The 288,358-nt window shown below is 37.9% G+C and overlaps 5 protein-coding genes across 8 annotated transcripts; all 5 read left to right on the forward strand.

The window, feature by feature from the left end:
* Positions 1–214: 214 nt before the first annotated feature.
* Positions 215–4,844, forward strand: TMED4 (transmembrane p24 trafficking protein 4). Its single transcript, XM_074210069.1, has 5 exons — positions 215–411; positions 798–898; positions 2,213–2,338; positions 2,673–2,819; positions 3,737–4,844. Exons 1-5 carry the CDS (start codon positions 246–248, stop codon positions 3,884–3,886), a joined length of 690 nt encoding a protein of 229 aa, XP_074066170.1. The 5' UTR covers positions 215–245; the 3' UTR covers positions 3,887–4,844.
* Positions 4,845–8,810: 3,966 nt separating this feature from the next.
* DDX56 (DEAD-box helicase 56) lies at positions 8,811–21,203 on the forward strand. Its single transcript, XM_074210068.1, has 14 exons — positions 8,811–8,907; positions 9,047–9,208; positions 10,106–10,266; positions 10,424–10,594; positions 10,765–10,855; positions 12,817–13,061; positions 13,238–13,357; positions 13,706–13,819; positions 13,892–13,986; positions 15,126–15,199; positions 15,335–15,424; positions 15,640–15,745; positions 20,048–20,130; positions 20,725–21,203. Exons 1-14 carry the CDS (start codon positions 8,848–8,850, stop codon positions 20,809–20,811), a joined length of 1,659 nt encoding a protein of 552 aa, XP_074066169.1. The 5' UTR covers positions 8,811–8,847; the 3' UTR covers positions 20,812–21,203.
* A 25,581-nt stretch (positions 21,204–46,784) lies between these two features.
* NPC1L1 (NPC1 like intracellular cholesterol transporter 1) lies at positions 46,785–87,443 on the forward strand. The gene is made up of 19 exons (XM_074210070.1): positions 46,785–46,871; positions 47,628–49,144; positions 52,977–53,077; positions 53,975–54,147; positions 54,284–54,412; positions 54,657–54,839; positions 55,760–55,874; positions 59,771–59,898; positions 61,164–61,301; positions 62,188–62,277; positions 65,269–65,459; positions 67,269–67,384; positions 71,221–71,335; positions 71,555–71,610; positions 75,133–75,283; positions 76,252–76,483; positions 80,146–80,259; positions 80,372–80,534; positions 84,639–87,443. The coding sequence occupies exons 1-19, from the start codon at positions 46,815–46,817 to the stop codon at positions 84,848–84,850; spliced, it is 3,981 nt and encodes a 1,326-aa protein (XP_074066171.1). The 5' UTR covers positions 46,785–46,814; the 3' UTR covers positions 84,851–87,443.
* A 9,623-nt stretch (positions 87,444–97,066) lies between these two features.
* On the forward strand, positions 97,067–235,850 carry NUDCD3 (NudC domain containing 3). 4 transcript variants are annotated; one of them, XM_074210072.1, is made up of 6 exons: positions 97,067–97,374; positions 111,650–111,966; positions 173,293–173,425; positions 185,261–185,404; positions 204,413–204,601; positions 235,586–235,850. In XM_074210072.1, exons 1-6 carry the CDS (start codon positions 97,183–97,185, stop codon positions 235,589–235,591), a joined length of 981 nt encoding a protein of 326 aa, XP_074066173.1. In that variant the 5' UTR covers positions 97,067–97,182; the 3' UTR covers positions 235,592–235,850. The 4 variants fall into 4 exon arrangements, with proteins under 4 accessions (XP_074066173.1, XP_074066172.1, XP_074066175.1 ...); XM_074210071.1 differs by lacking the exon at positions 235,586–235,850 and adding an exon at positions 213,292–235,574 and having other exon boundaries at positions 97,073–97,374; XM_074210074.1 differs by lacking the exons at positions 97,067–97,374; positions 235,586–235,850 and adding exons at positions 97,575–97,664; positions 213,292–235,574.
* On the forward strand, positions 101,269–101,979 carry LOC141504789 (cytochrome c oxidase subunit 7C, mitochondrial). The gene has a single exon (XM_074210075.1). It carries the CDS (start codon positions 101,657–101,659, stop codon positions 101,846–101,848), a length of 192 nt encoding a protein of 63 aa, XP_074066176.1. The 5' UTR covers positions 101,269–101,656; the 3' UTR covers positions 101,849–101,979.
* Positions 235,851–288,358: the final 52,508 nt, after the last annotated feature.

Raw genomic sequence — 288,358 nt, forward strand, 5'->3', positions numbered from 1 at the left:
TGCTGGGGTTCTGCGCAGGCTCAGTAGTTTCTGAGACAAGCGGGAAGGGCGGGGCGTAGGGTTCTGCGCAGGCTTGGTAGTTTCTGACACTAGCGCCTGGGAAGGGTGAGGGCAGAGCATCAGTGCGCATGTCTAGTCTCCTTGACTATAGCGGTGTGCAGAGTTGCACTGGAACGGAACCGGGCGGGAAGCGCCTGCGCGATGGCTCGTGGCGCATGCGCGCTGGGGGAGCCTGACCGTCAGCTATGGCAGGTGTCGGGGCCAGGCTGCTGCGGGCTGCGATGTGGCACCGGGCGTTGTTGCTCCTGCTCTGGCTGGCCTTGGCTTCAGTGCAGGGGCTTTACTTTCACATCGGAGAGACGGAGAAACGCTGTTTCATCGAGGAAATCCCCGACGAGACCATGGTTATCGGTTAGCACTGGGGTGGGGGGCAGCCCTCCCTCGCTTTCTACCCGGCGCCGGCCCAGACTCTGACCCCGACACTGACCTCTGATCTTCCGGCTCCGAAAGAAACCAACCTTTGGTACTGGCCCTGCCCCGGACCGGGGCTCACTCATCTCCCCCTGCCCCCTGTCTGCAGCCCCCAAACTCCACGGTGGCCCCCAAACACCTCCTTGAAACGGCCCGGGAGTGTTAACTTGGCCCCAGACAGGGACTCTTTTCTAGACTCCATAATCCGAGCAAACCCGACTCCCCTCCCACCCCCTCCATCCTAGCCTTCGGTCCGGTGGTGCAGGTGCCCCGAGGGATCGCCCGCTGCTAGGTGTGTTGTGATAGACAACTCCTCTGCCCTGCAGGGAATTACCGCACCCAGCTATGGGACAAGCAGACGGAGACCTTCCTACCTTCCACCCCAGGGCTGGGGATGCACGTGGAAGTGAAGGATCCGGATGGAAAGGTGAGACCCACCAGCTTAGTCCTGTCTCCTGCTTCTCTGCCTTGGCAGTTTGTACCCAGTATCCGAAATGCTTTTATTCCTTTACCTCAACCTCTTGGAGGCCCTACTCCTTTCAGGGCTTTGTACAAAGTGCTCCTTACCAGCTTCATTTTAAATAAGTGGATGTGGATCTTATTTCATGGACCTCTTTGGCAGGTTGATGAAGCCCATTCTCCCCGTGTCAGAATAATGTTTTTAAATAGACAAAATATGGAAAATATGGAAGATTAAAAAGGAAATAAATTATATTGAATACAGTTATCAGAACATTTTTTAAAAAGGTCATAGATTCCCTTGTTAAGATTTTTTCCTAACTTAAGTTCTTCTTACAATCTTCCTACCAGAGATCTTTACAGATTTTCCCATTTGTTAGGCTCTGAAATTTACATTTCCTTTTTTTTTTTAGTTTTTGCTAGGCAATGGGGTTAAGTGGCTTGCCCAAGGCCACACAGCTAGGTAATTATTAAGTGTCCAAGGCTAGCATCTTCTATTGTGTCTGGTGCACAATAGGCAGGTGACAAGTATTTAGTGCATTGAACTAGTCTTTGGTTCAAACTAAGCATAGCTTCCATATAGGGTTCTTCATATACTAAATTGGGCATTCGTGTGTCAGAGAGCAGGCATTAACAGTTGCCTTCCGTGAGATAGGTTACTTTTTACTTCAGAAAGTTGGTTCTGTTTAATTTGAAAACTTTTTTTGACTATTTACTACATGCAGTTCCACAATGAGAGTAGCAAAGATGAATAAGACATGGCCTCAGTTTGCCAGGAGTTTGACTGATTGGGAAGGATAGGATAAATACACAATTATAATTTTAAAATATTAAATGCACCAAGTGAGAGACAAATTAAATGCTATAGAGTTGGGAGGAGGGAGAGATTATATCTCATTAAAGGTATCAGAAGAGGCTACCTTTAGGACATAACATTTGAGATTGACCTTTAAGGATAGCTTGGATTTACAGAGCTGGATATCGGAAGAGAAATATTTCAGATGGAAAGTAAACTGTGAGTAAAGACATAGAGCAAAGAATAAAACTTTTTCCAAGAAGAGTTGATAGTCCAGTTTGGCTGGATTGAAAGAACAGTAGTGGGACATAAATCCTGAAAAGTAAGTTGAGACCAGTTTGAAGAGGACTTTGGATATTTGGACTTTATTAGGTCAGTAATGGGGAGCTATTTAAAGGATATGAACCAGGGATGTGAAATAATTAGACTTATGGGAAGAGACTATTTGTATTGCATTGGATTTTCATTGTTGTCACTCTTTTATAGGTGGTATTATCAAGGCAATATGGTTCAGAAGGTCGATTCACCTTTACCTCCCATACCCCAGGTGATCACCAGATCTGCCTGCACTCCAATTCTACTCGAATGACCATCTTTGCGGGCGGCAAACTAGTAAGGGAATTTGCTCAGTTAAAAAAATTACTGATTCATCTAGATCGGTTCCCTATTCTGAGTGGAAGGTGGTGGCTGCTGTTATCTCCACATATGACATATTGCTAAGGAGAGAGAGACCGTAAGAATATTGAGAAATTTCCTATCCAGAAACTAATGTTCCTGATACATGTGGTAATGGTGTTTTTAATTTGCTTTCTGGACTATTTGAATGTCTAGGTTAGCAAATGTTTAGAGACTACATATACATTCTCTGAGGCCTTATCATTCAAAGGTCAGAATGATCTGCCTGAACTTCTAGTTCTGACCGTATTTATGTTTGTTTTTCACCTAGAGGGTACATCTGGATATACAGGTTGGTGAACATACCAATAATTACCCTGAAATTGCTGCCAAAGATAAATTAACAGAATTACAACTCCGTGCCCGCCAGTTGCTTGATCAGGTGGAACAGATCCAAAAGGAACAGAACTACCAGCGGGTAAGGATGACATCTTTTCCTGGATGGAAGCTGAGTGCTTCCTATATCAGCCAGAACCTGAAAACTTATCCTTAGCTTCTTCCTATTCTCTGGGAAATTTTTAACATATTGGGAAGAACATTTCTCTGGTAAGAAATAGCATGGCATGGTGGAAAGAGTACTGGAGTTGGTGTCAGAAGACCTGAATTTAAGTTCAGGTTCTTACAGTTACTTACTCTGGACCTCAATTTCCTCATCTGTAAAATGGATATAATAATAATTCTACTACTTAAGGTGTTTTTGTGAGGAAAATGCTTTTAGACCATGAAGTATTATATAAATGTGATGACGATGATGATGATTATAATGATTATTATTGGGGAAGGTCAGTCTTCCAACAAAGAGGCAACTTGCAACTTGATAAGAGCAGTAACTGGATTCTCCTTGGGCCCACTTTTGAACATATGGGAGCTTGATTTCTTTTCAGATGTTGGAACTGGAACTAGAAAACCTTTGAAACTACAGTGCAGGAATATTATAGAGGAAACCTGTAGTGGAGAGATGAACCCTTTTGAACCAAAGGCAATAAAATGTGACATGATGAGAAGATTGTTAAACTGGGATTCTAGAATTCTGAGTTTCTAGTCCTCACTGACCTTAACTAGCTATATCACCTTTGGCAAGTCATATCAGCCTCTGACCTCATTTTCCTCATTTTGATTTGAGGGATCTGGTCAAGATAATGACTAAGGTAACCTTTCAACTTTAAAAAACAAACAAAAATCCTCCAAGATTCTAATATTCTACATGGCAGGAATAAATCTATTCTTTCTTGAAATAGAATTATAATATAGAACGGAGGAAGCCTTTTGCTTTAATCTTCTAAATCAAGTGTTCATTTCCTGTGGCTACATATGTATCTCTTGTATCTCCTACAGTATCGTGAGGAACGCTTTCGTATGACCAGTGAAAGCACCAACCAGAGAGTGTTGTGGTGGTCCATTGCTCAGACTGTCATCCTCATCCTCACTGGCATCTGGCAGATGCGGCACCTCAAAAGTTTCTTTGAAGCCAAAAAGCTGGTGTAAAGTTTTTTCCTGTACAACCCCTTTCCTTTCATCCCACTTACTTGATACTTTTCTTCTTTTACACCCTGGCTACTTGGATTTTGTTTGGATGGGGTAAAAAAGTTGTAGAATATATGCTCTTTTAGTTCCATGGCAGCCATGCACCCATCAGGCTGAGGTTAGTAGCCCCTGGACTGCACAGAAACTATCCCATCTCCCCCGACAACGGTCATAGGAAACTGGTCAAAGCCCATACAAAGCTCCTTCCATACTCTGAGGAAGAGCTTGAGCTAATCAGGACACAGCCATGATTTCTTGGCCTGCCTTTTTCCATATTTAGTCATCTCTCCTAATCCTTTGATTGAAGTAAATAAGCAAAGACCACTCATTTGCTCCTTTAATTTTAGACACCCTAGCCTCACTATTGCCCAGTTAGTCCTGACTTCACTGAAATTAATTTCTGACTGTAAACAAGGTGGCAGGTCTTGAATATCAAGGGGATGAAATTTTTTTATATAACAAATATTTTTTGATATATGTATTTTGTCCTTATCTGAAATGGCACTACCTGTGTGTAAGTGTGGTTTTAAAATGCAGAACTGACAGTCTTTGGCACTCTGTATATGTACATTTTTAAAAAAATTAACTACTGTGGTAACTTCTCAGACTCTCCAGTGAAAGTCCTAGAAGGTAGGGACCCAAGCAGACAGTTCAGCCAATAGTAAGTGAGGCCTTGCTTATAAGTTATGCACAGGCGCCTTTGGACACCTTGATCCCCTTACGGGTATTAAGGGAATGTGAACTTAAGGTAGGAAACTGGAGAGTAGGTAGAGGCAGTCAATTTTCTTCCCTTCTCTTTTCCCCCCACAGCACCACAAACTGTTGAATTTTATTTAAGATGCAGTAAATATTTTCTTCATGGGTCCCAGGTTCAGTTCTTTGTATGGATTTTCCAGTGAAATAAAACCTGTTCTGGTAACTTGTGTTTGAGATGAAATAAAAGTTCTTACCAGACCAGAATAGTAGAATGTAATAAACCTGATATGAAATAAATTCCAAGGATGACTTGGAACTGATCTTAAATCTAGAGACCTTCCAGTTTAGAACAGACATACTAAAGGGCTCAATTAGAATTAGGATCCAATAGACTGGTAATTACCTTAGTCTCAAGCCTTACCACACCTTTCATCCTAGCATGATGGTTGGAGGTGTGGTAGCTTTATGAGTTAAGTGGCTCATGACTCTGGATAGTGTGTTTTGAGGAAGACATTACTCTAAATTTTACTTCCTAGATATCCTGAGTTCAAAGTGAATGCTCCTTTATCCTCGTTTTTCAGAAAGAGGGAGAATTACCAGTTAAATGGTAGGGGCAGGGTTAGCTTAGTTTTTCCAGCAGAATCAGGATAGTCTAATAAATCTCAAAAAGCTTGCTGTATTATTATGTCTTGGGTATCTTTTTTGGGGGGGTTTGCAAGGCAGTGGGGTTAAGTAACTTGCCCAGGGTCATACAGCTAGGTAATTATTAAGTGTCTGAGGCTGGATTTGAACTTAGGACCTTCTGTCTTCAAGGCCAGTGCACTATCCACCACATCACCTGGCATCCATTTTTTTAGCTAATCTTTGTTTAGGAGGTGGCAGAGTGAGGCTGGAATGCTATATTTTTAAGAGCCATGATTTTGTTGGGGGCTTCCACCAGTGCAGGCACTTCTCAGTACCATAGTCGGAGGTTTTGTGAAGTGTTGTGGCCAAAAAATAGTTCTCTTGGTGGCCAAATGTATGGTAATGAGCCTCAGAATTTTTTTGCTCCCTTAGTTTACCTTTGTTGTTATAAGCTTCTAAATCACATTTTTTCATGGTCCAGCAACTACTCTATCCTTGGTTTAATTCATTTGTTTCCACTGTGGCTTACTCTATTTGCCCTTCACTTTTGGCTCCATATTCATGGCAGTTATTTTATCTTACTAGGTCTAAATTCTGAACTTGATTTAGGAACAATGGCTAGGGCTTAAACTATATTCTTTTCAGGCATGTAATTATTTCCATTAATTTAGCTCTCTCATTCCTAAATTCATCTCTTAGGCTGGCCCATTCCAGTCTGCTTTGCCATGCTGTCTACTGCCACAGTAGACACTGCCACAACTCATCCCCACATTCCTATCATCCCCTTATAGTTCTGGGACATCAGAACAGTTTACACCAGTAAGTGTGTAGGTTTACAAATTGTTGGATGTAATCATCTTGAGAGAACTGGCAAGGGATGTGCTCCCTTGGCAGCTGGTGATATGAGTGTTGGAGTCAAGAAGACTGGAATTCAGGGGCAGCTAGGTGGCACAGTGGATAAAGCACCGGCCCTGGAGTCAGGAGTACCTGGGTTCAAATCCGGTCTCCGACACTTAATAATTACCTAGCTGTGTGGCCTTGGGCAAGCCACTTAACCCCATTTGCCTTGCAAAAAAAAAAAAAAGGACTGGAATTCAAATTCATCCTCAGATACTTACTAGCTATGTGACCTTTATTACTTCACTTCTGATTGTCTCACTTTCCTCAATCACAAAATGATAATAAAAGTATATCCCCCAGAGGGATGTAAGGATCATATGAGATCACATTTGTAAAGAGTGTGGCACAGTTCCCCTTACATATAGTAGTAGGTGCTAGAGAAATGCTTATTTCTTTCTTTCCTATGGAAGCATGGGAAAGATTCACACATACATTTGCTAAGAAGAGGAAAGGGCATTGCTTGTCCCTTGGGACATTAGCTGAATAGAAAAAAATGGAAGTTAACAAATTAGAAGAATAAAGATGAAAATACTTTTCACATGTGTGGAAAGGGGTTCATAAACAAAATGAAGTTTTAAATATATAAAACTGAAAAATTTTTACATAAAACCAATATAGTTAAAATTAGAAGGAAAGCAGATGGGAGAACTGGGAGAAAATTTTTACAGTAAGTTTCTTTAATCTTCAATAAAGATCTTGTTTCCCAAAATTTCCAAGGTTCAAATTTATAAGAATGAATACCACTTAAAAAAAGAAAAAGAATGAATATCACTCTTCAATTGATAAGTCACAGATATGAACAAGTAGTTTTCAGGGGAAGAAATTTCAATTTATCAATAGCCATGTGAAGATAATATTTCAAAACAATAAGGTCAAATGAAAGCAACTCTGAGATTGTGCCTAGGTGAATTAAAAAAAAATTATAAATTTGCTGGTGGAGCTGTGAGAAAACAGGTACATTATTACACTGTTGGAACTGTGAACTGGTCAGGCTGTTCTGAAAAGCAATTTGGAATTATGCCACCCAAAGCCATTAAAATACATAGTCTTACCAAGCAATACTGGGACTACATCTATACCCCCAAAAGATCAGTAAAAAGGTCAAAGGACCCCTGTATTAAAAAAAAAGATTTTTTTTTTATGGTGGCAAATAATTGGAAACTGAAGGAGTGCCCATAATTTGGGAAATGGTTAATGAACTGTGGTATGTGATTAATGGAATATTACTGTGCAGCATGAAATGAAGGGAACAGTTTCAAAGGAACCTGGGAAGACTTTGTATGAAATGGTACAGAGGGAAGTAAGCAGCAGAACCATAATATTTATTTACATTAATAACCACCAAAAAATAACTTAGAAAGACTTAACTTTTATTAATGCGATGACCAACGAAGATTTCATGCTATCCCACACCTGACCACTTTTGAGACCTATTTTTCCTGTTACCCAAGCAGAAATTGCTTTTACTTGACTACAAGGGTTTTGTTTTTCTTCCTTTATCAATGGGGTTAGGAAGTGGGTAGGAGAAAAGGTGGGGTTTTGGTAATTGAAAAAAAAATCTTAAAAACTAAGTGCAGGATGAGGAGTTGTTGCAAGTTGATGAGGAAGAAAGGGGATTTGTCCCCAGCTTTTGGACTCTGGTCAATAGACATTTTAGGAAGCTTAAACAGAAAAAGAAGGGTGTAGAAGCCAAGTTAGAGCAATAGGGCTTTGGAGGTGTTAGTATTTGTAGTGTGAAGAATTCAGGTCCTGCAAATCAAGCTTCAAGTCAAATTCTGACAGCCACTTAATATCTCTGAGTCCTTGAGCAAGTCATTTAACCTCTTCGGGACTCAGTTTCTTAGCAAATTCTGGAAATTAGTAATGTATTGACAACAGACTCTGGAGAAACGGCATGGCATTGTGGTAAAAGCACTGGATTTGTCAGAGGCCCTGGATTTAAGTGCGTGCAATTTTAGACTACCTAACTGGTGCTTGATCATAAAATCAGAGGGATGGAGTAGATAATTTGAGTTCCTTTCACCTCTAGCCCTGTGATATAATAAAAGCCACCATTGTACAGTGCTTTAAGATGTGCAGAGTGCTTTACCAGTATCTCATTTTATCCTCATAACACTGGTGCTATTCCTCTTCTCAGGGTGGCGCAGTGGGCGGTGCTGGGCCTGGAGTTCCCATCCAGCCTCAGACACTTGCCAGCTAGCCGAGCGGCCTGGGCCAGGCACTGAACCCCGGGCTGCCTGCTTCCTCATCCGTACACGGAAGATAATAATGGCACTCACCTCCCGGTTGTGGGAATCGCTAAGTGTAACGAGCTCAGCACGGTGCCTGGCACACAGTAAGCGATACACAAACCTTAGCTTTTATAGTCGCATTAAGGGAACGGAGGCAGGCGGCAGTTGGGCCGCCCGGGGCATGATGACGGGCCTGGTGCGGATCCGAGGCCTGATCCGGATTTCAGCCAGCTCTCCCTGGTGAACCGAGGGGACTCAGTCCTTCTCGTGGACAAAAATCCCAGCTTAAATCGCCGTTTCCCGGAGGAAGAAGGCTAATCCTTGGGCTCTCGGAGCGCCGTGGGCGGGCCCTTCCGGGAGGAGGCGACTCTCCCCAATCTGATTGGGCCAGACTCAGGCCCCGCCCCCCGCCGCTTCTTCCGGCCGCCCGGCGAGGACTTCCCGTGGCCGGCCTTGTTACTGTGCGGCAGCATGGCGGACTCCGAAGCGCTGGGCTTTGAGCACATGGGCTTGGACCCACGGCTCCTGCAGGTACCGGGGCGGCGGCGGGCGGGCGTTGGCCGGATCATTCCCAGGCTCCCGGAGCCCCTTCCCCAGACACGGCGCCTCTCCCGCCGCGGCCCCTTCACTTGCTTCGCTCCTCCAGCATGCTCTGCCCGTCTTCCCCCAGGCCATCGCAGAGCAGGGCTGGGCCCGGCCCACGCTCATCCAGGAGAAGGCCATCCCACTGGCGCTGGAAGGGAAGGACCTGCTGGCCCGGGCCCGCACCGGCTCCGGGAAGACCGCGGCCTACGCCATCCCCGTGCTGCAGCATTTGCTTCACAGGAAGGCGGTACGCCGACGTGGGCCCTTGGGAGAGGAGGACGGAGGAAAGAAATTCTCTTAGGGCGGCGTGGTCAGCAGTAACCTCTTCCCCGTCCCGTCTAAGTGCCATTTCTTAGGACCCTGGGCAAGTTCCTAAATCGCTTTGTGCCTCAATTTCCTCATTTGTAAAACCGGGGGTGGGGTGGTGGCTTATATGGATTCTTAGAGTCCCTTCAACTCCAAATCTGTGACTCCAAAGGTTCCTGGAGAAAGGAGGAGTGTGGGCCTCATCTGGCAAACAAGTTTTAAGCAAATGTGGTAAACGCCTGAAAATCCAGGACCCACTTTTAAGTTTAATGTGCATTTTTGATAGTTTTTCAAGTTAGTTGACAAAACAAATCAGGGCCTGCTTTGTAACTTGTGGATTTTGCAAGCTTCAGTGCTCAGGTTGGAAGTTTAATAATAAACTCTGCGAGGCTCCCAAAGACTCCTGGCTAACCCTTTTAATGGACTTATGCCAAGGATCCATAGGAACACTTTGAGAGGTATAAAAGCATGTTCTTCTCTTTTAGACATAGACTAGAATTAAGAAAAGGCTAGGGTAATTCCATGACAGTGAAGAGAAAGAGACGGGTTCTGTGTGACATGTTGTTTTGTGAAGGGAAAATCAGACTACTTCTTAGATATCTTTGTGTATGTCTTTTAGATGTTGATTAGACTTAAGCCAAGGCTAGGGTGACCCAATCATGAGACAGTGATTGGAGTTGGGTTCTTTTTGACCTATGTTGGTTGTAAAAGGGAGATCAGGTTGCTTTTGGAAAGAACATCTAAGTTTCCATGATCATAGGGAAACTAGTGCTACAGAGACTTAACACCTGTATGGTTTGGGTTGGTTGGTTAAAGTCCTTGACATGAGCTTTTACAGACAGGACCAGTGGTAGAACAGGCTATTCGAGGCCTGGTTCTCGTACCCACCAAGGAGCTGGCTCGCCAGGCACAGACTATGATCCGTCAACTGACTGCATATTGTGCCCGGGATATTCGTGTGGTCGATGTGTCAGCTTCAGAGGATTTTGCTTTTCAAAGGTGGGTGAAAGCAATGAAGTTAGAAGAAGGAAAATGGAGTTAAAGGATTAAGGATAATGATAAGAGTAGTCACTTTCCAGTTATATTTCTTTTATTTCCTTTAGTTTTGTGTATTTTGAATACTATCCTGATAACTAATTTTTTTCTTTTTCTGTAGACCCTTGCTAATGGAGAAGCCAGATGTGGTAGTGGGCACACCATCACGAGTGCTAAGTCATCTGCTTCAGGGAAACTTGAACTTGCGGGACTCCTTGGAACTGCTTGTAATGGATGAGGCTGACTTGCTTTTTTCCTTTGGCTTTGAAGAAGAGCTTAAGACCCTTCTTTGGTAGGGGGAGAGGATTGTTGCATCTTGAAAGGAAGGGCTTTGGGAGGAGGGTGGGGATGAGATTGCCTTACTAATTGACTTAGAGGCTAGAGGGTGAGTGTGAGGGTGACTTGGGAGATGTAACTTTGAATGCCCAGGATGGAAACTGACTGGTATTTGTTCTTCTATAGCCACCTGCCTCGGATATACCAGGCCTTCCTCATGTCAGCTACTTTTAATGAAGATGTACAGGCCCTCAAGGAGCTTGTGTTACATAATCCGGTGAGGCATACTGGGGGGGGGGTATATTTGGAATTGGAGAAGACAGTAAAAATTCTCTTAATGCCCTTAACCTGCTATCCTGAACATTTTTTTTTCTTTTCAAGGGTTAAGTGGCTTGCCCAAGGCTACACAGCTAGGCAATTATTAAGTGTCTGAGACTGGATTTGAACCCAGTTACTCCTGACTCCAGGGCCGGTGCTTTATCCACTACGCCACCTAGCCGCCCCTCCTGAACATTTTCTTCAAGAGGAAAGGGTTCTTATGTAAAACCTGTGAATATTGATTCCCATCTTTTTTGAGCCTGGGGCCTCCTCTTTCTCAGAAACCAGCAATCAGTCCTAGTTCAGCTCTATTCCAGTTGCATTGTAAATATAGTAATATTCCATGTTGCATTTTCTTTTAGCTGTGCAGTTTTAGGCAAGACAGTTAACCTTTTTGAGGTTCAGTTTCTTTATCTGGGAAATGGGCATAATACCATGCAAGGTTTCTACCTCCCACAGTAATCTGAAGGCTTAAATACAACTTCATTTGATGATCTCATTGGCTCCCTTGGATTTAATTACCAGTTCTATGCTGATGATTCTCAAATCTACCTATCCTGCTCCAGCTTCTCTGCTTACCCTGTCTCCAGTTGCCTTTCAGATATCTCAAACTGGTTTTCCAGTAGACATATTAAACTTGGTATGCTAAAATGGAACCCATTTATCTTTCTTTCTAAATCCTTTCTTCACTTTTATCTTCCTTATTAATGTAAAGCAAGGGTGGGGAACTTTTTATCTGCCAAGGGCCATTTGGATATTTATACCATCATTCACAAGCTATGTTTGATCCAACATTAATTCACCCCTAAAAAGTTGCTAGATTTATTGTTTTTCGAGTCCCCTATTGCAATGACCTTGGCAGCACCACAGCAATACAGACCTTGAAGGTTCCTCACCCCTGCTGTAGAAGGAGACACTTTTCCTTTGAGTCCCTCAGGCTGCCATCTAGTAGTCATCCTATATTCCTCACTGTCCCCATGCCCCATCCAATTTGTTGCCAAGGCTCGAACTATCTTCAGAATGGGCTTCTTCCTTTCCTCAATACCATTCTAGTATTGACCCTCACCACTTCACACTTAAGGTTATTGTCCTATTCTTGCTGCTGGATTTCTCTTACCTCAAATCTCCTTGCTCCAAGACAGTTTCCATTCAGCTGCCAAAGTGATTTTCCTAAGGTGCAGATATGATCAGTTCAACCTTCCCACACACCAGTTAACTCCAGTGGCTTTCTATTGTCTCCAGGAAGAAATATAAAATGCATTTTTGGCATTTAAGGCTCTTTATAATCTAGCCTTCTCCTACCTTTCCACCTTCTTACACCTTATTCTTCATACCTTCTTAGACCTTATTCCCTCACATACACCCTTCAGTCTAGTGACCCTGGCTTCCTGACTGTTCCTCTCTTTTTCTCCCCTCTGCCCCCCAGTTTGGATGCTCTTCTTCTTCAACTCTGTCAATTGATCTCCTTGTCTTCCTTTAAAATTCCACCTTCTATAAGAAACCTTCCCTAACCCCTTATTTCCAGGGCCTTCCCTCTATTAATTATTTCCTGTTTATCCTAAATGTAGCTTGCTTTTTCTATATCTGTTTGCCTGTTCCCCATTAGATTGTTAGCTCCTTGAGGGTAGGGATTTATGTAAAGCAGGAACTGTCTGTATTCCCAAGTATTAGAACCATGACTGGCACATATTAGATGCTTATTGATGATTGACTGATATGTGTAAAATGCTTTGCAAATTTGAAAGCACTGTAAATCATCATCTTCTCAGTCAAAAATTGGCCAGGGGAGAAGGAGTTTTAATATTATGTCTGTACATTAAGCTAAAAAGTTTTTACATGTTAATTGGCAAATTTCTGTGTTAATATTTGTGTTTTCTCTTTCTTACCTGACTCATTGATTCTCCCCCGCCTTCTCTCTAGGTAACCCTGAAATTACAGGAATCCCAACTTCCAGGACCAGATCAGCTGCAGCAGTTTCAAGTGGTCTGTGAGACTGAGGAGGACAAATTCCTGTTACTCTATGCCCTGCTAAAGCTATCTTTATTACGGGGCAAATCTCTACTCTTCGTTAACACCTTAGAACGGGGTTACCGCCTTCGACTTTTCTTGGAGCAGTTCAGCATTCCTGCCTGTGTACTCAATGGAGAGTTGCCTCTTCGTTCCAGGTTTAGATTCTTTGTGGTTTGGTGCAAGGTGATGGAAAGAATTTGAGGGAGTTGAGTCATAAAACTGGGACTGTTAACCAAAATAAGGGGGAGGCTAAAGCTAAAAGCTTAATGTTGATGAAGAGCCAATTCCCAGGTACCGCAGAACTGACTAGACATCTTTTCTTTGACTGTAGGTGCCACATCATTTCACAGTTCAACCAAGGTTTCTATGATTGTGTCATTGCAACTGATGAGGAAGTGCTGGGAGCCCCTGTTAAAGGCAAGCGTCGGAACCAAGGAGCCAAAGGAGAGAGGTGATTTAGAGGTCCCTAAACTTCTTTAGTTTTCTACTCCTACAGCCTTATCTTTCCTATCTTTTTGGAAGGATCCTAAATTTAGAGTGCATGGATTGGGGATGAGAACTAGATTTTTTTCTCTTGATTTTTCCCCTAGGATTTTCATATGTTAACTTTGCTATGGATATATGAATGTTCTTTTGGTCTTTGGTTCTAAGGTAGGGTGGAGTGATATGGAAGAGGAAAAATTTGAACTAGATTTGAGGCAACCTGTTGCTGAAAAACGTCACCCACTCTAAAGTAGGTGACATTCAAACTGGATATAAAGATAAAGGATTAGTTTGATTTTAATGATTTTCCCCATAGGGCCTCTGATACAGAATCAGGTGTGGCACGTGGCATCGACTTCCACAATGTAACAGCTGTACTCAATTTTGATCTCCCACCTTCCCCTGAGGCCTACATTCATCGAGCTGGCAGGTAGGTATGATGCCAAGCTGTGTGCAGACCTGAGGTGAAGGATTGTGACCTAAATGTATTATCCCTTCATAGGACTGCACGAGCCAACAACCCAGGAACAGCCCTGACCTTTGTTCTGCCCACAGAACGTCCACAGCTCAAAGAAATTGAGGAGGCCCTTGGGGGAGGTAAAAACTGGCATTTCTTGTGGAACTTGGCCTCTTCTTGAAAGAAGAGAATAGAGACTAGAAGAGAGGAGCAAGGATAGCCATATTAAAATTTTGGAGTAATGTGATCAGAGAGAGGCTAGTGGTCAATTTAGAATAGAATTGCAATGGTGATATGATGATAGCCAGCCTGGAGAAGAGGAAAGGAGTATGGAAAAGGATTTTCTGTCTGACTCGTTAGACCTGTGATTTTAAATGGTTTAAGAAACTCCCCAGTGAGAAAACTATCTGCTAAATTTGGCTTATAGATTTACCTGGGTCACACACATCCTGGGCACAGAATTCTGTCAGCTGATAGATCATGGTCTGTCCCTGCTGTGCTGACTCCTTGGTGGACACAAGAACAAGTCCTCAAACAGCTTGTTCCACCACTGGTCTTGCCTGTTAGAGCATATCAAAGACATTAACCACCAACCCAAAACAAACTGTTGCCTTCATCTGTTCCCTGTACTACCTCCAGTCAGTTAAGTGACTTGACTGGAGTCACAGCCACTATGTACTAGAGCAGAGGTTTGAACTGGGCCTGAATCTGAAGCTAGTTCTCCCTAAACTATTAATATATTGGCCTTTCTCTGAAAGAGGAAAATTTTTTTTCATGGGGGGGAAGCCTCAGAAAGGACTGAGCAGATTTCAGGAAAGCAGTTGGTTTCAGGAAGTGTTGATATCAAAAAATGCAGTTTCTCTTCCTGGTATTTCCTATCTAAGAATACTGATAAGTGTCAATCAGCACCAGAATTTGTTGGGCATTTTATAGCACAGTGGGCTAAGTGTTAGAGTTACAAAGAAGTATAAGATAAGGGCCCTTCTCTCAAAGGTCTAGTTGGGTAAGATGGGATAGCAACTATATTTAATGCAGCATTACTGTGTGTGTGTGTGTAAATGAGGATTTGGGGGAAAATAGGAAGCAATGGAAAAAAAGATAGGACATAATCCTACTTCACTAGAATAGGAGATTAGATAGGTTAGAGCTAAGCTATGGATGAGTGCCTTTTCACTTTCTTTTCTTTCTTATTTTGGATTAGTTTCTGGATTGGTGCTCTATTCCATTAGATGCTAAGATGTTTTACCTATTTTAGGACTTAATGTTTTTCTGTCCACAGAGGGTGCAGAGTCCATGTTTCTTCCCTACCAATTTCGAATGGAGGAGATTGAGGGTTTCCGCTATCGCTGTCGGGTGAGCTAAGGGCATTCTATACCTTTCTGGGAGCTGGGGGCATAAGGGTATTAGGTATAAGAGATTATTGATTTCAGTACTGGACTGGTTGTCATATCCACTTCCCTCACTGTGTGGTCATATTCTCTTGTCCAGGATGCCATGCGTTCTGTGACAAAACAAGCCATTCGGGAAGCAAGACTGAAGGAGATTAAAGAAGAACTTCTACACTCAGAGAAGCTCAAGGTAAGGAAGGATGGATTACATTGGAGGGTGGAAAGCAGGGAAGGTAAGAGAGGTCTGGCAGTTTTCTTGTATTAAGGAATGGATTTTGACTATTATTTGGGGCTTAAAGGGACCTTATTAGTCAGTGGCATTAGGAGTAATGTGACAGCTCAGGGAGGGTAGGAAGTCCACAATAAAGGCAAAAATTATTAAAAATAGGCTTCTTTTTCTTTCAGACCTATTTTGAAGACAACCCTAGAGACTTACAGCTCTTGCGACATGACCGACCTTTACACCCTGCAGTGGTGAAGCCCCATCTTGGCCATGTACCTGACTACTTGGGTAAGATTCACTTGGCCTTAAGTGCTTGATATGACCAGTATAAAGCTAATGAAGTGGGTGATGGAGTCCTCTTGGGAGGGTGGGGTCCCTGACAGACAGCAGGGAAGAGGACTGTGGATCAGTCAGCTTGCCAACAAGTGTCTGTCAAATGCCCACACCTCCATTTGGGAAGATATTAAAAAAAAAGCACAGGATACAATCTGTGCTCAAAATTCATATCTTTTTAACTAAAGAGAACTAACAATTGTGAAACTGAGGAATAGTTGATGCTGATGATGGTGTTTTTTTCTTTATTCTCTAAGAAGGCCATGACATTTGGGAGATGATGCCAGGACAAGAAAGTTAATTGGATTTGAGGGAGGGAATTTTGTGCTAAATCACCAGCCTCACTTTCTCCTCTGAAGCCAACTGGGTCTAGTGGTCCAGTAAGAATCAGGAAGACTGGAGATGAGCCTGAATGGGAGGCAGTCAGGGTTAAATGACTTGCCCAAGGTTACATAGCTATTAAGTGTCAAATGTCTGAGACCAGATTTGAATTCAGGTTCTCCTGACTCCAGGACTGAGCTCTATCCATTTTATCACTAACTGCTCCTTACTAACTAGTATTGATTGAAACCAATTAATAGGATCTCTGGCAAGGGAGAGATCATTGTTGGAATAACTTGAAGGAGGTTTTCAGTAGAAGGTGATAAAATGAAAAGAGTTCTGAATTGGGATTCAGCACCTAGGTTTGAATTCCCCCTCCATTGCTGACTACTCTAGTTCTAGTTTACCTTTCTGATCTTGTTTTCTTTTCTGCATAATCAGAAAGTTGGACTGGATGATCACTTAGGTCTTCTTATTTTTTTAAACCTGTGATCTTAGTCCTGCCTGTGCTATCAGATCTAGTTGCTATGTGTTTTTTTTTTTTTGTAAGGCAAATGGGGCTAAGTGGCTTGCCCAAGGCCACACAGCTAGGTAATTATTAAGTGTCTGAGACCAGATTTGAACTCAGATAACTCCTGACTCCAAGGCCAGTGCTTTATCCACTGCACCACCTAGCCACCCCTAGTTTCTATGTTAATGTGGTTTGGCAGAACTGTGGGTTTTTTTTTTTTCACTGAAATTACTAAGGTGGGATTGGGCATTTTGGAAGCAGTTATGTTCAGATGTATCAAACAAAGAAGGTAGGACTTGAGTTGGACCTTGGCAGGAAAGTAGATTTTACATATGTGGAAGAGAGTTTATTAGTCAGGAAGAATGACAATAGCAAAGGTGTACTAAGAAGTATAACTGATGTTGAGAGGATAGTAATTGTGCTAGTTTTGCTTGAAGGGAAGGTTCCCATAGGAGAGTAGTATGAGATATTGCTTCAAAACTTGTAGGATCTCAAGGCAGCTAGATAGCTCAGTGGCTATACACTGACTCTGGATTCAGGAGGATCTGTGATTAAATCCAGCCTCAGACACTTACTGTATATCTGACTCTGGGCAAATCACTTAATCCTGATTGCATCCAAAAAATAATATGATGAAAAAATAACAAGAGGGAAGTCAGTGGAATTTAAGAAGGATCAAGGAAGGCTCCCTGTAGAAGGTGGGATTGCATTTGGATTTAAAGGAAGCCTGGGGAATCAGTAGTACAAGTGGAGGAGGGAGAGCATGCCAGGTCTGGGAGGTGACCAGAAAAAATACCCAGAGCCATGAGATGGAGTGTCTTTTTTTGTGGAACAGCTAGGAGGGACCAGTGTTACTGATTGAAAAGTTGATAGTGGGAAGTAAAGTGTAAGAAGATTGGAAAGAGGGGAGGCTAGGTGGTACAGTGGATAGAGCACTGGCCTTGGAGTCAGGGGTGCCTGGGTTCAAATCTGACCTCAGACACTTAATAATTACCTAGCTGTGTGGCCTTGGGCAAGCCACTTAACCCCACTGCCCTGAAAAATCTAAGAAAAGATTGGAAAGGTAGAAAAGGAGCAAGTTATGAAGGACTTTGAAGGCCAAACAAATCATGTTAATCTGTGATAGACCTGATCCCCTCTTGTTTTCTTTTTGTATTCTTTGCCAAGGAGAATGAACTTTGGACTGGGAAGGACCAAACAAAAATGACTAATAGAGACTTGACACTCAAGATAAATAGGGAGTTTGTGAGAGGATCCGTCAGTGCCCTTGATAAATTCAGATCAGCAGACCTAGATGAACAACATCCCAGGATGCTGAAAGATATGGCAAATATTATTGCTGAACCACTGTCAATGACCCAAGACCATGGAGAATGAGAGACATTGTAGGGTGGGAGAAAGGCTGATAGTTTCCTGATTTTCAAAAAAGGACAAGACAGTGGAATATGTAAACTGTATAGATCAGCAAATTTGACTTAAGATTCCTGGCAAGATTCTAGAACATAAAAAGTGAAGTAGATTGAAAAAGATCTGCAGAAACTTCTATAAGGAATGAATTGTCTCAAGAAGTGATGGTTTGGAGCAGCTGGGTGGCAGAGTGGATAGAACACTACTGACTCTGGAGTCAGGAGGACCTAAGTTCAAATTCTGCCTTAGAGACTCAATACTTAGCTGTGTGACCTTGAGCAAATCACTTTAACCTCACTGCCTTGCCAAAAAAAAATGGTAGTTTTCCCTTCCTTTTATACTCTAATCATTAAATAAACATTAATTAGATACTTACTAAGTACCTACCTTGTTAAGGGCAGGGAATGCAAAGAAAGGCAAAGACAGTTCCTGCCTTCAAGGAGCTAGCAAATAGATTGGGGTCCAGACAGCAGGTAAAAAGACCCTAAAAAAGAGCTATGTGTAGAGGACCTGGGTCAAGGCCATGATAAGGTCCTACAGCTGGGTGTGAGGTGAAGAGCTGTCTGTACTGGGCCACTTCCTGAAATGGAAGATCTGGGAGAGGCTCTCCCTTGTCCTCTACCCTCTCATTAGGAGGACCAGGGAGCAATGAGTTTCAGAGTTCACTCAGCCTTATCAATCTGTTATTTGTATATGTAAAAAAGTAACTTCCTTGAGGACTGGAACTGTTTCACTTTCAATATCCCTCAGTATCTGATACAGTTATTGATTGTTGTAGAAGAGAAGGGATCCTTGTTCAGTTACATGTTGTCTATGATGGCCTTCAGAACTGGTTCTTTCCACTAAAATTTGTTGCCAAATGAGCAAGAAGTGTGAGCCTGGTCAGGATAGTTTTGTGATCTTTTTCCAGTTATGCTTTGTGACTTGGGAACAGGAATGTAGAAAGTAGAAGTTAGGGAGGAAAGTAGAAGAGAATTAGAGCATTGATCAGTGGTCAGTTGTTACATCTGGATAATTAGGAAGTTGTATGGGGTGGGGATGGATGGTGCATGATGGGGATTCAGTAAATTGGAAGTTGTGAAGTGATCAAATACCAGGTATGCATAGAGAACTGGCAAAATCTACATATGCACTATAAGGGAGATATACTGAGTTTGAGCTTTTTGAGGGTTGATGCATTACCGTATGATGTTGAGACTTGTAGCATGACCTTATAAGTGTGTGATTAGGAGGGAAATTAGAGTTATGGGAAGTTAACCAGTATGACTAATGAAGTCATTGAAAAGGATAATCAGAAATGGAATGGTAAAGAAGAACTTGATCTAGGGTCTTCTGAGAATGGAAATCGACCTAAAGGAGAGCATGATGGGTTCACGTGCTGAAACTGAAGCCTTGTCCTGTGGGCATTGAAATGTTATGTGCTATAATGACTAGAGCATTGGACTTCTCAGACATGGATTTGAATCCCACTTCAGACCACTAGTTCAGTTTTGACTTCTGAAGTTGGGATAACAACTACTTCTCTGAAGTGGTATTGTTACGAATATAAATCTTAAAGCATTATTTAAATGTAAGCTGTAAGTTATTTACTGATATTTGGAAATAAAAGACTAGACAAAAAATCATCTAAAGAGGTAATAATTGAATTCATGGGAATGGATGAGCTTTCTGAGGTACTGAGTATAGATAAAGAATAGCTAAATACCTGAGGACACAATTTTGGAAGATCAAAGATTGGGGGGAGGGGACAATAAGAGGGAGAAGTAACATGGGAAAATTATTTAACAACTTGGACAGAGAAGAAACAGAAGGAAGCAGACCCAATTTAAGGACTGTTGAATGGAAATTAAGAAATGATAGGAGAACATTAAGAGGGATGAATCCAGTGTTGGGAAGAGAGATCTTCTAGAGTCATATCTGAGGGTGGCTCATCTCCAAAGTTTTGGAGGGGATAAGGCTGTAGTTCTAATAGAATCATGGGTGCATATTGCCAAAGATCTGTTTTCTTCATTCCCTAGTTCCCCCGACACTTCGTGGCATTGCCCGCCCTCACAGGAGGCGGAAGCAGAATAGACCCTTCACTTCTCAGAGGAAATTAAAGGTACCTCCTGCATGGGCCCTCTGCTTAGGGAATAGGATTCTGGAATGTTGACCTTTCCCCCCCCCTTTGTTGCCTTTACTGCTGGACCCTATCCCCTAGAGAGTAGAGAAGAGGTTGTTTCTCTGCCTCAGGGTCAGAAGTCCCAGTGAAGCCTGATGGCTTGTTAATGGACTGTAACCTTTGCCTAGTTGTCTGGGTATCAGAGAAAAGGAATTTGGGACATTAAAAACAAAATTCCTCCTTCCTTTTTTGTTTTTCATTGCTTTCTCAGGGAATAGTAAGGGTAGTGGCAGGAATAGAGGAGAAAGAGGGGGAGAAAGTAGAAGTGTGTGTGTGTGTGTGTGGGGGGGTAGCAACTAGTAAGAAAGAAGCCACAAAAGCACTTTCACCTTTCTGGGGGGGGCGGTCTGTTTCCTCATTTTGTAAAGCAAGGAGGTCAAATTCTAGGATCTCTTCAGCTCAAATAGCCTATGATACTCTGTGACAATGAATTCTATCTCTTGTGTTCTTTAGACCATGACTTTTAAAATTTCCTAACAAGATATTTATCATACTTCTGCCAGACTGAGAATTAATATCTTCTTACTTCTACAGACCCCAAAGACACAGAACCCTCTTCGAAGTTTCAAGTACACCAGGAAGAAGGCAAGGAGCTCTGCCCCTTCAGCCAAGCACTCCTGAGGTTGCTCACCCAGTCTGGGCCTGACTGTCGGACATTTCTCCCTTACCTTGGGAGCTGGCCAACTACTTGTTTGTCACCCTTGATGGAAGGCTGGCCAACCCTGTTCTATGAAGTGACTATATGGATCTACTTAAGAGATTGGACTCCCAAGAGCCAGATAGAGAAGGTTAGCAAGCAGCCTTTCTCTGGTGTTGGCCTCTTCCCTTGTAGAGATGGAAGATTGTGCTCCCCATGCTGCAGCTATTTTGTATCCCTTCTCCGCCAGCAGGGGTCACCATGCATAGCCTTACAGTCAGAGCTGGAAGGAAACTGAGAAAAAGTACAGTTCCTGTCACCAATGGGGATAACTATAATAAGTGGAATGAAATACAGTCTCGTTCTTCATACTCAAGATGCTGCATTGACTCCTGCTCCTACCTTAGCATCTCTGTTCCCTAGACTGATCTTGATTTGCTATGTTCCTCCTCCCCCTTAGAGCCCCTAGATTCACTGCCCAAGGTTACAGGTCCCCATCTCAGGTCTGGAACTGTGGGCTTCTGGGTGTACAGGCATTTCTTGCCCATTTTTCAAGCTCTGGTTTTTACTTACACACCTGATTAGGAAGCTGTTTTCCAAGAACTGTTTCTTTCTTCCTATCATTTAAGAACTCCTCTCCCTGTCTTTTGCTACCCACAGGAAGATTCTACTTTCACCTGATAACCTTCTCGTTCTTATTTGAGCTTTTCTTTACCCATTTGTGAGAAAAGTAATGTTCTTTGTGAAAAAATAGATTTGAAGTTAGGACCCAAGCTCAAATTCCCTCTCTGCCATTTTTTAAAGATAATGGCCTTGGGCAAGTAATTTAACTTCTCTGGCTTCAGTTTCCTTATCTCTTCAAGATCTGGTTTATCTCTAAAATTTAAGAATCTGTTGTTTTCATAGTAGATAAAAGGTCCCCTGGTTATGACTCCAGTACCCTCTGGCTTCCTGGTTCCCCTTCTCTGACAAGCTTAGAGCAGATGTCAGTTATGGGGGGGAGCCTCCTTTAGAAGTAAAAAGGAGGGTTACTCTGCCTCCCAGGGAGTGTCCCAGTGATGATTCAGCATAGCCACTTAATCAGTCATCCACTCATTACGTAAAAGTATCTTCTCCCTGGGCTTATCAGGTATTACAAGGCCAGAGAGGAGCCATAAAGTTAACTTGGGAAGATGGGAACATGAGGAAAGTACATGGGGCTGATGGGCATGGTGACTTAGAAGAAAACATTTAAAGATTCTAGAATTCTTAAACTTGATAGACATCATCTTGATGCCTTTGGTCTATAGATGACGCAAAGTGCCCTGCCTTAAGGTGAATTTCCTGTTAAGCCTGTGATTAGGAGAATGGTAAGAGATACTAGGTCCTAAATGGTGACTAATAGGACTGATGCATATTCTTTTTTTTCTAGTTATATGCAAAGATAGTTTTTAATATTCACCTTTTTGTAGACTTTTGAGTTCCATAATTCTCTATCCTTCTCTCCCTCTTCCCCATGGTAGTGAATTATCTGATATAGGCTTATATGTACAATCACGTTTAACATGTCATTTTAGTCATGTTGTGAAAGAACTAAAGGGGAAAAAACTGAGAAAGGAAAAAACTCATAAAACAAGTTTTAAAAAGTTTAAATAGTATGCTTTGGCCTTCATGGTTGATGCATATTCTGAGGGAAGAATAGAAAGGGCAGCCAGGGACACTGCAACAGTGCTTATCCAAACTTTGGAAAAGAACAGTTGTGAGGTAGAAGAGGTAAAAGACCTGACCTGTCACAGTGAGTTGACACAATTCAGTCACTTTAACTCAACAAGTAGTTAGTTATTAAGCATCTGCACTAACTCTTAGTGAACTACCTAGGTGTTCAGAATGTAGATTTTAATACATTTTGACAGACACTGTACTAGATGATGGAAGTAGAAAGGCAAGAATGAGGCCTTCCTCTCAAGGATCTTGCCTTCTCCTAAAGTGCTAAAGCACCCTCATAGATGAGTATATGTAGAAAATTTCTGTGGGAGAAAGAACTGGGAGCTGGAGAGGGAGGAGACCACCTGAGCTTTGCTTTCGACAGAAGTAGGGATTACAGGAGGGGAAGTAACAAGTTGGGAGGTAGAATATTGGATAAAAGGAACAGAATGTTGCTTTCAGATTTGTACAAGGTGGTAAGAATGTAGTGGGGCTTGCTGCTGTAAACAAAATAGGCTGCTACCCTTTAACCCAGAGAGCCTACTATTAGTCCTGTGTCCCCATGTTGAAGACAGAAGTAAATGTAAACACTGAAATATTCATTTCATGAGTTGTCTTGGTACAAAGAAGCTGAAAGAAACTAGGTGCCTAGAGATCAGGAAATGGCTTAACAAATATACTGAAATATTACTATGCCTTAAGAAATTAGCAAGACTTTAAGAGAATCATGGGAAGAAATCCAAAAACTGACACTGTAATAAGCAGGAAAAGTAGATGTACATTGTGACAACATGGAGAAGATAATGAAACCAAACCTGACATTAAGTATAGCCCTAAAAAAGTGTGGAAAAAAAAAATCTCAGAGGAACAAGTGACCCTTAACAAGGTTAATCCTTCATGTGCCCTTGATCCATCCCCAGACACTCTCCAATCATTCTATCTCTTCCCTAATAGTTAATAAGTATTTATTAGTGCCTATACTTTCCTTATCCTCCGGGCCCCCTTCACTGCTAATTTTATAGAACTGAATCTGAACAAAAAATGAAGCATTCTCTCCTCATTAAAACTCGTTTTTTTCTTAGCCAAATTAGGTGGTACTTTCTACATTTGTACCCTTTTAACCCCTTGTACTATAACTTGTTTTCAGTGAACAAATACTTAATTGCTTACATCTCCCCAACTGGGAAAAAAAGGAAAACAAGTTATAGTCAAATAAATTTATATGTAGACCATGTCCGAAAATGTAAAATTTTCTCTAGTGATATCTTAATTGCCTAATCCAATCCTCTTTGCAGCATTGATAACCTTGAACATTCCTTCTACCTAGGTAGTCTTACCTATATTTTTGTTGTTACATTGCTTCTTTCTGATTCTCTTTTGTCTGACTGATCATTTCTACTTTGCTGGATCATTATTCATAATCTGCCTCCTCCATGTGAGTGGATCTCCAGGTTCTATCCTAAGGCTTTTCTTTTTTTCTACAGCTGTCTTGGGATCAACTTCTTCAAAGACTCCTGGATCTATCTAGCCCTACTCTCTCCTGAATTCTAATCCCACATGATCAACTGTTAAATATTTTCAGTTGGATGCATTGTAGTCATCTGAAATGGTTCCCATCTGAAACATCTAAAGAACATCTGAAATGTTTCTTTAGAGGATTCCACCATTGTTTTACTCATCCAGAATTCTCACTTCTTCCAAGTATCCTCCCTCTTCCCTCATCCTATTTATCAGTTGCCATTTCTTGTTCATTCTACTTCCACAACATGGACATGGACTGCCCAGCATAGTGTGCCCTCATCAGAGAAGGGCTGTACTCTGTGTATTAGTAAAACAGAATTAAGGTAACTTAGAGGAAAGATGTATTCAAATGGACTATTGTGCCCCACTTGTGATAGAGCAGTCTGAGTTTATATTGGTCTGATCAGCCTACAAATTTAGTGATGTTGTTTTGGTCCTCTTCAACACAGCACAACAACCAATCAACCTCTACAAATCTCCTTTAAAACAATTTGCTACTACATTTAGAGTTGGTATGACTGTTTTGGTTTATCTGGTCTTTATTTTTACATTCTTTGGGCATTTATCTAGAAATGGAATCAGAAGAAATGTATGAATGTTTTAGTCATTTTCCTAGTAATTTCCTATTGCTTTTCAGGAGGGTGCAATCAATTATAATTCCATCAAGAATATATTGCCATGACTAGCTTATCATAATCCCACAATGCTGACTTTTTTTGCCTCCTGCAGATTTTCTGTTTGTGGATAAGGTAAAATCCCAGGGTTAGTTTATTTCACATTTTTCTTCTATTAGTCATTTGGAGTTTGAAAATCTTCCTTTGACCATCCCTTGCCATATGCTCTGACCATTTATCCACTGTTCTGCTTACTTCACTTTGTCTCAGTTGGTGTTTTTTTGTTCTCTGCATTCATCAAAATCATTGTTACAGCACAGTAATGTTCCATTATGTTCTTGAACCATAATTTAACTATTCCCCAATTAACACATCTATAATTTGTTCTAATTCTTTAATACCACAAAATGTGCTGCTATAAATGTTTGTGGGTATTTATGTATGTATGAGAGCCTTTCATTTTATTCCTGACTATCTTGGGGTGTATGCCTAGCAGTGGAAGTTCTGGGTCAAAAGATAGGGATATTTTAACCACTTTTTACATAATTCCAATTTGCATTCCAGAACAGTTTTCCTAATTTACAGTTCCACAAACTGCATTAGGGTACTCTTCTTTACATAATCCCTCCCCAACATTGACTCCTTGACTTCTGTAATTTTTACAAATTTGCTGGGTGTCAGGTCTAAGTAACATGAAAAAGTAAGAAGATATTTCAACAGAAGACTTTTTGATGTAGAAATTATTCCTGAATTGTGTATCTGGACATTTAGGCCCTAACCTGTCCTGGTAGAAATCAGAACAAAAGCAAGGAGAAAAATAATAAAAAGGAAAAGATATGACTGATAATTGAGACAACTCAGTCCTGTACTACGTAATAGTGAGAAATGAACATCAAAAGTGACATTGATACAGATTAAAATAATTTACATGGATGGAAGTTTAACATTTGAATATCTGTTGCTCCAGCATGAAGACCAGAAGAATCCGGAAAGCACCCTAGATAGAAAACTTTTTTTTTTTTTTTTGGCAAGGCAATGGGGTTGTGACTTGCCCGAGGCCACGCAGCTAAGTAATTATTAAGTAAGTGTTTGAGGCCAGATTTGAACTCCAGTACTCCTGACTCCAGGGCCAGTGCTTTATCCACTGCACCACCTAGCTGTCCTGTTAGAAAGCTTTTAACTTAATTTTCAAATAGGGATGTCTGCCAAAGGTAGCGCTGGTTGGACAGTACTAATAAACTCATTTTAAAACAATATGTAACATTTATATAACACTGGGCCAGCACTGTCAACTATTTTATAATTATTTGATCCTAATGACAACCCTGGGAGATAGATACTACTGTTATTCCCACATTACAAATAAACAGGCAAACCGGTTAAGTGACTTATCCAGGAGCACACAGAAAGTATTTGAAGCTTCATTTTAATTCAGGTCTTTCTGACTCCAGGTTCAGCACTCTTATCCACTGTGTATCTCCTTACTACTCCTTTAATGGAAGGATTATGGATGGTTACAAACAATATTATCTCAAAACAGAAACTATGGAGAGTAAAACTAGAGAACTTAGCAAGAGATCTAATTAAGCAAAGTTATCCCAGGGCATTCAAAGATTAAAATGGAAAGAGGACAACAGATCAAAATGGATGAGTTTTTTTTTAAGGAAGATTTTACTTATTTGAATTCCACAATTTCTCCCCCAATCCCGCCTCCCTCCTCACACCCCCTACAGAAGGCAGTCCACCAGTCTACACACTGTTTCCATGGTATATACTGATCCAAGCTGAATGTGATGAGAGAAATTGCATCCCCAAGGAAGAGACATAAAGTACAGGAGAATCACACTACAAGATAACAGTTTTTGTTTTAAATTAAAAATAATAGCCCTTGGTCTCTGTTCAAACTCAATTCCATCCCTGGATACAGATGATATTCTCCATCACAGACGCCCCAAATCTGTGCCTGATTGTTACATTGATGGAACAAGCAAGTCTATCAAAGTTGACCATCACCCCCATATTGCTGCTAAAGTATACAGTGTTTCCCCGGGTTCCACTCATCTTGCTCAGCATCAATCATCGATGCAAATCCCTCCAGGCCTCCCCGAATTCCATCCTGGTTTTCAATAGAACAATAGTGTTCCATCACACACACCACACAGCCTGTGAAGCCATTTCCCAATTGAAGACATTCATCTACCAGTTCCTTGCTACCACGAACGGGGCTGCTATGAATATTTTTGTACAAGTGATATTTTTACCCTTTTTCATAATCTTTTCAGGGTAGTGGTATTGCTGGATCAAAGAATATACACATTTTTGTTGCCCTTTGGGTTTAATTCCAAATGGCTCTCCAGAAAGGTTGGATAAATTCACAACTCCACCAACAATGTACCAGTGTCCCAGATTTTCCACATCCCTTCCAACATTGATCATTGTCCTTTCTGGTCATATTTGCCAGTCTGAGAGATGTGAGGTGGTACCTCAGAGATACTTTAATTTGCATTTCTCTAATGATTAGTGATTTAGAGCAATTTTTCATATGACTATGGATTGCTTTGATTTCCTCATCTGTAAATTGCCCTTGCATATCCTTTGACCATTTGTCAATTGGGGAATGACTTTTGTTTTTTAAAAAATTTGACTCAGTTCTCTGTATATTTTAGAAATGAGTCCTTTGTCAGAAATACTAGTTGTAAAAATTGTTTCCCAATTTACTACATTTCTTTTGATCTTGGTTACAGTGATTTTGTCTGTGAAAAGCTTTTTTAATTTAATGTAATCAAAATTGTCTAGTTTATTTTTAATGATGTTCTCATATCTTCCTTGGTCATAAATTGCTTCCCTTTCCATAGATCTGACAGGTAAACTATTCCTTGATTTCCTAGTTTGCTTATAATGTTTTTTTAGCGTTCTTTTTAAAAAAAATTATATTTATTTTTATTTTTGTGCAAATGTTTTTTATAGATTACTAAAATATTCTTGTTTAAGAGTAAACATAATACCCCCCCCACAAAAAATATAGACCCTCATAAGCAATAAAGTAAAGGAAAGAGAAAAAATAAAAGTAAAAATAAAAATAATATAATAAAAAATGTGTTTCAGTCTATGTTCCAACACCACCAGTTCTGTCGTGGGTGGATCACATTCTTTATGATAAGTCCATCACAAAAGCTACTTTTATATTTTTCCACTGTTGCCATTGCTGGTCGCAACTCCTTCCATTCTTACTTCCCCACTACCATATGCTATATTTTCTCTCCTTTCACTCTATCCCTCTTCTTTAATTCCTTTTTTTTTTTTAAGGTCTTTTGCAAGGCAACAGGGTTAAGTGGCTTGCCCAAGGCCACACAGCTAGGTAATTATAAAGTGTCTGAGGCCAAATTTGAACTCAGGTACTCCTGGTTCCAGGGCGGGTGCTCTATCCACTGCGCCATCTAGTTGCCCCCATCCCTCTTTATAAATGTGCTGTAGGGTAGCTGAGTGGTACAGCAGACTGATCACTGGCCCAGGGACCAAGAGGCCCTGAGCCTACATCCCACCCCTAAGGCCCAGCAACCACTAGGCCCTGTGGTCCCGGACAGGCCATTCAATACCAGCCCCTTGCAAGAAGTAAAAAAGAAAATGTGTGTTATATCTGACCACTCTTTCCCCACAGTCCACCCTCTCCTCCAACACTCACATCCCTCCCCTTCCCCCTGTCCCCCCCTCTCCTTCTTACTCCAGATGCCTATACCCCATTGAGTATATATGCTGTTTCCTCTCCAAGCCACCTCTGATGAGAGCAAGGATTCCCTCATTCCCCTCCCCTCCCCCCTCCATATCATTGCAATAGCTCATTGTAATAAAAAAAATATATGAAATATCTTAGTCTATTCCACCTCTCCTTTCTCTCACTCCCATTATCCCCCTTAGCCATCGACTCCATTTTTACAATGTAGTATATCTTCAAATTCAGCTCTCTCCTGTGCATCCACAAAAGCTCCCTCTACCTGCTCTACCAAATGAAAAGTTTCATATGAGTATTATCAGTATCATTTTTCTATGCAGGAATACATGCAGTTCATTATAATTTACCCTTCTCCACTCTCTATGTTTTACCTTAGTCCTATATTTGAATATCAAACTTTATGTTCAGCTCTAGTTTTTTCAACAGGAACAATTGAAATTCCTCTGGTTCATTGAAAGTCCATCTTTTCCCCTGGAAGAGGATGTTCAGTTTTGCTGGGGAGTTGATTCTCGACTGCATTCTGAGCTCTGTTGCCTTCTGGAATATTATATTCCAAGCCCCATGAGCCCTCAATGTAGTTGTTGCTAAGTCTTGTGTGATCCTGACTGCAGCTCCACAATATTTGAATTGTGTCCTTCTGGCTACTTGTAATATTTTCTCTCTGACTTGGGAGTTCTGGAACTTGGCTATAATATTCCTGGCAGTTATTTTACTTGGATCTCTTTCTGGGGAAGATTGGTGGATTCTCTCAATTTCTATTTTTGCCTTTTGCTTCTAGGATATCTGGGCAATTTTTCTGTAGGAATTCTTCAAAAATGAGGTCAAGGCTCTTTTTCCTGATCATGACTTTCAGGTATCCCAACAATTTTTAAATTATCTTTCTTAAATCTGTTTCCCAGATCAGTTGTTTTTTCAATGAGATATTTCACATTTTCTTCTAATTTTTCATTCTTTTGAAGTATTGTGTCTTGACTTCTTGTAAAGTCAACAGCTTCCTTTAGCCCCATTATACATCAGAAGGATTTGTCCTCTTATCTCTTTTTCCATCTGGCCAATTCTGCTTTTTAAAGCATTCTTCTCCTCAATAACTTTTTGAACTGTTTTATCCATTTGACCCATGCTGGTTTTTAACATGTTATTTTCTTCAGCATTCCCTTGGATCTCCCTGACTAAACTGCTGACTTCTTTTTCATGTTTTTCCTGCATCTCATTTCTTTTCCCAATTTTTCTTCTATCTCCCTTACTTGATTTTTGAAATCTTTTTTGAGCTCTGTCATAGCCTGAGCCCAATTTCTGTTTTTCTTGGAGTCTTTAGATGCAGGAATTTGGACTTCCTCATCTTCATATTGAATGTTTATATCCTTTTTGGGATCATAGGCAAAGTATTTCTCAATGGCATTTCTCATTTCCCCAGCCTGTGCCTGGTTTTGGGGTGCTTCCTGAGCTTTTGAGTATTATTGGGACATCCCCCCTCAAGGATTTCCATGTGTGAGGCTCTGTCTTCCCTCTTGGACTGTGAACAACCACAAGCACACCCCTCTGCCATGGGGCTGAGGTGGGGGGTCCCTGCTGTTCTATGGGGGGCTTAGACTGCGATCAGGAACTGAATGTGGTCAGAGCCCCAGAGAACTGTTCCAGGGAGAGGACAGGCCTTGGCAGTCTCTTTCCACTCCCCTACCTGGGCTCAGCACTCATGCCTGGGGGCTCCTGCTTACTGGCTCTGCCTGCTTCTGGTTCCTGGATCTGGGCTGCCACAGCCACACTACTCACTGAGTGCCCTGAGGGCTGGGCTTCATGTGAGGTCCCTGCTCTGATCCCCCAAGTTGTGTCTGATGCTCCCTGGGGTGTAGATCAGGAAACTGCCCCTGCTGCCATGAACCACGGCTCCTGGGCCCTGGGGCTGCCTCCAGGAGGCTGAAGTTCCTTCACTCTGGCAGGCCGCTCCTCTAACCCCATGGAGCAGAGCCTTTCTGCTCTTTTCCAGGTTACCTTGGGCTAGAGAATTGTCTCACTGGATCCCTCTGTGTATTCTGTCACTTGAAAATTTAGTTAGAATCCTTAGTTTATAAGTTTGGAGAGAAAGCACCTAAGAGATGATCCTCTCCTGTCACCATCTTGGCTCTGCCCGCCATAGTCACTTTTGAAGAGAATGAAGGCTCATTTATTTCCCCTCAACTTTCCTTCCACTCCATTGCAAAAATTTTTTCTTGACTCTTTTATGTTAATTATCTTAGCCCAATCTACCTTTCTTTCCCCTTTCTCCCAGTTCATTCCTTTCTTGCCCGTAACTCTATCTTTATAATATATTATACTTTCATATTCATTCCCTCCTGTGCCTTGACTATAGATGCCCTTTTTAACTTTCCTAATAAATAAGAAGATTCTTATGAGTTTATCAGTATCATCTTCCCATGCAGAAATACAAGCAGTTCAATATCATTAAATCCTTCCTAATTTGCCCTTCCTGTTCACCCTTTCTATGCTGAGTCCTGTACTTGGTCAGCTCTGGTCATTTCAACAGGAAAGTTTGAAAGTCCCCTATTTCATTGAATCCAGTTTTGCTGGGTAGATAATTCTCAGTTATAATCCAAGCAAAATGAACTCTAGGTTATGACTTTCAGGTAGCCCAATAAATTTTAAATTCTCTCTTCTAGATCTATTTTTCCAAGTCAGTTGTTTTTCCAGTGAGATATTTCACATTTTCCTCTAGTTTTTCATTCTTTTGGTTTTGTTTTATTGTTTCTTGATTTCTCACAAAATCATCAGCTTCCCTTAGCTCCATTCTTCATTTAAGGAACTATTTTCTTCTTCAGAGAAATTTTTTATCTTTTTCCATCTGGCCAATTCTTTTTTTTTTTTTTTTTGCAGGGCAATAGGGTTAAGTGGCTTGCCCAAGGCCACACAGCTAGGAAATTATTAAGTGTCTGAGGCTGGATTTGAACTCATGTACTCCTGACTCCAGGGCTGGTGCTCTATCCATTGTGCCACCTAGCCACCTCCAATTCTGCTTTTTAAAGCATTCTTTTCATTGATCTGCTTTTTTTCTATTTGAACTAAATTGGTATTTTTTTCTATCTCCTTCACCAAACTGCTGACTTGGTTTTCATGATTTCCCCTCATTGCTCTCATTTCTCTTCCCAATTTTTCCTCTTCCTTACTTGAGACTTTCAAAATCTCTTTTGAGCTTTTCTATAGCTTGAGCCTAATTCCAATTTTTCTTGGAGGCTTTGGATACATAAGCTTTGATTTTATCATCTTCTGAGTGTGTATATGATCCTCTATGGGACCAAAGTAATTGTCTATGGTCAGATTCTTTTTCTTCTGCTGTTTGCTCATTTTCCAAGCCAATGACCTGATTATAATTCTTTGTTAACATGGTCTTCTGCTTCCAGGGTGGAGGATGTACTTTGCCAAGCTTTTTAGGGTTTGTGGGACACCCTCCCAGGGACCTCAATTCCTCCAAGGTCTTATGAGAAGCTCTGACTACTCTCCTGGCCTGTGCTCTAGACTGTGTATGACCACAAGCACTCCCCTCTGTTCTGGAATTATGAGGAGGGTCCCTGTTGGGTTATGGCAGTATGGAGCCACAGACAGCGATTTTTCTGTAGTCTCTCCTATAGAGATTTCTGTAGTCTCTCCTGATCCCCCCCTTACGATCTGTGAGTTGAGTGCTTTGGAAGCAGCTGCTGGGTGACTCTGCAGAACTGTTCCTTCTAGTCCTTGGGGCAAGGGAGGCCTGCTGAGACCTGCATTGGCACCCACTCTGGTGTGTCAGAGTTTTCCTGCTGACCTCCCAAGTTGTCCTTGGCAATCTCTGGGCTGAGAGGTCTGAAAATTGCCCCTGCTGCCATGGACTCAAGTGCCCCCCCCAGGGACCCAGGTGCCCCACTGGCCATTCCTGGAAATTTGGAGCTGGTTTGCTCTGACATGGCATAGTGTAGTCCTTTACCATCCCAGACCCTTCCCATGAATCTTCCAAGTTGTCTTAGGTCAGAAAATTGTTTTACTCAGTCTTTCTGTGGGTTTTGCCATTCTAGAGTTTTGTTAGAGTCATTATTTTAAGGCATTTGGGGTGGTTTGGGGAGAGTTTGTGGGAATTCCTGTTTCTACTCTGCCATCTTGGCTCTGCTCCACTATGAAAATCTTTAAGGATTACTATAACAAATTGTTTTCACCATCTAGGACAGTGAACCCATCACTCCAAAAATCACAGTGTTCTTGTTGAAATGGTACTAAAAAGAACAAAGATGAGAAAATTCACAATATTATAAGTTTGTGTGTAAGAGATCTGTCTTAGAGAAGACAGTGATGAAGAATCTATATGTAAGATAGATGAAAGAGAGATGTTGAAGACACAGGAAAAATTATGAACCTTATTAATATCAAAGGAACCCAACCAAGGGAATATTAGTGACTACCAGCCTATTTACATATTTTTCCAACAATATGAAATCTTTGTGAGTTATGCAAACATCATATCAGCAATCCTCTTCTGATTACTATTTTCTGGTTATTAAAAGGTATTTAATTGTAGGCTCTTTTCCAGTAGGGTTTCTCCTATCTATCAAAATCATTTAAAATTTCTTCAGACACAATGGTAGTTATGCTATTTAACAGTCCTCTAATCATAAACATTAATTGAAACATTCAATAGGAAGCTATATGCTTGCTAAAGCTTTGCACCATTGAGATCTCATACTGATTCCAAGTTTGAACCTCTACATATCTCTGGATTGAAAGATTCAAAGTGTTCTTTTTTGTGAATGTCTTTCTTCTGATTTTATCAAATCCTCTAACTCTAGAATCTTCTGAAACAATTCTGTGACTACTCAAAAGAGTTTGGTCCAACCAATGAAAACCAATGAAAAAGACCAAGCTGATCCATAATGTTTATGACATATATTTGGACATTAAACCTATAGAACTCATCTATCAGTATTTATATTTGGAATAAACACTTGAATAATGAGATGGGTTTGCAATTGAACAGGAGGAAGAGAATAAGCTGAATTGACTTTGGGTATTTACAAAATTATTTTTATGATTCTAAACTTCCCTTGGAAACAAAGCCCTATCATTTTAATTATGACATTCAACTAGTATTGTTAGAGACATGGAACACAATTTCTGAAGAATTAAAAATAAGTATTATACAGAGGGTATTAGAGTCCTTCCTGGAAAATGTAAACATTCTGAATTATCAAGGGGAATATCATGGGTGAGAGCTGACACATAGTCAGGGAGTTTCACTAATACCCTTGTAATATCAGGAAAAAGTGAGGAAGGCCCTTAGCATGATGAGTGAATTCCCTGTGGTGAACTTTTGAGGACATAGATGAGCTATAGAAGATGGACCAGAAGATGGGGCCTGCATTGTTGAAGGGAATTCTCAAAATAAATGAGATTATTGTGATAAAATCCTCCTATCTTTCAGTTTGTTTAGTTTATGCTACTTTTTGAAGCAACAATATCCACTAACTCTTCCTAAAATTCTCCTTGTGTAAAATTGTCCTGAATTCTAAGCAAGCTACAACTGGCTTGGAATCTAGGTGACCTCAGCTTAAAGATCGGGAACAAGACATTAGAGCTGAAGGTAATGGAATGACTAAAGTACATATCCATATGCCCAAGTAAATCACCAGAAATGAATAGTAATTATTTGGTTCTACAAGTTTTGAGATGTATTCTGTCACTTCTGAATACCAGCTCCAAGAAGATAGACTCTCCCTCAGATCCATACCATTCTTCCCATATTGAATCAGTTACCAAATTGTGTTGATATCTTTCCCATAATGTTTTATTAATCCCTTCTCTTGCCATTCTAGTTTAGATCCTCATTAACTCTTGCTTAGCTTAGATTGTTTAGATTTAGATTAGATTTAGATTTAGATTTCAACTTCCTAATTGAATTCTCTGACTCTGGTATAGCTCTTCTTCTATCGTTCTCCAAAGAACTACCAAAATAATCTTCCTAAAGTATAAATCTGACCATTCCATTCCCTTTCTGAAAAACTTTAAACAGCTCCTGATTGCCTCTATATGATAAAATGCCAACTCTTTACCTGGCATTTAAAGTCCTCTCTAGTCTGGTTCCAATCCAAAGAATCACAGAATTTGAGAGTTTAAAGGCTCTCAAAGGTCACTTAGTCTAATCTGTAATAAAAGGAATGTCCATGATAACACACAAACCAGCATTCCACTTTTTCTTGAAGACTTCTTCCAAGGAGACAGAACCCACCACCTCTTAAGGAAGCCCTTTCCACTTTTGGGTAGTTCTCATTGTCACAAAATTTTTTCTGACATAAAACCTAAATTTGCTCCTAGTCCCGGTACAAGTGGACTTAAGCTGTCCTGAACTCACTCACCTTCAGCCTCCATGCATTTCTATGAGCCATCTCCTTATTCCTCCTTTCTGTTTATCAGAACTACCATCTTCCTTCAAGGTTTAGCTCAGGTGTGTTCCTTGATCTCTGCAGTTACTTTCTCTTTTATCACATTTTCTTAGAAAACTCTGATCTCTTACTTCTCCCCCCTTTAATATTTTTTTACAAATATTATGATTATAATGCTTTTATTGCCAGAATATACAAAATACTGATTATTTTATAATTCTGTAATACTGCTTCTGAATCCCATGAAACTTCAATATAACTAATCTTCCAGTTTAACAAAACATTTGGAAAGATTAAGCAGGGTATTTTTTTTCACATAATAGAATTCAAATTTTTTGTGTTGTTAGTTTAGAACTTATAAAAATGAGTGTCTAAGCTTTGGTCTGAAGAGTATAGCAGAGGGAATACACCCAACTTGAGTGATGCACTTTGATCTCATACCATTTTATCTGTTATATACCAATCAAGTTATCAGATTATAAAATTTTAGATGTAATATCTTTAAATATATTAAGCATAATGATTTTTGACTCCATGACTCAATTTTTATTCTATTGCATCAATTAACTGAAACTAGAGTAGTTTTATAAAATATATTGTCAGAGCTTAAGCTGCAATTTCACAAACTGCTATATATTTTAAGTACATTTTGGTGTTTGAAAATACTTTGAATTCTCCTACTTTCTCCCCTTTACGCCTGCCTCTTTTATATCTAGCTTTGTACATCCCCCATAGGATTAAATTTCCCAGAGGGAAGGTAATCTTTTGATTTTAACTTTGTTATCCTGATGACCTATGTTTAAACTGGGCTTGTTGAATTTATTTAACACTTTCCAAAACCCCCATTTGCCACTGAATTTTGGACTAGGAGAAAGTGATACCTTCTTTGATGAAAGTGATACCTTTTTTGATGGAAGTGAGTAGTGAGACTTAGGAGACTAGACAGAAAAGCACAAGTCTGAAAAAGGAGAAACCTGAAGGCTATTATAAAGGCTTTTTTTTTATTGCTTTTCTGTTTTCTTAAGAGTTTACAGCTTCAATTAAAATTCAGATAAGACAAACTAAATTTTCCAGCACAGCACAGTGTGCTGAGAACTGTATTAATGTCCTCCAACTCAGAGGTGGCTTAAAGGATCTCATTGGTGGCATCAGTGGAAAGAGCAATAGGCCAAAGATAAGGGGAATGGAATGACTTGCATATTTGTCCCTGGGGTCAGAATGAGTTGGAGAAGCAGCCATTATTTCCATGATGTGACTACCTATTTCTACAGTATTATCCTTCTCCCTTTTATCTCAATGCCCATCTACCAACTCTACCCGCCCAAATAAACCTAATAGTTGCTGTACAGCACAGATGGAGAAATAAGGATTCCTATTTATCTAGTAGTCAGATGGGGGGGGGCGGTGCTAAGGTGTTACACCCTGGAGACAATGAGGAGTCTCCTAAGACTTTTCCAGCCAGAAAATGATGCATTCTTGGACTTCAGGGACATTCTTCATTCATTCATTCATTCATTCATTCATTCACTTATTTATTTATTTAGTTTATTAATTAATTCATTCACTTATTCATTCATTTATTTATTCTTATTTTTGTACAAATTATGTTTTTTATACATTACTAAAATATTTTTGTTTAAGAGGAAACATAATACCCCTTCCCCCAAAAATATAGACCAGCATGAGCGATAAAGGAAAGAGAAAAAATTAAATAATAATAATAATAATAATAATAGGTGCAGCCAGGTGGTGCAGTGGACACAACACTGACCCTGGAGCCAGGAGCATCCGAGCCCAAATCTGGCCCCAGATACCCAATAATCACCCAGCTGTGTGACCCTGGGCAAGCCACCCCAACCCCATTGCCCTGTAAAACCCCCCCCAAAAGACCCAAAATAAAATAAAATAGTAGTAGTAATAATAATAATAATAATAATAATAATGATAATACTAGGGGGTGGCTAGGTGGTGCAGCAGACAGAGCACTGGCCTTGGAGCTAGGAGCACCTGGGTCCAAATCCAGCCTCAGACATCCAACAATCACCCAGCTGTGTGGCCCTGGGCAAGCCACCCAACCCCATTTACCCTGCACCCCCCCGAATAATAATAATAATAATAATAATAATAATAATAATAATAATAATAATAATAACAATAAATGTGCTTCAGTCTGTGTTCCAACACCTCCAGCTCTGTCACGGATGGATCACATTCATTAGGATCGCAACTCCCTCCATTCATACCTCCCCACTACCATATACTATATTTTCTCTCTCCTTTCACTCTGTTCCTCTTCTTAAATGTGCTTTAGGGTAGCTGAGTGGCATAGCAGACAGATCCCTGGCCCTGGGGCCCCGATTGTGGGCCCCGAGCCCACATACCACCCCTTAGGTCCAGTATCCACTTGGTCCTATAGTCCCAGGACAGGACATCCAATCCCAGTCCCTTGCAAGAAGTAAAAAAGAAAATATGTTATATCTGACCACTCTCCCCCCACGGTCCCTCTAGGGACATTCTTTTGACAAATATTTTACCTATCTATTCCTATTTATCTAGCATAGTAAGAACTTTTAACTGCTTTCATCTCTATAAACACATCCACAATTCAAACTATCCCTGTGATCCCTAGTAGCCCAAACAACAGATAAGGAATTTGCAGTAAGTAGTTTCCTCTTTCCTTATAGAGGCTTCTCATTCATAATAGATATTTACAAAATGTTCCTAGAGAAAGGTGCCACCAACCAAGGCAATTTCCAGAATTCAGTGCATTGCCTTGACCACCTTGTATAGTGGTTAGAGTTGGGTTTGGTGTTAGACAGTCCTGGGTTCAAATTATGTTTCAGAGCCTTATTTGCCATGACCCTGGGCAGATAGTTAACCTCTGAAGAGTTGGTTCCTGCTGTGTTAAATAGGAATAGTAATAGCACCTGTCTCTCAAAGAGATGTTATGAGACCTTCATGAAATGCTGTTTGAAGAGGATTCTGCAAACTTTAAGAAGAATATAAATGTGAGCTATTGAATCCATTAAACTTGTTTGAAGGACACCTATATTTGCTGAGCTGTGGGAGAGTTATTGGCTCATAGAGCTCAGATCTGAAGGAAAAGAGCAAGTATCAGTAAGAGTCAAGATAATTACACAATTCCCACTGTTTATTTTTTCTTCCTATAAATGCACACTGTACATGGAGCTCATCCCCATCCTCCTTAGAGAGGGCCTAGAGGACAAATGTGCAAGTAGCAAAGGGTAAGGGGTCTTTCCTGATATCCCCACCCTCACCTCAATATTCTCAGCTATGTTCCTGCTTACTTACTTGAACCCACAACCTGTCACCCTGACATTCGCATTGATCTCTTGGTGGTTCTTTCTGTATTCAGCCTCTCTCTACACAGTTGCTAACATGATATCTCTGAAGCACAAATCTGACCATGCCCCTTTCCCTGCTCAAGAAGCATCAGTAGCTCTCTATTGCCTTGAGGATAAAAATACAAACTTTTTTTGTTTGGTGTTTAAGGCTCTTTAATAATCTGGCTCCAGCCTAATTTGTCTTTCAGGTTGGATTGCACAGTTCTCCCCCTCACATCTTCTCTGAACCACCTCCTGGGCCATCTTGGAGTATGTCATTCCAATAAATATCTCCATATCTTTCTTGTTTCCAGGCTTCCTCTCTGCTATTCTCTTGGAACACTTCATTCCCCTTGAGGATTAGCTCAAAGGCCACCCATTACAGGAGTCCTTCCTTGATTCCCTTTGACATGTGTTCATTTCCCCTTCACCCCCTCAATTATTTTGTATTTATTCAACCTACAGTATATTTTTTATTGATTTATTTGTATTCATAAAGCATGAAATAGCTGGTAGTACAGTAGATAGAATGCTGGTCCTGGAATCAGGAAGATCTAAGTTCAAATCCAGCCTCAGATATTTACTGTGTGACTCTGGGCAAGTCCCTTAACTTCTGTTTGTCTCAGCTTCTTCATTTGTAAAATGGGGATAAAAAAAGGCACCCTTCTTTAGGAACACCATCTCTTGTCTTGAATATCAAATGAAATAATTTTTGTAAAGGGCTTAGTACAGTGTTTTTGTACATACTAAGTACTATATAAATATTACCTATCATTATATAAACGTTCTTTCCTTCCATACTTGTAGTTTTCCTCCAATAGACTGTAAACTCCTTAAGGTAATGGATTGGAAGAAGGAAAGTTAAGGTTCACTTGGAGAATTCAGGAAGGTTTTATAGAAGAGATAACCTTGTTGTTGAACTTTGATGGGAGAGAATGATTCTGGGAGCTATGGATGCAGATTTTAAAGAGCAGATTCAGGGGATAAAAATTGGTCTTCCATAAGTGCAATGACAGATTGTGTGAAGTGTAAAATATATGCATGTGCAGGTGATTCAGAAGCTGATTTTAGAAAGGTAGATAGTAGTCAGATGGAGGGGGTGGGGGCTAAGGAATTTAGTTACACCCTGGAGACAATGAAGAGTCTCCTAAGACTTTTTGAGCCAGAAAATGATGCAATCTTGGACTTCAGGGACATTTTTTTGACAAATATGTTTAATTTTTTTCTTTATAACCCCAGCACATGCCAGGAAAACACATGATAAAGTGTTGAGTTTTGGTTTTTTTGGAATCATAGGACAGAAGAAAGAGTGATATGTGGGAGGCAACCTGAGGTCATGAAAAACTTGAGAATCACAGAGCTATCTCAAAGGGGAATGGGCTACTGTCAGAGGGCTTTGTGTGTGTGTGTGTGTGTGTGTGTGTGTGTGTGTGCATGTGTGTGAACCCTTCTCCCCAGAAGTCATTAAATAGAGGCTGGGTGGCCACTTGTTCGGTATGTGATGACATGTATTCTTTTCTAGTTGCCATCAGGATTATGTGCCCTCAGAAGTACCTTCCAAATGAAAGTCAATGACTGAGTGAAACAGAAGGGACCTAGATCTCTTGAGCCTAAGTCTCATCTCCCCAATAAAGTCACCTTTTCTTTCAGCTTCATCTTCAGCCTGGGATGCTCTCTAAGAGGGTTAGATATTTATCATCTTCCTCCCTATAAAGACACATTGGTTCTCCAGTCTCAGAGGTATAGGGGCTAAAGTCAGGAGGACCAGAGTTAAAATCCAGCCTCAGATACTTACTGTGTGACTGTGTGATTTGTGTGACTGAGCAAAATCATTTTATACTGTTTACCTCAATTCCCTTACCTGAAAATGAAATGACAAACCACTCTAGTATCTCTTTCAAGAAAATCCCAAATAGGGATAAGAAAATTCAACCTGTTTGAGCAACAACAAAACCCTGGACAAATTACTCTATTGCTATCTGCCTCAGAGTCCTCAAATGTAAAATGGAGTGTATGATGGCATGTTCTCTGTAGGGAAGCTGATGTGAATGCATCTTTCTTCCCTACGAGAATGTATTTCCTTCCTTCCTCTCCATGACCACTGCCATACCCACCTCTGGATTCACAATAATTCAGAGGCATAGGTTACAGCCATTCTCAAGGATCTTTGAGAGTTAGTCTGTCCTGTCTTGGCATGACTGCACCCATGGAAGGATTGTCCCCTTCACTGCCAAGTTTGTCCTCTCCCCCAAGAAATTGTTCTTTATACCTCTGGTAGCTTAGGATTTCCTTCTTGCCTTATAATTGACTCTTCTTTGCTTACACAATTATAATTTCCCTTTAATAATAAAAGACAAAGAAATAGATTTTTGGTGCTGATGTAGATATTTGTCATTCAGCCCTGCCCCTTCCCAGGCTAGCCTCTTGAACACTCTAAGCCTCCAGGAATGGGAGGAGGAAGGCCCCTTGGCCTTGATGTTCCCCTGGGAGGCCCCCCTACTGTCATCACAAGACTGGGGGCATTGTACTTTGGTCTTTGGGGCTACTTCTATCAGTTTGCTATTTTTTCCAGTCTGAGTCTAAACTAGCCTTTCTATGGTTGATCAGGTAGCTGCAGCCAAGTAGACTCTTCTGCTGAATTGTCTTATCCTTTCCTCTTTTGGGGGGTCTGGGTTTTCTCTGTTTTCATCTGGGAGAGATTTATTTGAGAATATACCTGGTTCTCTTTTCTTCTTACCCAAATGTCATATATTCAAGTATAGATATATTACCTCCCACTGCCATTTTTTGTCTTTTTAAAATTTAGTATTTTTTTACATTCATTTATAAAACTTTGAGTTCCAAATTCTCTTCTTTCCTTCTGCCCTACATGAGAAGCAAATAATTTGTTATAAGGTTTAAATTTCTAGTCAAGAAAACATTTCCATATTCCATTGCCATTTTTAAGGGTTTTAAAGTGATCCTCTCAAACTTTTCTATTTTTAAGTGCTATTTTTAAGTGACCTAGTTTCTTAACAAAACTGGCCCAAGCCAGAGCATGGCAGATTTAGAATCAGAAGTGTCTTCATTGGGGATCCAGTCCTGTCCCCTCATTTCACAGTTGAAGAAACTAAGGTCCAGAGAGGAAAGCTGATTTAATCAGCATCCTACAGTTAAAGATAACAGAACCCAAGTCCTTTGATTTTCCTGCTTTATCAAGGCACCAGCAGATACCTTTTATGTTCTTGGGTCTTCAACTGATTCTGTCAGAACAGGAGAATTCTCCATCTAATTTCAGCAGTCTGGGCTGACAAAAAGTTTTCCGCTTATTGGCATAGGATAGGCAAGTCTTTGATTCTTTTTCCTCTTTCTTACTTGCTCTTTTCTCTCAAAATGACTTTTCTTTCTAAATTGAACATTACCCCTAGCACTTTTCTCTGATTTCTACCCTGTAGACCTGAACACTAGTGAATAAAAGCAGGGAGGTGAGAAGTAGCCACAATGATAATGTAGCTGGAACGTTTGAATTGTCAAATTTTGTTTGTGTTTTTAAAAACCAAGACTAGACTGATTAGCAATAGACCAGTTCATATCATACACATCAAAGAGCAGTGTGTGTAGAAAAGAGGTTGGGGGGTGGGGGGGCAGTGGCTGCCTATTTGTTGAAGTCTCTATTTCTCTTTGTCATCCAGGGGTCAGAGGCTGTAGCTGCCAAGATGGTACTAGGAAATCATGCCAAATATCATATTGACTAACTGACTGTAGTGTGCAGGGAAAAGCTATGCACCAGGGCAAGGGGAGGTCCCAGATCCTTACTTTATCAATTACATATTCAGGAATAATGTCAGCTTTGTTACCCTTTACTTGGTTCTAGGTCATGAATCCAGGGAAGGCAGTGGAAGGGGAAACCTCATGTACCTAGGGATGGTATTCTGGAGTAAGGAGCTGCTACAGGTCCTAGGCTGAGAGGAGTATGTTTAGAAGCATTCAACAGCAGTGTTACCACAGGAGCAAAGCAGGGTCTCAGTTCCAGCTCCTAGCTCATAGTCTTAAGCCTGCAGAGAAATATCAAGGGCATTCTCAAAAATTTTCTGTTTCTCTTGTCCAGATGACCTCATAAATTCAGCACAGGGGGTCCACTCAACAGTTAAAGAGCCTTTCTTGTTTTTTTTTCTGACATCATAAATATACTAGTGGAGCACTCAGGCTTACAATGCTATCCCCTATTCTTGCCAAGGAACCAGTCTATTTCCTTTTTTACTTATATGTTTCCTTGATAACAGCTTCTATTTTTTTTTTTTTTTTTAGGTTTTTGCAAGGCAAATGGGGTTAAGTGGCTTGCCCAAGGCCACACAGCTAGGTAATTATTAAGTGTCTGAGGCTGGATTTGAACTCAGGTACTCCTGACTCCAGGGCTGGAGCACTATCCACTGCGCCACCTAGCCGCCCCCTATTTTATTTTTTCAAAGTACCTCATTAGTCATACATGACAGCCTGCTCATACCCACCAGATGTATTTCCACTGTTTTCTGAGTTACCTGTTATTTTTCAATTGTTCAGTCATGTCCAACTCTTTATGACCCCATATGAAGTTTTCTTGACACATTTACTGGTTTGCCATTTCCTTCTCCAGTGGATTAAGTCAAACATAAATGAGTTGCAAATAGCTAGTAAGGGTCTAAGGCTGAATTTGCGCTCAGATCTTCCTGACTATGCATCTACAGCTTTATATATTGAACCATCTAGTTGTTCCATTATATTCATTTCTCAGTTATTCTCATGTTTAATTCTTTGGATCCTGTAGCGTTCTATGATTCACAGTCATGCAACTCAGGTAGAATACTGGTATTAAAATGATTAACCTTTGTTTTGGGAAGAAATTTAGGATCATTAATGAAGTTTTGCTGTTTCCTGAAGGTAATCAAGTTCATTCTCTTGCTTAACTCTAGGCTTAACTTGTCCATTTACCATACAAAGGAAATTCCTCTTCAACTTGGTCTCTGTTGAAAGAGAATAAAACTGAGAAAAATCACCTGGATTAGATGAAGTATTCCTAGAAGATATCCAGGCTAGAGTTGGAACGATTGTGATGGTATTGAAGGATCAATTCTCAAGGTGTCTCAAGGAGGGGAAGATATGGGAAAGACATGAAAGATATGGGAAAATGTGTAACAAACAAATGTGTGCTTAGATTTACCTTTTCTGGTGTGTTATATAGAGCATGAGTAACCATTTTCTATGAGATTCCAATATACTATCTAGATTTTGGGAGCTTATTTCCAAGCATGCATGATTGAAGGGCTTGTACTGCATGATGACAAGAGACTTGTTGAATTGACTGCTGAGCTAGAAAAAATGATGACACAGATGTCAGAACTCAGTGAAAAGACTCATTCCTTCATCCATAACTTCTTTAAAGTTATGAAGCAATGGATAAAGTATTGGTGCTGGAGTCAGGAGGACTTGAGTGCAGACACGGTCTCAGACACTTAATAATTACCTAGCTGTGTCATCTTGGGCAAGTCATTTAACCCCATTGCCTTGCCAAAAAAAAGTTATGAAGCAGAACTACCTAGGCAGACTTCCCAAACTTAGTAGGAGAAAATCTGGTTTCCTATATCCTACCTGCCCATGGCAACTATGATAATATGGCCACCTCTGTCTTTTTTTGTGTTTGATCTTTCCTGATCTTAGGTGAATAAATATCCTATAATGGAATTATTCAGATAGCAATCTTGTGAATTTTAAAAGGTTTGTAGATCTGCAGTTTTGGTGTCAGTACTATTTTCTGCTGGAGCTGTAGAGGTCTATGGCAGGAGAAACAATTACATTGGGATCATACCAACTTACTTTATCTTCTTAAGAAATATCTTTAGTAAAAGCTAGTTTAGGCTATTGTCTCATTAATAGGACGCATATTGGTTCGGAATCTACTATTGAGATTTGATTTCTTTCTGAAAATTTTCATATCATTTCACTATTTCTCAACTGGGGAATGGCTCTTATTTTTATAATTTTATCTTGGTTCCCCATGTATTTGAAAAATGAATTCTTTATCAGAAAATTTTATGGTAAAAATCTTTACCACCCCCCCAAAAAAGTTTCATGCTTTCCTTCTAATTTTGGTTTCATTGATTTAGTTTTTGTAAACTTTTTTAAATTTCATGTAATCCAAATTATCCATTATCACCTTTGATTTTCTCTATCTCTTGTTTAGTTTTAAACTCTTCCCTTATCTTTAGATCTGATTTTTTTCATGCTACCCTAATTTGCTTGTGATATCACCATTTAGTCTAAATCATGTACCCTTTTTGACTTTTTCGTGGTATTCAATTTTTCCTGTAAGTGGTTTTCCATAAATTGAGATCCTTTTTAGGTGTGGGTTTATAGTAGATCATTAATAATTTTTTAATGTATATACTTTATTTTTATGCAACATTTTATTTTACTTTTTTTCCATTTAACAAGCATTAATTTTCTCTCTCCTACTTACCTCTCAGTTAAAAAGAAAAAGATAGCCTTTGAAACAGATATGCATAATTAATCATAGTAAATTCCCATATTGGCTATGTTCTAAAATGTATTTCATTTTCGAGGTGAGTCCATCACCTCTCTGTTAAGAGTTGAGTAGCATGCTATTTCATCATTTTTCTGGAGTCATGACCTGTCATGTTTATCAAAATTCTTAATTCTTTAAATTTATTTGTCATCACAATGTTGTTATTGTATAAATTGTTCTGTTTCTACTCCTTTCCATTAGCTCTTATAAGCCTTTCCAGGTTTCTCTGAAACTATCCCTTCATTTTTTTTTCAACGCTGCATTATTCCATTATATTCATACATCATCATGTGTTCAGTCATTCCTGGATTGATGGGCACTCCCTTAGTTTCCAGGTCTTTGATATGGAGCTGCTATTGAATTTTTTGTTCATATGGGTCCTTTTCTTCTTTCTTTGATCTCTTTGAAGGTATAGGTTAGGATATCAATATTCTTGCCTCCTAAGAAATTCTGATCTAAGAATGATAGAGAAAGGCTTGCAATAATGAAGTGGAAAATATTCTCCAGCACCCACAAATCATCATTATCTAGTCTCTAAGGAGAGTCAAGGCCAAGGCCCCAGTCTGATTGATAGGGAAGGTCAAAGAAAACCAAAGTGATCCCTATCAAGCATGAGGAGCAGAGGGCAAGAATACACCTGCAGCTGGTTAGGGAAGGGGCAAACCACTTAGGAGGCTCCCCAGCTAATCTAATCATTTCCTCTTCCTTTCTTAGCTCAACCAGGAGTTGAATGGGAAAGAGAAAGGAGAGATGGAGAAAAGGGAATTTAAGAATTACTTACTTATTCCAAGTTCTCTCACCTGCAGTTCAGAGGGTTGCATCTGTGAATGTTTAAAGACTCGGGGAATCTGGTTCCAGCTTCTCTTTCCAGACTAATTTCTCAATACTCTTCCTTCACACACATCTCTCCCCTGCCCCCAAATCTCTTCTGGCCTCCCTCCATTCTATTTTTGAGCCAAACTCTGTGATTTGCTGCTCTCTGTAAATTTCTGATTTCTTTGCCTTTATTGTCTTTTTTAATTTATGGAATAAAACAAGCATTTCTAAAACATAGTATAATTAAAAAGATAATTGTACATTATATACTACTTACTATTCTTTTTAAATATAAAATAAAGTTACCATGTATATTTCTTTTTTTCTTTTTCCTTTTTTCCCTTTCCTCCCCAAATGCCTTTATGAAGATTGCTCTTCATATCTGAATGTTCTCCCTCCTTATCTCCTATCTATCAGATTCTCTGAGTCTGGTTATGGCTTAGCTTGAGTGCCACCTCATTTATGAGGGTTTTCCTGATGCTCCCAGTTGTTAATCTTTTTTTTCCTAATGCCTGTTTTTTATTTATTGTGCATAAAATTTTATATTTATTCATCTGTGTAAGATATAAGCTCCTGAAGGATAGGTACTGGTTTCATTACTATCTGTATTCCCAATGCTTAACTCATAGTAGATCCTTAATTAATTGAGCCATTCATTCTTCCCCTCCCCATCTCTTTATTAGGAGGGGGAAAGCAGCTGTCCTTGAGCCATTTACCCCCTCATGCAAAGCTAACAGTACTATTTTTATAGTCAATAATAGTTACTAAGGATAACAGTGCACTGATTGCAAAGTGGGGAGATCAGATTAAGGTGTTACAGAGGGAAGCAGAGAGAGGTGGGCACAGAGGCCAAGAGAGGAATGGCATGAAAGCAGGGAAAGGATAGAGGACAGGAAGCTTGAAAAGCTAGAAATATATCTCAGGAGTACCATTTACCAAGTTCTCCCTTCTGTGCAAAGGTTCCTTCTGAATCAGGAAGGGAAGCCTCTTGATACCTGGATTTGGGGCCCCGAAGTGATTCCCCCACTCCCTCTGTATCTGCCTAGACCCCGGTGAAAACTGTTTCTGTACTCACAGCTTTGATGCTCTAGGAAAACCACTCCTCTGTTGAGGAGGGGAAACCCAGTGTGATGCCCTGCCAACAGGTGTCAGATCAATTGAAGGGAGTAGTTTATAGTGGATTATTAACTCACCCGTGTTTCATTGGTTCCTGAAAGAATCAGGCCAGATATAACACCATTAGAAATTACTACACCACTAATTTATTCCTCCCCTAATCAAGGCCTGGCATTTCAGCTTCCCTGAGCTATCCTTCTGCTCTCTTAATTTGGTCCCTTACTGGCACAGAGATGATAGAATGTGGGCTGCTGAGGGGAATGTTGCTCTTCGTGGTCTTCCCGCATTTGGTGAGTTCCTGGTTTCTATGTCTTCCTCGATGTTCGTCAAGGGCTAAAATGTGTAACCAAAAGAGGATTTGGTAGTGGGACTGTCTGGTTTTTGATTTGGGTCTTTAAACCATAGATTTAGAGCTGGAAGTGGTTGAGGAGGTCAGTAAAAGTCCAACCTCATTTTATAAATAAGGAAACTGAGATTGAGAATGGTAATGTAAGTGATACAGTGAGTGAATCAAAGAGTTAGAATTTGGACCTAGGTTCTTTGACTTGACTCACGACTCTTTTCTCTGTGTTTGACTTCTCCTTTGTCTAGCCAAATTCAAGAGACCAGAAGGCTAGAAGAATATCAGAGCCTGTTAGTCAGACAATGCCCATCTGAAATGGAAATTCTCTTGAGACCTTGGGTGGAAAAGCTATTGGATCTAAGATTTTCAACATACTCTTTCCACACTCAGAGAGAACCAAGAAGACTGGGAAAAAAAGTCCAGAAATTTGGGAGAGGGAGGAGGAGACAAGAGGGAAATATATATGTCGTTGGATTCACCACCAGGCTTTTAACACTGACACTGATCCTGTCATTATGTCATTTATTCCCCTCTGGTCTAAGCTTTAATGCCTAGACAGCCTTTGCTGAGGTGGAGGGTTAGGGCTCTGAAGGGGAAAAAGTAAAGGCATCCAGAGTTTTAGGCATGGGAGCAAGATTAGAATGTTTGCTCAGATTCTGGGGGAGTGGGTGTAGAAGATACTTCTAATAGGTTTCTTTCTCAGGTCCATGCACAGGGTTACACCCCTATCCACCAACCCGGCATGTGTGCCTTCTATGAAGACTGTGGGAAAAACCCTGAGTTGTCCGGTGGCCTCATCCCATTATCCAACGTGGCTTGCTTAGACAATTCTCCAGCTCGCAAACTCAGTGGGGACCATTTGCAGCTCTTGAATCAGATCTGTCCCCGGCTATACCAAGGCCCTGACTCTACATTTGCTTGCTGCTCCTCCAAACAGTTGTTGGCTCTGCAGAGTAGCCTGGCAGTGACCAAGGCCCTTCTTGCCCGCTGCCCAGCTTGTTCTGAGAATTTTGCCAGCTTGCACTGCCAGAACACCTGCAGCCCCAACCAGAGTGTTTTCATCAATGTGACTCGTACCTTTGACATTGCTGGGACTAACCTCTCCAAGGTGGTGGCCTATGAGGCTTTCTATAAACACAGTTTTGCAGAGCGGGCCTACAATTCTTGCAGCAAGGTGCAAGTCCCTGCAACTGGTACCTTGGCAATAGGTACTATGTGTGGAGTATATGGCTCTGCCCTCTGTAATGCCCAGCGTTGGCTCAATTTCCAGGGAGACACAGGGAATGGGCTTGCTCCCCTGGATATTACCTTTCATCTTTTGGAGCCTGGTCAAGTCCCAGGGAATGGGATAGAGCCCTTGGATGCAGAAATTTGGGGCTGCAATGAGACTCGGGGTAATGATTCCAAGGCATGTTCTTGCCAAGACTGTGCCTTGACTTGTCCTGCCATTGCCCACCCTCCCATGCAGGATTCAACCTTCCGCTTGGGGAGGATGCATGGTGGGCTGGCCCTGGTGATCATCCTCTGTTCTGCTTTTGTTTTACTCTTCACTTTCCTCATGGTTTGCCATTGCCTCAAAAGAAAGGAAAGGAAGTCCAAGAAGGATACAGGTTGCTCTAACAGACTGAGTCACTTTGCCCACATTGCCCTTGGTGATCTCTTCCAGAGCTGGGGCACATGGGTGGCCACCTGGCCAAAGATGGTTTTGTGTTTCTCCACAATACTGGTAGTGATACTGGCAAGTGGACTGGTCTTCCTGGAGTTGACCACAGATCCAGTAGAACTGTGGTCGAATCCCAACAGCCAGGCCAGGCAAGAGAAGGAATTCCATGACCGATATTTTGGGCCTTTTTTCCGCACAAACCAGGTGATCTTGACAGCTCCTGGTCAGCCTAGCTATTCCTATGATTCCCTGCTTCTGGGACCCAAGAACTTCAGTGGCATTTTGAGGGAGGAGTTGCTCCTTCAGCTCTTGGAGCTGCAAGAAGAACTGAGGCACCTGGAGGTCTGGTCAGAGGAAGAACAACGCAATATCTCCCTAAGAGATATCTGTTATGCACCTCTCAACCCCAAAAATCCCAGCCTGGAGGACTGCAGCATCAACAGCTTGCTTCAGTACTTCCAAAGCAATAGAACCAACTTCCTATTAAAGGCCAACCAGACCCTGATGGGGAAGACAGCTGAGGTGAACTGGAGAGACCACTTTCTCTACTGTGTCAAGTGAGATCCTCTGGGGTTGGGGGTAGAGGGAATGAGGGCGGGACAACAAGGAGAACCAGGACTCAGAAAGTCCTACTGATTTGCCCACTACCACCCCCATCAGTACAAGGTGAGGTGCCTTTCTCAGAGCAACTAGTGCATGGGGCAAAGAACAACAACAGTTGATTATTCTATTAGGTTTTAGATATTGTAAAGCACTTGGCAGACATTCTCTCATTTAAGGCTCACAATAACCCTGAAAGGTAGGTCCTACAAGTTACTCTTCCTTTTTTACAAATGAAGAAATTGAGAGGGATCAGAGATATTAAGTGACTTGTCCATGGTCATGCCAGATAATGTCAGGGACAGGATTTAAACCCAGAGCTTCCTGTTTTCAAGTCTAGCACTTTATCAATGAATAGAAAAGGCATTTATTAAATGCCAATGTGACACTATACAAACACAAAATGAGATAGTTTCTACCCTTGAAAGGTTTCCATTACAACATGGGGAGGTGACATATATAGGAAATGATGGTGAGGGAGGGAGGCTTCAGTTCATAAAGCCCTAGGTGGAACAATAGGAGAATGGATTGGTTGACATACCCTTTCTAGGACCATGTTTTTACTTTGATTCCAGAGCTGGCAGGGAAAGCAGGAAAGTTTTTGAAGCAGCATCAGAATAGGATATAAGGTGAACCAAGTTGGGGATTAGCTACACAGTGAGCTGTGGGAGGTACCTACCAATTGGGACCATGAGGGCCCTAGGGTGACAGTGCCAGAGCTTCACTAGAGGGTTAAATCCTCTGGGCCTGGTCTCTGATCCTAAGCAGCAGTGGAGAGGAGAAGAGAGCAGCTACCAGGATCATATCATCAAGTCACCTCCAAGGGCTGGTTCTTTGAAAACAGCCACCTCACAGAATGTCTGAACTGGAAGGGGACCTTAAAGATCATTTAGTCCATATCCCAATTGAATAAATTGAAGTCCACAGAGAGGAAGCAGATTCTTGTCCAAGTTCACGCAAAAGTCAAAGAAGCTAATGGTAGGATCTTTTTTGTTTGGATGTGTCCAGATCTGTAATATCAATGCTGTGTGGATTCTTGATGAGGAAAACCCTTTTATACTAATGCATATCAATATTTATAATCTTGGAGATTTTTCTAGGATTACTGAGAAGTAGAGAAGTGACTAACACAGGGTCCAACAAGCAGTAAGAGTTAAAAGGTCAAAGCAGAACCTAGTTCTGATTCTGAAGTCAGCTCTCAATTCATTTTCAGTCTGTCCATCCACAAGTATTTGTTAAGCTCCTATTGCTAAGAAGCTTTTCTAAATGTCTTCTTCAGTGCTTTTCACCCCAGGCTACATTCTTAACCCTCTGCTTACTCTACTTTTTCAATGGAGTCTTCCTTCATCCTTTCTTTACTGTTCAGAAAAGGGATAAATGTAATTGAAAAGCAAGTCTATTTTTAAAAAAAAATTTCTAATGTTCTTTCACACTCTGTCAAAGTTCATAAACTCTGACTGATCTGCCAACACACTGAAGGCTCTGACCTTGGGGGCCTCCAGACACCAAAGATAAGGTCTTTCTTTGTTCTCTGGTGGCCAGGGCCTCCCTATTTACCCTTCCCTGATTGAGGCTCACACTGCTTCTTTGCCTAAAGGAAAAAAAAGAGAAGGCTAGGAAATAGTGCAAATGAGGAGTAAACCCTGTGCTGTCTGGGTTAGGTTGTCTCCTAGTCTATTTAGGCTACCTATCCTTGACACTGTCAAGACTTTTCAGTACCTCCCTACTCTCATTGGTCATCTTCACAGAGGCTGAGTCAAGCAGATAGAATCTGAGATCTGGAAAAATACATCCTAGATCTCTTGGGGGTCTGTCTAATTGGGGTGGCCCAATAAAGATGGAGCTAAAGCCTATAGAGTTTTGTTCTTTTCACCTTATTAGCCCTTTTAGATCACACCCACCCTTTAGACTTGACTGTGTGCTAGCTACCCTGATGTCTATGCCTTCAGATCACTGAAAGATAATGAAGGGAAATTAAGGAAATTACAGTTCAAATCTTTAGGTTTGGCAACTCTGTCCCTGAGCCCATTATGGACCTGATTTCATAGCAAGTTTTTTTTAACCTCCCTTATTAATACACTTGTTTCCTCTACATCACTTTTTACTACATTAACTCCTTTAGACTAAATTACCTTGGGGGGAATACCAGGGACCATGGAAACCCTTTAGAAGAGGTGTGTGTGTGTAGTGGGGGCAGCTAGGTGGCGCAGTGGATGGAGCACCAGCCCTGGAGTCAGGAGGGCCCTGAGTTCAAATTTGACCTCAGACACTTAATAATTATCTAGCTGTGTGGTCTTGGGCAAGCCACTTAACCTTGTTTGCCTTGCAAAAACCTTAAAAAAAAAAAGTGTGTCCAACCCATGGCCTGTGGGCCACATGCAGCCCTCAAAGTCCATTCATGTGGCTTGGTACCCTTTGGCATCCATTTTCCATTGATAATATGGGTTATTACACTATAGTCATAAATAAACATTAAATCCTATATACAATCCTTGACAAGTTTTTGTTGAGCAATGTGACCCAGAAAAGCTAAAAGATTAGACACCTGTGCTTTAGAAGATAGTTCCTTTTCTTTAAGGAGGCACAGACAAAGAATCATTTTGCTCTTGGGATCCTGGTCAATTTGGACTCTGACTTTTTAGATCTTGTTGACTACTATTCCTAAATGTTTAAAGATCATATCTCCCAACTTCCATGGCAAGTGGTTCAGTAAAGTGCTGGGTGTGGAGTCAGAAAGACTTCATATTCTACCTCAGACAGTAGCTGTGCAACCTTGGGCAAGATGCTTCACCTCAGTTTCCTCAGCTGTAAAATGGGGAACAAAAAAAGTTGTTACAAGGATCAAATGAGGTGCTACAAAATGAAATATTTGTGAAGTATATTTTGCACAAAGTAGCTCCTATATAAATGCTTATTCCTTTCTCTCTTTTTTTCCATCTCCACACAAACTTTGGAGCTTAAAAATGAGAGTAGAAAAAGTTATTAGGATTAAGAGCTGAAAGAGGACAGGAGGGAGAAAGTCCTCTTTGAGAACACGATCCTTCTTTAGATGCCCTTACCCAAGACCTCCAAGGAGTGTCTCCTTCCTGCTGAAGTTCAATTTATATTAGTGGAAGAGGAGAAATGAGGTAGAAGGAGATGCTCTGGGATTGAAAAGATGCCTTGGCTCTGTTATTATGAGCTATGTGATCTTGGACAACCTAATGAAAGCAAGTTTATTTACGAAATCAATGCATCTAACAAGCATTTAAGTAGACACAAGGAGAAAACTAAAGTCTCTGCACTATAAGAGCTTCCCTTTAATTGGGGGAAAACAACGTATATATTATGAAATGTACATACAATATATGCCAAATAAAAAATAAAGATAAGGTAATGGGGGAGGAGGACAGGGAAAGGTCCTAAGGGCTGGAGAAGATCAAGAAAATCCTCATATAGAAGATAGAGTTCAACCTGAGCTTTGAAGCAAACTAGGAATTTTCAGAGAGAAGGGAGGAGGGAGTCCATTCTAAATATGGGGGAACAGTCTATGCAAAAATGAAAGGGGGAGACTCAATAAATTGGAGATCCTTTGCTATTCTAAAATCCTCAGATTCTATGAGATGGTGTGGATAGATGAGTGATAATCTGGAGAGGTGGGAGTCAGAGTGGGTTGGGTTGAAAGATGTGATAGTAGATGAGAACCTGTGTACATGCAGTAGAGTGAAAGGAAGGGGTTGAGATGTTAGGTGGCAGTGTCTGATATTGTTTGCCAGTCCCTAAAGTCTCTTTCCATTTCTTTCCTTTTAGTTCCCCCCTCACGTTCAAGGATGGTACAAACTTGGCTCTGAGCTGTATGGCTGATTATGGGGCTCCTGTCTTTCCCTTCCTTGCTGTAGGAGGGTATACAGGTAAGAAAAACAGGCCATTTCATTGACCAGAGAAGAGGAAATGAGTGAGACACATGGGACACAATTAAAATAGGCAGGCATTTTAGGGTGATTATTGAGAGGAAACTTGAAGTAAGGAGTGTGTGAAATTTCTTAGTAAAAGTCAAGAAATGTTCTTAGTTTTCCCATTGATATTGAATGGTAAAGTTATGGGGGGGGTAGTCTTCAAGGTTGTGAAGGACTGTCTTGTGAAAGTCGGATTAGGATTGCTTTGTTTGGCCCCAGAGGGCAGAACCAAGAACAAAGGGTAAAAGCTAGAAAGAGGCCAATTGAGGCTTGAAATCTGAGTAATTTCTTATCAACTAGACAGAGGTTTCCCAAAGGGGAATGGACTGTTTTGGGAGATAATGGATTCCCTTTCACTTGAGGTCTTCTGGCAGAGGCTGGACAAGTCATTACTTGTGGGATATATTAGAGTTGGGATTCCTTTTTGGGTTTGGATTGGATGAGATGGTCACCGAGGTCCTTCTGACTGTACAATTCTGTAGTCTTGTGACCTTGCCATTCATCATCTTGAGATGGGGGAGGAGAAGCTATGGCCAGAAATCATCTGAACATCATTTCTCTCTTCAGCCTTCTCCCACACACCCAGATGGCCCTCTCTTTGTGCCTGGGCCCAGTGAATGCTAGCAAGACTAGCTGCAGTGGGGTAAGGTATGGGGTCTAGAGCCACGGGAGGAGATGGAATGACTCTGAGGAGATAGGTTTCATAAACTGGGGGTTAGGGGAGTGAGAGATAGGAAATAATGAGTCAGAGCTTCTGACAGAAGAAGCACCCCAGTAGAAGAAGAAAACTTGTGGAAGGGGAGGCTGAAAGGGGCCAAGGGCTCCCATGGTTACAGTTCCTCTCTTTCTTAGGGGATGATTTCTCTGGTGCAGAGGCTCTTATCCTGACTTTTCCCCTGAACAATTATCCTGCTGGGGATCCCCGCCTGGAGCAAACTAAGCTCTGGGAGAGCCAATTTCTCAAGGTTATGAGAGACTTCCAGGATCGTACAGCAGGCATCTTTGAAGTCACTTTCATGGCAGAGGTATAGGACACAAACCAGGTGGCTTTTCCCCATTCCTGAGTGTACCTGTCCTCCTAACCAGAGAGACCCTTCTTAACCATCATGCCCAATTCTTTAACGTTCCTTACTCAATTCTATCTAACTTGTCTACTCACAGCGTTCTCTGGAAGATGAGATAAATCGCACCACAGCCGAGGACCTGCCCATCTTTGCCATCAGCTATGCCATTGTCTTCCTATATATTTCTCTGGCCTTGGGTCGATACTCCAATGGGTCCCGTATACTGGTGAGGAACTGGTAGGGATGGGGGGGGCTCAGGGGTGGTCTGGTGACTGGTGGATCTCCTTTTTCTCTTCTGAAAGGAGTGGTCATGAAGGCTCACTTTGTATTAACTTAAGCTTCAGAAATGTAGTGAAGAAAGCACTGAGAGGGAGGCAGGCAGAAGGGAGTTTTTTCCTTGGGTCTTGTTTGTTCTCTTCCCCATGTTCCTCCATTTTGTGTGGAGTTTAAGGCACCAGGTTCTGTTCTAGGTGGACTCCAAGATAACCCTAGGCCTAGGTGGGGTCCTGGTGGTGCTGGGAGCTGTTCTCTCTTCAATGGGTTTCTTCTCCTACTTGGGAATCCCGTCTTCTATGGTGATCATCCAAGTCGTTCCCTTCCTTGTGCTTGCTGTGGGAGCTGACAACATATTCATCTTTGTTCTTGAGTATCAGGTATGAAAGGATTAGGGAGGGTTTGTGTAGGCCAGGGGTTGGAAAAGCTGAGATTGGTGTTTTGGAGGGTATCCTTTCTATCCTTGCTGATCCTGTTTGGAGGTAGCCAAGGCTTCAGGGAGATTTGAAACTGTTAAAGGAAGATTTGGGTTGGCCTATGCTTTGGGAGCTCCGAAGGTGGTGGACCACCAAGGGTTTGAAGCTACTGATGGTATAGGCAGAAGAACCTACTAGCCTATTATGTATTCATGTTCAGGGAGGAGAAACAGGTAGAGGGGAGGCTGAGTTGGTGGGAGGCTGATGACCTTAGGGAGACCATTCATTCATCAAGCATTTATTAAGTAGTCTTTGAGAAAATCATACTATATCTGGTAGCTCAGTAGAGCTTAGTAGTGGGGAGATTGCTTTGGGGATAGCTTTGACTCTCATGAGAATTATGGTATAAGACAGGTTTAAGACATAAAAACAAAAAAACTACATCTATGAGTGCACTGAGGAATGTAAAACAAAGTGATATATGGAGGCTGAAAGAGACTGTATGAAGTCTGAAGGGTAAATCATCACCCAGAGAAGAGAAAAGGTCAGAGGTGATGTCATGACATAAGTGGCATTTGAATTAGACTTAGAAGGATGGAGAAAATTCAATAGGCAAAGAGGAAGCAGGAGAGTATGTCAAGTATAGAGTAAGGAAAACTGTATGTTTCCTAATTCATAGACAATAATCCACTTTAGCTGGAGCAGAGAGTGCATTGAGGAAAGTAATCTGAGATAAGATTGCATGATAAAAGACCTGGAATGGAAGGCAAATTTCCTTGATCTTTAAGAGGGAGCCACTGATGATTTTAGAACAGAAGAATGACATGACCAGATCTATATATTTAAAAAAAAAAATTCTTCTATCTTGTTTTTTTTCCTTTCAGAGGTTGCCATGTCTCCCGGGGGAACAACGGGAGGTGCATATTGGAAGAGTCCTGGGCAGTGTAGCTCCCAGTATGCTCCTTTGCAGTCTCTCTGAAGCCATCTGTTTCTTCTTAGGTGAGGCTCTTCCATTCACTAACTTAAAGCTTTGGACAAATCAATTCCCCATTTCACTTTCCTTCCCACTTACCCATTGTTATCTCTTATATTCTGTGCTCTTTCTGTGGCTTTGGTACTCCTGCCAACAGATATGAAATTGTGTTTAGGGAATTCAGGAATTGTAAGTCAGAACAGTATCTGCAGATAGAAGAAAAATGAAATGACTAATAGAATAATTTCCTTTTCTTGGTAAAGATAGTGAGATATACTGAAAAAAGTCCTGATTTTGGAGTCCATTTTTTTTATTTCTTCTCATTTATTGTGTTAAATATTTACCAATTACATGAAATAAAATTTTTAATAATTTTTTAAAATTTTGAGTTCCAAATTTTTTTCTTTCATTCCACCACTCCCTCATCCTTGAAAAGGCAGATAATTTGATATTGATTATACATGTGAGGTCATATAAAATATTTCTATATTAGCTATGTTACCAAAAAAACCCCAACCAATAAACAAAATAAAGCAATAAAAATAGAGAAAGTTGAAAGATACTTCAATCTACATTCTGAGTTCATCTGTTCCCTCTTTGGATATGGATAGCTTTTTTCATCATGAGTCCTTTGAAATTGACTTAGAGTACTTAAGTCTTTCATAGTTGATCATTCTTCCAGTATTGCTATTATTGTATACAATGTTCTGATTCTTCTCACTTAACTTTGAAATAATTCATATGGGTCTTCCCAGGTTTCTCTGAAACTATCCCCTTATCACTTCTTTTTTTAAAAAATAAATATTTTGGGGCATTTGAATGGCACAGAGAATAGAACACCTGCCCTGGAGTCAGGAAGACCTGAGTTCAAATTTGACCTCAGACACTTAATAATTACCTAGCTGTGGGACCTTGGGCAAGTCACTTTAACCCCATTGCCTTGCAAAAACAAAAAACAAAAACAAAACCCAAATAATTACCTAGCTTGGGCAAGTCACTTAACCCCATTGCTTTGCAAAACTCAAAGATATTTTTAATTATGAAACCTTTGGAATTGACTTAGATTATTGTTTTGCTGACAATAGCTAATTATTCATAACTGATCATCTTTACAATATTGCTGTTTTCCTGATTCAGCTCATTTCACTTTGCATCTGTTCATGTAAGTCTTTCCAGATTTTTCTGAAAACATCCTTCTCAACATTTCTTATAGTACAATAGTATTCCATCACAATCACATACCACAATTTTTTCAGCCATTCCCCAATTGATGGGCATCTCATTTCCAATTCTTAGTCACCACAAAAAGAAGCACTATAAATATTTTTGTACATATGGAATCTTTCCCTTTTTCTTCTATCTCTTTGTGATATAGATCTGCTAGTAGTATTGCTGCATCAAAGGGGTGTGTACAGTTTCATAGCTCTTTGGGTGTAGTTTGGGTGATAATATACATACTTGCTTCATCCCTGATCTTACTGGGAAGGCTTCAAGGTTATAATGCTTGTTCCTGGTTTTAGATAGCTTTTATTTATTATTTTAAGAAGGATCCATGTATCTCTATGCTTTCTAATATTTTTTAATGGGAAATGGGGGGGGGCAGCTAGGTGGGGCAGTGGATAGAGCACCTACCTTGGAATCAGGAGTACCTAAGTGCAAATCTGGCCTCAGTCACTTCATAATTACCTAGCTGTGTGGCCTTGGGCAAGCCACTTAACCCCATTGCCTTGCAAAAACCTAAAAAATCCCCAAAACAATGGGAAATGGGTATTTGACAAATACTTTTTCTGCATTTATAGATAATCATGTTATTTTTGTTGTTTTTTGATACTGATATTGTCAATTATGTTGATAGTTTTCCTAATAATGAATTATCCCTGCATTCCTGGTATAAATCCTACCTAGTCATTTGTATGATCTTTGTGATACATTGTTGTAATCTTCTTGGTAGTATTTTATTTATTTTTGTTGCAACAACATTTATTTAAGGAGATTGGTCTATAGGTTTTTTCTTTTTTTCTTTTTTGTTTTCCATGACATATAAAAGGAATTTGGCAAGACTCATTCTTTATCTAATTTTTTCCCAAATAGTTAATATAATATTGGTAAATATTTGGTAGGATCCACTTGTGAATCCATCAGGCCCTAGGGATTTTTTTTCTTTGGGAGATAATTATTGGCTCTTTCAATTTCCCTTTTTCTAAGAGAGGGTTGGATATTAAAGTGTTTTATTTCCTCTTCTGTTAATGTGGGTTATTTAAATTTTTGTAAATCTTCACCCATTTCACTTAGATTCGTCAGCTTTTCTAGCATGTAATTGGGCACAATTACTCCTAATAATTGCTTTAATTTCATCTTCATTAGTGGTGCATTTACTCTTTTAATTTTTGATACTAGTAATTTGGTTTTCTTGTCTCTTTTTTAAAAAATCAAATTAACCAATGATTTATCTATTTGTTTTGCAAGGCAATGGGATTAAGTGGCTTGCCCAAGGCCACACAGCTAGGTAATTATTAAGTGTCTGAGGCTGGATTTGAACTCAGGTACTCCTGACTCCAGGGCTGGTGCTCAATCCACTGTACCACCTAGCTGCCCCTGGTTTATCTATTTTGTTGTGTTTTCATAAAACTAGCTCTTAACTTTATTTAGTAGTTCTTTTTTTAATTTTCAATTTTGTTAATCCCTTCTTTGACGTTCTGGATTTCTATTTTGGTGTTTAATTGGGGATTTAAAATTTGTTCTTTATCTAGTTTTTAGTTATACGCAATTCATTGATTTCCTCTTTTTCTCTTTTTTTCCCCCCAAGTTTTACTTGGGCTGCATCCCATAAATTTTGAAATGTTTCAGAGACATAGATACATATCCCACTTTTAACAATTGCTAGCTATGTGTCTTGATTTCCTTTTCTGTAATATAAGCATCATAGAGACATACTTTTAAGTTGGAAATTACTTAAAGATCAGGTCATCTATTTCAAACTTCTCTCTGGAAATGGATAATATTTAACACAAGTCTCAGAGTTGTGTTGGGCCACACATAGCTCGGATGAGAAAAGTTAAGCCCATTCACAGTTGATCATTCTATAATATTGCTATTACTTTGTATACAGTACATTTCTCATTGCAGCGACTCTTGCAAGTCTTTCCAGGTTTTACTAAGAGCATCCTGTTCATCATTTCTTACAGCACATAGCATTCCATCACAACCATATACAACACTTCTTATACACAGTGGTCAATTTCCTTTTCATTTTTTCATCTGTTCAGGAATAGCAGCTTTTTCTGGTGGCAAGGAATTGGAAATTGAGGGGATGCCCATCAGATGGGGAATGGCTGAACAAAGTATTGTATATGGTTGTGATGGCATAATTTTGAATTCCTAATTGTTGAATAATTTCACAACTCCCCCAACAGTTCAGGACTATTTAATTCAATCTTCTCATCTTACAAATGAGAAAACTGAGGCTCAAGGAGAAGTGACTCACTTGAAGTCAAACAGATTAGCATGTAAGAGAGTCAGAATTTGGACTTAATTGTACACTTCCAAATTCAATATTCTTTCCATCACACTATGTTGATAATAATGTTTGTGTAAATACCTCAAAATGGTGGATCGGAAAAAGTACTTAGAGAGGAATGTGAATGGGAGTTATTTCTATTATTCTTCTCTAGCTCTTGTGAAGCCCCTGAGATCACCTGATCCATACTAGAACAACTGAGATAGCCTGGAAAATCTCTGCAAAGCTTAGTTCCAAATGGCAATCAATTCTTTCTCTTAGCTTTGAGTACAGTTGCTCATTGCCTTATTCATTTTCTAGCCTCTGGTTTAGCCTCTTGGTTTTGTTCTGGTCCCTTTCCCAGCATTGCTCTCTATCTTTTTTCAATGGCACTGTCTTCTCACTTTACACCTGTTTCCCCACCAGGTGCACTCACCCTGATGCCAGCTGTGCGTACTTTTGCTCTGACGGCCGGCTTGGCGATTATTCTTGATTTCCTGCTGCAGATGTCCGCCTTTGTTGCCTTGCTCTCCCTGGACTGCAAGAGGCAAGAGGTAGGGAGCTGTTGGGGTTGGGAGTGGGGTTGATCTCTTGATGAATTTAAGGGGTGGCCTTATCTCCCATAGCAATAAAGGGAAAAAGACTTTTGGGGGGCAAGGACAGGGTATGATGGAGAGAGAGTAAGAAAGTCCACCTCTTGGCACTTGCTGTCTGTGCAAGCCTAGGCAAGAACCTGGCTTCTCTGAGTTTCAACTTCTTTATCTATTAAATGAATTAAGTGACTTATAAATTCTCTTTCCTCTTTAAAGCTATGATTCTTGCTCCCATTAGCTCCCATTCTAAAAAGATAAGTAGATCTGTGATAATTTGATAAAGCAGTGAACACTAATAACTAAAGGTATCTTAAAAGGCTTCTCTTTGGGGGTGATAAATCAACTGAGCTTTGAAGGAGAAGGTAGTGCATTTCAAGCATAGTGGTAGAAGATGGAATGTTGATTTTAGGGACTGGCAAGCTGGCTAGCTAGGCTGGAATGTGTTTTGGACCAAAAGAATAATGTGGGGGCAGCTAGGTGGCACAGTGGATAGAGCACTGGCCCTGGAGTCAGGAGTACCTGAGTTCAAATTTGACCTCAGACACTTAATAATTACCTAGCTGTGTGGCCTTGGGCAAGCCACTTAACCCCATTGCCTTGCAAAAGCTTAAAAAAAAAAAACAAATCCAAAAAACCAAAACCAAAACAAAAGAATAATGTGCATCAAGCCTGGAAAGATAATCTAGGTCTGATTGTAAAAGACTTTAAATAAGTTTAGAAGTTGGTATTTTGTCTTAGAAGCAATTAGAAACCAGTGAAGTTTCTTGAGAAAGCAGGTGGCATAGTCAGATTTGTTTTTTAGGAAGATTATTTTGGCAGCTGTATAAAAGGAAGATTGAAGAAGGGGAGAGAGATAGAAAATTGGGACTCCAATCAGCAGACAGAGCACAGAGAAGGGATGAAATCCTGAATTGCAGTGGAGGCTGTGTAATTAGAGATGAGGATAGATGGGAGAGGGACTGTGGAGGTAGAATCTACCAGACTCTTCAATTGACTATGGGAATGGATGCTGTGAGGGAAAGGGAAGAATCAAGAATGATTTCTGGGGTTTCATACCTGGATGATTTAGAAGTATAGAAAAGATAAGGGAAAGTTAAGGACAGGGGTGGATTTAAGGGAGGAAGATAATGAGTTCTATTTTTGATATGTTGATTGAACTAAACTTGTTTCCTAGGAGATTTGTTTTTCCCCCTATGCTAATAAGGATCCTTCCCTAATCCTCCTAGGCCTCCCGAATGGATGTCTGCTGCTGTGCTCCCCCCAGGAAATTGCCTCCTTCTCAAGAGGGTGAAAGTCTTCTAATTCGCTTCTTCCGCAAATTTTATGCCCCCTTCTTGCTGCATAGATTCACTCGGATCACTGTGGTGAGCTCTAAGGGGAGGAATTGTGAATAACTGGTTTGATGAAGGCGCCAGTTCCCAAGGGTCAAAAGGATGCTAGGTCTCAGGTGAAAGTAGAGATTAAGACCAGATTTTGGGAACTCTCTACATAAAAGAGATCCTTAGACAATTCTTCAGTATAATTAGCTGCCTAAATATTTGTCCTTCCTTTCCCCAGTGTCTTTTTTTTTTTTTTTTTGGTGACGCAGTGGGGTTAAGTGGCTTGTCCAAAGCTACATAGGTAATTATCAAGAGTCTGAGGCTGGATTTGAACTCAGGTACTGCTGACTACAGGGCCGGTGCTCTATCCACTGTGCCACCTAGCTGCCCCCCCCCCCCCCGTGTCTATTTTCAAGAACTGTTTTGCTTCTGTACTTAGCAGTTCAATGGACATATACCAGGATTTTTTTTTTAATATGGGAAAATAATAGTTCAAGGAATGGAGTTTGAAGGGAAACTGGGTCCTGGGATAGGGGTGTCATAGTGAGGGCACCCTGAGAGTGTTGTTCTGCACAAAGATATTGGTCAGTGAAGGACCAAGGCAATGATTTTGGAAAGTATGCTTCATTAGAGAAGCAATATTCTCCTCTCATGTTGGTACCTTGTCACAAAACCCTTTTTACCATGTTAGTTATTTCTCTGCCCAGAAAGGGTCACCATGTTCTCCAGGGGTATCACAGAAAATAGATTTTTTATCTCCTTCTTTTGTGGAGGTGACTTTAAGCTACTTCCCAAAGTTTTTAATTTCCCTGAGGGAAATTCTTCCAGTGTTCCACTATTCTAGATGCTGTGTCCAAGGTACTTGCAACAGCTTTTCTGTTGTCACCAAGTAGAAAAGTTCTTGTCGTTCTTATCATGTTTTTCCCTTTAGCTTGGGCTATTCATCGCCCTGTTTGGTGTGAGCCTCTATTACATGTGTCAGATCAGTGTGGGACTGGACCAAGAGCTGGCACTACCTAAGGTAAGATGGCTATCCTGGCATTGACTATACTTCTGCCCCTTTCTATATTTCCATTCAATGTCTTCTAGCCATTTGTTATCTAAGTGGAAGCATTGGCTCCATCACAAAAAAACATGAAAACAAGCAATTAGGAGGGTGGGAAAATGGGTCAAATCATACCTTTTCCACAACAGACAATTTTGGGACTTGTCAACAATGCAAACTATTCTCTTTCTCACCTAGATTATTGCAAGAACTTCCCTATTTTTCTTTCTCAAGCCTCTTCCCTCTCCATTCTATTTTCCACATAGTTGTCAAAATTGGTTCCCTACTGATTCTATATTTAAATATCATTTCAACTTTAACTCATCCTTTTAAAATTCATATCTTATATTAGTTTTATAATGTAGATAATTAATAGTACAACATTGCCTATGCATAATTTATAAATAAGTATGCAAAATATAAATAAATACACATGTTGTGGGTACTATGCTTTTTTTTTTGAACTGACAAGACATGCAATCAAAAAAGTTTGGAGATCACTCTTTTAGACTATTTTTTCTTTAATGCTTCTGTTTTTAGAGAAGGTCTCTGGTATAGGAGTTCATAACTTTTGTATCTTAATTTCCTTTGGTGGTCTGATAAAGCTTATGGATTCTTAAGAATGCTTTAAATTATATAAAATAAAATATACAGGCTTACAAAGGAAACCAATTATATTGAAACTTAGTTATCAAATATTTTAAAAATCCCACAAATAAGTTAATAGACTACAAATTATGAACCCCTTCTCTAGGAGAGATCAATCAACAAATGTTTTCTTTGCTCTATATTGGTATAAGAAATTGTATTAAGTATATACAAAGGATACAATGTGTTTCAAGATGCTTATAACCCAGCTGGGAAGACAAAACATAAATGAAAAATTGACAGTGTCAAGTGACAACAACAATCATAGAATTATTAGATTCAAGACTATAAGAGACTTAGATTTTGAGAATTTATCTAGTCCAATTCCTTCATTTTACAAATAAGGAAATTGAGGCCCAGAGAGTTGAAACTAGCACTCTATGCTATAGTATATTTCCATGATGAAGTGTGAATAATTCCAAGCCATGTCACTAATTTTTGTGAGAAAGTGAGAGAATATAGTGGATTTAGATTCTGAAGACCTAGATTTTTGTCCCAGCTTCTTGCCATATGTGGCCTTGCCTTGCACAAGATGCTTCACCTCTGGGCCTTTGTAAAATGAAAGAGATGAAGTGGATGACCACTAAGGACCCAGTTCTAAATCTAATCAGCTTCATGACTACCTAGCTATATTATATATGTGATCATTGGTGAAAGAATGTAAATGATAGTTTGAGTCCAATGAGGGAGATTAACACTGTAGTCTGAGAAAGCCTTATGGAAGACAAATAAATTGGGATATACAGTGTTTGGAGGTCAGTGAGTAGATCAGATTAGCCAGGATAGAGGGTACATGAGAATAATAATCAAAGATCAAACTGAAGAGGCAATAATTTAGTGCCTTGAATGCCAGGTTAATGAGTGTAAATTTTATCCTGTAGGTGTTAAGGGAGCTATAGGTTTTTGAGCAGGGGAGAAAATGATAAAGACAGTATTTTAGGAATATTAATATGGCAGCAGTGAACTAGTGGGGAAATACTGGAGGTAGTAGAGATCAGTAAGGTAGTAGAAATAGAAAGTAGCAAATGGATTCGAAACACCTTATGGAAGTAGAATAAATAGGACTAAAGAAATGATTGGCTTTGAAAGAGAGAGGAAGAAACAAAAGATGATCCCAAGGTTTTGAATGTTATTTATTGTTGGTACCATTAATGGAAATAGTGAGGAAGAATTGTTATTGTTTGTCCTTCATTCTGGAAGAGGGCCAAGACATTGTGAAGGTGATATTATGACTTGAAAGTGATTTGGATTTAAGTGAGGTAGGGCTGTGTACCTAAGGGCTAACTAAGGTCTGAATCTTTAGTGATTGACCAGTTAGGGACCAAAATGGGGAAGACAAAACAGGAAAAGAGACAGAAAAGGAACAGAGAGAGGAAGAGAATCAGGATAATACAGCATTATGGAAGCCAATAGAAGGAGTATTCAGAGGTACCCAAAGCTGCAGAGAGATCAAAGAAGACGTGAACTGAGAAAAAGCCACTGAATCTAACAAATAAAAGGTCAATGATAATCTTTGATTTAGTTTCAATGGAGTGGTGGAAATGTGGAATCCTCGATGTAAGATGATTAAGAAAAGAATTTTTGGTGAAGAAGCAGAGGCAATGAATGTGACCCATTATTTCTAGAAGCTCTAGAAATTATTTTTTAATAAAGGAAATTGAAAATAGTATATAGATAGAGATCAGATCTAGGATCAAGAGAATTTTTTTCTTTTTTTCAATATAAGGAAGACTCAATTCATTTCAGTTTCACAAATGGCTATCAAGTGACTTACATGTAAAGCAAAAACAAAATAGCTCCTTCCTTTAGGGAGTTTATATTTCTATTGGGGACCTGGGTATATTAAGGAAGGTAGCATGCAGTAAAAAGAAAACTAGATTTGTTGTTTTGAAGATATGGGTTCAAATCCTCACTTTACTACTTACTATCTATGTGACCTTGGCCATCTCAATCTTTCTGCTATTAGTGTTGTGACTCAAAGGAAATAATTCTACAATCCTATTTTGAAAGTAGAGGGGAAGAAACTATTGGAAAAAGACTGATCCTAGTTGTGGATCTGAGTGGCTGTATGGTTATGTGTGTGAGTGGGGAGAATGTGTAGCTTGAAGAAGAGAAGACTCAAAGGAACACGAATTGTGTTCAATGTTTGTGTGCTTGTGTGCTTACATGCTTGTACCCACATAAGTGTATGCTTTTAAATGTCTAATCAAAATGAATACATTTTTTTGTGTATGTGTGCAAATTTGGTTTGAAGATTTCTTTCCAAGATGGAGTCTGAGATATGAAGGAATCACTCATCTAAATTTACACCCTTCCTAGGATTCATACCTTCTGAATTATTTCCTGTTCCTGAACCGTTACTTTGAAGTTGGAGTGCCTGTTTATTTTGTGACCACTTCTGGCTATAACTTTTCCAACTTGGAAGGCATGAATGCTATCTGCTCCAGTTCTGGTTGCAACACTTACTCCCTTACCCAGAAGATCCAGTATGCCACAGAGTTCCCTAAAGAGTGAGTATTCACATCATAATCCCTAACTCCAGGCTTCCTTACTTCTTGACCCCAAATCCCCTTGCTACTTACCTTCTTTTTTTTTTTTCAGACTTCCTTGTCTGTACTCTTGCTTCTTTAGATCTCATTTGGACATTTGGAATATTGTGCCCAGTTCTAGGCAACATGGGTCAGGGAGAACATTGATAACTTGAGAATGTTCAGAAGAAGGCAAGGAGGATGATGAAAGATCTTGAGTCCATGTTGAATGAAGATCATTGAAAGAACTGGGGAAGGGGCAGCTAGGTGGCACAGTGTATAGAGCACCGACCCTGGAGTCAGGAGTACCTGAGTCCAAACCCAGCCTCAGACACTTAATAATTACCTAGCTGTGTGGCCTTGGGCAAGCCACTTAACCCCATTGCCTTGCAAAAACTTAAAAAAAAAAAAGAAAGAACTGGGGAAGATGTGTAGCCTGGAGGAGAGAAGACTTGGAGAAACATGATAACTGTGTTCAAGAACTTGAAGTGATGTCCTGTGGAAGAGGGATTAGATATTAATCAATCAACAACTGTGCACTTAATATGATGCACAGAGGTGCAATGCCTTTCCTCTTTTAAATCCAGAGAGAAGTCAGAGTTTAGAGCAATTGGTAGAAGTTTCAAAGGGGTAAAGTTAAGTATGATGTCAGGAGAAATTTTTTTTTTTTTAGGTTTTTGCAAGGCAATAGGGTTAAGTGGCTTGCCCAAGGCCACACAGCTAGGTAATTATTAAGTGTCTGAGGTCACTTTTGAACTCAGGTACTCCTGACTCCAGGGCCGGTGCTCTATCCACTGTGCCACCTAGTCACCCCCAGGAGAAATTTCTTAATAGAGTTGTCCCAAAGTAGAAACAGCTGTCTCAGGTAGCAATGATTCCCATATTGGACCAGAGTATGGACCATATTGGACCATACTTATCAAGTATGATATAGTAGGAACAATTTTTCAGGTATGAGGATTGCCATCAAAATTCTTTCCACTTTGGAAATTCTGTGAGTTAACTCCTCTTCATATTTCTACCTTCCTCTGCCCTAGGAAGAGGGGATTGACTCTGAGCTGTGATAGAAAGGAACCTCAAAGATTTCCTTGTTCTACTTTACCTAGTCACCTCTCTTCTTGCCCCCCACCCCCACCCCCACCCCAGCTTGTCATGGTTCCTGGAATTTCCTCATGATTCACTCATTTGGGTTAAGATGTAATAGTCCTGTTAAATTTTACATTTTACAGAAGAGGAATAACATAACAAGTCATTATAATGTCTTTGCTCAGAATAATTATTAAGGTACCAAGAAATGCCCTGAAATAATCAGGCAGCCATATTGATGAGTGAAGGGTTAGGTCCAGAGTATAGTGTAGAGGGTAAGACTTGGGCAAGTCAACACAAGTGGAAAGGGAAGGAGAGCTATCATGAAGACATTAGCTATCTAGAGTATATAGGATGCCAAAAGAGAAAAATGGGGAAACTATGGGAAAAAAACTACCTGATTTATAGGCAAGAATACTCTGGAGATAACTCCACTGGTTCCTTAGAATCAACTATTAAATTTTCATTGTGGGCATTTATACTTTAGAAACTGGCAACTGCTACCAATTGGGGCTTTATTGTTTTGTTGATTGTCTAAAATTAAGAAAGTGATGGAGAAAATGTTAATATTGCAGATTGAACTTGAGTGTGCTGTATGCACATTTTTTCTCCTGGACAGAAAGTTATGAATATTTATCAGCACACTATTGCCTGACTGCTCACCATCCTTTCATCCTCTTTCTCTCTGACTCATTTGCTCCTAAGGTCTTATCTGGCTATCCCAGCTTCCTCTTGGGTGGATGACTTCATAGACTGGCTGTCACCTATCTCTGAATGCTGTCGTCTTTACAGAAATAACACCTTTTGTCCTTCTACTGCAGGTGAGTCCTGCTATTTTGAGGGAAGTCCAGGAAATGATGTTTTTCTCTCTCTTTAAGGGGCTGAATTGATTCATTCAACAGATATTTATTAAATATCAGTGTTGTGACAGTGACTGTGCTTAACTATGGGGAGAGAAACACAAAGTCATATCCAATTCTAGGAAAATAATATGTACATGTGCACAGAAAATTAAAAAAAATAAATAAAATGGATTCAAAATGATATGGGAGCACCTGAATTTGGGGAAATCAAGGAAGACTTTCTGTAGGAGGTATCACTTGTATTGAGCATTTTTACCTTTCAAATTCATTATTCTTTGGAAGAATTATTATTAAAATTTTGAATTTCAAATTTTCTTACTCTCTCATTCCTTGATAAGGTAAACAATATGATTACTATTATATATGTGAAATCATGAAAAACAAATTTCTATATTAGCCATCTTGTTAAAAAAAAAAGGCAAGAAAAATAAAGTGAAATTGTACTCAGATCATCAGTTCTCTCTCTAGAGGTGGATTGCTTTTTTCATCATGGATCCTTTGGAATTATCTTGGATAATTGTCTTGATCAGAGTAACTAAGTCTGTTATAATTGATTGCCATTACAATATTGCTGTTAGTGTGTTCAATTTTCTTCTGGTTCTTTTCACTTCATTTTGCATCAGATCATATGGGTCTTCTCAGGTTGTTTGGAAATCACTCTGTCATTTCTTATAACATAATAGTATTCTGTCATAATAGTATTCTGTCACTCTCATATACCACAACTTGTTCAGCCTTTCCCCATTTGATGGGCATCCCACCAATTCAGATTCTTTGTCATCACAAAAAGAGCTGCTATATATCATATTTCCCCATGTATCACATTTTGAAAAAATGTATTACATAAAGTTATTGAACTCAAGTATTATTCATAGTGAATTTCAAGGACCTTCTGCTCATAGCTTTCAGGCATCTTTTGGGCAAGTCTGGTGCATGGGGCACAGCTAGGCAGCTCAGTAGATAGAGCACTGGTCCTGAAGTCAGGAGAATCTGAGTTCAAATCTGACCTCAGACACTTAATAAGTGTGTGACTAGCTGTGTGACCTTGGGCAAGTCACTTAACCCAAAAAATCATAATTATTCCATTATACTATCTATGCCAAAAATCATAATTCTTCCATTATACTATCTATGACCCTTTCTATCTCTTTTTTTGGAACAAACTCATAAATTTGACAGGTATATTTTTTCATTTTCCCTTTATTTACTGACATTACCTTTTGTGTCTAAATCAGTTATACATTTTGACTTATCTTGAAATACAGAAAAAAATACTTTGTTTTTGCCAAACTATTTTCCAATTTCCTCCAGTAATTTTTGTCAAATGTTGATTTCATATCTCAAAAACTTGGATCTTTGGGTTTATCAAATACTTGATTACTGTGTTCACTTACTACTATGAATTGCATACCTAATCTATTCTACTTATCTACTGGTTTATTTCTTAGCTGGTTCCAGATTGTTTTGATGATTATCACTTTGTAATGTAGTTTGAATTCTGGTAATGCTAGACTGCCTTCCTTTACTTTTTAAAAAATTGATTCCCAGGGGCAGCTAGGTGGCGCAGTGGATAGAGCACTGGCCCTGGAGTCAGGAGTACCTGAGTTCAAAACTGACCTCAGACACTTAATAATTACCTTGGCCTTGGACAGGCCACTTAACCCCATTTGCCATGCAAAAACCTAAAATAAATTGATTCCCTTGATATTTTTGCCTTTTGTTTTTCCGGGTGAATTTTGTTATTTTTCCTACATTTACAAAATAATTTTTTGGTAGTTTAGTATGGAATTGAATAAGTAAACTAGTTTAGGTAAAATTCTCATTTTTATTATACTGACTCAACCTATCCATGAGCAATTAATATTTCTCTAGTCATTTATTTGTCTTATTTGTATAAAAAAGTATTTTGTATTTGTTTTCACATATTTTCTAGTTTTATCTTAGCAGGTAGACTCCCAAGTATTTTATGAAATTATTTTTAATGGAATTTCTCTATCTTTTGCTATTGGGTTTTGTTGGTAGAATATAGAAATGTTGGTGATTTATGTATTTGATGATAGCTTAGATGTCTATGTGGACAAAGTAAGGAGGGAGTACACTGTAGGCATAAGGAACAACAAATTCAAAAGCATTAAGAGACAAGATGGAACGCTGAATATGAGTTACTCTAAGTAGGTTAGCTTGGTTTAAATGTAGAGTGTGAAGAGGACTTATATGAAAAAAGTCTGGGAAAGATGTTGAAAGGCTTTACAAACCAAACTGAAGAGTTTGTCTTTTGACCGCAAAGAAAGAATCAGTTACTGGATCTTCTTGAGCAAAGGAGTAATATAGTCAGACCCATGCTTTAGGAATATCAATCAGGCAATTTTTTGTTTTGTTTTTTGCAAGGCAATGGGGTTAAGTGTCTTGCCCAAGGTCAAACAGCTGAGTAATTATTGTGTGGGAGGCTAGATTTGAACTCAGGTCCTCCTGAAACCAGGGTCCATGCTCTATCCACTGTGCTACCTAGCTGCCCTCAATTAGACAATTTTATGATGGATGGAGTGGAAAGAGGATTTGGGGCAGGGAGAAATTAGTAGGCTATTGCAATAGTCCAAGGAGGTGGTGATGAATTAGAGTGGTAGCCATATGAATAGGGACCAACAAAAAGTAGAGTTAACAAGCCTTGGCAATTAATTTGTGGTGTGCTGAAGAAGGAAGAGTTGAGAATGATTCTGAAGCTGTGAAACTGGGTGCTTGGAAAGATTAGGGTGTCCTCAAGGAAGTTAGGATTGGTGGAAATTTTTTGAGGTGACTTTTGAGTTTGAGAGGCTTGAGGGACATCCAAGGGTATTGGGGATTTACTCTAGCAGAACGGAGATTAAGAAGAGAGATTGGGTTGATTATAGAGATCTGGGAATTATCTGCATAGAGGTAATAGTTGAACACATGGGAGCTGATGAGTTTACTGAGAAAGAGAAGAAAAAAAGAGAAGGTCCACAACCCAGCCCTGGGGTGTATTCTTGCAAAGGGTGTGTGATATGAATGATGGTCCAATGAAACTGAGGAACGAGAAGGGAAAAATTCTAAGATCTTGAAGGGCTGTTAGTTGCTCCAGAGGTCAGAACCAGTCGTAAAAAGCTTCCTTAAGTATATGATTTCTCTCTCATCACATTCAACTTAGATTAATGTATACCAGGGAAACACTGTAAAGACTTGCTTTCTGTGGGGGGGTAGAGGTGGGAGGGAAATGAGATTAGGGTAAAAATTGTAAAATTCAGACTAAATAAATAATTTTTTTGAAAAAGAAAGTTGCAAAAAAGGTGAATTTATTAATCTTGATGTCAGGAAACACTTAGCATTTGGAACTATCTAAAAGGGGAATGGGTTGCCCCAATGTGTAGAGGTAGCTTTCCTATCCTTCTAGGTCTTTAAACAGAATCTGGAAGACCATGTGTAAGGTATATCATAATGGAGCTTCTTTTTGGACCAGATAGATACTAAAGTCTCTTCTAACTCTCAAATAATACTTTTGTGAGTGTGATTTTGTAAGAGGAGGGCACAGCAATTTAACAATGTTTGAATCAACAAAGATTAGGAAGGGGGCGGCTAGTTGGTACAGTGGATAGAGCACTGGCCTTGGAGTCAGGAGTACCTGAGTTCAAATCCGACCTCAGACACTTAATAATTGCCTAGCCGTGGGGCCTTGGGCAAGCCACTTAACCCCATTGCCTTGCAAAAACTAAAAAAACCAAAAAAAAAAATAACAAAGATTAGGAAGGATAACAATTAAGAAAAGCTCTGTCTTTATACAGGTGCCTTGACCTGCTTACGGAAGTGCATAGGCACTTCAAGACCCACAGAAGAGCAGTTCCACAAGTATCTACCTAATTTTTTGGAAGACAGAGCCAACATCAAGTGCCCCAAGGGGTAAGGTTTTAACTTTGGCTTGGGGCTGGAGGTAGGACCTGGAAACCAAAATGGGGAGAATGTATAAGCTGGACTAGAACACTGGGGTGAGGTCAGCTGATGGGGAGAGCTGGGGCATTGATCCACCTTCAAGGTATAATAGTCAATTCCAGGGCAGAAATCAGTAGGGAGGAGGATTAATTTCTCTGAGCAACTCTCATAATTGTGTTTTCTCTGCAGGGGCCTGGGAGCTTATGATAATTCTGTGAATATTAGTGCAGATGGTGAGATCCTAGGTAAGACTTTTGGAGTATCTCTGGAAAGAAGAAAGCTGCAATAAATGACAACTGGTCCTCATGGTGACTGGAAGTCTTAGGACCTTAGGGCCTTTGGGTCTCAAACAAGACTACAGTTATCCCTTCCACATCACAGAGGTCAGGGATGCAGAGCTCCCACAATCTGGAAAATCTGTGTAATATTTTTGGCCCTCCCTTTGTACTAGAGAAGTCAGAATTATGGTATTAAATGATAAAATATAGGGGGGCAGCTAGTGCACAGTGGATAGAGCATGGACCCTAGAGTCAGGAGGACCTGAATTCAAATTTGACTTCAGACACTTGACACTTATCAGCTGTGTGAACCTGAGCAAGTCACTTAACCCTGATTGCCTTGTCAAAAAAAGAAAGAAAGAAAGGATGTATATTTTGCACATTTCTGAGTTTCTAAGTTTCTTATGTGCCATCTATAGGCCTTTGTATGTCATCAACAGCTTCTGCAAAACTCCCCAGCCCAAATTCCCCTGCTATATTGAAACTGAAGTAGGGAAAGTTGTGTTTTGGAAGGGATAACTGTAGTGTGAATAACAGATTCCCTTTCTCTCCCTTTGCTTCTTATGTATCATAGGTCTTGAACTGGAAGTCACCTAGTTTAATCCTGTCATGTTACTGATAGATAGGGACCATTAAGGGCCAAAGAAGTTGGTGGCTTTCCTAAGGACATATGTATTATAAGTGGCAGAGATTTTGAACTTTGTTGTATCCCACCACCATGCTCCCTATTCTTTCTTCTCCATATTCTTAGGGAAGATATTTGCAACTGTTCACTGCCCTTCCCTTCCCACATTGATTCTGTTCCTCAAGCCTGCTGTTTCTAGCCTTCACAACAACTCCATGACCTGCCTCTTCTTTCCTCTTGATACAATCAAATCCTTACCAAAATCTACTTGGACTCCTATTATAGAAGTGCAACCACTGTGTTAGAGATGGTGGGGACTTTGGAGTTTCTATGAGTCCATACTCATTCATTTTTAAAGTTCAGAAATCAGAGGCCTAGAGTGTGAAAATGTCTTGATGTATAGTAGCAAGGTTTGGGATTGTGAACTGGGTTCAAATCCCAGCTCTCTTCCTTATGATTTGTATGACCTTGGAAAGTCATTTCCCCACTGGAACCTTAGTTCCCTGCAAAATGAAGGGGGTTGGACCACTAAGGTCCCTTCCAACTCTAAATCTATGCAGCTGTGAGTGGAAGCAGTTAACAGTCAACAAGCATTTCCTAAGCACTGTACTAAGTGCTGAGGATAAAAAAAAGGCAAAAGACAATCTGCTCTCAAGAGCTTTATAAATGCAGGGCTGGTCTGGGAGTTAGGAACACCTGGGTTCAAATTTTGCCTCAGATACTTCAATCACTTGATCTATCAATATTTAATAAGTGCCAAGGATGTTCCAGGCACTATGTTGAATATTGGAGATATGAAAAGAGGCAAAAGACAGTCCCTGCCTTCAAGGAGCTTATAGTCAATAGACTTACTAGATGTGTGACCCTGGAGGTGTCAATGAATCCCTCTTAGCTGTACTGTCTTCTATTAAAATGGGGAGGATAATAGCACCTACTTTATGAGGCTGTTGTAAGAATCAAATAATGTAATGTATAAAAGAATTTTACAAACCTTAAAGCTCTATAAACAAGTTATTATTTTTATCCTTTCCTTTGGGCTGTCTTTAGAGTCCTTTCTGTCCTTACCTGTTTTCTACAAAAAAGAAAAGTAATTCTCTGGGAGCATTTGGGGGCCAATTTTATTTTAATCCTTCCCTCTAATCTGTCATTAGAGTAGTTTCTGCCCTTACTTGCTTCTTCTGAAAAAGAAAAAAAATTCCCTGGTACCATTTTTGGGACCAGTTTCTGATGTTTGTACTCTTTCCCTTCCCTTTCTTTCAGTTTGGGATTTTTCCTTTCAGACCTCTTATAACTTTTTATTCTTTTTTTATATTTAATTTATTTATTATTTTTTTATTAAAGATTTTGAGTTTTTCAATTTTTATCCCCAATCTTACTTCCCTCTCCCTGCCCCACCCTGGAAAGTCATCTGTCAGTCTTTACTTTGTTTCCATGTTGTACATTAATCCAAACTGAGTGTGATGAGAGAGAAATCACATCCTTAAGGAGGAAACAAAAAGTCTTAGAGATAAAAAGATCAGACAATAAGATATCTGTCCCCCCCCCCATTAAAGGGAATAGTCCTTGAAATTTTTTCAAACTCCACGGCTCTTTATCTGGATACAGATGGTATTCTCCATTGCAGACAACCCCAAATTGTCCCTGATTGTTGCTCTGATGGAATGAGTGAGTCCTTCAAGGTTGATCACCCCCATGTTGCTGTTAGGGTGTACAGTGTTTTTCTGGTTCTGCTCATCTCACTCAGCATCAATTCATGCAAATCCCTCCAGGCTTCCCTGAATTCCCATCCCTCCTGGTTTCTAATAGAAGAATAGTGTTCCATGACATACATATACCACAGTTTGCTAAGCCATTCCCCAATTGAAAAACATTTACTTGATTTCCAATTCTTTGCCACCACAAACAGGGCTGCTATGAATATTTTTGTACAAGTGATGTTTTTACCCTTTTTCATCATCTCTTAAGGGTATAGACCCAGTAGTGGTATTGCTGGGTCAAAGGATATGCTCATTTTTGTTGCCCTTTGGGTGTAGTTCCAAATTTCTCTCCAGAAAGGTTGGATTAGTTCACAGCTCCACCAACAGTGTAATAGTGTCCCAGATTTCCCACAACCCTTCCAACAATGATCATTATCCTTTCTGGTTATATTGGTCAACTTTTTATTCTTAATTTAGCCTCTTTGGAATGATCTTCTTTTTCTTAAGTGTTAAGGATCTTTTCTTCTCCTATTCAGAAAACTTCCATCAAAGCCCTGTCCTCTAGGGAGTTCTCAGCTGCCCTCCATATTTATTGCCAAGAATTAATGAAATTTTTAATCACTTATCTAAAGATTAACGTGTTAGAACTGGAGGATCTTTGAGGTCATCCACAAAAATCTCATTGTATTAATGAATAAACTGATAACCAGAGAGAGGTAAAAGGAAGAGAAGTGACTCAAAGTCATACCTATAAGCAAAACTGGAACTAGAAACCAGATCTCTTGAATTCTAGTTTAAATTCTATTTCTACCACATTGACTTTTGTTCATTTGGGTTATCACTTTAGAGTTAATGAATTAGAGGACCTAAGTTCAAATCCTCTCTCTGACATTTGCCACCAATGTGATATTAGCTAAATTCCTTAAACTCTTAGTTCTTTATCTGAAAAATTAAGGGATTGAACCATTATCTTTAAGGTCCCTTCCAATTGTAAATCTACGATCCTTAAATGTAAACTTTCACAGGGCAGTTAAACTATTTCCTTACTGTTGTATATAATGTTTAATCTATTTTGGATACTTCATAAATATTGATCTGTGAAATAATGATATCTTTCTTTAATCCTGTTCATCCCTTGCCTTAAATCTCTCTCTGGTTTCTGTCCAGCTACCCGGTTTATGGCTTACCATGTACCTCTCAAGAATTCTCAAGAATACACAGGAGCTCTGAGGGCTGCCAGGGAATTGGCAGCCAACATTACAGCTAATCTGCGGAAAGTTCCAGGAACTGATCCTAACTTTGAGGTCTTCCCCTACACGTAAGAGCCAGGGTATGGGCAGTGGGCAAAGGTGGTGTATAGAGAATATTTTCAATAAAGAAACCATCTAATATAGCTCAATGGAGAAAGAAGTGGGGATTTGGAACAGGGAAAAGTATATGGGAAAGATAAAGAACTGTAGCATAGAAAGCTAGACTTGGAGTCAGAATATCTGAGAAAGAATCTTGTCTCTGGATACTTACCAACTGTATGATACTGGGCAAATCATTTAGTTGCCCTTAGCTTCAGTTTCCTCATCTGGAAAATGGGCATAATAGTTATACCTATCTCACAGGCTTCTTGGGAGGATCAAATGACATAATATATGTAAAATGTTCTGTTATTTTGTTGTTGCTCAGACATTTTTCAATCATATTGGACTCTTCATGGCACCATTTTGTGTTTTCTTAGAAAAGATACCGGAGTGCTTCTCCATTTCCTTCTCCAGTTCCTTTTACAGATGAGGAAACTATGGCAAACAGGGTTAAGTGACTAGTTAGTATCTGAAGTTGGATCTGATCTCACAAAGATGGATCTTTCTGACTTCAGGCACTGTACCACCTACTTACCCAAGAAGTGCTTTGTAAATCTTAAAAATGCTTTATGGGGCGGCTAGGTGGCATAGTGGATAAAGCACCGGCCCTGGAGTCAGGAGTACCTGGGTTCAAATCCGGTCTCAGACACTTAATAATTACCTAGCTGTGTGGCCTTAGGCAAGCCACTTAACCCCATTGCCTTGTAAAAACCTAAAAAAAATGCTTTATAAATATTAACTGTTACAGAGGAAAGAGGATCGAGGGAAATAGGAAGATATAGGGATATTAAGGGTATTGGAAGGAAAGTAATGGGAGTAAGAAGGTAATGGAGAGCTACTCCTTCTTTCTTTCCCATCCTCAAAGGCCTGGAGAGGTGGGGTTTTGAAAGGATCAATATTAACCTCAAACTGACATTTCTTCCCTGTATGACAGAATCACCTATGTGTTCTATGAACAGTACCTAACCATCGTGCCGGAGGGGTTATTCATTCTGAGTCTCTGCCTCATACCCACATTTGGTGTCTGCTGCCTCCTACTTGGGATGGACCTCCGCTCTGGTTTCCTCAATCTCTTCTCCATCATCATGATCCTTGTGGATACTGTGGGCTTTATGACCTTGTGGGATATCAGCTACAATGCTGTGTCTCTCATCAACCTGGTCACGGTAATTCGCTGAACAAGACACAGGATGTTTTTTTGGAGGAGGGATTTATAATTTCTACAAGGGGAACTGGGGAGGATTAAGCTTCTCAGATTCCTTCATATCTCTCATGGTTTCTTTGTTTTTGTTTTTTTTTTTAAAACATGCAACTTTGCTTTTCTTTCTCTCCTTGCCATTTTATTTTTTTAGGTTTTATTGGTATTTTATTATTTTGATATTGCTCAAACATGAACAATTTCTAGAGCTCCAGTTATTCAGATGTGCTTATTTTTGTAGAGTATTTTAAAATTGTTTTCATATAGATCCAGGAGGTCTTATAATCTATTGAATCATTAAGAAATATGTTAATAAGATTAGATGGGTATCAGTAGGATTGAGAACAAGGTGGGAAAGGAACTACTGAAGAAAAATCTTCCTCCTATTAATTAGACAGAGACAGCATCTCCATTAGTTCTTTAGAAATGTTGTTAGTCATTTTGTTTATCAGAGTTCTTAAGTCTTTCAAAAAAATTTTTTTACTATGTCATTCTGTAAATTGTTCTTATTATGTTCATTTCACTGCATCAATTTGTACTTTCTAGAATTCTCTGAAATAATTTCAATAGTCATTTATTATAGCACAATAATGTTTCATTACATTCATATACCTCACTTTGTTAAATCTTTCTCCATTTGATGGATATCCCTTTAATTTCTAGATCTTTTTTTCTAATTTTGATTCGTTTTGATTTTAAATATTCTCATATCAGTATTATTCTGCTCTATAACTATGCCTCCACTTCTCATCCCTTCCTGTTTTCCTATTGAGTTTGCATTTTTCTACACCTAACTGTTCATATGTGTATTTTCACTCTCCTGTGTCTGGTTCAGATAAAAGTGAGATTCACCAGCTGCCTGCTGCCTATCATCCTGTATACTTTAAACTCTTCTTCTCATGTAGCCCAATATGAAAAATAATAAATTCTACCCCTTCTTCTTCCTTTCTATTCTAAAATATATTTCTTTTATAATTTCTACAATGAGAACTGGGGGTATTAAGCTTCTCAGCTTCCTTCATATTTCTCATGGTATCTTTGTTTCTTTTAACATGCAACTTTGCTTTTCTTTCTCTCGTTATTTTCTTTTTTTTAGGTTGTATTGGTATTTTATTATTTTGATATTGCTCAAACATGAACAATTACTAGACCTCCAGTTTCTTTTTCCCCCTCAAAATCTTTAGATTAGAACCAATTCACTCCCAAGTACTCTGTTTTTATATAACTCAATCAATAAATTCTAAAGACATTAAAGATTTGAAGGGATATTTATTTTTCTCCTCCTATTAGAATATCAGCACTTCATCATCTTACAACTATATTCAACTGCTCAAATAAACATATCTTTTTAGTTTTCTCTATAATGTGTTTGTATTTCAGTGTATCTTTTTCAGTCATCTTGAAAGTTTTCTATTCCATTAAAGATCTATTTTCCTCTATAGAATTATACTGTTTTTTAGGAAAAATTACTCTATCTTATAATTACATATTTTTTGCCTTTTAGATTATTCTGTTCTAAGATCTCCTCTTTATTTTATAATAGAAATGGCCAGATCTCAGTCAGAACTTTAGATATGATACTGTTTGTGGTTCCTTGGTATTCTTGGTTTGTTTGTTTTTTTAGGTTTTTGCAAGGCAAATGGGGTTAAGTGGCTTGCTCAAGGCCACACAGCTAGATAATTAAGTGTCTGAGACCGAATTTGAACCCAGGTACTCCTGATTCCAGGGCTGGTGCTTTATCCACTGCGCCACCTAGCGGCCCATTCCTTGGTATTCTTTCTGGCTATGAACAGTATATTTTTTTGATGTAGAAGTTCTGGATTATGGCTTTGTTATTCTTCAGACTTTTCCTTTTGGGGTTTCTTTCAGAATATGGCCAATAGATTCTTTCTATTTTAACATTATCCTTTGGTTCTTATTGATCTAGTCCATTTAAATGTATATTTTCTTGAAATATAGTATCCATGTGTTTTTTAAATAGCTTCTTATTTTATTAAATATAGTTTATAAAGTTTATAAAGACCTTTGCAAAAATTTATTGAGGGAGACATAGAATTAGTGCCAGTGTCACCGCAATCCTTTAGTCACTTGTTAGTTTTAATGTAGAGTACAAGAAGAGAAGGGCAGGGCAGGGCAGAGAAGTCTCTTGAACATAGTACACTGCTCATCAGACTAGGTTTAAGTAGGACATCCTAACTTGTAACTGTTTTCTCAATTCACAACTTTAAATGACATATCTATAGTTTAGATCAGGTATGTTCCTGATGGGCCCTCAGAGCCCATTCATGTGACATTATTACATTTTATTATTATACTCACTGGTAATATGGATTACATTGTAGTCATAAATATTAAATTCTATATATAAAACCCTTGACAACTTTTTGTATGCTATGTGACCCAGAAGAGATAAAAGGTTGGATACCTATAGATAATGTTCAACCAGCTGTTTAGAAAGGTTGGGGCTCTGTGGTTTCCATTTTCAACATGATAATTCACATCTCTTTCATCCTCCCATTTACCTATCTAGGATAAAACAGACTTGGGAAAAGAAAAACAAATAACGTGATAAAAAACCAAGTTGTAGTAAAGAGAAGGAAATATGGATAGAGGAATAATTTATGAATTCAACTCTAGAAAAGTGCTAATGGAATTTAGGTATGGAAAATGGTGGGCATATGGACATTAATGCTGTGTCTTCTACAATGGGAAATTTCCTAGGTACTGGGATTGGTCCCTTCTACTGGATTCAGGTTGGTAATGCCTACTCCCAAACTCAGCCTGAAGATACCCTTTATATTGTATTGTAGTTATCATGAAAATTCTTTAGCTCTTGAAAAGTACTTGGCTATTTTACTCTTCTGGGTGGAAGGCAGATAAGAGACCTTGGGAAATTATCTTCCCATAGGATCTCAGTTTTCTCATCATGTGCAAATTTTCATGAGTACATACCACCATTTTCTTTTAAGTACATTTTAACTGATTCTTCTTAAAAAAAAGTCATTTTCCTATAACCCTTCCTCTGCTTGTTCTCCCCACTGTTCTATTCCCAACAGTGAACTCTCTCTTTCGGCAAAGAAGTGCAGTTAAGTAAAATAGATACATTGTCCATGTGTTATTATAAATGCCTCCACCTTGCTGCCAAGAGGAAGGAAGTATATTTCACTGAGAGTCCTCTGGAATCAAGGTGGGTCCTCCACTGGGCCATAGGGTTGTAAGGGACCTTCAAAGTGCAACTGTCTCAGTTTTAGAGATGAGGAAATGGAGGCACAGAGAAGTTACCCAGGTCACATAACTAGTAAGTGTCTGAGGAGGGATTTGAATGCAAATCTTTCTGACTCCAAGTCTAGTACCCAGAATTCTGATATCTTTCAATGTTGATTTCCTTTAATTTTTGCTGTCATCTTCTTCGTTCTGCCTACTTCATTCTGGGCCAGTTCAAACAAGTTTTCTCAAGTTTCTGAATTCTTGGTAATTATTATGCTTTTTACAGCACAATAATATTTCATTACTTTCATATGTTCTAGGTTTAATCATGATTGATAGATGTTTACTTATTTTTCAATTCTTTTCTTTTCTCCTATTTCCCATATATGTTCCCTTAGATAACTGCTCTTTCTTCTTCTTTAGGCTGTGGGTATCTCAGTGGAGTTTGTTTCACACATCACTCGCTCCTTTGCCATCAGTACAAAGTCCACAAGGCTGGAGAGGGCCAAAGAGGCTACCATCATTATGGGCAGTGCAGTAAGTGAAACCCTGTTGGATGTGGGCTCATCGGGATTTGCTCAGTGGACACAGCTGGCCCTATCAAAGTATCTTTTCCCCAACTCTGACTGATATCTTGGTGACTTTACAGGTCTTTGCTGGAGTGGCTATGACCAATCTCCCTGGCATCATCATTCTGGCCTTTGCCAAAGCCCAACTCATCCAGATTTTCTTCTTTCGTCTTAACTTCCTTATCACCATCTTTGGTATGCTGCATGGTCTCATCTTTCTGCCTGTGATCCTCAGCTATTTTGGTAAGATCCCAGAGACTATACTTCTCAGAAACCCCTGCAGCTTGTTTTTATAGAGCTTCAGAAGGTGTACCTCAGAGAGAGAATGCATATGCCGGTGGTACCAGTAAGGGGTAGCTTACAGGTTTGGGCAACATATATATTTCCCTTGGAAATTTGAGGAAGAAGAACAGTATAAATAAATATATATATATGCATACATATATTAGTGCATACACATATGCATATATGTGAATGTGTGCACATATGCACACAGACATATATGGTTCAGACCTAAACCTGTGTGTATATAACAACAATCAGTGAATAATCAGTCCCCCTAAAGAAGTCACATTATTTCCATTAGACTAGAACCAACTGGCATTTTTATATAATTATAACATTGAATAGCATGAATTTGAATACATGTGATCCATTCAGATTTATTATTTGTACTAATTGGGACTTAGCTATATATGTTTGTGTGTGTATGTGTGTGTGTGTGTGTGTGTGTATGTGTGTGTGTGTGTGTATAGGTATTTAAAGGAGGAATATAAAGAAATGGTTCATGTAACTCTTTGACCAAATTGAAGAGTTACTCAAATTGAAGAAATTCCCCAAATATGAGTGAAGTTACCAAGGTTCCCCCAATTCATTAGGCATTAGGCACCATAGTTAGCATATACATAGTACCTTAAAGTTTGCAAAGAACTATACATAAATTATCTTATTTGATCCTCAAAACAACCCTGCAGGGTAGGTGCTATTTTTATTCTCATTTTACAAATAAAGAAACTGAGTTTGAGAGAATTCAAGAGACTTGCCCATGGTCACAAAGCTAATGATTAATTATCTGAGTAGTCACAAAGCTAATAATTAATTTATCTGAGTGGGGCAGCTAGGTGGTTTAGTAGATGGACTATAGGGACTGGGATGAAGAAGATTCATATTGCAGAGGTCAAATTTGGCCTCAAACTCTAACTATGTGACCCTGGGTAGTTTCCTCCTCTATAAAATGACCTGGAGAAGGAAATGGCAAACCATTCCAGTATCTTTGCCATTTTTTTTCTTTCTTTTTCATTAAATCATTTCAATTGTATCTCATTCTTCATGATGCTTTTTGGGGTTTTCTTGGCAGAACTTTTAGGGTGGTTTGCCATTTCCTTCTACTCATTTTAGGGATAAGGAAACTGAGGCAAACATGGTAAGTTGTCTAGGGTCACACAGTTAGTAAGTGTCTGAGACCAGATTTGAACATGATTCCAGGATTTGGAGCTCTTTCTATTGCACCACCTAGTTGCATATATTTTTTGCTAAGAAATCCCCAAAAGGAGTTACAAAGAGTTGGATATAATTGAGACAACTGCTCAACAATTATCTGAAGCATAATTTGAACTGAAATCTTCTTGACTCCAGATCTGTCACCCAGTTGTCCAAATTGACTTGGGGTTGATTGAAAATAAACCCCTTAACTAGAAACATTTCCCCAGATGTGGGGTTCCCCAAAAGGGATGAGGCACCTTGTCAATTGAAAAAATCAACCCTCGGATTCTAGATGAGCCACTAATATGTAACCTATGACAGTCATTCCCATTGCTTCTATATGTGAAATTTATGTGTTTATATAGGGTATCTAAAATTTTAGTTCAGTTTGAAACTTTAATAGTTTAACATACAAATGTGCTTGTTCATTGCTAGAATGACATGTATGTAGCTTCAGGAATGAGTAGGTCGCACAACTCAGTGCTTTGGTGCTATTGGGATGCAGAAAGAGTATTAGACCCCAGTGTGCCTTTGGACTCTTCTAGGGAATTCCTTACCAAGGGAGAGGGGCAAGATTCTCAAAGTCTTGTATACTTGTCGGCTCAGAGATGAAAAAAAATCCAAATATTTTGCTCACTTTGGGGAAATTCCTGCCAAGTCTCCCAAGGAACCACTTTAGAAGTGAATGAAACTATGGAGGGACCTGAAATTGCTATCTTTCTTCCCTTTGAACTAGGCTAGAATAGACTTTGGGGAGAAGAAGTTTAGGGAGGTTACAAGTCTACAGGTAAATCTGTGAAGCCTGGAGCATGTGGCAGGGGCCTGAGCAGAATGATGGGCACTATTAGACTCAGGATGAATGTGGAAATTCCAGCACCCAGATGTATCTCCACCTTGTGCCTGTGGAGAGTCCTGGTCCCTTCAGTCTTTTCTAGTCTTAGATGATAGAAATGATCTGAACCTGTTCTCCTAATTATGGAATGTACTTGACGTCAAGGATATGCTTTCAGAGTCATTTAGGAAGAAAGGTACAAGAAAATCAGAATGTTCTGAACCCTAATTAGAGCATTTTAAGTTGTTTTTTTTCTCCAGAAATTATACGCTAGCAACTACAATTTGATTTTTTCTCATTGACAAAATAAGTCATAGTTCTACATAATGGCAGTTTGAAAGGTTTACATTTTTTGAGGGGAGTGGCAAAATTTCAAAGAAGCCCCTGGTTAGATTATAATAGAATGAGAATTATTTCATGTTACTACCTTGCTCAAAAAGCTTCAATGGCTCCATCCTTCCCCAAGGATAAAATACATTCTAATTCTGTTATTTAAAACTTTTTAATTTGGTTCCCATTTATATTTTTGGGCCTGATTTCATATAACTCCATATCATGTACTTTTTTATTGCAGCCAAACTGGTATTCATGTTTTCATATTCATTTGAGTTTCCACATCCATGCCTTTGCACAAGTTGACTCACAACCTAGGAATGCTGTCTTTCCTCATTTCTGCCTCTTGGAATCCTTAGCTTTTATATTCAAGACTCAACTCAAGTTCTACTACATGAGACTTTTCCCAACCCCCCAGTAGTTAGGATTTTCTTCACCCTTCCACATAATTACTTTAGATTTTATTTTTAAATTTATTTTGTGTTGACTTATCTAAATGTTGTTTCTCTTATGAAGCAGGTAAACACCTTGAGGCCAAAGGCTATTTCATGTTTTTTTTTTTTTTTTTTTTTTTTTGTCTTTGAATTCCTGGAGCCTAGCCATGGGTCTGGCACATAGAAGATGCTTACTCAATGCTTGTCAAATTGATATAAGTGGAAGCACTGGATACTTCTTTCCACCCCTAAATTATTCATTTTATCTCTCCTTTGTGATGCTCTTGCCTGTCAGTTCAAAGGAGAGGAGCCCTAAAAGGGTTTTGAAATTCATTCAACAGGAACTTTAAAATTCATTCAACAAACATTAGTTTATTAATCACCTGATGCATGGTAAAGACAAAACCAGAACCAAAACCAGTCACTGTCCTGACTAGAAACAGAGTGTACTCAGATAAGTAAATATAGAGAAAGTAAATATAGAGAAAGGCCTGATGCTGGCACTTGAGCTGAATTTTGAAGATTACAGGGCATTCTGAGGATTATGAAAAGCAGAGATGAGGAAAGAGGGCATTCTAAGATCCAGGAACAGTCTGGGCCAGTAGGTGGGTCAGTTTGTTTGGGAGTAGAGTGTATAAGCAAGAGTTATATGCACCAAGCCTAGACAGACTAGACCGAATGCCTAGAGAGGAAAGACAGACCAGAACCACCTTGGGAAGGGCTTCAATGACAGAGAAGTTTATGTTGCTTATTATATGTTTCTCCCTGCATAAGGAATATGGACAGGTGTTAATGGAATGGAAACAGAGATCTGGAGAAACTGCATCTCTCCTAGCTAGGAATGTTCAAGCAACCCATTTGACCATTTCTTTTAGAAAAATACATTATATTGACATAATTTGTTTTGGGATCACTAAAACTTAGCTTGATTTCATTATTTTGATTCCTGGTTCTGTTAATTTTATTTTGTATTGGTTCACACAAATCTTTTCTTTAACATCTACATTTTGACTCTTACAATTTGAGATTATTATTTCTTGAGGGTAGGGATCATTTTACTTTTCTATTTGTATTGTTATCACTTAACACAGAACTTGGCCCATAATAAGCCCTGAAAAATTCTTTTTATTTATTTATTTATTCATTCATTTATTCCCATGGTTCTCTGTTAATTCAATTCTTACAATATAGTGATATTCTTACAACATAGTAATATTCTGTTTTATTTGCACATTGACTGTTTTTTCTTCTCATTGTCTCTCTTAGGGCCAGATATCAATCCAATTCTGGTTCAAGTGCAACAGCAAACAGAAGAGATTATGGGAAACAAAGCAGAGGCTTCCAAGGCAGCTTCTTGCTCAAAGTCTCCTCCTTCATTCAATACTGAACCGAACTCTTATATTAATTGGAATTTTGAGATAGATGTGACCAAATTTCCCAATGGCACCAAAAAACTTGAACAAACAACACCTCTTTGATGGCAACAAGAGCTGTCTAGTCCATGATTCTGTCATTCAGAACTGAGGTATCTCATTGAGTCATAGCATCACAGAATTTCAGTTGGAAGAACTTCAGGGTCCAGCAAGTCTAAGCAGTACCTACTTAGGCATCTAGACTATAACCTCAACAAGTGGTTATCCAGTTTTATGCTTGACATAAAGGATACCAATGAGAGGGAACCTGCTACCTCAGGAAGCATACCTTTGCACTTTTTCATCACTCTAATTCTTAGGAAGTTTTTACTGGCTACTTGCCAATACCTTCCTACATTTAATATTCCTAGTTTTTTCCATTTTGTACAAATGAGAAAAAAAGTTTAATCTCACTTCAAAACCATGGTCCTTCAAATACCAGGAGATAGTTATCATATCACCCTGAAATCTTCTCAGTCCCTTCAACTGATCCCCGTATGGAAGTCCCCTTACACTTTTGCTCATTCTTCTTAAGATGTCAATGTCCTTCCTAAAAGGTGGTGCTCAGAATTGAACTCAATAGTTCAGATAAATTGTCGATTGAATACAATGGAGCCATCTTCCTTTCTGCACTTTTCCTAATGCAGCCAAATATTAGGTTAATTTTTTCTATTATTCTGCCATGTCACATGGTTGACTCGTATTGTACTCATAGTTTACTAAACTCCCCAGGTCTTTTTCACAGGATGTGTTGCCTAGGAATGTGTCCCCACATCCTGTATTTGCACAGTTGATTTTTTTTGAACCTACATGTCGATCAGATCCAAAGCCATGGTCTCTGTTTGTTATGGTTTTCCATGGAAACCAGACTTTTTGAAAGGACTCTTCTTTACAGCAAGCTTGTAAGAAACTGATAATGGATTAAACTTTGCTGAATATGACTAGTCCTATGCAAATATAGCCCTATATTTAGAGATTCTCCTATAATAATAAATTTCCAAATGTTTTTGTTGAACATATTCTCTGTTGTTTGGAGCATAAGTTTAAGCATGGAAGTAATTTAGTTTAAGCCCTCCTTTTTTATAGATCTGGAAATTGTGGTCTAAAGAAGTTAGTGACTTTCCCAAGGTCTCACAGCTAATAAGAAAGCTTAGATTTAAAACCAAGTGCTCCTATTCTAATTGCAGTGCTTTTTTCCATTACAGTGACAAGTGTTCATGCTATCTTTAGAGTTATCCTCTTTTTAATCCTCCTTCAATTACTTTCATTCTATTTGTTAGAGAGGTTCTGATAAGCATGTTTAGCCTAGTCATGTGCCCATTTTCCACAGAGAAGCAAAAGTGCTTGCATCTAGGGAGGAGAGAAGATTGGAGGAGGAGTGATAAGATCAAAAGTCCAGGATCAGAGAACAGGAAGTAGTTTGTCAGGGTGCTGAACAACTATTCCAAAGAATTAATCTTTTAATCAATCTTCAACATGGACATTGGATTTTGACTTGGTTACCTACTCATTGAATCACAAACCTGCAGAATCTTAAGAGCTGAAAATCACCAAATATTGAGGAGTCTAATCTATATCAGGAAAATGAAATTTCTCAATAAACTCAATAAACAATAAACTTAATAAATTGCCATCTAGTCTCTTTTTGCCTAAAAACTTCAATGAGGAAGAATTCGCCTCCAGGCAGCTCGGTTCCCCTTTGGGATACCTCTAATTGCTAGTAAATTTCTCCTGACAACAAGAATAATTTTCTTTTCTATAACTTCTATATTTGCCCAGTCTGGTTCTTCTGTCTTAGATCAAATAGAATAAGCCCTAATTCCTTTTCCATATGACAGCCCATTTTACACAGAATTATATCATTTTTCCCTTCCCACCCTTATAATACTCCATGTTCTAATGGCCTCACCCAGGTAGCTCTCTTTTTTCAGACAAGACAGGAATATTATTCTTTGTGGAAACTCTACCATTTTAAAAATTAACAGAACCAGGAATCAAAATAATGAAATCAAGCTAAGTTTTAGTGATCCCAAAACAAATTATGTCAATACAATGTATTTTTCTAAAAATGTAAGTTTACATTAACATTTTTGGCTACCATATCAAGTTATTTATCTGTACTGAATCTAAAGTCCACCAAGATATCCAGATCATATTCGTACAAATTTCTACTTAATCATGTCTCCCTGATTCTTTACTTGTGAAGCTGATTTTTTGAACCATGTTAGACTTTTCATTTATCTCTTTTGAATTTCATCTCTTTACATTCAGACCGACATTTCACTAAAAGACAATTTTAGGATTATTTATGGCATGAGGGTCTACTGATACTTCCTCTGAGGAAAGTTGGCCTTTGTCTTTGCCCATGTATCAAGAATGTACCCCAAAAGCACTTGGTGCAAAGTAGTAGACTTCTCTCTGACTGTAGCCTTGTAGAACTCCTTGGACATCCTGGGAAGAACTTGATAATGAAAATTATGTAAATTAGAAATGGATTTTTGTACTGTCCTGTGTGTATCATCAATACTTAGTGAATGCTTGAAAAGCAGAATAGTTCTAGTCAGTTCAGACCAGTAAAATGTAATCTCTTTAAGAGCAAAGAATGCTCATTTTTATCTTTTTATCTCCAGCAAAATGGCTGGCACATGATAGCTGTCTGTCCGATGTTTGTTGAATAAATGTATTTTGCATCTCTTATTTCCGTTTTTTCTGCTCATGTGGTTTAATAGACATCATTTACCTGTCAATTCACTTGTCACTTTTCCTTAAGCCAACTCTGCCTGCCAGCCCTTGAAGACCAGTTAGCCACTGGAAAGTTTGTGATGGTGATGTGACATCAGTAGGCATCTCCCTTCTGGGGATATGATGGGTTCAATAGACTATGTGGATTAACAGGGTGCTTCTTTGTTCCCCATAGGATGCTGCTTAGTGTGTTTTCACTGAAATATGTTAATTTCCCTTTGAATCAGTAGATTTTAAGGTCCTCAGTAGAATAAAGTCCTTGAAAGCAAAAATTGTTTCATTTTTATGCTTGAATCTACAGGGTAGGGTAATGTCTTGCACAAAGTAGACACTCATAAAAGTGTGTCAAACTCAACTGCATTTTACACTTCAAAAGAAATTGTTGGAAAATGAAAATTATGTAAAATAGAAATGGATCTTGGTGCAATGCAAACCATCCTTTTTTTCTTCTTTCTTTTTTCTTTTTTTCTTTCTTTCTTTCTTTCTTTCTTTCTTTCTTTCTTTCTTTCTTTTTCTTTCTTTCCTTCCTTCCTTCCTTCCTTCCTTCTCCTTCCTTCCTTCCTTCCTTCCTTCCTTCCTTCCTTCCTTCCTTCCTTCCATTCCTTTCTCTCTCTCTTTCTTTCTTTCTTTCTTTCTTTCTTTCTTTCTTTCTTTGCAAGGCAATGGGGTTGTGTCTTGCCTAAGTCCACACAACTAGGTAATTAGAAAGTGTCTGAGCTGCATTTGAACTCAGGTACTTCTGACTCCAGGGCTGGTGCTCTTATCCACTGAGCCGACTAGCTACCCCTACACCATCCATTCTTCATGAATGTCTGAAAAAAAATGGAATGGTCCCCATGAGTCTAGTTCAGTAGAATATAAGCTCCTGAAGGGGAGGGACTGCTTGTTTTTAGCTTTGTATCTTCCCTGTCTAGCAAAATGCTTGATATATAGTAGCTGCCTAATGAATGTTTGTTGAATTTTGCATCAGTCAAATCCTGCTAAGAGAATTCAAAGACAAACAATGCTTAGGGGACTGGCTCTATGTTCTAAAATAGACATCAATGGAAATCAGTATCAGAAGCATGTATTTTCTCTCCATATGTGTGAACTGGACAGACATGTTCTCAATGTGTGCATCCTTCTACACCTGTACTCTGACCAAATGTATTTCCTGTACTGAGGCAATGTGGTATAATGGATAGGGCACTAGACTTGTAGTCAGGAAAGTTGGGTTCAAATACAGCCTCAGAATTTTATTATTTGTGTCATCCTAGGAAAGTTTCTTAATATCTTTGTGCTTTCATTTCTTTATCTGGAAAATGAGAGAGTTGGATTGAATGACTTCTAAAGTTATACTTTTTTTTTGTTTTTGTTTTATTGAAGATTTTATTTGAGTTTTACAATTTTTCTCCCAATCTTACTTCTTCCCCCACCCTCCACGAAAAGCAATCTGTCAGTCTTTATTTTGTTTCCATGTTGTATATTGATCCAAATTGAATGTGATGAGAGAGAAATCACATTAAGGTTATATTTCAACTCAAAATTTCTGATCTTGTTTTTGTGTGATCTTATGGCATCTCTTTGCCCATTCTGAGTGATGGGGTGTGTATTTGTGGCAGGCCATGCTCCGGGTTTGAGGAGGGGAGAGAAATTCTATTACTACTTTTCTTATTAAGTAATCATGAAGGGCTTTTGTTTTGAACTAGTTATGTATTCTTCCTGACAAGTAAGATTAAACACTTTGTTTAGAGGCTCATGAGCCCTTTGTTGCTACCTATCTTATGTGAGGGTAGAAAACTGATCAGCAGTTAGGAATGCAGGGGGACCACAGAGGTATATTGTAATGTATTATTGAGGTAGTAGAGTTGTAGCTATCTTTGATGAGTCAGAGATCCTCCCCCCACCCCCAGTTTTATTTATTTATTTTTTCAACTACATGTAATGATAGTTTTCAACAATCATTTTTGTAAGATTTTGAGTTCTACATTTTTCTCCCATCCTCTCTTCCCTCTCCCCATCCCATGAAAGAGAACAATCTAATGTGTTATACATGCATAATTATGTTAAACATTTCCATATTAATCATGTTATGAAAAAAGATCAGTAAAAAAGCAAAACTATAAGAGGGAAAAAAACATAAATCATAAAACAAATTTTAAAAATTGAAAATAGTAAGCTTTGGTCTGTATTCAGATTCCTTAGATCCTTGTCTGGATGTGGATGGTATTTTCCATCACAAGTCCTTTAGAATTGTCTTTGATTATTGTACCACTGAGAAGAGCAAGGCCACCATAGTTGATCATCACACAATGTTGCTATTAACGTGGACAGTATTCTTCTGGTTCTGCTTATTTCATGCAAGTCCTTCTAGGGTTTTTCTGAAGTCCAGCTACTCATGATTTCCTATAGAATTATAGTACGGAGATCCTTTGCAAAGAAAGTCATTGCCTGTCCCAACCCTGATCCCCCAACTTTCAGCTCATTACTGTAGATGGAGTGAATTAGAGTGGAGCTAAATTGGAAGAGGGAAAGGGTATCTTTCAACAGTGCAGAATTGTTGACTGATAAAGTCTTTTCCAATTCTAACATTTTATGGTTCTTATTTGCAACTTTTCTTTGTGGTTAAACAGAGGAGACCTAGGAAAGGTGAGCTGAAGGTATAAGATGAACACCAAGAATATGATAAAGGAGATGTATATTTAAATGTTCCTAAAGTGGAGACAGAAGTATTTCTTAGCATTTGCTATTCATTGATCCAACATATATATTGAGTTTTTCTATTATGCATAAGGTATCACATATACAAAGATAAATTATGCAGTCTTTGGCTTTATGTGCTTATGGTATAATATGTAGTTTATAATGTGCTATTTTTTTCTTCAGAAAATTAATTCTGTTTAAAAACAATTCTGGTAAAAGATTTTCTTTCTTGCTTAGGTAGTTGGAATAAAAGTACAAGAGTATGAAGGTTTAAATGCTAGCACATTATGATTCTGGATTATTTGTGAAATTTACCCATGCCATCCTATTGCCTAACTTATTACTTTGGATTTTTTATAGTGATATTTATATTTCTCCACCAAGAGTTACTTAAAATGTTCAACAAATGATTTTTTATAAATTAAATTAGCCTGTATTCCTATGGAAATATAAGTGAGATAATCCATTAAAAAGTTCTACCTAGAAAATCCAAGTTTTCCCCATTATCACTTGTTTCTTCTGGAACTTTAAATTCAATAAGAGGAACCAACCAAGCTTCTATTTCGAAGCTTTGTCAAGTACTCTGGGAAGTAGCTGATCATCCATCACTTTTGTCATATTCTCCAAAATTTCCATTAGCACTCAGGATTTGCTGCTGTAACCTGTTACAGGTTCTCAGGATTTTTTTCATAGTTTATGTTTCAGTTTGATGAATATATATTTTTTGGCCTTTTTCCTGTTTCAAACACACTTCTCAAGTTTAATAATTTACATTTATTATAATGGGTGTTGGAATTGTTGGTAAACTATGTATTATGCTAGTTTTCCTTGGAGAGCTTGATATATTGTAATCTAGAGAGACTTATTTGCCTTCCAAGGAAAATGTACAAATCCTCTAAATTCTGAAGGTTTGAAGTTCTCCACAGCACCTGGAACATGATTCTCCCAATTATTTATTTTTTCCAATGATGTGAAAATAGAAGTCTGAAACCTTTGCTAAAATCACATCTTTATGGACTTTGAAAAATGTAGGACCCATACAAAAGGGAGGAGATAATTATATACATAAATGGGGCTTTAATTAGGCTTTTTAGTACCTATGGCAAAAATGAGGTAGAAGAGGATCATTCCCTGAAAAGCCTGGCCTCTGTCCTTATAAGGCAGATGAACTCTAGACAAAAGTACAGGTATAATTTTGGGATGATGGGCATGGCCTACCTCCCCTTCTTCACCCAATCTTTGCAAGGACCCTGATGTTTAGCTTCCTCCTAGAACCATCTTCTAAATCCTGCCTATTCACATCTCTATAAGTATAACCTGAGGCTTGTTCATTTGTTTTTCAGTTTTTGTTTTTTTTTGTTTTTAATTTTTTTTTTTGCAAGGCAATGGGGTTAAGTGGCTTACCCAAGGCCACACAGCTAGGTAATTATTAGGTATCTGAGACCGGATTTGAACTCAGGTACTCCTGACTCCAGGGCTGGTGCTCTATCCATTGCACCACCTAGCCGCCCTTTTTCAGTTATTTCTTATTCTATGTGATCCCACTTGGGGTTTTCTTGGCAAAGATATTGGAATGAATTTTCCATTTCTTTCTCTAGCTCATCAGATGAGGAAACTGAGGCAAACAGGGTTAAGTGACTTAAGTAATATAGCTGCTTTATGTCTGAGGAGGTATTTGAACTCCAGAAGATATCTTCCTGACTCTAGGCTCAGTCTATCTACTGTGCCACTTAGATGCCATTAAATAATTATAACACAAAGCAGAATGAGTTAAATATTTTAAAAAAAGAGAGACATGTACAAATTGGTAGGAGAGTTTAGAGTAGGGAAAGAGCTCAAATCAAAGAAGCTGTCTTGGAAAGTAGTCATTTAAGTCCAATGTATATATGAAAAAAATCCATACTCTAGCATACTCATTTGGTTAGGAAAACTCACCTACTCTCTAGGCCATTCAGTTTACTTTGGAAGGACTCGAAGTCTGAATTGACCACTGCAACTTCTACATATTATTCCTAGTTTTGCTCTCGGGAGTTAAACAGAACAAGTCACTTGTGATTGATAGATCAGGGAGTTTGTCAACTGGGAAAGCTGGGATAGATAGATTTTAATCCTCTAGACCAGAAAGACGATGGCCATGGTCCTAGTTCCAAAATGTACCAGCTAAAGTCAACATAAAAAGGCTTTCTAGGAATGATACTGCAAACAGTCCCTTTCCCTTAGTAGGTGCTAAATAAATATTTGACAAGTCAATAGTTTTGGTAAGAGAGCTGTCCTTCACAAATGTTTTCAGCAGTTTCCAGCAGTCTTATTTATTAAAAATAACAATAAATTCAGGATTTGTTGATTAGGAGAGGTAAGAATAATTGAGTTTGAGACATGACTGTGTGGGTATAACTTCTTTTAATCTTTTTTTCTTATCTGTAAAATGGATATAACCAGATTTTCATCATTGACTTTAAGCTTTACAAAGTACTTTCCTCATTATAACCTTGAAAGGTATTAAAATGATAAAACCCGAAACATTCTTAAGAGTCACATGACTAATAACAAAGTAGAAATTTTAGCTCAGGTGTTCTTGCTCCACGAACAGTCCTCTACTATTCAACACATAATTGAGTTGATGAAAGTACTTGGTAAATAGTAAAATGTTATTATAAATGTTTTATCCCTTTTTTTTTTTTTTTGCAAGGCTATGGGGTTAAGTGGCTTGCCCAAGGTTCACACAGCTAGGTAATTATTAAGTGTCTGAGGTGGGATTTAAACTCAGGTACTTCTGACTCCAGGACCAGTGCTCTATCCACTGCACCACCTAGCTGTCCCTGACACATAAGCAAGTCATTTAACCCCTTCATGCTTCAGCCAACTCTCTAAGGCTAGGGAGGATACACTTGAAGAAATGTGATCATCTGAGGGAGGCTTTAGAAAATGATTTGATGTAGTTGGTTCCTATTTTTGTTAAAAGTGGTTACAATAGGGAGAGGGACTAGTCATTTATATAGTGACTCTGATGTACCAAGAACTATGCTGTGTTTTTATAAATATCTCATTTGTTCTTCAAAACAACCCTGTGAGGTAGGTTCTATTATACCAGTTTTACAATTGAGGAAACTGGGCTTAAGTGACTTGCCCAGCTGGATTTGAACACGTATCTGATTCCAGTCTCCAGGCTCCATCTACTATGCAACCAGCTGCTTTCACTGTAGAAGGAATATTGGAGTCCTATGAATGTGAAGTGTCATGACTATTGAGAGAAATGTTCAAATATTTTATGGGAGATCTAGAGCTTTTGATTTCATATTTTTGAGTAATAGTTTAATCACCTAGCTAAATTTTGAAATTGGCCAGAGTAAATTAAAACTATATATGGTTGGCTTAGTTCAGGCATTTGTATGCTAAATCTCCTCTGAAAGTTAGAGGGGAAGGGGTGGCTAGGTGGCATAGTGGATAAAGCACTGGCCCTGGAGTCAGGAGTACCTGGGTTCAAATATGGTCTCAGACAGTTAATAATTACCTAGCTGTGTGGCCTTGGGCAAGTCACTTAACCCTGTGTGCCTTGCAAAAAGCTAAAAAAAAATTAGAGGGGATACTTCAGCCTTTTGAAAGGTTACTAGTGTAATGGTTCTAGAACAGTGTTACCTGGTGGACAATTAAAGTACTACTCAGCTGGATAAGTAACTGTGATAGACGATCTTCTTGTAAGGAAGGTAAGCACGTAAGTTGAACTGTATAGCTGCTGGTCTTGCAGTGGCTCTAATAATACATATGGGGGCAACACAGATATACCTGGAATAATAAAGAAATAACATAATGCAAAGAAACCAGTTTTCCTGCCAAAAGGCTATGAATAAAAATAAGATTCACATGTGGTTTTTGCTCTATCTTGCACAAATAAAGTTTAATTTCACAGCATTACAATTTTTTTTTATTCCAGATCTGTGATTTTATGTAGAAGGAATCTTAGTACAGAAACCCCCTTTTCCGATGCAGATTAATTTAGGAATCTTTCAGATTTTTTGGATCATCAAGAAGCTGTCATTTGTTAAGGGTCACATTCCTAGGTGTCAGAGAATTTAAATCCAGGTCTTCTTGACAATGAAATATGCTCTATGGCAGGCTACTTCTCTTACTGAGGTTATTATTCTGACCGACCCCCTCCACATCCCCAATGTTTTAGAGATGAGGAAATCAAAGCTCAGAGAAAGGCACTTGCACTTTTTTTAAAACAAGGCAATGGGGTTAAGTGACTTGCCCAAGGTCACACAGCTAGAGCATTAAGTGCCTGAGGTCGAATTTGAACTCAGATCCTCCTGACTCCAGGGCTGGTGCTTTATCTACTGAGCCATTCAATCACCCCTTTGCACATGGTTTTGAAGTATTAGAAGCAAGATAGGTCTCTCTGGTTTTCCAGTCCAGATTTTTCCCCCCAAAAGCCATTCTTATTAACATATATCTTAATTATCAAAGGAAATTATGCCATCTGTCTGGAGAGCTTTCTTCAAAACTGACAAGCACTACCTGGACAGGACAGATAATTTATTATCTTCTTCTTGCTTCCCAAGATGTTTCTGGATGGAGGTTATTATATATATGTGTGTGTGTGTGTGTGTGTGTATTTGATATTTGAAAAACCTGACATTTGATCTGTAGTTTTTTCTATGTAAAATACAAGATGACGTTCATTTATCTTACTTCTCTCCAATCCTTGTCTTTTACAAAATCTAATCAAGAGTCTGTATAAATTATTAATATAAAAGGAATCAAATTAGCAATTTTAATTTTACAATTTGTCATGGATACAATTAAACATAACTTATAATTTAATTGCTGATTAAGTCAATGGACAAGATTTCTTGATTCTCAAACTAAAGGGGGACCTCTCGTAGTCCTTGTTTGAAAGGTTTTATAAGTTTTATAGTTCAATAAATATAACAAAGAATTCAACACACTTTTTTTGAGCATTTAAAACCATCAAGGCTTTTGTGTGTTGGGTGCTGTAGGAGTTATAAAGATGAGGAAAACAGAGTCCTAGAAGAATTTGGATGAAGTACAATTGTTTGTCATTTGTTTCAGAAGATCACCAACAGATATCATTGATGGTATCTTGACTTTTGTCTTCTCTAAGCTCTTCAACTTTTTTTTTTAGGTTTTTTTTGCAAGGCAATGGGGTTAAGTGGCTTGACCAAGGCCACACAGCTGGGGAATTTTAAGTGTCTGAGGCCGGACTTGAACTCAGGTATTCCTGACTCCAGGGTTGGTGCTGTACTTCTTTTTTAGCTGTGGGACCTCCTCTAAGATGGCTGTGGGGTTGACCTGAATGTGCAGCTGGGAAGCTGCTAGGACAGGCCCTTCATCTCAGTCTTCAATGGATGGGGTGCCATCTCCTGGCCTGTTCCTTCCATTTACTTTTGGGCTTTATCCTGATCTCATTGGAGTTTGCTCTTCTCTGACACTGATCCTGCTGTAACATTACTTCAGGGGTCACATTAGCCTAGCCCTGGGTAAGCCTGTCAGCCCCTCCAGATTTTCATTACTTTATAATCATCTTGGAGTCCTTAATCAGATTCTCTAGTACTTTCATGGTATTAATTGTACATTTTGTGAATTGGTGCCAAGATGTCTAAGAAAAAAGCCTTAAAAATAAATACTATCCCTTTCAGATTTAAATCTTTTCATTTTAAAAATCTCTTCACCTTTCTGGTCACTCTTCAGCTTATTATTTTTTTGTTTTGTCTTTGTCCAACTTTTCAAGGCCCCATTTGAATTTTCTTAGCAAAGATTCTGAAGAGGCTTACTATTTCCTTCTCCAAATCACCTGGAAATTGAGACAAAAAGGATTGACTTGGTCGGGATCTTGCAGCTAGCTACTGGATTTGAATTCAAGGTTTTTCTGACTGACAGACCCACATTCTGTTATCCCAAAATATGCTCCAGACTGGGAGCATAGATTACCCCTTTCAAAACTTACGAATTTTCTCTTAAAGTAAGTTTTTTTGGTTTCTTAAATGTCTTGAAGATTTTTAAAGTAACGAGTTTTTACGTTACCTCCAAAATCTTATTCTCCCCAACAGAGAAAAATGTCTATACTCTTTAATACTTTTTTTTAGGTTTTTGCAAGGAAGTGGGGTTAAGTGGCTTGCCCAAGGCCACACAGCTAGGTAATGATTAAGCGTCTTGAACTCAGGTACTCCTGACTCCAGGGCAAGAAAAATATCAACAAATAGCGCATTAGAGCTTACAGTGTTTCTGAGCGCTGTTTTGAGTTGTCCCATTTGAAGAATTTCAAGGAAAAGAAAAAAAATAGGTTTAACAAAAGTAAACATGAAGGCGGTCAGAAAGGGCAGGCCATGGGGGGGCAGCTGCGTAAGCCGGGTTCGGGTCCGGCCGTGCCCTGGACCTCGGGGGGTGGTCATCCGGGTCTCCCAAACCAAAGGCGTTTCTCCCTCCGTCCCCAGGTTAAGCTCTCGGACTCAAGCTCGGCTCTCAAGAAGCCGAGAAAGGGCCACAAAGCTCCAGCTGAAGGGAAAAAAAGGGAGCCGCGACTCGGGGCCACGTGACGCGCGCTGTGTGACGCGCCAGCGTCACGCGGAGGTCGGGGGCCGTAGAAAACTTCCTCTGCCCTCTTCCGACGGGGTCATCGGGCGTCACGTGCTCGCCGGCCCCCGTCTTTCCGGGCTGGGCCCTTTTTTTTGGTTCCCCCCCCCTCGCGCCGAGCCTTTTTAGCGAGGACACTCGAGCCGGAAGTCCCGGCGGCGGCGGCCGCGGCGCGAGCGGCGGACGTTGTCTCCGGGCGCGAGCGGGGCAGGCCGGAAGCGCCTCGGTGTCGGGGGCTGGGCGGCGAGGCCGTTGAGGCCGTGCGCGCGGACGCCGACAGCCCCGCGGCCACACGCGCCGGAAGCCTCTGCTCGGAGGCCGCGGCGCCCCCTGCCCCGAGTGTCGGCGCCCCTGCCGCCGCGGGGCCGCCCGGGCCGGTCGCCATGGAGCCCGGGGCGGCGGAGCTGTACGACCAGGCGCTGCTGGGCATCCTGCAGCACGTGGGCAACGTCCAGGACTTCCTGCGGGTGTTGTTCGGCTTTCTGTACCGCAAGACCGACTTCTACCGCTTGCTGCGCCACTCGGCCGATCGCATGGGCTTCCCGCCCGGGGCGGCCCAAGCCATGGTGCTGCAGGTAACCCGCGGGGGCCCGCCGGGGTGGGGCGGCGCCGCGGCGCGCCCGGGCCTCCGCCTGGCGCGGCCACTCCCCTGCGGTGGCGGCTTGGACGGGGTGCCCAGGCCGGCCGCCCCCGGAGGCACTGCGGGGGCCCCTGTCCGGCCCGGCCCCGCCGGCGCGGGCATTTGGGGTCAGTCTGTAGGCCTGGGCTTTCCTCCCTGCCGTGGGCTCTTCGGAGCAGACCTAAACGGGCAGGCTGGAAGGACCCGGGGCTTGTTTACCTGAGTGCCACCCCCAGGGAGAGCCAGGTAAAGAACTAAGCGGGCTGTCATGGTAAGATGTGGCAGGGAAGAACTGGCCTAGAACTCGGGTCCTCCAGATCTTGGGCAAGATTGTCTCTCTGTCTGTATTTTAGTTTCCTTATCTGTAAAACGGAATAAAAAGCAGCGTTGCTCCCATGGATTTTATCTGTTGCTAAGAGGAATCTAAGTTTTATCTGTTACTGTGCTGTGGCCAGGACATCACTGGAGGCTGGGAAGCATCCCTTAGAGAATTTCCACCTTTCTGAGAGGAAAACATAAGAGAACTAGGGCTATAAAGAGGTCGAAGGGAACCAGGCCGATAATGTTATCAGGTTGTGGAATGGGTGCTATTTTTTTTTTGTTAACAGTGTGATGAATTTTAATTTAATGATGAATTTAAATCCGGGAATAACAATTTTAATCTGTATCTGAGGTAGAAGTTTCCATTCGTTGTCATATTAGTAAGTTGGTTTCTTAACTTTCTAAAAAGATTATTTATTTAAAGCTAGGACGGACCTTAGAGTACATCCAGACCATGCCTCTCATTTACAGATGAGGGAATTGAGGCCCATAGACATTTAGTGACTTGCCCAAGGGGGCACAGATAGTATCAGATTTGGGATTTGGACTTCCTAGGGTCCTTTGACTCAAAATCAAGTTCTTTTTACATTGTACCATCAACTATGAGGAGCATTATTGCGTCTCTTCTAATCTTTCCCATGACCAGAAATCTCATCTAATAGTTTTGTGCAAATAATAGGGATGATGTTATAAATCAAATTTATTTAGTACTTCACCTGTTATTTAATTTTATTTTTCCAACAGCCCTGTGAAACCCTGTGCTGTTATCTCCATTTTACAGATGAAAAAGAGGTTCAGAAATGTTGACTTGCCTAGATGTGATTATGCAGCTAGCAAGTTTGGGAGGTAGAATTGTTTTTCTTTTGGCTTAAAAAAATTTTTTTTTCATGGTCTTGTCCAAAAAAATTTGTCTCATTATGCATTCAAAGTACTTTACTTCAGGAGATGGATAGCATCTTTCATTATTAATTTTCTGGAATCCTAATTGGTCATTATGCTGATAAAGAGTTCCACACTATAGTGTTCCATTCCATTTACATAACCACATTTTGTTCATCTGTCACTCAGTTTAAGGGCACTCCCTCAAGTTCCCATTCTTTGTCATTTAAAAAAAACTATAAATATTTTTGGTACATCTTTAGAGTTTGTTTTGCATAGAACTAATATGTCCTTTGACTTTCTCTGATTTCATTTGTTTTCCTCCTATTTCCCTGTTGAATGAAATGGATTTCTGTATTTATTTGCTTACGTGTATTTTTCCTTCTTTTGATTATTTTGAATGCAAGACAGATTCAAATGTCCTTTCCTACTTTCCTCCCTCCTAACCCCTTCAGGTCTACTCATTCATCCTGATTAAGATAATTTTCCTTTTCTTTCCCTTTTTAATCAGGAATGCTTGAAAGTACTGTATTTCTTTAAAGATCCATTTTTTTTCTTCCATAGCATTACATACATGCTGAGTAAGAAGCCTTTGCCTTCTGGAATATTGTTTTTCATATTCTCTATTCCTTTATGGTGGTGGCAGCTAAATTGTGTGTGTGGCCCTTTGACTCCTTAATACTTGAATTCTTTCTTTCTGGCAACTAGCAGTTTTTCTTTCTTTGTTCTGGAAATTGTAGATTTTAGCTATGATGTTCCTAAGAGTTTTTGTTTTGGGGTTTCCTTCAGGAGATACTCAGTGGATTCTTTCTATTTCTATTTTGCTGTCCAGTTTGAAGAATTTCATATGTCTGTATACAATAGACAAATCTCTCTCTCTCTCTCTCTCTATATATATATATATATATATAGAGAGAGAGAGAGAGAGACACACACACATACTTTTGTGGTCAAAGTGTTCAGATCAATAGTTTAAAAATTTTTTTTTCTCCTTATACAAAACAGTCAGCTGTTTTGCTCTGAGATAATTTACATTTTATTTTTTTCAGTTTTTTGACTCTGTCTTAATATTTCTTGTTGCCCCGTAAAATCATTGGCTTCAGTTTGGTCCATTCAGACCTTGCTTGGGCATGTTTTGTATCTCTGGTACCAAAATATTAATTTCCTTTCCAATTATTCTGTAGCGTTCACTTTTTTCCAATTTTTTTCCTCATGTGCTTTTACATACCATTTATTTATTTGTTTGTTTGTTTGTTTGTTTGTTTATTTGTTTATTTTGCAAGGCAAATGGGGAAAGTGGCTTGCCCAAGGCTACACAGCTAGGTGTCTGAGACTGGACCTGAACCCAGGTACTCCTGACTTCAAGGCCGGTGCTTTATCCACTGCGCCACCTAGCCGCCCCTTTATATACCATTTATTAAAAAAATTAACTTTTTAAAAAACTCTTGCTTCATCTCTTCTAGGAATTCTAGTTTGTACCCAAACTTTTTTTCTCTGAGGTATTGCTTGTAGATGTTTTGAATTCATTCTCTTTATCTGTGTTTGTGTTCTTGAGCTTTTTTCTTGACTCCATAATAACGTATTACAATGGGGTTCTTTTTTAGTTTGTCTATTTTTCCATCTATTTAATGACTTGAGATTTGACAGTAGAGCTGGACTCTGCCTCACCTTTGGAGGAAAGTTCTGGGTTAGTCCTATTGTTGCTTTCTTGGGCTATTGAGGCTTTATTGTACTAGGATCTCAGTCCAAGTGGGAGACTTTTGGTGCTCCCAGAGTGGTTGGATCCAGGCAAGGTCTCAAATCTCCCCCCCCCCCCAATTCCGAACTTTGCAAGTACTTCTCTTAGGTTGTCTGAGCAAGAATAGACAGCAGCTATGTGAAAGCTATGTTGGTTCAAAGTTAGTGAAATGAAGGTTTTTCTCTGATCCTGCCTTGGTTAATTCTCTTTGTAGGTTGGGCGAGAGATTGGAAGCGAGATCCTGTTTTGAACTATATCATTTGCTGATTGTTTCTGAACTTCTTCCTTTCTCCATACATAACTCAAGACCTTTGTGGTTATACCCCTTCCCTATAAGTCCTTTTTACTTTCCTTAGTGTAAATGTGACCTGAAACTGGATATGATTTGAAAGGGTGTCAGTTGGCACTTGTTCCTATTGTGGTGCCCTAGTGTAAGTCTGGAAGTATCTTGTAAGACTATGGGATCTCCTCCTGCCCTATTACTCAGCCTCTCCCTGGGCTTTGCAGTGCTTTGTACACCTTGTGATTCAGGCCAGACTCCTCCCTAGTTCCATAGACTTTCTTGTTTGTCTCCTTGAACTGAAATGGACTGGACAAATGACTCACTGTGATTTTTGTATTTTCCCAACAGAATTTGGTGCATTTAGTTTGGTGCATTTTCTAGATCAGTTTGGAGGAATCTTTTGGAATGGAACTTGCTGCAGTATTTCTTATCACTCTGATGTCTTGACTGCCTCACTGATGCTGGGTTTTCCTGACCCCATTCTATCCATTATCACATGTTAAATGATTGTTATATTATAGTATTCTACTTGAATAAGTCAACTAATATTTTATTGCTTATTTTTCTCAATTTATTGAGTCACTTTAGCCAAGTAGATGCAGTACTATACTATTCCTGGAATTCTGAACATTTAGGGTTAGAATCTTGCTTCAGGTATTTATTAGCTTACTGACTGACCATGGATAAGTCACTTAATCTCTGAGTCAGTTTCTTCATCAGTAAAATACAGATAGCAACAGTAGGACTGTAGTAATTTTTCTGTTTTAGCTGTGTAATCAGCTTTTCACTGATAGATTCATTAATTTGGACTGTATATCCAAAATATTCACTTCTTGTCTACCTGTTCTTTTCTTAATCTCTGCAAAATAGCATTTATCGACACAATTATAGCAAAATTTTTTATAAATGACTTACTTCTTGCCCAATGTAGTTAAGATGTAATTAAATTCACATTTATCGCTCTCCCTTCCACGGTTCGGCCTCCTCAGCTGTGGTTGCAGAGCCCTCGGCAGAGTCATGTTGGGGCAGAGCCTGCCTAGGTTCTCCACCTCCTTGGTTCGCAGGAGCCACTATGAGGAGGGCCCAGGAAAGAACCTGCCCTTTTCAGTGGAAAACAAATGGCGGTTGCTAGCAATGATGGCTGTATTCTTTGGATCTGGATTTTCTGCACCTTTCTTTATAGTAAGACATCAGCTGCTTAAGAAATAAGATCCTCCTAATCAGAAATCAGACTTACAGAAGAACAACAACCTATTAAAGCAGTTTTGAAGAATGGAATAAGCAAACTATTTACCATAGTGCATGCCTTTGTAAATAAATCTATTAAATGAAAAAAAAAATTCATATTTATCTTACTGTGTAGGCATTTTGTTAGTTTGTGGGGGTTTGAGGTAAGTATTTAGAGTATACAAAATTATATAGGGAATTCAGGAAAGTATGGAAATAACAAATAGAATGACTAGGGGAAGATTGCTATAAGAGATATTGATTGGTATAAGAGATAATAAGCTTAGACAAAGATCTAGTTTTACATCTGCCTGACACTAGCCTTATCATTTTGGACAAGTTGCTTAGCCTCTGTATGCCTCAGGCAACTCTCCTAAGTTAGTTTAGATGGATGACTTCCTGAGACGTGGGGTGGGATCCCCCAGATAACAAAAATAGATTCTATATTCAGAATCATAGTGTTTTGTACCCGTTGCTTATTGTCCATAAGTGGTATCATAAAGATATAAAAATGTAAGTTGAAGTATCTACCCTGACCTCAGGAAGCTTATGGTCAAAGAGGGGCTGTGTGGCAGAGAATTTTGAGAATAGAAATGTTATAGGAACATAGCTGAAATGCTAAGAATGAATGAATGAGTATATAGGGAGAATGATGAATCAAGGTCAGAACCTTAGGTGAATAACCAGAAGTAAGAGAGATGAGAAGAATGCCAATAAAAAAAACAGGAAAGTATAATTTCAGAGAAACAGAGGAAAATTTAAATAATAATGACATATAGGATACTTGAAAGTTTGCAAGATGCATTCCTAATAATCAACAAGTACTGTTATCCCTATTTTTACATAACCAAGCTATTTTAGGTCTAGTGACCTGCCCAGCACATATAGGGAGAAAGTGGGGAGAGTCAATACTCAAACCCAAGTCTTCTGAATCCAAGGCTAGTACTCTTTTCCTTTTTACCACATAACTATTTTTCTAAGGAATAATAGATGGTCAGATGTCTTAGGTAGAACTGGTAAGGAAGAGATCATTTGGAACTTTAGAGCAGAAGGGCTCTGAACTTTTTCAAAAAATTTTATTTAAGGCAATGGGGTTATGTGACTTACCCAAGATCACACAGCTAGGTAATTATTAAGTGTCTGAGGCCCTATTTGAACTCAAGTCCTACTGACTGGAGGGCTAGTGCTCTATCCACTATGCCACCTAGCTACCCCTAGTTCTGTGAACTGTTAAAAAAATATTTTTGTAGCTATTACAATATAATTGATTTCCCTTATATTCTTTTTCATTTCATTTCATTTCATTTCATTTCATTTCATTTCATTTCATTTCATTTCATTTCATTAATTTAAAAGAATTAATCTGAGAAGGGGGCCATAGTCTTCACCTGATTGTTGAAGGGATCCATGGTACCAAAAAAGTTAAGAACTTTTGCCTTAGAGAAAATGTTATCTGTGAAGTTGTATAATAAGAAGCTAGATAGGGATTAGGAAAATAATAGGTAGCTAGGACATAGAGGTTTTAGATGTAGAGCTCAAGTTCACAAAGTTGGAAACAAATTGCTCCTTTAGGAGGAATGAATAGCAAGTTCCTTTTTGCTTAAGTTTCTTCTTAAGATAACAGATGTGAACTTGTTTAAAGACAATTAAAAGAACTTGTGGGGGAAGATAATTGAAGGAGAGGGTACTAGAAAGATAAAGACTAGCCTGTTTCTGTAAATAATTGCATAAATGTGACTTGAGTAAATCACTTTAACCTTTTTTCAGGTCTGTTTTGTCATCTATAAAAAGAGGTTAGTAAAATAAGATTCTTTTTAGCTCTAATCTTAAGCCAAATTGTAAGAATAATTCTCTAAAGACAAAGGAAAGAATGGGGTGCATGAATACAGGGAAAGGTTTAACTTTATATAGAAAGGCAATCTCCTTTCTTAGAGGGAAGAATAAGGGGTATCATGTAGGGAACATGATATGGATACCAGGATAGGAATCCATTCCTTGAAACGCTCACTCCTTTCAGTAAACTAGAAAGTGTGGTTATTAGTTAATGGTTGAGAGAAGAGGAATTTAGGATACTAGGAAAGAGTTAAGGTCTAAAATAATTGCTATAGAGAATATACTAGGTACAAATGAGAGTAATATAAAGAATTGAACAGCAATGAGGACTAAAATTAAAAGTGGGTGATGTGAATATGTAGTTGCTTGAGTTAGCACCATTCTTTATTTTTATACCCTTTAGCTTCAAAACAGGAGAAAAGAAAGCAATGGTGAGTGACGTAAGGTTACAAGACTGGTCACACAATAAGACTAGTTAAAGGAACTAATAAATAATTAGGAAGCACAGAGTGCTGAAGTATTTGATTAGAGTCTGAGAGGATGAGAAGGGTTGCAGTAGCTAGAACATTCTAATGAACTGAGAGAAATATGACTTGTAGTAACAGTGAATTTGGTGGGTAATTCATTTATCAAATATTCATTGAACAGTAACTATGTGGTAAGCCACATTGTCAGAGGGTGAAACAAAGATGCAAAAGACCTAGTTTCTGCTCTTAAGGAGTTTATGATCTAATAAGGGAGATAAAACATAAAGATGGCCAGCAGTACAAGGAAATATAGAATAAGTGCCACGTGAATAAGAACAAACAAGTGCCAAAGGGTATAAGAGGAAGGAAAAGACATTGCTGACCAGGAGGATTTGAGAAGGCTATATAGAGGATGTAACATTTAAGTTATTCCTTGAAGGTCAGGTATGATTCTAGTTGGTGGAGGTGATGAAAATACAGTAAGAGAAAGGAAAAGCATGAGCAAAGAAAGACTGGGTAAACATAGACAAAGAAATAGCAAAATGACTACTTTTTTTGTAAATGGCAGTGGTAGTATACTTAAGAACCTTAGAGTTAACTAAAATTTAATTGAAACAATAACTTTAACAAAATTGTAGGATATCAGATAAATCCATACTTTCCTGTATAGTATATCCAGTGAAACTCAGTAAGAAGAACTGGAAAGAGAAATTCTTTTCAAAATAACTATAAAAACTACAAAATACTTGAAGTGTATCTTCTATAAGTAATCTAGGGACTTAGAATTTGACTTTTTTTTTTAGAAAAATTATTTATTTACGGCAGTAGGATTAAGTGACCTGCCCAAGGTCATACAGCTGAACAATTATTATTAAGTGTCTGGGATTGGATTTGAACTTTCAGATGAGGAAATTGAAATGAAATGATCATCAAGATTATTGAGCAAAGCTTTCTGACTCCATGATAGATGCTTTCTAACCATCCTTAGGATTTTAAAGAATGGAGTTTAGAATAAGATTGGGATTAAATTCTATCTCTACCACTTAGTATTCCTCTACCTTTGGACATTGATTTCATGAATGGGATGTAATCATTGGATTGAATGATCTCTATGATCTCTCTTAGCTCAAAAATCTATGACTAACTAAATTTGATGGAAGTTGTGACTTGATAGCCAATTTTGTGGGAGAAAAGCAGGGAGAAAAAAGACTTAAGTACCTATCCATTATATGCTAGGTCCTGTCCTAAGTCTTTTATAAATATCTCAAAGGACCCTCGCAACAATCATGGGACTATTGTAATTCTCGTTATACAATTATTTCCATATTGCAATTGAGGAAACTGTGGCTAAGAGAGGTTCACACATCTAGGGAGCGTGTGAGGCTGGATTTGTTCTCAAGTCTTTTCCTGACACCAGTCTCAGCTTTTGTATCCTCCGTGCCACCTAATTGACAAAGGAATTAAATCAGGTAATCTTTGCAAAAAATTTCTCTGATAATTTAAGATAAAAAAACATGAATTTAAGATAAAAAAACATGAATTGACAGTTTTCAAAACCCAAGCTATCAAAAATCAAAAGGAAAAATACTTTAAATCATTAATCATTTTTTCCTCTTTGGAAAAAAAAGTATGCATGATATACTTAAAATTTTTATTTATTTAAGGCATTGGGGTTAAGTGACTTGTCCAAGGTCACACAGCTAGGCAATTATTACGTGTCTAAGGTCAGATTTGAACTCAAGTATTCCTGACCCCAGAGCCAATTCTCTATCCATTGTGCCACCTAGCTGCTGCCCCATTGTGTGATAACACTTAAAAAAAATTTTTTTTTTTTTTTAGGTTTTTGCAAGGCAACGGGGTTAAGTGGCTTGCCCAAAGCCACATAGCTACGGAGTTATTGAGTGTCTGAGGCTGGATTTGAATTCAGGTACTCCTGACTCCAGGGCCAGTGCTCTGTCTACGGCGCCACCTAGCTGCTTCACTTTAAAAAATTAAAAAAATGTATTTTTTCAACTACCTGCAATAGTAGTTTTCAACAATCATTTTTTTTTTTTGGCTAGGCAATGGGATTAAGTTGCTTGCCCAAGGCCATGCAGCTAGGTAATTATTAAGTGTCTGAGGCTGGATTTGAACTCAGGTACTCCTGACTCCAGGGCCAGTGCTCTATCCATTGTGCCACCTCGCCACCCCAACAATCATTTCTTTTGCAAGTTTTATAGTGTCACATTTTTCTCCTTCCCTCTATCCCTCCCCCCTCTCAGAAAGCCATCTATTACTGACTTTACATGTATAACTGTTTTAACATAAATCCATATTAATCATTTTATCACTAAATAATTTTAAAGCAACTTTGCAGCCCTACCTCAAAGTTTGGTTCCATTACTCAAAGATAAGTTTCCCCTGTGAGACTGGTAAAGATGACAAAAGAGGAAAATGACATATATTGGAGGGACTATGGAAAACAGGTATACTAGTTTGACTAGTTGGTAGAGCTATGAATTGGTCTAATTATTTTGGAAAGCAATTTGGAACTATATGTAGAAAGTTAACAAAACTGTAAATATGATTTGTTCCAGCTTTCCCACTGGGAAATCTAAGAAATCAAAGAAAGGAGAAAAGGATCTGTGAATAAAAATATAACAATTCCAGACTTTGGAAACTAAGGATTGTTCTGTTCGGAAATGGCTAAACAAATGATGTTATAATGGAATATTATTGTTCCATAGGATATGATAAAAAGGACAGTTTCAAAAGAAACTGAAGGATCTTTATAAACACATATAGCACAAAGTAAATAAGAGTAGAACAATAACATTACAGAGAAAAATAACATTTGAAAGACTTTAGAACTCTTCGTTAACACAATGGTAACCTATGAGTCCAAAACTTAAAATTAAATATGTTACTCATCTCCTTAGAGAGAGATGATGAACTTAGGATGTAGTACGAGATGGAAATAAGTATGATTAATATGGGAATTGTTTTTTCTGCACTGCCTATCAGATATGTATTGTGGGATTTATTTGGGGGTTTGTATTTTTAAAATTTGCTTAGAGGAGGAGAGTAGTGTGAAGAATAAAGAAAAACACTTGGGGGAAAAACTGACAGGAGATGTGGAACAAGAATGTCAAAGTTCAAGAAACATGTTAAGTAGACTATTTTATCATGTGGAGGGAGAGAGGAAGAATATGAAGGGGTGAGTCTCCCATATTTAAAACCTTTTTTCTCTTTTTTCCTTTTATTCTCAGTCAGGTACCAAGTTCTGTAAATACCATTTCTTCCATTTTTTTCTTCTCTTCTTACCATCACTTCCCTAAAACCTGGTCCTTGTTGTCTCCTGCATGGATTATTGTAATAACCTCCTAACTTGTCTTCTGTCTTTAGTTTTCCTTTCAGTCAGCACTTCAGATAACACTGATACAGAAGTACATAATCCTTCTTCCTCAAACTCTGTAATAGCTCCCTTTTGTCTCTCAAGTAAAGTTCGCTCTTTAGTTTGTCTTTAAGATCCTATACAGATGCCTTTCTATTTTACCAGCTTGTGTCCCTTTTATTTTTTTTTTATGCTTCAGTCAGAGGAGATTATATGCTATCATCTATAGTTATCCTTTACTTCTCCCTTCTGTATGTCTCTGCTCATGTTGTTCCTTATCCCTGTAATGTTCATTACATTTGTTGATTTTTCTACTTACCTTTTAAAATCAGGAAGCCATTTAAAAAATTTCCAACCAGTAGTCCCGTCTCCTCTCCTTTTTCCTCTTGGGTTTCACGTAGCACTTTGCATTATAATATAGTCTGTATTATTGTTGTTTGTGGTATGCTTTTTTACTGGATTATAGTCTGCCTATAATTCTTTACATTCTTTTTTCTGCTTTGTTCTTTTACTACTTTTTCCTTTCCTCAGTGAATTATTTATTGCTAGTTAAATCCATTTCTTCTACTTTTCTCTTGGACTTTTATTGTTCTTGTAGGCTAGCTAATTTATAATGTATTCTTTATTATAGTTTGTATAATGTTTACATTATAAATGAAAACAAAATACTGTTTGAGATTTAAGGGGGGGAAAGGTCATTATATACTGAAAGGGAGAGAGGGAGGTAAGGGTAAGGAGAGAATCAAAAAAGCTTTCCTGGAAGAACTGGTATTTGAGTGAGAGAAATACTTCTTATTGAAGACTGACTTGGTGGTGTTCTCCATCAAGACAGAGACATTGATTTAAATTTTTCACATCCACTTTCCACTCTTTCCCCAGCACGTAGAAAAATGTTCTGTATACAACAGGCATTTATACATGTTTATTGAATTTGTTGAAAGATAACCTAGAAATCAGAAGGTCTTCAATACCAAGTTAAGAGTTTGAACTTTATTTGATAATAGAAATACTTTGATTTGATTAGGGAAATGATCACTAATAATCTGGTATGTAGGATGAATTGGAAAGAGAGATCATATGAAGGAGAAGAGCTGGGGCTTGTTCTCTAAATATATTTTGGTGTGATATGCTGAGGGTGCAGTTTATAGTAATGATAGTCATACTGGGAGTAATAACAGAAGAGCTAAAAGAAATCTGAGCCTTCTGGTCCAGTCTCTTAGTTTTCAGATGAGGAAACTGAAATGAAATGATCATCAAGATTATTGAGCAAAGCTTTCTGACTCCATGATTGATGCTTTCTAACCATCCTTAGGATTTGTAAAGAATGAAGTTTAAGAATAAGATTGGGATTAAATTTTATCTACCACTTAGTATTACTCTACCTTTGGACATTGATTTCATGAATGGGATGTAATCATTGGATTGAATGATCTCTATGATCTCTTTTAGCTCAAAAATCAATGACTAGCTAAATTTGATGGAAGTTGTGACTTGATAGCCAATTTTGTGGGAGAAAGAAGACTTAAGTACCTATCCATTATATGCTAGGTCCTGTCCTAAGTCTTTTATAAATATCTCAAAGGACCCTTGCAACAATCATGGGACTATTGTAATTCTCATTTTACAATTATTTCCATATTGCAATTGAGGAAATTGTGGCTAAGAGAGGTTCATACATCTAGGAAGTGTATGAGGCTGGATTTGTTCTCAAGTCTTTTCCTGACACCAGTCTCAGCTTTTGTATCCTCCGTGCCACCTAAATGGTAAAGGAGTTAAATCAGGTTGAGTAGAAGAATGAGTGTAGGATTAACAGAAAGGTTGTCCTGGCCTGGGGAATTTAGATTAGTTTGAGGCACTGGTAAGTAGTTTGAGGATGGTAAGGCATTCAGGAGGAAATGCCCAACAGACTAGGCATTTGGAAGTGGTGGAATGGAAGGGGGGGGGTAAAGTTTTCCACTTGAACTTGAGTCATATGATCTCAATTCAATCACTATATATTAATAATATACTCCTTGTACATGCATCATACATGCTGTGCTTAACTTAAAATAAAAAGATTATACCTACCTATTTAGAAAGAGGAGAATACAGACTCTTGGGGAGCAGTCATAGTTAGGGGTCAGTAGAACGAAGCCAGCAAAGGCAATTGAGAAGTCAAGTTATAGAAGAGCCAGGAATATATAGTCATGAAAACCAAAGGAGGAAGGGCAGAGGATAAGAGGGCTTTGGATTTAGTTATTAGGAAATCATTAGTTAAAATGAAATTTAATGCTGTGTGTAATTATGGCTAATTTTTGACCCCAGAGAAAAGATTTAGACTTTCACCTCCTTCCTTTCTTTGGAGAAGTGGGGTAAACTGGGAATGAAATGTTGCAGATGCTATTAGACTGACATTTTACTTTTGCAGTTTTTTTCCTTTTGTTAAAGGAAAGCTCTTGATGTGAGAAAGGTATATGTGGAAATGATATAAAAACAAAATTAACCAATAAACCTAAGTTATTAGTGAAATGATGGAGAATGTTTTAGGAGAATTGTAGGGCAGAAAATCAAATGATAGACAATATAAAATAAAATGTGAAAATCTTTATGCTAATAAAGTGCTATATAGGTGATCATTGAGGCTTGAAAGGATACTGAAATATTGGAGGTATTCCACATGTGGTGGGATAGATGAATGATAATGGATTGGAGAGACTGGCAAGCAGTATCTGATCCAGGGTGTCATGATGGTCTTGCTTTTCTGATGTGTAGTAGAGATGGAGGTGAAGGCCAGTAAGCTATTCAAGTTATCTAGGAATGGAGAAATGAAGCTATTTAAGATTTCTAGTTTTGAAATTAAGATCTTTGTTTCTCTGCCTATAATTTTTTGTTACTCATTTTTATTGTGCTCTTTTTCTACAGTTATTCCTTTCCTCTTATTGATGAATTCTTTTTATTTTTGTTGTTGTTGGTTAGATAACCTCTCCTACTTCTTTCCTGTGCTCCTAATTGTTGCTTTAGACTGGCTCCTTTATATGGCTCATCTGAAATTAGTTTTTTGTCTATCACCTTCCACATGTCAAAGAAAGCAGTAATTCATACTTCTGTCTGTGAACTGCAGCATAGTAAACTAAACAATGTTCCCTGGATATTAAAATTCAATTGATTTTCCATCTGGCATTTAATCTGATTAAATTGATAAATGTCTCTAAAAGATGGGACTTTTAAAATATTTTTTGTATTTTGTATTTTTATATTTTATGTATTTGTTTAATAAGATGATAACATTATGATTTTTTCCCTCTGGTTTAAATTTAACATTCAGTTAGAAAGAAAGGTATATTCATAAAATATTAGGCAATTAAAAGGATGATGATATGCTTTGTGTGGCTTTTGATGGGGAATTAAAATGTATTCCTTTTTTGTTTTTGTTTTTTTTACAAGGCAATAGGGTTAAGCGACTTGCCTAAGGTCATACAACTAGGTAATTATTAAGAATCTGAGTCTGGATTTGAACTCAGGTCCTCCTGAATCCAGGACTGGTGCTCTATCTACTGCATCACCTAGTCGCCCCGAAATGTATTCTTTTTGTATTACTTGTGAAAATCTTTTTTACCAGGCCTAGCTCAGGTATCATCACTTCAATCATATATCTTTCCCTGATGCCTACCGCAGATGAAAGTGATCCCTTCGTCCTTAACTTCTTTGGGCAGTTTGATTATCTCCTTTTGTTTTGCCATGTACTACTTGGTACTGTGGTTACTTGTATGGGCAGGCTGTATCACCTTACAGCTCAATGAGATGGTATGTGGGCAGGACCTATGTGTCCTTTTTTCATCTCTTGCTGAAGAAAAAGTGAGAGGCACTTAGTGCCTGGCAAATTTAAGACCTGGTGCTGTTAATTGTGCTCATTTGTTCAATAGCTTGGTGAAGTTGAATTCTATCTCCCATGTTAGCAGTAAAGGAAGCTTTGATGCAGAGTAAAGAGAAAAGACTGACTTTAGAACATAGAGTAAATTAAAAGTGATTCTTGTAATTGCTATTGTCTCTGTTGCATTTTGATACTGAACTGAACAGATTCTAACCCATGATAGATACTGTACTGACCATATTATTGTTTTGACTTTATAGGTGTTCAAAAACTTTGAGTACATGGCTCGTCAGGATGATGAGAGGAGAAGAAAGGAACTTGAAGAGAAAATTAGAAGAAAAGAAGAGGAGGAGGCTGTAGCTGCGGTAACTGCTGAAAAAGTGCCGGCCCCAGCCCAGGAGGTGGAGATAGACTCTACCACAGAGTGTGGACCTGCTTCAGGGCACCAAGAAACAAAGATGGTGAAGCCCCCTGCACCTTCTGGGACTGAGCAGGAGCCAGGTGACAGCTCCACGAATGCAGAACCTTCAGCAATAGCTGTTGCTGATGTTCCGGTTGAACCACAAGCTCTTCCCAAGTAAGGATTTCAATTTTGTAGCTTTTCCATCTCATGTTGACAGTTTTGACTCAAATGGGGTTTCATGTGATAAGCATGCTTTTTTTGTCCTTTAAACACAACACATTTTCATACAGTGCTTCAGATGTTCCACCCTGAGTTTTATAAAAATTAGTGAACTTTTTTCCTCCCTGTTTTGTCTCTATAGTTATTAGTAGAGTAGTATAGGAGCTATATGCTAAATTAATACTGAAACTGGAATCAGAACTCCCAGCTCACCTAACTACTTTTTTTTCTGAAGCCAGCATTGTGTTGTATAAGTTCTCTGTATTATTAGGAGCTTTTCTTGCTTAAGTTTTTACCATTTCCTGTAATGTGTAGCATAGTGCAACCTCTCCTATCCAAGCATTTACTCTACTTAATGATTATTATGTGACTATTTAAAAGTCCTCATATTTTTCTGGGTGATCCAATCTAGTTATAAAGGTTGCCTTTTTTGGAGTCTGTAGGCAATTTGATTTTCTTTTTAAATGAGTAAAGTTGAAAACTTGGTTATAGAGAGAATACTAAGCCAAATCTGAGCTGTGGCATTATGGGGGAATCTCTTGATTTCAAAGATAAATGTAGATTTTTCTTTTAGGTTTTTTTTTTTGCAAGGTGATGGGGTTAAGTGGCTTGCCCAAGGCCACACAGCTAGGTAATTATTAGTGTCTGAGACTAGATTTGAACTCAAACCCTGACTCCAGGGCTCTATCCACTGCGCCACCTAGCAGCCCCATAAATGTAGATCTTTGTACCTTTCTTTTTATTTGTCTGTTTGGTTCTTATTATGCAGATTCACTTTTCTTAGAGTGTTCTCAGTCCTTTTTTTTCAGAACTTCCATAGGCCAGGGCTAGGCTTGGCATTTTTGTTTGAATAGTAGAATTACTTCTTGACTTGAAGTGATTGTCAAGAACTTTTCTTTATCACTCTGCAAGGAATTACTATTTAATCTTTTGTTTCCTTATTACAATGAATGATCTCCCTGGTTTCCTTTCTGAGCTCCTTGCAAATACATAATGGTCTTATAATTTTAGTGATACTTCTTGGATGGCTACTTCTTTAGTGGCTCTCTATCTTGTTATAAGTGCTCCCTCCAGTGGTGCAAATTAAAATCTATCCATGTCTTCAAATTCTGTGCAGCTCTCTGTTGTACTTCCCTTCCATAAGGACAGTGCCCCAGCATGTTGGGAATTTTCCTTTAAATTTTTTTACATTGTGTGAGTACCAGTGGAGCAAACAGCCTCTGTATTGATGATTGCTTTTGATACTTGACTGGCACCTCTCTTTCTAATTAAATGTTTCTCAGTATCTTTTGTATTGCTACAGTTCTTTGTTGGTGATAGGCTATAGAATATTCTTTTGAATGTGAAACCTTTTTGGGTGACATACAATTTTGATTCTTCAGAGAAAATATGGTATTGTATGCTATTTAGATGCATAGCATCATAGGAGGAATATTGGTATTAAAAAGATGGGGCCTTGTTTCAGGATGATGCTTTAAGTCATTAAAATAATTTCATACTTGCAGTTTAGCCTGTTTTTTTCTTTTAATTTCTGAGCCCATTTCATTTTTCATTGAGAGTATCTGTTCAAGTTTTGCATACATGTGTGAATACACACAGGGAATAGTGTATTTATATTTATATAGTGTATATGTACTTACAGTTCAGCTCTTTAGTTATATTTTTGCAAGTGATACTTTATAATGCATTACTGCATCTTTACAATTAAATAGTTTAATTAAACAGATTCAGAAAAACAAGATCTCACTATACTTACTGTTTTTTTAAAATGTAAAAATCCATTTGATTCATTAGATCAAAATACCAACTTGAAAACTCTTATAAAATATTTTCCATGTAGAAAGACATAATTGTTTGATAGATTCAGCAATAGATGTAAATTTTTTTGGGGGGATGGGGCAATGGGGTTAAGTGATTTGCCAAAGGTCATACAGCTGGTGGATCATATCTGAGGCTAGATTTGATTTCAGGTCTTCTTGACTTCAGGACTGTTGCTCTATCCACTATGCCATGTAGCTGCCCCTAGTTATAACTTTCACTCTTAATTTATAAATTTCATTAAAAGAAAATGTATAGGGGTGGCTAGGTGGCGCAGTGGATAAAGCACCAGCCCTGGAGTCAGGAGTACCTGGGTTCAAATCCGGTCTCAGACACTTAATAATTACCTAGCTGTGTGGCCTTGGGCAAGCCACTTAACTCCATTTGCCTTGCAAAAACCTAAAAAAAAAAATGTATAACTAGTTTACAAATACTAAGGAATTTAAATCAAAGGAATGATCAGGATTGAGTAATGCTTAAAGTAATAAAGTCATGGAATTTTGGTGTTAGAAAGGACCTTAGGAAAAATCTGATTTAATGCCTTCATTTATAAATGAAGAAACTGGGCTTAGAGAAAAAAAAGTAATTTGTCCAAGTTCATAATGTAGTATGCAAGAAAGGCTTATTGGAGGAGATGGTTCTTGACTCATCTAGATGCACATATATTCCATTCCTAATATTTTTATTTTTGAAACTTTAGTTTTTCCTATCACACATAGCCTGGGAGTATAATAGTCACTTACCATCCCAATCCTACTGCTGATTGGCATAGGGAAATTTTGTCTTCTGTTTCTGACCTGTGCTGGTTCACCCTATCTTGGGGTAGCCTGGCTCAGCCTCCATCTTCCCCATTCAGTGGCTGGTCATATTGGTGTTAGACTTTATGTAGACACTTGCTTGACTTTAGTCCTTACGTTGCCTTAATTCAGAACTATTACCTCACAAGCACTAGCCTCAGGTGCAGGTGTTATAGATGTGTCACCAGTGGGTGGCAGGTTTTTTTTGTATATGGGGTGGACTGAGAAATTTAGGTTTTGATAGATGATTGGTTACAACTATAGTTTTTGGATTAGGGTAGTGACATAATACAAAAGAAAAGTCTTTTGAGATTTTGACAGTTTGTACAGATTTGGAATGAAAAGGGGTGGTGACAGATGGTCACGGGGAAAGGGTGGAGTTTTGATATATTAGAATTTAGGAACTTGATTTTCTCGTTTTCCATAGTTTGATGAAGCTTAAGGCTCAATACATATCTATGACTTACAAGCATGGCTAAAATAGTTCTTCAAAAGTCTTCTAGAAATGCTCTTGTCTTTGCCTTATACTTTTAACTTTTTTAAGTTTATTAAAAATTCAGATTTATTTTGATGGTTTTTACTTTTAAATTGAATTATAAATGTATTAGAGGGAGGTACTCAAGTATTTTACAGACAACATGTCTCTCTGTTCATCAGAGTTTCCTATTATTTGGTCATTGTTTTAGCCATTGCCAAGAATTATCCTGCAATACACCAGAAATCATTTTCAGTTTTTGACTTCTTTTTGGTTCCACTTGAACAGAGTAACCAGAGAAGTGATGAAGTGTCTCATTAGTTCTAGGTGAAATTTACTGCTGAGGCTTTTGATTTTTAAAAATGGATTGAGATGATCTGATTTTTATCATGCTCCAAGTCTTTCCAGTTGAATGTTCACATTGTAATCTATAGAGCTACAGTTTTGATACTTGAGTAAAAATTGCTCATTTTATCTCTAAAGAAATAACTAGAGTGAGATGCTAATTTGCCTATAGTAGCTATATACACACATATATAGCAAATAAATGACAGAAGCAAAAATCAGAACTCTTGGTTACAGTCCATTGTACTGCTCTTGGTTTTTTTTAAAGACTGCATCATCTTGTGGAAGGTATCTAGGCATTAGATTTTTTTCATTCAAAGTATGTGTCACAGTTTGCATAGTGGGCTCTTTTCTTTCAGAACAGGATTATTTAGACCCTCTGGTTTTGCCATTGCTTAAAAAAAGCCTTTGTTATAGCATACCATGCCCCCACTGAAAAGCATTGTGGTGCAATGGATAGAGAACAGGGATTGAAACTAGTCAAATCTGGTTTTCAGTCCTGCTTCTGTTGCAATTCACTGTCTTTCATCTAGAAATATCCTATGCTAGTGAAATCACAGGTATAGTTCCTATTTTTATTTTCTTAGCCAGATGTCTAGGAAAAAACTCTTCATTGTCTCTTCTGTTCTTCCCCTTTTACATATTTCTTGTCCCTTTACAATATGGATTTTAACCTTATCAGTCAACTGAAACTGCCCTCTCCAGAAGTGATCTACAATCTCTTAAAAATACAAAAGCCCTAAGTGACCATTTCTCATTTTTCCTTCATTCTTGAACTTTCTGTGGTATTTGACACCATTGATTTTATGTTTTTCTTCTGAATACATTTTCATTTTCATGACACAGTTCTCTTGCAGTTTCTTCATCTCCTGCTCCCTAACTGGACAAAGCTTTGTCCTTGAGCCTCTCTCATCTGATGTTCTTTCTTGTTGATGTCTTTAGAGTTTATTTCTATAATGATAACTCCCAAATCTCCAGCCTCAGTTTCTTCCTTGAACTTTAATCCTTCATCACCAGCTGTCTGCTGGTGATTTTGAACTGGATATCATATAGAAATTTCAAATTATCAAGTCCAGAAAACAGAATTTGTTAATTTTAATATCAACTAATTTTTCTTTTAGAGTTTGCCTATTTGTGTTGAGAAATGCCACCTTGTACTTAGCACAGTATTTGGCTCATGATAAGTGCTTAATATGTTTCGATCTTTTTATTACTTACCTAAGTTCATTATCTTAGTGTCACCCTGTCACCCTCTACTCCTTAATCATTTTGTCAGATCTTGTTAATTCAGCCTTTGTAATATTTCTTGGATCTGTTGTTGGTTCATATGTCCTTCACTGAAGATCAGGACCTCATTGCCTTTCTCCTGGACTATTATTGTTGTAAGCCTCCTAGAGGTTTATTTTTTTCCTAATCCATTCTTCTCACAGCTGTGAAAATGATTTTTTCCTGAAGTGTAAATCTATGTCACTTCTGTACTTGCTAAAATCTCTATGTTCTTTATGACCAGATATAAGTTCCTCTGGCATTTAAAGACCTTTATAGGCAAATCCCATCTTATCTTTCCTTGTTAGACATTATGCCTATCCAGGTACCATGTGGTCCAGCCAGACTGACCTTTTTTGCTATTCTTATATACTGTACTCCCATCTCTTGCTTCCATGCCTTTGCATTGACTATCCTACATGCCTATAATTTGTCTGCTCCTTTCCTCTATCTCAGAATTCTTAGATTTGTTCAGATTTCAGAACAAACACTACCTTTCATATGAAGCCTTTTTGATTTTCTCCTTCTTCCCCCCAACTGGTAATGCCTTACCTCCAAGTCATTTTATCTACTTTGGTTATAACTGTATATATGTACATGTCATCTGTCCCTAGTTAGTTAACCACCTTGATGACAGGAACTGATTTGCTCTCATCTTTGTGATTCTAGTACCTGGCATAGTGCTTGGCACACTGTAGGAGCTTAATCAATTTATTTTCTTTCCAAGATCTTTATTTTATTTACCAGTTTTAGTTATATTCACAGGCATAGTCTTCTCATCATAGCAGACTACTTTTAATGCATTAATCAGTCATTTAACAATTTCTTTGGATTCTGCTTATTCTTTCTAAAAATATTTTATTTTGAATCTAAACAAATACAATAAGCATTTCCATATACCAATTTAAACAAGATTATACATGAAATCATGACTTTATCTTGCTTCAGTTGGCTTTTCTTTTTAAGTATAATATAAATTCATTATGCAACTTTCAAAGGTGTCCTGCCCCCCCCTTTTTTTTGGTATGTTCCTTTTTGTATGTTCCTTTTTCTTGAATGCATTATAAAAAAAAGCTTTCACTGGCTCCTCTTTTTTTCTTTAATAAGACTATCACTAATTTTTTTTTCCCTTTCTCCCATCTTTTGACACTTAATAAATTCTTATTTGATTGATATGATTAGTTTTACCTACTGTGGGGTACAAGTGGAAGTCATTCTCTTCTCATTTTTTGTCCCACTTGCTTTTACTTGACTTGGCATTGGTAGCAGGTTATTAGGATAAATGAAGATCAGAATTATTCCTTAGTTGCCTTAAGTGTTCACTTGCATCCTTTCAGGAACTGAAGCAAGACAAGTGAATGGGTACTGATACTCATAAACCAGTTTTCTGGTCTAACAAGTTAGTAATTTAGAATTTTTTTATATGCTCTTATACCACTTTGTCTCTGGATTCAGTGTGCTGTTTAAGAGCATTTTGAAAAGTTTGGGGCTTTTAATTTTTATGTCGTGCTTGAGCTCGCCTGGAAGGGTAATTGAGTAGGATGAAGAGTTGTTCTAAAAGATAAGTAGAGCATGTTTTGTAGTGAAGAACTGGGGACCAATGTGGAGATTTCATCTTTGGCTCTGATTAGCAGTGCTCGGGTGTAATTGCCAAGTGACTCTTACAGTTCAAAATTTTTAAGTAAGCAAGTATATGTCCCTACTTTAGAGAATATCAGTATGTCTATAGTTTAATCAAATATTTTTGTAGGTAATTTGAGAAGATACCACAATAAAACTGAATGCCAGAAATTGTATTTGTAAAGTGTGAGAGAAGGCTTGAGAAAATGACACCTCTTAATGTCCATGTTTGCAAAGCCCCATAAGGTTTGTTGGGTGGCACTCCTAAGATTATTTTGGAGCTATATAGATGCATTTGGGCGTCTATTGTAATGGGGGAATATATAGGAAATATATAGGAATATATAGGAAAATGAAATAAATGGATTCTCTTAATTTGCTTTAACCAGTATTTCAAACTTTGTCATCAGTAAATGTTTTGAATCTAATAGTTGTTTCAATACCTTGAGTTTCATTGCCTGTGTTAAATAATAATAATAATAAAAAAATAAAATATTTTTTAGTTTGAATTACTTTGAATAATAATATCTAGTGCTTTAAAGTTTCGAAAGATTTTATGTAAATTCTCTCATTTGATTTTTACTATGAATGTGAGGTAAGTGCTCCAGCTGTAAAGCAGGTAATACTGGATGTGGGTACTCATTTAGCAATAATAAAATTTCTAGATGGTTTAGAATTACAAAATAAACTGGTTCCTGAGTAATAGAAGTGACTTATATAGATATCTATACTAGTGAGCTTACATTTTAAATTTTAAAAAAAATTTTCTCCTGTAGTCTAAAAGCATATTGCTATTTTGATCCATTTCTTTCTGAGACAGGAGAGTGGGAAGCTTGATCTGCTAAAAACCAATATTTATCTCTTTGTCCTTTAATTTTTTTTTTTAACTAAAGAAAATTTTCCTTGCCTTCTTCTTCCTGCCCAGTTTAGATATTTTGGAAAGCAAGAGATGAACAACAGGTACAATGGGAATAGAAAGTGTTTATAAGATTATGACCAAATTGAGGTTCAGTTTATATAGCTCAACTCTGAAGAGACTACTTTAATAATTTCATCTCTTTTGTCCTTCAGACTGTTACCACTATCCCCTGGAAGAAACAAAAGGGTTACCTACCTTCCTACCTTTTAATAGATCTCTGATACTATGAAATTCTACTCTTTAGTGCTGTAGTGAATGTTGTTATAACAAAGTAACTCTAGGTCTATTAAATTAGAATGGCTCAAGCAATTGTGACTAATCAGTAATTCCTTTTTGTGAGTGATCTACCAACTCCTTAGATTTTTGGTAGATTCTGTATTATCATATGTGACAATTTAGCTTTGAACTAATATTCTGGTGTGAGGACCTGCTGAGCCCTTTTCAATGGTGTTCTTCCACTTTTGGTATTGGGTATCTGCCTGATTCACTCATTTCTTACCTATAGTCCCAAGAAGTTGTAGCAGGAACACAACAGCCAGTAAAAACTGTCTTTTTAAAAAAAAATTTTTGGCAAGGCAGTGGGGTTAAGTGACTTGTCCAAGGTCACACAGATAGGTAATTATTAAGTGTCTGTGGCTATATTTGAACTGAGGTCCTCCTGACTCTACTGCGCCACCTAGCCACCCCCAGTAAAACTGTCTTAGTAGATGGGCTTAACCAGGTTGAGGGTAACTGGAGGACTTTAAAACTGTTGGTGACATAAGAGGGTATTTGCTCCAAGCATATAAAAACTTTCCCTGGTGGAATGGGCAGATGAGAACAAAAAACAATTTATTCCAAAGGCCATCAAAACCAGTGCTGTGGAGCTATTGTTTAGCCAGTCCCAATATATGAACTTTGTTTCCAGTACTTTGCTACCTCACAAAATACTGAGAGATATATATATATATATATATATATATATATATATATATATGTATGTATATACATATATATATATGACTTTTTTTATTTCTGTCTTTTCTTTGAGATGTTTGTCTTACCAGTGGCATCTCTGTTTCAAAGGGTAAAGACATTTTAGTCTCCTTTTTTTTATGTGATTTTGAATTGATTTTGAGATTAGTTCATAATACCTCCACCAAATGTTGTGCCTTCCATATACCTTGCCACGTTCAGTATTTCCATCTTTCTATATTTGCCAAGTTGCTGAGTATAGAAGATGGAATCTGAATTGTTTGGACTTTTTTAAAATCTATTTGTGCTTGGGAGCAGTTTTTCAAATGTCATCTTTTGTATGTTAATAGTTATCAAACTCTTTTGAGAACTATTTGTTTATATCCTTTGAGCCATTGGGGAATGGCTCTTGGTCTATAATATTTTGTGTTAATTTTTATATATCTTTTACAAAGAGTCCCCAAAATCTTAATGCAATCTTAACTTTAGCCTTAATATTGTAATATTGTAAAATGTTGGAATACCCTGTGTAATCAAGCCCTTCCTTATTAGAAGGATCTGATGCAAAGGTTTTTTTCCTCCAAGTTGACAGTTTACCTTCTTGTTCTGGTTAATATTGATTTTTGATGGTACAGAATCTTTTCAGTTTCATGGAATTTCAATTACATGGTTTATCTTTACTAATATCTGTCCCTTGTTTATTAAGCATTCTCCTAGTTTTGGTTGTGGAGGATACTTCCACCCATTTTCTTGTGGTTTAAAAATGATGTGATGTTTATATTTGAGTATCAGTCTACTCTTGTTATGGTATGTATTGAAAGGTATTTAGCTAAAATCAATTTCTTGCCAAACTACTTTGCATTTTTCCTAGAAGTTTTAAGTAGTGTCTTCTGAGCAGTCGATATTCTTGTGTTGATTGAATTCTGAGTTATTGAGTTTATTATTACTTCCTTCTTTCTTCCTTCCCTCCCCCTCTTTATGGACTTGGGAACTTTCTTGAGGTCTTTGAGATGTGAATCTTCTATGGAAATATCTGTTTTTATTGGAGGTATGAGAATACCCTATGTTCTAATAGGGTGAATCTAAAAGTTCTTTAATATGGAGACTCTCTTTCCTTGAGCTTTATTTAGAATGGCCAAGCATTTGTGTAGTAGAATATATTTTACATTGCAGATGTTACCAAGGCTACAAGATTTCACAGTTTATTTCTAATTATATACTATTTTTTAAAACCAGATTTGTGATTTCATCAGTGTAAGATGACAAAACTGCTTCCAATGTACTGTTGACTTTTTACAATGTTATAGTTTCCTGGGGCAACTACTTGGAGATTAAGTGATTTATTTAAGGTCATACCTTTAGTAATATGTCAGAAGATGATGATGACTTGATCTCAAGTCATCCTGATTTTTAGTTCATTTCCCTGTTATGCCCTTCTGCCTATTATTAAAGTACGTATGTTTACAAAAATAGTTTGTCAAAAACTATCCTGGTTTAATCAGTCCATTTTCTATTGTTTCAGTGTGATTCTAGCATCTCATTTTTTCTTAGGGGCAAACAGTGGGCTATGAGAGATTTTAACTAGATAATCCCTTAGGTCTCTTCTATCTCTAAATATTATATAATTTGTGGAATTAGTGTGTATCTATAACATGAACATTGTCTTGGTTCCTTTATTTGAAGGCATTTTACCTCTAGGTGTCACTGTGGTTAATGAAAAGACTACTGCATTTGTATGCTTGTGTGAGAATCAGATGATGCATAATACCAAACTAACTGTAAAAGGGCAGATCCTATTTTTTCCTTTTCAAAACAGTAAATTCTTAAAAAAATAGTATAACAAAAATGCACATTGAAGTTATCAAAACCATTTTTTGTCCATTTTATAGTGATCTATCTACTGTAAATGATTCTGTAAGTCATGTAGATGTTCAAATAATATAGTAGAAAGCTGGGTTAATAACTTATTTGCATATACTGTGGTCAGATGATTCTGGCTGAAGATGTGAGGAGAGCCATAGAAGTCACTCAGCTCAATTTAAACAATTTCATTATATGCCTAATAGAGCATGGTTATTTTTTAAGATGTGTTAGTTCTGGAGTCAGCATCAGTCCTGGAGTCAGGAAGACCAGAGTTCAAATCCAGCCTCGGACAATTTGATACTACTACCTGTGTGACCTTGGCAAGTCATTTAACCCATTGCCTTGCAAAAACCAAAAAAATAAAATAAAAAGAAAGCAAAAGGATATTATTTCTTTTTTTCTGAAGCCATTGTCCTAGAGGGATCTTACTGCATTTGAATTGGATTGCAACATGCTTATTCTGGAGACTCTGCCCTCTGTGATATTTGTATTGCTCCTTGGGAGAAGACTGGCAGAATTCATCATTCTAAAAATTGTATTTTTTTATTTAAAAAAAAAGAATGGGGGCGGTTAGATGGCGCAGTGGCTAGAGCACCGGTCCTGGAGTCAGGAGTACCTGGGTTCAAATCCGGCCTCAGTCACTTAACAATTACCTAGCTGTGTGACCTTGGGCAAAGCCACTTAACCCCATTTGCCTTGCAAAAACCTTAAAAAAAAGACTGTGACAAATTAAAAAGTATGATCCTTTTCATAAACAAAGAGAATTATATATGAAACTGAATGTTTATTCTATTTAGCATTTTTAAAAGAGTATAATAATAAATTTAACATTCTGATTTTTTCTGTTTGCTTTTTTTTTTTTTTTTTTTTTTTTTTTTAGGTTTTTGCAAGGCAAATGGGGTTAAGTGGCTTGCCCAAGGCCACACAGCTAGGTAATTATTAAGTGTCTGAGACCGGATTTGAACCCAAGTACTCCTGACTCCAGGGCCGGTGCTTTATCCACTGCGCCACCTAGCCACCCTGTATGTATCTTTATAAATAGTTCTTAGCATGTTTTTTTCTTTGAGCTTCTTGAGAGCAATGAATGACTGTCTTTTGTCATTTTTTTGTATCTTCATTTCTTAACATAGTACCTTACATATAGAAGATGCTTACTAAATTTGTGTTGGGTTTCTTTTATGATAACTTTTTTAAACATTATTTTCTTTAGTTGATTCTCTAACTCATATGTACAAAAGAGCTATTTTTGATTCCTCTTTGCCTGTACTTATTCTCTTAGTTTTTCTTGAATTGTTGCTATAGCTAGGATTTCTAGAACTGTATCAAATAATAGTGATAACAATAGACATTCTTGTTTTAGCCTTCTAGAAAGACTTCTGGCATTTTTTTTAACATACAATTTTAACTACTCTTCTGTAAAGGTATTATTAAGGAATAACTAGTTCATTTATTTCTATGATTTAAATTTTTTTAAGGAGTATTATATTTTTCAATAGCCTTATCTGTATCTGTAATAATCATGATTTAAAATTTATATAAATTTTCTTTTTTTTAATTTATTTTTTATTCTCATTTTGTACAAATGTTTTTTTACATTAATAAAATATTCTTGTTTACAAGAAAAAAAAATACCCCTCCTCCCCCATAAATATAGATAGACTTGTTTGGGCAAAAAAAGTAAAGGGGAGAGAAAAAAATTAAAATAAAAAAATAATAATAGTAATAATTGTAGGTATGGCCAGGTGGCGCAATGGACGAAGCACCAGCCCTGGAGCCACGAGAACCCGAGTCCATATCCAGCCTCGTAACCCCAAGAATCACCCAGCCGTGTGACATGCAAGCCACCTGATCCCCACTGCTCTGCAAAAACCAAAAAAAAGAAAGGAAAAAAAAGACCCAAAATAAAATAAAATAGTAATAATAGTAGGGGTGGCTGGGTGGCAGACAGAGCATTGGCCCTTGAGCCAGGAGCACCTGGGTCCAAATCCGGCCCCAGACACCCAAAGATCACCCTGCTATGTGGCCCCAGGCAGGCCATCCAGCCCCACTTGCCCTGCACCCTCCCCCAAATAATAATAACAAAAAATGTGCTTGAGTCTTTGTTCCAACACCAACAACTCTGTCATGGGTGGATCACATTCTTTATGATAAGTCCATCACAAAAGTTATTTCCATATTTTTCCAACGTTGCCATTGCTGATCACAACTCCTTCCTTTCTTATTTCTCCACTACCGTGTACTCTTATTTTCTCTCTCCTTTCACTCTGACTCTGCTGTAGGGTCGCTGAGTGGCACAGCAGACAGATCCCTGGTCCTGGGGCCAAGAAGCCCTGAGCCCCCATACCACCCCTTAGGCCCAGAATCCACCTGGCCCTATGGTCCTGGGCAGGCCTTCCATTCCCAGCCCCTTGCAAGAAGAAAGAAAGAAAATGTGTTATATCTGGCCACTCTTCCCCCCCATGGTCCATCCTCTCCTCCTTTATTCACATCCCCACCCCTTCCCCCTGCTCCCCCCTCCTTCTTACTCCAGATGTCTATACCCCATTGAGTATATTTGCTGTTTCCTCTCCTAGCCATCTCTGATGAGAGCAAAGTTTCCCTCATTCCCCCTTGCCTCCCCCCTTCCATATCATTGCAATAGCTCATTGTAATAAAAAAAAATCTTATGTGAAATATCTTGGACTATTCCCCCTCTCCTTTTTCTTTCTCCCATTCCATTTCCCTTTTTTTCTATTGACTCCATTTTTACACCATATTTTATCATCAAATTCAGCTTTCTCCTGTGCTTCAACTATAAAAGCTCTCTCTACCTGAGAAGGTTCATATGAGTATCATCAGTGTCATTTTTCTATGCAGGAATACATGCAGTTCATCCTCATTAAGTCCCTCATATTTCCCCCCTCTCCTCCAATCTCTATGCTTCACCTGAGTCCTGTATCTGAAGATCAAACCTTCTGTTCAGCTCTGGCCATTCCAAAAGGAACCTTTGAAATTCCCCTGGTTCATTGAAAGTCCATCTTTTTCCCTGGAAGAGGACATTCAGCCTTGCTGGGTAGTTCATTCTTGGCTGCATTCTAAGCTCTCTTGCCTTCTGGTATATTGTATTCCAAGCCCTATGAGCTTCCAATGTAGCTGCTGCTAAGTCCTGTGTGATCCTGACTGGAGCTCCGTGATATTCGAACTGTGTTCTTCTGGCTGCTTGTAATATTTTCTCTTTGACTTGGGAGTTCTGGAACTTGGCTATAATATTCCTAGGGGTTGGTTTTTTGGGATCTCTTTCTCTGGAGGATCGGTGGATTCTCTCCATTTCTATTTTGCCCTCTGCTTCTAGAATATCAGGGCAATTTTCCTGCAGTAATTCTTTGAAAATGATGTCAAGGCTCTTTTCCTGATCATGACTTTCAGGTATTCCAATAATTTTTAAATTATCTTTCTTAAGTCTGTTTTCCATATCAGTTGTTTTTTCAATGAGATGTTTCACATTTTCTTCTAATGTTTCATCTTTTTGGTTTTGAAGTATTGATTCCTGATTTCTGTTAAATTCATCAATCTTCCTGAATTCTATTCTTTGTCTGAAGGATTTGTTCTCCTCAGAGAGTTTTCTTATCTCTTTCTCCATCTGGCCAATTTTGCTTTTTAAAGCATTCTTCTCCTCAATAACTTTTTGAACTGTTTTATCCATTTGACCTGAGCTGGTTTTTAGCATGCTATTTTCTTCAGCATTTTTTTGGATTTCCTTGACTAAGCTGCTGACTTCATTTTCATGTTTTTTCTGCATCTCTCTCCTTTCTTTTCCCAATTTTTCTTCTAACTCCCTCATTAGATTTTCAAAGTCTTTTTTGAGCTCTGTCATAGCCTGAGCCCAATTTCTGTTTTTCTTGGAGTCTTTAGATGCAGGAGCTTGTGCTTCCTCATCTTCAGACTGAGGATTTTGGTCCTTCTTGGGCTCATTTGCAAAATATTTCTCAGTAGTCTTCTTTTTGTTTCTCTGCTTGCTCATTTTCCCAGCCTGGGCCTGGTTTGGGGTGTTTCTTGAACTTTTGGGACACTCCCACAAGGGTCTCAGTGTGTGAGGCTCTGTCCTCCCTCCTGGTCTGTGAATGACTGTAAGCACCTCCCTCTGCCACTGGGCTGAGGTGGGGTGTGCTGTTGTTCTATGGGGGTCCTAGACTGGGATCAGGATCTGAATGTGGTCAGAGCCCCAGAGTCCTGTTTCAGGGGCAGAGGACTGAGCTCTGCAGTCTCTCTTCACTCCCCTCCCTCTGCTCTATGGACTCATGCCCTGGGGGCTCCTGCTTACTGGCTCCGCCTGCTTCTGTTTCCTGGATCAGGGCTGGGGAAAGACCATGCTGCTCTCTGTGTGCTCTGAGTGCTGTGCTCCATGTGCTCTCTCTGGCAGAGGTCCCCCGCTGTTCCCCCACTTTGTGCCAGTGCTCCTCGGGGTGCAGCGCAGGAGACTCCCCCGCTGCTGTGAGCTGAGACTCCCAGCACCCTTACGCTGCCTCTGGGAGGCTGAGGTTCTTTGGCTCTGGTGGGCCACCCCTCTGGTGGGCCGCCCCTCCGACCTCGGGGAGCAGAGCCGTTCTGCTGTTTTCCAGGTTACCTCGAGTAGGAGAACTGCCTCACTGGGACCCTTTGTGGGTTCTGTCTGTCGAAAGTTTAGTTAGAGTCCTTAGCTGATGAATTTTATCAGAGAGCTCCTAAGACTTTATCCCTTCTTGTTGCCATCTTGGCTCCGCCCCCCATATAAATTTTCTAATAACCAACCTTGTATTTCTTGCATAATCCAATATGGTTATAATATATAATCTTTCTACCATGTTGCTCTAGCCTCTTGTTAAAATTTTATTAAATATTTTCATGATATTTAAGAGATATTGGTTTATAGTTTCTTTACATTTGCTCTCCCTGATTAACTGTCATGACTTTTTTTCTATATGCATTTGGCAGGATCCTTTCTTTCAATACTTTTGTAAACAGTTTTATATAATAAGTTTATGAGACAGCCAGGTGGCATAATAGACAAGAAGACTAGATTTGGAGTCTGGAAGACCTCAGTTCAAATTTTGCATCATATACTTAATAGTGATGTGACTATGGGCAAGTCATTTAACTTCTTGGAGTCATTTCATCTATAAACTGGAGATGATAATAATAGCATCTATTTCTCAGGGTTGTTGTGAGAATCAAGTGAAAACCTGTAAAAAGCTTTCCAAACCTTAAAGTTATATAAATATTACTATTAATACTATGATTTTTAAAATTAACAATAGTGTTACAATGCACTTTTCTTTGAATTCTTTGGATTTCTTTGAATTCACTTGAAAATCTAGGTCCTGGACTTTTTACCCCTTTCATAATTCCTTTATGACTTAGTAAGTTCTTTTTTTTTTTAATGAAGTTGGGTTGCTTAAAAATCTTTCATGCTAGGTTAATCTGGGCATTTTTAATTTTTGTAAATATTTGTTTAAGGTATCATTTTTGCTAGCATTTAGTCAGGCAAAATAATTTGTAATCCTTTTTTTTAATTTGATACTTGCAGTCTGGTTTTCTTTTTTTGTCAAATTAGCTAATATTTTATTTCATACTTGAAAAATAGCTTCTAGTTTTATTTGCCAATTAAAATGATTTTTTTAAACCAACTAAATGTTTTCTTTTATCATTTTATCATTAATTTTTCAAAATTGATTTTTTTGTTTCATAGAGGTTTTTTTTTCTTTTCTACTTTTTAATTAAATGTTCAATTTTTTGGTTTTTTTTTTTTTTTTGCTAATGAAAGTGTTTGGAGCTATAGATTTTTTTCCTAAGGACTGTTTTGGCATTTCCTAAGTTCCTAAGTTATAAGTTGAAACAACTCAGAACTTCATTTGCTATAATACATTATGGTGCTCTGGATCCCAGGCTCTAAATGGATTTATATAAAGATAATTTAGTTTATTAACTATCTTAGCACATTATGGAAGTGTCAGTGTAACCAAAGTATTATTCATGACTGTCTTTATAGTGCTTTCTCTCTGTTAGTGTTAAATCAGATTCTTAATCCATTTTGAGGAACTTTCCTAGGGAATTTTTTTTGTTTTTTGTTTTTTGACTTGACTTTCGCTACCTCTATTCTCATGCTTCAGATAATAATTTCATTTTCCTACTTTGCTGAATCTGGAGCCTTTTATTTCTAAAGAAATTAATGATCACATTTATATAGTAGAATTGGCCAGAAACATTTAAATTAAATTGCTAGTTAGGAAATCTCAATTTAATTTGGTTTGTTCTACAAAAAATTCACTTTTATTTTTAAAAATCTTTACAGGGGCTGCTAGGTGGCACAGTGGATACAGCATCGGCCCTGGAGTCAGGAGTACCTGAGTTCAAATCTCGCCTCAGACACTTCGTAATTACCTAACAGTGTGGCCTTGGGCAAGCCACTTAACCTCATTGCCTTGCCAAAAAAACCAAACAAAAAAGCCAAACTAAAAGTCTTTACAGTTCAGAGATAGCCATTTACTTTACATTTTAAGGTAATGATTTTTATTGCTTTTTTTTTCCAGATTATTTTGGAACATTTTTGAGAGAACTGAATGACTATTTGGTTATTTTATTTACCAAAGCTAGTTGAAATCTTTACTTGAAAAGGCATAGAAAAGTGAACCATCTCTATATTGGTCATGAATATAGAGGGATATTTTCACAATGTATCAAAATAGCAATTTTAATCAGATAAGAGACACAAATGATTTTAAATAGAACAGCCAACTGATGCACATAGGTATTCTCATTAAGTTATTTTTAACAAATATGTCCATTTTTGAAGTTTTAACAACTAATTATATTTGCAAAATGTATGTAGGGGGCACCTCACATCCTCTATCATATTAAACTGTTTTGTTTCAGTCAGGTCAACAAAAAAGAAGTTTAAAATTTAGAGTTTACTTAGACATTTTTCAATCTCTGTCTCAACTTTTTAAAATTGTAAACATAATGACTATCAAGAAAGGCAGATAAGAATCAGAACTACAATCTTATATAAACCCCTAGTATGAAACAAAATAAAACCAGATTAACAAATGACAAAATAACATACATTTGCTTTATGTTCCCTGTACAAGCAGGGACCATAAAAATTCCCAAAAGAGTTGGGAGGAAGATGTAGTGTATACTATTCAAATTAAAGACAGTCAGTCTCAGTTGCTAATACTTTAGAAGCTCAAAACACTGTATTGATTTTTGTTTTTAAATATGGTGTTTCAGGTGTGGTTTGTTGTTGGCAAGAATTTATAAATAAACCTCTGGAAATATTTTTTCATACAAATAGGTCCTTTTAAAGAAATCTAGCTAGACTTTTAAGCTCCTTGAAATCAGGGACATTATGTCATATTCTTTTTTCATTATCTTTATTGCATTCTACATGGTAATCTTCTATGAATGTTGGCAGGTTGATTGACCCTGTTTAGAAATGTCTGCCATTCTTAGCTAAATTTAGGAATGAAAGCAATTGTGATCTGAAAAAAAGAAGTCTTAAAAGTTTTTTTCCTTGAACAAAGATTCTGCTTAAAAAAAAGTTCTCTATTACGTAGTCTTTAGTACCTAATTTTCTTTCCATTTCTACTTCCATTTTCCTTTCTATAACTCTCTTCCCCCAATAGGTGTAGACAATATTCTGAAGAATGTTATTTTTCTGTGCTTTGAGACAATTAACTATCATTGGAAGATAGGATAATCTAATTGTCTTCGACTTGCCTTGACCCTGGGAAATTTGAGCTCTCCTAACTTTGATCTAGGGCTGCTTGTACAGTTGGAGTTAGTGGTGGGGAGTAGGTGGTGGTGGATGAGGGAAAAGAAGACTTACTGATGTGTATTTATTTCCCCTTTCCTCCCAAATCTAGAATAAATAAGTCTCAGTGCATAAATTTAGAGTTTAAACTTTAGAGTATCTTCTGACCTATTTAAATAAACAGCTTGTAGGCATATCCTGCCTCGGAAAGCAAAAATTAGTCCTGAACTATTGGTGTTATGTGTTGAAGCATTGGTAGATAGACTTCCTCCCTGCTTCTTTTTGATTTTCCTTTTATTATATCTATTGTTTTATTTTTATTTTATTAGCTAATTACTCTATTGTGTTATGACCCTAGCTTAGACCTCAGTAGCAAAAGAAACTCCAACATAAAATTGAGAAGAACCTATTAAAATTTACCTTGTCTTCCTCTGCAGAAGGTAAATATTCTCTGGCTGGAGGTGGAGGAATGTAGTCTTCCATCACAGAGATATTGAGGGTGAGAATACAAAAAGGAAACCAACAGACTTGAACCTTTGGTTTTTAGCAATGATGGCATCAAGCCATCTTTTCACTGGGTTGAAGCCAGAATTCTACTAGGGGAAAGTAGTAAAGTACTTACTTTTTATTTACCTGCTAGGAAGAAATTAAGAACTAAAGTTTAGACTGACAGTATTCATACCACTTGAGATTTTCTTGATCTCTGTAAATTTATGATAGAAAGTCATGTTCTTCCCCTCACCTTTAGCCCTGCCCCCATGAATTTACATTGTGTTTGGCAAGATGACTCACTGAGAGGTTTTTGCTTTGTGTAATGCCAGAACATCACAGCAAGTGGGTAGGTAGGACTAGCTGTGACCTAAAAAGCAGTTAAGCATTTTCTGGGTGTCCTTAATGAAAATCTGTTTAAAATAGGAGACCTTATTGCCAACTCGAGGCTCATGTTTTCTCAGGAGAAAAAAATTCCAAGATCCTTTGTCTTTTGCTACCGAAATGTTGTAATATCATTTATAGTGTATGTTGTAGGAGAATAAAGTAGAATGACTTATATTTGTGTCTTCCTTAATTTGAATCCCTCAATTAAGTGGTTTGAGTGGTTTCTTGGTTCCTATAATGTTTCTTCCTGATTTTTATACAAAACAGCGGAAAAACATTGGTTCATTCTTTTCAAAAAACCAAACCAAACCACACATCTCCTGAATAACTATTATCAAGCCACAGATATGATTTGTATATATTTGATATCTTTTTTCTTACAGATTGTTAGGATTCCTAGGTATACATGTGTTCTGTGACAGGGGCATTGAATAAAGAGTGAAGAATTATACAGACATCACAGTGTTTGACAAAGGTTAAGGTACTAGAAGGGGAAGGGGTATAGAAGCCTATAATCCCAGGAGAAACAACTCCTCCTCCTCCTCCCCCTCTTCCTTTTTTCTTCTCCTCCTCCTTCTTCTTCTTCTTCTCCTCCTCCTAATCCTTCTCCTTCTCTTCTTCCTCCTCCTTCTGGCAGGTGGTAGTGGTAACAGCCAGGGTAGGAATTCTTGGGATGGTTAGTTCTCTGCTGTTTCTCCTCATTTGCTAGTTGTCAGCTTTTCCAGGGGGAGAGCCAGAAGGTGAAATTCAAAGTCTGTTTCAACTTCTTTTGCTATATTGCTGAAGCTTATTTTGTTTTTTGAGAAAAAATATAAAATGTCCTGCTTTTCAATATGGCTATATGCCTTTTTTGTTTTTAGGTTTTTGCAAGGCAAATGGGGTTAAGTGGCTTGCCCAAAGCCACACAAGTAGGTAATTATTATGTGAATGAAGCTGGATTTGAATTCAGGTTCTCCTGACTCCAGGGCTGGTGCTCTATCCACTGTGCCACCTAGCTGCCCCGGCTATATGCCTTTAATTGTGCTATTGGCTATTCTTTCTTTTTGATTCCTTTTATACTTTTCCATCCCTAATACACCTCAACTTTAGTTTCCTGATAGAGAGGCAGATGGATACACTTTTTTTAGGAAATGGGTCAAATTGGTTAAATATTTAAAAAATGAGTGAAATTTTAAATAAGCTTTTCTATGTAGAGGCTTTTATAGTAAATGTTCCTTCTGTTTATATGACTTCTTTTTGTTCTAGGGATTGTTTCTCAGTGCAGTGGAGATTGGGGTATATTGATGTGACCCAATGGCATTACTGTGATGAAAATAGAACACAGACATCTATTTTGTCACTTAATCTTTCATTTCTGAGTGCTTACTTCCTCTTGCCCTCTTTACTCATGTTATGCACAGCCATTTGAGAAGGTAAGGTCTCTTTTTAGTAACTCTCAACTAGGTTTCTCTGCTGCTTTGTAAACCCTCTCAGTTAAAGTTTAATTTCCAAAATAAATGATATGAGGTAAAAAAAACCTGCTGCTGCACATGTGTTATGTCTTAAAAAACAAGTCTCTATAATTCCCTCCTCTCCTTTAAATAAAAGTAGGTTATTGTCTATCATTCTGTAGGAGCTAGATGTTTAGAATGGAAGTCATCTGTCAGGTTTTGCTGAGTACTTTTTGTGTGTAAAACAGTATATTATGATTTCTGTGGAGAGTTTCATGGTTCTTGACAGCAAAAAACTTATGATGTAAAACAAGAATTTGGGAACTGTTTTTTATTAATAGGACCATTGATCCAAAGGGAAAAAAAATACAAGAAAAAAACACTCCTTTAATTTTAACACATTTATAGATTTTTTTTTTAAAGAACTGGAAAAGACCTTAAATATAATTGAGTTTGATAAAGTCCGTATACTACAGATAAGGCAGTGAAGACCTGGAGAGATGGAATGAATTGTCCAATTATGTTGGAGGCTTGCATGGCTTAGTGGAGATGTGCTAGACTTGGAGGCAGAAATTCTGGGTTCCAATCTTTACTTTTTCATTTACTTCCTGTGTAACATTAGGCAAATCATTTTACCTCAGTTTCCTCTTCTTTAAAATAAGATGACTATTTGTTTAGAGATGAGTTGCAGTCTATTAATAGGAAGAATTCATATACTGAAAAACAAAAGCAGAAAACCCTAGATCATTGGCATGCTGGACTTGACTTAAAAATTAAGCCTCTTGCTCCAAATCTGTGAACCTTGACTTTTCACTATACTCAGTTACCTGTGGTTTTTGTTTGTTTTTGAAATAAAGATAAAATACCATACTCATTTGCTACTTGAATTAAAAATAGATTTCAGTTTCATATTGTGGCAGCTAAAGGAGAGAGGAAAAAAAGAAGGGAAGTGGGTAGAAGAGACAGGACAGGATGAAATTGGAAACACCAGGAGTGAATCTCAATAGGTATTGAAGTGAATGTGATGGTAGAAAATAAACTGCTTATTAATCATGCTGTTCACTTGGACTGTAAATACTAATGTGAAGCATCATGGCATTTCAAAATTCCAACTTCTTAAGCAGTTTATAAAGGGCTTTTTAGCAGGTCATCTGCTTTGGTTTTCAGAATGAAATACTATTGAAGTATCAGTCTACACCTTCTTTTATATTTTGTTTGCTTCTTAGATGCATGACCAAATAGTTTATCACTTTGCATAAAACTGTCAGGTATCACGCACATAGACCAATGAACTGAGTCTAGAATTGAACAAGAATAGGAAAGTAGTTTGGGCAGCCTTTTCTTTGAAACAAAGGTCCATCTTTTTGACATTACAATTTTTCAGTGATATTGTTAAAATTTAGAAGTCATGGCAAACCTACAATCCTTAAAAAATTTAAGTTGATCATCAAAAAGAAAATGAGCATGAGGAGCATAATGGATTTAAGCAGACTGCAAATGTGAAATCCTGAAGAAGTATTATAAAGAATGTGATTCGAGAAATGTATAACTGAAAGAAAGGTGGGGCATTTCTAAAGTAAGACAATAGGATAACTGATGGACAACCCATGTATTCCCTTGATAATCTGCAGTAACAAAAACAGGAAGGAAACCAATAGAATTTATGGAAGGTGAGGGATAAGAGTTATGATCATGCATGGATTGGTTGTATTCTTTTTCTTTGGAGAGAATATAGTTGAATGTTTTTTGTCTTTGGAGAAAATATTTGAATCAGTGAAATATCTTTGATGTATTTCAGCATACTAAATTAGGGTTATCACTATAGCACTTGAAAGAATATTTGTTTGGGTTCTTGGAGTCTTCAGATGTGGAGACCTGATTGACTTCTCATACATATTTCAATTCCTATATTTGGTGGCAAATGTGATAATTTAAAACCTGAACTAGAAAAGGGAAAAGGAGAAAAATCCACGCCTATGACTTAGGTGTCCAAGTGAAGCCTATTAAAAGACATTTTTTTATTTTTATTTTTACTTTTTAGATTTTTTGCAAGGCAAATGGGGTTAAGTGGTGTGCCCAAGGCCACACAGCTAAGTAATAATAAGTGTCTGAGACTGGATTTGAACTCAGGTACTCCTGACTCCAGGGCTGGTGCTCTATTCACTGTGCCACCTAGCCACCCCCTTTATATAGACTCTTAAACTTATTTTTGGAATTCACTTCTAGGTATCCCCATTTTTAAGGCAATAGAGTTAAGTGACTTGCCCAGGGTCACACAGCTAAGTAAGTATTACGTGTCTGAAGCTGGATTTGCACTCAGGTCCTCCTGATGCCAGGGCTGGTGCTCTATCCACTGAGCCACCTAGCTGCCCCCCCCAAAGCATTTTTTAAAAAAATTTTTATTGGTAGATTTTTTTTTAATGTCACCAAAATTTCTCTCAAAATTTGTTCCTATTTCTCCTTCCCCAGGGTGCTATTCTTTATGATAATTTTTTTTAAAAGGAAAAATCAGTAAAGTTGATAAAAATCTGAAAATATATTTACATTGGCCTATACCCATGTATTTTCCACTTCTGTAAAAATGTAAGGATAGAGATACCTTTTCATATTTTTTCTCTGGATTCATGTCTGTTCTTTGTGGTTTTGCACAATTTTTTTTTGATTGTGGTTTCCTTTTATATTGTTGTAAGTGTATATGTCTTCTTGTCTCTGATTTTTTCACTCTACATTAATTCATGTAAATTTTTCAGTACTTATTTAGATTTATCATATTTGCCATTTTTATAGCACAGTAATATTTCAGTACATTCATTTAACAAAATTTGTTTAGTTATTCTCCAATTAGAGAGTATCCATTTTGTTTCCAAATCTAATTTACTATTACAGAAATTGCTGATTTTGGCTAAAGGATTAGTTTTTCAGCTATTTGTAGATGGGAGGAATGTTTCAGTTCTGCAAATTTAAGTAGATATTGGTGTGGTGCTATGATAATGTCTGTACAAATGGGGAAGACTGGAAGCCATCTTTGCAGAATTTCCATTTCTCTATGGTAATGGTATTTTTTTGGGGGGGTTGGAGTTTCAGGGTGATTTGTGGGAAAACAAGGTGTTACCTGTTAGTAGTAGCTTCCAGATCACACTTGGGGAATTTTGAACATTATCATTGATTTATGGGACATATAGGAAGAAAGGGTAGCAGGAAAAGAATCTGATTCATTCCTTGATTTACTTTTGAGTTTTATTCTTATAGAGAGAGGAACTTGCTCTTCATAGTCTGTAGGAAAACTTTCCCCTGTACAAGTCATGAATTCAAAGCAAGAATAAAGAAGGTAAAGTCTGTTCATGACTTGGATTTCTTATTTGATTCAATTCTCCTGAACATTTCTCTAACTTTTAAAACATAAAGTGTATACATTAAACAGATTAACATTGATTTGGAACTTTTTGTTGGGTTCTTCATATATTGTGATGCCTTGTGAATCTCCGAGATGCTAGCAGTTACCCAGGACTAGTTTAGGTGTTACACATATACCCAACTTGTCCAAAACAATTAGTGCCTTCTTTCTCAGTGGAATTAATCACAAATTTCTTAGACTTAGGGAATGAATAGTTATATATTCCTGTGTTTTCAAGCTCATTGTGTCAGCAAGCTCAGTTTCTTACTTACTGAAGGTACCAGCAAGTTCTGCTACCTGTATACTTTGGAGAAGATGACGTATCAGTTTCTGGACACATCTCACTTATCTACCTGTCACTGCTATAACCATTCCTGAAGCTTTTCTTTTCTCCTAACGTTTTCTACTTTAAGAACTCTGTTGAGCAAATATGAAGAAATTTATATATGTGAATAAAAAATAAATTCTTATTTTTTCACCCTGACAGCAGGGGCAGAATTGGAGAGATTTTGTATCAAGCTGTGGCTACACTCACTGCCAGGGTACAGGCATGTGTTTTCCTTGTACTGGCGTAGTGACCAAAATTAGTTGCCAAATGCCTGTTTTGTAGATTCAGTTATGATCCATACTTGTCAATGCTCTAGATCAAATTTTTGGGTGCTTTTTGTCACATGAAATTTAGGGTATCATCTGGATAAAATAACTAATGTCTTTAATTGTTGAGTGGCTAGGTTGTAATGGAAGTAACATGAAGACCCAGGAAAATCTTGGCACCACAATCACCTAAACATCTTGGGTCATATGTATAAAGTTATAATAATAACAACAGAAAGAAACTGTTGCCTAGCTATTGTTTTTAATGAACTTGGTCACTATTGTATTCTGTGGCATGGATTGCTTTCCTGATTATCTTTTTTTTTTAGGTTTTTGCAAGGCAATGGGATTAAGTGGCTTGCCCAAGGCCACACAGCTAGGTAATTAAGTGTCTGAGACCGAATTTGAACCCAGGTACTCCTGACTCCAGGGCCGGTGCTTTATCCACTGCGCCACCCTAGCTGCCCCCTGATTGTCTTTCAAAGGAACTACCATGGTAGTTTATAGACGTTTATTTTTAAAGTTAATTCTGCCCAGTGTGTTTCAGCTATTATGCAGAATCATGCTGTGCTTCCAGAACAGTAATCAGGTTCTTGGGCAGAGAACAGAATGTCTCTGAAAGCTAAAAGTTGACTTTGTTATTCTGTATACCTATGATGAAAGGATAGAAAAAGTAATTGCATGAAGAATTTTTTGAGTGTGGTTTCAAGGGAATTAAAGTTGAGAGAATTTCTATTCAAAACTTTAGTAATATTACCCGTTTAAACGAGTGTTATCCCCATATCTTAGAATAGATTAGCCTATAACTGTATCTAGTTTACTGCATTTAGCTTATCTTTTCACTGTTTCATTGATTTACTAGGTTTTTAGCCCACCAGAGGAACTTTATTCTCTTAAAGAAATTTTGACTTTTTCATTAAATCTAACAATTTATAGAATATTAGTTAATTTATAATTTCTCTTTATATTCTCTCCTTAATTTCTCCAGCCTTTGGAAGGAAAAATAGATATGATATATTAATTATCAGAGTCTTCCTTGATCTCTGATCTTGTAATCTTCACTATGGTCACTGTAGTAGTCTGCTTACTATTTTCCTAATTTGACTCCTGCTTTCACCAATAGGTCCTGACTGCTAGCAATGTAGGACTGCTTTCTGTCCTAGAGAAGAACATATAAGAGGCTTATCGTGTGATGTTGGAAGTACCTCAATTTCAAAATCTCCTTGTTTTCTCCTTGCTTTTATTTCCATTTCATTTTGACCTCTGCAGATTTTAATTTCTAATTGCTTGTTTAGCTTCTGGCTCAATTTTTATTTTCCAGATTTTTCCCACATCCCTGGTCCCTGAATTACATTTTTTTTTGTCTTTCATTGGATTTCTTAATCTTGACTTCTTGTTCTCTCTGCTATTTACTGATGTTCTTGATCCTGATGTGGCATTGAAAAACAATTTACTTCTTTGATGTCTTTCTCGTTTTTAACAAATGAATGCACCTTCTACTTGACTGCGAAGATACAGGTTAAGTGTGAGTTCCCTTAGCTTCTTTTTTTTCTAATTCCCCCAGCCTCTTTTGCTACACTTCTCTTTTCCTTAGAAATTTTCTGGATCTATATATCCCTTTTTCATTCCCATCTGTCTGAGAGATTTAAGTACCCCTCTCCTCTTGTCCAAGATTAATCTTTCTACCTAACTTCTTACTCTTTTAGTATTTTGTCTTCCGTTTTCCTCTCTCTTTTTCTATCTCTACAGGTTCTCCCATTGCTTTCTGTTTTCTACAAAATTTCTTGAAAGAATTGTATATGGGGTGGCTAGGTGGCGCAGTGGATAGAGCACCAACCCTGGAGTCAGGAGTACCTGAGTTCAAATCCGGCCTCAGACACTTAATAATTACCTAACCGTGTGGCCTTGGGCAAGCCACTTAAACCCCCATTGCCTTGCCCAAAAAAACAATTGTTTATGCTTATTTCCTCCACTTATTCTTTAATTCCTTGCAGTTTGACTTCTGATTCCATAATTCTGCTGACCTGGCTCTCTGGAAAGTTTCAGTTGATCTGGTTTGCAAATATAATGATTTTTTTTTGTTGTTGTTCTCATTTTCCTTGTGTACTTGGCAGCTGAATTTTTCTTCAAACAGTTGTCTGGTTTCTGTTACATTCTGCTATTCAGATCCAGATAATTAGGGTAGAAATCAGCTCCATAGACTTAACATACCTAAAATTGAACTCATTTATCATTATCTATCTCTCCCTTTCCATATCTCACAACCAATTTTTGCTTTTAACTTCCCTATCTCTCTTAGCTGTTATTAGTAACCCAGATGCAGAATCTTATAGACATATCTGAGTCCTTCATCTTATTTGTGCCTATCCAGCATATCCAATCAATTTGTCAAGTTTCATTTAGTATTCCTTTATGATTTCATGAATTCATCCTTTTTTTTTTTAGTTTTTTGCAAGGCAATGGGGTTAAGTGCCTTGCCCAAGGCCACACGGCTAGGTAATTATTAAGTGTCTGAGGCCGGATTTGAACTCAGGTACTACTGACTCCAAGGCCGGTGCTCTATCCACTGCGCCACCTAGCCGCCCTGAATTCATCCTTTTCTTTCTGAAAACAGAGACAAATTAGCAGGAAAATGCCTTTTCTCCACCTTTCTCATTTTTTTCTGTTTCTGGACCTTTACATCTCTAGAAAAGGTAGAGAATCAATGCATGTGGTAGTAGAATGAGAGAGCTGGATAGTTAAGAACATTGTGGTAATGATGTGACATACTGAATTAGAGATTCTAAAAGTGGAAATGTTGCATGAAGTCTATAACTATGTTGTTCTTGAATAGTGTGTTTAACATGAATTAGAGATGGTTGTTTTAGAAGTTAAGGAAAATGAGTAATAAAGACCTTAAGGAATTTGAAAGTTCTTACTCTGAAAAAGTTTGATAATGTGCGAATAAATTTTACTGATGCCAGAGTCTGATATTTATTTCCAGGAAACCTAGTACATAGAATATTTGAGAAATATTAGGAAATATTAAGAAAAGATTCCTTTGGATGGATAGGCAGTCATTTTTCAGTTTTTCCCTGAAAATTTCAGAGTTCTGGAGCATAAGCCAACTACATTCATCCCCACTAGTGTCTGTAAACAAGCTAATAAAATCCTAATCATTAGAAGCAAAGGTTGCCAATAGCTATTAGAGCCATTATCATTGTTTATATTAATATTTACAATGCATCAATAATTTGCTATATGCTGTGTGAACCAGATAATTAGACCCATTTTTTGCTCATTGGAGTATTTTAAATTTGAGCAGACAAGTGAGATAATATAAGAAATGAGAGTCTGTGCAGGAGAAAGAGAGTAATGATGTAATATTGAAATGAGAAATAATTAGTATTGAATACCTGTGAAGTAGCCTCAGAAATTTTAATCATATTCATGGAAGTGACATGTTTTTAGGTATTTGAAGGATAGAGTAAATTTATCAGATGCATTATATAAAGTTATAGGAACAAAAAGTTAAGGAAGAATGCATCAGTGATAGAAATGGAACCTCTTGTTTTCGTGATTTGTATAATTTATACAATATGTCTCTATAGGGCTTTTCACTTTGAATTTTTTTTTTAAGGTTTTTGCAAGGCAAATGGGGTTAAGTGGCTTGCCCAAGGCCGCACAGCTAGGTAATTATTAAGTGTCTGAGACCCGATTTGAACCCAGGTACTCCTGACTCCAGGGCCGGTGCTTTATCCTCTGCGCCACCTAGCTGCCCCTCCTTTTTTTAAGCATTAAGTATTATTTTCAATTCTGAAATTTCTCTCCCCCTTCTCTCATTAGCAATTGAGAAGAAAAGAAAAACAATCTTTTGTAAATATGTGTAGTCATGTAAGACAAATTCATGCATTAACCAGACACAAGAAAGAAAAAGAAAAGAATAAAAAGAAAATATGCTTCATTTTGTAAACCGAGTTCATCAACTTTGTATCTGGAAATCATCAATATCCTTTGCTGTGAGTTCTTTGGAAATATGATTGGTCATTGTGTTGATCATTCACCAAGTGATTGAGAGTTCATTATCTTTACAATATTGTTACTATCTTGTACATTAACCTCTTAGTACTGTTTACTTTGCGTCAGGTTTTTCTGAATCTATTTCCTTGGTCATTTCTTTCAGTATAGTAGTATTCCTTCATTTTTCATATATCATAATTTATTCAACCCTCTTTTCAGTTGATGGGCATTCATTCAGATACCAATTCTTTGCTACCACAAAAGGAGCTGCTACATATATTTTGTTACTTATGGATCCATTTTGTCTTTGTTTGTTCTCTTTGGAGTATAGACCTAGTAGCAATATTGCTAGGTGACAGGATATGCACAGTTTATTTTCAAATTGCTTTCCAAAATGGTTGAACTAGTTCACAGCTTCACCAACAACTCAGTAGTGTGCCTGTTTTCCTACACCCTCTCCAGCATTTATCAGGTTTTTTTTTTTGTCATCTTAGCCTGATGGATATAAGGGGTACTTCAGGGTTGTGGTAATATGCATTTCTCTGATTATTAATGATTTTGAACATTTTTCATGTGACTTTTGATGACTTGGTTTTCTTTTCTGAAAACTACGTATTCATTTCCTTTGACCCATTATTATTTGGGGAATGACTTATTGTTGTGGGTTTTTTGGGTAAGCCTTTGTGAGTTCTACATTTTTCTACCTTTGTTTCCATTTCCCCCTTCCCATGGCATCAAGGTAATCTGATTTGGGTTATCCATGTACAATCATGTTTAACATACTTTTATATTCATATTATGAAAGAAAAATCAGAACTAATGGGGGAAAAATGAGAGAAAGAAAAACCCATAAAGTAAATTTTAAAAAGTGAAAATAGTATGCTTTGGTCTTCTTTTTGACTTTATAGTTCTTTTTTCTGAATGTGGGTGGCATTTTCCATCATGTCTTTTAGAATTGTTCTTGATCACTGAACTGATGAGAGAAACTAAGCCCATCATAGTTAATCATCACATAATGTTGCTGTTAATGTGTACAGTATTCTTTTGGTGCTGCTCACTTCACTCATCATCAGTTCATGTAAGTCATTGCAAGCTTTTCTGAAGCTCTCCTGCTCATAATTTCTTTTTTTAAAATACAATTTTATTTTTCCAACTGTATTCAGTGGTAGTTTTTACTAGCTATTTTTTGGCAAAGTTTTGAATTTTACAATCCCCCCTCCCCCTGCCAAGAAAGCAGTCTGATTAAAGGCTTTATATTTGAAACCATGCTACACATAAATTGAAATTGAAATGTGTTGTGAGAAAGGAATCAGATTCAAAAAGAAAAAAAATTAGAGATAACAAATTTATATAATAACATGAAACAATTTTTAAAAGTCTTTATTTAATAAGCTCTACAGTTTCTTTGGATATGGATGTTATTTTCCACCACAAGTTCCTTGAAATTGTCTTTGGTTATTGTACTGCTGAAATAACAAGTCCATCACAGTTGATAATCACCCCATGTTGTTAGTGTTTAATATTTTTCTGGTTTTGCTCATTTCTCTCTGCATCAGTTCATGCAAGTCTTTCCAGGTGTTTCTGAAATTCCATCCCTCTTGATTTCTTATAGAACAATAGTCTTCCATCACATACATATATATTACAGTTTGTTCAGCCATTCCCCAATTGATGAGCATCTCCTCAATTTCCAATTCTTTGCCACTACAAAAAGCCACTCATAATTTCTTACAGAACAGTACTACTCCAATAATGTTTATCTGCCATAATGTGTTAAGCCATTCTCCAATTGATGGACATCCCCTCATTTCACTTCAAAAAGAACTGCTATAAATATTTTTGTTTATGTGGGTCTTTTGTTTCATTTTGGGGGGAGGGGTGGTTTTTTGCAAGGCAATGGAGTTAAGTGACTTGCCCAAGGTCACACAGCTAGGTAATTATTAAGTGTCTGAGGACAAATTTGAACTCAGGTCCTCCTGATTCCAGGGTTAGTACTCTATCCACTGCGCCACCTAGCTGCCCCAGTGATTTGTATTCTTATAAATTTGGATCAAAGGACTCATTTCTACAATAAATGGCTATAAAAAGTATTTCTAATCTTGGTTGTGTTGATTTTATTTGTGCAAATCAGTTTTAATATAATATAATCAAAATTATCCATTTTTTATCTTATAAAGTTCTCTATCTCATTTGCTTGTAGACTTCTCCCCTCTGCATAGATTTAACAGAAAAATTATTTCTTGCTATCCTAATTGGCTTATGGTCTCACCCTTATTATCTAAACCCTTGTACCTATTTTGACTGTATCTTGGTCTATGCCAAGTTTCTGCCCTTTGATTTTCCAGTTTTTTCAGCAGTTTTTGTTAAAGGTGAGTTCTTATTCCAGAAGGTGGAGTCTTCTGGTTTATCAAACAGTAGATTATTAAAGTCATTTATTACAATTTTTTTTGTTCCTAATCTATTCCATTGATCTACTACCCTGTTTCTTGAATGGCTCTCATTCTTGTAAATTTGGTTCTATTTTCTGCATAACACTTAGCATAGTACATGGTACATAGTTTATTGATTAATTCATGAATTTATCTTAGAAATAAAATCTTTATCAGGAAGACGTACTGTAAAATTTCCCCAGCAGTTTCCTGCTTTTCGTCTAATTTTAGCTATATTTTTTGGGGTACAAAATCTTTTAATTTTATGTAGTCAAAATTAACAATTTTATCTCCTACAAACTTCTCTAGCTATTGATCAACCATGATCTTTTTCCCTATCCCATAGATCTGATGAGTCTTTTTTCCATATTCTACTAATTATGATATTATCCTTTGTGTTTAAATCATGTATATATTTTGAATTTTTCTTGGTATATTTTGTGAGAATGTGCTCAGTATGTAGTTTCTGTTAAACTACTTTTCAGTTTTCCCAATAGTGTCTGTCAAATAGTGAGTTCTTGTTCCAGTAGCTAGAATCTTTGGGTTATCAAATGCTATATTATTGTACTTCTTTCCTTCTTTATTTTATGTGCTTAATCTTTTCCACTGGGCAATCATTTTTAATAGCCCAAAGATTTCACCTGCTGGAACAAGATCTCACTATTTTGACTTCTCACAATATACATCAAGATAAATTTTTTTTCCCCCATATCTTTCTTCCCTGGTGCTTTTTTCCATTCTAAAATACACTCAATTGGTTTTTAAAATATTTTTTAACTGCTTCTTTAACTGTTCTAGGAATTCTTCCTAAGCTTTCCTTGTTGCTGTGATAGCTCTTTGTTTTTTATTTGCTTGTTTTGGTTCTGGTTTTGGTTTACAGATTCTTGCTGCCCACTTCTTGAATTTAGGCTTTTTATTTTGGGCTCCACTACTGGTGAGGAGGGGCAGGGTAAGGGTAGGGGCAGGATACCTTGCTTGAACTTCTGTCTTCTTTTTTTTTTTTAATTTATTTTTTATTCTCATTTTGTACAAATGTTTTTCTTTACATTAATAAAATATACTTGTTTACAAGAAAAAAAATACCCCTCCCCCCATGAATATAGATAGACTTGCTTGGGCAAAAAAGTAAAGGGGAGAGAAAAAAATTAAAATAAAAAAAATAATAGTAATAATTGTAGGTATGGCCAGGTGGTGCAATGGATGAAGCACCAGCCCTGGAGCCACGAGCACCCGAGTCCGTATCCAGCCTCGTAAACCCAATAATCACCCAGCCATGTGACATGCAAACTACCCGATCCCCACTGCCCTGCAAAAACCAAAAAGAAGGGGAAAAAAAAGACCCAAGATAAAATAAAATAGTAATAATAGTAGGGGTGGCTGGGTGGCAGACAGAGCATTGGCCCTTGAGCCAGGAGCACCTGCGTCTGAATCCGGCCCCAGACACCCAATGATCACCCTGCTATGTGGCCCCAGGCAGGCCACCCAGCCCCACTTGCCCTGCACCCTCCCCCAAATAATAATAACAAAAAATGTGTTTCAGTCTTTGTTCCAACAGCATCAACTCTGTCGTGAGTGGATCACATTCTTTATGATAAGTCCATCACAAAAGTTACTTCCATATTTTTCCAACATTGCCATTGCTGATCGCAACTCCCTCCTTATTTCTTCACTACCATGTACTATATTTTCTCTCTCCTTTCACTCTGACTCTGCTGTAGGGTTGCTGAGTGGGGAAGCAGACAGATCCCTGGTCCTGGGGCCAAGAGGCCCTGAGCCCCCATACCACCCCTTAGGCCCAGAATCCACCTGGCCCTATGGTCCTGGGCAGGCCATCCAATCCCAGCCCCTTGCAAGAAGTAAAAAAAGAAAATGTGTTATATCTGACCACTGTCCCCCCATGGTCCATCCTCTCCTCCTTTATTCACATCCCCACCCCTTCCCCCTGCTCCCCCTTCCTTCTTACTCCAGTTGTCTATACCCCATTGAGTATATTTGCTGTTTCCTCTCCTAGCCATCTCTGATGAGAGCAAAGGTTCCCTCATTCCCTGTTGCCTCCCCCCTTCCATATCATTGCAATAGCTCATTGTAATAAAAAAAAATCTTATGTGAAATATCTTAGACTATTCCCCCTCTCCTTTTTCTCCCATTCCATTTCCCTTTTTTTTCTTATTGACTCCATTTTTACACCATATTTTATCTTCGAATTCAGCTTTCTCCTTGTGCTTCAACTATGAAAGCTCACTCTACCTGCTCTATTAACTGAGATGGTTCATATGAATATTATCAGTATCATTTTTCTATACATGCAGTTCATCCTCATTAAGTCCCTCATATTTCCCCCCTCTCCTCCAATCTCCATGCTTCACCTGAGTCCTGTATATGAAGATCAAACTTTCTGTTCAGCTCTGGCCATTCCAAAAGGAACCTTTGAAATTCCCCTGGTTCATTGAAAGTCCATCTTTTTCCCTGGAAGAGGCCATTCAGCCTTGCTGGGTAGTTCATTCTTGGCTGCATTCTAAGCTCTTTTGCCTTCCGGTATATTGTATTCCAAGCCCTACGAGCTTCCAATGTAGCTGCTGCTAAGTCCTGTGTGTTCCTGACTGGAGCTCCACGATATTCGAACTGCGTTCTTCTGGCTGCTTGTAATATTTTCTCTTTGACTTGGGAGTTCTGGAACTTGGCTATAATATTCCTGGGGGTTGGTTTTTTGGGATCTCTTTCTCTGGGGGATCGGTGGATTCTCTCCATTTCTATTTTGCCCTCTGCTTCTAGAATATCAAGGCAATTTTCCTGTAGTAATTCTTTGAAAATGATGTCAAGGCTCTTTTCCTGATCATGACTTTCAGGTATTCCAATAATTTTTAAATTATCTTTCCTAAGTCTGTTTTCCATATCAGTTGTTTTTTCAATGAGATATTTCACATTTTCTTCTAATGTTTCATTTTTTTGGTTTTGAAGTATTGATTCCTGATTTCTGTTAAATTCATCAATCTCCCTGAATTCTATTCTTTGTCTGAAAGATTTATTCTCCTCAGAGAGTTTTCTTATCTCTTTTTCCATCTGGCCAATTTTGCTTTTTAAAGCATTCTTCTCAATAACTTTTTGAACTGTTTTATCCATTTGACCTAAGCTGGTTTTTAGCATGCTCTTTTCTTCAGCATTTTTTTGGATTTCTTTGACTAAGCTGCTGACTTCATTTTCATGTTTTTCCTGCATCTCTCTCCTTTCTTTTCCCAGTTTTTCTTCTAACTCTCTCATTTGATTTTCAAAGTCTTTATTGAGCTCTATCATAGCCTGAGCCCAATTTCTGTTTTTCTTGGAGTCTTTAGATGCAGGAGCTTGTGCTTCCTCATCTTCAGACTGAGTATTTTGATCTTCTTGGGCTCATTTGCAAAATATTTCTCAATGGTCTTCCTCTTGTTTCTTTGTTCATTTTCCCAGCCTAAGCCTGTTTTTTGGGGGTGCTTCCTGAGCTTTTGGGACACTCCCACAAGGGTCTCAGTGTGTGAGGTTCTGTCTTCCCTCCTGGTCTGTGAATGACCATAAGCACCCCCCTCTGCCACGGGGCTGAGGTGGGGGGGGGGGCCTGCTGTTCTGTGGGAGGGCCTAGACTGCAATCAGGATCTGAATGTGGTCAGAGCCCCAGAGTCCTGTTCTAGAGGCAGAGGACAGAGCTCGGCAGTCTCTCTTCACTCCCCTCCCTCAGCTCAATGGGCTCATGCCCTGGGGGCTCATGCCCTGGGGGCTCCTGCTTACTGGCTCCACCTGCTTCTGTTTCCGGGTCTAGGCTGCTGGCTGTGTGCCCTGAGGGCTGGGCTCCACGTGCTTGCTCTGGCAGAGGTCCCCCGCTGTTCCCCACTTTGTGCCAGTGCTCCCGGGGGTGTAGCTCAGGAGACTCCCCCCGCTGCTGTGAGCTGAGGCTCCCAGCGCACTGGGGCTGCCTCTGGGAGGCTGAAGTTATTTGGTTCTGGCGGGCCGCCCCTCCGACCACGGGGAGCAGAGCCTTTCTGCTCTTTTCCAGGTTACCTTGAGTAGGAGAACTGCCTCACTGGGTCCCTTTGTGGGTTCTGTCTCTCGAAAGTTTAGTTAGAGAGTTTTTATCAGAGAGCTCCTAAGACTGGATCCCTTCATGTCGCCATCTTGGCTCCGCCCTGTACTTCTGTCTTCTTGAGTCCTTCTGCTGCTATTCTCAGCTCCAGATGGTTGCCCTGAAAGTTTTCAGTTACTCCCAGAGTGGTGTGATCTAGGAAGAGGTATGTTCATTGGTCTCCTTATCTGAGTTCTGAAAATTCCTGATTTAATTGCATGTTTTTTTGTCTATTGCCTTGTCTCTGGAAGTTTTGACAGATTGAAGGCTTTGTAGGTAGAAAGTTTAAACTCCTAGCTCACAGCCACATAGCCACATTTTGCTTCTCAAAACTGTTCCTAGAGTCTGCTCTCATCTCACTTCTCTGTTCTAGATCTATGACCTAACACAGGGGGAGGGAGGCTGGGGAAGTGGCAGAGAATTTTCAAATGATTAATATTTTCAAATGATTATTGCTTTGTTGTATTTCTTCACTTGAGAACTGTCTAGTCATGTCCTTTGATCATTTAGCTTTTGGGCAATGGCTCAGTTTCATATATATCTTGGTTAAAACCTTTGCCAGAGAAACTTGCTCTAAAATTTACCTACCTCTTAAGGTAACAGCTTTCTTTCTCATTTTAAATGCATTTGATTTTTTAAAAATTTTTAAGTTTTATGTTGAAAAAATAGGTCATTTTTATCTTTCGTAATTTTTTCCTAACCCATGTTAGGTCTAGAACTCTTTCTTTGTCCGTAGTTGCAAAAAAACATCTTCCTTGCTCTTCTAATTGGTTTATTATGAGACCTTTTATATTTAGGCCATGTATCCTTTGGGGTTTATAATATGATGTATTGTGAGATATTGGTATAAACTTAATTTCCTCATCAGTGCTTACCGGATTTCCCAAAAACTTTTTGTCAAATAGTGACAAGTTTTTATTTTTCAAAGCAATATCATACATATTTTATCCCCAGAAAAAAACATTTAAGTTAGAAAAGGGAACTATTACTACCCATATTTTGCTGATGACAAAAGAGATTAAGGAACTTTTTTTATGGTCATAAGCTAAACAGAACTGGTATTAGAAACTGAATCACAGTACTGTGTGTTTTCTATTACACTTTTTTTTAACTACATGTTGTCACAAAATATACTGTGACTACTTTACTTTTTGGTATTGTACCTGGTGAATGTAAGTGTTCAGTAAATACAATTTGAGAATGATTTGAGTTGATGAATGCTTCCTGTGATGTCCTCTCAGTTGTGAGGAAAGTAAGACTTTAGAGAAATGCTCCATTTTATGTAATTGTTTTATGGCAGTTCTTTATGGCTGCTTTGCCTCAGTAGTTCAAGAAAATATGATGCTATCCAAGCTAATCTTTCACAAGAGACTTTATAATTGACAGTTGTTTTGCTGCAACTGTACTTATTGGAAAGATCTTTATATAACTCATTGTAAATAAATGTAGGCATGAACTGAAGCCATGCTGAATTCTTCAGTCATTCTGTTCCTTTTACCTTGAATTTGTTCTAATCATGTAATTGCTCTTGATGTTGTTAGTTAAAATTATATTGAAATGGGGATTGCATTTTGTTTACTGAGTAATGCAGGAGTTTTAAGAAAAAAAGTTTTGAAGCATTTATTTAATAAGTGGAAAGTGAAGGAGTTTTGAAATGGGAAAAAAAAGAACATTTAACCTTATATCTACTGTGAAGTTATTGGATGTTCCAAAGACACTTGATTGTTTGGCATCTGATTTCTGCTTTGCTGAGCATTTGAGTGTTCAACCATTGTTACTTGTGGAACAAGACAAGCACTGTAGAGTCTAGGAAAAGGAGCTTGTTCTTGGGAGGGATCAGATTGAATAACATACTAAGTTTTATAAATATTGAAATTGTTTTTTTAGCAGCATCTTTCAATTTTTGTAGATAAATTCCTTACTGTCTATAACAATTGAGAATGGAACACTACTATTACAGAGGATTAAAACTGTTAGACTTGGGGCCGGCTAGGTGGCGCAGTGGATAAAGCACTGGCCCTGGAGTCAGGAGTACCTGGGTTCAAATGTGACCTCAGACACTTAATAAGTACCTATCTGTGTGGCCTTGGGCAAGCCATTTAACCCTTGTCTTGCAAAAACTAAAAAAACAAAAACAAAAAAAAACCTTGTCGTGTTGTCTTAATGTTTTCCTGGGGTTGACTTTGACTCTAGGAGCAGCTGTTTTAACAGTGGTATAGTACCTCAAATGGACCCCTAAATTTCAACTATTAACTATTTCCCTGACAATTGGGGAAAGGTTATTTTAAATTAAATTAAAATTTTAAATTTGAAGATCTATTTATCATTAAGTTGATTCCTTTGATTTTATCTGTTCTAGAGTATCACCCTTTCTGTGTCAGTAATGAAGCAGCTGATTCTGTTGTACTTGCGTTGAAAAGGTGTGGATTCTGATTAAAAATAAGCAAATTGTAGTAGAATTTGGATAGAATAGTATGATCTTTTGATGGACTTTGGTGTTTGTTGACCACAGCTCAAATTACTTCTTAGTAAGTTTATCAATTCCATTTTGTTGATGAGAAAACTTTAGATCAATTAAAAAGTTGATTAATAAAGGTTGCCACTTTACATGGCACACTCTGAATTTAAAGAAAAAAATCTGAACTCAAATACCAAAAAAAATATTCTCATGTGGCAAATAGAATAGAATATGTAAAAGCGTGAATTATTATCTGGGACTTGCATTTTTTTAAAGTATATAATAAATTGTCCAGGTTATGGGCACTGCTATTCTGTTATCTCTTTCCTTAACTTTCTTCTCTTCTGAGAGTTAAAAAAAAAGCTTTTGTTTTTTTCTAGTTCTGTTGTTCACTTCCTTCTTCACCAAATAGCCATCATTAGGGAAAAAGCAAAGCAAAATTTCTATAACAAATAAGCATAATCAAGCAGAATAAATTCACTTTTTTCCAATTTCTAAAATATATGTTTCACTTTGTACTTTAAAATAATTTTTCATTATTCCTTTGAAGCTGTGATTGGTTATTGCATTGATTAGAATTCTTTCCTTTTTTCCACTTATGATTGATTTTTTTTTTCAGTCAATAAGCATTTATTTTCCCCTTAAGGGGGCAAATGGAATAGTAGCTAGAGCTCTGAACCTAGGGTCAGGAAGACCCAAATTCAAATCTAGTCCCAGACACTTAACTGTATGACCTAGGGACAAGTTACTTAACCTCTTTTTGTCTCAATTTCTTTTATAGTAAAAAGTGAAATTGAATTGTTATGAGGATCAATTGAAATTTTTTTTTTGAGAATTATGAAACTCAGTAGGAGGTTAGGCAGTATTCCAAGATTTGAAGCATTGCAGTCCCAAAACCAGAAGTACTGGGAGAACCAGCATAGGAAAATCCATTTTTGACATAGATTTAATGCTGGACTTCATCTGTGACACTGACAACATCTTTGGCTAGCGTAGATCTTGTTTATATTATTATAGTTAATGTGATTTACTTGATGATTGTTATGTCTACATATTTTATGCAAAATGGAAAAAAAAATTTGTGTAAAGGGAGAATAGCCCAGAAAATAAAATTATTCCAAGTTGAAAATCACATGAACATCTTTGGTTTGGAAAGTTGGTTGAAAACTAGATAGGAACAGAAGAGAACATTACACAGATAAACAACTCTCCCTTTTACTTTTAGTTGATATTGAAGCATAAACATTTAAACTTTATAAGCAGATATATATGTATGTGCTTTTTACATTGTTTTAGTGGCAGAAGATTGTAATTTATATTCCCTCTTAACAAGGTGCTGCAGAAAGTGTTAAGGGCGTGGTCCTGGCCCTCAACAAGCTTGTAATCTAGGAGAGGAGGTAACAGATCTGTATAAAGTACAAAGTAGAGTATCATAAAATATTGTGAGAATTCATTGAAAGGAAGAGATCCCATCTAGATAGAGAATCAGGGAAGACTTAATGGAGACTTTTGATCTGGGTCTTAAATGTAGAAAGAAAACAACAGGGTTCAAGTAGTGGTAGGAACAAAGAGGTAAGGAGGGAACTGATAAGTAACTCTAGTTTGACCAGTTTGTTCTCCTTCCAAAATCCATTTTGTTCTGCTTCGCATTAAGGATTGATTCAACATATACTTTTTAATTTTTACAAGGCAGTGGGGTTAAGTGGCTTGCCCAAGGGTACACAGCTAGGTAATTATTAAGTGTTTGAGGCCAGATTTGAACTCAGGTACTCCTGACTCCAGGGCTGGTGCTCTATCCACTGCACCACCTAGCCACCCCCAACATATACTTCTTAAGCACCTGCTATGCCATACAAAACTGATGGAAAACAGTAAAAAAATTTTCCTTAAGGAATTTACATTCTACTGGAGGGAAACAACACATTAAGATGAATAATTTGGAGGATTTTAAGGATTTCAGCTCTAACAATTGGAAGAATTAGACAAGGCTCTTGAGAAGATGAGATTTAGGGGTTCTAAAGGTCAGAGGGGAGGAGGAGATACCTAGATGATGGATGAAAAAAACAGAAGATGGAATGTTTTGTGCAGCAACAGTAAATATGCTAATTAGGCCAAAGCCTAGTATACAAGAAGGTCTTTGAATGGAACAATAGTGTTCCATGACATTCATATGCCACAGTTTGTTAAGCCATTCCCCAATTGAAGGATAGTTATTCATTTAAAGTACAGGGTCCAGGAGAAGATATTGGAGGAGTAAGGTATAGTACTGTTTGAGGTACTATACCACTGTTATGTCCTAAGAAGTTAGAGTTGAGCTAGATTTTAAAGAGCTTTGAATCTTAAATGAGGATCTTAAAATTAATCTTAGAAGAAATAAAGAGCCACTGAGGTTTTTTGAGCAGGAATGACAGGATTCTATCTGGAATTTTAAAATACCAATTTATTATCCATATGGTGCTGAATTGAAATGGGGAGACAATGGAGGCTCAGAAACACTTAGGAGGTTATTGTAATAGTCCAACAAAGAGTCATGGTTCAGAACTAGAGTTGTGGCTGTGTATTTGTCTGGAAGGGATAGATAAGACAAGGAAGTAGCATATTTAGGACTTTGAAAATGATTGGATATAGAATATGAAGAAGAATGAAGAGCCCAGGATGACTACCTGGCTTGTAACTTGGGCACTACCTTTGCATGTTTAGGCAGGTAAGAAAGGGGAGTGACTAGAGAAAAAGATAGCGAGTTTAGAAATGTTGAGTTTGAGATGCCCATAGGACATAGAAATGAAGCTGTCCTAGTAGTCACTTGGTGATGCTGACTGCTTCTGGAGCTCAAATCCATGGGAGCTGATAAAATAACCAGGAGTGCATTTTGTGGAAAAACAAAATTGTATAAGAAGTGCATGCAGGAGTGGATGAGGCCAGTAAAGGAGTCTGAGTGTAAGTTGTCAGACAAGGAGGTGGACAAGCAAACGAGCAGCATTGGAAAGACTTAGAAATTTGAATTTAGTATTTTATGCTTCAATTTAAAAGAAAAAAAAATAAAATCCAGAGGAGAGAGTATCTAAGTGAACAGGGATAGTCAGAGAGAGGACAAGAAAGATGAGGAATGAGAAAAAAATCACAGGATTTAGTAGCTTTGAAATCTTTGATTAGCTGAGAACAATTCAGTCTTGGGGGGGGGAGTGTTAGAAGTTTGAAAGAGAGAGGGCATTCTTCTAAGGGGCAAGTTCTTTGAGATAGTGTAGAATAGAATATGATAGCATAGAATAAAATGAGTATGATAGTAAAGAATAAAATGAGACAAGAAAGATGAGACCAGAACCTATTGGTAAGTGTCATAGAGCTTTCCTGCAGTATTGAGGGCTTAGTTGGAGCACATAAATAAATCTGTAGTGGACCCAGCTAGCACAGTTAAAGTGACTATGAATTATGTGGTACTCAACTATCTTTGCTTAGAAACTTTAGTAGTCTCTATTTTTCGAAGAATAAGATCAATTTTCTTATTCTTACCTTTGATCCAAATAGTCTGGTTCTAATCTATCTTTGCAGCCTTTTCTTTCATCTTTTTTCTAATATTACCTAGGTACACTTAAAGAATTTAATTTGCTTGCATTCACAGAAGAATTAAGTTTTCGAGTTTTGGTTTCCTTTTTGAAATATGAATTTTGGACTACCAAAAGATAGCAGTCATGCTATTGCTGTGGAACAGATATGATGGATTTGGAACTAATTGAATGACTTTACTTAATAAGTTAGTCATTGTCACCTGAAAGGAGATGTCTAATGAAAACTCCCTCTTCTCTCTTTCCCCAAGCATCTGTCTTTAGGCTTGATTTGTTAAATTTTTTAAATTAGTGATGTGGATAAAGGTAAACATAATATTCTTTCTTTTTTTTTTTCTTTCTTTTTTTCCCCAGTTACATACAGAGATAGTTTTCAACATTTGCACTTTTGCAAGCTTTTTGAGTTCTACATTTTTCTGCTATTTCCCCCCCCCGCCCGCCAATGAACAGTCTTGATGTAGGTTATACATGTACAGTTGTGTTCAACATATTTCTATATTAGTCAAGTTATACATGACATTCTTATTAATTTTGTGGGTCTCAAAAATCAAGGAGAGCTAGTTAACACATTTGGTGACAGAATGTTTGCATAAAAGACCTTAACAAGTTAGAAGATTGGAATTAATCTAACAGGTTTTAATACTGTTAAGAGTTTTTGCTTCAGTACAAGAAATGGTTTCTTAATATAAGTTGGAGAGGCATGCTGAAGCAGCAATTCATCTGAAAGAGATCTTGGGGGTTTTAGTGAACTGCAAGATCAGTAATAGTCAACAGTGTGCTTTGGTATACAAAAAAAGCTATTCTTTGGGATACATTAAAGTCAAAAATTTTTTTTGTTTTGTTTTTTACAAGGTAGTGGGGTTAGGTGATTTGGTGAAGATCATACAGCTAGGTAATTATTAAGTGTCTGAGGCCAAATTTGAACTCAAGTCCTTCTGACTCCAGGGCTGGTGCTCTATCCACCATACCACCTAGATGCCCCTAAAGTCATATGTTTGAATAATAAGATGACAGTCCTGCTTTATTTTACCCTGTTGAGACTGGGAATCACATCAAAAAAGGACATTTATATGTTGGTAGCTGCCCCTAAAGTCATAAGTTTAAATAATCAGATGACAGTCCTTATTTTACCCTGTTGAGACTGGAAACCACATCAGAAAGGATATTGATATGTTGGAGAGAAAGCTTATTGGAATACTGAAGGACCTTGAGTTCCTTTTCTGATTTTATTTGTATGACCTTGGACAAGTCATCTAACCTCCCTTGGCCTCTCTTTTTCTCATCTTTAAAATGAAAGAATTGAGTTAGATAGCCTCTAAAGTTCTTTTCAGATCTAGATTTATGATCTTTATCATTTTCATGCCATATAAGGCTTGAATGAGGAACTGATGATATTTCCATTGGAGAAGAGAATTCCATTTAATGGTGAATTTATTTTATGTGAATTACACCACCACCTTGATAATAAAGTAGTTCAAATATTATCTCCATTATACACATTAAGGAGACTGAGGCCTAGGGAGATTGTTACTTAAACAGGTTTCACTGCTAGGAATAAATGAATGAAAAAGAATTTACTAAGTATTTATTGTGCACCAAGCACTGTGTTAAACTCTGAACATACAAAGACAAAGAAGACAGTCTCTGTCTGCAAGGAACTTATAGTGTTAATGGGGCAAACAAATAGATAAAGGGGAACAGACAGTGGTATGGCTTGGAAATATATGGTGACCTATTTGGGGACAAGTTAGGGGTTAAGCTCGTTTATCAGAGTACAGGGTTCAGGAGAAGATATTGGAGGAGGAAGATGAATCAAATACAAAAATTGTTCAGAAGAGGCAAACTTTCATATAATTATAGCTCCTGAACTGGAAGAGCTTAGAGACTATCTAGTCTAGTCTTCTCATTTTGAAAATAAGGAAAGTGAGAAAGGTTTAACTGACCTGCATATGGTCACATTGGTAGCCATTTTAATTACTGTTAAAATTTCAAGTTGGGATTTGAATTCAGGACCCTCTTACTCCAGAGAGTTCTTCTTTGAGTTGCATTGCATTTTCAACACCATTGCATTTTCAACTATCTAACGTATTAATTGATAAATGAAAGCCCTAATATGAAGGTATTCCTAATTAACATCATTTTTTTTGATTTAGAATGATTTTATTTATTTTGAGCTTTACAATCTTTGCCCTAATCTTGCTTCCCTCCCCCCACCCTCCACAGAAGGTAGTCTGCTAGTCTTTACATCATTTCCATGGTATACATTGATCTAAGTTGAATGTGATGAGAGAGAAATCATATGCTTAAAGAAAAAAATAAAGTATAAGAGATAGCAAAATTACATAATAAGATATTTGTGCTTTGTTTTTTTAAATTAAAGGTAATAGTCTTTAATCTTTAAGGTTGATAATCACCCCCCATATTGCTGTTAGGGTGTACAATGTTTTTCTGGTTCTGCTTATCTGGCTCAGCATCAGTTTATGCAAATCCCTCCAGGCTTCCCTGAATTCCCATTCCTCCTGGTTTCTAATAGAACAGTAGTGTTCCAGGACATTCATATGCCACAGTTTGTTAAGCCATCCCCCAATTGAAGGACATTTATTTAATTTCCAATTCTTTGCCATCACAAACAGGGCTGCTCTGAATATTTTCGTACAAGTGATGTTTTTACCCTTTTTTCATCATCTCTTCAGGATATAGACCCAGTAGTGGTATTGCTGGATTAAAGGGTATGCACATTTTTATTGCTTTTTTGGGTGTAATTCCAAATTGCCCTCCAGAAAGGTTGGATGAGTTCACAGCTTCACCATTAGTGTTCCAGATTTCCTACATCCCTTCTAACATTGATCATTGTCCTTTCTGGTCATAATGTCCAGTCTGAGAGGTGTGAGGTGGTACCTCAGAGATGCTTTAATTTGCATTTCTCTAATAAGTAATGATTTAGAGCAGTTTTTCATATGACTATGGATCGTTTTGATTTCCTCATCTGTAAATTGCCTTTGCATATACTTTGACCATTTGTCAATTGGGGAATGGCATGTTATTTTGAAAATTTAATTTAGTTCTCTGTATATTTTAGAAATGAGTCCTTTGTCAGAAATACTAGTTGTAAAAATTGTTTCCCAATTTACTACATTTCTTTTGATCTTGGTTATGGTGGTTTTGTCTGTGCAAAAGTTTTTAAATTTAATGTAATCAAAATTATCTAGTTTGTTTTTAATGTTGTTCTCCATCTCTTCTTTGGTCATAAACTACTTCCCTTTCCATGGATCTGACAGGTAAACTACTCCTTGATCTTCTAGTTTACTTATAATCTTGTTTTTTATGTCTAAATCCTGTATACATTTTGATCTTATCTTGGTATAGGGTGTGAGGTGTTGGTCTGGTTTAAGTTTCTTCCATACTAAATTCCAATTTTCCCATCTGTTGGCATATCTTAAGAAAGTTAGTCAGTGTATTCACCTTAATGGCTAGCACAGTGCCTCATATTATAGGTGCCCAATAAGTATTTGCTCAGTGAATGAAAAATTTTAGTATTAAAGGTAAATTTATTCAAGAAATTAACTTAAGGGGGCGGGGCCAAGATGGTGACAAGAAAGGATTCTGTCTCAGGTGCTCTTTCATAAAACTCACAAGCTAAGGACTCTTAACTAAATTTTCGAGAGACAGAACCCACAGAGGGACCCAATGAGGTAGTTCTACTCAAAGTAATCTGGAAAAAAGCAGAAAGGCTCTGCTTCCCGGGGTTGGAGGGGCGGCCCACCAGAGTGAAAGAACTTCAGCCTTCCAGAGGCAGCCCCAGGACACTGGGAGCTGTGGCTCAGAGCAGCTGGGGAATCTCCTGAATTACACCCCTCCCCCCCCAGCACCGGGCACAACCTGGGGGAACAGTGGGGGACCTCTGCCAGAGGAAACGTGTGGAGCCTAGCCCTCAGGGCACACAGAGAGCAGAGTGGCCAGCACAGCGGAGTTCCAGAAACAGAAGCAGTTGGAGCCCATAAGCAGGAGCCCCCATGGCATGGGCCCATTGAGCTGAGGGAGGGGAGTGAAGAGAGAGAGACTGCACTGGAACAGGACACTGGGGTTCTGACCACATTCAGATCATTATCGCAGTCTAGGCCCCCCCATAGAACAGCAGAGCCCCCCCCACCTCAGCCCCGTGGCAGAAGGGGGTGCATATGATCATTCACAGACCAGGAGAGAGGACAGAGCCTCACATACTGAGACCCTTGTGGGAGTGTCCCAAAAGCTCAGGAAGCACCCCCAAAACAGGCTTAGGCTGGGAAAATGAGCAAGCAGAGAAAAAAGAGGAACATCATTGAGAAATATTTTGCAGATGAGCCCAAGAAGGATCAAAATACTCAGTCTGAAGATGAGGAAGCACAAGCTCCTGCATCTAAAGACTCCAAGAAAAACAGAAATTGGGCTCAGGCTATGATAGAGCTCAAAAAAGACTTTGAAAATCAAATGAGGGAGTTAGAAGAAAAACTGGGAAAAGAAAGGAGAGAGATGCAGGAAAAACATGAAAACGAAGTCAGCAGCTTAGTCAAGGAAATCCAAAAAAATGCTGAAGAAAAGAGCATGCTAAAAAGCAGCTTAGGTCAAATGGATAAAACAGTTCAAAACGTTATTGAGGAGAAGAATGCTTTAAAAAGCAAAATTGGCCAGATGGAAAAAGAGATAAGAAAACTCTCTGAGGAGAACAAATCCTTCAGACAAAGAATAGAACTCAGGGAGATTGAAGAATTTACCAGAAATCAGGAATCAATACTTCAAATCCAAAAAAATGAAAAATTAGAAGAAAATGTGAAATATTTCACATTTCACTGTCATGGAAAACAGACTTAGGAAAGATATTTTTAAAATCATTGGAGTACCTGAAAGTCATGATCAGGAAAAGAGCCTTGACATCATTTTCAAAGAATTACTACAGGAAAATTGCCCTGATATTCTAGAAGCAGAGGGCAAAATAGAAATGGAGAGAATCCACTGATTTCCCCCCCCCCCAACAAAGAGATCCCAAAAAAACTAACCCCTAGGAATATTATAGCCAAATTCCAGAACTCCCAAGTCAAAGAGAAAATATTACAAGCAGCCAGAAAAACACAGTTCAAATATCATGGAGTTGCAGTCAGGATCACACAGGACTTAGCAGCAACTACATTGGAAGCTCGTAGGGCTTGGAATATAATATACTGGAGGGAAAAAGAGCTTAGAATACAGCCAAGAATCAACTACCCAACAAGGTTGAATGTCCTCTTCCAAGGAAAAAAGATGGACTTTCAGTGAACCAATGGAATTTCAAAGGTTCCTTTTGGAATGGCCAGAGCTGAACAGAAGGTTTGATCTTCAGATACAGGACTCAGGTGTAGCATAGAGATTGGAGGAGAAGGGGAAAATATGAAGGACTTGATGATGATGAACTGCATGTATTCCTGCATAGAAAAATGGCACTAATAATACTCATGAACCCTCTCAGTTAATAGAGCAGGTAAAGGGAGCTTTTATAGTTGGAAGCACAAGAGAAAGCTGAATTTGAAGATAAAATATGGTGTAAAAATGGAGTCAATAGAAAAAAAGGAAATGTAATGGGAGAAAGAAAAAGGAGAGGGGGGAATAGGCCAAGATATTTCATATAAGATTTTTCTTTATTACAATGAGCTATTGCAATAATATGGAAGGGGAGAAGGCAAGGGGGAATGAGGGAATCTTTGCTCTCATCAGAGGTGGCTAGGAGAGGAAACAGCATATATACTCAATGGGGTATAGACATCTGGAGTAAGAAGGAGGGGCGGACGGGGAAGGGGGGGGGGGGATGTGAATGATGGAGGAGAGGATGGACCATGGGGGGACAGTGGTCAGATATAACACATTTTCTTTGTTACTTCTTGCAAGGGGCTGGGATTGGATGGCCTGTCCGGGACCATAGGGCCAGGTGGATGCTGGGCCTAAGGGGTGGTATAGGGGCTCGGGGCCTGTTGGCCCCAGGACCAGGGATCTGTCTGCTGTGCCACTCAGCTAACCTACAGCAGAGTCAGTGAAAGGAGAGAGAAAATATAGTACATGGTAGTGGAGAAATACAAAAGGAGGGAGTTGCAATCCACAATGGCAATGGTGGAAAAATATGGAAGTAACTTTTGTGATGGACTTACCTACCATAAAGAATGTGATTCACCCATGACAGAGTTGGTGGTGTTGGAATACAGACTGAAGCACATTTTTTATTATTATTATCTTGGGGGGGTGCAGGGCAAATGGGTCTGGGTGGCCTGCCTTGGGCTGCATAGCAGGGTGATTGTTCGGTGCCTGAGGCCAGATTTGGACCGGGTGCTACTGGCCCTTGAGCCAGTCCACCCCGGCCACCCCTGCTATTATTACTATTTTATTTTATTTTAGGTCTTTTTTTTGGTTTATGCAGGGCAGTGGAGTTGGGGTGGCTTGCATGTCACACAGCTGGGTGATTGTTGGGTGTATGGGGCCAGATATGGGTTCCGGTGCTCCTGGCTCCAGGGCTGGTGCTCCGTCCACTGCGCCACCTGGCCATACCTACAATTATGACTATTATTTTTTTTATTTTAATTTTAACTTTTTTCTCTCCCCTTTACTTTATCACTCAAGTGAGTCTGTATTTTTTGGGGGGAGGGTTATTTTGTTTGCTCTTAAACAAGAATATTTTATTAATGTAAAAAAATTTATACAAAATGAGAATAAATATTAAATTAAAAAAAAGAAATTAACTTAAGTTTAAAAGGTAGCTGGTATTTTTCTCCTGGAATATTGAATTTAAATTAGTCTTTGAAAAAAATATGCGAATGACAATTTGACCTGCTCAAGTAAAATATAACTATATCGTTAGTTCCAGCTCCCCTAACTAAGGTCCTGTATGAATAAGTTTATGCATTTTCTTCTGCATCCCCTTTTTATATTTTTCCATCTTTGCATGAGATTCTCCTTTCCAGATACTGGATGACCTCTATCCTCTTTGCCAATTCTATTTGATATGTTAAGCTTTTCATAATCAGAACCTAAACTATTTTTGTAGGCTCCCAATTTATATCGACTTTTTTCTTTTTTAGTTTTTTTTTTTGCAAGGCAGTGGGGTTAAGTGGTTTGCCCAAGGCCGCACAGCTAGGTAATTAGTAAGTGTCTGAGGCCAGATTTGAACTCGGGTACTCCTGACTCCAGGGTCAGTGCTCTATTCACTGTGCCATCTAACCGCCCCCTTTATATAGACTCAACTTATTTTTGGAATTCACTTCCTCCCTTAATTTTTTTATATTTCCTAGCTTCCTTCAAAGATCAGTTTAAGTGTCTCCTTCCCAACATTATCTTATGTTTACTTTGTATATATTTTTTATATGTCTATAAGCTATTTCCTTTATAGAATGAAAGCTTCTTGAGTTCAGGGACTGTTTCATTTTTGTTTTTGGTATCTCCCGCATCTTGCAACGTGCCTGTACAGTATATAGTAGTAGATGATTAAAAAATGCTTTCTGTTGATCGATTATTCCTATAAATATGAGAAAAAATATAGTTATTTATGTTTATGAATTTGACTTTATAAATATGATGTCATCATTACATAGTATCATTTACTCTTAATGTTTAAAACCACTGTGGAATAAATAGGATTTTTTTGTTTTGTTTTGATTTATTAGAGTAACTTCAGACTCTGGTAGTTAGGAAGATATTTTTCTGTGGGGGCCCAATCTTGGAACTTTTCTAGATGATGAAGCCAGTAATAAGGAAGTCCTTATTTACTCCAAAATATTTACAGCAGCACTTTCTGTGATAGCTAAGAAACAAAAACAGAGTAGTTACCTATAAATTGGGGAATGGTCAAACAAATTAAAGAATAAGAATGTAAAGGAACACTGCTATGGTATAAGATATACTGTAGAAGGCAGCTAGGTAGCACAGTGGGTTAGAGTGCCAAATTTTGGGTCAGGAAAATTTATTTTCCTAAGTTCAAATTTGACCTTAGTTGTGTGATCCTGGGTAAAAAAAAAAATCACTGTTTGCCTCAGTTTCCTCATCTGTAAAGTGAGTTTGAGAAGAAAACCCTAAACAGGGTTACAAAAAATTGGATGTGACTGAAACGACTGAACAACAACAAATAAGAAATTCAGCATGATTTAAGAAGAACTTCTGCTTTTAACTCTTTCATCGAAAGTTCCCTCCTGATATAGCTTCCTTGGACTCCTTTTCCGGTCCTGGTTTACATTTTTACTCATTTCCCCAACTTATTAGTAGGGGTAGAGGAGTTGGGAATACTCCTCGTTCTTCAGTGCCACTTTCTTTTACCCCATCACTCAATAATCTCTCCTCCTTTGAGGTTCACTAAATCTATATTTGCCACTTTGACAAATTCTGATTGCTGGTGCTACTTTTTATTCAGTGAGTTCAGTGCCTGATTCAGTCTTTTCTCTCTGCCCTGCTATTGGGGACTTTATAATATAGTAGTGCTTTCTGAAACAATGTAAACTCATAGTTCCTCAACTTGAATCATTTCACAGAATCTACTCTTGCACTGCTCTTCAGCTATACATTTATTTGGTCCTATACATATCTTACCATCACCCATAGATAACCTGCTTCATATATTTTGAAATTCCCTTATGTAAATTCTACTTATATTATTGTAGTTATTGTAAATATTGTTTTCTTGATTAATTTCTTTAAAGTATTTTCCTTATTTGGGAGAAAAATAAAGATGATTTTTGAGTGAATATTTTAATTAAAATGACAAGTTGATTAAATGGAGACTATCTGATTTGCAATTTATGTATGCATATGTGTGTGTGTGTGTATATATATATATACACACACACACACATATATACACATATGCAAAATTTATAAGAACCTGATACAAACTGTTTATTACTTGTTCTTGAAATGTTTCTGCTTGTTTCTTTATGATAGGTCTTCAGTATACCATTGTAACCATTGCTTTGGCTTCCTTGAGTTACCGAAGTTTCTTAAACATATGAAACCTGTTATTGATTTTACCTAGATACCTTAAACATAAGAATGCCATAGCTGAATTGTGAGGATTGATTTCATGCCAGGTAATTAGCTTAAAATCTTACAGGAAAAGAGTTTATTATCTATGTTGCAGAATAGTAGAAGGTCTAGGTTTGACATCCTAAGGGTTGTAGAAGTGTACTGATTATTTTGTAATAAGGAAAGCAAGTGGTGAATTTACTTCTTCATGAATATAAATCTAGATTAAATTTAATTGTGGTTTTGTTAAGTAGGGCATTCTGGGACCACAAAGGGATGGGCACAGACAACCAAGATTAATTAAAGTGGTCAAGATTATTGTTGAAACTCCTCGTGTGGATACTGGTAGTAAGTTCTGGGGAGTTGATTGAGGCACAGAACAGGCACTTTCCACTATTCCAGGCTGCCTCTATGTGATATGATTGTGATATATAGTAATTATATGATGATGGAATTGGTCTTCCTGTCCCTGAGTTTGAAAGCTTTGAGATTCTTGAAAATCAAGTGACTCTTGAAACCATAAGGAATAATTTGAACCTATTCTTTTTTATATCCTTTACTTTGCCATTCTAGGTAAATTTCTTGTTGTCCACCTCCTACATACTTTGCCACCTTGGATAGAAATGACCAATGCTATAGAGGTGGGTGCAACCAAGGCATCCTTAAATTTTTTTTTCCCCTGAGAATTTACTCAGTGACCCACTTAATATGACACCTTTAAAAAAGAAAGGTTACATTAAATCAATTCCTTATTACTCTCTCCAGATAGCTTTATTGCATGGTGCTCTGTCCACTGTGCCACCTGGCCATTACAGATAAGCTCTATTACATCACTATTTCCCATCTTATTACATGACTATTTCCCATCTTATTCTCTAAATATATTGTGGGTAGAATTTCCAAATATAAGTAAAAGAATCTAATCGTAAAAGTCTGTCACAAAATCCTTCCCCAGGATAATAAAGTAATGGAGCTGGCAGTGCTTGCTTATGATTAGGAAAACTGAAAATTAGACCAGTTAGTAAAGGAAAAAACTTTGGTTTTCTTTACAAGCATTGATGTATATCTTGTTGAGAGAAGATGGAAATAAAACTTTCTGTATAAGATAAATGACTACTCTTTGTAATGGATCTATTTTAGAATATATTAAAAAAAGGATTTTTTAAAAGGTTTTTTGCAAGACAATGCGTAGCTTACCCAAGGCTAGGTGATTATTAAGTGTCTGAGGTTAGATTTGGACTCAGGTACTCCTGACTCCAGGGTGGGTGTTCTATCCATTGCTCCACCTAGCCACCCCTAGAAAAGGATATCTTAAACCTAGTTCTTAGGAAAGAAAGTAATGAACAGAAATTGATGAAAGTAATTTGTAAACATGTGGTGTCATAATTCAATTAAGTAAAACATTCAAATGGGAAAAGGAACACCACATTATCCTTCACATGATTATTCAGTTTTAGAAAAGAGAATAGCTACCAGATTTGAACATTGGAATTAAATGATAAGGGATAGTTAAGGAATTAATAATCTACCAAGATGGGGCGGCTAGGTGGCGTAGTAAATAAAGCACCAGCACCGGCCTTGGAGTCAGGAGTACCTGGGTTCAAATCTGGTCTCAGACACTTAATAATTACCTAGCCGTGTGGCCTTGGGCAAGCCACTTAGCCCCATTTGCCTTACAAAAAAAAATTTAAAAAAATCTACCAAGAGCTTTGATGCTTTGGAAGCTCAGGAAAGTATATGCCTCCAGGGGTGGCTAGGTGGTGCAGTGGATGAAGCACTGGCCCTGGAGTCAGGAGTACCTGGGTCCAAATCTGGTCTCAGACACTTAATAATTACCTAGCTGTGTGGCCTTGGGCAAGCCACTTAACCCCATTTGCCTTGCAAAAAAAAAAACCTAAAAAAAAGAAAGAAAAAAGAAAATATATGCCTCCATTTAAAACATGACATATCCATTTCGTTAATTGGTGGAGTAAAAGAGGCTATTATAGGGGGAAGTATAGAGATTTTTAAAAAATTAAAGATGTTGTCTGAGAGTTTTCCAACTTCACATACTTCCCTGCTAGATTTCTTGTAGGTTTGTGCCTACTTTTCACCATAGAAGATGAATGTATTTGTGGGAGAGTATATTTGAAAATATTGATATATTTTATTTTATACTTTGAAAGACTTTAATGCATGAGTATCTGTGATATTATTATTATACTTTTTCCTTTTTTGTTAAATTAATGATTATGATCAAAAGTTTGAAAAATTTCCTGAGGTATAAATAAAACATTTCTATAGACTATGGTTTCTTCTTAAATTCCTTGTATGGAAATTTCTTCCATCAAACCATTTATAATTTAGTTGATAAGTCCTAGAGTTATAAGGTAGTCTACACTCAAACTTGTTTTAGCACTGTAGGAGTAGCAAAACTTTTAATCTCACTGGTCTCAACTTTCAGGATTTATTAGTGTTATAAGGTATTTAAATATCTTTTTGGCCTTGAAGAGGTTTCTGCTTTTTTGTTGTTCATACATTTTATTTTGGTACAACATAATAATTCCCTTCTTTGCCCATCAATTGGGGATTGACTGAACAAGCTATGGTATATGAATAAAATGGAATACTATTGTGTAATAAGAAATGATGAGCAGGCAGATTCCAGAAAAACCTAGAAATACTTAATATGAACTGATGCAAAGTGAAATGAGCAGAACACAGTAACAACATTGTGTGATGATCATCTCTGAAGGACTCCAAGACAGTTACAAAAGACTAATGATAGAAAATGTTATCCCCATCCAGAGGGAAAAAACTGAAGAACTCTGAATCCAGGTTGAAGCTACTATTTTCACTTTGTTTTTTTGTGTGTGTTTTTTCCCCTTTTTTGTCTGTTTCTTTTACGTGATTTGTATATGCATAACATATATCCAATTGCTTACTGTTTTAGGAAGAGGAAAGGGGGAGGAAGTGAGAAAGATTTGGAATTCAAAATTTTATAAAAATGAATTTTAAAAATTCTTTACATATAACTGGGAAAAATAATATAGTATAAAAAAATTCTATCCTTCCCTCCTGCATTTTTCCCCAAGTAAATCCTTAACTTTGATAATTTGTTAACAACATTGTCTTAGTATATTTTATTCAAAAGCCTTTTAGTGTTGTCTTTTTTTTTTACACTGTGGTATTATGTCTTCCCTCAGATCTACTTACTTTACTGTATTTCTATGAATTCTCAGTATTTAGTCTCTACTTTTATGAAGTAGAAGGGACCTGAGAGATCATTTAATGTAGCCTCTTTATTTAAAAAAACAAACTTTAGTTTTATCAAATAACTTAATTTTTGTTGCTATTATCATTTAGAGTTTCTTTCCTCACTTAACTTTTACACAAGATAGACAAGTTTGGACTCAGGTTACTTATTGAATGATCTTTAATTATCTTACTGGGCATGTGCTTAGTCTAGTCTCACTAATGGCAGTGAATAAAGAGAATTGTGGTGAGGGAAGAAAGGCAAATGGAGATAGGTTTAGGAAATAGGAATTGCAAGTCCTTGGCTAGAGATCAGAGATTGGTATACAGGATGAGTAGAATATTCCTATTAAAACCTTTTTAGGATTAATATTCCTAATGAAGTCCTCTCAGGGTTAAGAAATATTAAGAAAACCAAACCATTATTCTTAGAAGAAAGATCTTGCATTCCAAATGAGACTTGTAACTCCACCTATTTTTTTTTTTTTATTAGTATATGTTTACTAACTGGGAGGATAGACTGTTCCTAGACTTTGCATTCTGAGACAAGTTACATTACTTCAGTATGATAGTTATAATCTTGATCTTACTTATAGTCTTACTATCTGGATGTGAGGTAATATTTTATGAAAACCTTTCATTCTTTTCCTTGTTGCTGGAGAATGCAAGTAACTCTGAAGATTAACCAGGGAGTTGACAGAGAGGATAGGGAGGATGAGGGCCATATGATCTTTCACTGTGAGATTTGGAGCATGCCCTTCTCTCAAAAAAAGCAAATAAAAACTTTCTTTTGCTCAGACCAATCCCTGAAGATTTGTTTAGTCTATTTTTATCACACAGAAGGAGAATTAAAGGAGCACAGGATCATTGTGGGGGTAGAAATCCCCCCCCATTTATATTGCTGTTGTCTCCCTTGGCTCCTCACCAGTTCTCCTTTCCCTCATCTTCTCTAAAAGGGATCAGATAATAATAGTATCTACTTCACTGAGGATCAAAGAAGATAATATATAAACCTTAAAAGTATGATGTAAATATGAATTATTAATAATAATCGTGATTCCTCCTTTGTCTTATAAAGGCTCTTCTTGAGAACCTACTATACAAGCAATAAGTTTTTCTAGGAGACTATTCTTTCCTTTTTCTTACATTTGGGTAGTTGTAAAAGTGCTCATAGTAATAAGATACAGTAATCTCTTGAAGTGTCTAAGTATTTTTTCACCCTTGATTTTGCTATTTTTAAAAGAAACATGTCTGTGAAAATCTTCTATTACCTAAAAAAATGAATAATATATATATCTGATAATTTCTTTGGTGACAGTGTTTAATTTATTCTATGATTAAAATAAAGTCACTAGTGCCTGAAAAGACTTACATGAACTGATGCTGATTGAAATTAGCAGAACTAGGAGAACATTATACACAGTAATGGCAACATTGTGTGATGATGGGAACTATAATAGACTTAGCTTTCTTCAGCAGTACAGTGATCAAAAGACAATCCTAAAGAACTTGTGATGGAAAATACCATCTACATCCAGAGAAAGAACTAAAGAATCTAAATGTAGACCAAAGCATACTATTTTCCATTTTTTAAAATTTGTTTTGTTTTTTTCCCCCTCTCATAGTTTTTTCCTCTTTTGTTTTGATTCTTTCACAAAATGACTAATGGAAATATGTTTAATATAGTTTTCATAACTATCTTTGCATGTAGTTGGAAAAATAAATGAAAAAATAGTCACCAGTGTCGAAAATAATGGCAGTAGTAGCTGACATTTATGTAGCAACCTTTTACCTCCAATTTTAAAAAGTAGGTTGGTACCAGTTCACTTTAAATAAAAGACTGTTGTGTTAAAAATATTTTGCCATTAAGGTTTTTTGCAAGGCAAATGGGGTTAAGTGTTTTGCCCAAGGCCACATAGCTAGGTAATTAAGTGTCTGAGGCCAGATTTGAACTCAGGTACTCCTGACTTCAGGGCCGGTGCTCTATCCACTGTGCCACCTAGCTGCTCCCTGACATTATAGAACTTTAAGGCTTGCAGAATGCTTTACATTATCTCATTTTTATTTCATGATAACTCTTTAATATAAGTATCACATGTATTCTTATCCCCATTTTACAAATGAGTAAAAGATTCAGAGATTTACCCATGGTGGGGGCATATAGCATATCAGAGATAGAATTTAAACCCAGATTTTTTTGACATCAACCACCATCCTGTCTACTTTGTCCTACTTCTCATAGAAAACTTTTTACAGGCCCTTAAATATCTTTAGAATAGACAAGTAGTAAGATCCACAACCTTCTACCCTATCACCTGTATTACCTGTATTTTTCAAAATGTCTTTATTTTGGAATCTCAATACTCATCTCCTGGTAGAATCAGGTAACATTGATCCCCTTTGTTACAAGGATGTTGGTAGCGATGAGGTTTCTAGTTATATGAACAAAAATCTGTCACTATTGGATCACTAATATGATTGTACTGTTACAACCTCTTTTAAAAATTTTTTCCTTTTTAAACAGTGCCTTGTTACTAGGGGCTCTAAATGAGAAAGTATTCTTGTAATACTTAAAAAGGGAATGAAAACCTTTCCATGTTTTTCTAAGATTGTTTTGCTCATAATTTCTTATAGTCCAGAAATATTTCATCACATTCATATTGCATAGTTTCTCTAGCCATTCCCCAGTTGACATGCATCCTTACAATTTCCAGTTTTTTTCTACCACCAAGAGAACTGCTATTAAACACTTCAGAATATACAGGTTCTTTACCATTTCCCCTAAGCATCTTTGGAAATAGACCTAATATTGGTATTACTGGGTCAAAGGGTATAGGCATTTTAATAATTCTTGAAGCAAAATTTCAAATTGCTCTCCAAAATGATTGGATCAGTTTTTAATTTCACCACCAATAAATAAGTGTCTCAATTTTTTCCAGAACCTCTCCAGCATTTATTGCTTTCCCTTTTAGTAATTTTAGCCAGTCTGTTACTTGTAAAATGATGTCTCAAGATTGTTTTAATTTGCCTTTCTCTAATAAGCAATGATTTAGAACATTTTTTAATATGTCTCTAAATTATTTTGATTTCTACATTGGAGTATTGCCTATTCATTTCCTTTGGCATTTATCAATTGGGGAATTACTTATATTATAGATTTGACAGAATTCTTTATATATGTGGGATAGGAGACCTTTATCTGAGAAACTGTCAATAAAAATTTTCTTGCAGTATTAATGACAAGCAGAATTGTATACAATAATAGCAGCATTGTTTTATGAACAACTTCGAGTGAATAAATCATTTTGACTAGTATAAATACTCAAATTAACTACAGAGGACCAATGAAGAATGACACTACCTGCATTCAGAATAAGAAGTAATATAGAATGATTTTGATTTGCTACACACTTTGTGATTAATGTAGCCATCTGGGGGGAGGGGAAATGGTGGAGAAAAAAGAAAAAAGAAAAATTTTAAATGATAATTTAATTTATAGATTTGCAGCCTTTTATTTTGCTGTTATAGAAATGCTCATTTTATTTCATAAATTAAGAATAAAATAAATTTAATTTTTTTTTTTAGGTTTTTGCAAGGCAAATGGGGTTAAGTGGCTTGACACAGCTAAGTAATTATTAAGTGTCTGAGGTCGGATTTGAACCCAGGTACTCCTGACTCCAGGGCCTGTGCTTTATCCACTGAGCCACCTAGCTGCCCCTAAAAATGTTTTTAAAGGAAATAAAAGAAAACTTTTAGTTCATAGTGATGCTACAGTGAATCTGAGTTATTGATGACATGTAATCCTGTATATTTCTCAAGGTTATCAGATTACGTCAGGTGTTTGGATGCCTGGCCAGTTATGACAGAAGATATGTGAATTGTTAGTAGTGAGTGTATTTTTGAACTTGTCTTTTGTTCTTCTGAAATTATTATATGTATTAGCAAATGAGGCATGGAATATGACCAGTTTTGTGATAGCTTTGCTTCCTATCTTACTAATATAATGATTTTCCCCCTGACCTTTTGCCTCCCATTATTGGCCAGTGATTTTGGAATTGAAAGTTCCCTTTTCCTTAGAAGTTGGTTGTATGTTACTGTCACTAAGGCAGGGTAGGGAGTGGGATTGGGCAACCTATGTACTTTTGCCTTACACTTTTCAATGTGGAAAAAAGGAACCATAATTGTTCAAAGGAATAGGCACTGTTGATTCTTCAAATGTGAATGTTTAGAACTCTTTTAGAACTCAATCTGAGTCTTGGCTACTGACTCATTTTCATTCCCACTCTTTCTTTTTTAGGTTTTTTTTTAAAAAAATTCAATTTTTTGGCAAGGCAAATGGAATTAAGTGGCTTGCCCAAGGCCACACAGCTAGGTAATCATTAAGTGTCTGAGGCCGGATTTGAACTCAGGTACTCCTGACACCAGGGCCAGATCTCTATCCACTGCGCCACTTAGTTGCCCCCATTCCCACTCTTCATAATAAAACTTTTCTTTCCTAACTCTGAACTTTCTCTTTCCTCTTCTTTACCCTTACCACCTGCCATAAGCAGCTTTGCAGGAGGTCATTCACTGCCTTTTTATTTTCATGAAGTAATCGTTGGAGTGATGGCTAAAATTCTTATAACAGATTGTAGTTTTTAAAGTGCGGGGGGGGGGTGTGATGAAGTGGATAAAGCACTGGCCCTGGAGTCAGGAGTACCTGGGTTCAAAGGCCCTCAGACACTTAATGATTACCTAGCTAACCCCGTTTGCTTTACAAAAAAAACCTAAAAAAAAATAAAGTGAATGGGGAAAGTGTCTGATTTCAAAATCACCTATAAATGACCGCAAATAAATGCTTTATTTTTATATTGGTAAATTCTTTAATCAGTTTTATTAAAGAGAGTGTAGATTTGGAAAGATGAAAAAAATCTAGCAACTTGATACTGATTATGCAGTTTTATCATTGATTCTTTTACCACAGAGTACTTAAAAAAAAAACCACCAGGAATCTAGAGCAATGGAAGGTCTTAGTGTTGGACCTAGCATAATTCTTATTTAGTGATCTATGGATTATCACTTCCTCCAGCAACTAAGAACCCGAATGATACTCCTAGGGTTCTGTAGTTCCTTCCCCCATCCCCATATAAAAAAAGGGCAGATTGATGCTAGTTACTTTAAAAATAAAGAACTACATTGACTGTATGTTTCAAATGTTTTTCCCAGTTCCCCCTTCTCCCATCCTATTCCTTTAATCTTCAGATTACCATACTTTTACACCATTTTCAACCTTCATACAACTTTTTTTGCCCATGTCCTAAACCTGAAGTACGAAGTTTGGAAGGTTTGGAGATATATATATATATATATATATATATATATATATATATATATATATATATATATATATATATATATATTTTTAGATAATATGTTTTAGTGAAAAGAGCATGGGATTACCTGGCTGTGTGGCCTTGGGCAAGCCACTTAACCCCAATTTGCCTTGCAAAAAACCTAAAAAAAAAAAACCAACAAAAAAAAGCATGGGAGTAGGAATTTGGAAAGTTGCATGCTAGGCCTGTTTCTGGCTATGATTTAGGCAAGACCCTTCTCTCTGTGTTCATTTCATTACCAGGAAAGTAGAAATAATAATTAATAAGCAGAATTTAAAACCTGGAGCTTTCAGATTCCAAATCATCATTCTATCCATTTTATCACCCTGACTCTAATAGAAAGGAAAGTATTCATATAAGTATTATGTGCCTATTGAGATCCCTAGGAAAGCCAAGTAGTGAGAATCATAAAAGAAAATGAGGAGCAGTCAGTAACCCTACCAACACCCTATCAGCTATCAAAGTACCTCTTTTGGAAATCATTACTACTCCTCTTCTGGTAGAGCTTGTTCCATCCCACAAAGAGCTTGAAAAGGATGGTAGCAACTATCTTAATTGTCTCACTGAAATTTAAATGTGCTTTATCTTTTCATGACCCAAGTTTTTATTTCATATTAAATTCATACTGTTCCAAGAGAGGAATAGTTTTAAGATGATCTGGTTATAACATGTATGTTGTTGAATGTGTTTTTGTTTAAGAAAATAATTTATTACATAAGATTTAAAAAAAAGATTTCCTGAATTATACTCTTCTCCCAACTGGCATTTTTATAGGACTTTAAGGTTTGCAAAGTGTCTTTAAACACTTTTTCATTTGATTTGAAATGATAATTTTGGCCCTAATTACTTCACAATATTGTTAGGAGAATCAACACTTTGCCCTTCCCACCTCCTTTTAAGCCCTAGATCTTATCTACATGACCCAGAAGGTCCCAGCCTACTTGAGCTGGTGCTAAGGTGGGACTGCTATCATCCTTTTCTGACAAAAGAGCCCAACTTAACCTTCTGCCAGTTTATCTATCCCTTTCCCATCCCCCAGATTCCCCTTTACTCTTAGGACCATTCATCCTTCCCACTCGTGTGAGACAGACACCCTAGTGCATCTTAAGACCTTGTTATCTTAGGATCTTTCCTGTCTTTCTACTAGATCTATGACTGAACTCTAGTTAGAGTTTGAATTCCTTGAGAGCAAAGATTATTTGTTTGTATCTTGAGAGCTTAGCATATGGAAATTTTTCCTTCAATTGTATGGGGAAAACCTTTAAGGAGTTTAAAATGCCACAGAGAGAAAGAGTAAATGTTCAAAAGAGAACTAAATTTATCACAGATTTGAAACAGGTTTGAGAAAAAACTAAGCTAGTATTATTTTAGCTAATCCTCCTTGCCTATCATTTATTAAGATTCCCTTAACTTCTTTATCTTCTTATCTTTCCATTGGTTTTTCCCTGCTTTTTATATTAAATGTATATTTCTTAGGTCTGTCAAAGAATTGAACTGCTGTTAACCTATTTTATTTTCCCTCTGTTCTATGACCTCTTTTCTTTGTTCTCCAGAAACTTTCTGATGATCAATTTCATTCTATTCTTGTATTTTCCCACAGTGACCTTTAAAGCAGGAATTTATTTGGCATGTCGGTACTAATTATTTTTCAACCTTTTTTTCCCCTACCAAGCATTCTTTCAAGGGTTCTTAACATTTTCAGAGCTGTTAGCTCAAGAGAACTTGAATATGGTATTCTAGTCTGCAAGCTTCATAAAGGACCCATCTGGTGATTCGATTGTCTGCCTGACAGAAGTGTCCTGATAGTGGATGCTATGGAGAATATAGTTGTATATTTGTTCAATAACAGCAAATAACTATTCACATACCATCTTGCTTATATACCTAAGAAGTCCAATGAAAGTTTCAGGACCACTGAATCTGGAGAGCTATCTTTGTTATGTTGGGTATTCATTGATGTTTTCTTTTCCATAATCATTTTACCTTTGTGTCTAATTTAGACCAAAAACCCATGTGCTAGAATTGTGTTTATTTCTTTATAGTATTTAGCATAGCAGTATATTACTTTTTTTTTTTTATGTTTTTGCAAGGCAATGGCAAGTGGCTTGCCCAAGGCCACACAGCTAGGTATTTATGAAGTGACTGAGGCTACACAGCTAGGTAATTATTAAGTGTCTGAGGTCAGGTTTGAACTCAGGTACTCCTGACTCCAGGGCCGGTGCTCTGTTATATTACTTTTTAGGTAATTTTCCAGTCAACATTTAAATAAATATTGCTTATTTTCCTCCTTAATGGGCTTTTATACTTTTATGCTGATATTTAGTTATATTCAAATTTCCTATACTCTTTAAAAATAGTATCTTCTGTCCATTATTTCTAAATTCATTCAAATTGAGTTAATATTTTCTTTGCAAGCATATTTTTCCATATTATCATTATAATACTGAACTCTTTAATATCAGACTGTCACTGATATAATTGTTAAGTAAAAATATAGCTTCTTAGAGGTTTGATAGAGATTTGAAATTTGGCAATATCAACAAAGTTTTCTAACATAGGTCCTGACTTTCTTCTCATTAAGCTGAGCATTTTGTAAGAAAATAAATATTAGAAATTTTATTAGTAGGAGCATTTTGCTTAATTAAGCAGACTCCATTCTTAAGTTTTCATGTGAGTGTAAGAGGGTTAAGCAGAATTTTGACTATGGTTGCTGCTAATATTGTAAAACAAGAAGGTGTTATAGTCATATTAATTTTCCAGACATTTCCCTCTGTATGTTCTTGGAGAAAAATGATCTAAATAGGATAATCGGAAAAGGAGCTGGCCACAAAGAGCAGATTTTTAAACCTAATTAAATCTGATATGATCATTATCTTCTGAGTTTTAAAGCATCTTTTTTAAAAAAAATTTTTTCCTGGCTCTTTAAAAATGGTGAGCAGTCAAACTTGATCTTCATTTTTTTTCCTCCTATCTTGATGAATTAGTTGACATTTACATTTTTTGTTCTCCTCCAGGAGACAGGAACAGTTCCAGAAAAACCCTGACAGTTACAATGGTGCTGTCCGTGAGAACTACACCTGGTCTCAAGACTACAGTGACCTGGAAGTAAAGGTGCCAGTGCCCAAGCATGTCCTGAAAGGGAAGCAGGTAATAAGCATTAGAGACTCTAAGTCACAGATGGATTTTGAATTAGCCACATCCTCATTTCCCACATGACTATCACAATAACAACTTGTTATTTTAAGAGAAATATGTAATCTTTTCTTAAAGGCAGCACTTTAAATTTTGCAGAAGTTAGGCTAACTGAGCATGATGTGAGACATAGTATCTTTTATATTCACATAATGAAGTTGTAATCCAATGATGATCTGCTAAGGAAAAAGTGGCAAACATCTTGGGGTGAGATTGTTCTAGAAGTAAGTAAACTTGATATGCCAAGATTCACTGGATTTTATGGTCACTTCAGAAAGTGGGGAAATACTAATTTTGAGAAGTTGTGGAGATCTAATAATTTATTAAGATATGGATCAAATTGCTTAATAATTGTCCTTAGATACTAGTTAACCGGTAGTTTTTTTTAGTGATTAGTGAGTATCCATTTCAGAAGTCATAGAGTTTAAGATTAAGGTCAATTTATAGCTTCTTTTTCATTCATAAGTTTACTGTTGAAAATATTTTTTCCAGGATATATTCTGAACTGTAACATTGTTCACATTATTCTGACTCCTGGGGGCAATTGTTCATCTTGTCCTGTTCCCCCCCCCCCCCCCCCCCCCCATCATCTCTAATGCTGCTATGTTGGCTTTCACTAGATTTTGAAATCCATCATTAGTTTTCTTAAAGTTAAAGGGGTTTTCATCCAAGAATAGCCCTAGGTTCATGGCTGCTTCTAATACTATTATTTAAACTCTATCATGAGATACCTTTTACATAAGCAATTAATTTATTTAATATTTCATAGAATATAAGCTCCTGAAAGCCAGCTACTATTTGTTTCTTTAGTGCTTTATATTTGTTGGGTGTTAAATAAATGTTTATTAAATGGAATTGGTATTGATTATTCAGAAACTCCCATTTCCTTTTTACTGGTTCCTTAAAGGTGAAAAGTTTTATATTCTGCTTCATCTTTTGAACTGTTTAATTCTTTTTACTTATTTTCTGTGATGCTAATAATAGCTGCTATTTTTAGAGTGATTTATAGTTTACAAGAAATGAGATAACATCTCATTTGATCCAACATTTGATGCTTAGGGAATTCAAATAGTAGTATCCTCATTAAAATGAGAATATAGAGGCTTTAGAGCGGTGAAGTTATGTGTCTTGCCCATAATGTTTGTTAAGAAGACTTCTGGGGCAGAGCCAAGATGGTGGGGCAAAGCTAACCTGTTCCCAGAGCCCTTCCCTAGCAAAGATAAATGAAACCTCTGCTCTGACATTCACACTGTAGATCCCATCAAGAAAAAGAGAAGATTCAAAGACGTTTTCAACTGTAGACATCATGGAGGATCTTCTTTGAAGGTCTGTCTCTTTGGGGGAAAAGGGGAAGTAAAGTCCAGGAGGCGGGAGAGCAGGGAAAGCTAGCAGGAGGCTTTTAGCCACAGTGCAATTTAGGTTGCAACAGCCTAATAATATCAGAGGTTCCTGCAGCTAGATAGCAAGCTGGCAAGGGGGATCTTAATCCCAAACAAAGTCTGAACCCTGAGAGCACTGGGGTAAAAAAGTAGGACAGGGTCAGACCCTAGACATAAAGGAGGAAACAAACTCCTGCACAGGCAAAGTCTGAACTGCATAGGCACCATCTTGTCCAGCAACAAGCCAGGGATCAAACCCCAGTCCCAGAAAAATAAAAGCTTGGATCTATACTCCATATACTCCAGGAACAGAACTACAACAACAAAAAGGAACAAAAAAGCTAAAACAGCATTCACTATAGAAAATACTTCGCACATAAAGATGACAGCAATGCCATGTCTGAAGAAGAAAGCTGTGAAAAATCACTGGCAGGAGGAGTATCAAAACAGTCTATAGGGGTGGCTAGGTGGCACAGTGGACAGAGTACTGACCCTGGAGCCAGGAGTACCTGACTTCAAATCTGGCCTCAGAAACTTAATAATTACCTAGCTATGTGGCCTTAATCCCATTGCCTTGCAAAAAACCTAAAAAACAAACAAAAGACAAACAAAAAAAGCCAGTTTATAAGTTGAACTCAAATACAGAAGCTCATTGAAGAAGATTAAAAAAGAATTTAAATACCAAAGAAGAGAGGAAAAAGAAAAATGGGAAAAAGAAATGAAGGTCATGCAGGAAAATTGTGACGAGTTGACCATTAAAAGTGAAAATAGGGGCGGCTAGATGGCTTAGTGGATAAAGCACCAACCTTGGAGTCAGGAGTACCTGGGTTCAAATCCGGTCTCAGGCACTTAATAATTACCTAGCCGTGTGGCCTTGGGCAAGCCACTTAACCCTGTTTGCCTTGCAAAAACCTAAAAAAAAAAAGTGAAAATAACCAACTGGAAAAGGAAACATGGAAGATAATTGAAGAAAATAAAATCCTAAAAATTAGAATTGAACAAATAGAAATCTACAAGACTAAAAGATACCTTCAAACAAAATAAAAAGGCTGAAAAAAATTGAAGAAAGTGTAAAGTACTTTCTAGGGAAAATGAATGACCTGGAAAACAGATCCTGGGGAGAGAGAATCTACAAATCATTGGACTACCAGATAGCCTGGACAAACAAAAGAACCTGGAAAATATCATGCAGGAAATTATAAGGAAAAACTGCCCCGATCTACTTGAACAAGATAACAATATAACAATTGAACAATCCATAGAACCTCTCTGGAAAGAGATCTCAGGATTAAAACTCCAAGGGCTGTTAGAGCTACATTACAGAATCCTCAAATAAAAGAGAGAATATTGCAAGCAGCAGAAAGAAAACAATTCAAATACAAAGGGAGCACAATCAGACTAACACAGGACCTATTAGCCTCAACACTGAAGGATCTGAAGAACTGGAATGACATTTTTTTGGAGAGCTAAGGACCTGGGATTACAAACCAGAATGTATTACCCTGCAAAATTCAGCATATACTTTCAGGGAAAAAAGATGGATGTCCAGTGAAATATAGGACTTCCAGAATTTCCTGACACAAAGACCAGAACTGAACAGAGAATTAAATCGCCAAATACATGGCTGAAGAGTTATATGAAAAAGGGAACTAAAACAAAATTGGTTTATACAAATGTTGGTCTTTAAAAGGGAAGCTCTAACAATTCTAATTCTTTAGAACTTTAATTCTCTAAGGAAAGTTAGAGGGTAGAATATAATTGAAGAGAACAACCCAAAGGACATGGGTCTAATTGGGTCTTGTCTCTTATTTGAAGAAGTCCAAGATCACATCAATATGTTTGAGACAAAAAGCCCTGGGGGGAAGAAAAGCAAGGGTGTTAACTTTAACTTGTGTCTCTTTATAGTTTGATTCACTTTAATCACAAAGTGCTAAGTACCTTTAATGAGGGCATCATAAATTGCTAGGACCTGAGTGTGTCTGTTACTTTCAAACATTTGTAAAGTTCTCAGATGGAGAACTCTAGAGCCTCCCAGTACTCAGAGATCTTCAAGATTCTTACAGTTAATTAGATCAGAGTCCTGTGGGAGGGGCACAGATAGTTCAAGAAATGATATGGCTTTGGATGATACTTTAGCTTGTAAGGAGGATTGTGTGTACTTGAAAGACACTTGAAAAGGGGGTAAAGGTAAAAAATGATTGTAATTATAATTGATGCAATTTGAGTCAATGCTGCTTATCAAGCAATCAAATATGTGATAACATATATATGTATGTTGTATATATGTATGTATGTGTGTATATATATGTATATATATACATATACATACATACATATATATATATTCCCCTTTTTTCCCAAAGAGACAGACCTTCATAGAAGATCCTTCATGATGTCTACAGTTGAAAACTTCTTTGACTCTTCTCTTTCTTGATGGGATCTTTAGTGTGAATGTCAGAGTAAAGGTTTCATTTATCTTTGCTAGGGAAGGGTTCTGGGAACAGGTTAGCTTTGCCCCCACCATTTTGATAACAATAGGAGCTTATCAAAGCAATCAAATAATTGAACTGTGATGAATGATGCCTGATTAATATTAGAGCACCAAGGGAAGAGGCACAAAGATTTAAAATTTTAGAGGGAAAGAAGGGAGAATGTGAATACTGAGTAAACTCTATTCAATAGCTCAATGAGGGAATGAGATACATTTCTACTTGGGTTTAAAAATCTCAACAATCTACAGAAAGGGACTGGGAATGGAAAAGCTAAGGGATGAAGGGACTGATAAAAGGGAAGGAAAGGTATAAGTGAAAATAAACTGAAAGTTAAATTTCTAAAAGAAAAGTCAAAGGGGGAAGGTAGTAAAATTTTGGTGAGGAGAGGAATAATAGGAAAGAGATAAATGGGAAGGGAAATACAGAATTAGTAATCTTAACTGTAAATGTGAATGGGATGAACTGTCCCACAAAATGGAAGTGGATAACAGAATGGATTAAAAACCAGAATCCCACAATATGTTGTTTACAAGAACCACATATGAAGCAGAGAGATACACATTGGGTAAAGGTAAAAGGTTGGGGCAAAATATATTATGCCTCAGCAAATGTAAAAAATTCTGGGGTAGCAAAAATCAATCTCATTAAAAGGGATAAGGAGGGACGGCTAGGTGGTACAGTGGATAGAGCACCAGCCTTAGAGTCAGGAGTACCTGGGTTCAAATCTGACCTCAGACACTTAATAATAATAATAATAATAATAATAATAATAATAATAATAATAATAATAATAATAACAACAACAACAACCACTGCCACATAGCTGTGTGGCCTTGGGCAAGCCACTTAACCCCATTTGCCTTGCCAAAAAATAACAAAAAAAAAGGATAAGGAAGGAAACTATATCTTTTTAAAAGTCATCATTGGTAATGAAGCTATATCATTACTAAACACATGTGCCCCTAGTGGTATAGCATCCAGGGATTCCTAGAGGAAAAGCTGAGTGAGAAATAGGAGACATATACACAGCAAAACTTTAATAATGGGAGACCTCAATCTCCCTCTTTCAGAACTAGATAAATCTAACAACAAAATAAACAAGGAATTTAAGAAGGTGAATGAAATCTTAGAAAACTTAGATATGATAGACCTCTGGAGAAAACTTAATGAGGATAGAAAAGAATATGCCTTTATCTCAGCAGTACATGGCACCTTCACCAAAAATGACCATGTCCTAGGGCACAAAAATCTTAAAATCAAATGCAGAGGGGGCGGCTAGGTGGCATAGTGAATAAAGCACCGGCCTTGGAGTCGGGAGTACCTGGGTTCAAATCTGGTCTCAGACACTTAATAATTACCTAGCTGTGTGGCCTTGGGCAAGCCACTTAAGCCTATTTGCCTTGCAAAAACCTAAAAAAAAAAAATCAAATGCAGAAAGGCAGAAATAATAAATGCACACTTCTCAGACCATGATGCAAGAAAAGTTGGATGTAATAAAGGGTCAGAGAAAGCTTAAACCAAGAACTATTTGGAAATTAAATAACTCTTAAATAATGGGTGGATCAAACAGCAAATAATAGAAATAATAATTATATCCAAAAAAAATGATAATAATGAGATATCATGCCAAAATTTATGGGATGCAGCCAAGGCAGGTTTGAGGGGAAATTTTATATCTCTAAATGCCTATATGAATAAAATAAAGAGGAGATCAATGAATTGGGTATGCAATTAAAGTGAGAAAAAGAAAAAAATTACACAATCTTAATTAAATACCAAATTAGAAATGCTGAAAATCAAGGGAGAAATTAATAAAATGGAAAGCAAGAAAACTGTTGATCTCATAAATAAAACTGAGTTGTTTTATGAAAAAGTCAATAAAATAGACAAACCTCTGCTTAATCTGATTTAAAAAAATGAAGATAACCAGATTACTAGTATCAGAAATGAAAAGGGTGAACTAACTACCAGTGAGGAGGAAATTTAATTTTAATTTAATTTAATTAAATAAATTTAATTTGGAACTACCTTGCCGAACTATATGCCAATAAATTGGACAATTTGAATGAAATGGATGAATATTTACAAAAATACAAACTGCCCAGATTAACAGAAGAGAAAATAAATTACTTAACCCCATTTCAGAAAAAGAAATTGAAGAAACTATCAATAAACTCCCTAAAAAAATCTCCAGGTCCAGATGAATTTCTCGGTGAATTCTACCAAACATTTATGGGAAAATTAATTCCTGTTCTACATAAACTATTTTAAAAAAATAGGAGAGGAAGGATGTCTGCCAAACTCCTTTTATGAAGCTAACATGGTGCTGATACCTAAACCAAGAAGAACCAAAACAAAGAAAATTATAGACCAATCATCCTAATGAATATTGATGCAAGAATCTTAAATGAAATTTTAGCAATGGGACTACAGCAAATTATTACCAGGATAATACACCATGATCAGCTTGGATTTATACCAGGTAGGCAGGGATGAGGGATGATCCAACATTAGGAAAACACTCAACATAATTAAACATATCAGTAGTAAAACCAACAGAAATCATAGGATTATCTAAATAGATGCTGAAAAATCCTTTGATAAAAATACAACATTCATTCCCTTTTTTTGAGATTTGTCGAGTCTAGTTTTTTAATTTTTTTACTTTTTTAAAGTTTTAATTATTTCATTTATTCTTATTTTATACGAATAATTTTTTTTATATTTCTTGTTTAGGAGTAAACATAATACCCCCTCCCCTCAAAAAATATAGACCCGCATGACCAATAAAGTAAAGGGGAGAGAAAAAAATTTAAATTAAAAAAATAATTGTAGGTATGGCCAAGTGGCACAGTGGACAGAGCACCAACTTTGGAGCCAGGAGCACCCGAGCCCAAATCTGGCCCCATACACCCAACAATCACCCAGCTATGTGACCCCATGCAAGCCACCCCAACCCCATTGCCCTGCAAAAACCAAAAAAAAGGACCCAAAATAAAATAGTAATAATAATAATAGTAGGGGCAGTTAGGTGGCGGACAGAGCACTGACCCTTGATCTAGGAGCTCCCGGGTCCAAATCCAGCCTCAGACACCCAACAGTCACCCAACTGTGCGGCCCCAGGCAGGCCACCCAGCTCCATTTGGCCTCCTTCCCCCCAAATAATGATAATAAGAAAACGTGCTTGAGTCTTTGTTCCAACACCAACAACTCATCATGGGTTGATCACATTCTTTATGATAAGTCCTTCGAAAAAGTTACTTTCATATTTTTCCACCATTGCCATTGCTGATTGCAACTCCTTTCTTTCGTATTTCTCCACTACCATGTACTATATTTTCTCTTTCCTTTCACTCTGACTCTGCTGTAGGGTAGGTGAGTGGCACAGCAGACAGATCCCTGGTCCTGGGGCCGAGAGGCCCTGAGCCCCCATACCACCCCTTAGGCCCAGCATCCACCTGGCCCTGTGATCCCAGACAGGCCATCCGATCCCAGCCCCTTGCAAGAAGTAAAAAAGAAAATGTGTTATATTTGACCACTTTCTTCCCATGGTCCATCCTCTCCTCCATCACTCACATCCCCCCCTTCCCCCTCTCCTTCTTACTCCAGATGTCTATACCCCATTGAGTATATATATGATGTTTCCTCTCCTAGCCACCTCTGATGAGAGCAAAGATTCCCTCATTCTACCTTGCCTTCCCCCCTTCCATATCATTGCAATAGCTCATTGTAATAAAGAAAAATCTTATATATGAAATATCTTGGCCTATTCCCCCCTCTCCTTTTTCTTTCTCCCATTACATTTCCCTTTTTTCTATTGACTCCATTTTTACACCATATTTTATCTTCAAATTCAGCTTTCTCCTGTTCTTCATCTATAAAAGTTCCTTCTACCTGCTCTGTTAATTGAGAAGGTTCATATGAGTATTATCAGTGTCATTTTTCTATACAGGAATACATGTAGTTCATCATCATTAAGCCCCTCATATTTCCCCCCCCCTCTCCTCCAATCTCTATGGTTCACTTGAGTCCTGTATTTGAAGATCAAACCTTCTGTTCAGCTCTGGCCATTCCCCTGGTTCATTGAAAGTCCATTTTTTTCCCTGGAAGAGGACATTCATTTTTGCTGGGTAGTTGATTCATGGTTGCATTCTAAGCTCTTTTGCCTTCTGGTATATTATATTCCAAGCCCTACGAGCTTTTAATGTAGTTGCTGCTAGGTCCTGTGTGATCCTGACTGCAGTTCCATGATATTTGAATTGTGTCCTGCTGGCTGCTTGTAATATTTTCTCTTTGACTTCGGAGTTCTGGAACTTGGCTATAATCTTCCTAGGGGTTGGTTTTTTGGGATCTCTTTCTTTGGGGGGATCAGTGGATTCTCTCCATTTCTATTTTGCCCTCTTGCTTCTAGGATATCAGGGCAATTTTCCTGTAGTGATTCTTTGAAAATGATGTCAAGGCTCTTTTCCTGATCATGACTTTCAGGTATTCCAATAATTTTTAAATTATCTTTCCTAAATCTATTTTCCATATCAGTTGTTTTTTCAATGAGATGTTTCACATTTTCTTCTAATTTTTCATTCCTTTTGTTTTGAAGTATTGTGTCCTGATTTCTTGTAAATTCAGCAATCTCCCTGAGTTTTATTCTTTGTCTGAAGGATTTGTTTTCCTCAGAGAGCTTTCTTATCTCCTTTTCCATCTAGCCAATTCTGCTTTTTAAAGCATTCTTCTCCTCATAACTTTTTGAACTGTTTTATCCATTTGACCTATGCTAGTTTTTAACATGTTATTTTTTTCAGCATTTTTTTGGATCTCCTTGATTAAGCTGCTGACTTCTTCATGTTTTTCCTGCATCTCTCTCATTTTTTCCCCAATTTTTCTTCTACCTCCCTCACTTGATTTTCAAAGTCTTTTTTGAGTTCTGTCTTAGCCTGAGCCCAATTTCTGTTTTTCTTGGAGTCTTTAGATTCAATAGCTTGTGCTTCCTCATCTTCAGATTGAGTGTTTTGATCCTTGGGATCACAGAAAAAGTATTTCTCAATGGTGTTCCTCTTTTTTCTCTGCTTACTCAGTTCTCTGGCCTGTGTCTAGTTAATGCTTATATTATTTTTATTATGGCTCATATTATATTTATAGTTTATATCATTTTTCCTCTTGAGTCACCTTCTATCTGGACTGCTTTATTCTCAGGTCTTTTCTGAAGGTAAACTGTCGGCCACAGTTAATTTCAAATAGATCATGTGACAGACAATTCTGAGAAATGATTTTAGCAACTTAATTGATAAAACTTTTGTTCTGTTCTAGGTCATAGGGATTGGATTCTAGGAGAATGAGAGGGAGGCATGAGAAGCTTTTTTTGAGAGCATCCTTAGAATAAAATTTCAAACCATTTGGAACCCCCCTCCCCCTTTCATTTCTGTCACTGGAGTATTTTGATCACTTTTCTTCATCCCTCTTCTTTTTGATTTATTTTTCTTTCTCTGGAACAGTTAGGGAATAGAATTTTTTGTATCTCATCCTGTTATGAGAAGTCTGAGAGAGTGTTTAAAAACATTATTTTAGATTGAAAACTTTTGATAATTGTACTACTGAATCTTAAGAAGTAGTCCCCTTTAAAAATGAATCTTCCACTTTCCTCTTGGTTTCTAATTAGATGAATTTTCAGTTGGGGAAGTAACAAAGCTTTGTTATCATCATCTAGTTTCTGTTTTGTTTCCTCATTATTACCTTGGAATATATATATATATATATATATATGTATGTATTTTTTTATTTTTTAGGTTTTTGCAAGGCAAATGGGGTTAAGTGGCTTTCCCAAAGCCATACAGCTAGGTAATTATTAAGTGTCTGAGGCCGGATTTGAACTCAGGTACTCCTGACTCCAGGGCCGGTGCTCTATCCACTGCACCACCTAGCCGCCGTGCCCCCCCCCCCCCCAAAGGACAACCACTCAATTGATAAGTATTTGATTATTTCTTGGGTGGAAAATGTTCAGCCTTAAAATGACACCTACATACAACTTTGTCAAAATTTTCCATGAGGGAGTTAACTTCATCTTAAATATCCTCACTTTTCTAAACACTGACTGATGATAGCTTTGCCTGGTTGGGTACTCCCTTCTTTTTAGTTAGATTTCTTGGCAATGTAAGCTGGAGTCATTGAGACAGTATGTTGTAGGTTAATGTATGTCATAGGGTATGGTTCTAAATTGTTATTATCACATAACTTAATAAGATTAGTGACTCATTAAAGGATAGAATAGTGAACTTTGTACATGAGATGACCTGTCTTGAGATTTTACTACTAAATCTGTTATTAATGTAGCTGCTGTTTGTGTTGCTTATACACACACACACACACATATACACACAGATACTTTTTCATGTCTCAGAAATTGTTCAGACGAAAAATCTGACATCTTAATGGTAAATCATCAATAAAGTTTCCAGTAACATGACATCTGCAGTGAAAGTCACATATGAGTAGATTCTTTTCTCATTTCTACTACTGCTACTACTACTAACTACTACTATTACTACTACTATACATTTCTACTATTATTGAAAATCAACAGATTTCATTAAATTATAGCTTGTGTGAAACTGAATTGTTCCTTGGTGTCTGAGCAATTATTTATGTCCTTCAGCATCATTATACCATTATAACAATTGTGACTAATTCCTATGGGCAGATTTTCCCAATCTTCTCACATCTTGCACCCATTCACATTCTCTAGACATAGTGGCCTTCTTGCTGTTCCTTGAACTTGACACTCCATCTCCTAACACCATGCTTTTTCACTTCATGTTCTCCACACATGAAATTCTTTATTACCTTGTTTCTATCTCCTGATTTTTATATTTTCTTTTTAAGACTCGGCTCAGATCCTTTTTTTTTTTTTCCAAAAAAAAGTCCTTGACTCCCTCCTCACGTAGATCACAGCTCTACAATTAAGCCATTGCCTTCCCTCTGAAATTACTTCCCATTGACACCATTTATGTCCTGATTGTACTGAGTTTTTTGCCTATCTCTGTTTCAAATGTGAGCTCTCTGAGGGCAAGTACTGTTTTTGCCTGCCTTTGTATTCCAAGACCATAATACAGTACCAGGCACAAAGTCAGAATTTAATAATTTAATTTGTTGACTGAAAAAGAAGGGACCAGCTTTGAGAACTGATTAGATATGAGAAGTGAGTGAGAGTGGGGATCCAAGGATGACATTGAGATTGTAAAACTGAGTAACTGGAAGGATTGTAGTTCCCTTGACAGTCAAGTCACTCTAATCCTCTTTGGACCTCAGTATTCTCATCTGTAAATTGAGGACATTGGACTAGATAATTCTTAAGATTCTTTTCATCTCTAAATCCAGGAATTTTTTTCACTTTCACTTCAAATTTTATTTTGTTAGGAATACTTTATAGCTTTTACTTTTTCAAAGCTAGACATTTTTCTCTATCCTGGAAAGTTATTTACTATAGACTCAAAAACTACAAGAACTTAACTCCCTTCCTCCTTTTTTTCTGGTTATCTATCATGTTTAATAACGTAGAGCTATAATATCATACTTGTTATCAAATGTCTGGAGATAGCTTAATCTTGAAGTTTTAGTTTCTATAAAAATGAAGGAGCACCATACTTTACTGAATCTATACATTTTCTAGAAAAACTGTATATTGTATTGATTTACAATACATGATAACAATTTGTAACTTTGAGGTAAAGTTTTACTGGATATCATCTTGGTAAGTTTGTACCTAATTACTCTTAATGAGATAATCTGAATTTACAATCTGTTTTCTCTCTCTCTTGGGAAAAAGTGTTTAACTCCCTGTCTTAAGAATTTAGTCCTAATCTCACAAGACATTTTTCTTCTTCCTCTGTGTTATGACCTTCAGTTATTTCCTTTTCTTATGTCTTCAGGTGTCTGTGGATCTCAGCAGTAATTCTATCCGTGTGGCAGTACTAGAAGGGAGTGGCGAACGTGTTCTAATGGAAGGAAAATTCACCCATAAAATCAACACTGAAAGTTCATTATGGAGCCTTGAGCCGGGGAAATGTGTCTTGGTAAGGCTAATTCAGTTTTCTTATATTTTGTTCATTTGCTTATTTTCCCTTTTAGTTTTTTTGAGGCTTTTTTTGGGGGGGTAAATCTTTCTCTGAAGACTGGTTAATCCAATGCATTTAGTTTTTACAGACATTGAAGATGAACTGGACTCAAAATTGAGTACCAAGATGAGAAGGGGCCAAGTTGGGGTTTATTATTATTATTATTTTGGGGGGGTGATCTTCATCTACTTCTGGAAAGGACCCATATCCTTTACACTACACTACACTTTATTATTGATTTGAGAAGTTTTGTGGGTATTTGTTATGAATCAGTGTAGTTCATTGCTGACTTTGTATATTTTTTGTTATTTTGGGGCAATAATAAACATTTTTTTTTTTTTTGATCAAATGAATGTATGGGTGTATGTGACCACAAGTGTTCTACTCAGTCTTCTCTTCTTTGGTACATTGATAAGTCTGTTCTCATTCAGGTGGATAAGCTTTGCAGTAATGTAGGTCACAGCCTACATTGTCCATATTGTTATAAATCCTCTATGGAATAAATAGATCACAAACCTGGCACAGAAGCATGATGTGGTAGCAAAGATAGAGAATCTTAATTATTGGGACATTTGTGAAAATTCTCTGCCAAAAGTAGAGGAAATTCTATTCTGGATGAATTTCAGAGAGAAGGTAGTTGGTGTGGAAATATCAGGAACCCTCAGGTCGAGGTGGCCATTCTTTTGAACTTGTGATAGAGAAAAAGAGGAAATCTAGGTATAATCTGCATGTGCCCTAGATTTTGGGAAAGCAGATTTTAGAGAATCCAAGGAATAGATGAGAGAGAGAGAGAGAGAGAGAGAGAGAGAGAGAGAGAGAGAGAGAGAGAGAGAGATTGAGAGATTGATGAGATGAGGTCCCTGCTCTTCTAGCTTGTACTCTGCTCTTTATCCAGTGTTACCTACCTATGGGTTCCTTTGAAAATGTGCAAGATAGAAAAGTAGTAACATAAGTACAGAAGTTTAGATCAGAAGAAAAACCCAGAAAAGTAGTAACATCAGTAGAGAAGTTTAAATCAGAAAAAAAAACCCCTAAGATTTGTTTCACAGAATGTTTGTGATCGTTTCAAGTAAGCTTGTAATGTATATACTCCTCAGTCATGGTTTTCAAATAGCCTAACATTTGTACTACAAATGTTTAAAACATCTTAATCATGTGGTTTGAGAGCTGATGGAATTCAGTTACAGGGTATCAGGAGAATGAGGAAGCTAATTGCAGTGATCCCGTGAGAGTATGAATGAATTCATCTCTGCTGAGAGTCGGTTTGTGCTTTAATCTTGAGACTTTGTTGCAGTTTGGAAATAATTTGATGACAAATAGAAAGACTGCATGAATTTCAAAATTGTGCATGTTATTATGATAATCTTGAATAATTACTGAAATAAACTTGTAATGTTTTAAATATGGACATGTTTGTCAGAGGGAAAATATTTTTAATAATTGGGCAGCTTTTTTCCTGTTTGAGGTGCTGTTAAATAATTTTTAACATGAACTCACAGGGGAAGGGAGTTCGTGAAATGGGGAATCAAGAGTCCTGGCCTATAGAACTATTTTTTCTTTTTCTTTTTTTTTTCAAATTTGATAAAAGACTTTACTTAAAGGATTTTTCAGGTGTATAAGATGTTGGAAGTTAATGATGTTTTAAAAAATTATTCAGTTGATATATGTTGCTATGCATTCACCACAAGCCTAGTACAAAAATCATCCATTTCATTGTTGGTGGAGTTGTGAACTGAGAGCTAGATCCATATCCCAAAGAAATCACATATCAAATATTTATAGCAGCTCCTTTCCAAAGAAGTGGAAATTGAGGGAATGCCTATCATTTAGGGAATGGCAACAAATTATGATATATGAATGTGATGGAACACTACCATTCTCTTAGAAATCATGAGGGGTGGGACATCAGAAAAACACTATCGTTCTCTTAGAAAACATGAGAGGTGGGACATCTAAAAACTTGCATGAACTGATGCAGTTAAGTGAGCATAACCAGAAGAATATTGTACCTATTAACAATGACATTGTTTGATGATCAACTATGATGGATTCATTCATCTCAGCTACAATAATCAAAGACAGTTCTTAGAGATTTGTGATGAAGAATGCCTTCCACATACAGAGAAGGAACCACAGAGTCTGAATGCATACCAAAGCTTATTGTTTTCAATTTTTACACTTTGTTCATATTTTATGAGTTTTTTTCTCTCATGGCTTTTTTCTCTTTTTTTTTTCTGATTTACAACATGATAAATATAGAAACATGTTTATCCTAGTTATTATGCATGTATAACCTATTGCTTTCTATCAGGGGAGGGAGGAAAAATGTGAAAGTCAAAACCTTATCAAAAATTATTATTGAAAACAATCTTTGCATGTAGTTGGAAAAATAGAAAATAATTATAAATTTGGTTACTGAAAGAATCCATTGACCATCAGTTTATTATTGACTAACCTAATTAACTTCTATTATTAATTATACAGAAAAAACCTTTCCATTTGTTCAATAGAAACCAACTAAAGCAGAAAACAGAAACATTTGACAACTTAGACCAATAGTCATCTATCTAGATTCTAGAACAAGCTCCTTGCAACTAAACTTTTTTGATTGAAGCAGTCAGATACCACTTAGAACTTTGATAGACATAGGAATGGGGATAGGGAATGGGGTGGTAATGGTCACACCAGATGTTAGATAGGAATGTCAGTCTCACAGTGAGACTGAGTTTGGTTGAAAAGCTTAGGGATTTTATATCCCATATGGCTTTGGAATTCTTATACATGTTAAAATAGCCTTACTTGAGGTTAACTTCTATTTGGTTCTACCACATACCTACAGAGGATACTTTTCACACTTGTATGGTTTGTAACTGTAAAGGTACTTGATCTTGGAATAAACTGGGTTTGGATAATGGAGTATACAAGGGAACAAGTCTTCATACTTAACTCTTGAGCTTCAAATAAATAGCAGCAGTTCAAGTGAATTGTCTCAGTCATAGTAGTGCCTCCCTGGGCCAGGTGCAACAATACTGTGGCAAAAGAGGCCATCACTGTTATCTAGAGGTCCAAGGACTGAGAGGGAGCTAAACCTGCTGTCTTGAGCAATATAAAATGGGGGGAGAGGGGTTAGACTAGAAAAGATTCTTCTATTGCTAGTAAGCATTAAAGTATGCTGAAGTAAAGGCAAAAGATAATATGTGCTGGGCAAACTACTACCTCACAGAGCCCAGTAGTGATAGCTCAGAAAACTGAATCCAGAAGCTTTGGAAATAACACATTTCATACCCCCATCCTACTTCTAGCCCAATCCTCACAGCCATTGAATGGCAAAGCAATTGCTATGAAGAAAGGTCCAGTCATCTTCATCATTTACCAACTAAATGATAACTATAAAGCAGGCAAGCCAACCCAATAGAAGGAACAAAACACTGTGAGAGAAATAGGAGATAGTCAGCAAGTTAAACCATCACTTCCAGCAGCAGCTTAAATATTATTTTTCTGCCAACCCAATGGACTAGCCCAGAACCTTGAACTCAAAGAGTTTTGAGAATAGCATGACTTCTGGGCCATTGACCCTGCAGCCATCTCTGAAAGATACTAACTGCCCAATGCTAACTGTTGTCAGTTGATAGAAAAATCCAAGAGCCCCCCAGAATGGCAGCACCCTTCCTCTCCACTTCCCCACCCTACTTCTGCCTCACTTCTATCCTAGTCTTTAGAGTCAGTCATCCCAGGAATCAACCTTTGTGGTGATAATGACCCTGGCAAATACCCCTGTGAATGCTAGATCCTCACCTTCTCAGTAGTCATAATTACTAAGAGGTGGAAAAAAAAGATTCTAAACATCACTGAAGTCCTTGGCATTGTCAAATAGTTTATCATTAGAAACAGATATGATTTATTCAGTGAAAATGACCTTAAAGAAGATGCATTGCCATTTGCTTTGTATTCCAAAGGATCTTTCCAGGTAACTTGTATATGTGGTATCTCCTACATTAGAATATGAGCTCCTTGAACTGTTTGGTTTTTCTATATATAGCTCCAGTTTTTAGTACAGTGCTTTGCACATAGTAAGAGCTTAATAAACACTTTTTTCATTCATTCATTCTAAGATATTTGGAAACTTGTATGATATTATAGTTTTATTGGTCGTATATTCCTTATATTTTTGCTCATATTATCTCAATGGGAAAATTTTAAACTAAGAACTATGGATTTCCATGTAATAGCATCCCATTTTTGTCAAATGAAGGGAAGAAGTGTGAAATGGAAGTTGCAGATACTTCACCACTTAGTATTATAAAAAACTTCTTAGGACTTGAAACATATGGAAAGTAATGACTGTCTTTTCATTAGTTTTGCGTTCTTTTCCTGAGAAGTTTTAAGCATTATTTAGACAAGGTAGTATATTATTTTCATTATTTGAAATCAAAATCCAGAAAGATTAATTCAATTGACAGATTTCATAGCACTGCTCATTCCAGAGTCAATTATTTATCTACTTTGGGTAGTAGAAAACTAAATAAATTTTTGGTTTTCTTGGGTAGCATTAGAGTATCTTCCTCTGATTGCAGTAACCTCAGCAAGTACTTTTATCTTCCCATGCCTTAATTTGAAAACTTGTCATGGAGAACTGATAATATTCAAAGTTATCTTTCTTCTTTCCCTTGAGCCATTCCTAACCAGGGTGGTTAAAATACTCCTTGATCACTAATAACTTGATTGTTAATTTCTCAAGGTCAGAAGGAAGAGAACAACCTTTAGATGTGATTGGATAATGATGTGTTAACTATTTCAAAAAGAAAAGTATAGGGTTACCAGCAGGCATATTTTGCCATCTTGGTCTGTAAATACATTTATTAACTGTAGAATAGGCAAGTATGAATGGAAGTTAAGTATGAATTGGAAGTTAAGCTTCATGGAGTAGACTTCCCTTTTAATAGTATAGTGAACAAATTCCTTCAGAAGTGTTTTTCACATTTCAACATAGTTGTAACACCTGACATCAAGCAGTCTTTGGCTCCTGTTGTCCTCTGCTGTCCTGTCTTCAAGAAAACCTTTCCATCTTCATACAGCTCTTTCATCAGACTCTTTTAGACTTCCAGGCTCCAGTTATATTCTCAGTCCCTACTCTCTCTTATTATTTTCCAAAGTGCCCTAGACTCTAGATTTGGAAAATCTTAGACATAAAAAAACTTCCAAGCCAAAGGCTAAACAGTTTTCATTATTTTCTAGAGAGGATGGATTAGTCAATAATTTTCTGTTTTGGTGTTTCCCTTGTAGATTCCTTCTTTAATGCATGAGCCAAGTTAAGCAAATGGACAAAATGACAAGATCAGGAGGGGCAAAATACATATAGATAATAATGATACCTATATCTGCATATAGATAATAGTGAACCCCATGGATGCTGATGAGATGATCATCAGGTGAGATAGCCAAAAAAGCTAAAATGATCTTAGACTGTATTGAAGCATACTTTACAGGAATAAGGATAGTCCCAAGGAGGAAGAGATAGTGCTTCCCCATTTAGACCACAGCTGGAGTTTTGTATTCAATTCTGTGTGCTATATTTTAGGAAAGTACACTAAAGCACTACTGAAAGTTAAGAAGAAACAATTACAATGATGAGGAGCTTCCAGATCCTTAATAAGGATCTGTTGAAGAAACCATGGATTTCCATTTAACCTGGAGAATAGTTTGATGGAATGGTAGGGACTTGTTAGCTATGTTCAAGGATTTACAGGGATGTCTTCTGAAAGAAGGATTAGACATTTTTCATTTGGTCTTAGAGGGAAGATATAACTTAATAAGTTATGAAGAGGCAGGCTTAGACTTGATATTATGAAAAACTTTCTAATAATAAGAGCTATCCAAAGGTGCAATTGGTTGCCTCAGGAGGTGGTAGATTTCCTCTTTTTGTGGAACTTTCAGGCAAAAATTGAGTGGCTAGTTTTCATATATGTTATAAAGGGAGTTCCTTTTTAGGTAGGGTTTAAACTGTATTGACACTAATGCCCATTCTACCTCTGAAATTATTTAATTCATACTACTGTCTTTGACGTATTCTCCCTTCTTTGTTTCCTGTTCTGCCTTCTATCTCTACATGTTTCTGTATGTAATCCTTGTACCATTTCTATTTTTTTTTTTTTATGTTTTCCTTTCGGGATTCAACTGGATTCTTCTTTGTGAACCCTTTTCTACTCTTCCCTCTTCCCATTCAACAGCTCTTAATCTCTCCATCCTTAGATTTCTCATGGTGCTTTTTCCTGAATTTTCCTTTTCCTTTCTACTTTATTATAGCATAATAATATTAGCACCTATTATAATAGTAATTGTGCCTTTTCCATTAGATTTTGTGTTTAAAGTGCTATCATTCCTATCTTATTTATCTTAGATGATATCTTAGCCTTTCTCATAGTAGGCATTTTAATAGATTCTTGTTGAAACATTGAATTTTGAACGCAGAGAGTATTTAGTTCTCTCTGCCATTTTTAGTGAATTAATGATCAATAAAGTAATTTTGACTATTCACTTTTGAGCTTTATCATTCATTCTTCTCCCAAGAACTTCATTCAAAGATGAATACTACATGTTAGGTTTTTTTTTTTTTTAGGTTTTTGCAAGACAAATGGGGTTAAGTGGCTTGCCCAAGGCCACACAGCTAGGTAATTATTAAGTGTCTTGAGGCCAGATTTGAACTCAGGTACTCCTGACTCCAGGGCCAGTGCTCTATCCACTGTGCCACCTAGCTGCCCCTTACATGTTATAATATATCTGAAAGGTAACAAAGTGTCAGATGATATAAAACATACAGAAATACAATAATCAGCTGACTTATAAAATCAAAAGAACCTTCATGGGATGTCAGTTCAGACCACTTAAATAAAGACTAAAAATTAAATATTATGGCATGTTAACACCAAATATTATGACATGTAAATTGACTTTTAAAAGTTAAGGAAAACTTACAGCAAGTTGAGCTTAATGTATATACTTCAGATATTCTGGCAGCTAAGTTATTACAGTTCTGTGAGTTTTTGTTATTTTAATTGGACTTGTGATTTTGTTACATAAGAAATTACCCTCTTCTAATATAGATTAGCATACCTTTGAAACCTTATCATCTTAAAGAGATACCCTGGAGGCTATCACACAGCCAATCTGAATTAGAAGTGAGAGCCCTTCTGAAATCTTCCTGATTCTGGAGTTAGTTTCTGCTTCTCAAAGTAGTCATTATCCCTTCCATTAAAAAAAAACAGCTTTGTTGAGATTGTTACTTGCTCGGAACCATATGTAACTAGCTGTTTTTCCCCAGTCAGGACTGGAAACAGCTGTGATGAATAACCTCATCACTGAATAACAGGTAGACAGATAGACTCCTGGCGTGAAGACAACAGAGTAAGCAATGAAGAACCGTCTTTTTTTTTTTTTTTTAGGATTTTAGACAGAGATGAAGTTTGATCCTCTTATTTTACAAATGAAGAACACAGAATTTACACAAGGTTAAGTGAAGCTAATGACAAAGGAAGGACTAGCACTCAAGTCTTCTTCCACTGCTTTTCCAGAATATTTTGCTTACTTTATAAGTTAAAAAATAGAATAGTTCTTTTATCAAGAGAAAAGTAAGCTCATGAGCCTTAGATAGAAGCCTTTTGAGTGCAAGAATATTTGCATGACTTCTTTGTTTTTGAGACATTGATCTCTAAGCCTGCTGCCATTTGTTGATCTATTCTTCATTGCAGTACATCACAAATGAAGGCTAGTCACAGTTTATAACTAATAGTAAAGCAGTACTGTATATATTTCCCTGTAGAGTGGGTAGCGTCTGGTGAACTTCTTCCAAATTGTGCTATCTGACATTATTGATGTCTTCACAGAGAAGGCAATAAGCTCCATAAATCTTTCTCCCTGCTGAGATTATTACTAAAATAAAACAAACCAAAACATCTGTTCTTAGTGACTGATTTCTGGGCTTTGCTGTAAGGGAAATACTGAAGGTTTACAGTTGTGGTATTCTGAATCCATTAGCATTTTAATCAATCTTATCAACTCATTACTAATTTCATTTTTCTTATTTTTGTAAAATTATTACTATAAATCAAACCTTTAGATTTCTAAAATGGTAGATGCTTCTAAAAATAGGTCCAATTCAACTGGAGATCCTATGATTCTGGATTTTTTGGACTTTGATGTCGTTTATTTGTATTTGAATATTTGTGGTTAACATTTTGGTAATTCACTTCTAACAGAATAATGAATCCATATTATGAAATCTAGACTTATCAAAACCTGGGGTAGCTCTCCAGTTTCTGCTTCCTGACTCCTGCTTAACTAAACTTCTCTACCATATGTATTTCAACAAATTCAAGTTCTAATTAAGAATCTACCTTGTGAAAAATGGTGGCAATAAAGGACATCCAAAAATAAATGAGGTTTATCATTAAAATAGTCTTAGTTAATAGGCATTTATTAGGCACTTCCAATGTACCAGGCACTGAGGGATACAAAGAAAGGCAAAAACCATGGTTTGTGTCTTAAAAGAGCTCATTTTAATAGACACCACAAGTAAACAAATTTGTACAAGCAAGATAATATGCATAATAAATGATTAGTAACAGAAGGAAGTCTTTTCACTCTAATTCTCTTTTTCACTCCTTCCTTGTCTCTGCCTCTTTGATTTAGTTAAGATCATCCTACTTTCTACCTCAGGAGGCCTTCCTTGTGTTTTTTAGTGCCTTCCCTGGGACTACCTCCCATTTACATTGCATAAAGATAGAGAGATGAATGGGGTCAAGTTTGAGAACAGCAAAAATGTCTGTAGGTTTGCTTCTTAGTGTATATGGAAGGAAGTAACTTGAAAGTAAAGTAGGAAGGGGTCAAGTTGAGAAGGACTTTAAAAAACAAACAGAAGATTTTAATTTTGATTTTGGAAGTAATTGGGAGTTACTGTAGTGTATTGAGTGGGTTTGTGGCATGATCAGACTTGCTTTGGAAAGATCACTTTGACAGTGAAATGGAAGATGGATTAGACTAGGAAGACTCTTAAGGTCGAGAGATCAGCTAGCATGATCTCTGGACTGATGAGTTCTGTAGCAAGGTAGTGGCTGTGTAGATGGAGAAGATGAGAGAGTTTACAATTTGGTGACAACCCACCCTTCATGCACTTTATGATCCAGCCAGACTGGCTTTGTTGCTATTCATTGCCTCATCCATCATCTACGTGACTTTAAACTGACCTGGAATTCATCAGATCTGGAATGCATTCCCTTTCACCTCCTTTAAGCATCTCTAGTTTTCCCTCAGTCAGTCAGGAGACTTTTCTGGATTCCTGCAACTGCTAGTGTCTTTCCAAATTACTTTGAATTTATTTTGGATTTCTTAGATGTGTCTAAGTATTGTCTCCAATAGAATGGAAGCTCCTTGAAGGCAGCTTTCTCATTTTTATCTTTACATCCCCAGCAACTAGCAAAATGCCTGAAGCATAGCAGTAGTTACTAATAAATGTTGTTGATTGACTGATTGACTCCTGCATATGTCACCCCTGTCTGATCCATTGAACTGGCCTCCTAAAAGAAAAGACTTAGAAAAGGACTAGAAAGAAATGGTATCCCTTACCTGATGTCATTAAATGGTTCTGTAAAAACATACAAAAAGATCTTGCAGGGGATGACTAGTTCCACAAGGAAAATGGTACAAATGGGAATTCAACTAAAAAATATTGTCATAGAGACTTCCAACTTTATTTATTTATTTAGAAAAGATTTTTATTCATTTTGAGTTTTACAATTTCCCCCCTAACCTTGCTTCCCTTCCCCCACCCCCACAGAAGGCAGTTAGTCTTTACATTGTTTCCATGGTATACATTGATCTAAGTTTAGTGTGATGAGAGAGAAATCATATCTTAAGAAAAAAAATAAAGTATAAGAGATAGCAAAATTACATAATGAGATACTTTTTTTAAAAAAAATTAAAGGTAATAGCCTTTGGTCTTTGTTCAAACTCCACAATTCTTTCTCTGGATACAGATGGTGTTTTCCATCGCAGATATCCCAAAATTGTGCCTGATTGTTGCACTGAAGGATTGAGCAAAGCCATTAAGGTTGATCATCTCCCCCATGTTGCTGTTAGGATGTACAATGTTTTTCTGTCCAGCATCAGTTCATGCAAATCCTTCCACACTTCCCTGAATTCCCATCCTTACTGGTTTCTAATAGAACAGTAGAGTTCTGTGACATACATATATCACAGTTTGTTAAGCCATTTCCCAATTGAAGGACATTCACTTAATTTCCAGTTCTTTCCCACCACAAACAGGGCTGCCCTGAATATTTTTTTACAAGTGATGTTTTTACCCCTTTTCATCATCTCTTCAGGGTATAGACCCAGTAGTGGTATTTCTGTATCAAAGAGAGACTCCCAACTTTAAAGTTAGGTTTGAGTAGAATATTATTAATTGTGCATCTATAAACCCCATCTGTTTGGTTTCTTTGGGACCAAGCACAAATCCTAGGATCATAGGAGCTGGAAGGGACCACAGAAGTCATTTAGTCAACCCCACCTCATTTAACAAATGAGAAAACTGAGGTCCAGGGAGGCTAAATAATTTGTCCCAAGATCTCACCAAGTTATATTGAAGATTTGAACCTAGGTCCTCTGACTATAAAACATATGCTCTTTCTTCTGTATCATGCATAAATTATGAGAAGTGGAGTTTCTTTGAATTTTACACAGAATCACAAAATTTCAATAGTGGAAGGACCCTAGTAGCCATCTAGTGCAACCTATACTCAAGAAAGAAATTCCAGTATAACACACCAGACAAGTGGCCATGTATTCTGGGCTTGCAAAGCTTCCAAACTCTGCAAGCTTATTATTTCTTCCCTTATACCTGGTTTTGCCTTTTTAGGCCAAAAAGAACAGATCTAATTCTTTTACATGACTGTCTTAAAAATGCTTGGAGATGTGACATAAATAAAGATATTCAGCAAGACATGATCAGACAGAAGAACCAAGAAAGAACACTATCACAAAAACATAGAAGAGAGAATATTCTCCAAATGGAGAAGAGAGTGATTGACAACATCAAGGCTGCAGAGAGAGAGATCAAGAAGGATGAGGATTGAGAAAAAAACCTTAGATTTTGCAACTAAGAGATCATTAGTACCTTCAGAGAGACTGGCTTCATTGAATGATGCAAGTCAATTTGCAGAGTTTAGAAAAAGTGAGAAAAGAGAAAGTGGATGTTTCCATTGTAGATGCTATTGAAATCCTTTTAAAGGTAACTTTACTGTTGAGGCACAAGCAAAACATTTGCATTCACCATATTATTCCAAATAAACAAACTATTATCATACCTTTACCACTTGTATATAGATATCTCTAGGAAGTCATTCAAAGAATGAATGAACACTCTCCTTCCCTCTCTCCATTCGTCCATAAAAGTTTATCCTAGGCCCTCTTTTTATTGAAATGAAACAATTAGTACTATCTTTCAGTTTCCATGATTTTTGGTATTTTAATTACTATATTTTCAGGAAAACAAAGCAAAACTTGAAGATATAACATAAAACATAAGAAAAAGACATTAAAAATACAAATGCCATGTTTTTAGAGGCAATTTGTGACACAGTGGATTTAAGTGACCCTGCTTGTCTTAGTTTCTTCAATTATAAAATGGGAATTATAATTGCTTCTACTTGGAGGGTTGTTATGAGGATCAGATGATATATTATTTTTTCTTTTTTTTCTTTATTGAAGGCAGTGGGCAATTTTTAAGTGTCTGAGGCCAGATTTGAATGCAGGTCCTCCTGACTCCAGGACCAGTACTCTATGCACTGCACCACTTAGCTGCCCCAGAGATGATATATTATTGTTTGGAAGTTACTTTTTTCAGTGTGATTTATGAAGTTGATGAATTCTTAAAAGTGATTTTTATGTATCTTAGAACCAATTTTTCTTCTATGAAAACAAATTTCTGAAATTATAGCATTTAGTCAGTGGAAAATAGGATTTGAATTTTAAACTATTCATATTTTCAGGAATATATCTACTTTGTAAAGTGAATTATACTTACAAAGCTAGATGAAATGTTTTGCCTTTAAGTACTACAATTCAGAAGCCATTCTTGCTGCCACATTTGGGTTGTTGGTCCATGTTTGGAAACTGACCTAATTCATTGCCAGCAGACTGACCTAAGTAAGCTATTTGCTTATCAAACATTATTTCAATAATAGGCCTACCCTTTTCTTACATATGTCTTGAATTCTATAGTAGACACACAAGGGCAGGCATTCAAAGCAAGCAGGGGTGGCAGCTAAAACTGTATGACATTTCCTGCCTCCTTTCCTCCTACACTTCAGAATGTTAAATGAGAATCTTTGGGTTTCAGGCAAGCTCCTTTCTTGGTTAGTGAAATGTAGTCCTAACTCTGGCAACAATGCTGATGGCTTCTCATTTCCCTGGAAGCCTCATTCAGTCACATAAACCAAGTAGTTAGCTTGTTCATAGTGTTAATTTCTTAATCAAGGGGGGAAACTGACAGGTTCTCCCACTCACTACTGGGGTGACTGGAGGCAGGCATTCCAGTGAGATTGCTGGTACCAGCACATTCTTCCTGTTACAAGAGCCTTTGAGAAAGGGTACTGTAGCCCTGGTTTCTGTGTGACACTGGTTTTAAAAAGTAAAATTTAATTCCTTTTTTTCTGACAGTTTTTAAACTTACCTTGCCTTCTGGGGGTTATCTTTGCTCGTTATTGCATAAACTTCACTTTGGGTTCAAAGTATAAGCAACAAGCTAAGTGACTTTGACACTTGATATCTAAAATAGGCTAAGTGCTGAAAACATAAGAATTAATATAAGAAGAGAATTGTGGGTGCACCAAACCTTAAGTTACTGCTGTGAGATAAAGAGTATCAGTCACTGGTAGCCCAAAGTCTAATGTTCTCTAAACTGTGTGTACTGATTGTTTTGACATCTAAGTGTTTTGTCTCCCTACCCCATTCTTAACCTCACAATGAAATAGGTAGGCAAAGTAGTCTGAAGTGGTAGAATTCCAAAGAATCTATTTTTTCAAAATTATTGTAGAGAATCACATTGCTATTAAAAAGGGAAACGAGAGGAAAATAACATGATGAAAGAACTAGAATTATCTGTTTCCTTAAAAACATCTTCAGCAACACAGAGGAGTACAGAGCATTAGTAGTGGCTTAGTGATCAGTGCTTTATTTTTACTCCACTAGTGGAACAGGATACAAAGGAGGAAATGATCCCTGGTGATATGGAAATTCTTGTTCAATAAAATATAATAGCGATTTGGGGAAAAATAATTGCATAAAATATCTGTAGTAGAAGTTTAGTTTGACACAAACATATACACACACATTTTGTGTGTGTGTGTGTGTGTGTGTGTGTGTGTGTGTGTGTGTGTGTGTATGAGAGAGAGAGAGAGAAGTCAAAGAGGATGAACCATTTTCAAAACACTTAAACACTGTAATATCCAATATATGTTTCTCTGGCCATATGGAATAATTAGAGTAGCAGCCTTGTATCTTGCCATGCTCAGAGCCTTTCTATACTTTCCCTTCCCCCTTGTTTTACCAGCTTCATGGGACAGGCCAAGAAGTAGAATATATTAGAAGGAACAACTTAGTGGAAGCTGGCAAGATGAAAACTTACTTTATGGTACCGATAAAATGTTAGGTTTTTCCTATCAACAATTTTATAAAATATGCTCTAAATCAGAAGAGAAATGTGAATTAAAACAGTATTGATGTTTTACCTTATACTCATCAAACTGGTAAAGATGACAAAAGTTAGAAATACTCAATGTTAGAAGGAGTGGGAAGTCAGGTATTTTGTGTGGAACTGTGAATTGGTACAATTGGTTATGGAATGATTTTGAATTTAAGAGAAAAAAAATCACTAAACTATTCATCTTGATATCCCATCTAGCTATCTACCAGCCATCTCATCATCTGACTGCCACTAGCTTGTTTTTTGTTTTTTGTTTTTTGTGGGGTAATGGGGTTGAGTGATTTCCCCAAGATCACACAGCTAGTAAGTATCAGGTATCTGAGGCTGAATTTGTACTCAGGTTCTTCTGATTCCATGGCTGGTGCTCCATCCACTGCACCAGCTAGCTGCCTCATATCTGCCACTATTAATTTGAACTTCCATCACCTATTCCAGCACCCTCTGGATTGGTCCTGAAATTGAGACTTGGAAGTCTTTTAGACCAAAAGTCCATGCCCCTTAGGCCCTAGGGAAGTTAATTTACTCAACTTTAGAACTTCTACCCTTCTACCAAGGCAACAAGCAATTAGCACATACTAAGTGTTGTGTCCTCAGCTCTGAGAGCCTGAGCTACCAAACCATAATTCAGCTACTCATCCTATCCCATTGATTATCTTGCCATCAAGTCCCTCCCTGAACTCAGTTCCCTAGATTATTATGCATATACATATGTGTATACATACATAAATATATATGTGTTTGATATATGTTTGTGTGTGGATGTGTATTTATATATTGTATAATATTTAACAAGATAGTGTCCAAATAAATTATAACTTTATTTTGGAAAGTTTATAGACCCCTAGTTATCAACTCCTGGAAAATCTTTCCAGCATCAATGGGGGGGGGAGTTATATAAAATAGTATGCTATTTATTATAAAGTTATTTTCTAAGACATTAATGATCTCTGACCTCTGAGCTAGGATATGACTTGTTCTGGGGATATCATAGAACTAGCTTAGTGTCCTATTGGAGATTTGGGTCTTGAGGTTGATTTTGAATGGTCCCAAGTCTAGAAGTCCACATTAAATATAGTATGGTGGAGGGAGGCTAGGTGGTGCAGTAGATAGAGCACTGGCCCTGGAGTCAGGAGTACCTGAGTTCAAATCCGGCCTCAGACACTTAATAATTACCTAGCCTTGGGCAAGTGTGGCTTTGGGCAAGTCACTTAACCCCATTGCCTTGCAAAAACCTAAAATTAAATAAAATCAAAAATAGTATGGTATAAAACTACTTGGACCTGGTAGAAACTAGTTTCAGGGGGAGAAGAAAAAGAGTTTCCTATTCACCTTGATGTGTTCTATTTCTTTTCATCTTAGTTGTGTCCTGCATTGAACTGGGACTGAACATGCTAGAACTTAGCTCAAGGTCTTTGTCTTCTTTAAAACCCTCAAAACCTTGGAAGGAAAAAAGCATCCTATTTATCTTTGTCAAATCAGCTCTATAGATTGACCTGAATTTTTCTGTATAAAATTAGGGTTTTAGCTTATACCGGTTCTAGTTCTTGTCCCTTGTTGCTACTTAATAACTTCTAAGGTTGAACTTTACTGCTTATCTTCTATGACCCGAGCAAGATATAGTGAGAGAGCTTAACCATCTCTATATGTCAATATCTGTACTTCAACTCATTGTGAAAGGTTTTTTTTTTTACTTTCAAAAATAGATTTATATAATCCATAGTTTTTCAAATATTTAGAATAGAATTGAGAATCTTTATCTTAGGTGTGCCTGAGATCCCCCTGAGCCTCCTGCCCTCTCTTTAAAACCTTATGGCATGACCAGGAACTGAAGCAGCCTTGGAAGGAGTTTGGTACATGTTGAGAAAATGAGAACTTACTTCATGTTAACTGCTAAAACATTATGCCTACCTACTTGTTTACAGGAATAAGCAAAACAATCAGTACTGCTCAGTAAAATTTTTAAGAATACAATACATTTATCTGTAGATTAAATATTATTATTATTCTTTTATATTAGAATATAAAAACCCTGTCTTTAAAGATGACCCACCTCCAGAGCTGCTCATAGTGTCATTCTTCCTTTTGGTACTGTGGACAAATGTTATTACGGTACTGATTAGCTTGCTTTATTATAAATTTTCAGCCTAGAGGATCCTAGGACTTTTTACAAATATTAGCCTAGATTTATTTCATTTGGTGTATATTACTGGAATACAGTGTGGTGTCCATTAAAACCTAAAGAACAGCATATTTAAGTGGCAGAGTATGAGCAGGATGCATTTACCTCAGCTGTATTGGAATTTGGTCAGGCTTCAGTTCAATTAAAAAATGTATGTCTACTGTCCAGGAAAATAATGCTACTGTTGTCTGGGGCAAAAAGGTTACAAAGGGAAATGGTTTACTGAGAAAATACCACCAACACCTCTGATATCTGATGAGGGTGAAACTTGTTTCAATTAATGAACGGTAGAATTTTAGATTTTTTTTTTCTATATCCTTGCACAATAAAACCTTGTATTTTCTTTGGTGAAATGGTAATATTCAATCCCTCCCCTCCCCTCCCCTCCCCTCCCCCTCCCCCCCTACTCTGCTCTCTTTTAAATAATAAAATAGTACTGAAAGTTTCCAATAATTTTTAAGTTTCAGATTTTGGTGTTTTGTTTGTTTTTGCAATGCAGTTGGGTTAAGTGACTTGCCCAAGGTCACACAGCTAGGTAATTATTCAGTGTCTGACGCCGGATTTGAACTCAGGCCTTCCTGACTCCAGGTCTGGTGCTCTATCCACTATACCACCTAGCTGCCCCTAGTTTGAGATTTTGGACCCATTTCATATGGGTTATTTTCTAGGTAGGGAAATATGATAGTGTTTAGCTAGTGAAGGAAAAGCAGAGTAGAACTTAAGTTTAAATGTTTTCTATCATGTGAACCCATTTTGTACATTTGTGTATGTGTGTTTATATTATATATTTATAAACATACACACAAATCTCTACCTTACAATGATGAAAACAGATTGCATTGAGTTGGAGGTCTAAATTTTGTTCAACTAAGTATATATAACGTAAGAACTTTTTGCTTTGGAAATCCTTGATAACTGTTGTACAGATATGAAGACATTACAGAGTCTAGTTGGAGAAGAGCAAGCCAATTAATTATTGGGTCTGAAAAATCAATATAAACTGAATTTTGGTAAACTGGAAGTAATCTCCTTGGAAATTGTCTGTTATCTAGTCCAAGCCAGAGAGAGCTGGCATTCTGAGGAGAAGATGGACAGCATTTAGAAATCTATTAACTTTACTACTCTTTCCCTCCTCTTTCTTAACCTGGTAGGCAGTCAGAGAAGGGCTATTTTTTTGTAAGTATATTTGCAGTCTGCTTAGCTGCCAAAGTAGTTATGCTCACAGAATGATCACGATTCTTTAACTAATAGTTAGACCCTATTTGGAGGGAAGATAGGGAGATAATTCCCTTTATAAGATATAGGACCATTTTTATCAATACCCCCATCCCTTAGTTCATTAGAAATTATAATCTTTTGTACAAGCCTTTAAGATAGAGTTTCTTTGAGTTCTGACCCACATTTTAATCATAAAGGGATTCTGACAGTGGAAGAGAAAAGGAGAATGGTGCAGCTGGTCTTTTTGAGCTCTTAGATCACTCTTCTGGTGATTTATTTGGCTGAACTTCAGGATTGTGGAAGGTGATCCACTGAGACCAGTAGGTGATACTTTAAAGCCATTTAAGACCCAGGATGTAAACTACCAGAGCTAACAATTGATGTGTTTATCTCTGTTACCTGATATCAGAGGAGGGCCAAGTATTTCACATATGTTAATGATTAATCCATTTGGTTTACTCCTAAGAAATAGGGAGTACATAGGAAACACTTTCTTCTTTAGAGTAGGAAACTAAGGCACATAAACATTGGCACCATTCTGTAGTCTTAACTTCAGTTTAATTTTTAAGCCATCTGGCTTAGCTTTGCCTAAATTTTACTCAGAAAGTCATAGATTTTTAAAGTTGGGAGAAATCTTTACAAATCTCTCTGTCTAACCCTTCCTGGAAAATAGTTGAGGAAATTCAGACCCACGAAGATGAAACGACTAAGTGTTGTTCAGCTAAGTCAGTGGTAAAAGAGTTCAGAAAAGGTTACTTCTAATCCAGGGTCCTTAAATATCATGCATTTTCTCCCTGAGACTTTTCCTTAGAATATACATCATCTACTATATTGTAAGCTTCTTGAGGGTTATTAATTAAATATTTGTATTTTTTCCAAGCACTTAGCCCAGTATCAGGTACTAAGTGTTTGTTAAATTTTGTATACTTGGTTATTCCAGGGACTGATTATTATGTCATTTTGTGTTTTATTGGTTTCTTTTGCTTCAACTCATTATTAAAACCATCAGGAGAAGTAAAAGAAAATGAAAAAAGAATCAGAACATTTTATTACATAATGCCTTTAGTTTTAAAAACAAATATAAAAGTGGGTGAAGTTGTTGAGTGAAATGAGATAACTGAATTATGGTGAATTTCATTTAATCTGTGTTATATTATATGAATAATTGAATACTACAATCCATTTCATACTTCTCAAATGCTTGAGAAACTCATTTGTACAGTGACTGGAGTAAAGTACTTGCTACAGGGCCTGGCACAAGAGTAAGCTCTTAATAAATGCTTGTTTCTTTTCTTTCACTTACTATATCTGTATTTTGTATGTATCTGTTTGGGGTACTGCTTTTATTCTTAACTCACTCTGCAACTTTCTGTGATGCTTTTAAAATTTCCTCTTTGACTCTGACTGTGGAAAAGTCCTTGAATTCTTATGATATAGTAGATGCCTAATGTGGGATGTGGGAGATTGAGATTCCATTTGTTCACCTGGTGTTCATTCGGTAGTTTGTGGAGATGGAAAACAAATGAGTGGATTTATAGATTCATTTACTTTTTTATGGACATTTTGGAAAGTCTGATTAATAGACTTTGTTTTCCATTTTACCAAAGATCATCTAGCATTTGTTGGATTATGTATGTACAATAACTGGAATAATTTATCACTGGAGGTCACACTCCATAGGCCTGTGCCCCACCACCTGACACGAACAGAATGATAATTCTAGAATTGATCCATTAAGTTGCTTAATCTATTGATTAGTGATGTTAACATTTTCTTGTACTTAAAAATTATTTCTATTCTTTTCTGTCTCCAGATTAATCTAAATAAGGTTGGAGAGTACTGGTGGAGTGCTATCCTGGAAGGAGAGGAGCAAATTGACATTGACAAAATAAACAAGGAACGGTCAATGGCCACAGTAGATGAAGAAGAACATGCCGTACTGGATAGATTGACCTTTGACTATCACCAAAAACTACAGGGCAAACCCCAGAGCCATGAGCTGGTATGAGCTCAGATCAATTTTCCTATATGTATCCTTTGAAGAAATACAAGTAGACAGTTTCGGAGTAGCAGCTTACCTTCCAAACAAATTCTGTTTCATGCAAATAAATAGGTGAAGCAGAAGAGCTAGGAAGAGGAAGAAATGGGGAGGATTTAAAAAAATTAGAGAATTGCTTAGTGTAGTATTGAAAAAATGTTTTAAGTCTCAGGTAGTATCTCATAAGAGAGACATACACTCATACTTGCACCTCCCTTTCCCCTTATATTGCTACACCTTTTTTTGATGTGCTATACCTCACATTTTCTTTAGTGCCCTGGAGTCAGAATCACATAGAAATTATGCTGTTGTCATCAGGACTAAGGATCTAACAACTACAGATTAATATTGATAAAATTAAGAGGGAATGTTTGGCAATGGTAGATGAAGATTATATTGTACTGGCTAGACTGACCTTTGATAATCATAAAAAGCTAAAGGACAAACTCCAGAGTCATGAGTTAGTCCGGTCTCTGCTTGGGACTAATGCTTTTACATTGGTCTTTTTGCCTAATCCAATTTTTGATGTTAAACTTCCTCCATTGATGCAGATCAGCAGCACTTTCATGTTGCTCCATGAATAGGAGGCACTGTGGTGTAATTACTTTAAACTAAGTATCAAAGATATTTGTTAGTTTTAAGGGAGTGCAATGTTAATTTAGCAGACCTGGGCTAGCCAGAGAAGGTGCTACATGAACTAAGATCCACTTCATTGATTATGCTCCATATGACCAGTGAAGTCTTGAGAGCATAGGCAGGAGGTTTTAGATCCCACCTGGATATATATTCAAATATAAGTCCTGTAAGTGTAAAGCTCTCAGGTTTTCTTTTAAACTCGAATGTGAAGGCACCCACCTTTTTAGTGGAATTTTTTTGGGGGGAAAGGGGAGCAGGGGTGAAAGTAATATAAAGATGCCAGCCAGAAACAGACATGAAACTGGTTAACATCTGAACATTATAGAGCCCAGTGTAAACAAACTACTAGTGGGAAAAATTGGCCAATTGAGTGTATAAATTCTTTCTATTTTTGTAATCTTAAGAGTGGGTAGTTAAACAGGGAAGAAAAAACTTTCTTTTCTCAGAAATTATTTTTAACTTGGCATTGTCCCACATAAGCAGTTAGTACCATTTATTTGAACTTCATTGTGACAAGTGAAATGTAAATTAAGCAGAAAATTTAGACTTGTGTGCATGTGGTAGAATTTGGGGAATGCCTGACCTGATATATTTATTTATGTATTATAGGTAAGATCAGTGCTGAGCACAGGGTACATTGGTACATAGTCAGAATTTTATAAATGGTTATTGATCAACTGAAGGAAGCACTTTTAATGTTCATGGCCTCCAGATTATTATTTAAAGCCACTTTACCTTGTGCCTGATTAATTAGATTCATATGTCTTCACAATGATAATCCACTACCATGATCTCTACCCTAGGTATATTCTTACAGTGATTGTCAGAGCTCTTCCCAACCATTTTTTTTTATAACAAATTCAAAACTAATTTGATTAAATATATTTTCTCCCTTGTCCTCCAAATTCTCTATAGGTTACTCTTTTTTTTCTTCTTTATATTAAGAATCATTTACAAGACTTGTAGAGCTCTGATGAGGTTTTTTTTTAGTTTTTGCAAGGCAATGGGGTTAAGTGGCTTGCCCAAGGCCACACAGCTAGGTAATTATTAAGTGTCTGAGGCTGGATTTGAACTCAGATACTCCTGACTCCAGGGCTGGTACTCTATTCAATGCGCCACCTAGCTGCCCCATCTGATAAGATTTTTAAGCATGCTTCATATCCCTTAAAAGAAAAATCCATACAGTTAATTCTGTATGTATTCAACATAGGCTGCTGTATCGGGGACCAGATCATAGAACTTAATTTAGATGGCCTTAAGATTGTAAGGACCTTTTATTTCTAAAAAGACTCTCTCTGTTGCACACAGACTTAGTCCTACTTAGCTGGTTTTTTTTAAGAGTAGGTTACCTTGTCCATTGGCTATCTAAGATGTTGAAGAGATTTGTTTCTAAACTTTTCTTTGGATTTAAGACAACAGATTTTTTTTTTTTTCATTCTGGTAGTATATTTTATGTTCAGTGGAATTAGAAAATTCTTGTCATTTGCTTACGATTTGTATTAAAATTAAAATGGAGTACCTACCAAAAGTAAGCTTTACTGCCTGTTTGGTAGTAACTAAATGAGCAGTCTAACAAGACTTATCAGCTTATCCAGATGTGAATCTATAAGAAACTAGACTAGTAAAAATAAAATTGAATCTTTATCACAAAGGAACATTCCAAATTAATTTTCCCTTATTTTAATGTAGCTTGATTGTTAATGTTGCTGTTCCATAAAAGCAACAATCAGTTGCTTAATGAACTAGAGCTATGCAGTATAAGGAAAATTTCGTAAACTAGTTTATCAACTTCATTGGCATACTTCAAGCAAATAAGATGTTTCCATCCAAAGGTGTATATTTGATTACTATGTCCACTTATCTGATCACTTTTATCCTCACTGTCTTCAGTACATTTCTTCCCTGACTTTACCTCTTCCCCCTTGTCTCATTTCAGTTGTCCAGGCTTCTTAGAAGTGTTTGAAATAACTGACCTTATTTTGAGTCAAAGGCTCAGCCTTTCTTCATAAGACCCCACTTTCCAGGAACCTAAGTTGAATCTGGGGGAGTTTGATTTCTTCTCTGCTTACATGGCTCATTCATTCAGTTGGATTTATTGATTGCCTTCTATGTGCCAGACATAGTGCAAGGTGCTGAAGTTACAAAGACAAAATGGTTATTGCCTTTATTTAGGGCTTAAGGAGCTTACTTTCTTTAGTTTAAAAGTCATTCTTAAGTAAAGGACTGCTCATTGGCAGGGTTAGGGTTTGGAATAAAATGGAAATGTGTCCTGCTCAGAAAAATACTATTCCTTCCAAAGTAGTAGTCTTTGAAGATGCTCCATAGCATTAACACACAAGGGTCAAATGATTCTGTGAGCAACTATCACCTTTTCCATCTCCAAAAAGCTATTTTGGTTTGATTTCAAAAAGTCCAGCTTGATGTAGAGTCAAGTTAATACTATTTTAGAGCTTGCCTAGGCTAATGTCAGGGGTGTTCATCTGTTCCAGAGTTAACCTAAGGGTCCAGGGCTTTATATAGAGTGAACCTAAACTCCCAAGGAGCTCCCAGATTTGGCTCAGGTTCCTTGGGATTCCCCAATCTAGATACAAAGCAAGAATAAGATTTCTTAGTACCAAATCAGAGCAGTTAGTCTCCTAAAATGGAAGAGGATAATGCAGCTTGCCTCTCTCACATTCATGCAGATAGATTATCTGATAACATCATATAGCACAAGAGGAATACTTTCTGTTTCTTCACCCAGTAGATTTTAGTTTCCACATTGTGTTTGGAGATGACTCAGCTTTGCTGAGAATATTTGGTACAGTATCAATCAGGTTCATGCTTGTTTTTCTCTTGTCTCACCAAGAAGTGAAGACTGTAGATAGGAAGCTCTGACCCTTCTTTTATAACTGGAAGGTAAATGAAGTGAAAATGATTGAGAGATAGGTGGTAAAAGACCAAAAGGATTTGGAGAAGACACTTTTCTATGTCTTTTTTCCTGGTCCTTAAATAATCCAAGCTTTTAACACTGGAAATGACAATGTCATTTACCATGTCTGAACCATAGAATTAATAAAACAGACATAGATAGCAATCTCTCTTGTCCTTTGTAACGTGAGTTTCATTTTGGTATGTCTAATTACATAAGAAGACTGCCATAGCTATGATTAACCAACAAACTTCCTTCAGAATTATTAATAACAACTTGCATTTATAGAGTACTGTGAAGTTTTACAAAGGACTTTCCTTGCACTGTAGAATGAGAATAATAATATCTAGTTTCTACGTCACTGGGTAGTTAAATTTAAATGAGATCACATATATAAAGCACTTTGAAATTTTTAAAACACTATATAAATACCAATTATTGCTAGAATACTAATATTACCCACTTAATGTCAGCTTCCAAGGCTAAATTATAACAGTATGATGTGCCCTAGAACTGTTCTGATAGTACACACTTTTGGCAATCATATTTTAGTTAGTCATGGATCACTGAAATAGTTCTCAATCAAAGCTAACCTGTATCTAGTACACTGATTTGTATCCCAAAGAAGTTCTGAATTTCTAATTACTTTTCAGATTTTACCAGATTCGCAAATTATGTTTTTGGTATTCCAGATAAATTGTTTTCCTTATCTGTAAAGTGAAGATAAGAATGCCAGTATTACTGGCATTGGAACTGAATTTATTGTGAAAAATAAAGACTTTGTATATTGTAAAGTGCTATATAAATGTATAATTATTGAAGTGTCAATTTTATGACAACATTTTTGTCATAATTTGAAATTTTGTACATTGCCTTGCATCTTTTTTAGGTCATTCAGTTGCTTTAACTGTTTTCTGTATTTAGTTTTAATCTATATAGAGTTTCCTATCTCAGAGGCCATAGTATTCTATCTAGGTTGCATTCAAATTTCAGTATTTCTTTGCCTCATACTTTATCTCTGGTATTTATAATTGCTATTAGTAAACATTTGTTAAATTTCTGCTAAGTACATTTTACTATGAATCAAAAAGTAAGCATTGATATGATTTCTATTACTGAAAATAGATAAATCTCTCTCCTTTCCTCTCTCTCTCTCTCTCTCTCTCTCTCTCTCTCTCTCTCTCTCTCTCTTTGTCTTTCTCTCGGTCTCTCTCCTCTCCCCATCCCCTGCCATGTGGATAGTTTGGGTGGGCATTCTTATTAATTAGCTGACTAATCTTTGCTCAATTCCCTGTATTCTTGTCTCTCATGAAGCAAAGTTAACCTGACTTTTCTTGAATTTCTGGCTTTGAACTAGATCTAGAGTAGCTTCTTATGGTATAGTTATAGGTTCCTTAACCTACAAATTAAGTAACTCAAGATTCCCCAGAGATTCCCTAGTATGTAAATTGGGATGCTCTATACAGAGCCTCTGGCTTTTAGTATTGGGCCCTTTAATTGAGGAACCATCTCACTGGTCCATGGTTATCCAATGTATGATCATGAGTTCAGGTTCCAGATACTACTACAGTGTGTCATTCTTTTGTTATACCACAAAAAGTAGCATTTGATGATCTAGGAATAGAACTTGACTGGCAAGACCACTAGGACAAAATTTCTAGTGAGAGAAAAGAGCTGATGAAGACAGGAGAATAGTAGAAAAGAAAACTAGGCTAAAATATTATGGATCATACTGAGGCAGCATAATCCCCAGGAAGAAGACACACTGTAGTAGTATTTAGAGTCTGGACTCATGATCATACATTGGATAACTAGGGACCAGTGGGATGCTCCTCAATTAAAGGGCCCACTAATAAAAGCCAGAGTCTCGTATAGAACATCCCAACTTACATACTAGGGAATCTCTGGGGATTCTTGAGTTACTTAATTTTAGCAGGTTAAGGGGCCTATAACTATACCATAATCTCCAGGGAAAGTCTTGTGATGGGAGTAGAAACAATCAGTGATCATCAAACATAAGAAAAACGCAGTGTTAGAATAAATGTATGGATAGTCATAGCATTTTATAGGCAAAGAGTAATAATACATGAGTATATCCTGGGGTAGGAATTAGATTTCAATGGGCAGTTCTTCCATGGCAGTGCCCTAGGAAGAGTGAGGCTGCCTGAAGTGTGTGCCTCTGCCAATGAGGTAGGAAGGTGTACCTGAAATAGACTATTCTCCACAACACATAAGGAAACCTCTTCAGCATCTGTTATCATATAATTGATATAATTTCTAAAATCTTACTTGGAAAACATTTGAGTTTTGATTTTGACTTCTTAAAGTTTTATTGATGCCATTTATTTTTATACCAGTTATTTTCTGATACGTTATTTCCCTTCCTTCTTAGAAACTACTTTTATATTAAAGAAAAACAATTAAGTAAATCCAGCCAACATGGGTGACTTTAATACCACTTGCAATTCTGAGATCATGATTCTCCACTTCTCAGAGAGGAAGAAAGTATTCCTTATTCTCTTATTTTCTGGGACCAAGATTGGTTATGTCATTTAATCTTGAGAGGTCTTTTTGTATCATCCGTTATATGATTTTCTTTTTGTATCCAAGCTCCTGGTCCTGCTTTCCCTGCCCTCTGAATTCATATGTCTTCCATTGATTTTCTGAATTTATCACAGCTCAGTAATATCCCATTACATTTATGTATCACATCTTGCTCTGCTACTTCCTAACTGAAGGCCAATAATTTTGCTAATACAAAAAAAAAAGACTGCCGTGTCTTTTTTGAAGACATTTTATTTTTTTTAACAGGAGTAATTGCAGGTTGAGACTAAGACAGACTTATGTAATAAAGAATTGCCTTTTGTCTCTTCAAGGCTTTAATACCTCTGGATGCCATTTATTTTGTAAAAAATCATTTGTGGGGCAGCTAGGTGGCGCATTGGATAGAGCACTGGTCATGGAGTCAGGAGTACCTGAGTTCAAATCTGGACCCAGACACTTAATAATTGCCTAGCCGAGTGACCTTGGGCAAGTCATTTAACCCCCCCTTGCCAAAAAATAAACCCAAACCAACAAACACAAAATCATTTGTAAGAGATCCTAATATTTTGGCATCTGATTAAAGAAACATTTCCTCGTGAGCAGGAAAGATTTTTAATGAAAGAAAAAAACACGTTAAATTTGTGTTTCTTCTTAATATCTGTTTGACTTCAGTCCAGGTAGCTGCATTTCCTAAGCATCCTGCCAAGGTCAATGCTGATGTCATCTGATATCAGATTATAGTTATGTTAAAAAATAATTTTAACACTTCATGTTTTTTTTTTTTTTTAGCAAGGCAAATAGGTTTAAGTGGCTTGCCCAAGGCCACACAGCTAGGTAATTATTAAGTGTCTGAGATCGGATTTGAACCCAGGTACTCCTGACTCCAAGGCTGGTGCTTTATCCACTACGCCACCTAGCCACCCCCATCACTTCATATTGAAGTTGAGAGTAAGAGTCATCTAAGCTTCCATACTTTGCTTGTTTTATTTTTTAAAAGCTATAATCCTTTTGAGGAAATTTTCCAGTCCAAGGAAAAAGCTATATGTAACAGGTACCTTAAAAAGTTAACTCTAGTTCTCAGTGTTTAGAGACATGAGTCATATTCCTACAATATTTATTGTCAGTGAGTTGGGAGTTTATCAAGTAGTTTATCAGTAGTTTGTCAAGTCAGTCATCTTTGAACCTTCTGAAAATAAGACCTACAGTCTCCTTGGCAAGTGATATAGACCTCATACAGGAGAATAGTAACCCTCTTATATCTAGTCAGTCCCTAGATAACCTTGCCTAATGTTCCTTTTTTCAGTTCAGTCTGAGAAATAGAGAAATTATTCCCTAATACTAAAGGTCTCATCCTTTGCTTGACATAGTTTCTTTTAAAAAGTAGTCAATCACTGTCATGGTATGCCCAAAAGAATCTTTTTTTTTTTTTAAGGTTAACAAACTCATTTATTGATATTACTCTAAGTTGAGAATTATGCAGATTCACAGGGAGGGGGAGTCTTAACTGGAGAGCCAGACTCCCCCCCCCCCCCAAAAAAAAGAATCTTTAAAGAAATTATTTAAGGAGAAAACGCCAGATCAGATTAATTGAGGCAGGCTTCATCTTGAGTAGAGCAGCTGAATTGTGCGTGGTCCTGGGGCTTTATCTCCACAGATTTGTCCCTCCTCACTTAAAGGGATCTCTGATTCCACTGATAACCTGATAGTTCCCAAAGGGAACTAGGAGGAGCTAGCTTGCCATGAAGTACACCCCTTATGGAGAGTTCAGCAAGGTGATTTAGCTGGGTCAGAAGCAGGTAACTAGGAACCAGTTCTCCATGGTTCTTCATTTTTACAATAGAGTTTAAAAACATTTAGGGGAACTTTCTGGCATCTTTTACTGTGCAGCACAAAACACTGAAATAATCCATAATAGTTAGATTTATTAAGACTAGTTCTCCCATGCTGTTTGCTTAATCATCCTATCCCATTTGTGGAAAAGTAGGAGCCATACTTTTGCTTAGGTAGGGGATAGGAATTAGGTATTAAATCTGTGATTTCATTATCATGGGGAACCCTTTGTCTTCTCCCCAACTTGTAGTCTTAGAGAGTTATGTAGAGTACTAATAGGTTGGGACTTGAATCCAGGCCAAATCTCAACCCACTTTACCATGCTACCTTCTTGCTTAAAGTTGTTCCTAAGCTGGTTTAGATGAAAGGCAGTTAAATTGGTCTGAAATTGCCTCTGCTTTGTACCTTTGGACAGAGATGCCGGATGGTAGAGAAAAAGTAAATGCATTTATCTGATGCTCCTACTCTGTGGTGGCAAGATGTCTAAAACATATCTACTTGCCCTGCACTGTGTGGCCCTTTTAGCCTCAGATAAGTGACAGCAGGTCACTTGTACCAGGCTACTTACATGAACCAACCATCTTCCTTTCTGACCACTGACAAAAATTAACCAAAAGGAGCCAGAGAGAGTCATACCTATTGATGGGAAACCTTTAAAGGGTGGGGGGTGAGGAGTGTGGGAAGTTTTCTAGTGCCTTATGGTGATTTGATTTTTCTATTTTTTTGTTTGTAGAAAGTCCATGAGATGCTGAAGAAGGGATGGGATGCTGAAGGCTCCCCCTTCCGAGGCCAGAGATTCGACCCATCCATGTTCAACATCTCCCCAGGGGCTGTGCAGTTTTAATGACAAGAAGGAAAGGAAACTCACTCAAGTCAAGCACTTGGAAGTAGAGGATAAGGCAGAGAGAGACCTTTTTGTGTGGGCTCTTTCCCCTTCTGCTTTTCCTCCAGTGGCTCCCATGCATGCCTAGGACTAATCTGGTCCACCCCTGTATCCATCTTTATTTTCAAGGGGTATTTGGATACCCCAACCTCACCCCTCCTCTAACCTTGCTGACTGTTTCAGGGAAAAAGGGGGAAAAAATAGAGGGAAGGTTAATGCATAGCAACTGCTATGGCTGATGCCAAGTAAGGTATTTGTTATGCATGAGGGAGGTGTCCTAGCAATGCAGGATTACATCCTCTCATCACCACGGTAACCAGCCACTGCAAGCCGCATTTTCTTTCCTTCTGTGTTCTCTGCTTGCTGTTGTTTTGATGCGATTCTGCTCAGTTCTCTTTAGGGGGTGGGAAGGGAGGGTTGGGGGGAAAGGGAGTTGCTGTTGCTGGGTTTTTTCCCTCCAGTTGTTGAAGTGATTTGGAGTTGTGTGACTTATGTGTGCTGATGAGAAGCTGCTCTGTGATGGCTGCTTCAGGCTATACTGTTTCAGGAAGCCCCCCCTAGTTTGGCCTTTTGTTTAAAGACTCCACATTCAGTCTTGCTCATCAATTTGTCAAGTCCTATTTTTTCCTGCCTTTGGGTGCCTCCCAGGCACTAACAGTAGGAGGTTGAAGCTGCCCCCATAGTGGTAGAAACCTGCCTATTTGGGATTCTGGTATCTTTATTTCTTGCTCTCTTATTGAACTGGGCCCAGATATTGCAAAGAAGTTTAAGTTCTCCCAGCAAGGATCAGCTGCAGGTAGATATTTCTGTCTCAGTAAAGAATGTAGGATAGGGCTTTCTAATCATGGCTTTCTCTGATGCCAGGGAAGGTTAGACCAGCATCTGTTCATCTCAGTGTAGGCCATGTATTCTATCCCCACTCTTGTCTGAGTAAAAGACCTTCTAGCTGCCCCTGGTTTATGTTTGTTCTCAAGTATTTTCAGTCCCAGTGATCCACAACTTATATTTTGTTTACGTACATCTCCTGATTGAATGTAGAGTTCAGTGGGAGACAGGAGCAGGAGAAAGATTTCAGCATACAGTGGATGATAAGTTTGCCTTCTGTTGAAGGGCACAAAGCAGTGGAAATCCTCAGATGATTAATGGTTAGCCTGCATAGGATATCATTGTTGCCCCCAATAGAACCATTGCTGTCCTTGAAGAATAATTGTAACAAAGGTAGGAATAAGGATTCTGGCTCCTGCATGAGGAGCAGATATAGGCAGAAATGTCCAGGAACTTCGAACTCTCAAAATCATGCTCTATATGAGCTAGATGCGGTTTATATCTTTGTTCCCATATGTTCCTGCTGTGCAACAGTGGTCACTGCTCACTTGGTTACTTAACAGAACCTTATTAATGCCTAAAAACAACTGTCTTGTTAATCTGCTATTGACAAGGATGGGTTCTCCATTTCTAAAGCTGCTTACTGGTGAGCCTGCCTGCTGACTGTTCCTTCTGAAGTCTAGGAACATATTCTTTAGTTCAGGGACACTTGTTTTTCAGTGTTCCTTAGAGTACATCATTGTTCACTCAAAAGATATAAACATAACTCACTTTTTATTAAATCTTTATTCCAGTCCCATTTGACCTACCACTCAGTAAGTAAAGCCTTCAGATTCACCTAGTATTGCATTTTTGATTGACAGGTAATTCAGGAATGTAAATTAGATCTTTTTTCTGAGTTCCTAGAGAAATGGTTCTTGATCTCAGAACCCCACTCCAACTTACGGCCACCCAGAATTAATATCTACATATTCTTATTGTGACCTTTTCTGAGAAGACGCTACAAGGATTTTTATGGGATAGATAGTTCCTCATGCTCACCCACTCCTAAAAGGACGACAAAGGAAGGTCCAATAGTTATGTAGTGATTTACTGAGGCTGTCATTTCAGAGTCACTCACTAACTTACAACTTATTTTCAGCCATACTGGAGTTCTTATAAGAAAATTGCTCAATTCTCATCCCCAGGGAACTTTCCATAGGAAAAGAGTAAAGTCATCCTCTTGAGCTAAATGGTGGATCTTTTAAGAATCAAAAGTGTTAAAGGTGCCCAGGGTAGTGTTGGGGTCAGCATCAGCTTATTCCAAGAATAATATTCCTAGAAAGTCTGAAGAGAAATCTTCTTCTGGGGAAGTGATGGCAGATAGCCCCATGTTGTCTGTTGGAATTAGTTACTAAGACTATGGTTTTTATGAATTAGAATAGAACTGTTCTCTGGTAACAGAGCTAAAATAGCAAAAAGCCATTACCTATTATGAGGGCCTTGTTTTTTGAGACTTGCTAAAATACAGGTCCCTGTTCATTTTTCTCTGAGGTCACATGAAAGAAAGTGAAGCTAATATATCCTCATTCCAAAGGAGCATTTCACATATGGAATGCTGTAGGTATAAAACACTCCTTCGTTTTTAATTTTTAAATGATGTTTATATGCACCTCTTGAACCTTTTTTGTCCATCTTCTTGCTGTTTTTAACATTTTTCTAATTTGCAATTATGCCACTTAAGCACCCAAGGTATAGGAGCTTTGCAGAAAGGCATATGCAGTTTGGTTAAAGCAGGGACAACAGCTAAATCCATAAACTACTGGATGATTTTCTAAAATTACTCTATTCTGTTGTAAATGTTCTTCTACCCAGGGCATCATTTGGAGTGCCCTAATGTTGTTCAGATCTTGTCTCTTCTGTTAGGAAGTATCAAGTGATAGAAGCTCTACTGGCATGCCCTTATTAAAAGAAATAAACCACTACACAAAAATAGGAACTTTTAGGCATGTTTCATTGCATTACAGAAGGACTCACTGAAAAATTCCTTTTAGTAACAAGCTTCTCTGGTGCATGTTAAGTGACTAGACTTGTAAAACTTGGATTTAGACTCACCCTTCCAGCATATACATTAATCACATCTATATTTTTAAATCTTCCTTCCCTCCTGTAATGATGATTTGCTTTCTTCTTAAACCTCTGCCCCACCTTTCTTTTCATGTACCAGTCCAGCCCTGTAGAGTCAGTGCACACTACCTATTTTCTTTGTTTTAGAACTGAACAACAGCAACTTGGCAACTAAGTTCCATCAATAGGGATTCTGAGGAAAGCAGGGCAACTTATTTCCCTTCTCCATGGGAGCCAAAGAGAGTAGAGCGTGCTACATCCCGAGGCCGCTCTCCTTCACCCACTCCATAATTCTGTGTTGGTTTGCAATAAATCTGTATTTAAGCAGTTTGGTGTCTGTGTGTGAGATTTGCTGCTGAAAAAAAACACCTTATGTTTGATGATTAATTATGACATATCAATTCAAGATCTCTGGGCCCAGGTACACAAGAAACACTGTTAATGAATTAATATTACTTGATTCCCACCCTCCAGTACACTTGTATTATGTGTTCAGACTGCCAGACTCTGCTTTATGCTTGTAAGTTTAATTGAACTATCTTTCCAGATAAAAAAAAGAAATTGAAATCTTACGTTCTTTATAAAGGTGCAAATAGATCATTGGTGTATTTTGGCAGATGATCCCAAAATATATATTAAACTACATCTGGATAGTAGTACTAAGATGAGTACCTTGCAATAGCCTATCTCTTAGAAACTTCCATTGAAGGATCCCCTCCCAGTTAAAAAGAATTCAGATGAGATTTCAGCTCAAGTGTATGTGCATATCTCTGCATTTCTCTTGGGGAGTCTTATGAATAATGTCCAGGAAACACTTTTTCATTCCCATTTATACTGTAGTCTCTTTATAATGACCCCCCAGCTGCTGGAAAAGATGATGCTATTATCCTTTGGTATGCCGTATCCATTCTCCAAAGATGGAGGTGGAAGTGGAATTCTAAGAGACAAGGAAGTAACTAACAATTTTCATGTGTTCAAAAATAGCATGAATTGTCTCCAAAACAGTGGTTATCCCCCTCACTGGAAGTCTCTTGAGTAAAGACTTGATACGGTTTTTTTTTTATTTTGAGTTTTACATTTTCCCTCATTCTTGCCCCCCCCAAGCCATTCTGTCTTTACATTGTTTCCATGGTATACACTGATATCAGTGAATGTGAAGAGAGAGAAATTATATCCTTAAGTAAGAAAAATAAAGTATAAGATAGCAAAATCACATAATAAGATAATGGTTTTTTTTTCTAAATTGAAGGTAATAGTCTTTGGTCTTTGTTCAAACTCCACAATTCTTTCTCTGGATACAGATGGTATTTTCCATCACAGATACCCCAAAATTGTCCCTGATTGTTGCACTGATGGAATGAGCAGGTCCATCAAGATTGATCATCACCCCCATGCTGCTGTTAGGGTGTACAATGTTTTTCTGGTTCTTCTCATCTCACTCAGCATTAGTTCATGCAAATCCTTCCAGGTTTCCCTGAAATCCTGTCCCTTCTGGTTTATAATAGAGCAATAGTGTTCCATGACATACATATACCACAGTTTGCTAAGCCATTCCCCAATTGAAGGACATTCAACTTAATTTCCAATTCTTTGCCACCACAAACAGGGCTGCTATGAATATTTTTGTTTTCATCATCTTTTCAGGGTATAAACCCAGTAGTGCTATTGCTGGGTCAAAGGGTATGCTCATTTTTGTTGCCCTTTGGGTGTAGTTCCAAATTTCTCTCCAGAAAGGTTGGATGAGTTTGCAGCTCCACCAACAATGTATTAGTGTCCCAGATTTCCCACATCCTTTCCAACATTGTTGATATGGGTTTATTGACGAAGGAATTCTTACTTTAGTGGGGCTAAGTCAAGGTGGCTTTTAAGGCTTCTTCCAATCCTGTGATCTTGTTCTCTGATAATGTAAATGATAAATCATGTACTATGCAAACTGTACTGCAAACTGATTTAATATATACTAGTCTGTAGTATTGAGAGTGGCAGCATGTAGCAACAAAACAAAACTTGGGAACAGAATACGTAAGTCCTGATTGTAAAAACTTTGTAGCTTGTGGCAAATAACTGCATGGCCTCAGAGTAATACTTTTAACTGGAGTTGAGAAGACCCAGCTTCAAATTGTTTCAGATTTTTAACTAGTAATGTGAACCTGAACAAATCACTTATTCTCCTGGAGCTTTAAGTTTTATGAGTTTTCCTCAAAATAGTACCTACTTCCCAGGGTTGTGAGAATTATATGAGGCATTATATTTGTGAAACTATAAATTTCAAAGCATTATGTAAATTCAATCCCTTATTTCTAATTTCCTCATCTGTAAAATGAAGTGAATGGACCAGGTGGCCTTTGTCCAGCTCTAAAATTGTATGCTCCTTTAGTTAATTAGGTGATTTTTATTATTTTTGTAGAGTCTAACAATTCAGAACAACACCCTAAGATAAACCCAAATGCTCCTCAGTCTATTCTTAGACTTCCAAGGCTACTACCACTACTGGATCTTCTAAAGAGCTTGAGGAGTTGTTAGTAAAAGTCATATGAGGGAAGCTAGGTGGCGCAGTGGATAGAGCACCAGCCCTGGAGTTCAGAGTACCTGAGTTCAAATGTGGCCTCAAACACTTAATAATTACCTGGCAATGGGGCCTTGGGCAAGCCACTTAACTCCATTGCCTTGCAAGAAAAAAAAATTCATGTATTGAGTATTGTGCTCTGAGGTTGGAGGCAAAACTGAATTTTCTCATTACCTAAACAGGGAAAAGGGTTACATAGAGGATAGCTTTAATTGCTTGGAGACACCTAAATTTTGCTTGACTTGTACTGTAGGGTACTGTATAACTCCTTAAAATTAGCAATATTTCAGAGGGTAGTCATATTGATTATTGTCAGGATCATATCGATGAGAGTAGGGTGAATAATACTGTCCCTTTATTCTCTTCCCTCCCTTCATCCTCCCCCTTCCCCCACATGCCTTTCAGGAAAGAAAATTGGTTAGGGTAAAGATTAAAGTCAACCTTGAGAGAGAAAATTTTCTATATGCATCCTAGAATTGGGATGGGACAGTCATCTAAGTGAAAGATTAGAGGTTAATGGTACCTGTATGAACCTCTGACTTGTTAAGACCACCTGGGTAGCCTTGTTAAGATTAGATTTAGAACTATAAGGGGTTTCAAAGGTCATTTATCCCTTCATTTTCTGGATGAGAAACTTGGACCCAGAGAGTTCAGTTGATTTATCCAAGGACATGCAAGTAGTAGTGGCTGAACTAACATTCTGATTTGAGTATTCAAATCCAGGTTCTCTGACTCCCAAGTCAGTTACTTTGCACTGTACCTTATTGCCATAAATCATTTGCAGCCCAGAGGGAAAGTCATTGATATCAGTTACAGGGTCTGATTGGGGTTTTCTCATATGATCTTATGGATGTTTAAAGGTTCCTGTATACATTAAAATAGCCAAGAAGAATAAATTTCAAAGACATAGTCCATTTTTTTTCAGAATCTTCTATAATAAATGATGAAAAGAGAAAAAGCAAAGAATCAAAATTGTAAGTGAAAACATTTTCAGGAAAGATCAGCTCTTTAAAGACCTGAACTGAACTTGCACCATTGGGAATTGGCCCTAACATGACCACTGGATAAGAGTAATTTGCATTTGTTCAGTGTGAAGAGAGAATATGAGCCATAAATTCAAGTTAGACCTTATTCTAGCATGTGATCCAGGCAACTTCTCTGCCCAAAAGATTTAATACAATTCCAAGGCTATTTCCAAAATAAGAAATGAAGAAAAAGCTCAAACTGAGAAATTAGTAATGGACCTTAATAACTTATTTTCCACCATTTTTACAATGCAAAATTGGCTTTTGAGGCCAGGGGGGTGGGGAAGAAAATGTGTGTGAAGCAATGGGTCCTGGTAGGGATAGTGCCAGGAACCGAAATTAGGGTAATCTGGGTTTGAATCCTGCCTCAGATGCCTAATAGCTGTGTAACTCTAGGAAAGTCACTTAGCTTTTTTGGACCTCAGTTTCTTCATCTCTAAAATGGGGGTGAGGATGTGATATTAGGATTGTAGAGATCAAATTATTGTGGTAAAGCTGAAGAATTGGCTTAAAATGCTGACCTATCAATTTAATTAGATTTCACTAATTCAGAATGTGGGATAATTCAAAAATGGGCTAGACTAGTTTACTTTTTCTCTTTATGGGATTAGAAAATTTGTGAAGCAAATGCTGTAAATAAAATTGGAATTATATTTAACATATAAAATGTGATCCCTCCAAGAATTTTTGAAGCATATTTTAAAACTACTTATAAATCATTCTTATCCATCAAAGTAGGGCCATTTGTGCCTCCGACAGCATGAAGCCACTTTATGTATTTGGAATAAAATGGTTTTTTAAAAATGCTAAGACTTTTCATACATTAGTCTTTTGTCCCTTAGTCTAAATTAAGAACTAAATGGAGTTTTTAAAAAATCGTATATGTACTTTCTTGCGTTCTTTGAGGCTTTTGGAATTGGATGAGTGAATAAATTACGAAGTCTGTAAACCAATATGCTTTGTAATAGCCTTCAATGATACAACAGCCCACACTTAGGAAGAGTAGGCTTTTTGTGATATACTGTTGTTGTGATACAAATAGAAGTAGAGAGTCATGGTGGATTGTCATGGCACAGTGGATAGAGTACCATCCTGGAGTCAGGAGGACCTGAGTTCAAATTTGGCCTCAGACACAACACTAGCTATGTGACATTGGGCAAATCACTTAACCCTGATTGCCTCACATCCAATCATCCAGATGACTGGAAAAAAGAAAGTGAGACTGGTAACTCCCTTACTCAAATCCACTTCACATGCTGGTCATGGCATCATCACCTACCTGATTCCATGATGTTCAAGAATGAAGGACAAACGTCATCAGTAGAGAGCCACCAGAGTAGTGAGCTGATCAGTTCAAAAGTAAGATTAAAGCAACAATTGAGGGATAGTTGGAGGGAAAAGAATGAAAATGGAATGATCAGGATTCTATTGCAAAAGTGTGACTATGGTAATGAGGATACCTACAATTATGATAATAGTGATAAAGTAGAAATAGAAAGGAATAGGTGAGAGGCATAGTACAGCGGTAGAAGGATATTAGGCAATTGTATATGAGAAAAGAGTGAACATCAGTTTGACACTTATAAAGCATTTGCTATGATGGGAAGATCAAGAGCTTGTCCATGAGAGAGTGTATGAATGTCAGGCAACTTAGCCTGAGTGTCTGCATATTGTGACCCCCTTAGGAAAGTGAGAGTTGGGGCAGGGTGGAGAACCAGGCTACCAAAGGAGGGTAAAGGGCCCATGTCAGAAATAAAGCATATCAAAATCTCTGTGCCTATTAGAGGGATTGCTTCTATAAATTCTGCATATCCAGCCTGGAAGAGAGAGGAGTGGACACTGGAGATGCAGAGGCAAAAAACCAAATGGCCCTTGCCCTCAAAATGGCATTGGATAGACTAAACTTTTTTTTTTATATGGGAGATGGGGCAAATGATTTTACATTTACAATGAAGTCACAAGAGCAGGAGATTCGGAGATATAAAACTCAGTGGCCATGAGGAAATAACCTTGTATAATCCAAAAGGGAAGTGTTCTTTGTAGACTGGCAGAAATGTAGGGCAGGAGTTCAGAACTAAAGGCTTAAGGGTTGCAAATACTATTTAAACCTTTGGGTCATTGATTTCCTAAGAATGAGACCCAGATATTCAGCTTTCAAGGAATAATAAGAAAATAATGCCTTGGAGCATTCTCATCTGTATTTTGATAAAAATGCCTACTTGCTGATGTCATAGAGAGTTCCATGATAAGGCTTATAGTATTGAGTACTTTGAGGTTCTTATTTAAAAAAAAAGTCAGTTTTAGCTTTTGTTATTTAACTTCGTGGTATGTCAAAACCTACCCCTGCTCTGTTGGTTGCTTTTGCTTGAATGAAGGGGCAGGTTTGTACTTAGTACAGTGCCACATACCCTGTTCAATAGTCCTCTCCACCCCCAGTTTAGAAGAGACTTCACACCTTAAGGCTGAAATTAACTGCACCCACCGATCTGTTCCACCTCCACACTGCACACCCATCGAGCATCACCTGGATGCATGCAAACATGAGCCCACACCCTCTTCCATGGCCACCCAGTTCACATCAAACATTCCTGGGGAGGCCAAAGCTCAAAATTTGCCCTTTGAAGAAGGATGACCCTGATTAAAACTAATGTCCTCAGCAGCAGAGAGCTCAACTTCAAGCTTGCAGAAATCCTTAAAGCAAAGACATTTCACCCTCTCTCCTTTAAGATGAGATTGAAGCTCAAAAAAGAAACAACTTGTTCTAACTCGTGACAAATTCCCCTTCCTTAGGTCAGCTCTTCAAGTATTTGAAGACAACTAACATGTCTTTCCAGAGACTTCCATTGTTCAGGCCAGCGTTCTGTCTTGACATGATTTCCAGTTCCCTCACCATCATGACTAATTCCTCTGGACATGTTCCAACTCACTTCAAAGATATGATTTGTTAAGCCCTACCAGGCTTTGAGAATCTATGACTATCATCATGCCACAATGAGGCATTATGGATGTAGGACCTTTGAAGAAATTATATACCACCTTAACTGAGAGATGAGCTGTCTTATCTCTTCTCAGTGGCTGCTATCAGAATCTCTTCACTCCCCCCACCACAACTACCCTGAAATCAGAGACAAACTGTTATAGGGAGATTTCCAAAGCAGACTCTAAGCAGGGTAGATTCCTCCCATACATGTGACAACATTTCCAAAACAATACTAATTTTCTTTTCTCCCAAACCTACATTTCCAAACTTTCTTATTTCTACTCCAATCACCCAAGTTGGCAATCTCAGTCATCCTTTGCTTCTCATTCTCTCTTACTCTCCATATTTAATCAATTGCTAAATCTTGTCTATTCTACTTCCATATCTCCTACGCCTGTCTCCTTCATTGCCCAAAATTGATGTCCCTGTTCAGACCTTCATTATTAACTGCCTAGATTATTACAATAACCTTTGTATTACTTTTCTTGCCTGAAGTCTTTCCCTTTTTTAATCCATCCTCCACCTAATTACAAAAAAGTAAAGCACATGTCTGACTATGTTACTTCTCATCTCAAAAAATTCCAGTGGCTTCCTATTACCTCTATGATCAGTCAGTCAACCAGCATTTATTGAGTATTTACTGTCTGCCAGGCACAGTACTGGAGATATAAGGAAAGGCAAAACCCATTGTTTCTACTGTCAAGGATCTAATGGTCTAAGGGCAGAGAATATATAAACCACTATGTTTAAGCAAGATACACACACACACACACACACGTATACAATAAATTTAGGGGTAATCTCAGAAGGCACTAATTAAGAATGGGAAGGGGTTTTTGCAAAAAGTAGGATTTTTTTCTTATTTATTCTTAGAAGGTAGAACTTTAGATGAGGCTTGAAGGAAGCCAGTGGGAGAAAGAGGGGGAGAGAGTTCCAGGCATATAGGATAGCTAGTGAAGACACTTAGAATTAGGTGACAGTGTTGTGTCTGAGGAACAGCAAGGAGGCCAAAGTCACTAAGGGGCAGTTTATAAAGAGCTTTCAAAAGTCAATCAATCACCTTTTCTTCAGCAGGTGATTTATGTGGCCATGACTTCGTGAGACCTTTACTGATCCTTGTAGCTGCTAGTATCTTCCCTAATTAATTTACATTTATTTTGAGTTTCTTAAATGTGTAAGTGTTGTCTCTCCCCCTCCCCCCACTACAACGGAAGTTTCATGAGGGCAAGAGCTATTCCATTTTTGACTTTATATCCCTAGCACCTAGCACAATGCCTGAAGCATAGCAGTAGGTGCTTAATAAATGCTTGTTGATTGACTGATTGAAGCTCCAGTCTCAGGCTTTCACACATATGTGGCCCCTGCCAAGTCTGCTGTGTTCCTTGAACTGCCCTCCTAGAAGAAAAAACAGGAAAGGACTAGAAAGAAATGCTATCCCCTACCTGCTATTATTAATTGGTTCAGTAAAAACATAAAATGATATTGCAGGAGATGATTAGTTCTACAGGGAAAATAGTACAAATGGGAATCCTGTCAAAAAACATCGTCATTAGAGACTTCTAATTTTATAGTTAGGTTTGAGTTGAAAATATTACTTGTGTCTCCATAGCCTCATTTATTTGACTTCTTTGGAACAAAGCACAGATCCTAGGATCATAGGATTTTAGATCTAGAGCTGGAAGGGACTTCAGAGGTCATTTAGCCAAACTCCCTCATTTAACAAATAAGAAAACTGAGGTCCAGGGAGGCTAAATAATTTGTCCAAGGTCACACAGGTGACAAGTTACAGTGAAGATTTGAACCGAGTTCCTTTAACTATAAAACCCATCTCTTTCCACCACCATGCATAACTTATGAAAAGTGAAATTTCTGGAAATTTTTTCACAGATTCACAGAATTTCAGTAGTGGAAGGCACCCCAGCAGCCATCTAGTGCAATCTGTACCCAAGAATACTGAACAGGCAACCTGTTCTCAAGAACAGAATTCCCACTGCAACACATGAGACAAGTGGTCATTCAATCTGTGCTTGCAAGCTTCCAAGCTTTGCAGTCTTTCTACCTCTGGACTAGCCTATTCTACTTTTGCACATTTCTAGATTTATTGAGGGCAGAGTATAGCAGAATTATCTTTTGTGTCCTTCCTGGAAACTCTTAATGCAGCCCAAGATTACATTCTATCTCTTAGTGAACTTTTAATGCCATTGGGTAAAAATGTAGGCTAAAGAGAAAATGAAATAAACATTTATTCAACACACTTGATGAGGAAAAAGAAAAATAGGAAATGAGTGGTGGTAAAGGATAAGGATTGGCATTGTATATAAATGTAATATGCTCTCTGGACTACTCCCTTAACTTGTTTTCTGATTTTCTGGCTGAGTCTCAAGGGGTTACTATTCCCCAGGTTCTAGGGATATCCCTGTAGGTTGCTATTCCTACAACCCTAGTTCACAAACCCTCCCTCCTCTCACTGTTCTTCCCTTTATAATCAGTCATAAACCACAATTAGCTTTATAACAAAGACTGAGATGGTATTGTGGACAGTTAAGTGGCACAGGGGACAGTGCCAGGCCTGGTGTCAGGAAGACTCATCTTCCTGAGTTCAAATCTGGCCTCAGATACTTACTACTTGTGTGACCCCGGGGAATATCACTCAACCCTATTTACTTTAGTTTCCAATCTGTAAAATGAGCCAGAGAAGGAAATGGCAAACCACTCCAGTATCTCTGCCAAGGAAAACCCAAATAACTCACAAAGAGTAGACCCAACTGAAAAATGACTGAACAACAACAAAGATGCTATTGTCAGAGCAGTTGGTACAAAACATCCCTCCCTTAAACTGGGGGCACATTCTCTCAGAAATAAACACTGTGTCTATGGGAAGAATGGGGTCAAACTTGGTAGTGAGGCACATGTAGGAAACATATGAAAAGACATTTCATAACTTTGGTACAACATGGCCTTAAAGTCCCTTCTCTCTTTCTAGAATCCTTGTGAAGCAACTTTTAGGTATATCATCTTGCTTATCAGTACATTCAGCTGGGCTCCCAAAGATTACTCCTTTATTGAGTCCATAGCTGATATCTTTCATAGCTGGAAGGAGTCATGCTCCTTATAGCTTCTTCTTCCCTTGAGGAACTCTGTCTTTATCTTGTCTGTCCTAAAAGTTTTATTTCTGCTCCCAGTTGTATGCATTGTCTCCTTACTGTTCTAGTAGCTCCAATGATAAGTCTGATGTCTTTTTCATCTCCACCCTCTGATATAGTCCTCCATAAAATGTTCTTGAGCCTGGACTTTTAAACTGCTAAACAGGTTGTTTTTAAATATAAGTCCAGAGGTTGAGACTTAGTCCCCTAGCCAATCTTGTAGCTGCTTCTTGCTTCAAGTCAATCCTTCATCCAACTAGACCAACTAAATATCCTCTCAAGTTGACTAAACATTTATTCACATTATTGTTTGGTTATAATAAAACTCCTTTAACACTTCATTAATACTTTATGACTACATTCTGGACCTTCTGTGACTACTTTAAGTGACACGGGAAGTGCAATTCTCTCATTACACAAATATTAGCTGTTTTTAGCACTCTTTGCAATTCAAAGTCATTCTGGTAGTTTTGAGACAAAAATATATTATGTATAACTTGGTTTAATTATAAAATGATTATGTTTGCTGCATTAAATTTCACAGTATAATTTACTCAGACAACAATTAAACATTTCCAATCTTGGTTCACTTTTAAATGTTTTTGGTATTTGTTATAAATGTAGGTACAAGTTGTTAAACTTTAAGGAATCTGGCAGCTCAAAATCCTTCTTGTTTTACAAGGAGAAGCCAAAACTTGAAAAAAGAAGAGTCTGCTTTAATTATATAGGGTGTCCCAAAAGCCTTGGCAGAGTTTTAGTATTTAAAACTTTAATAGCTTGGTACTGTAGTAAGACTTTTAGGAAACCACACACACACACACACACACACACACACACACACACACACACACAGACATATATATATATATATAATTATATGATACATATTATTATGCTATATATTATATATATAGTTATAGTAAATTGAATTCACTATAGGGTCAAATTGATGTGAAAAGTTTTTACTTTGATGAAAGCATCTAATAGAGGGAGGGAGAAGAGATCCTTCCTCCAAATTTCCTCCTCTAAATGCAACATAATAAAAAAACTCCAAACTTTTTTGAATACATGGAATTTTCATCTTTTGATCTGTCACTATCAATAGTTTCTGCTTCTTTGACTACTTCATTAAAAAATACTACCACCATCAAAGGTTTTGCAATCTTCTGAAAACTGAAGCTTTGCCCAGATTGAGACAGATTTCTCTAGTCTTTTACATGTCAGATAATTTCCGAAAGAAGACTCATTGAATTCAAATTCCACAGAAGATGGACACATTGGGCACTTGTGAGAAACCAAAGGAATCAGGATCTATATCCTGCAGAGTTCTCAGGGCTTAGCTGTTGGAAGGCTATGCTTGACAGAATCCCAGACAATTTCCTTAACCAACATGTGAAGATGTTTGTGTACTTTAGTCTGTGAAAATGTTTTTCTAAACCAATTTTACAGTCAGATCAAAGGTATTTTGGAGGAGACATCTTTTCTATTTCTACCTTTCACTCAAATCCAAGGACTATGACTTAATAAGCTGGCTGCCACCTTAAGATTATCTGTGTCTCCACCTATTCCATCACTTGTCACCATCATCATCAAATGTTGATGGAGCCTTTATCAATCAACAGCTATGCTTAGGACATGGTGCTGAGTGTGGAGGGCACTAGTAAGCATAACATATGATCCTAAGGACACAAGGGACAAAGATATAGATCAATCATCAATCCAACAAGCATTTATTTGGCACTTACTACCTGCCAGCATAGTGCTATGAAAGGAACAAAATGCTAGAGGAAGACAAAGTGCCTTCCCTCTAGGAATATATATTCACAATTCTTTGTTGTACACTTGTTTCAGTTGTGTCTGATTCTTCATGACCCCATTTGGTATCTTTTTGGTAAAAATTCTAGAGGGATTTGTCATTTCTTTCTTCAGTTTATTTTACAAATGAGGAAACTGAGGCAAATAGAGTTAAGAGACTTGTCCAGGGTCACATATTGAGGAAGTATCTGAGCCTAGAATTGACTTTATGATGAGTCTTCCTGATTTCAAGCCCAGTGATCTATTCACTGTGCCACCTAACTGCTTACCTGCATAATCAAAAAAGTGGTAGGCTCATATAGACAGTAGGTAGTGGAGGTTATTTAGTCCAACTCCTTTCTTAATAACTATCCCCTATATAACATTCCCTACAATAAATTATCCAAATTGTTCCAAGTTTCTGACTTATTCTCTACATAAAACAATTTTTTTTTACATATTTTATATTTAAATTTAACTGTTAAATGTAACTGTTGTTTTCCCCTAATTGAATATAAATTTCTTGGAGACTAGGATTTTTTTTGTATTTGTTTTCATATTCTCAGCAGTAGTCAGAGAACTGAGCTCTGAGTCAGGAAGCCCAGAGTTCAAGTCCCATCTTTAGCATCTACTGGCTGTATGACTCTGGGCATAATCATACACACATGGACTGAGTTCTCTAAAATCATAGGTTGAAGAGAAAATTCTGATTCAGAGGAAATTCTCATCCTGCACTCCCTACACTGATGAAAAATTCCTCAGGACCTAGTATAAAGTAGATACACAAAGACTGTTGAATGGGGGAACCACCTCCAACAATTGTATATGGAGGTTTTGTTTGAAGAACTACAGTGAAAGGAATCCCCAGTATCCTTAGAGGTGGCCCACTACACTCCAGGATAATTTTAATCATTAGGAAGCTTCCCTTTACATTAAACCTAAGTCTACATGTCTTCAACTGCCATTCATTACTCCTAGTTCTATCTTTTTTTGTTGTTTAAGTTTTTTCTGCAAGACAATGGGGTTAAGTGGCTTGCCCAAGGCCACACAGCTAGGTAATTATTAAGTGTCTGAGACTGGATTTGAACCCAGGTACTACTGACTCCAGGGCCGGTGCTTTGTCCACTACGCCACCTAGCTGCCCCCATGCTCCTAGTTCTATCTTGAAGGATCAAGCATCACAAGTCTTAGTTCTTTTAGGTCATAACTCTTTCTTAGATCATAGTCCTTGGTTCAGCAATCATTGCCCCTCAGCTGCCTGGACTGCGGTTCAGGTGGATCTGATAATTTGAACTCATGGAGGACAAGTAGTTCTCTTATTTCCTCTTTACTTATCTGGAGGAAGAAATCATTTATTGAACTTAATAGAGTATTTCATGCAAAAGACCAAAATGGACAAATCAAAAGCCTGAATTAAGGTTGCCTGGAGAATAAATTCAGATATGCAGACAATAACCACTATGATGACAGAAAGTGAAGAGGAATTAGAAGCCTCTTGACAAGGGTGAGAGTATAAAAGTTGTCTTGAAATTTAAAACAAAACAACAAAAAAGCACTAAGATATGCATCTGGTTCCATTATTTCCTGATAATATAGATAGTGAAGCATTGAAAACAGTGTCAGATTTTATATTCTTGGGCTCAAAGATCATGAAAAACAGTGACTGCAGCCATAAAAGTAGAAGGTGCTTAGAAGGAAGTTTGTGGCTAATCTTGACAGCATACTAAAAAATGAAGACATCAGTTTATTGGCAAATAAGCTAGTCAGAACTATGCTTTTTCCAAGGTAATGTATGGCTGTGAGAGCTGAGTGCCACAGAACTGATGCTTTCAAATTGTGGTGTGGGAGAAGACTTTTGAGAGTCCCTTGGACAGCAAGGAGATCAAATCAGTCAATATTTTAAAAAATTAACTGACTATTCATTGGAAGTATAAATATTGAAGCTGATCATTAAAGATTTTAGTTACATATTGAGAAGACAGGATTAACTGGAAAAGACTGATGCTGGGAAAGATTGAAGACAAAAAAAGAAGGGGATGACAGAAGATGACAAGGAGAGATAGTGTCTTGGAAGCAATGACCGTGAACTTGAGTAGACTTTGAGAGATAGTAGATGACAGAAGGGTCTGGATTGCTATGGTCTATGGGGTCATGAAGAGTCAGACAAGACTGAACGACTAAACCACAAGAATCACTAATCACTCTTGATCTGTCCTTGCTCAATACCAAATGAACATTGCAGACAATCCCTGTTAGAGTTACAAGGTGGTTTCTGCATTTTTGAGATGATGTATCCTTAAAGACTGTCTGAAAGCATACTATTAAAAGGCAAAATCCTGATTATTTTAATCTTTGAATATTGATAGAAGTCATCAGATACTACAAAATGTGGGGGAAAGTAAGTTTAGGTGTTTATTAGGAAGCTTCAATGAGCTATAAAGCATCATCTAAAAAACACTAGTAGACAAAAGGCAGAGCAATCCATTCATTTTGGTGAGGAATTTCGAGGTGGGAGTTGTCAGGGCTGGTTTTCCTGAGAAGGTGTGATTGGAGCTTGACATGGAAGGAAAGGTAGGATTTAGATCATTCTATTTAATAATCATTTATCCAGCACCTGCTTTGGCCCAGGCTCTATGACTGGCATTTGTTATGCAAAGGTAAAAATAAAACATCCTCAAGAAGCTTACATTCTACTAGCAGGACCCAACTTATACACAAATAAGTGACTCAAATTGTGGAGAGAGTACAAAGATAAAGTCACTTGGCAGGGGGGTCAACAACTTTGGGAATAGTAAAGGCTTCTTGTAGTGGAGCCTTGAAGGGAATTAGATGTTCTAAGAGGCAAATATCAGAAGGGAGACTGTTCCAGCCATTCATGACTTGGCTCTAATTAATTTTTTCAGTCTTACTGTTACTTGCTATAACATATTCTATGTGATCTAATCATGCATCATCTTTATTACCTATAAAACTCTGCTCCCTAACTCTATGATTTTTGCATGACTATCCCTCCATACCTGGAAAGCATTCCCTCTTCATCGCCATCTCTTAGAAGACTTAATTTCCTTCTAAACCTAACTCTACATCCTATATGAGACCTTTTCAGTTTCCTTTCCCCTAAAAGTATTTTGTACTTCTATATATTTTGTAACAACCTTCCCTCTGGGCTACTTACTCAACTTATCCTCATAATCATAGGTTGGGTCCTCTAGAGTGTTGTTGCTTCTTCAGGTAACGAAGAATAAATACCTTTCTAAAACTATAGCGCATAAGCCCCCACTGGTGTGCTTCCCATTAACAATCATTCAAGAAGACTCAGCTTTTACTTAAATGGTATAACAAGAACTAGGACAGCTAGGTGGTATAGGGGATAGAGCCCTGGCCCCGGAGTCAAGAAGACCTGAGTTCATCTTGGGTAAGTCATTTAACTCCAATTGCCTTGCATCCAAGGCAATATCCAGTCATCATGATTCATATCTGGCCACTGGATGCAGATGACTCTGGAGGAGAAAGTGAGGCTAGTGATTTTGCACAGCACCCACTCACTCAAATCCAATTCATATGCATGTCATGGCATCACCTTCCTGATTTCATGGTCTTCTTTGAGAATGAAGGACAAACAACAAACAAAAACAATAATTAGGATGCATCTCCCTTAGTATAGTCATCTAGGAATACGTACTGTGTTCATGGGGAGAGTGGGCACAAAATTTATAGTGGCAGTTATTATAGGTTGAAAGACCTATAATTCTCATCATTCCCTAGACCATTCACTCCCTTGGGTTTTCTGGTAAAGGGATTTGAGGGATCAAAGCTCTCTGTCATTGGCTCTAGTACTCACCCATAGTGTTCCCTCCCAGTTCCATTAGCCATTAACAGTCAAATTAGCTTTGATACAGAAATATTTACTTCAGAAGGTATAATCACAAATATACAAATTTATTCTCCTTAATATTTAAGAAGCATAAACCTATCTTCTTTCACTTCAGTCCCTTGGGACTTCATTTTACTGCTTAACTCAGATTCTATTGAGCATGCTCCCATTCCAAGTCTAAAGCTTCCCTCAGTCCTAAGTGTCTGGCTTCCATTCCAGGTTGGTTGGCTGCACATCCCACCTACAAGGTCACTGGAGCTCAAACTCCAGGACCTCAATGGAACTACCTCTAGCACTTGGAACTGAGGAGAACATAGCACAGAACAGAAACTAACACTCTTAGGCCTATTTCTTGGAGATGTGATAAAAGAGGGAAAGCAGGTGGAGGAAGAACTTTCCTTACCAGTTCGGTTCATGGTGTTGCTGGGGGGTGAGGTAAGGGGAATCTTCACACCCTAGATGCATCAGATTAGAATTGCTAAAAAGAGCAGAATAAGAGCAATATAAAAGAGCAAATAAAAAAAAAAGGAACTGGACATTTCAGTATAGCCAGTTTAAAGATGCAGATAACTGATCAAAAGAGATGACTCCTAATCCTGTGTCAGAGGATGGAAAGGTCTACTAAAAAAACCCAGGTTACATATTCAAAGATGATAATGTATACTAGAGGAGTGGATAAGACCTACAAGGAAAAATATGGAGAAAGAGAAGACTAGAAGTCTGAGGAATGTGTCTTAGAGTGCAAAGGATCATAACTAAGACTTTGCCCTTTTCATAGGGCAAAAGCATTTATATGAAGTGGGGCAGTGTAATAATACAGAGGACAGAACAACTCTAGTTTGAGTTGTACTTCAAGAGGGGCTGTCTAATTCTTGACATTGTCAGAATTTGGGGGGAAATGTGTATCAGGACCCTGGGGTTGCTAGACAGGAGTTAGATATAGTCAGTGGAGGACAGTGAGGTGAGATATGAGAATAACATTCATTTTGGGGAAGAGGGTTCCCCATCACCATCACTTCTTTCCTTATGTTAGTACTTTGGTCAAAGGCTCATTCTCCTTGTGGTACTTACAGCTCTGGGATTCCACCACATTTAGAAGCCAAGAAGAAAAATAGCTATTTTAATGAAAAACAAACAAACAAACAAACAAGAAAGTCTAGCTGGAAAGACAGCAGGAGATACGGGGCAGAAAACAACCTAGGAGTCACAAACTAGGAAGGGAAGGGAATTTGTTCAGTCTTATGAAAGGATGCACAATGGTCAAGGAGGAAGATATATTAAAGACTATTAGATCTGGTGATTTACTCTCTGAAGCCCAGAGAGGCAAGTAATTTATCCATGATCATACAGTTAATTGGGGTTAAAATAGGATTTGAACTCAGGTTCAAGTGAGGTTCAGGTTCTGGTGAGGACTAGAGCCAATGATAGAGAGCTTCAATCCCTAAATCCTTTAGGTTTACCAGAAAACCCAGGGGGAGTGAATGGACTGGGGAATGATGAGAGCTATAGGTCTTTCTTGACCTATAATAATTGCCACTGTTGACCTTGGAATGAGCAGTTTCAGAAGAATTATAGAGGATGAAGCTAGATTGCAAGACTTAAGAAGTAAGAAAATAGTAGGGAAATGGAGGCAGAAAGTATCAGCTGTAAGCTTTCCCAGCAAGTTGAGGTGAGGTAATATGCAGAGACAAAGTAGGAAAGAGGTTTGGGCGTTTGAGGAGTGTGGGGAAAGTTTGGACAGCTGCTTCAGAGAATTTGATGTGGGATGAGTAATAGGATTGCAAGAGAGCTGGGTGGATTTAGTTGAAGTTAAAATGACATGGATTTCTGATAAATAAATGTATGGTACTTTCTCCAATAAGTGGACCTGAGGGTAGAAGGAAAGGAAGTAGTGGGGATGGAAGGTAAACAAAGGATTACCCTAGCCCTTTATCATACAGGAAAAGAAAGTGATTCAATCTGCTGAATTTCCAAATTGTCTCTCTTCTGAGGAATCCTTTACTTGGTAAAGGCTCAAAGCCAGCTCTCTAGCAATCTAGGATCCTTATAGATCAATGCTTCCTATTCAAGCCTGGCTTTTCTAATGATTAGTAAGACAACCCTTCTTTTCTCTTTCTAAGCCTTTCCCAAATCTAGTTTATTCCAAGGGATCAGCTGTTCTTACATCTGCTATGTTGTTCGGTTGTTTTCACTTGTTTCCTACTATTCGTGTCCCCATTTAGTGTTTTCTTGGAAAAGATACTAGATTTGTTTGCCATTTCTTTCTCCAGCTCATTTTACAGATGAGGAAACTGAGGCAAACTAGGTGAAGTGATTTGCTCAGGTTCTGTATCTGAGACCAAATTTGAACTCAGTAAAATGAATCTTCCTGACTAGTCTAGCATTCCTGTCTAGCATTCTATCCACTGTACCACCTCTGCTAAACAACTATGCTCTCTGCCACAGTCACCTTTCTCTTGACACATTAGTTCTGATTGTGACCAGATCATCCTTGTGATCTACATGGCTCTAACAGTTAAGTGCCACCACTTGCACACTATAAGAATGCTCTTAATTTTCCACTCATAGTCACAATGGGCATTTATGTTGCAATCTATCTAAAGTTCACAAGTGTCCCACCAGATGCTCACCCCTCCATTTCTTCATCATGACCCAGAAACTACTTCATTCTAGAAGATCACTCCAGCCCTGCAACTCATTCTTTGGAGGTACCCTCTGCCTCTGAAGATTCTGCTCTGATTGAAGAGTAAAAGGTCTTCCTAGAACCTTCATTTAAGGGGTCCAGGTCAGCATCTCTTAATTTCCCACAAGGCTGGATCTTGACCTTGTCAGGTGCCTTCTCCCCTCCTCCAATTTTCACTTTCTTTTTCTATGTTGTCTTCCTCATCAGAATGTAAGCTCCTTGGGGGCAGGGATTATCTTTTCCCTTATAATTGTATTCCCAGTTCTTGGGAGATTATCTGGTGCATTTAATAAATGCTCATTGGCATACCAAGTGCTTTGTATTATCTCACTGGACCCCCTAAAAATGAGACACTCAAATATGCCAGAATTCATTGATTTGCATTTTTGTTCCCATAATACAGATCACATCCAGGCCAGCTCACCCTCTGCAACTTGTTTATGACTCCTTGTACACACATGGGTCCTACAATAAAGCCTTTCTAGTTTCTTCTTCATATTGCAAGTTAGGGATGACTGATAATATTTTTCCCAACATGTGGATGAGAAAACTGAATCCCAGAGAGGCAAACAACTTATGCATGATCATACAGCTAATTGGTGTTAAAATAGGATTTGAACTCAGGTTCAAGTCTAGAATTTCTCATGCTATGTGTCAATATTACTAACCTAATTTGGACCCACTACTGCCAGTCAAATTGTAAGGAAAACTTCTAATGCTATACTTAGGCTTGGTCTAACTCTAAAAATCATTATGCGCTAGGGCATTGGAGGGGTATGATAGGATGTCAAGATGTTTTCTTATAGTGGGTAAGCTGGGGTTAGGGAGTGGCAGATACAGAAGTGAGACATTCTGATGAGGAAGACAACACATAAAAGGAAAGTGAAAATTGGAGGAGGGGGGGAAGAAGGCACCTGACAAAGCAAGATACAGTCTTGTGGGAAATTAAGAGATGCTGGCCTGGACACCTCCTTAAATGAAGGTTCCAGGAAAACCTTTTACCTTTCAATCAGTAAGGAAATCTCGAAAGATGTTGAGCAAGAGTTCTGGCTGACTAGAGGATTTAGTAAAGTCAAAAATGGAATAGGAATGAATCCTCAACAGGTAACTCAACTTTAGTACAACAAATGTGTGTTTCTCTCCACCAGGGCTGATCATGATCCCCCAGCATCTGAGTGGAGAATCTTCTTGAGTTGTTACTAAGGAGACCTTCATTCTTCAGTGGCCATCTTATTGGGAGCCTCTCCAGAAGTAACTGGGCTGATCCTTAGGGCCTAGGAGGTTCTTAATCATTGCTTGTTGATTTATTAAAATAAAGACAAAATAGCATTGCAATAACATGTCATCACTCTAAAAAAAGAAAATTTGTAATCTAGAATGTTTTTAATTTTTAATAAAGCTTTTTAATAAAGATCATAAGCCTAAAAATTTTTAATACTCTAGAAAGGCCTATACACCACCTCTTTTTTCCTTTAAAATTTTTTTTCCAATTACATGCAAAGGTAATTTTCTACATTCCTTGTTTTGCATGCTTTTGAGTTCCACATTCTTCTACCACCCTTTCTTCCCTCCCACTTCCCATAGCAGCAAACAATCACATATAGGTTGTACATATGCAAAAGTGTTTAACATATTTCCATATTAGTCAAAAACATTTGCTTTCAAATCCATTGGTCACTAAATTATTCTATAGTATTTACCAATTGCTTTTAAATTTGCTGGGAACAGATAAAGGAGTGGTGGAGAAGATTTCAGGAATGGGAAAAAGAAGAATATGTAAGAGCTAAGATGAGAACCAGGAAGTTAAAGCTAGGGAATATTAATTATGATCCAATGATAAACAGTCTCAAGATCAATTTGAGAAAAGCTGAAAAGAAAGGTTTGAAAAGAGACTTGCTCTTGACTAGTCATGACAAAGAAAAAGGATATCCATAGCCATTATTCTTAGTACTTTCAATGTGGGATAAAATGCTTACTTTCTTATTATCATAGGATTGTAGACTGGTTGGAATTCAAAGAGTTTTTATTCAACTACTATGTGCTAGATACTAGACATCCAACAATAATGTGAAAATTGTCTATTTCTCAAGGAGCTTATAGTCTATCCCTGATAGACAGTAATTCAAGATATGTAATAATTTAAACATTTTTAGGAGAGATTTAGTTACCTTGAAAGAACTATCTCAGGGTATATGAATTCAGTGCTTCCATGAAAATTCTGGGAATTCTAGGGATGTGATCACTCAAAATCTTGATGTGTGAGATATCTGGTTACTTCTAACCATATGGAGACCTGGTTCCACACAAAACTTGTAGCTTGATGGCATCCAGATGCCATTAGTAGCTCTATGCAGAGAATAGGAAATGGCAGTGGCAAAGGCAGAGAAGGGCTCAAGTGAGTGATTGCCTAAAAATGTAAATTATACTGGGTACATGTGTTTTCACCTCTGTGTTTTCTCCACTCAAGTGCCTGTTTCAACATGGTATGATGTTATGTGGAGTACATTCTTGTGTTTATAGTAGGGGTAATTTTCCATTTTACTCTACTGTCTAAATATCATTCTTTTGAAATAATATTTATCTGAGTGGTTTTGTAAAAAAGATTATAAACCCAGTAGGGGGGTGAAGCCAAAATAGTAGTGTGAAGACAGAAATTCTTGGAAACTTGTTCATTCCCCTAAAACTACAAAAACCATCAAATTATGACTCTAGCCAAAATTTAGAGAGGCAGAACTCACAGAAAGACTGAGTGATACAATTTCCCAGTCCAAGACAACTTAGAAGTTCTACAGGAAAGGTCTGTTTCACTGGGACCAGGGGTTGGAAAAAGCCTCAGCCACAGTGCAGTACAGCCAGACTGGGTGCCTGGGTCCATGGCAGAGGGGGTGGTTTCCAGATCTCTTGGTCCAGGAATCATTGTGGACAGCTAGAAGGGGTGGTGAGAGAACTCTGCTGCACCAGAGTCAGTGTGGAGTGGAGCTCCAGCCTCAAAGCAGTCCTGTGGTGAGAACCTGCGGGGGGAGTTGGCAGAGTCACCCAGCATGTCCAGAGCTCTCAGCCCATAGACAGTAAGGGGTGGGGGTTCAGGGGAGACTGCAGAGGTCTCTCTGCTCTCCCTGGGGCAGGACTCAGCTATTTGCCCACACTCAGATCCAGGTTGCAGTTTGGGCCCCCATAATACCACCATAGTCTAGCAGGGACCATCCTCACAGCTCCAGGGTGGTGGGTAGGGCCTGAACACAGGCAAGAGAGCAGTCAGAGTTCTCATAAGACCTTGGAGGAATTAAGGTCCTTAGATTTGGGTTGTCCTAAACCCCTCCCCCCAAAGCCTTGGAAGTGTGGCAAATTAGTCATAGGCTGAGGAAATGAACAAACAACAGAAAAAGAAGGCTTTTACCATAGAAAATTACTTTGGTTCCATTGAGAACCAAAATACATACTCAGAAGATATCAAAGTTGAAGCTTCTGTTTGAAAAACCTCCAAGAAAAATAGAAAATGGGCTCAGGCTATAGATGTACTCAAAAAAAGACTTTGAAAAATAATTAAGGGAGGTAGAGGAAAAATTGGTAGGAAAAATGAGTGATGCAGATAAATCATGAAAACTAAGTCAGAAACTTGGTGAAAGAAATACAAAAAAATACTGAAGAAAATAAAATATTAAAAACCAGTTTAGGCTGAATGGAAAAAGTAACACAAAAGGCAAATGAGGAGGAAAATACCTTAAAAGGCAGAATTGGCCAGCTGGAAAAGGAGATAAAAAAACTCACTGAAGAAAATAACTCCTTCAAATGCAGAATGGAACTAAAGGAAGCTGATAACTGTGAGAACTCAGGAAGAAATAAAACTATACCAAAAATTAGAAGAAAATGTAAAATATCTTATTGGAAAAAAAACTGACCTTAAAAGCAGATTCAGGAGAGATAATTTAAAATTTATTGGCTACCTGAAAGTCATGATCAGGAAAATAGCCTAGACTTCATATTTCAAGAAATAATACAGCAAAATTGCTCTGAGATCCTAGAAGCAGAGGATAAAATAGAAATTGAGCTAATTCACCAATCACCTCCTGAAAGAGATCCCAAAAGAAAAACTTCCAGGAGTATTATAGCCAAACTCAAAAACTCCAAGTCAAAGAGAAAATACTAAAAGTTGTCAGAAACAAGCAATTCAACTACCATGGCTCCATAGTCAGGATTACACAGGATCTGGCAGCATCAACATTAAGGGATCTTAGGGATTGAAATATGATACTCCAGAAGGCAAAAGATGTTGGATTATAACTGAGAATCAACTACCCAGCAAAACTGACCATCCTCTTTCAGGGGAAAAGATAGACTTTCAATGAAACAGGGGACTTTCAAATTTTCCTATTGAAACAACCAGAGCTGAATAGAAAGTTTGATCTCCAATACAGGACTCAGGGGAACCATAGAGAGGATGGATGAGAAGGACTAACTATGAGGAACTTAATGATGTTAAACTGTTTGAATTCCATCATGGGAAGAAGATTCTGATAACTCATATGAAATTTCTCATTTATAAGAGCAGTTAGGAGAATATATAGATAAGGCACAGGAAGGAGCTGAATATAATGGTATAACATATAGTAAAAAGATGGAGTCAATGGGTGAAAAAGGAAAGTACTGGGATGAAGAGAAAGAAGAGGATGAAAGGACTAAGATATTTCACATAAGAGTCAAGAAAAAAGCTTTTACAATGGAGTGGAACCAGGGAAGGAGAGGGGGAATAGGTGATAGAAGAGAGGGAAGATTGTGGGAGAGGGTACTCAGATACAACACATTTCTTAACAGAGACAGGATGAAAGGAGAGAGAGAATGGAATAGATTAGAGTGGAGGGAAATACAACTGGTGATAGCAACTGTGGGAAAAATATTGAAGCAACTTTTCTGGTAGCTATGATGGGGAAGGCAACTCATCCCAGAGACAGAGCTATTGGAATCTGAACATAGACTGAAGTACACTTTTTATTTTCTTTCACTATTCTTGAGGTTTCTCATCTTTTTAGGGGGAGGGGCTTTATGATTACTCACACAAGATTACTGTAATAATATAAAATAAATAAACAAAAAAACATTAAAAATGTTATCAACCCAGTGTAAGATAAACTCAGGAACAGAAATTATTTGAGCAATTATTCTTTTTTTTTTTTTGACAAGACTACTAGGAAAACTGAAAAGCAGTGTAAAAGACAAACTTGAATCAGCATCTTAAACCATGGACCACAATAAGCTTTAAATGGATACATGTACTGAATATTAAAGCTTATATTTAAAAAATTAGAAAAGAACTAAATGACATTACCTTTCACATCTTTGATTTGGCAGAGTTCTTTTTTAAAAAAAAATTATTTATTTTTCCACATTAGTACAATAGGCTTGATGTAAAAGTAAGCATAATCCCTCCTCCCTCTACAAAGATAGAGAAACCTTAAGTAAAATAAAGTGAGATTTAAAAAGCATGCTTCTATTTTTATTCAGATGCCATCAGTTCTGTCTTTGGGATGTATTGCATTCTTTATCATGAGTCCATCAGAGAAATTGCTTCAATATTTTTTTTTAGGTTTTTTGCAAGGCAAATGGGGTTAAGTGGCTTGCCCAAGGCCACACAGCTAGGTAATTATTAAGTGTTTGAGGCTGGAACAGTTGCAATTGCTAACAATATTTCCCTACATCCTATTTCTCCCCACTACCATTTTTTCTCTCCTTTCATCCTGTCCTTCCTCTAAAGTGTGTTTTATCTGACTACCATCTCCCACTCTCTTCTATCACCTTTACTCCCTCCTCGCCTCCCTGTCACCTTTCTCCCATCCCTTTCCTCTCCTTTTTTCCTTTAGGGAAAAGATAGATTTCTATACCCAATTGAGTGCATATGTTATTTTCTCTTTGAGCCACTTCTTCTTCTTCTTTTTTTTTTTAGGTTTTTGCAAGGCAAATGGGGTTAAGTGGCTTGCCCAAGGCCACACAGCTAGGTAATTATTAAGTGTCTGAGACTGGATTTGAACCCAGGTACTCCTGACTCCAGGGCCGGTGCTTTATCCACTACGCCACCTAGCTGCCCCTTCTTTGAGCCACTTCTGATGAGAGTGATGCCTCACTCATTCTCCCTCACCTTCCCCCTTCCTCTCCATTACAAAAGCTTTTTCTTGCTTCTTTTATGTGAAATAACTTTAACCTTACTTCTCCTTTCCCTTTCTCCTAGTACATTTCTTTCTCACCCATTAACTCTATTCTTATAATATGTTGTACCTTCATATTCAGCTCCCTTCTATGCCTTGTCTAGATATGCTCCTTCTAATAATAATAAAAAATGAGAAGGTTCACAGGAGTTATCAGTATCATCTTCCCATGCAGGAATACAAGCAGTTCAACATTATTAAATCCCTTATAATTTGCCTTTCCCATCCACCCTTGCTATGCTTCACCTGAGTCCTGTACGTGAAAATCAAATTTTCCATTTAGCTCTGGCTGTTTCAACAGGAAAGTTTGAAAGTCCTCTATTTCATTGAATGTTTATCTTTCCCCCTGAAAGAGTATGTTCAGTTTTGCTGGATAGTTGATTCTTGGTTGTAGTCCAAGTTCTTTGCCTTCTGAAATATCATATTCTAAGCCCTATGAGACCTTAATGTAGATGCTGCTAAATCCTGTGTAATCCTGACTATAGTTTCATGATATTTGAATTGTTACTTTCTGGCTGCTTGTCATATTTTCTCCTTGACTTGAGAATTCTGGAACTTGACTATAATATTCCCGGGAGTTCTTATTTTGGGATCTTTTTCAGGAGGTGCTTGGTGGATTCCCTCAATTTCTATTTTGACCTCTGCTTCTAAGATATCAGAGCAATTTTGCTGGATTATTTCTTGGAAAAATGAAGTATAGGTTCTTTTCCTGGTCATAACTTTCAGATAACCTAATAATTTTTAAATTGTCTCTCCTGGACTTGTTTTCCGGGTCAGTTGTTTTTTCCAATGAGATATTTCACATTTTCTTCTGGTTTTTCATTCTTTTGGTTTTGTTTTATTGTTTCTTGATTTCTCACAAAATTATCAACTTCCCTTAGTTCCATTCTACATTTGAAGAAATTATTTTCTTCAGAGAGCTTTTTTATCTCCTTTTCCATCTGACCAATTCTACTTTTTTAAGGCATTATTCTCCCATTGGCTGTTTGGACTGATTTTTCCCATTTGACTTAAACTGATTTTTAAGATGTTATTTTCTTCAGTTTTTTTTTTTTGTATTTTCTTCATCAAGCTGCTGACTTGGTTTTCACAATTTTCTTGCTTTGCCCTCATTTCTCTTCCCAATATTTCCTCTACTTCCCTTACCTAATTTTCAAATTTTTTTGAGCTCTTCCATAACCTGAACCCAATTCATATTTTTCTTTGAAGCTTTGGATATAGAAGCTTTGACTTTGTCATCTTCAGAGTGTGTATTTTGATCCTCCATGGGACCAAAGGAATTGTCTTATGGTCAGATTTTTTTCTTCTCTTGTTTGTTCATTTCCCTGATGACTCTGCTTCTAGGGTGCAGGATGCACTTTCTCAAGCTTTTGAGGGTTTTTGCATGTTTTCAGGGATTATCCCCCCTCCCCTCCCAGGGATCTGCAAGTTCTCAATTCCTTCAAGGGCTGAGGCTCTGACTGCTCTCCTGGCCTGTGCTCTGGTCTGTGGATGACCATAAGCACACCCTTCTGCCCTGGAACTGTGAGATGGGTCTTTGCTTCATTATGGCAATAAAGCTTTTGTTCCCGAGGTGGGCCCCAGACTACAACTAGATTTGAGTAGGGGCAAAGCAACAGAGTTCTGCCCCAGGGATAGCAGAGAGACTTCTGCAATCTCTCCTGACCTCCTTACTGTCCTTTCTGTGGGCTGAGTGCTCTGGAAGCAGCTGCTGCTAGGTGACTCCTGTCAAGTGGCTCCCAGGTCTGCTCTTGGTTTCTAGGGTGGATCCTGCCCTAAGGCTGCTCTGGAGTGGGTTCTGTGCTTACTATGGTGTGGCAGAGGCTTCCTGCTGACTTTCCATGATGTCCTTGGCAATCCCTGGACTGAGAGGTCTGGAAACTGTCCCTGCTTCCATGGACTCAGGCACTCCCAGGGACCCAGACACCCTGTAGGCTGTTTCTGGATGGCTGGAATTGGTTTGCTCCAGTGGCTGTAGCAGCTAGATTGCCCTGTGGACCCTTTCTAACCCTAGTGTAACAGATCCTTCCTGGGGATCTTCCAAGTTATCTTGGGCTGGAAAATTGTTTTACTCAGTCTTTCTGTGGATTCCACCACTCTATAATTTGGTTAGAGACATTATTGAAAGGCATTTGGAGTGATTTGGTGGGGAGCTTCTGGGATTTCCTGCCTTCACTCCACCATCTTGACTCCATCCCCTATTTACCATCTCTTTATGTAGACTGCTTTACCTTCTCTGTGGCATTTTTTAGCCCACTTGTTAAATATGCCTGTATTTCCATATATTTCCTCTCCATTTCATCATTTGTAAAATGAACAGTTTGGACTAGATGATCTTTAAGATAATTCCTAGCTTGCAGAGTCTATGAAAAGTCAGATTCCCTAAATTCCCAGGTGAACAGGTGGAGACCTCCCACCCAACAGAAAGGTCTGGCTAATTTAGAGATCAGATCAGCAGGAGTTGAAAGAAGTTGGATGATGTCTCCTGCAAGATAGCTTGAGGACTTCGCCTACAGGGAAGCTGCTGCCACTACTGCCAGGCAGAACAGAAACTCTTGATGCATCCAGATGCAGGAGGGAATCTGGTCTATGGAGGATGAGTCACTAGTGTCACTGTCTGCAGCAGACCGCAGATAACCAGGGGAGGCAGGGAAGAGTGGGAGGCTAGTGTGGGCCTCCAAAGACTGTCACTGCCCTCATTTCACCAGTACTTTACCTGCAGAAGGCTATATCATCATTCCTAAGAGCTGTTCTCCAGACCTAGGGAAATGGAAGCATGGAATTGCTTCAGAATACATGCAACAAATTGACAGTCGGGAATAATCCTTGAGACTGTAGAATCTTAAAAAGAATATGACTGAATTCTCCATGAATTAACATGCCCCTTTCCAGACTAGACTGGTGAGTTTTTTCACTATCTCAGCAGGAAGTTTCAGAGAATGCTATGACCCAAAATAGGGCAGCTAGATGACAAAGTCAATAGAGCACTGGGCCTGGAGTCAGGAAGACTAATCTTCCTGAGTTCAAATCTGGTTTTAGACACCAACTGTGTGACCCTGGGCAAGTCACTTCACCCAGTTTGCCCAGTTTCCTCATCTGTAAAGTGAGAAGGGGAAGAAAATAGAAAACCCTTCTAAGACTTTCTCAAGAAAAGCCCAAGAATTGCCAAGAGTCAGCCACAACTGAGAAATGACTGAACAACCATGAAATGGTCAAAGCTTGCCTTTGGGAAATCTCATAATACTTTTAAATTTCCTACTGAAACAAAGACATATCTTTTTGAGACAACACTGGGAGTTATGAAATACCATAGTCCTGGATGAATTAAAGTTGAGGGTGTTTCACCAGAATCTCTGCAAGTGTGGAGGGGGTGGGGTGTGCCTCAGCTGGCTGCAACACATAGAATTGCCCAGGAGAAGCAGTATAAAACTTGTCATCAGAGAGATGCAGGACAGCAAAAAATATGGGCCAATCACACAGAGTGTGAGAATGAATTCAATTCAACAAGCATTTACTAAGAATATATTCATTCTGTGTTACATCCAGGACATTTCAAGATAAAAGGGAAGCAGCCCTTGTTCTAGAAAGAGCTTATACTTCATTAGTGGGAAATACAATGTACACTAATAAGTAAATACAAAATATGAAAAAAAAGATTCAAAGTAATTAATACAGGGCAATTAGGTGACTAAGGGGATAGAATGTTGCATCTGGCAGAAAGACTGATTTTCCTGAGTTCAAATGTAACCTCACATTTTTTTAGCTGTGTGATACTGGGCAACTCACATAACCCTGTTTGCCTCAGTTTCTTCGTCTGAAAAATGAACTGGAGAAGGAAATGACAAACCATTCTAATATATCTGCCAAGAAAACCCCAAATGAGATTATGAAGAGTTGAACTGAAACTGCTGAACAATAATTAATGTACCAATGACTCATGGGTCCTATTGATGTCCATGCAATGTCAAGAGGATCCCCAAGCAAAGACCGTGGTTTGTTAGATAGACCCTCTGAAGGATTCACAGGAACATGTGATCAAAATGGGTTATCATATGTATCATCAGTGGGAATGCCAAAATGGATGAGATCCTGGGGTTTTTGTAGCAGCAAATCAACTCTGACAGGAGATAAACACATATCTATGCTTAGAACATGGTGCCAGGCTCTGAATTGAGATATAAAGTTTAGCTGAGATATAGCCCCCATCCTTCAGGGCTGTATAGTTTGTGTGTATATATATGTGTATGCATCCACACATGTGTGGACATGCATACAAGTCATTTCAAATACAAGTTCAAGTGGGGGAAGGGAATCAAAAATAATTCTCTCATGAGACTTTCAATTCAAAGGGAATCAATAGTCAATCATAGTTCATATTAACATTGTACTTGAATGATTTAAATGCTAAATGATTCCTCCCCTTGTGGAGTAGAATGATTATGATTCCCATTTCACAGAAGGGTAACTATAACTCAAAGATAGGCAGTGACTTGCCTAAATTTAATAATGTTCAGAGATGGGACCTTGATCTTCATATTCAACAAGAGTTCAATCAATTCTTGTTTCAAAAAAATCAACAAGATTTTTCTGCAAGATCATATTAGGTTGATAATAATTGACCAGTGACTACTGAAGCCTTGATGGGAATGGATGACTCAATGAATAAATGAATGAAAGGGAAAAAAAAGTCAAGCACATTAATCACTTATGAACTATACAACAAGCTTTTTCCTAAGCCTTGATGATGCAGACACAAAAGCAAAGGCAGTCTCTGCCCTCAGGGACTTTGTATTCTAATGGGGGGGGGGGGAGAAGACAGAGTTGTAATTAAGGAGATGCAGTTTAGTTTAGAAATTTACAGGGATGAAGAAGGAACCTATGCTCCCTTGCCAGGAGCAATGGTGAATTCATTTGGATGAAAAACTGAGAGGTAAAGATGGGAAGGAACCAAGGGAAGGATACTATTGTTAAGAAGATGCCACTAAGTGAAATAAGGAATGGTTGACTCAACTGGGTGACTTCCAGAAATCACTAATCAGGACATTGAAACACAGGGCAGAAGTTTTGAGTGGGTGTATGTGAAAGTGTTAATTCATCTAGGGTATGGATTCCTGTCTAGTCAAAAAGGTTGCTGATGAGAAGATGGTCAAGAAGTAAAGATGGTCTCTAATGTACCTTCCCACCTAAATTCAATGTTCTGCTGGAGGATAAGGGTGGCACACAGTAGAAAACCCCCTGGATTTTGAGGCACAAGATTTGTGTTCAAATACCATTTCTTCCATCTATTACCTGTTTGACTTGAGAAAATTATTTGATTTCTCTTGATCTCAGTTTCCTCATTTGTGGCACTAACGAGTTGGATTTTTTGACCTTTAAAATCCTTTCCATGAACTACACCCAAAGGACAATAAAACTGTGCATATCCTTTGATCTAACAATACCACTATTAGGTCTATATCCTAAAGAGATCACAAGAAAGGGTAAAAGACCCAGATGTATAAAAATATTTATAGACACTCTTAGTAGTGGCAAAGAATTGGAAATTGAAGGGATGCTTATCAATTGGGGAATGACTGAATAAATTGTGTTATATGAATGTGATGGAGTATTATTATTCATAACAAATCATAGGGGCAGGACTTCAGAAATGCCAAGAAAGGCTTGCATGAACTGATGCTGAGTGAAATAAACCAAATCAGAAGAACATTCTACACATTAACAACATTGTATGAATGATCAACTACAATGGACTTGCTCATCTCAGCTGTACAATAATCAAAGAAAATTCTAAAGGACTTATGGAAAATGCCAACCACCTCCAGAGGAGGAACTATGGAGTCTGAGTGTAGACCAAAGTTTGTTATTTTCAATTTTTAAAATTTGTTTTATGTTTTATGTTTTTTTCCCCCTCGTGGCTTTTTTTCTTCTTTTTGTTCTGACTCTTTTCACAACATGATTAAAATGGATATATGTATAGCATACTTATGAATATATAACCTATAGTAGATTGCTGTCTGTCAGGGGGAGAAGAGAGAGAAGGAAGGGAAGAAGAAAATGTGAAACTCTAAACCTTACAAAAATTGATTGTTGAAAACTGCCTTTGCATCTAACTGGAAAAAAATAAATATTTTTAAAAATCCCATCCATGTTTAAATCAATGCTTCTTTGATCATGGAAAGGATTTCCAGCAAGGAAGAAAATTCACCCTTCCCTATCAGTAGTTTGGGCTAACAGTAGCCCCAGCCCTCATTCTTATAAGTCTAAGGACAAATCAAATATAGGTTCTCTTTGGGAAAAGTCTGAGGACTTTGTGCTTCAGAAAATGAGGCTGAATCATCTGCCTTATACTTTTTTTTCTGAAACTGACACTTATGATTTTATTAGCATAGGGGATTCCTGGGGAGGAAGCTACATTTACCTAGGTAGATAAAATTAAGTGACTAGCCTAAAGTCATACAGCCAAATGCAGACTTGAACATGTCGTCCTGATTCCAGGGTCAGTTTTCTTTATACTTTGCAGTGCTTTTCCTGGTTTATATTTAACAGTCCATTCAAAATCAGACCTGGTGGAATCACTAATTATTTGTTAAGGGTCTTTTATGTGGACTTTCATTGTGGAAGGAGCCCTGGAGAGGAAACTTAGGCTTTGCTTGATGGTTCAACTTTTGTGCATCTTTTCCCAGTTTCCAAAGTGTCATCATCACAGCCACCCTATGAGATGGGGAGTGTAAGCAACACACAGGTGAGGAAGGGAAGCCTAGGGAAAGGATCATACAGTTACTAAGTGGCAAAGCCAGGAATTCAACCCCATTGGTGCCAGACTTTTTCCAGTATACAACACTCTGTTTAGGGCTACTGCTCTGGGTGTTGATAGAAGTTTCCCAGCATGGAGTTCCTCCTAAGCCAAGATGACTCCTGAAAGAGGGAAATTAGTATGATGATTGGTTTGTAAATATACACATAATCCTTTCCTCCATACCTATTAAGTGAGCATTATCTATGCAGGGGGGCTAAACCAGGTTGATCTTGACAGATAGGCCTCAAACCCATCAGTGAGTTGAAGGGATGTCCACTCTTTATGTAGCATATATAGACTTTCCACAGCAGTATAGGTGGATGAGAACAGTTTGTTCCAATGGCCATGAAGGTGTCTGAAACAGGTATTGCCAAGTGCTTAGAGGTTAATCAGACATGGAAGATGCCAAAGTCTTCCATTGCATCCTTGTCTTGACTTTGTTTTATCCCTGGACTTTAGATGACTCTGGAAAAGAGACTGAGAATTATGACTGTGCAACTCTGCCTCACATAAATCCAATTCATGCACATGTCAAGACATTACTTTGATGTCATTTGTTCTTTTTGAAAATGAAGGGCAAACAACAACTGTGTACTAACTATGGACAGATTTAAAATAAAAAAAAAAAGCCAGCCCCGAGACTCATGGATCTCAAAGCTTATTCCTATGGGACAATGCACAGTAGGCTGTGTGGGAAGGGACAGCTGCTGGTAGGAGGACTAAGGGGACTGTTCTAGGTCTATTTAACTGCCTTTTGTTTTTCCTCATGCTTCTTTCTCCAAACTTCTAAGCCTTGATGAAATGGTTGAAGAGGGCATCTTTTCTCTAGGCATGGTTGAATACCTTTGCTCAGTCCTTTGTAAATAATAAATAGTTTCTTGGGCTCACTTGCAAAATGCAGGGAGAATGGTGAAGTTTGTTGGTAGAAGGAACTGAGAGGCTTAATTTGGAGAAAAGAAGAATTGGATAATACAATAGTTGTCTTCAAACACTTGAAAAATACTCTTCTGCCCTGAAGAAGAGAGATTGACTTTGGTTACTGACTCTAAAGGACCAAAAAGAGGCAAAATGGGGAAGGTCTAGAAACACACTTAGACTTGAGGTAAGGGAAAATTCTGAAAAACTTCTGAACTGCCCTGAAGTGAGACAGATGGTGTTTTGAGGACATTTGAGGGTCTTCATGGAATCACAGACTCTCAGAGGTAGCCTTCTTACACTGGCAGTGCTTCCTTTTCCTCCTCTGATTTGGAAGTTTCTTCATTTGAAGAAGTGTACTTGCCGGTCATGTTCACTTCCAACTCAGCCTCAGACCCTGTCTCTCCAGGTTACTTTTTTATCTTCCCTTCTCCCTCAGGGCATGCTGATAAATATTTGACAACTAGATCTCTGAAAATGTAGGTCATTCTTTAAGTTTAAATTTGCATTATTGACATTTTCTCCATCACTTTCTTTATACCAGGGCTAGGCAATGAAAAAAATACCAATAGAGTCCTGATTAGTAACTTATTTTTGAGATGTAAATGCAAATGCTGAAAATTTAATAATCACATAGAACAATCCTCCTTTCCATCATCAGTTTTTAGCTCTTTTTAATGTATTGCCCTCTCCCATTAGAATATAAGTTCTTATCCAATAATACTAATACTAGATCTATATCCAAAAGAAATCATAAAAAATGGGAAAAGTCCTACATGTTCAAAAATATTTACAGCAGTTCTTTTTGTAGTGGCAAAGAATTGAAAATCGAGAGGCTACCCATCAACTAAGGAATGGCTGAACAACTTATGGTATATGAATGTTATAGAATACTATTGTTTTATAAGAAACTATGAATAGTCAGACTTTAGAGAAGCATGGAAAGAATTACATGAACTGTTGCTGATTGAAGGGAGCAGAAGCAAGAGAATATTGTACACATTAACAAACAGCATTGTAAGTTGATCAACTATGATTGATGCAGCTCCTCTTAGCAGTTCAGAGATCTAGGACAACCCTGGGACACCTATTATGGTCAATGCCATTCATATTCAGAGGGGAAAACACCCCACAGATTCTGAATGGATACTATGTTCACTTTTAAAAAAAACTTCTCCCATGTTTTCCTTCCTGTCCCATGGTTTTCTTTCTTTTCCCTTAATCCTAATTCCTCATGCACAAAACAACTCAATATGTAAACATGTTAAACACAGATGTGCATATACAACTTTTACCAGACTGTTAACCTCTGAGGGAAGAGGGTTGAGAAGGGAGGATGTAGAAAAATATGCAAGTATAAACTAATGCTGAGTGAGATGAGCAGAATCAGAAAAATACTATACATCCTATCAGCAACATGGGGGCGATGATCAACTTTGATGGACTCACTCATTCCATCAGTGCAACAATCAGGGACAATTTGGGGCTGTCTGCAATGGAGAATACCATCTGTATCCAGAGAAAGAACTGTGGAGTTTGAACAAAAACCAAAGACTATTACATTTAATTTAGGAAAAAAAAACTGGTATTTTATTGTCTGATTTTATTATCTCTTATACTTTATATTTCTTCCTTAAGGATCTGATTTCTCTCTCATCACATTCAATTTGGATCAATTTATACCATGGAAACAATGTAAAGACTGACAAATTGCCTTCTGTGGGGGGGGGGGAGGAAATAGGATTAGAGGAAAAATTGTAAAACTCAAAATAAATAAAATCTATTTAAAAAAAAAAGAAAGTTAGACTTATCTATGCTGGCCATTACTGACTAGCACTTTTAAAAAGACTTTTTAAAAGACATTGTAGGATATTTCATCCTAAAATATATAAATATATCAATATCAATATCAATAAATATATCAATATCAATCATAGTCATAAACCTAATTCATAATCTAAAAGTATTGTCTGAACCTCAGATAAATTAAATGACAGTGCTTATACAGCAAATAAATGGCTGATACAAGATTTGAAAAAAAGAAAAATATGCAAGTGGATGAAAGCAAAAAACTTTCAAAACATGTAACTGGAAAAACAAAATAAATTTTCAACAACAACAGCAAAAAGTTTTCTTATGGAACTTATAAGGACAAGTACTGACTGTCTTTGCTTTGTTTATATTCCCACTGCTCAGTATGATGTCTAGCACAATTTAAGCGTTAATATATGCTTTATTTATTTATTCATCTGCCCTCCATCCATCTATCCCAAATCTACCTCTCTTCAATTTCTACTCATTCCTAGTAATGCCCTCTTGTGCCCAATAGAGCAACTCTAATCATCTTCCACAAGACAGTCCTTCAAATACTTGAAAATGATTCTCACTTCCCTCTCCCAAATCTCTTATTGAGACTAAATATCCCCAATTCTTTCAATCAACCAGTATATGCCATTTGGCTTGATTTCAAAGTCCTTCATTATCTGGGTCACCCTCCTCTGGACACTGTACAGATTATCAGTCTTCTTAAAATGTGGAACCTAGAACTGAGCACAGTACTCTAGAAGTCATCTTACCAAGGTGGAACAGAATATAGCAGGACTGTTCCTGATCTCCCTTTTATCTTGGATCTCCTTATGCTTCACCTTACACTTTGTTGTTGTTCAGTTGTTTCAGCCATGCCTGATTCTTTGTGACAACATTTGGGGTTTTCTTGGCAAATATACTGGAGTGGTTTGCCATTTCCTTTTCCTATTCATTTTATAGATGAAGAAACCAAGGCAAATAGGGTGAAGTAACTTGCTCAGGGTTATATAGCTATGAGGCAGAGTTAAACTCAAGAAGATGAGTCTACTGGACTCTAGGTCCAGTACTCTAGTATCACAAAGCTGATTTTTGGATCCAAGCATAAGACTTTATATTTATCCCCATCAAATCTCACTTTATTTGGTTTGACACTCTAACCTGTCTTTTTTAAAGCAAAGGCTGGTTGGGTATCCTGCAAAAGCGATTCTCTATTGGGGAGGGTCTCTAAGGTTTCTTCTCATTCTGAGACACTATATTTCATTGGGATACCATTAGCAGCAATTCAAAGATAACTAGGTGAGATTGGTATATGATGGTTAACTTCTTCAACTCAAAAGGGTCATCAATTTCTGGGTCCAAGAGGAGAGAATGGATAGTTAGACTGTCCTATCTCCTCCTTCTCCTCCTCCTGATCTCCCCGCCCCCATTTCCTTCCTATCACTTTTTGCTCTTCCTCTTCCCTCCTAACACAGTTGCTGTGTGACTTAGCTTCAATTTAGCTTCTCTGAACCTGATGAGATTTTAGGACATCAGAGGATTCTGTGTGTTCATCACCCACTTCTCTATCTCCATCCAAGCTCAAGGGCATTGGAATCCTTTTGGTTCCACTCATTGGATCCCCTTTTTCCATTCCAGGAATTAGTTCTGGTCCCATTCAATTTGTCAAGCCCCATGACCTAGATCTTCCTGAGTCAAGCTATCTCAGATGGTGGGCTTTGATAGCCACTCCCCTGGGCAAGGAAACCCATCATGGACTGAGAAGCAGTAGTGGGAGTAGATAAGGCACTGGCCTTATATCCTGCCTCAGACACTTACTGCTTGAGTGACCCCAAGCAATTATCTCCAGTTTTCTGCCAATTTTCTCATCTGTTAAATGAGGAGTTTGGACTCCATGGCCTCTAAGACTCCTTTTAGCTTTAAATCTATTATGATATCTAATCTCTGCCTTATGACTTTATGAATAAGGAATAACAGAAAAGTCTGCTTATCTCAAGGAGTCAAGCAAGTCCTGCTAAGAGCTCTGCTGTTGGGCTTCTCTTAGGCTTGGACTTTGTCAACTTCTGCCCTTCCATTTTCTCAGACTAGGTCTTTTTGGGTAGAGAAAATGATTAGGATTCTCTGCCTCTTCCCTCCTGCATCCTCTAATACAAATCAGCTTAAATCAATGGTGTTGTGCTGACTCCAAGGCAGGAAGATCTGAGTTCAAATATTGTCTCAGAAACTTACTAGTAGTGTGATCCTGAGCAAGTAACTTCTCTCTTTCTGCTTTCATTTGAATTCAATTGAATTCAATGACCCCTAAGCTCTAAATCTATGATCTTATGATCCTAAAGATGTTGGATTTGGGATCAGAGAACTTGAATTCCCATTCCATCTCCTCTATTCACTGTTTATGTGACCATAGGCTAATGGTTTTATGCCTCCACGTCTCAATTTCTTCATCTGTATACAGAAAGGCACTCCCTAGCTGGTCTCTGAAGTCCCTTCCAACTCTTGGTCTATGATCTTAGGTCCTTTTTATGGAGAGGGAAGTGGTAAGCTTTAGAGAATGACTTCCTTTGCCTAGATAGGACAAAGCCCAATTAAGTCATTCCCCTCTCTTCCTGCCACCTTTTATTTTCTTTCTAAATTTGCTTTCATTTCTATTTTCTTATCTTCCTTTTGTACTCAGGATCATAGAATTAGAGATTTTGACCTGGATAGAATTTTAGGGGTCACAGAGGCCAATCCCTTCCTTTTACAGAGGAGACAAACTCGGCTCAGAGAGTTAAGTGATTTGCTCAAGGTCACACAGATAGGCAAGTGGCAGAGTCAAGGTCTGTGCTTTTAAGTTCAGCACTGTACCATACCAATTTGGCTCTTTCTGTCCTTTTGACTTCCCCTTACAGGAGGATGGAAACAAGTTTTGTGGAGGTTATGAGGGGAGAATTCCTTGTGTACCCACAGTGGTCCTGCCATGAGAAGGTGAGATGATATGGACCCCTGAAGGCCTCAGCTAGCACAGACTTCACTATTGGGGATTCCTATAAAAAGGCTTCCTTTTGCTGGGAGTTGTTCAGAATTCAGAGAGACTTGAGTCAGCATATCCTTGCACAGATCTGGGCTGGGGGCAGCTCTCTCCCTGGCCTCTCCTCACCAAGGCATCTATTCTTTTCAAAGAATTAAAATAAAAATCCAAATGGAATTGGATGCAGCCCCCACAAGACACTGTGCCCATGGCAACTTCCAATAATAGCAAGCAAGCAACTGAGAGTAATCCCTAGGCTGTTCTGTGCTAGTTCCTTCTCTGCTTGTCTACCAGACCAGGTGGGAAAAGGGCTATCTGCATTCAGGCCCTCCCTCTTGCCTTATCCATCCAATCTGGCTTGCTCAACTGCTTCCCTCATATCTATAATCTCCTTCCCCAAATCCTTGTAAACAGTGGGCCCAGAGTATGGGCACACCCTCCAACTCTTCCTTCTTCCCTTGCCAAAAAGTCCTCTGCCATTTTAACCTAGAAGCCTTGACCCCTTTCCTAAAGCCTTGGGGACAGAGAAGGGAATTCCAAGGAATGTGGTGGGCAGAGCTGAGACTTATCAGTATCTTAGGAGGGGAGTGCTCTTCTGTGCTCAGGCACTGACTCCTAGTGCCAAATCTTGGAACAGCATGTTTCTATTCTCCCCATTTTCCAGCTGGAGAAATAGAGGCTAAGCAGTAGTTAGACTATAGGGGTTAGGACCAGTGAAGAATAGTTGCTTTATAAATGATCAGAGGCAGCTGCTTTATAGTATGCAAAGAATAGTCAGAGGTTTGGGGTTTGAATCCTGGCTTTGTTGTAGGACTTTGGGCAAATAATTTCCCTGCTCTCAGCCTCAGTTTCTTTATTTCTAAAAAGAGGGAGTGGGAGTAAGTGCTCTCTAAGGTCTATTCCAGCTCTAAATCATAGATTCTGAGTTAGAAGGGACATGGAGGTCATTGAGTCCAGTTTCTTAGACAAGAAAATTGAAATCCAGGTTCATAAACTATCAGTGTCAGAGGCAAGATTTGAACCCAGGCTTTCTGGTTCTAGACCCCTAGCCCTTTCTACTATACCACAACCCTATTCTATGATTGCATTTTACTTCTTGGACCAATATCTTCTTCACCTTATTTCCTTTGCAGTGCTCTGAGGTCAGCTACTCTGTCAATCAATATTTATTAAATGCATACTATGAGCTTAGACACTGTGCTAAGCCATTGGTGGGGGGGTACAAAAAGGAACAAAAGATGGTCCTTTCCCTAAAAGAGATTACAATCTAGTAGGGGAGAATATAAGCAAACAAATACACACACAGACACACACACACACACACACACACACACACACACATATATATACATACATATACACACACAGACATACACACACACACACACACACACACACACACATATATATATATATTTATGTATATACTTATATACTGCAGTTGAGAGAGGTTGAGGAAGGCTTCCTGGAGAAGTTAGGATTTTATGTGGATCTTATGAAAATCAATTTAGAGCCTGAATGGAGGATGGACTGGAGTGGAGAGAGACTTGAGGCAGATAGTCACTCCAACAGGTTATTACATCACCTTAAGCAGGAGGTGATGTGGACCTGTATCAGAGAGGTGCAGAGTCAGAGGAGAGAAGGGGGCTTGTGGTGTTCCAGGCATCTGGAGCAGAGCCTCACCTATTAGTTGTTGTTCCATAAATGTCTGTGGAGTTAATGTGGCAGAATTCCAGGATTATAGTGTTCCCTGCTAATCAGGATAAACCTAGAAGAAAAACATTCTTCTTTCTCTTATCTGGTATCATGAGTTTGAGCAATTTGGATGAGGCAAAGGTATTCTGTTAATCTGACACATGATTTACAATAATAGCAGAAGCAGCTTGACACTGAAGGGCCTCAGAGGCAAGAGGACTTAGATTCAAATCATGCCTCGGAAATATTCCAGGCTGTATGACCCTGACTAAGTCACTTAATAGCCCCAAGCCCTAGATAACAACGACTGGATAATTCTCTAAGATTCAGGAAAGGAATTGATCTGCATTGGTAAAAGGAATTTCCTCCTTGGGAATTCCTTATGCCAATTAAATCACAGCCCTCATCACTTTCTATCCCCACCAAAAAAGGCTTCATAATAGTGCATATTTGATAAGCACTTTCTAGTTTAAGAAGCAAATTCTTCAACTCTATGAGAAATATAATAAAAGTATGATTATGTTCATTTTACAATTGAATTTGACATTCATGTAGACCCACTCTAGGTAGCATGTGCCCAAACCAGAGTGCTAGCCAGGTCTTTGACTAAGTTCAGGGCTTGTGTCACTGAACCATAATGCTTCATACCTTTCTTGGGCTAGGTGTGGGGGGAAGGGGAATATAAAAAAGTGCCAATTATATTCTATGGGAGGAGATCATGTTTCAGGATGGTCAGAAAAAAAGTTAAAAATCTGATTTGTGTATTTTATCTTTCAGTGGATTTAGTGAAGGATGACATGGAAGGTCATAAAGGCAACCCAGAATTAATGGATAAAAAGGGAATATAGAGGCAATAGGATCCTCGATATTTTGGTCCTGATCCTGATTATTGCAATTCACTACTTGTCAATCCAAAAGTAAGCAAATGTGTATTCTTCAGAGTCAATAGATAACATGCCATGACTCCATCTGCATGTTCCATAGCTGTCTCATATTCAACATTCACCAAATTTAACTCTTACTTCTCACAAACCCATTCCCTCTTTCAAAATTTCCTGCTTCTCTTTGTGATACTACCACCCTGAAAGCTAGCCAGGTTCAAACCTTAGGAGGCTATCCTTGATTCTTCTTCTCCATCAACTCTTGTATCAGATCAGGTCAATCTTACTTCTGTAATCTTCAAATTAGTCCCCTTTTCTCCATTCACAAAGCTTCTGCTTAAAACAGTTCCTTATCATCCAATTCATCTTTTTGCCTATATTCTCTCCCTTAGCTCTAATCCATACTTCACATAGCTACCAAATTGATATTCCTAAAACACAAACCTGATCACATCTATTACTCACATTACTGAGTAGAAAACTGAGGCTCAGAAAAGTCCCTTGACTTGGTCATTGCCTCTTACACCCCACCTTCCCCACTACTCTTCAAAATAGTGACATTACAGTTCATCAAACTAGATACTACATCTCCTGACTATCTATGTGACTTTGGGCAAGTCATCTAACCCCTGTCTGTAGCTTCAATTTCCTTAACTGAGGATGGAAATGGGGATAATAAATGGGAATAATAAAAGCATCTATCTTACAAGGTGGTTGTAAGGATACTAAACACCAGGAAACACGATATAAAAATGCTTATTCCCTTCCCCCATCACCAAATACTGGGTCAGAGAACAATGAGGTCTAAGTAAGAATTAGGTTGTGAGCTCCTCTCCAAGAAAGGTGCTTAGGACCTTGATTGAGAACTGATAGTGGGAGGGAATGGTAGTAGGGAGAATTTGGTAGAAAGCCTGGGAAGGGAGACACAGGAACCTGGGATCATGGAACCAAGGACCTAGAGCTTAAAGGGATCCTGAAGTCTATTTTTGTCCACAGGTTTTGTTTCATGACCTCTTTGGTTGTTTGGGAAAGCCTATGGACTTTTCAGAATAATATATTTAAGTACATAAAACAAAATAAGATGACAAAGGAAATGAATTATATTTAATTTTTTAAAGTATGTAGACTCCCAGTTTAGTGTAAAGTCCTTTATTTTACAGATGAAGGAGCTGAGATGGGGAGAGGTAAAATGACTTATCCTAGGATATATAAACAATAATTGGCAGAGGAAGGAACCAAAGTCCTCTGATTCCAAAAATCATTGTTCTTTCTATCCTAACCTATTTGGGAACGCTAGATTCAAATGTCCCTTCTCTGAACTCCAGAGTGTCTTCCTGGACTTGGGAAAGCAGGTCATTTTTTTCCCTTTCTCTCATTTCTTCCACCTAAATTATTGCAGCATTTCTAACAGGAGATAGGTCCATACTCTTGATAGACCCAACCTTAGGTAAGGGCTGATTAGCCCTAACCCTGGTGCTTTTCATACTAACTCATGTTTATAGGACTGCTCTTTTCTTTCTTTCTTTTTTTAAATATTTATTTATTCTCATTTTGTACAAACTTTTTTTATACATTAATAAAATATTCTTGTTTAAGAGTAAACAAAATACCCCCTCCCCCCAAAAAATATAGACTCACTTGAGTGATAAAGTAAAGGGGAGAGAAAAAATTAAAATTAAAATAAAAAAATAGTAATAATTGTAGGTATGGCCAGGTGGCACAGTGGACAGAGCACCAGCCCTGGAGCCAGGAGCACCCGAACCCATATCCGGCCCTGTACACCCAACAAACACCCAGCTGTGTGACATGCAAGCCACCCCAATTCCACTGCCCTGCATAAACCAAAAAAAGAAAAAATAAGACATAAAATAAAATAAAATAGTAATAATAGTAGGGGCAGACAGGTGGTGGACAGAGCACTGGCCCTTGAGCCAGTAGCACCCGGTCCGAATCTGGCCTCAGGCACCAAACAATCACTTGCTATGCAGCCCCAGGCAGGCCACCCAGTCCCATTTGCCCTGCACCCCCCCCCCAAGATAATAATAATAAAAAATGTGCTTCAGTCTGCATTCCAACACCACCAACTCTGTCATGGGTGGGTCACATTCTTTATGATAAGTCCATAACAAAAGTTACTTCCATATTTTTCCACTGTTGCCATTGTTGATCGCAACTCCCTCCTTTCGTATTTCTCCACTACCATGTACTATATCTTCTCTCTCCTTTCACTGGCTCTGCTGTACGTTAGCTGAGTGGCACAGCAGACATATCCCTGGCTCTGGGGCCAAGAGGCCCTGAGCCCCCATACCACCCCTTAGGCCCAGCATCTAACTGGCCCTATGATCCCAGACAAGCCATCTAATCCCAGCCCCTTGCAAGAAGTAAAAAAGAAAATGTGTTATATCTGACCACTCTCCCCCCATGGTCCATCCTCTCCTCCATCACTCACATCCCCCCCTTCCCCTTGTCCCCCACTCCTTCTTAATCCAGATGTCTATACCCCATTGAGTATATATATGCTGTTTCCTCTCCTAGCCACCTCTGATGAGAGCAAAGATTCCCTCATTCCACCTTGCCTTCCCCCCTTCCATATCATTGCAATAGCTCATTGTAATAAAGAAAAATCTTATTACATAAAATATCTTGGCCTATTCCCCCCCTCTCCTTTTTCTTTCTACCATTACATTTCCCTTTTTTCTATTGACTCCATTTTACACCATATTTTATCTTCAAATTCAGCTTTCTCCTGTGTTTCATCTATAAAAGCTCCTCCTACCTGCTCTGTTAATTGAGAAGGTTCATATGAGTATTATCAGTATCATTTTTCTATACATGAATATATGCAATTCATCATCATTAAGTCCCTCATATTTTCCCCTTCTCCTCCAATCTCTATGCTTCACCTGAGTCCTGTATTTGAAGATCAAACCTTTTGTTCAGCTCTGGCCATTCCAACAGGAACATTTGAAATTTCCCTGGTTCATTGAAAGTCCATCTTTTTCCCCTGGAAGAAGACATTCAGTTTTGCTGGGTAGTTGATTCTTGGTTGAATTCTAAGCTCTTTTGCCTTCCAGTATATTATATTCCAAGCCCTATGAGCTCTTAATGTAGTTGCTGTTAAGTCCTGTGAGATCCTGATTGCAGCTCCATGGTATTTGAATTGTGTCCTTCTGGCTGCTTCTAATGTTTTTCTCTTTGACTTGGGAGTTCTAGAACTTGGCTATAATATTCCTGGGGGTTGGTTTTTTGGGATCTCTTTCTCAGGGAGATCGGTGGATTCTCTCCATTTCTATTTTGCCCTCTGCTTCTAGGATATCAGGGCAATTTTCCTGTAGTAATTCTTTGAAAATGATGTCAAGGCTCTTTTCCTGATCATGACTTTCAGGTATTCCAATAATATTTAAGTTATCTTTCCTAAATCTGATTTCCATATCAGTTGTTTTTTCAATGAAATGTTTCACATTTTCTTCTAATTTTTCATTCTTTTGGTTTTGAAGATTGAGTCCTGATTTCTTGTAAATTCAGCAATCTCTCTGAGTTCTATTCTTCGTCTGAAGGATTTGTTTTCCTCAGAGAGCTTTCTTATCTCTTTCTCCATCTGGCCAATTCTGCTTTTTAAAGCATTCTTCTCCTCAATAACTTTTTGAGCTGTTTTATCCATTTGACCTAAGCTGGTTTTTAGCATGCTATTTTCTTCAGCATTTTTTTGGATTTCCTTGACTAGGCTGCTGACTTCATTTTCATGTTTTTCCTGCATCTCTCTCATTTCTTTTCCCAGTTTTTCTTCTATCTCCCTCATTTGATTTTCAAAGTCTTTTTTGAGCTCTGTCATAGCTTGATCCCAATTTCTGTTTTTCTTGGAGTCTTTAGATGCAGGAGCTTGTGCTTCCTCATCTTCAGATTGAGTGTTTTGATCCTTCTTGGGCTCACAGGCAAAATATTTCTCAATGGTGTTCCTCTTGTTTCTCTGCTTGCTCATTTTCCCAGCCTTAGCCTGTTTTGGGGGTGCTTCCTGAGCTTTTGGGACACTCCCACAAGGGTCTCAGTGTGTGAGGCTCTGTCCTCCCTCTTGGTCTGTGAATGACCATATGCGCCCCCCTCTGCCACGGGGCAAAGTGGGGGGGGCCTGCTCTTCTATGGGGGGTCCTAGACTGTGATCAGGACCTGAATGTGGTCAGAACCCCAGTGTCCTGTTTCAGGGGCAGAGGATAGAGCTCTGCAGTCTCTCTCTTCACTCCCCTCCCTGGGCTCAATGGGCTCATGCCCTGGGGGTTCCTGCTTACTGGCTCTGCCTGTTTCTGTTTCCTGGATCTGGACTGCCTTGGCCAAGCTGCTTGCTGTGTGCCCTGAGGGCTGAGCTTCACATGCTTGCTTACTCTGGCAGAGGCCCCCCCTGCTGTTCCCCCAATTTGTGCCCAGTGCTCCCCAGGGTGTAGGTCAGGAAACTCCCCTGCTGCTGTGAGCCACAGCTTGGCTCCCAGTGCCCTGGGACTGCCTCCAGGAGGCTGAAGTTCTTTGCTCTGGTGGGCCACCCCTCTGGTGGGCCACCCTTCTGGTGGGCCGCCGATGCAACCCCGGGGGAGCAGAGCCTTTCTGCTCTTTTCCATGTTACCTTGAGTAGGAGAACTGCCTCACTGCGTCTCTCTGTGGGTTCTGTCTCTGGAAAAATTTAATTAGAGTCCTTAGTTTAGAAGTTTTATGAGAGAGCGCCTAAGAGACGATCTGCTCTTGTCGCCATCTTGGCTCTGCCCCCCAGGACTGCTCTTTTCAAAGAAACCCTGTGCAATAATTAGCAAGTATATTCACTTCCCATTTTGTTGATGAGGAAACTGAGCCTAAGGGAGATTGAATACACAGTTCATGCAGCTATAGAATGGCAAAGTCAACATCTCAAACTCAGCACTTTTTTTGTTTAAATTTTAATTGCCCTCGTTACCTCCAACTATATTCTCCAGTTATTTTCCTTTCTCTGGCATCAAACTAAACCTTTAAAATTTAAATTTAAATGAAAAAGGCAAGCATTTCAGCAAAAGTAAAGACTACATCCACTGAGTCTGACAGTATAGTTTCCCATTTCCTTCCCAAAAGAGAGGAGGTATCTTCTGGAAGTGATTTTTTTTTTTTTTTTTTTAGTTTTTGGTTTTCTTTCCATTAAATTGGTTTTGTTTCCCTTGGTCTTAATATTTTAATTCTGCATCAGTTGGTTTGTTTTCCCATGTTTCTCTCTTTTTTAATATTAATCAATTCTTATCATACAGTGATATTCCATTACATATCACTATTTGTTTAACCATTCCCCAGTGGATGTATTCTTCATTTCCAATTCTGGTTTTTCACAAAAAGTGCTGCTATGAATATTCTGGTATATACAGGGATCATTCTACCTTTGACTTCCTTGGGGCATATGCTTAGGAATGACTCAGGCTCAAAGATTATGGACATTATAGTCACTTTTTCATTATGACTGAATTATTTTCCATAATTTCATGGTCCATTCACAATTCCATAGACAATGTATTAGTATACTACTGACAATGTATTAAGGCTTCTACAACCTCTCTGATAGTGACTATCCCAACTGTTTTTATCTTCTTTGCCAGTTTTCATGGTATGAGGTGAAATCTAAGAGTAGTTTTGATGCATGTTTGTCAGTAGTTTGCAATTCTTCTAAGAAACTTTCATTCTTATCCTTTGACCATTTATCCATTGGGGAATGGTTCTTTGCTTTATACATTTATCAAACCCATATCTTTTGGCTCTACAAGCCCTGTAAGCAAACACCTTACAGTAGTGTTAAAGATTCAAGTATGGAAATGTTTGAAAAAAATGTTTTATAAACTAAAGATCTATATTTTTTATTTTTTTTACAAGACCCATAATTTAATTGACTTGAGAACCTCAGAATGAAGATTTCTCTCCACCATGGTGCATATCTTCTCTGCAATTTATTGTCTAAGGGAACTGACTAGCTAGGCCACTGTGAAGATAAGTAACTTGTCCAGGGTCACATGGCTATGTGTGTTAGAGGTGGGTCTTGTACCTAGGTCATCCTGACTTTGAAGCCAGTTATCCATCCATTTACCAAAGACTGTTTCTCAAAGCACTATTTCAATGCCAGTTATCATAATGTTGTCCTAGTGTACCAAGGATAGGGGTGGATATTGCTTTAATTCATGTACAAGTAGTAGGGGAGTTAAGGAAAGATTCTTCCCCAGTAAATCACAAACTATAATTCTGGACCAGTAAAGCTTTTTTTATTCCCTATTTGGAAATATCTTTGAATGGGTTAGCTAGAAGAAGAAAAAAGAAAAGGTGGAATTTATAGTGTTTTTAGAGGTCATTATTTTCAATCTCCTTTTCCTGTAGACACTTGGTAAGGCAGAGCCCTTTTGAGCTCACCTCAAGAATTCTCAGTTACTCTTTTCTCTCTGACCTAGGTAACCTTACTCCATTTTGCCAAGTCCCTGTCTATTGAAGGACAGTTGGATAAGAGTGTGGTGGTAAAGGGCCTTAAGTTTATCAGGGTCATTAGGATCAATTAGAATAACTAGGGATATTTATACTGGAGAAGAAAAGGCTGGGTAGGGAGGGAAGGTGGAAAGACAGGATGGATGGACAAAACAGCTGTCTTCAATTGTGTGAAGGACTGTTATGTGGAAGAGAATTTAGATTTGGTCTTTTTGTCTCCCAAAAGAAGAGTCAGGAGCAAAGAAGGAACTACAAAGATGAAAAGAAGGAACTAGACTTTATGTCAAGAACAGCTTCCTAACAATATGACCTGTGCAGAAAAGCCATGGATGGTCTGAGAAGGTAGAGGGCACCCCTTTATTGGAGGTTCTCAAGCATAGGCTGGATGATGACTTGTTAGATCTGTTGTGGCAGCTTGGATCAGATGAATGCTGAGGTCCCAGCAATTCTGAAATTCTGTGAGTCTATGATCTATGGTTTAGATAAAAGAAATCTGGAATGAAACTCAGTAGGATGCCAGATGGGAGACAGGAACACTCATCTTCTTTAGTTCTCAGACATTTACTGGCTATCCGACCCTGGACCACTTAACCCTGACAAGCTACTCCAGTACTTTATATGTTTAATACATAAGATATAAGATTTTCCATGGTAAGATCTTATAGTTACTGATCCTCAATTTACCTCTGGTGTATAGAGAATTACTGACCCCCCAATTCACTCCTGATGTGCAGGGAGGAGAGATGAGCAGGATTGATCTAATGCATATATTTAAAACAGCTTGATTATTTAAAAGAACCACTGAATGTCCTTGACTGATCCTGGTTAGACTCTCAAGGCAGTACTTAATTAACATTGCCTGCCTCTTCAGGAGCTAACAATTTCTGAATGTAAACACCATAATTCTTGGGGTTTGCGGAGGGGTGGCTCCCTCCTTGGACAACCTGGAAATTTTGGTTTTATTCCACAAAAAACTGGCAAAAAACCTTTGTTCTCAAGCTATATAAGATCTAATTAGACTTTAGCCTAATTGGAGTCTCACCCATGGAGAGGAAGCTCTGCCTGGGACTTTCCTATCAGGACTCTGGAGGCTGTACCCCAGGACTCCCTAGTCACTGATGATTCAGATGTTAAAGCTCCCCTGAATTGGTGATGTTTTCTGTTAATATTTATGTAAATGTAGGCTTTGCTCTTCTTTTTATTAAAATTAGGACTTATTGGTTACTTTTGCTGTAAAACTGATTTATTTCTACCTGTTTTATAATCATTTTATTAAATATACTTTTTAGTTTTGTTGGTATGAGCATGTCATTTTTGTAGGAGTGAATCGAAACCAAAGTCATTAATCAAACATACTTGTATCAAGAAAACCCCAAATGCAGAATCAGAAATAACTGAAAAATGAGAAAATAGATGGATCTAGTATTCAGGGTCCTGAGATTAAGACCTAGAGGTAATCATGAGCTATCTTGTCCAAAATGAAGATCATTTTAGAAAACAATGATGATGAGGTCAGATCTAAAAGAAATAGTAGAAGACCCTGTGTTGGCTATATTTTGTATCTTCCTCCTTGCCTCTACGAATGTCTAACTCAGTGCTGTGACATAGAAGGCATTTTATATTCCTGTTAAATTGAAGTGCACCTTGTGACTTGGAAGCAGGCCTCACCAAAAGAACTACATTAGAAGGGGCGGCTAGGTAGCACAGTGGATAGAGCACTGGCCCTGGAGTCAGTATTACCTGAGTTCAAATCTGGCTCAGACACTTAATAATGACCTAGCTGTGTGGCCTTGGATGAGCCACTTAACCCCATTTGCCTTGCAAAAAAAAAAAAAAAAGAAATACATAAGAATCAGGAGGGGTTGCTATCACACAGGTGGCCCTTGCCTGGTTTAGGGGCCCAACAAGACCAATTCAGCCATTCCAGTATTGGGAGCACTTTCTTCCTTACTTGCTGCCCAGAGATTATGGTAGTTCCATCAGGCTGACTGTAGAGTTCAATCTGAGATCTCAGAAAGCTCCATAAAATACTAAATTCACTTCAGCTGAATCCTTTCAACTGCCCCAAAGTGTCCACTTTGCTAGAGATCTGTGATTTGGCTTATGGAGATTTAATTTCTCATGGGGTTTCTGTGAGAGAACTGGCCTCCTTTCCCTCTCTCTCTCTATAAGGAGAATTATTAGTCTCTAGTTTTCAGTAGGTTAAAGCTTTTCCAGGTAACAAAGGCTGAACTTATTCTTTGGGGAATTATTCCTTAGAGACTCAGGATTTCAAGCTCAAGAAATTAGTGAGTTACACCAGGGAATTGGAGTGACTAAGACATTAATGAGAAGCTTCACCTTGGGACCTTCTTCCCAAGCTGTTGGAGCAGACATCAAATAAGGGGAGTCACCTTCCCTTCTCACTCTCAATCATGGAGAATGTTCTAGAGCTGATGAACAAAATATTCTTACCTTTTTAGTATTCACGAGGTTATTATAAAGTGGGTTTAGTTCCAGACAGTGAATCTGCATGCTAATGTCACATAGCACTGGAGAAGAATCTGTAGATAGAACCATTGTTTATACAGAAAAGAGACTATGTAGAATGGTTGGCTTCCTTATTCACAATCTGTTGTGTTTTCTGAATTCTTATTTAGTGATTACATAGACCATCAAGGTCAAAAGAGTGGGGCTGAGAAAGGAAAACAACAGAAGAAGAGAATAGAATAAATTGTTACTTCAATGGGTGTGAATTTTTTTTTCTCCACTATGTTTCTATGAAATACCTTGGTCAAAAGTTTTTGATGAGGATGGCAATACTCAGGACAGAGAGGGAGGAATCCCAAATTTTAGTTCTCTCATCATTATTGCCTTTTTTTGGGGAACATCACTTGAGGAAATGCAAACATGTAAGAACTTCCCTGGAAAAGGGAGGGAGACAATGTGATACAAGAGTCAAGAGATTTGGTTTTATTTCTGGTTCTGCTATTCTCTCACCACCTGTGTGATCTTGGGCAAATCAATTCACTACTTGTGGTCCCAATTTTTTCATCTCTAAGATGAGGGAATTAGAGAATTGGATTAGATTACAAGAATGGCCTATTTACCTAAACCTTCACCAAACTATACAGAAATGAAATTATTCTCTAAGCAACTTTAAATAATAACTCAAAACAAGAAAGGCCTCTTAATCTGAACCTTCCTCAAAACCTACAAGAACAAAGTTCTCTAAAAGTTTTTAAATAATTTCTCAAAACAAATTCTGGAGCATCATAACCCACAAATGGATGTAATGAAACCATTTCCAGTCCAAGACAACTTAGAAAGTCCAACAGGAAAAGTTCTATTACACTAGAGTAAAAGTGGAATGCAAGCCATGCTTCAGCAAACCAACAATAAGCCTTGGGAATCACTGTCACAATAGGAGCAGCAGCTGCTTCTGTAGCTTTCAGCACACATACTGTAAAGGGGGGAGGGGTTTGGAGTTCTAATCAAATAAGATGACAGGGGTCCCTTTGCTGGCATTTGTGTAGGACTTTGTCGCATTGCTCATACTTGGATCTAGGTCGAAGTCTTGAGTCACAATCCCAGGGTGAGGAGGAGGACTAGCACACCAGAGCTTGTGTAGCAAGTTGGAAGTGGAGACAGAGAGAGCTTTTCAAGAACCTTCTACAGGTGCTGAAAATTTCACAGTGTTTTAATCTCAATCTTTTTTTAGATATATATTATTATTTTTAAAATATTTATTTATTCTCATTTTTACAAATAATTTTTTATATATTAATAAAATATTTTTGTTTTAGAGTTAAACAAGGCACCCCCCCCCAAAATAGACTCAGTTGAGCAATAAAGTAAAGGGGAGAGAAAAAAAATTAAAATTAAAATTAAAAAATAATAGTAGTAATTGTAGGTATGGCCAGGTGGCGCAGTGGACGGAGCACCAGCCCTGGAGCCAGGAGCACCTGTGCCCAGATCCGGCCCCATATACCCCACAATCACCCAACTGTGTGACTCTCAAGCCACCCCAACCCCACAGCCCTGCAAAAACCAAAAAAGAAAAAAGAAAAAAAAAGAAAAAAATGACCCAAAATAAAATAAAATAGTAATAATAGTAGGGGCGGCCAGGTGGTGGACAGAGCACTGGCCCTTGATCCAGGAGCATCCGGGTCCAAATCCAGCCTCAGACACCCACCAATCACCATGCTATGCAGCCCCAGGCAGGCCACCCAGCCTCATTTACTCTGCACCCCCCAAAAAATAATAATAATAATAAATGTGCTTCAGTCTATGTTCCAACACCACTAACTCTGTTGAAAGTGGATCACATTCTTTATGATAAGTCCATTGCAAAAGTTACTTCCATATTTTTCCACTGTTGCCATTGCTGATTGTAATTCCCTCCTTTCGTATTTCTCCACTGCCATGTGCTATATTTTCTCTCTCCTTTCACTCTGACCACTCTGACGCTGCTGTAGGGTAGCTGAGTGGCAGAGCAGACAGATCCCTGGCCCTGGAGCCAAGAGGCCCCGAGACCCCATACCACCCCTTAGGCCCAGCATCCACCTGGCCCAATGATTCCAGACAAGCCATCCAATCCCAGCCCCTTGCAAGAAGTAAAAAAGAAAATGTGCTTTATCTGACCACTCTCCCCCACATGGTCCATCCTCTCCTACTTTATTCACATCCCTACCCATTCCCCCTGCTGCCCCCCTCCTTCTTACTCCAGATGCCTATACCCTATTGAGTATATATGCTGTTTCCTCTCCTAGCCACCTCTGATGAGAGTGAAGATTCCCTCATTCCCCCTTGCCTTCCCCCCTTCCATATCATTGCAATACCTCATGATAATAAAGAAAAATCTTATTATATAAAATATCTTGGCTAATTCCCCCTCTCCTTTTTCTTTCTCCCATTACATTCCCTTTTTTCTATTGACTCCATCTTTACACCATATTTTATCTTCAAATTCAGCTTTCTCCTGTGCTTCTTCTACCTGCTCTGTTAAATGAGAAGGTTCATATGAGTGTTATCAGTGTCATTTTTCTATACAGGAATACATGCAATTCATCATCATTAAGTTCCTCATATTTTCCCCTTCTCCTCCAATCTCTATGCTTCACCTGAGTCCTGTATTTGAAGATCAAACTTTCTGTTCAACTCTGGCCATTCCAACAGGAACATTTGAAATTCCCCTGGTTCATTGAAAGTCTATCTTTTTCCCCTGGAAGAGGACATTCAGTTTTGCTGGGTAGTTGATTCTTGGTTGCATTCTAAGCTCTTTTGCCTTCTGGAATATTATATTCCAAGCTCTATGAGCTTTTAATGTAGTTGCTGTTAAGTCCTGTGAGATCCTGATTGCAGCTCCATGGTATTTGAATTGTGTCCTTCTGGCTCTATGTAATATTTTCTCTTTGATTTAGGAGTTCTGGAACTTGGCTATAATATTCCTGGGGGTTGGTTTTTTGGGATCTCTTTCTCAGGGAGATCGGTGGATTCTCTCAATTTCTATTTTGCCCTCTGCTTCTAGGATATCAGGGCAATTTTCCTGTAGTAATTCTTTGAAAATGATGTCAAAGCTCTTTTCCTGATCATGACTTTCAGGTATTCCAGTGATTTTTAAGTTATCTTTCCTAAATCTGATTTCCATATCAGTTGTTTTTTCAATGAGATGTTTCACATTTTCTTTTTTTATTATAAATTTATTTTTTTATTCTCATTTTGTACAAATGTTTTTTTTTACATTAATAAAATATTCTTCTTTACTTGTAAACAAAATACCCCTCCTCCTCCCCCATGAATATAGATAGACTTGTTTGGGCGAAAAAAGTAAAGGGGAGAGGGAAAAAATTAAAATAAAAAAAATAATAATAGTAATAATTGTAGGTATGGCCAGGTGGCGCAATGGACGAAGCAACAGCCCTGGAGCCACGAGCACCCGAGTCCACATCCAGCCTCATAAACCCAACAATCACCCAGCCGTGTGACATGCAAGCCACCCGATCCCCACTGCCCTGAAAAACCAAAAAAAAAAAAAGAAAGAACAAAAAGACCCAAAATAAAATAAAATAGTAATAATAGTAGGGGTGGCTGGGTGGCAGACAGAGCATTGGCCCTTGAGCCAGGAGCACCAAATCCGGCCCCAGACACCCAAAGATCACTCCGCTATGTGGCCCCAGGCAGGCCATCCAGCTCTACTTGCCCTGCACCCTCCCCCAAATAATCATAACAAAAAATGTGCTTGAGTCTTTGTTCCAACACCAACAACTCTGTCATGGGTGGATCTCATTCTTTATGATGAGTCTATCACAAAAGTTATTTCCATATTTTTCCACCATTGCCATTGCTGATCTCAACTCCCTCCTTTCTTATTTCTCCACTACCATGTACTCCATTTTCTCTCTCTGTTCACTATGACTCTGCTGTAGGGTAGCTGAGTGGCGAAGCAGGCAGATTCCTGGTCCCGGGGCCAAGAAGCCCTGAGGCCCCATACCACCCCTTAGGCCCAGAATCCACCTGGCCCTGTGGTCCTGGGCAGGCCTTCCATTCCCAGCCCCTTGCAAGAAGTAAGAAAGGAAATGTGTTATAACTGGCCACTCTCCCCCCATGGTCCATCCTCTCCTCCTTTATTCACATCCCCACCCCTTCCCCCTGCTCCCCCCTCCTTCTTACTCCATATGTCTATACCCCATTGAGTATATTTGCTGTTTCTTCTCCTAGCCATCTCTGATGAGAGCAAAGGTTCCCTCATTCCCCCTTGCCTCCTCCCTTCCATATCATTGCAATAGCTCATTGTAATAAAAAAAAATCTTATGTGAAATATCTTGGACTATTCCCCCTCTCCTTTTTCTTTCTCCCATTCCATTTCCCTTTTTTTTTTCTATTGACTCCATTTTTACACCATATTTTATCTTCGAATTCAGCTTTCTCCTGTGCTTCAACTATAAAAGCTCTCTCTACCTGCTCTATTAACTGAGAAGGTTCATATGAGTATTATCAGTGTCATTTTTCTATGCAGGAATACATGCAGTTCATCCTCGTTAAGTCTCTCATATTTCCCCCCCTCTCCTCCAATCTCCATGCTTCACCTGAGTCCTGTATCTGAAGATCAAACCTTCTGTTCAGCTCTGGCCATTCCAAAAGGAACCTTTGAAATTCCCCTGGTTCATTGAAAGTCCATCTTTTTCCCTGGAAGAGGCCATTCAGCCTTGCTGGGTAGTTCATTCTTGGCTGCATTTTAAGCTCTCTTGCCTTCCGGTATATTGTATTCCAAGTCCTACGAGCTTTCAATGTAGCTGCTGCTAAGTCCTGTGTGATCCTGACTGGAGCTCCATGATATTCGAACTGCATTCTTCTGGCTGCTTGTAATATTTTCTCTTTGACTTGGGAGTTCTGGAACTTGGCTATAATATTCCTGGGGGTTGGTTTTTTTGGATCTCTTTCTTGGGGGGATTGGTGTATTCTCTCCATTTCTATTTTGCCCTCTGCTTCTAGAATATCAGGGCAATTTTCCTGTAGTAATTCTTTGAAAATGATGTCAAGGCTCTTTTCCTGATCATGACTTTCAGCTATTCCAATAATTTTCAAATTATCTTTCCTAAGTCTGTTTTCCATATCAGTTGTTTTTTCAATGAGATATTTCACATTTTCTTCTAATTTTTCATTTTTTGGTTTTGAAGTATTGATTCCTGATTTCTGTTAAATTCATCAATCTTCCTGAATTCTATTCTTTGTCTGAAGGATTTGTTCTCCTCAGAGAGTTTTCTTATCTCTTTTTCCATCTGGCCAATTTTGCTTTTTAAAGCATTCTTCTCCTCAATAACTTTTTGAACTGTTCTATCCATTTGACCTAAGCTGGTTTTTAGCATGCTATTTTCTTCAGCATTTTTTTGGATTTCCTTGACTAAGCTGCTGACTTCATTTTCATGTTTTTCCTGCATCTCTCTCCTTTCTTTTCCCAATTTTTCTTCCAACTCTCTCATTTGATTTTCAAAGTCTTTTTTGAGCTCTATCATAGCCTGAGCCCAATTTCTGTTTTTCTTGGAGTCTTTAGATGCAGGAGCTTGTGCTTCCTCATCTTCAGACTGAGGATTTTGGTCCTTCTTGGGCTTATTTGCAAAATATTTCTCAATAGTCTTCTTTTTGTTTCTCTGCTTGCTCATTTTCCCAGCCTGGGCCTGGTTTGGGGTGTTTCTTGAGCTTTTGGGACACTCCCACAAGGGTCTCAGCGTGTGAGGTTCTGTCCTCCCTCCTGGTCTGTGAATGACCATAAGCGCCCCCCTCTGCCAAGGGGCTGATGTGGGGGGGGCTGCTGTTCTATGGGGACTAGACTGTGATCAGGATCTGAATGTGTTCAGAACCCCAGTGTCCTGTTCCAGGGACAGAGCACAGAGCTCTGCAGTCTCTCTCTCTTCACTCCCCTCCCTCTGCTCAATGGGCTCATGCCCTGGGGGTTCCTGCTTATCAGCTCTGCCTGCTTTTGTTTCCTGAATCTGGACTGCTTTGGCCAAGCTGCTTGCTGTGTGCCCTGAGGGCTGGGCTTCATGTGCTTGCTCTGGCAGAGGTCCCCCCTCCCCCCCCCCCCTTGTTCCCCAATTTGTGCCCAGTGCTCCCCAGGGCGTAGGTCAGGAAACTTCCCCACTGCTGTGAGCCAAGGCTTGGCTCTCAGTGCTCTGGGACTACCTCTGGGATGCTGAAGTTCTTTTGCTCTGGTGGGCCACCCCTCCAACCCCAGGGAGCAGAGCTTTTCTTCTCTTTTCCAGGTTACCTTGAGTAGGAGAACTGCCTCACTGGGTCCCTCTGTGAGTTCTGTCTCTTGAAAATTTAGTTAGAGTCCTTAGTTTAGAAGTTTTATGAGAGAGCACCTAAGAGACGATCCTCTCCTATTGCCATCTTGGCTCCACCCCTTTTAATCTCAATCTAATGGGGCATTAATGAAGTTTATTAGGATGCTTCTTAGAAACAATAGTTAACACTCAATTAGGATCCAAAAAAATCTTGACAGATTAGGTGGTGAAGTGAATCAAATAGGATGCAATTTAATAAGGCTCAGTGTAAAGTCTTACCCTTGAGTTCAAAAATCCATCTTCATGTGAATTTGATTCAAAGTTTTCCTGGTGAATCAGGCCTTCAAAAAATTTTGAAGTAAATCCCTGTGTTTTTTTCTATTTAAGTAGTCATCTTTCTGCATTACTCCCTGTGCATTCTGGGGATGAAATATAGTACTTCATTCTATTAAGTCAACAGTTTCAAAACCCTGGATGTTAGTGCAATTTCCCCACCAAGGAATAGTGTGAAGTTTGAGGCTAGTGGCATAGATCAGGCTCTTTTCTTTCAGCAGGGGGTGTATGCTGATAGAGACAGCAAGGATAGTTAACAATAATAACTAATAATAATAGCTACCATTTATATAGTGCTTTAATGTGTGAAACACATGTTACAGGGGAGACTTCCGGCCAAGATGGTAGAGAGAAGACAGGTACAGTTCTAAAGTCTCCTGATCTTTCCCCATCTATCATATGAAACAAACCTCTTAACAGAAATCCAACCCACAAAACCTGGAAAGAAAAGCCAGGAGAAGGAATATCTACCTTAGGATTTGTCTTCTGCAGCTTTGGGTGAGTTCAGGTGGGTGAGTCCAGGCGCAGAGGGCAGATCAGCCCTGGATCAGCCAGATTAGCAGCTGAATTGGAGCCAGGGAGTGTGACAGCCTGAGAGATGGACCTGCTGGATCAGTGGTGGGGCTAGACCAGGGGGCTTGAGTCAACTAGTGAGCAGAGGTGTGCTGACCCTCTGGAGCTTGCTGACAGGGCTGGGGGGAGAGTTCCAGTGCAGGAGAGCTGTGGACACCATCCCTGGGCTCCTCAGGTCTGAGGAACTCTGAGTCCATGCCTCCATTGCAGCTGAGGCCCCTTCCCTGAACAAACAATTGCAGACTACTTCTGCCTTAGGCACAGGCATGTGAGCAGAAGAACCAGCCAAGCTGACAATAGGAAGAAGGATGACCTCACCCCAGGATAAAGCCCACTATTGATTGAAGGCAAAAGAATTCAATAGCTCCAACCCCTCCCTTCAAACTAAGGGAGAAGGCCTCAATCAAGGTCACAGACACGGCAGAGAAAGCAACCAGCACCTCCTACTGGCCAGCCGGAGAAATTGCACTCAGTGAGTAAAGCCTCTAGCAATCCCAACACCAAACCCCTGTGGACCAGCCCCTCTCCAACTCAAGGTCTTAGCAAAATGAAGAAGGGTCAGCAGAAAGGTGGATCCATAGAAAAATTCTTGGAAGGAAAAGACCCTAACTCAGAGAGACCTAGAACCTTTGAGGAGAATATGATCTAGTCTCCAGTACAGAAAGACTCCCTTGAAGAATTAACAAAGGAGTTTAAAAATCAATTGGAAAATTTGGTAAAAGAAACCCAAGAGAAGATTAATACCTTGCAACAAGAAAACAAATCCTTAGAAAACACAATCGGACAAATACAAAATGAGAATAAATCTTTCAGATCCTCAATTGGGCAAATGCAAAAAGAAAATAATTCTCTCAAAACCTCAATTGGTCAAATGGAAAGCTCTTTCAAAAGTAGAATTAACCAATTGGAAAAGGAATTGCAAAAGGTTAATGAAGAAAACTCCTCCCCCCCAAAAAAGAATGGAGTCTGCAGAAACTAATGACTTCATGAGACAACAAGAGCCTGTCAAACAAAATCAAAAAATAGATAAAATAGAAGAAAATGTAAAATACCTCATCAGCAAAACCACTGACCTTGAGAATAGGTCAAGAAGGGGCAACCTGAAAATTATTGGACTTCCTGAAAACATTGAAGAGAAAAAAAAAATCCTGGACTTAATATTACAGGATCTAGTGATGGAAAATTGCCCTGATATCATGGAACCAGAGGGCAAGGTAGTTATTGAAAGAATACATTGATCCCCTCCAGAAAAAGATCCTAAAATGAAAACACCAAGGAATATTGCGGCCAAATTCCAGAACTATCAGATAAAAGAAAAAATCCTGCAAGCAGCTAGAAAGAAACAATTTAAATATCAAGGAGCCACAGTAAGGATTACACAGGACCTGGATGCATCAACATTAAGGGATTGAAGGGCCTGGAACAAGATATGTTGAAGAGCAAGGGAGCTTGGAATGCAGCCAAGAACCCACTATTCCGCAAAGCTGGGCCTTCTCTTCCAGGGAAAAAGATGGACATTTAATGAAATGGAAGAATTTGAAAAATTCCTGATGAAACGACCAGAGCTAAATAGACATCAAACAGGAGGTTCAAGAGACACATGAAAAGGTAAAATAAAGGGGGGGGACAGTAAAAGTAAAAGAAAAAAAACCGCTATCCAACAAGTTGAAATCAGCTATATCCCAGCATGGGGAAAAAGATTCTCATAAATCTTGAGAATTGTAACTCTAACAGAGAGAATATACCTAGCCAGAAGTGATGGACATTCATGACCTGTCCATGAGACTGCTATCCAATGGGATGTAACCGGCTTTAACCCCACTTGGGAGAAAGACCCTAATAACTCTCAAAAAACTTAACTCTATTAGATAGAATGTACTTAGCTAGAAGTGATGAATACTCAGAATTTTCTATGATTCAGATAGAATGATTTTTAAAAACACTACCTCCTTAAAAAGGGGGACAGGAAGGAGATGGAGGGAGGGGATTGAATGGGGTAAATCTCATTACATTAAGAGGTACAAAATACCTATGGTAATAGAGGGGAAGAAGGGAGGAGATGAGAAACACCTGAATCTTCTTCTCATCAGACTTGGCTTAAAGTCAATTTACACATACTTAGTTAACTTAAAAAATATCTAACCTTTCAAGTATTAAAAGGGTAAAAGGGGAGTGGGGAATGGAGAAAGGGAGGGGGAGGGGGAAAAGGGGAACTAACAAAAGGAAGGGAAAGGAAAAAGGAAGAGGGAAAGTGGAAAAAAGGGGAGGGAGTGATATAGGAGGGCAAACACACTGAAGGGGGTGATATTCAGAAACAAAATACTAGGGAATACGGATAAAGGGAGAGGAAAGGGGGAAAATTACAAACAGAGGGAAGATAGCATGGAGGGTAATAAAGAATAAGTTATCATAACTTTGAATGTGAATGGGATGAACTCTCCCTTAAAATGTAAGCGAATAGCAGAGTGGATTAAAAACCAGAAGCCTGCAATATGATTTCTCTCTCAACACACTCAATTTGGATCCATGTACAACATGGAAACAAAATAAAGACTGACGGATTGCTTTTTGTGGGGGGGGTGGGGGGAGGGAGGTGAGATTGGGAGAAAAATTGTAAAACAAATAAAATCTTAAAAAAAAAGAAAAAAGAAAAGCATGTTACAAACATTTTCTCATTTTGTCCTTACAATAGACCTTGGATTGTAGGTGGTATTAGTATTCCCACTTTACATTCCAGGAAACTAAGGCATACAGAGGTTAAGTGACTTGCCCAGGTGATATAGCTAGTTAATGTCTGAGGCTTGTATTAAATTTGTATTATTCTGACTCCAGGAATAGTACTGATATCCTCTTCAACACCTAGCTATTTCTGATGAAGCCATAAGTATAGTTTCTGACATCAAATAGATCCTTTCAATCTTTGGGTTTATCCCTGACTGACTTTCTCTGTCTTCTAAAATACTTAGGATTCATTTCACCAAGACTGGTGCCTTTGGGGAAGTCTCCAGCTCCCCTCAAGTTGTCATATCTCAGTATAAAATCCCATAGATAAGAACCTTCCTGGGAACCCTCTGAACCAGTTTTAGTCAGGAGTAGATGGATTACCCCAGTTAAACATGGATGTCACAATTCCTTGAATCAGATCAAAATTAGGACCCAAGGTTAGTGTGAAATATGTGCCTTTGTAGATTTTTTTTTTTTTTTGGTATGAGTGAGTATTCTGCTGGCGGTTTGTATGTTGTTAAAAATTGAGGAGAGGGTTGGCTAGGTGGTGTAGTGGATAAAGCACGGCCCTGGAGTCAGGAGTACCTGGGTTCAAATCTGGTCTCAGACACTTAATCATTACCTAGCTGTGTGGCCTTGGGCAAGCCACTTAACCCCATTTGTCTTGCAAAAACCTAAAAAAAAAAAAAAAATTGAGGAGAGATGGGAATGACAGTGATTCTGCTCCTGAGATTCAGATTTGAACTAATTCACTAATGTTTATGGTATGCTACAGATACTGCTCCCTTGAACCACTCTTTGACACCCTCTGGTCAGAATTCTTTAGAAAGGGAGCAGCTAGGTGGTGTAGTGGATAAAGCACTGGCCCTGGAGTCAGGAGTACCTGGGTTCAAATCCAACCTCAGACACTTAATAATTACCCAGCTGTGTGGCCTTGGGCAAGCCATTTAACCCCGTTTGCCTTGCAAAAACCTAAAAAACAAAACAAAACAAAAAAAAATTCATTAGAAAGGACCCTAGGGCAGTAGATAGATCACTGGCCTTGGGGTCAGATGGACAGGAGTTCGAATCCAATCTCAGATACTTGACACTTACTAGTTGTGTGACCTTGGACAAGTCACTTAACCCTCATTATCTCACATACAAGGCAATCTCCAATCATCATTATTCATATCTGGCCACTGAACCCGATGGTTCTGAAAGAGAAAGACAAAGGGTGGCTAGGTGGCGCAGTGGAGGGGTGGCTAGGTGGTGCAGTGGATAAAGCATTGGCCCTGGAGTCAGGAGTACCTGGGTTCAAATATGATCTGACACTTAATAATTACCTGGCTGTGTGGCCTTGGGCAAGCCACTTAACCCCATTTGCCTTGCAAAAACCTGAAAAAATAAAAATAAATGAAAAAGAGAAAGACAGGCTGGTGTCTTAGCACAGCCTCTCCTCATTCAATCCAATTCACTTGTTTGTCATGGCATCACCTCCCTGGTGTCATGGTCTTCTTTGAGAATGAAGGACAATCATCAATCAATCAATCAATCAATCTAGAGATAGATTTAAAAGACTAGAGATCTCTTTGACATGGCTGTGGTCTAGTCATTGTTAGGCAGATCCCAAGAATAGTAAGAACTTTGGGTCCTGTTATTTCCCCCCTTCATGCCTCCTTCTTTGCTTCTGGGGCAATGGTAGGTAGGTGGTCAGGATGCCATGAATTCTTTTTCTTTAGTAAAGATCTGACTTTAACCAATGCTATCTCAATAATGTGGCAGCCTGTCTGTGAAGCACTTAGAATTTATTTCTAGAATACTTCACATTTTGTAATTCTTACTCTTTATTAAGATCCCAGGACAGTTGAATGTCACTCTGTACAGTTACATTCCTGGACCCCAAAGAACCTACACTTACTAAGTACCTACTAAGTGCTAGGCACTATCTTAGGTATTGTGGATAAAGAGGAAAATCAAGCAGTGCCTGCCCTCAAGGAGTATAGAGTTTACTGATACATACATATACAGAATAGATATTATTAAGTAACTACAGAGTATATACAGAGTAACTTTGAAAGGGAGACAGTGTTGAAAACTAGGTGGAGATGAGATTCAGGAAAGATTTGGTATAGGAGGCAGCACCCAGGAGAAACTTTTTTTTTAAATTTATTTTTTTTAAAAAAATTATGTAAGGCAATGGGGTTAAGTGACTTGCCCAAGGTCACACAGCTAGGCAAATATTAAGCGAGGTTGGATTTGAACTCAGATCCTCCTGACTCCAGGACTGGTGCTCTATCCACTGTCACCTAGCTGCCCCCAGATAAACTTTTAAGGAAGCAGTGGATTTTAAGAAGTGAACCAGGAATATAATCTAGGCATGGGGGTGGGAGAAGGGATGAAATTTTGTGCAAAGGCATGAGAACAGGTGTGCCTGGAGAACAAATAGTAGGTTAACTGGACCAGAAAAGAGAGCACTCAAAAGGAGTTATATGTAATAAGGCTGGAAAGTTTGGTAGGAATCATATTGTGGAGGATTTTTTCTCTTTAGAGATAATCTTTTGTTAGGGAAGGGAATTTCCCAGAGATACTCAGCTAGAGGACCCAAGGAAACTCTAACTGGGAGAAAAGAGAAATCAGCTGATATTCACTCCTATTGACTGTAACAATTCTCTTTCCTCCTTCCTCCTCCCCCTATTCCAACTCTTCCTCATATTTCTCCTCCTCCTTTTCCTCCCCCTACTCCTTTTCTTTTTCTTATTCTTTCTCCTCTACCTTTTCCCCTGGCAATGAGTCAGGGAAAGGAAAGTGCCTAGGCTAGGATAAAGTGTTGGGGGAAAAAAGACTTCAATATTGCTCCTTTCTTCCCCCCACCTTATCTTTTTCATTTCTATAAAAGGATGGAATAAAAGGAGAAGTTTTCCCTTCCATTTCTGGGCTCTTAGGCAGAGTTTCAATTAAGGGGAACAAGATATCTTGGATTTCCCTGGTTCAAATCTCTTGAGTCTGGGCTACCTAGTTTTCCTGGTTTCAAATCTTTTTTAAAAAATTGTAAACTATTATTATTTTTAACATTCTTTTCTTTTAAAATTTTTAGTTCCAAATTTTCTTCCTACCCTCCACTGCCTCCCTCACCCACTGAGAAAGTAAGCAATATTATATTTCAATTATGTGAAATCATTCAATTCAATACATGTGAAATCATGCAAAATATGTTCCATATTAGTCTTTTTTTAAAAAAGCAAGATGGGGGGGGGCGGCGGCTAGGTAGTGCAGTGGATAGAGCACTGGCCCTGGAGTTAGGAGTACCTGAGTTCAAATCCGGTCTCAGACACTTAGTAATTACCTAGCTGCGTGGCCTTGGGCAAGCTACTTAATCCCATTTGCCTTGAAAAAACCTAAAAAAAAAAGCAAGATGAATAAAGTGAGAAAATTAAACTTCATTATGTAGAGTTGACTAGTTCTCTCTCTGGAGTTGTATAGTATTTTTTCAACTTAAGTCCTTTGGAGTTGGCTTGGATCATTCAGAGTAGCCAAATCTTTCTCTGTTGGTCATCAATACAATATGACTGTTACATGTTGTAATGATGACCACTTTACTTCCTGGTTTCAAGGCTTTACCCTTGCTGGAAGGGGTTATTAAACAGATCTTGCCTTCTCTCAGAAGAACTATCTTACCTTTACATGTATAAAATCCTTCTAATCCTTCAAGACCATCTGAACAATTGCTCCCTCCATTAAGACTTCCTTTCTGTCCCTTCCATAAGTATTTTCTCCTTTAAATTCTTCCAGAATGTGTCTGGATCTCTCCATTGTCCCAGTCACACTCTAGCTTGTACTATTCTTACTTGTGGGCATATCATATCCTCCCATTAGTCATAGTCACAGGATCTGAAGAGATTATTCAATTCAAACCCTTTACTCTTTGCATAACTAACATTTACAGTTGTAGTAATTTACCCTCTAATTCCAGTAACAGAAAATTTGCTACCTTACTAAGCAATAAGCAATTCCATCTTTCTAAATTTAACAAACACTTAAACACAGGCCTTAGAACACAGTCCTTATATTCTATTATGGGATGTATCATAATGAGAAAGAGTATACTAACAACCAGAGGGATTAGGAAAGGCTTCCTGGAGGAACTGAACCTTGAAGAAAAACATAAATCCTAAGAGACAGAAGTGAGGAGGGACTGCATTCCAGGGAAGAAGAATGATTTGACTCCTACAACAGACAAATAGCAGGATGATGAATTTGGGGAGTTGCAAGTAGAACTGTTTGGATTATAGTATGTAAAGGAGAGTATTATAAAATAAACCAGGAAAAATAGTCTGGAGCCAGATTCCAAAGGACTTTAATTGCCCGATAGAACAACTTATATTTTATTCAAGGGTCACTTGGGAACCATTGAAGATTCTTGAGCAGAGAAATGGCTGACTAGACCTCTGGTTAGAGAACACTATTTCAATAACTTTAGAGGAGACTTTAGAATATGGATGATCAATAATGAGTTAGGTGAAAGGTCATGAAGGCCATAACAAGGATGGTGACTGAATGGAGAAGAGACTTATATGAAATATACCTTTAAGGAAGTAGAAGTGACAAGACCTGGCAATTGTTGGGATTTGGGGAATAGAGTGAAGAAGAGAGAAGAGTCCAGGATGATTCAGAAGTTTTGAATCTGGATGATTGAAAAGACAGAGAGGTGCATGCAACAGAAATAAGGGAGCTTGGAGAAAGGGCAGCTATTTCAATGACTTGTTACAAGGCTTTCTGCCTTGTATTTAGCTAATATCAGTTTCACTGCATGTTATATCTATTGATACTATTTTTCCCCCTTGTCATATATGGAAGACATCAACTTCCTTTTTCATAGGAGCAGTTGCAAATATCTGGATACAAATTTATATAGCACTTTACAAAGAAATTCTTAAAAGTAGCATAGTGAGATAAATAGTGGAAATATAATAATAATGGTTAGAATCAATATAGAATTTTAAGGATTGTAAATTGTTTTTCATAAATCATATCATATCATCTTGCCTTCATAACAATCCTAGGAAGTAGGTGCTTATTATCATTATTCCCAGTTTACAGGTGAGGAGACTGAGATAGGCAGAGGTTAAATGACTTGTCCAAGGGCATATAGCTAGTATATTTCTGAAGTTGGATTTGAACTTAGGTCTTCTCAACCCAAAGACTAGAGCCTTATCCATTGTATCACCTAGCTTCTAAGGGGAAAAAAAAATTCCATTTTACAGATAAGAAAACTAAGTCTCAGTAAAAGTCAGAATCCTGTTCCAGGTCACACAGCTAGTAAGTGGTAGCATCAGGAACCTCAAACTTTTGAGTCTCTACATCATTTGAAAAGAGCTACTGTGTCTCATTTCCCTTCCTTTCTTTCATTTTTCTTAACACTGATTAGGGACCAATTTTCATCAGTATGAGCCCCTAGGATTGCTTTGGCAATTAGCAGAATTTTAGGCTTCTCTGTAGGTTATAATTCTTTTTGAGGTAACAAAGAATGGGAATATGAGGGAGACTCATAAGTTGGGAATTCGATAAACAAGTTAAATAATGGAATGCTCTTTTGCTGAACTCTTAACAATGTCATGACCAACCAGAGTTCCAAAGGACTAAAGCTAGAACATGCTACTCACCTCCTGATAAAGAAGTGAGGAATCGGGGCAGCTAGGTGGCGTAGTGGATAAAGCACCAGCCCTGGAGTCAGGAGTACCTGGGTTCAAATCCCGTCTCAGACACTTAACAATTACCTAGCTGTGTGACCTTGGGCAAGCCACTTAACACCATTTGCCTTACCAAGAAAAAAAAAGTGAGGAATTTCAGAATGCAGAATCAGACAAAAAATTCTACATGGTCTTTGTGGAAATTTGTTTTGCTTTGATTGGGAAAGTTCATAATAGGTTTTGTTTTTCTTACATTCTCAGTTGTGGGGAGGGAGGAATGGGAGATGGGAGAATTCAAAAGCAGTTTTTGGCTGATAAATTTTTTTATTAACTTTAAAAAAAGAAAAAAAACCTCTCCATTCTGGATGCTCACTCAACCCCTGGACTCCTCACATCAGAAGTATGCTTTATATACAGTAACAGCAATATTATTTTAAGAGCAACTTTGAGTGAATGAGTCATTTTAACTATTATAAATACCCCAATTAACTACAAAGGACATATGAAGACAGATCCTATCTGCAACCAGAGAAAGAATTGATAAGTAGAACAGTGTATAGAATGATTTTAAACATTTCTACATATTTCTGTCTAATAGCCATTTTGTAGTAGGGGGGAAGGGAAAAAAAGGATAAAAAAAGGAAATTTACACCATAACTTTTTATATATTTAAAAGGAATAGCAAGTTGTGCATAATAGATTGTAGTTTCATGTGCAATCATTTTTTATATATTATGTTATGGAAATGTTTATTTTATTCCATCATTTTTTTTAAAAGAACATGTTGATGAATGCTTTCATTAACAGATGACACCTTTTGGATATTCTGATTATCTCATTAAGCTTGTTAGAAAACTCAAGGTAACTTTAATCAAATATGTTTGGAGCACACACAAAAAAAAGAAGCAACAGCACTCCAACCCTGTGGCTTCTTCCTTGGATTGGTTGATTTTCTCCAGATCCTTTAAGGAGGAGCCCGACCCCCAACCAAGTCTTCATTCTCCCCTAAGCTACAGGGCTTTGTCTACCATGTAGTTTGAAACTGGGAACCTTCAAACTCTTTCTTCTCTCTTTTTTTCAGCTTCCTTTTATGTGTTGTCTATCCCTATTAGAATGCAAGCTCCTTGAAGACGAAGACTGGTGTATTTTTGTTTTTGTATCTCCAAGACCTAGCGTAGTAGCTGGCAAGGAAAAAACTATTGAATTAAAGCCCTAACCCTTCTGTGAAAATACCCTAGTGTCCTTCCCGTAAGGCATTGCTGTAAATGTTCCCCCTGGTGGAATGAAGTTTGGTTTGTCTAATTGTTTCTGTTTCTTCTAGGATCAACTAAAAGACCACCTCATTGGAAACCTTCTTTGATTCCTCCTCTCCCCCCAAGCTGGAAGCAGTCACTCACTCCTCTGAACTCTTGCCTGACTTTGCTCCTCTCTTTTGGAACTTTCTTGTGTTATGCTGATGAACAATTATTCATGCAAGTTCTTCTCTTCCCACTATGAGCTAGGAAAAACTGTATAATAAAGTGGAAAGGAAGTTTTAAAAGAATAGATTATATGTAGAAGGGATCTCAGAAGCCATAGAATCTAAGCTGTCATTTTACAGCTAAGGAAAAGGAAGGCTAGGGAGGTTACCTGTTTTGTAAGCCACCAGATGCTATATAAAGATGGGTAGTTATTATTACTTTTATTTGTTTATTTAATTTATTTATTAATATTAAGCTTCATGAGACTAAGGACCATGCCCTATTAATCTGTAAATTCCTTTATGAATAGCAGATACTCAGTGATGATGATGATTGTCTTTTATCTTTGAAGAAGACCACATGCCACGAAGTGCACATGTATTGGATTTGAGTGGGATGCTGTGCTAAGTCACCAGTCTCATTCTCTCCTCTGGAATCACTGGTTGCCAGATTTGAATAAGGATGACTGGAGATGGCCCTGGATGTGAAACAATCAGGATTAGTGACTTTCCCAAGGTCATACATCTAGTGAATGGCTGAGGTCCAATTTGAACTCAGGTTCTCCTGACTTCAGGGTCAGTGTTTGACCCACTACACCATCAATAGATATTGGATGGATGACTGGATGGATGGATGGATGGATGGGTGGGTGGGTGATCCTCTACTAGCAGGGAGGAATAATCTGTTCTTTGTTACTGGGTCTCTTACTTTGTGGGAGAGGGCTGAGGCTGGACTTGTGACTTTCCTTTCCCTAGTCCTGTGTGGAGACTTATGCTAAAACTACTTATTGATGAGTTAGACTGGCCCCTTCTCCAAGAACCGATGGGAAAGACCTCTGGGACTCACTCAGACTGAAGACTGTATGGTACAGGCAGTGTTGTCCAAGGAGAGGTGTTCAAGGGCAAGAAAGGGACTCTCCCCTCCCCCCAGGATAGAAGAAAGGAATGCCCTGGCCAAGGAGTCACAGTCAGAAATAGCTTTCACAGCAGGAGCAGCCTCACTGACAGTGACTTCACCCAACAGCTGAACTGGGGGCAGGGTTGTGGGGTGGGCTGCTGGGTAGGCAGGGCATAGGGTGGCATGGTAGGGGTGGAGTAGGTGGATACCAGTATGGCAATGGTAGAGGAGGGAGGAGCTATAGCTCAGAGGAAAGGAGAGCTGGTAGGGGGGAACAGGGAATCATCCCATAGGAAGTTTGCTAATTTCTCAGGTAGGTAGTCCTTGAATTTGTCTTCCCCTTACCAGTAAGCAGGATGGGGACTGCAAGGACTTTTAAAGAAATTATTTTTACTTATTTCATTAAATATTTCCCAATTACATGTAAAAAATTTAACAATCACTTAAAAAAATTTTGAGTTCCAAATTTTCTTCCTCCCTCCAATCCCTTCCTCCTCCTTGAGAAGGCAAGCACTTTAAATTCTATTATATGTATATATATATATATATATTATATATAGTATATGATTATGCCAAACATATATCAATGTTGCAAAAGAAAACAGAAATAAACTAAAACAATAAAAATAATGAAAGTTTTTAAAAGTATGCTTCAATATGTATTCAGAATTTATCAGTTTTTTTCTTTGGTAGTGGATAGCAATTTTCATTATGAGTCTTTTGGAATTGTTTTTTTGTTTTCAGAGTAGTTAAATATCTTACAATATTGCTGTCCTTGTGTACAGTGTTCTCCTGTTCACTGCACTTTGCATAAATTTATACAGGTCTTCTCAGGTTTCTCTGAAACCCATAATAATATTTCATCACAATCATATACCACAACTTCTTCAGCCATTTCCCAATAGATGGGTATCCCCTCAATTTCTACTTCTTTGCCACCACTAAAAGAGCTGCTATAAATAATTTTGTACAAATAAGTCCTTTTCCCTTTTCTTTGATTTCATTGGGATACAGACCTGGTAATGGTATTGCTGGGTCAAAAGGAGTTCACTATTTTATAGCCCATTGCCCATTGTTCCAAATTGTTCTCCAGAATGGTTGAATAAATTCATATCTACCAAAAGTGCATTAGTGTTCCTGTTTTTCCATATTCCTCCAACATTTGTCATTTCCCTTTTCTATCATATTAGTCAATCTGATAGGTATGAGGTTTAAGGGTTATTTTAATTTGCAATTCTTTAATCAGGAGGATATAGAACATTTTTTTCCACCTGACTTCTTCTGAAAACTGCCTGTTCATGTCCTTTGACCAGCTATCAACTGGAGAATGGCCCTCATTTTATAAACTTGACTCAGTTCCCTATATAGTTGAGAAATGAGACTCTTATTGAAGGATTTTTACCTGTTTCCTATCAATTTTGGCTACATTGGTTTTGTTTGTGCAAAAGCTTTTAAATTTCATGTAATCAAATCATGTATCTTGTTTACTTTCCACAACTTCTCTATCTCTTGTTTGATCATAAACTTTTTTCTATCAGATTTAATAGGTACACTTTCCCATACTCCCCTAGTTTACTTAGATATTATCCTTTCTGTCTAAATCATTTTTTCCATTTTGAATTATTTTCATACATAGTGTGAGATGTTGGTCTGTGCATGGTTTCTGCCAAACTGTTTTCAGTTTTCCCAGCAATTTTTGTCAAATGTCGAGTTCTTACTCCAAAGGTTTAGAGCTTTGGACTTATCAAACACCTGATTAATATAATCATTTACTACCGTGTGTTATATACCTAATCTATTCCACTGTACAAAATAAGTCAATTAAAAAATTTCTTTGATGATTACTTCTTTGTAATATAATTCAAAATCTGGAACTGGTCCATCTTCCTTTACAATTTTGAAAAGATGTCATTGGTATTCTTGACTTTTGTTCTTTCAGAAAAATTTTGTTACTATTTTTAACTCTATAAAATAATTCTTTGTTTTTTGATTGCTATAGAATAAGTAATTTAGGTAGGATTATTCTTTTTATTATATTGGCTTGTCTTACCCATGAACAATTAATATGTCTCCAGTTGTTTAGATTTGTCTTTATTTGTGTGAAGTGTTTTGTAGTTATGTTCATATAATCCTTGGTTTTGTTTTGACTGGTGGACTCCCAAGGTTTTTATTTTGTCTACAGTTATTTTAAATGGAACTTTTCTTCCTATGAAACTAAATGGAACTTTTTTTTGTTGGTAGTATATAGAAATGCTGATGATTTAGATGGCACAGTGCATTAACTGTCAGCCCTGGAGTAGGGAAAACTCATTTTCCTGAGTTTGATTTCAGCCTCAGATACTTATTAACCTTGTGACTTTGGGCAAGTCACTTCACCCTATTTACCTCACTTTCCTCATCTATAAAAGAAACTGGAAAACAGCTCTAATATCTTTGCCAAGGAAACCCCAAATTGGGCCATGATGAGTTAGGCACAACTGAAAAAGGATGGAAAAATAACAAATTTTATTCTTGCAACTTTATTGAAATTGTTAATTATTTCAATTGGGTTTGTTTTTTGGTTTTTCAAGGCAATGGGGTTAAGTGACTTGCCCAAGATCACACAGCTAGGTAATTATTAAGTGTCTGAGGTCTAATTTGAACTCAGGTCCTCCTGACTCCAAGGCTGGTGCTCTATTCACTGAGCCGCTTAGCTGCCCCCTCAATTAGTCTTTAATTGATTTTCCAAGATTTTCTAAGTACTCAAACATATCTGCAAAGAGTGATAGTTTTCTTCATTGCCTATTTGTATTCCTTCAATTTCTTTTTCTTGTTTCATTTCTATAATTAGTATTTCTAGTACAGTATTGAATAATAGTGATGTCAATAGATATCTTTGTTTCACTCTTTATCTTGTTGGCTAGACTTCAAGTTATATCTGTCATAGAAAATGTTTGCTCTTGGTTTTAGTTAGATATTGCATATCATTTTAAGAAAAGTTCCATTGATTCCTATGCTTCCTGGTACTTTTAATAGGAATTGGTGTTGTATTTTATTAAAGGCTTTTTCTTATCTTTTTGATATAATCACATGATTTTTGTTATTATTGTTATTGATATGGTAATCATATAACATTGATAATTTCTCTAATATTCTGTATCCAGGGGATAAATATTAGCTAGTCATAGTGCAGAATCTTTGTGATATATGACTTTAATCTCCTTGTAAGTAACTTATTTAAAATTTTTCTATTCTTTTATCTTTGTTTTTATTGTTTCTTGATGTCTCATGGAGTCATTAGCTTTCACTTGTGCAGTTATAATTTTTAAGGAATTATTTTCTTCAATGAGCTTTTGTACTTCTTTTTCCATTTGTGCAATTCTGTTTTTTAAGGTATTATTTTTGTCAGTATTTTTATGCTTCTTTTTACCATCATTCTAGTTCCAAATCTATGATCCAGAGAGCATGTCAGAGAGAATATTTGAAACTGACTTTCTCTTGACTTTAATCAAATTTAATGTTCAGTCTATCATGCTGCAGCTGCCTTTTTCTCAGAGCTTTCAATTTCAAGGGGGTATCATATTTGAGGCAAGATATAGTAGTGTGAGTGACTGACTCCAGAATGAGTTAAGGGAAAGGGTCCTTTAATAGACCTTTCAGCCTAGAACTTATCTTGCTCGGTTCAAGCTCTTTATTGTCTTAGAGAATCAGTATGATACAGAAAGTCATTGCATGATACTCTAAGAATTTTTTAAAAATCTATTTCATTGGGGCGGCTAGGTGGCACAGTGGATGGGACACCAGCCCTGGAGTCAGGAGTACCTGGAGTCAGGAGTACCTGGGTTCAAATACGATCTCAGACACTTAATAATTACCTAGCTGTGTGGCCTTGGGCAAACCACTTAACCCCAATTGCCTTGCAAAAACCTAAAAAAAAATCTATTTCATCAACATTTAAAAATATTTTTGCTCAAAGGACTATAAAATCATACATACCCTTTGACCAAGCAATACTACTACTAGCTCTCCCATTGCATCCAAGGATATTTCTTGTTGTCCTCATTCATATCTGGCCACTGTACTTAGATGACCTTAGAGGAGAAAGTGTGATCAATGACTCTGCAAGCCATCTCTCATGTAAATCCAATCCATTTGCAAGCACATCCCTGATGTCACTGTTCTCTTCCAGAGCAAAACACAAACAACCACAACTGCTACTAGATCTATATCTCAAAGCAATAAAAAACATAAGGAAAACAGACATATTTGTACAAAAATATTCACAACAATTCTTTTAGTGGTAGCAAATAATTGGAAATATGGGAGATATCTATCAATTAAGGAATGACTGAACAAATTATGGTAGATTATTGTGATAGAATACTATAAGAAAAGATTAGCAGTGTTCTGGTTCTGTTTACTTCATACAACATCAGTTCATGTAAGTCTTTCCAGGCTTTTCTGAAGTTTGCTCATTTATGATATCTTAAAAAAAATTTCTTATTTATTTAAGTCAATGGGATTAAGTGACTTACCCAAAGTCACACAGCTAGACAATTATTAAGTGTTTATGGTCAAATTTGAATTCAGGTCTCCTGACTCCAAGACCGGTGCTCCATCCACCATGCTACCTAGCTGTCCTAATTCATGGTATCTTATAGAACAGCAATACTCCATCACATTCATAAACCACAATCTGTTCCACCTTATCCCAATTGATGAACATCCACTCAATTTCTAGTTCTTTGCCACTAAAAAAAGCAGTTATAACTATTTTTGTTCATGTGGATCTTTTCCTTTTTTTTAAATGATCTCTTTGGGACACAAACCTAGTAGTGGTATTGCTGCATCAACCAATACACAAAATTTTATTGCTCTTTGGGCATAGTTCCAAATAGTTCTACAGAATGATTGGATCAGTTCACAACTCTACCAACAGTATGTTAGTGTCCTAGCTTTTTCATATCCCCTTTAACATTGATCATTTTTCTTTTTTGTCATATTGGCCAAACTGATAGGTATGTTAGGTGGTGTCTCAGAATTGTTTTAATGTGCATTTTGTCTTATCAATAATGATTTAGAGTATTTTTCATATGATTATAGACAGCTTTAATTTCTTCACCTGAAAACTACCTGTTCCTATCCTTTAACCATTTATCAATTGGGGAATGACTTGTATTCTTATAAATCTGACTCAGTTCCCTATTTAGTTTAGAAAGGAGTCCTTTATTAGAAACACTAGCTGTAAATTTTTTTTTCTCAGCTTTCTGCATTCCTTTAAATCTTGATCACATTGGTTTTATTTGTGGAAAACTTTTTAATTAAATGTAATCAAAATTATTCATTTTGTATTGTATAATATTCTCTATCTCTTCTTTGGTCATAAACTCCTTCCGTTATCAGATTAACTATTCCTTGTCCTCCTAATTGCTTTATGGCATCACCCTTTATGCCTTAATCCAGTACCCATTATCTTAGTCTATGGAAAGTTCCTGCCACATTATTTTTCATTCTTCCCAGCAGATTTTGTCAAATAGTGAATTCTTAGCCCAGAAGTTGGAGTCTTTGGATTTATCAAAATATAGATTATTATAGTCATTTTCTACTGTTTCTTTTGTACCTAATCTACTCTACTGATTCATCACTCTATTTTTTATCCAGTACAAACTATTTTGATGACAGCTACTTTATAATGTAATTTTAGATCCGGTATGGTTAGGCCACCTTCCTTTACATTTTTTTCATTAATTCTCTTG

Source organism: Macrotis lagotis, chromosome 1 (genome assembly GCF_037893015.1).
Source record: "Macrotis lagotis isolate mMagLag1 chromosome 1, bilby.v1.9.chrom.fasta, whole genome shotgun sequence".
NCBI classification, from domain to species: Eukaryota; Metazoa; Chordata; class Mammalia; order Peramelemorphia; family Peramelidae; genus Macrotis; species Macrotis lagotis.

Excerpts from the sequence above, each read along its gene's own strand:
- TMED4 (XM_074210069.1), top strand. The coding sequence starts at position 246 with ATGGCAGGTGTCGGGGCCAGGCTGCTGCGGGCTGCGATGTGGCACCGG. Across the intron at positions 899-2,212 it reads TGAAGGATCCGGATGGAAAG|GTGGTATTATCAAGGCAATA; the intron begins GTGAGACCCACC and ends ACTCTTTTATAG. Across the intron at positions 2,339-2,672 it reads TCTTTGCGGGCGGCAAACTA|AGGGTACATCTGGATATACA; the intron begins GTAAGGGAATTT and ends TTTTTCACCTAG.
- DDX56 (XM_074210068.1), top strand. The coding sequence starts at position 8,848 with ATGGCGGACTCCGAAGCGCTGGGCTTTGAGCACATGGGCTTGGACCCA. Across the intron at positions 8,908-9,046 it reads TGGACCCACGGCTCCTGCAG|GCCATCGCAGAGCAGGGCTG; the intron begins GTACCGGGGCGG and ends GTCTTCCCCCAG. Across the intron at positions 9,209-10,105 it reads ATTTGCTTCACAGGAAGGCG|ACAGGACCAGTGGTAGAACA; the intron begins GTACGCCGACGT and ends GAGCTTTTACAG.
- NPC1L1 (XM_074210070.1), top strand. The coding sequence starts at position 46,815 with ATGATAGAATGTGGGCTGCTGAGGGGAATGTTGCTCTTCGTGGTCTTC. Across the intron at positions 46,872-47,627 it reads TCGTGGTCTTCCCGCATTTG|GTCCATGCACAGGGTTACAC; the intron begins GTGAGTTCCTGG and ends TTTCTTTCTCAG. Across the intron at positions 62,278-65,268 it reads AAGAGCTGGCACTACCTAAG|GATTCATACCTTCTGAATTA; the intron begins GTAAGATGGCTA and ends CACCCTTCCTAG.
- NUDCD3 (XM_074210071.1), top strand. The coding sequence starts at position 97,183 with ATGGAGCCCGGGGCGGCGGAGCTGTACGACCAGGCGCTGCTGGGCATC. Across the intron at positions 173,426-185,260 it reads ATGTCCTGAAAGGGAAGCAG|GTGTCTGTGGATCTCAGCAG; the intron begins GTAATAAGCATT and ends TTATGTCTTCAG. Across the intron at positions 204,602-213,291 it reads AACCCCAGAGCCATGAGCTG|AAAGTCCATGAGATGCTGAA; the intron begins GTATGAGCTCAG and ends TTTTGTTTGTAG.
- LOC141504789 (XM_074210075.1), top strand. The coding sequence starts at position 101,657 with ATGTTGGGGCAGAGCCTGCCTAGGTTCTCCACCTCCTTGGTTCGCAGG.